This window comes from Centruroides vittatus, unplaced genomic scaffold (genome assembly GCF_030686945.1).
Source record: "Centruroides vittatus isolate TY-2023 unplaced genomic scaffold, ASM3068694v2 scaffold_435, whole genome shotgun sequence".
Taxonomy (NCBI): Eukaryota; Metazoa; Arthropoda; class Arachnida; order Scorpiones; family Buthidae; genus Centruroides; species Centruroides vittatus.
The window spans coordinates 4,936,438-5,224,795 of NW_027122708.1; the positions used below are offsets into that span (position 1 = coordinate 4,936,438).

General features: G+C 29.8%; 8 protein-coding genes and 2 long non-coding RNA genes across 19 annotated transcripts in view; 6 read left to right on the top strand and 4 right to left on the bottom strand.

The window, feature by feature from the left end:
* Positions 1–346: 346 nt before the first annotated feature.
* LOC136989040 (protein timeless homolog) lies at positions 347–110,609 on the bottom strand. Of its 4 annotated transcripts, none has more exons than XM_067287096.1 (31): positions 110,525–110,609; positions 110,106–110,223; positions 103,893–104,046; positions 98,048–98,228; positions 88,833–88,975; positions 76,410–76,524; positions 75,327–75,391; positions 74,139–74,207; positions 71,028–71,289; positions 67,303–67,520; positions 61,030–61,133; positions 59,853–59,931; positions 58,798–58,922; positions 53,852–54,011; positions 53,047–53,127; positions 52,581–52,678; positions 41,846–41,881; positions 41,722–41,748; positions 25,775–25,838; positions 23,123–23,327; positions 17,901–18,043; positions 17,736–17,818; positions 12,515–12,647; positions 12,115–12,188; positions 10,970–11,152; positions 9,409–9,486; positions 9,266–9,331; positions 6,134–6,252; positions 5,937–6,052; positions 4,185–4,351; positions 347–511 (listed from the first exon to the last, which is right to left on the bottom strand). In XM_067287096.1, the coding sequence occupies exons 2-31, from the start codon at positions 110,209–110,211 to the stop codon at positions 438–440; spliced, it is 3,528 nt and encodes a 1,175-aa protein (XP_067143197.1). In that variant the 5' UTR covers positions 110,212–110,223; positions 110,525–110,609; the 3' UTR covers positions 347–437. The 4 variants fall into 4 exon arrangements, with proteins under 4 accessions (XP_067143197.1, XP_067143198.1, XP_067143200.1 ...); XM_067287097.1 differs by having other exon boundaries at positions 110,551–110,601; XM_067287099.1 differs by lacking the exon at positions 110,525–110,609 and adding an exon at positions 110,405–110,435.
* On the top strand, positions 42,258–45,270 carry LOC136989049 (leucine-rich repeat-containing protein 15-like). The gene has a single exon (XM_067287135.1). It carries the CDS (start codon positions 42,295–42,297, stop codon positions 44,524–44,526), a length of 2,232 nt encoding a protein of 743 aa, XP_067143236.1. The 5' UTR covers positions 42,258–42,294; the 3' UTR covers positions 44,527–45,270.
* Positions 100,139–100,516, bottom strand: LOC136989140 (uncharacterized). The gene is made up of 3 exons (XR_010882869.1): positions 100,451–100,516; positions 100,297–100,371; positions 100,139–100,203 (listed from the first exon to the last, which is right to left on the bottom strand). It is a non-coding gene; the product is annotated as an uncharacterized lncRNA (long non-coding RNA).
* On the top strand, positions 102,488–102,866 carry LOC136989123 (uncharacterized). The gene is made up of 3 exons (XR_010882865.1): positions 102,488–102,553; positions 102,634–102,708; positions 102,802–102,866. It is a non-coding gene; the product is annotated as an uncharacterized lncRNA (long non-coding RNA).
* Positions 110,610–118,583: 7,974 nt separating the features above from the next.
* On the top strand, positions 118,584–184,063 carry LOC136989042 (transmembrane protein 245). 5 transcript variants are annotated; one of them, XR_010882850.1, is made up of 15 exons: positions 118,584–119,346; positions 124,650–124,878; positions 125,482–125,585; positions 130,983–131,222; positions 137,208–137,487; positions 140,574–140,722; positions 141,670–141,774; positions 145,798–145,974; positions 147,362–147,595; positions 149,930–150,052; positions 159,577–159,814; positions 165,070–165,244; positions 170,983–171,171; positions 176,457–176,532; positions 183,453–184,063. XR_010882850.1 is itself a non-coding variant. In XM_067287103.1 (15 exons), the coding sequence occupies exons 1-14, from the start codon at positions 118,819–118,821 to the stop codon at positions 176,520–176,522; spliced, it is 2,787 nt and encodes a 928-aa protein (XP_067143204.1). In that variant the 5' UTR covers positions 118,584–118,818; the 3' UTR covers positions 176,523–176,532; positions 183,453–184,063. The 5 variants fall into 5 exon arrangements, 3 of the variants coding, with proteins under 3 accessions (XP_067143204.1, XP_067143203.1, XP_067143205.1); XM_067287103.1 differs by having other exon boundaries at positions 176,507–176,532; XM_067287102.1 differs by lacking the exon at positions 176,457–176,532.
* LOC136989096 (uncharacterized) lies at positions 151,979–153,995 on the top strand. Its single transcript, XM_067287198.1, has 2 exons — positions 151,979–153,065; positions 153,314–153,995. Exons 1-2 carry the CDS (start codon positions 152,946–152,948, stop codon positions 153,911–153,913), a joined length of 720 nt encoding a protein of 239 aa, XP_067143299.1. The 5' UTR covers positions 151,979–152,945; the 3' UTR covers positions 153,914–153,995.
* On the bottom strand, positions 155,388–157,018 carry LOC136989076 (putative nuclease HARBI1). Its single transcript, XM_067287167.1, has 2 exons — positions 156,716–157,018; positions 155,388–156,638 (listed from the first exon to the last, which is right to left on the bottom strand). Exons 1-2 carry the CDS (start codon positions 156,947–156,949, stop codon positions 155,721–155,723), a joined length of 1,152 nt encoding a protein of 383 aa, XP_067143268.1. The 5' UTR covers positions 156,950–157,018; the 3' UTR covers positions 155,388–155,720.
* A 22,169-nt stretch (positions 184,064–206,232) lies between the features above and the next one.
* On the bottom strand, positions 206,233–247,388 carry LOC136989080 (heterogeneous nuclear ribonucleoprotein 87F-like). Of its 3 annotated transcripts, none has more exons than XM_067287173.1 (9): positions 247,248–247,388; positions 234,792–235,055; positions 225,921–226,131; positions 224,015–224,143; positions 215,782–215,850; positions 211,953–212,066; positions 209,980–210,096; positions 207,067–207,168; positions 206,233–206,654 (listed from the first exon to the last, which is right to left on the bottom strand). In XM_067287173.1, the coding sequence occupies exons 1-8, from the start codon at positions 247,260–247,262 to the stop codon at positions 207,104–207,106; spliced, it is 984 nt and encodes a 327-aa protein (XP_067143274.1). In that variant the 5' UTR covers positions 247,263–247,388; the 3' UTR covers positions 206,233–206,654; positions 207,067–207,103. The 3 variants fall into 3 exon arrangements, with proteins under 3 accessions (XP_067143274.1, XP_067143273.1, XP_067143275.1); XM_067287172.1 differs by having other exon boundaries at positions 215,779–215,850; XM_067287174.1 differs by lacking the exon at positions 215,782–215,850.
* Positions 247,389–249,523: 2,135 nt separating this feature from the next.
* LOC136988997 (uncharacterized) lies at positions 249,524–250,696 on the top strand. Its single transcript, XM_067287016.1, has 3 exons — positions 249,524–249,746; positions 250,131–250,229; positions 250,308–250,696. The coding sequence occupies exons 1-3, from the start codon at positions 249,641–249,643 to the stop codon at positions 250,637–250,639; spliced, it is 537 nt and encodes a 178-aa protein (XP_067143117.1). The 5' UTR covers positions 249,524–249,640; the 3' UTR covers positions 250,640–250,696.
* An 889-nt stretch (positions 250,697–251,585) lies between these two features.
* The window catches only part of LOC136989102 (chromobox protein homolog 1-like), a 40,899-nt gene continuing 4,126 nt past the window's right edge, over positions 251,586–288,358 (top strand). The window contains 5 exon segments of the mRNA XM_067287210.1: positions 251,586–251,731; positions 270,663–270,808; positions 281,708–281,813; positions 281,815–281,892; positions 284,941–285,038. Coding sequence (XP_067143311.1) covers positions 270,669–270,808; positions 281,708–281,813; positions 281,815–281,892; positions 284,941–285,038 — 422 coding nt within the window. The 5' untranslated portion in view covers positions 251,586–251,731; positions 270,663–270,668.

The window sequence follows — 288,358 nt, forward strand, 5'->3', positions numbered from 1 at the left end:
ATGGTTTCCCTGCATTTTGGTGAATTTTTCCAATTAATGTCTATAGGCTTAGCTGAGATGCTACTTGGATATTTTACTTATAATCAGTTTTAGTAGTAATCATAATTTGATGATACAGGTGTATAATAATAGTCAATAAATCCAAAAATCTTAGAGAGGCCTATATTTTAGATACCGAGATATTTTCTCATTTATTACTTGTATATACTACTCAATGAGAAAAATGCTGAAGGTTGTTATTTGACTGAAAAAAATTTGTGATTTAAAAGAATTTTTCCTAATTCTGAAATTTAATGTGCATTATAATAAAAATTCCATAATAGTTTATTTTATATAAAGAACTACAATTTTTTGTTTTATAATTTAAAAAATAATTACAGTATATGTTAAGTTAAAAATATAATATAAAATGTATGTCAAGAAGAAATACATAATGATTATTCATCTTCATCACTTTCAATTATTCTTCCTTTAAATTTTTTTCTTGGTAATTCAAGTTCTTCATCAGATTCTATTAAAAAAAAAGGGACATTTCAACATATTTAAGCAAATGTTACTTCAATAAATCAAAAATGAACAAGCAATCTACATTGACCCATTTAATATAAGGTGAGTATTACCAGGTTGTAAAAGTAAACTTTAGACAATGAAAATCTTTATTGACAATACAGTTCAGCCAGCAATATCAATCTCATCTTGCCACATTTGCTGCAAACTTTTAATCCCACCAGCATAGGATGACTGGGGGTTTTCTTTGAAAACAGTCTTGAGTGTCAGATATTGTCGTCGAAGAAAGTATATTGGCAATGGTTCTGCAGGGCACAAAATAAACTATAGTCAGTTGGCACCAAATCTGGGACTGTAAGGTGGATGAGGCAGAACCTCCCATCCCAACCCAGACTGGCCAGCTTCTCAAAGGTCACCTTTGCTCTATGTGCTGGCACATTGTGGCAGTATCAGACTGTCAATTTTTGGATGAAATTCTTTGATTTTGGTGTTCAAACAATCTAATTGTTCACAGTAGAGTTCTATTGTAACAGTGATATTGGTTGGAAGCAGCTCCGTTTTGATGACACCAAACAAACATAGATCATTGTTGGTTGACCTTGTTCACCCAAGAGCACTTTAACAAATGCTTTGCAAATGAAATCACGAGCCTTTGGGGCTTTGTGGTCACTTTTGAAATGTAGAGCCAACAGCACATGAATTCGTTCTTTCGAAAGTTTCATATTGTCAGACATTGCTGATGCATCTATTTCGAATGAAATATGTGATGAAATACCTTTTTGTTACTCTACTTATATACCCAAATCAAATGTTCTAGAACATTTTTTTCCAATCATTTCTAGAAAAAAATTGAAATGTCTAAATTTCACCTTTACAACCTGGTTAGCATCTTTTACAAAGAATAAATTTAATTATCATTTTTTCTAAAATAAAATAACATAATTTAAATAATTACTTAATTTTTTAAAATTAGACATAACAGATCTTTTCCTTCTACAATATTGGAAATCAGCTTAAAGTCAGAACAAAGCAAGAAAAAAAAAACATGCATTTTATAAACATTTCATTTAGTATATGGAAAGACCATCTTTAAAAGCATAATATTTGGAACATTATTCCATGTTCCAATGGACAGTGGTTTTTATCGTGTGGAAAAGTTGTGGCTACATGCTGTGTAAATTTCAGTTAGTTTTCTTGTAAAATAAAAGAGAAACAAAACAGGAGAACTACTTTCTAACTGACCTTCATAAATAAAAAAATTCACTAAGCAAACAAGATTAAATTTTTGAAAATGATTTCTGCACTGATGATAAAGGAATTTTAGCAAATTCCATTGCTGGAATAAAATTCTCATTCATCAAAATTAAAAAAAAAAGACATCCTTAAATGTAATATGACAGCAGAATTGCTGTCAGTAAATTTAGAAATAATAAATGAGTGTAAAAGAGTAGCTTTTCAGAGAGAGTATTTGAATGATATAAACAAGTATATTTTTAGAATAAAAAATTTTTGTATTTTTTAAAATTAATAACAAAGTGTTAAATCTATAACCATAAATTAGCAATTGATTACATTATTGTTTAGCTTATAATCATTTTCATATATTTTTTTTTTTTGTATTATTTTTATCATAATACTACCATATTAAATAGGTGTTCACTAGGGTTCCTCTTTCCATAGCTGTTTTCTAATAAGTCCTGGAACCACAACTGGACCCATTAGAAAATGGCTATGGAAAGAAGAACCCTAATGGACATCTATTTAATATGGTAGTGTTATGATAAAAATAATGTTTACTCAGCTGCCCATAGAAAAGACTAATTCTTTTTACTTTATCATTTTCTTGGATTGTCAAACTTCTTTAGTAGTCATGGCACTAATTGTATTTATATTCATAAGTGTTACAAAAAATGAAAACAGGCTCTTTTTTTAATAAATAAACTACATCAATATTATGAAAAATTTAAATAATAAACAAGTAAAAAATATGTATTCAAGGCATTTAAATTTTCAAAAAGTGTTAAGATATACAGGTATACCTTGCCTTACGTCAGTAGTTGGTTCCAGGAGAGGCGACGTAAGTCGAATTTACTTGTGCAGTTACGACGTAAGTCAAAACTATAGTGGAAAACGCCAATAATGAGCACTTAAAGACCACTAAATAAGATGACAACACAGAAACACAGATGTTTACATGTTTTGTTCTCTAGGATTTATGATTATTATATTAAGATTTACTGTATATTTACACATTTTAATATGATTTTACGTGCTTTTAACGCTTTTCTAGTGATATTACGACTTCAATATTTGTGGCGGACGGATGTAAAGTCGAATAAAATGACTTAAACTTGATTTTTATTTTTCCATATACTTTTTTGACAAACGATGTATAACTTGAGTATACCTGTAAACTACAAATCAAACAGCTGATATTACAGGAATTTCTGAAATAATTTGATTATTAACAAGAAATATGGTATTAATTATCTGAGCTCAAGTTATAAAAAAATTTAAAAGGCTTAACACAACACAACAGGCTAAGAATGAATGACCCACCAATGGAAAAATTGAAGCACCTTCATAGAAACTAGTGTGAGAATCTGAAGAGGGAGCAATTAAGTTAATCAATTAATTCAATTAAAGTAATATTCCAATCTGATTCTAATACCCCCCCAGGAAAAAGGGGCAAACAAACGGTCAAACAGGGAAAAGATGACAAAGTGGGAAAAACCCACACACATCCTATTTCTCAATTTCTTAACAGATAAATTGGATGGACATCTGATTGGTTTTTAACAATTATTACTAAGGTTGTTATAATACAAACCCTGACCTTAGTCACTACTGGCAATTAATTCTGATTGTTTGACAGCTGCTATCACAATTATGAGGTAAAATGAGTAACAATACCGGATAGAAAATGGCAAGAATTTGTCAAAATGTTCGATTTCTGACAGTTTGTATAAATAACACCCAGACCCAGATTGAACTTAGAACAGATTACATCAGAACTCCCCCTGATAGTTCCCAGTGGGACACACACAAAAGGGGGTCGCACCCAAGCATCAGGGCGAACGTCCAAAGGAAGCCTCCTGACCTGTAACTCTATTCGGACCACCGCTCCATTCTCCTACCCAAGGACCTCTCGGGACTTGATCGCTGCAGTATAGAGGTAATTACTTCTATACTGCAGTAAGTAATTACCTCTCTAATGTAATTAATTATAGGCTGATGTAAACTCTCTCTCGGTTATAATAGTTTATAGGAGAGACTAATATTAACTCCCCAAATAGAACCGTGGATAGGTCGGACCACCTGAAACCGCAATGGCATTTCGCTTTGTATATTGTATCTTATATTACCCATATATCTTTCATTTTGTACGAACTTCTAATTTTGTTTATTAAATATGTTATCATTATGCTTAGCTGAGTGTCATCCTTCATGTATTGCCGACACCGTATCAACGACCTCGCCTACACCTTAAGGCATCTGACGCGACGCCAATAAGATGGGCCAGAGTTCACCGCTCTTCCCCCACGGTTCACATACTAATCATTGTATTTCATTTTTCTGATTCAACTATAGCAATATTTTTCTTATCCTTTAAATAATATGTAATATGTAATATATAGGTTGCTGATCTCTATTTAAACTATCTGTCATCTAATTACCAACTGAATCCAAGTATCTTCTGAATTCATTTGATAGTTGACTTTTTGAATCTTCTTTCCATATCACTTCATTTACTTGACTAATTTCATCTTCTGCTTCTTCTTGGGCACCATCGTCGTCATTATGCTGGCTTTCTGGAGAATTTATTTCTCTAGCTTCATTTTTTCTGAATTTAAAAAAATATATCAAATGCAATAACTACTACAATTCAATAATAATATAAGTTCATATGTAGTTATTATCACTACTATTAAAAATGATATTTTCATCATTTTTAATAAATGGTATTCTGCAAAAATCAATAAAGAATATAGCCTTAGAATTATCAATGAACATCAATAAGGTAAGGAAGTGGGAGTGGAAGAAAATACAGAATTGAGAGATGTACAGGAAATAATTCTCAGAAAAGATGGAAGAAAGTAGAGTTGAGATTCAATCAATCAATCAAAGCTTTATTCGTATTAGGCTATTGCATGTTACAACAGGGTGTTGTTATTAACACACAACAATAGTAAATCTCCGATGGCTTTAATATACAATATATCCAATTTCAGTAGCAATAATTTTTAATTGCCATTAGATAAGCTATTTGCCTTATTCATCACTCACATGGTCATAACAAATTTATTAGCATAATTATATAATTTATAAATTGTTTCAATCTTTGCTGAATGAAACAACCATACATTGAATTTTCCGATAAAGTTATCTAGAGAGTGAAGATCATAACAATGTCTTAATCCACTAGCCTTTTTACATTTACAAAACAAATGAAATTTTGAGAAATTGTCATTACATCTAGGACAGACACTATTGGAATATTTGTAAAATTTGTTATTAATTATTATCACCTGTTTATTAAGTCTAAGTTGAATAAAGAATTTTTTAATATTGAAGGGTAAGTTTGTTAACATATAGCTGGTTATTATATGGATATTCCAAGATTGTGCCATACCACTCCAGCAATTTCCACATTCTGAGTCAATGAGATTTCCAATATGTTTCGAACCAGTTGAGTACTTAACTCTTCACTTATCTCAGACAATTCCATAAATGGTTGTATAGAAAACCCATAACTATTGAGTACTTTAGATAATTGACCCTCCCAATTTCTATACTGCTCATTCATCATTGATTTGTGGTATAATTGCCTCAGTAATATAGCCAGTAGGTTTCCACCATCTCTAATCTTAAAAAGGAATTTAATATATCTTTTTATAAAAATTGCACATCAATTTAAACCTACTCAGTTCCAGCCTGAGCACGCTACCAGGTAAGTTATACTCTAACGTAAATGTCTTGCATATAAACTTGTTCTGAATAATATCCAGCTTCTGATATTTAGTAAGGTTCCAAATCAGAGAGGCATAGCTAGTAGCATTCACTATAATAGAATTAAACAACTCAAAATAAACATGAATATTCTTTAATTTAATCGTTGAAAACAGTTTCACCATGTTGTTAATTAAATTGTTAGCTTTAACCATGCTCATTCTAATCTGTTTTTTGAAGGATAAAGATAGTGTTAAAATAATTCCTAAGAACTTAATTTCTTGTACCACCTTTAGCTCTTCATTGTTAAAATAAAAGGACATTCTTCCTGGGAAGTCTAGCCCATTTCTAAATATCATTATAAATGAAATTTGATAATTTAGAAAATTCTGAAAATTATTCTTTGGATTTTTCTAAATAAAAATAATAGTTTGTTTTGTATGTACTGATAGTATTTGGAAATAAAAATGAAAACTTACTCATTGTTTTGACTCGAAATAATATCATCATCTCCATTATCTTCTTTGTTAAGTAGTTCTAAATTCATTTCTAACTGCCTAGTTGCCAAATTTGATGGAATACGCCAGAATGATTCCTAATCATATAAAATTATAAATATAAATAGGTTAATGTCAATTTTATCATCATCAATGAAAGAAAAAGCTATAACAATTACTTGTTCTGATGCAGGAGGTACAAAACCAAATGTCTTTAATAACTGCAAAAACTCATCATTTTCCATAGCTGTATAATGATTATTATTAATAGGAACAATGGGTACGGATTCGATATCACCTAGAAAACACTCTTTCCATAAGTAAAAAAAAATAAAATGTTTTCAAAGCAAGTTGGTTCTTTGTCAGAACACAACAGACTATAAATCTTAACTATGTTTTATAAATATTTTTAAATGAAAGTAATAAAAAACAAAAGTTTACTTTTATAAAAATTTTTATTGACCATAATAATAAGTAAACAAATAACTTTATATAAACATATTTAATCTAAAAATTCTGAACTACAAAATTAAAAAGATTTAAAAACAAATTAGACACTCAATCTATAAAACTTAAAAAGTTATTAATAAAATTTAAATTTGGAAAAAGTTCAATATATTCTATCTTTAAATAATAGATTTAATAACAACAACAAACTGGAAAGTTTCTTTTATTTTGAGAAATAAGCTCTACATTTTTCTGATGAACTCTACAACTCTACTATATGTTAAGTTTTAAATTATTACCTGTTGTAATTTAATATTAATTTCCACTTGTTGAGTCATTGCTAAAAGTGTATTTTTCAAAGAATGTTTATTTCAATTTATTGGGTTGTTTGGAAAGTAATCTCGTTTTTTTATTACTAGAGGAATTAGATGTATTTTTACCAGCCAATTTTATTTTAAACCACATTTTCATTATATACTTCGACAGCTGACATTTTAAGGCTTATTTGTAAAAAATTTTGTTTGATTCTGTACAATTGTTTTTTTTTTCGGTGACCCATCAAATATGGAAAATCAAAAGCATCATTTTCGGTATATTTTGCTTTTTTATAACTAAAAAATCAAAATGATGTTCAAACAAGAAAAAACTTGTGGTACATGTTTGAAGAAGATGTGTTGAGAGAAAGACAGTGCCAAAACTGGTTTACAAAATTGCGTTCTGGCAATTTTAATATCGAAGATACACCACATTCTGGATGGCCATTTGAAGCCAAAATAAAGGTAGTGATTGAAGCAATCTGCCTTATAACAACATGTGAAATCACTAAGAGATTAAATCTGTTAAATTGAACCGTTTATTATTACATAAAACGAATTGGTTTCGTTTCAAAGCTCGATATATGGGTTCCACACGTTATTAACGAGAGATGCTCTCTATGGTTGGATTTTAAATAAATTTGTTTTTGAGCTTTTACCAATTTAACAATTGATTCAAAAGTGTACTGTCATCGAGTAAACAAATTGAGTAATATCATCAAACAGAAAAGGCCAGAATTGATCAATAAACAAAGTGCAGTGTTTTACCATGATAATGCCAAATTTCACACAAGTTTGGTAACTCGTCAGAAACTGTTATAGCTTAGATGGGATGTGTTATCACACCAACCATATTCACCAGATCGGGCACACTCAGATTATTACTTGTTCCGGTCTATACAAATTTTTTTTAACTGTAAGACATTTACTTGAAATGACAATGTCAAAAATCACTTGGATCAGTTTTTCGTAAACAATGATCAAAATTTTTATGAATGTGAAATCATGCTACTACCAGAAACAATGACAACAGGTATTTGACCAAAATGGTCAATATATAATTCAATAAAATATTTATTTATTATAAGAATATTGTGTTTATTTTTCTATGAAAAAACGAAATTACTTTCCGAACAACCCAATAGATTATATATAGTCAGGACTACAATGAGTACATAAGCAATAATACATTAATACATATAGAAGATGACTTTCCTGTAAAATTAAATTAAACTTCTCCTTAGCATTATATATATATATATATATATATATATATATATATATTTAGTATAATTGCTTATGTACTCACCCTAGTCCTGAGACTGTAATAAACAAGTGTACAGTCTAAATCAAAATAAATAAACAAACATTTTTTGGAAAAAACTTTGAGCAGTGAATCTAGGATTTGGGGGGAAAAATAGTCATTAATATAATGCAGAATTCAGAGTTATAACATTTGATTTAACATTGAAATCAAAAACTAGTCCACATATAGAAATGTTTTAAATTTTCATATTTTTCCTCTTATTCCTGAAGATGCTGTAGATGTAACAAGTACAGTCAAGCCCACATATAACAAGATCAGTTGTTATTAATTATCATAATAACTGATCTTGTTTCAATTAATACAAAAATTTCTCTATATCCTTGAATCTCCAATATTAAATCTATGCTAAAATATTCAGATGTTACAAAGTGGTATATCAGACATAATAAAGATTTTCACTCATTGATGTGCAGCCATGTCAAAAATAGATTAGACAAGGGAAAGCCAATCTTATCACTTAAACCTGAACATCACAGAAATTCTTCTAAGAAAGGAATTTAAGCCTTCCAACTAAAAGTTCATTTTTGTTTTTCTGGCAATCTAGTCTGACTTCTTCCCGCTTTAAATGTTTAGGCCTCTGATTAATGCTGGGCAGCAAATCAAAAGTGCAGCTTTATTACCCCTTTTTGCTTTCATTAAAGAACTACAGTAGGTCAGTCAGGTTATCAACTTGAGTAATCAGTTCCTTTGTCTTTTAGACTTCAAGACAATCAGAACCATATTCCATTCCCACAATCTAGGTTCGAGGCTGTCCAATCCAGACAGCTGTATTGACTGATTTCAAACAATAAACTAAAGAAGAGGAGACACTGACTTTGTCTTATTGAGAAGAGACAGTGCAAACTTATTGCAATGTGTTTTGACCACAACGACTGAGACTAGATGAAAATGAAAAGCTTTGTCATTGTCAAGACAAAAATAGAGATCATTGTGATCTTTCTCTTGTACTAAAAGTAACATTTTTGTTTGCATATCTTTTTCTTTTAAATACAAAGCTGAATGTTTTCTGCATTTTGGTTAAGTGAAAAATGCCACACACATTTGGAAATTAGAAATAAATGCATGGTCGTTTATTACAAAGTTTTACTTGGTTCCCTTTGCATTCATTATACACAGGCCAGACTGTATTTGAAATCTACAGTTTTTGTTTTTATTATTCTGCACATTTTAATAAAAAAAAAGCTAATTCATTTTATATGCTATAATACAAAATTTTATATTACCATTTTTTCTGTCATTAATTTCATCTTGAATTATTTCTTTCAACCAAGTTAATGCAGATTTCAAACCTAAAAGTATAAACAACTATAAACATTTTTCACTATTACTAATACATCAACAACTATAAAACTTTTTAAAATATAACCTAAAGGTTTAACAGCATCCAAAGCTTCTTTAGCAGAATTAATATCTACCATAGTGAAATTTTCTGAATCAGAACTTTCTGAAATGAAACAAAATAGATTCATTCAACTACTTTTAAAATTTACTTTTTATTCAACAGTTTAATATTTAAAGTTTATATGCATGTTTAATATATCAATTAAATTTATTTTGTAAAAATATATATGTCACTGTGAAAGACCGAAATTAGAGACTGTCAATATTCTCCGGTGAATGTTTACACATACAAAATACGTCTGTGAAAGACTGAATATTTGGTTATATTATTATACATTTGAACAATAGCCTGTGTATGTCGACAAGCACTGATAAGCTTTGGTGGAAGTTGAAACTAAAAGCCGCATCTATTTGTTATACTCTCGAACACTGCTGTTTGTCGGTCTTATGCAAGGTTTGTTGGTGCGTGCAATGTTAGGTTAGGTAAGGTAAGATTTCTCCGAGAGAAGCAGCTGCAATTAATTTGAGAAGTGGAAGGCAAGGCTATACACACTGTAATTGCAAAAAGAAGTGTTCCACCACTAAATGCAGTTGTAAAAGCAGGGAGTCTTGTGCAATTCAAAGTGTCATTACAGTTTAAGTTGTTGCAATAAATAAGATTCTATGACGTTAATCACATAATTTATGTGTAAGTTTACTATTGGTATTATTTTTCTTTTCTGATTAAGAATATACTGTTTGTCTTAGGTTCAACAGTTTATTTAAATGTGCTGTTACTTAAGCTATCTCCTATTTTGACATATACCATATATGAAAAAGTTGCATTTTTGACTTAACATAAGAAAAATATTTTTATTCAACATTCACCATCAGTGCATGCTGAATGTTGACATTTGCCGGAGTAAGTGAGAAATAATGATATTTTGTAAATATTTTGTACATACACAAAACAACTGTGCGAATGCTGACATTTGCCAGATATCAGTCTTTCACAGTAACATATACAGTCAAACCTGTTTTTATGTGCTCTTTTTATGTGCGATTTTTATTTGTGCGATTTTTTTAATGCGAATTTTTAATTTGTGCGGTATAGTTGGCGACTAGTCTCGTGCGATTCGTCATGTCTTACGTTGACTTATTATAGCTAAATAAACTTATTATAGCATAAATGCACTTATTATAGTAATATTATTGCATGAATATGCGAAAAATGAAATAATTTACTTTTTAAGTCAACAAAACACCAACTGGACAAAAATATGTAAAACAGACAATAGACCAGACGATGCAGTCAAGTGCTGACATCTGTTGTCAATAAATTCTATTTCGTACGGTTTTGAGTTATTTTCTATGTGAGACTTCTTTTATGCGGTCCCTGTTGACCGCATAAAAAAAATATTTTTTAATTGTGTTGCGAAAACTATTATTTACAGCCATTCGTGAAGTTTCGTGAGATTTTTTTTATGCGTTTTTTTTAATGCGGTCCCTATCCCCCGCATAAAAACAGGTTTGACTGTATATATAAAATAATTAAAAATGAAACATTTTAAAAGAAATTTATGCATAAAAATAAGTTAAATATATACCTGATTCACTTTGTTCACCTGCTGATGTACTAACATTAACATTTGAAGCAGTTTTAGAACTTGCAATTTTTTTTCTTTTTACTTGGTTTTTGTTTTTAATTATTCCTAGTTCCAGTAATTTTTCTATTATACGAGATTTTGATATTTTTGTAGACAAATTTTGACTAATGATACCAATAACATCTGTTTCATTAAATCATAAAGAAAATAGAATTAAATAAAGTAAAAATATCAGGAAAATAATTTATAAAATAAATGTAAAAAATTTAAATAAATTACAGCCAGATTATCTTAAGACTAATTAATAAATGATTAAACAATGTAATATGATTTAAAACTAGACAATTAAACTGCTATGTTGAGTTAAATTGTGGAAGAAAAGATACACATCTGAAGTGGAATTCAAACCCTCAACTTCTGCTTATCACACCATCTCATATTTACTTCTAAAAAATTCAGCATTTTGTTCATACTAACTCTACAATAGAATCATCTGTTACTAAAAAACTGATTAAAATTGATGATGATTTTAGAAAAATTTATAAGATCACCAAGAAAAGCTTTCAGAACTTTTTGCCTTTCTTGATATTTAATATCCATTGAAATGTAAGCATTCTATAAATTTAAAACTATTTTGCTAGTTATTCACAACTATTTAACAATACTTTCAGTTACATGTAAAAATTTGTTTTGTTATGAGTTAATAACATCAAACTAAAAATGTTATTTCAAATACCAAACAAACAGCTGGATTCCTTTATTGGGCTATTACAGCTAAATAATTACTAAGCAATTTGGCAGGAGACAGGACGTTAGGCCTCCATCTCTTGTTAAATATAATAATTTATTTATAATTAAGTGGAGCCTATCTTTTCTTCCAGAATATTCTAAAATTAATTTAAATTAATTAATTTATTTATAATTATTACATTTAACAAGAGATTGTAGCCTGCCCCCTGCCAAACTGCTTAAGGGTTATTTAGCCTTAATAGCCCAATAAAGGAATCCAGCTGTTCATTTGGTATTTGAAGTAATTATTGGGGATAGTTGTATCCATTATATAAATACATTATTCCCAGAATTACAAAATTCTAATTCCTCCTTATACTGGATAACAAATAATTTATATTAAATTATTTTTTTACCCGTTGAATCTTTATATTTTTCATATAGCTGTATCAACATTGTTGTTTCTTCTTCTGTCCAGTCTCTTTTCAAGCTATACAATAAATACAAAATATCAATTAATAAAGCATTAAAACATGAATAATTTCTAATTTCTTGTAATTTTTAAATTTAATGTAATAAAGCTTTTGATAGTTGGATCAAAGAATAATTTAAAAGCAAATACCCAGTTTGTTTTCTAACGGATAGTGGTACTAACTTAGCACTGTTTTTCTTATTAAATTTTCTATAATTTATCTTATCTTGCAAATATCATAAAGTTTTTGCTTTTTTTTTGTGGATGTAAATAAAACATGATTCTCCATCATAAAGCATTATGAATAAAAATAGTATGAAAATACATAAGAATACATTACTCACGAAACAGATTTTTGTTTACGCAGTTGTTTTGCATTTTCCACAATTCCAAGTTGTTTAAGTTTTCGAATTACTTGCCTTCTTGTTTTTGTTTGATCTATCATATGTTCAAGAATATGATCTATTACATCTTTACCTATTTAAAAAAAATTATTATTATTAATTAATATTATACACACACACACACACACAGTATAACCTCCAAATAGCAGACACCAATGGGACCAAGAAGTTTGTGTGCTATTCAAAGGTACATTAAAGGCATTAGTAATGTGAATAGTATACACAGAATATATAATTAAAAGATATATACAATATATTATTTATTTTTTCAGATGTAAAAATCTCGTTTGCATGTCGAGTTATGAAAGGAATTTGCTATCCACTTCAAGGGGTGGGAAATATGTTTGGAATTGTTACATTTATAACGTTATTTATGATCTAAGCAACTAATAAAAATCAATATAGAGATTTGTCTGCTTTGTAGTTATCAAGTAGGTGTAACTTTTTGAACATTTTTGCTTTTTCTCAGTAACTGATTTATTAAAAATTACACTTTAGCAACCACAAAGCTGTTAAAATGGTCACAACAACAGTGTTTGTTTGATGAAAGTTCAAAGGTTGCATTATAAAGGCGATTTGCTGACCATTTAAAGTGTGGGAAGTTATTCAGTTTTCTTGCACTTATGATATCATTTATGATCTTAAGATTTTTTCTCATTACTACTATACTACAGTTTTCGTCAAATGAATGAATAACTTTGGATTAGTTTGTAGATTTTTTGGTATCATAAGCTTAATTCCAACAATAAGACAGAAGTTTAATAACATTAATATGTATAACAATAAATGATAGATAACAAATAAAGAATATTGTTCAACTTCTTGTAACTGCCCTCCTCCCCTATTCCCATTTTAAACCAGTTTTTATTTGATGCCTATGGTCAAAATTTGTCGTCTGAAAGAGTATTTGAACCAATTCTTTCTTTTCATTTTGAAATATTTTGTACATAATTAATTTTTTCAGAATATTGAAGGCAAGACATTGCATTTTTAAGTTGATTATGGACAACAGCAACCATTATTTAGAGATAAATATAATAGATGTCCTATTTCAAGGGTCTGGGGATTGTAACAACGTCCATTAAGTAGAGATATCCACTATTTGGGAGTATCCGTTAATAGAGGTTTCACCATATAAACTTTCTAAATCATAAATACACACGAATCTTATATACAATTGAATTTCTGGCACTCTTGATTCCAAAGCCTTGCCAGATTAACTATTTTACCAAACTAACTGTGGTAACATATAATAATAAGTAAAGCTTCAAAATATTAAAAATATTTACAAAAAATATAATTATAATTAAAACATGCCAGGACAAAATTCATACTTTACAATATTAAATTCACAGAAGCAATCACAAAATCTTTGTGTCTTCTTTTAACGTCCTTTTCGCACTCGGGAAATAACTGTCTTTTTGTCCTGGCATGTTTTAATTATAATTATATTTTTTGTAAATTAAATTTAATGATTGTGCCAAAAGCCTTGGGGATATTTTTAACCATGTTTTACATATTGAGGCGGAAGAGTAGCCTACAAAAGAAGGTCGACTCCGCCGTAAAGACAGTTATTTCCTGAGTGCGAAAAGGACGTTAAAAGAAGACACAAAAATTTTGTGATTGCTTCTGTGAATTTAATATTGTAAAGTATTAAAAATATTGTCTCTTTCCTTATTATTGTCCTTTATATCATAAACAGTTGATGAACCATACTATAGATTTCACACAACTTATGCACCAAAATAACATGTCATTTTTATTCAACAGTTCTAATGTATCTTGGATTGACTGGGGAGTGTCAATGGTGACACTCTCACCTCTCTTAGAAGCCACAGCTATGGTTAAATTTAAGCAAAACTAAGAATATCACAAAGTTGTGATATCACCATTAATGAGTACAAATAAACAATGTAAATAAGCATGCCCTATTCACAATGCCATCCGTGGTTGCGGGAATTTCAAGTTCACTCTCGTAAAATTTTGTCTGGATTAAAGGTGATGCTAGACCATCAATTGCCAGAAATTTAGTACCTGTATAACCTATAATAATGTATGAAACTGTAGTCTGAATTATAACTTTTTATACTTATAATTTAGGCCACAATGTAACAATGTCATACATTATTTGGTTTTTATAGGCTTTTAACAAATTCATTCCTCTTTATCTAAAGTATTTAATTACATAAGAAGAAGCAACATTTTAAACATATAAAAAAATTTAATTAAATACTAAAGAAAATCTCTAACTTTTGCCTGCCTTGCAATGCATAGAAAGAAATAGTTTAAAAAGTTACTTTAATTTCATTGAAGAAAGGAAATCAAATGTTTTTTTAAATTAATTTTTATCCTCAATTATTTCAAATAATCAAATTTAATAATTTAAATTTCCTGTATGTTATATACCCACAGTAGTAAAACTGTGCATGGTAAGCTACATACAGCCCAAGAGGAACAGCCACCTTCTAGACCCTTATTGCAATTCCCATATACTTATAGAATTTCTTTTTTATACACTTGGTACATACTATTTACACATATAGAATATTTTTGTAATTTTTCTGACTATCATGTAGTGATCAGTACACAAGGATTGTGAATGTAATTTGCAACTTATACTTAGGGTATATTCATAAAGTTAGAGTTAAATAATTGTTTATTTAGTTAGTCATAAAGTACCAGTAAACAGTGATATTTAGGATAGTACAGTGATAACTGTAGTATTTTAACTAGTTTTATACATAATATAAATAGGTAATTGGTTTTCCAATACACATTCCAATAGAGAATGCTGCTCTTATGTATTTCTGATAAGTCATATTACTCCTATTATGGCAAGGTTTGACCACTGATTATATATAATTTAAGTCATACAATCCACAAGTTGCCAGCACTTTAAATAATACAAATATATTTATATTATCTTTCATTTGTACATAACCAAAACTATACATCTTTTCATTGTAAATAACAATTTTGATAACTATTTCAGAAATACTCAGATGTGACCATTCTGCTTACACTAAAGAGTAAATAAACAACAAATAAATTTAAGAATTAATAACTGATAAATTAATATAAATAAAATCAATTACAAATTCAAACTGCCAATCACAAATTAGTCATTTGTTAAAGAATTGCTGTACAGTAAAATCTGTGTAAACTGAAATTACATGATACTAAATTTTTTTCTTCATTTTGAACAAGTTTTAATGACTTTTCTTTCTTTCTTTTTATCATTAAACTATACCAGATAAATATCACATAGTTAGTCATTTTTACAGTAAAATTACTTTTATGACATATGTGAGGATGTGAGTGATTCTGGTATACTTCTCTCATGTGAGTGATAACTGTTATTTCTCTGGAGAATTGGTAAGATTCCCAGAATCAGGAACCTGACACCACTTAGTTAGTTTTGCAGACTAAGATGCAAATGAAAGTATAAAATATGATAATGGAATTTCATAAGCGGGTCTAGTTTAACACAAGTAAGACGATAGAGTTAGACCATAAAACTAGACTGTCATTTCTAGAACACAACAAAGAATTTATTAACAAAAAGAAATAATTGATACACAAAAATCTAAATAAAGGTTACATTATATTTATTCCTTAAGTTCTAGTATTTGATTTGTTAATAGTTATACAACTATTAACAAATCAACTTCTTCATTATCCAACTGCCTAGTTTCTAATGAGGGATAATTTACAAGTTTTTGAGTCAAATATATTACCTCATTTCTATTTCTTATATTCTTCAAAGTCTTTGATGAGGTTGGCCATAATTTCCCGCATTTGGCTAGAAACTCTTAATCAGCGCATGAACTTTCTTGTTCATGAGTTTGGGTTTTCCAGCACTGGGCTGTTCCTGTTTGGCCCTATTTACAGGATTTTGTCCATCCAATGATTAAGGACGATTCAAGTCATCTGAGGAGAGAAGCAACAAGGAACTTCCTCGTTGAGTTGATATCAGAATCAGCATCTCTCCTCAGGAACTTCCTTCGAAAATGAAAGCAAAGTCCCTCTGTGACCCACAACCACATAAAATTATTTTTTGTGTTAAATTATTAAATTTTAGACAAATGCATTGGCTCAGATTCTCACACATATATAAGTAATATTTTATTACTAGGTTTAATCCAAAGTAACTCTAACTAAAGATGGAAGAATTTGAAAGCAAGAATTCAGAACAATTTGATTCTAAAAAGTTCTTGCTGTCCCAAAAACTTGTGCAAATACTAAGAGTTCTCAGATGTGATCCTTACGAGTTCACATAACAGGAAACAAGCCAATCTGAGTACCAAAACCTAATGTACTTGAAAACTTGGTTCTCAGAAATTCAATTCTTAAAAGTTCTAAATTTATCCTTGATTAATCCAACAAAGACTAATATTAATAAAGACTATGTCCACATGTCTCTCATTATGTAACCTTTCTCCAAAAAGATTTGAATTCACTCTTGGAATATAGTTCTGTGTTGACAGTTATACCTGGTGACAATTTTACTTATTTGTTCACAATAAGTGAAATCTTAATGTTCTGTTTTATTCAGGTTAAATTATGATCTTTGTGCCCAAAAATATCTTCCATTTCTAAGTTAGACAGGTTTCCAGCTTATAAAATTCAACACAGACAAGCAATTATTAATTGACATTAAAAATTGCAGCTTGGTATTGTGACAATCATATTTTAATTTTTAAAAATATTACGTGACTTATAGTTCAGACTGGAAGTTCATAAACAGTTAATTGGAGGTCTCCAGCCCCTTAGCCTTCCATATTTGTCTCGATTTTAGTAGTGTCTTTCCTCTCTACATCATACTTCTCCCAATAACAATCAAGTCACGCCAGTCATCTATCTAACTGCATTCTTGAGAAAATTTTTAATTGAAATCATGTTACTTCTGGTCCAGACTGGAAGTTCATATAGTTAATTGGGCTTCTGGCCCCTAAGCTTTCTATATCTGGTCTCAATTTTCAACTATCTAACTCTGTTCTCAAGATTAATGAAAAATAGACAGATAGATGATAATGGGAATATTCAGGTCTGCAATTTCAAAATTGCAGCCCAAAATTTTTCTCCCATTTACACAGCTTTTACTGCATTTAGAAATTTCTAATATTTGATATTATAAATTACATATTTTATCATTACTTACCACCTTCGGTATTATTTTCATATTCCTGATATAGGTTTCGTAACTCATCTTCTTGTTCTTCGTTCCATAATTCATTAATATTACTATAATGATATTATTTCATTTCTAATCATATTCTTTTCTTTGATATATAATTTTATATTTCATTTAATAAAAATATCTTACGGTTTAGTTGTTCCATAGCCATTTTCAATTTCATAAATGTCGTTTAATTTTTTCCAGAAAAGAATTTCTACAAAAACTTTATTATTCTTTTCAGCTGTTTCAAAAAATTTCCTCACTACAAATTTTGAAAACCTTTTGAGTTCCTGTCATTAAAAACATATATCCGTATTAATAAAAATTGTTTTAAAAATTTTGCAAGTTATTTAAATAAAATAATTATAAAACAATAAGACTTTGTATGTTACTAATTACGTTTTAAATTTATTCTTCTGCAAATTATCGCAATAAAATAAATAAAAAGTCTGTCAAATTTACAATTAAATTATGACAATAAAAATAGGCCTATCTAACTCGAATATTAAATACATAAATCATAAAAACTGCTGCTTAGACTTAAAAATTTATTTATAAATTGAAATGTTTTCAAGTGAGAATGCTCTTATCTAAAAGTACTATACAAATACTTTTTTCCTCCAGGTGTGCAACATAAGCAAAACAATATAATATGTTTAAACCAATATTTCAAAGACAAACAGAATGCTTAAATTAATGTATTTCATTATATAGATAGATAGCTAAAAAATAAGACTTGTGTCTACTTATTAGAATGTAATCTTAATAGTCCAATATAATTTTCAGAAAATGTTTGAAATTACTAATTTGTAAAATTTATAAAAAAAACCAATCATTGAATTTAAAAAATAAATTTCAAAATTTCTTGAAATAGTCTCTGGTGAATTTCAAATTTCCAGCATCAAGTAAATACTAACCACTGTATTTTCTGGAACTTGTTTATTCAATGTATTAGATATGCATTTTGAGCCATTGAAGGAAACTCAATTGCCCCTCCTCAGCATGATAATTACATGTCAAAATAAATCATCATAAAATTCAGATATATCTTCCAATCCTTGGAAATGACTATTTTGTTGAAAAATAATTAAATTATAGTTTGATAATGTTTAATTGAGTGTTGTAAGATTTGAATTGTGTTTAATGCAGTACAGTACGATTTGTATTAGGGAATATCAATGTATGAAGTGATGGAGAGCATTATGAATCTTTTTAACAAAATACAGTCATTTTCAGTATTAGATGATATCTGAGTTTTACACTGTTTTATTTTTGTGTTGTAATTATCAAAAAACAGTACTCACATCAAAAACCAATAACCGGTGCGAAAACTTCCAAAAATCAAACGTTTTCGACTCCTCTTCTGGGATCTTCGTCAGGCTTATTTTTTTGGTTAGAGTTATAGTTATATGGTTATGGTTATAGTTATAGCTATTTTTTGGAAGTTTTCACACCAGTTATTGGTTTTTGATGTGAGTACTGTTTTTTAAACAATCTGATGTGCTGAGGGAATATATTGTAATTATCAAACTGAGAAGTGGCTGTTGAGTTTTCTTCAACAATTAGAAATGCACAGAGAATATTTGAAGAAATTTCTAATTGTAGATAACTTCACATTAACATTTTTCATTGGATGAATAAATATTCCTTCTTTCAAGATATTTAATTATTTTTGTTAGTCATAAGAAATTTTAATATTTTAATTAACTAACAATTTTCTTTTATAATTTAAATAACAGATGATATATATAAATTTTAATTTTATAACAATAATATTCACTCTTGTTACTGACATTGTCATAATTTACTCTTTTACAAAATATTAGTGTATTGATATACTAGTAATAGCAAAATTTATTAAATACTTCTATTAGAAGCTCAGTATATCAACCATGTAATATAATTTTAAAATTTGATTATTAATAAACTCAAATTCTGTGAAAATTCTACAGGATAAATTAGAATAATGATACATCTGTTGATAGACAGAGAATGATAAGTTTCAATTTTCTATGTAATATTTTTTCTTTCTTCAGTATTTGCATGTTTCCATTTGTATCTTTCATTAAACAAGGTTGAAGTTAAACATGACTTTTTTTTGGCTAATTTATTTTTAATAAATTACAACTCCCAAACTAAAAAAATATTTCAAGAGCTATCATAGACCAACTAAATGAGTGACTGATAAAACTTATCGCTGATTATACAATGGTGGTTCAACTTCTGCCTAGAATTTTAGTAATGATGACAGAACTATATGTGTTAAATAGTCCCAATTTATGTTTCTTCTCTAGGAACTCTCCCTCCATACACTGACACTTTTTTATTGTGTTAGAAATGATGCTATGCTTGTAGAACAGAAGTCTTTTAGCTGATATCAGAACACAGCGGAAGTGATCAATGGATTTAATTTAGAAATTCAGGATCACCTAACCTACAGTCTGAATCTATCATGTAATTATCACATGACTGACCCTTTGAAGGATGCCTTAGAAAACAGAAATTTCATCCAAAATGCTGAAGTTAAAAAATTCAGCATGCAATGGCTCTATTTAACTTAAAATTAAATTAAAATTTTTTACTTCAAAATGAATATTGTAAGAATAATTTCTATTTAAAATAAAAAAATTGAATGTGAACATTACAAAATTTAATGCATAGAAGTATCACAAATTGTCTTATTTTAATTCTTAATGTCCTTTACACACTTTTGGAAGTCCTTACAGAAGTTGGCCTTCTGTTACTTTCCCCACCTCAATATATGTAAAAATGGTTAAAAATGATTGTGCCAAAAACCTGGGAATATTTTTAACCATTTTTACATATTGATGTGGGGAAAGTAAAGGAAGGCCAACTCCACCATAAGGACTGTTTGTTCCAGAAGTGTGTAAAAGGATGTTAAGAATTAAAAGAAGACACTTTTGTGATACTTCTACTCATTAAATTTTGTAATGTATTAATCTCATCCTGGCATTTTAATTAATGTTTAATTGTAAATGAATGTAAATATGTTGTCCTACATACTCAAATAGAGTGCTATAGTCACTAGGCCACAACCTATTTTATGTAAAAATTCTAAATTTACACCTTCAAAGTTTGTTATGAAATATACAGTATTACAAATTACAAATGAATCCTTGGATTCCAAGTAACTATATTTCCAACAATGATTCTGATTCAGATTTAACAATGAGTGATAGAGTAAAAGAACTAGAAACTGTCCAAGTTTGTGTTAGAGGACTACAGAACATCTGTAGTCCTATAACACAAACTTGGTAACATGACACACATCCAAATGGTAGTCCAGTTTGCCCACATGCATTATAGCATGTTATCCTGGATAGTCATCATTGCAGCAGTAAAGCAGTCTCAGAGCTGTGCCAAAGATGTAGATAGTGGCAAAAACCATGGACATATGGTTTTTGCCATTGTATGGGGGAGGGTATGTAAAGGACATAAACCATGTCCTTTACATACCCTCACAAAAGAAAAGAAAAGAAAATTAAAAAAAAAAAAAAATCACACAGTATAAGGTCTGGGAATCTGGGCATCGTTATTGTCATTGTTATTGCAATGCCTAGTCCAACAGCATAGGAGTTCCACATTCAGATAATGTTGGAATGCACACTATATGATGACTAATGATGAGCACTTCCCATACTATACAACACAAAATGCTTTCTGCAACATAGTCACCATACATCAAGCTGCCACCTGGTGTGTGTAAGAAAATCTTTGCACATTTCAAATCTTAGAGTTCCTATTTCATTTTATGTCTGATATGGATAATACAACTCAATATTTTGGAAGTTAGAGGACTTCAAACCTGATAATTCATTTGTAATAACCTTGTAAATTTTTCTTGTGAACTTATGTCCTACAGTACATACTTTATAGGTGATTATTTTAATAAAGCTGTTCTTTTATAAAGAATTTTTATGTATAATTAATTTTCTGTTTTAGTAATACTGACTTAGTATAGTAATTTTAGACTGAAGATTAATATTTGAGGCATTAATAGAAAGCTGGTAAATTATTTCTGTATTTAGTTTGTTTTGGAAAACTGTTCATAAAGGAAGTAATATCTAGTTTAAAACAGTTTTATGTCCACACAATTCATGCCATATCAGGCAATATATTTGTCACTATTCTATTTAAATGGCTCGAAATACAGTTCTAGATCATCATAATTTAAACTTAATCTCTCCAGCTTGCATTTCAAATAAAATTATCTTTGCTCTGTGAATCTGAAAATATCTTGTTTGATAATTCAATGTAAAAGTATTTTAAAATGTATTATTTTTTATGTGTATTAAATTATCAAATGTTTCCATTATTTATTTACTTAATACAATAATATATTAAAGGAAATTTTTAATAATACAGTGGAACCTGATTAACTTAAACCAGTTGGAGAAAAAATTTAAACCGAGTTAAAAAGTTTCAAGTTATGGAGATTTGGCTAAAAATCAAGATTTTATGCATTGGTTTATTAGTGACTCAAACTATCCATAAATATTTCTGTGAGACTTATTACATAGAATCATTGTGTCAATGTGAAACTCTGTGTCGTCCAGAAACTTGAAAACACTTAACCGAATTGTTAAATAAGCTACTGTGAAATGCTTTCTTGAATGGTTCATCCGTTTATTCCTATGTGCTTAGTTAGGATTTTTTTAAAATTGTGATCTTTCATACCTAGAATCGATCTGTTCTTTATTTTTTATCACAAAAATATCACTCTCTACAATTGTTACATTTTTGAAATTTAGAGAAATCCATCAGTAATCAAATAAAAACAAAACATTCAAAAACATTCAAAAAAAAAAAAAAAAAAGTTTCAATGGCAGTTATAGTATCTAGGTCACACACACACAGTCTAGAAGCCACTCCCCCAACTAGTTCTGCCCACTGTCACAAGACGCAATGTTTATTTTTTGTCATACTCGTATGTGATTCCCTTGCTTTATAGAAAGTTTCTGCTTAGTTTATTCAATAAACGAATATTAATTATTTTCTTTAATTAAAATTCAAGAGAGCTTATGAGAATACTGTATCAAAATCCCATTCAAGTTAATCAGTTTAATATATAAATCCCTTTGTTGGATGATCGGGGAAAGAAACTGACGTTGAGAAAACGTGGCCGAGTTATCCAATCTTATTTTAAAATTTTATGTTTGACAGAATTGAAAGAATATTCAAATGTTAGGATACTCACTTATATATTACTAATTGTAATATTATTAGTAATTTATAACTTGTCAATACTACTTAATAACTAAGTGGCTGAGTTATCTTGGTTCAAGTTAACCAGTTTCCACTGTTTATCTTAACCTATTAACGTTGTTACAAAAATAAATAAATCTAACCTTTATCATAGAAGAATATTCAGGGAAATCCAAAATTTTTTGCATAGTTTGAAATACAGATGCTTGGAATAATAAAGCAACCATTTTGCAATCCCATGAAATGCGGTGTAACATTTTAAGAATACAATTATTTGTGTAATCACTATTTTTATTGAAGTTTTTAAATAACATAGCATAAGCGTGAACTATTTTAGAATTTGCAAACCTGTAATATTAATCATATTGATTATTTTTCATTAAAATTTTCGTAAGATTATTATGTTATAATTATAATTATATGATAACAACTTTTAACAGTATAAAAAATTGATCACAGAATTTGTTTATTAAGTCTTGAAATCAATTATTTATATAGTAATTTAAGCAAAATTTTTAAGCACTAACAGTAAAATAAAAATTAAAATTATGTTAATAAGAAATATGAATTTCATACAACAGTTAGTTATAGTTAATATGATATTTACTACATTATGTGAAAATAATTTCAAATTACTAATTACTGTAATTGCATTCCAGTTATTTCTTATGTATATAATATAACAAATAATAATGGAAATTGATATATATTGTAGAATTCTTAAGTAATTTATTTATTAAGATACTGTATATTTAATTTGAAATATTGTTACAACTATCAAGAACACAAATTATTATTGTAACATAGCTAAAAAATTTAATATATTAAATTTTCTATGGTAGCTGTGTTATATGTTGATCTAGTAATAGTCTCTCTAATCCGAAACATTGACGGTAGACTGCCTCACAGCTTAACAGGTTCAAACTCCTTTATTGCCTTTTTACAAATGCATTTCAGATCAGTATTATTTTCTCTGACCCCTCTTCAGTGCTATAAAACAAAATTTGTATATGTAACAAAAATTAACGCGAGAAGAAAAAACAAGAAACACTAAAAAAACCATTTTTCCAATACCTTAAGTTCTTCATACACTCCTTTTACACCTATACAGTACTTTCAGGTTCTGTTCACATTGCCTTAAAAAATATGTTTTTTTCCATTGCAACAGTGCACTACAGCAATACTACACAAATAATTACAAAAGTATAACATCTAATTAACGTTCTAGCCTATTTTTAATATAAATTTCAAAAGTTTTAAACAATCAATTATACATACGCACATACGTACAGGCCTTCCATAAAAATGTTCTAAAACCTTACACATTTCTTTAAAAATCACTACATATGTTATACACATTTGAAATAATCCCTTCAGTACAGTTTTCTCCTGTCCACGACAATATGATTCTATTAATATAAACTACTGGCATGTTGTGCCCTCTATCAGGTTATACCATTGTTGGTCGATCTGTATTCCATTTGATATATTTACTAAATTATTATTATTATTACTATTATATTTTATTATTTCTACATGCTCTTTAAATTTATGTTTATAGATATTTTTTTCATAGTGTAAAATTTCGGTATTATTCCTGTCTATTTGGCAATTGCTATTTTTTATGTGGATAAACCACGGGGAGGCATCATATTTTAACCGTATTGCTGCTTCATGTTCCTTAATACGTGATTCCAACATCCGCCCAGTTTCACCTATGTAATATTTCGGATATTGGCAATTACAATTAATTTTGTAAACTAATCCCGTTTTTTCCCATTTATTAATATTACTTTGGTTTGTTGCCTTATGTATTTGCTGTGATATTTTATTGGTCAAAGATGGGGCCAAAAACTATATTATTTTTTTTAAGGAATTTAGAACAATTATCATATATACTTTTAGTAACGTAAGGAAAAATTTTGTAATTAGTATCTTTTTTATTTTTTATATTAAATCTATTTTTATAGTATTGTGCATGCCAATTCGTTAATAAATGTTTTGAGTAGTTATTAAGGAGTTTGAACCTGTTAAGCTGTGAGGCAGTCTACCGTCAATGTTTCGGATTAAAGAGACTATTACTAGATCAATTTAATATATCTTGAGATTTATTGAACGTCTCTATACACAAGTAAACAAATTTAATTAGCTTTAATTCAATAATTCTGATATTAAATGACAATCTTATTAAAAAATTTTGTTTGACAGAATTGAAAGAATACTGAAATATTAGGACACTCACTTACATATTACTAATTGTGATATTATTAGTAATTTATAATTTGTCAATACTACTTAATAACTAACTTATAAATGTATATAAACTGAATGTATGTATCTTTAGCTATCCACCAGATTAACATATGGATCAGATTAGACTGCTTTAAATACTTTAAGGATTAATGGCGATTCTTAAAAATACTTTAAGAATTTTATGACAAAAAAAGGATAGAAAAACTTTTTTTAATATTATAAAATTGTTTTAAAAGCTTCAATCACATTTTAATACTTAAAAAAAATTTTTCAAGAATGATAAATCCTTGATTCTTAGTGTATTTAAATTTGTGTACACACACAAAATTACATTTTATAAATTCCTCAATATTTTGAAGTAAATTATATAAACGTATATAGGAGTTATGTTATAAAAGTCACAGTTCAATGGCCAACAGCTATTCAAAAATGCTGAAAGATGATATCACAGAAGTCAAAGTAGCACAGATTTAAAATTTATTTTTGTTTTAAATATCTGCAATTATTGTTATAACTTGAAAACTTTAAAATGATTATCTTACCTGGAAACAAAACCTTTAAAGTCAAATTCTTTTTCATATGACCGTACAATTCTTTCTTCCTGTTCTGAAAAATATGTAATATTGTTTCTTTTATACATGTTAAATATTTATTATTTGATAAATTTATATCATATTATCAGAAAATTATCATAAGACATAGAAATTTAAATTTATTCACTATAACTAATATTTTAAATTCCGTGAGTTTAATAATTCATTACTGCTATTATTCTATAATTACATTAGGTCAGGTCTAAAGCTAAATGATTGCTGGATTACATCAGGCTATAATAATGCTACTAATTATCAGTATGGTCATTACTTGTCTTTTAATTAATAATTAGTAGCATTATTATAGCCTGATGTAATCTGGCAATTGTTTAGCATTAAACTAAAAATCAAGTTATTGGATGTTTAAATTCGTGCTAAGTCCGCCCGTGAAGGCCACTTGCTCCACTCATCCATAGACTTAATGTTGTAAACTTTGACCTCGTATATCTCCAATCAAAGGTTGAATTTTAAAATGCCATTTCTTTGTGACCTAGACTGAGATGTATTCTATTTGTATGCAAAAAATGCTTTAAATTGGTTAGGCAGCTTCATAGGAGTTAACTGTCACACAAACATCAAAGTTGTTGCTACGAGAGCTCCGCTCAATCAAACTAATATTGGCATGTTATTGAGCATTAAATACTTTAAAAATAAGCTTTTCTGATTACAATTACAATATTTATGCAACATTTAACTTAGCCAATTAATTTAGCACTAGAGATAGGCAGAGTTTCCATTTCATAACAACTTTAAACAATTTAAAAGTTGATTTAAGTTAATAATTTTGGAATGTCTAATATAGCTTTTTGTTACACTTAAATATTCCCAAATAATTTTTGCCTATTTTGTCTGACAATCTGACAAATGTGTTAGAGTCATTAAAATCTTATTGAATCCAGCATGACAGAGAAAGCTTCCTGCTAGATTGGATTAACATGATTTTAATGACACAGATGTACAAGCACAATAAAGTACAATTCATCAAGTGGTAGATAAGCAAAAGAAGAGACAAGAGAATACAAAAATGCTGTAACAGAAGTGGTATTGGTTAAATAAAACCGGAGTCAAAATTTTTATCACTATTTTTATCACAACTACTGTCTTATAAATAGTTAATAATGTGATAAAATTTTCTTAAGTAATGTCTGTTAGCTAAATCAGATGATGAAATTGGCTTTTACTTTCTTGACTGTTATAACAACGCAGGAAAGTATTGTAATCGTGTCAAATTTGGCCCGACCCTCAAAACATTGAGATTTGCATTTTTGCATATCTCGATGTTTTGAGACACCTGAATACAATAAAGTAAACAAAAATGGGAGGGATCCTGAGATTTTAAACAAAATAGATGTCAACACACACAGTGTGTGTGGATGTCTATTTCATTTAAAATCTCAGGACGAGGGAAAGATTAAGAAACAAAATTTTGCATGGTAACTTGTATATAAGGGACAATGATGCTATTAAATTTTAGAGTACAAAAATCGAGGGAGTGAAGAGACAGAGGTGGGTCATGTGTCATATCTTGAGTGAGATATGACATATCTTAATGAAAATTTTACTCATTAATGGCATTTAAAATATTTTTTTAAACTCATCTCTATCTTCAAAATTAAACCTTTTTTGCCTTTTTATAATAACCAATAATATAAAAGTCATTTTTTTTAATAACATCTGGTAACAGATGATGACACCAGACAAATTTTTTTAACTTTGAGAACTATCATAATGCTTTTTTAAACTTAAATATTTTTTTAAATAGAGATTTTTATCTAATTCAACAAAATTATTCCTTTTAAACTTTTATTATTTAAATTTTATATCCTTGTATAATTGAAAATTATAGGATTTCCTAATGGTTCCCTTTGATCGACTGTTTGAGTGTCGGGAAAATCGAACAATAGCCCTTGTCAAACTTACTTTCTTTCATTTTGGTTTTGATACAAAACAGAGAAGTGATCGTAAATGCACTATAATTTTTTGCATGGAATCAATAATTCTCATATTAAATTTCTCGGCACAAAGTAGCTGTAACTATTGATACTAGAATGTTATTTTAAAAAATACCAAGTGTCAAATATCAGTACACACAGAACATTTTCAAGTTCTCTCTTTCTCCATATATGATGACTAATGGAGAGAATGTGAATAATTAATGAAAATCGCTTTGAAGGAAATAAATTTTTAAAATATAATTCAAGTAATAAATAAACCTTTCCGCTCAAAATAATTCAAATTCAAGATTTAATGAATATAACAAAAATGTCTGGGGAATTTCTGATGAATACATTTGCTTAGCTTTATTTATTTATTTTCATTCTCTAACTTATACATTAGGTATAAATAAATTTGTATAGATCACATATATCTTATATATAGGCACTGTATATATATATATTTCAAATCTTATCTCTGGCAATAAAAATGTGAATGATAAAATATTTTTCAAAAATTTTGAATTTTTTTTAATAACCAATGGAACTTCAAATATTTTGATATAAATATTCTACAAAAAATAGTAAAGTATAAATGCTTTTTAAAAGTCAATAAACAAATTGTATATAAATACTGATTTTGATGATAAAAATGTTTTAAGAAATGCATTTAATTTCATTTTACTGTTTAAAATTGTAATTAATATTACTGAGAATTTGAAACAAATCTACGAAGCAGATATTTAATTCATGGATAAGTCATAAATGGGTCGAGGAAAGTTGTTTTAATTAGTTTTTTCCTGTCCACCCAATCCGTTTCCTTTTGCTCACGGATTTATTATATGAGAAAATATCAACATCCATATTAAACAATGATATTTAACAAAAATTATGGCTGTAAATTAAAATATAAAGTAAGTCATCTAACTGTTTTTATTCCAATCATCTGACAACTAAAATATTTTTATTAATTTTTAGTAACACTATTCCAGTTTTTTTTTATAATGAACTAATAATTGGACAAAACAAATATAAAAATTACTTCTTTAAAAGACTTCAAAGGCCCTTAATGAAATCAAAATATCAAAATTTCCATTCAAATTTTTGTATACAGTATTCAATTTAGCAAGGGTGGTCTGTCCTGGATTTGTCGGGTCCACCCCTCACAATCCCACTGTACAATTATGGGCCTGGTCAAACTTCCGATGAGCCTGAAAAAGGCCTTCTTAGTGCCCTTAGAATGGAAAAATTTTTTTAAAAAGTATCAGAAAATTATAAGTTAGTCCAAAGAGGTTCTAAAACTAATAAAGAATATGAGAAACCAAGACTCTTTTTAAGATTAAAAAAAAAGTTTTATCTTAAAGTAATTTATAAATAGAATAATATAAAACCACGTATATTCAATAAAATCTTTTAATAACCATTTATATTTATGCTTATAACATTTAAAATACTAAATATAAATTAAAACAATTAATTTTATTTATTTAAAAAATATATACAAAGAAATGAAATAAATCAATAACTCATTTCTACACTTGAATTGAATAAAACTTGATATTTCAGTGGATATAAACGCAATTCGTTACGTTAATTCAAGGTCACGTCTCTGCCTTCCGTTAAGTTACGTGCAAGTGTTCATATATTCACAGGAACTTCTACGGTTAGCCAATCAAGTATCAACATTTTTATAATCGTCTAAGATTGTATAAAATAGGATATTTTTCTATTTCAATAATTAGATTTTTCACTTTCAACACGCTGCTTTCTGCCATTTTTCCTCCCCTTGTCATTCCCTCGAGGCAGGATAGGCCAATTTTGATTGGCTGAACTTAAGATTCCTTCCGTCAAAATCGACTCGGGATCGATTCTATCGTAACGACGTCGTTACCCGTGAAATAGATTCCTGGCATATAAAAACTCCACGTCACGTCACTTAGGTTACGTGTGCCCGAACGCAGCTTTGGTTAAGACACCGTGTGTTCAGTGATTAAAATTTGGTCTTTATTCAAATTCTTTAGTGAAAACAGATAACTTAACATCAACAGAAGAATACGGATATAATAATAGAAAATAAGGGGAAATAACAAGTGCATCTACGAGGCAGTATTCCATTTATAATAATACTGTACTACAATATAAAACTTGGGTATCAGTATTATTAATGAAAATTATTTAATACTAGCTGTTACCCGTCACTTCGCCCCCGCGGATTTTGCAAGCAAACACCATTTATATTCAGTATTTCAACAACCATAGTAATTGTTATATAACACCTACCACTGAGAATGATGATAACTGCAGAGAATCAAACGAACTGTTTTCAATTTGATCAATTTTCTGGAACGTTTACAATCGTTCTATAATCGAGCAAATATGCAATAACAAATTCGAATTTAAAACGGTTCGAACATTTGGTTAAAAAATCGAAATATATAAAAGTATTTATAAAAATGTCTGAAATGTTATCAATTTAATACACCTAAGTACTCAATGAAGACTAAACTTAGTTGAAAACAAGGAATCGCACCTAAAATAGTACAGTAGAAGCCGTTCTTCAAATTAAGCCTTAATTCTCTCCCTCTCTCCCCGCGGGGGAATTTCCAAAAATCCCTTCTTAGTGTGCGTTTTCATGACGTGCCCTAACTGTGTACCAAGTTTCACCTCCTGTTTCTCCGAATTCTGATTTCCTAATAATCATCTATTTTCACGTGGGAATAGATTAAAACTTATATCGGGCTCCCGTGTGATTTTGGAATTCAATCTGGAATTCAATTCAAAAGCTTTGCTTTTCCTATTGCTATTCATCTTTACTCCTGACAATACACAAGAACGATTCAAACGACCAGATAAAATACTTATGTTTTTAAACACCAGAAGGTGAGAATCCGGTAAAAAATGCAAATACACAGTTTACAAAAATTATACAAAAACGAAAAGAATCCTTCGCTCGCGCGTATAGGACGACCTAGGTTTATGAAGCAGTGAAAAATGGATAAAAACCTCGTCTTATATGCGAGTAAATACGGTATTTAGATTTACAAATTCGGGTAATGAATATATTGCGTAACTGTAAACAGTTACGCAATATATTTATACAGTGTAATTTATCAAAAATTTGAAAAATATTTCATGGAAAAAATACACAGATTAATATCATAAATATAAAAACTTCATAAGCCTAAATTAAAAACCTAATTGAACGTTTTACATTCGATGTAATTCCCGGTAGAATTTACCTGTACAAACTAAACGAAAAAAATAAAATAACGTGCTCTTTCTGGACTTTGATAATTTTAACTTCATACTGGGAGAATAATGAAATATGAGATAATCGGTTCTCAGTTCAACACTTTTACTGATACTAGATTAAAAACTCAATTCTCCAGAATGGACAACTGCAGTAATTCAGAAATTCCAGAAAATGTTCGGTTTACGAGAGCCTTCTGATTCTGATGATGTATAAAGAAAACTTACTGCAGAATCCTCCAACAATAATATAAGGAAAGACAGACAGTGGGAATTTATAGATCTACAATTTTTTTCTACAATTGCAGCCCAATTAAAACACAAATTACGGAACACTTCATAGAAAAATAATGCAGATTATGAGAAACTATAAGACTAAGCGGAGTTTATGGAAATGATATATCTTAAAGTTACACCAGATGAATTAAATTATTCGATGCATTCTAGACTTTCAAATAATAAAATGAATGGTTGATTTTACAAGAAAAATCATTTATTTTATTACTTGTAATCTAGGAGGCATTTAACACTTATTTTATATATTAATCAGCATTTATCATAAATAATCTAATTAATTGTAGTTTATTATAAAAATATGTTACAGTTCTGTACGGTTAAATTTACTTAAATCCCGAAAACACGTGTGCAATGCCTTGCAGCTGAATATTCTGAAGTCCCACTTTCACACGTTCTGATAACCACATGATTTTACCGAACATCCATACAACTATTATAACTCTCATAATAATCATACGGGTCGAGATATGAATTACTAATTGCTAATAAAATATGACGAATGTTTTTTTTTTTTAATTTTATGTGAGGCAATGTAATTTTACTAAAAATTTTCGCTTTTACAATATACATTAACTTTCATTTTCATAAACAATTTTCAAGAGTATTTATCAGATTTGATTCAAATTAACGAAATTTATCGATACGTGACTATAATAAATAATATACTGTATTATTACGAAAGAGGAGAGGAGGAAAGCAAGTATAAATTATTATAATTACTTTCATCTTATAACACTTCAATTATTTAGAATAAAAACATTAAAAACTTGTTCGTGGAACGCTAAAATCCGATTTTTCACCTAAATAAATCCTGCGTTTTATTTATTTATTTACAATACGCATAGACTGATAAATGGTGCTTAGAGGCAAAAACAAAGGCAAAATCGCTAACTTTTCGCGGCAGTTTACAGACCAACAGACACTACTAATCAAATTTGAAGATATCGTTCGGTTGTCAGAATGATAACTATAATAGTATAATATATAATATAAATAATTGTAATTATTGCTACTTTAATAACCGATTCAACATCAGTCAATAACCTGTGTGAAGCTCTAAAGTTGATTCACAAGACGAATTTTGATAAACGATGCGCTGCAACTTTCTAATTGAAAAAATAAAATAATTTTATTAGAAAAAATTTTTAAACTAAAAATTAAACTGTGTGTTATAACTTTCGTTTAATTCATTCATTAACAAATCGACGGCGAAATACAATGATGTATTTAATATTTCTCAACTATTTGTATGTCACATTTTCAAGATTCTTATTTCAAAATGTTATTACCAGAAGGAGAATATATTGATATTATAGAAATAATAATAATAAAAATATAAATTCCTTTTAATGGTTTAAATTCATCATTATTGTAAATGAAATAGATAATTAATGGATATTTTACTTGCAAAAGAAGAAAGCAATCTTTCACAATCAAAGAATTAGGTGGAAACAAAGTAATACAAGCAACATAAAATCTGTTTAATCTAATTATTGTAATCGTCTTTATCTATTATAAATTTTGAAGCTGATGATAACTTTTGCAATAGGATTTAAGAATTTAATCTTTATCGATACTTCTTAATTATTGTATTATTCTAATTACTGTACACAAAATAAATCATACGTATTCAAAAATGATCAAATCAGTAAAATATCAGTAAAAAGAAAAAGCTCAATCTAAGAGAATTATTTATAACGTTTTAAAATATTTCAAACATTTTAAAGCATAAAATTTTATATAATAAAAATAATACTATATATTTTGTATTGAAAAATATTACAACGTTTCAGTTATCGAAAGATTACATATACAGTCAAATATATACTGTATATACATAAAGTACAAGGACCGACTGATAAATAAGATTTCCATTTTTATAAAATTAATTTAAGAAAAGATATACCGTAATAATGCGTTGTTTTAAAAAATAATGACAATGATTTATTTTAGTCACACATATTGTATTAACTTAATCACATTTTTCTAAATGTTTAATCAATTTTTGCATTTTACGAATGAAATATTATAGTTTTTCCTCGATCAATTCCCTTAAAGCAGTTTGAATTTTGGCAACCGACGAAAAACGCTAATCTTCCAACAATTTCTTTAATTTTGGGAAAAATTAGAAGTCGGTTTCCTTATACTGCAGTAATCTACCTCTTCTAAAATAATTTTATACAAATGAATTTATTTATCGATAAATCCTTGTATATATGTGCATATGTTACTATATATAATCTTAAACTGTTATTCACTTATTTTGTCTTTACCTTTTAATAATATAATTCGAATTTCTTAATTTCTCCTTGAATCTAGGGCTTGAAACATTTAAATACTCTTATATTTGTATCACTTTTACTAAACCAAGCACAATATCAACGTACTACCGAATATGCGCAATTACCAAAAAAAAAAAAAAAATTATATATCGAAATTCACCACACTTGCCATATAAGATAAAGCATTTAAATACGAACACTGAAATAATTTTAATGTATACATTAGCGATAGTGATGTAACGAATAGTATATTCGACCTGAACCGAATACCGAATATTCGGCCAGGAGCGTGGCCGAATGGCCGAATATTCGGCCAAACTATTCGGCTTGATTAACGCACGTACGAAAATTGGTGCGCAAAAATTATGGCAAAGATCGCGCACCCTGCTCTCTATTGGCCCGCTGTCACTACGATTTTTTCTTCTCAGTAGGTCTAAATTATTTAAATTAATTAATTAAATTATAATTATTAAAGTTAATATGAGATAGAGCCTAATGTCTACCTCTAGTGCCAAATTGGTTTATAATTTATGTAATAGCCGTAAATAGCCCGATACGATTCGGCAGTTGTTGGTATTTAGATGTAAGTTATAACTTATAAGTTATTTTATTTGCAATCGATCTTTTTAACTCTTTAATTAAGCACTAAAATTTTGTTTTTACTACGTATTTGTAGACTGAATAGTACCCTAAGGATATACTTTAGTAGGGAGATTTATAGTCTAGTTTCTCCCCAGTTGTGGAACAGTTCAAATATATTATTGGGGTGTTTCTATTTGTGAAGCTTTGTGATATTTTGTTGTTATTGTTTTTGTCAATATTTTTAAAATTAACATGATTTCAAATGTTATCTTTTGCATATAATGAAAAATGCTCATTCTTTGCTTTATATATAAAATAAATTATAAATTAGTTACTCATCTTCTGGAAATTGATAAATAATTCTTTCTTTAAATACGATAAGTTTCAATAAAACGTTTCGTAAATCATTTTAAAATATCGTAAAAAATATTAAAATATACGCGAATACGAATATAACATAATTAACAAAACAATAACATTGATACCCGATACATTCTAACCTACACGCCATCAATGCTATAAGATATCGGGCTAGATAAACGCTATAATATTATTTAATTACGAAATAATTTAATACTAGAGTTAGATGCTATTTCTTATTAACTTTAATAATTATAGTTTAATTTTCAGCATTAATAAAAGTTACCAAAATGATTAATTTACTGTGTTTTTGTTATTTCTTACTCCTGTTTTTAGGTATTCGATATTCGGCCGAATAGTGACTAAATATTCGGTATTCGGCCGAATAGTGATTTAAATATTCGGTATTCGGCCGAATAGTGAAAAATAGGCCGAATAGGCCGAATACCGGGTAGTAACCGAATATTCGTTACATCACTAGCGAGGTTGAGGCCGAAGTTTTAAACGCAAAAACGTGTACATCGGACGTTCGGCGCCGCTTTCCTGTGAGCCTAGAAGTTTGACAATGGCGTTTGGAAAGTCAGTGGAATCATGCTCGACATTCCAAACGCCATTGTCAAACTTCTAGGCTTACAGGAAAGCGGCGCCGAACGTCCGATGTACACGTTTTCGCGTTTAAAACTTCGGCCTCAACTCGCTATTCTCAATCCAAAGCGTACTCTGACTTCTAATTTTTTTTTTTTTTAATCAGAGATTGCTTTGATAGAAAATTTTTATAAATAGAAGAAAAAAAATTAAAAATAGAAAAAATTTATCTAAAAAACAAATACAGTAAAACATGTCCAAAACGGAACCCTGCCTAAACAAGATTTTCTATCTTAATGTAGGCCTATATATTTTTTCACACAGAATAAAATTTTAATTCTTCAATTATCAAAATAAATTAAATAAAATATCCTGACTTTAATAACTAAAAACAGAATTAAACAACGCTTGTATAAAATACATAGGCCTACACATATAAAAATGAATTGTGCATAATTTACAAATATCAACACTTAATTAAGCGATACTGTAGGCCTACTTGTAACGGAAAACTCAATATTAACAACAAAAATAATTTGTTTATTTTAAAATAACTACAAAATGTAATTTTTTAAAACTAATTTTCGAGTATCGCTCAAAATTCTTTGAGACTCGACAGACTGTCTAATTGATATTTTCTTTACTTATAATAAGCTATTAAAAGGCTGTCAGAGTCCCATACCGCTATGAATCTGATTTTACAGAAAACTTACATTTATAAATTAACCTATTAATAATAGTATGATTCAAAACTCGTGTGATTATTAACATTTTGATTGGCAAGTAAAAAGATAAAAGTTCAAGTACGAAAAATCAAAAACATTACTTATATTACAAACAAGTGCTTCTATTTAGCGAGTCCATTGTTTTGAGATAAATTGTTATTCAACTGAACACCACGATATAATAAAATTAGTTTAAAATAATCTGACAAGGAGAAGCTTAGAAAAATCGGTCTATTTCACTGTCATTCTTTATTGCTCAGTATAAACTACGATGACTTTCGAGCTAGTATTATAATCAGCCGAATAATTTACTTATGAACAAGGAGTATAATTTTGTATAAGTTTTTGCCTTGTACTCGATTCATGAAATGGACAGAAATGAGCAGGTACGACTTTCGTGGGTGCCTATTTGGACTGTGAAAGTTATACCTTCCACTGTGTCACGTGGTGTTTACTTCTTTAGGCAGCTGAAATATTTCATAGCGTAACTCCAGACCAATCCGACACTTTTCCAAGAAAAAACCGAGAACTCTACAACGGACGCACTCTATAAAAGTTCATGTACCGGTACGCATCAGTTATCGGCACCTATCTTTAACGCCATGCTATCGTGCGCCTTGTACAATATCTCTGACAATTAAAAATAGAAAAACGTACTTTTCTAAATGTTAATAATGTGCAGTCTAACGGTAGAAGAACCGTAAGTGTGATCGCAGCATGATTCTTACATTTATTTGGTGCGCATGGTATAGAATGACAATATGATTTGCATGCTTACAAATACCACCCATCAGTATGTGTAAAATTTTTCCAGAGAGCGTTGTGAACAAATAAGAACTATCAATATAGGGCCTATATAATTATTCACTACCTTCCTAATTATACTCCTCGTTTGTAAGCAATTTATTTGGTTGAAATAGTATTAGCTCTAAAATCATCGTAGTTTATAGTGAAAAATAAAAATAGCCAAATTAAAAACCAAAACAAAAATTTTTCGAGTATACACGAGTATAGAATCCGTGGACGAGCGCTCTTCCAACTGTCGACTATCAAACGTTCGAGTTTTGGTTGGAATGAATGAATAATAATAATAATACATAAAAATTACTTGTTTTCAGTATCAACCGCTTTCCTGGGTTCGAAAGCGATTCGTCGTAGTCTTAAAATCACAATTTTCTGGAATAAAACGCGAAAGTGAAACCTATTACTTTAATGGGATACTTTTTAGAGCCCCAGAATAACTACACGAAAGCTCATCGAAATCCGTGAAATGCATTTTTGAGCCTCTCCATGCGAGACTGAGCATATAAAATTCTTTACAATTTTCCGTTGAATTAAAGTATTAACTTATTAATAGATCTCAATAACCATTTGACAGGATGAACGAATATTTATTTCGTTTCGGTTAAGTACTTTTCCTGAACAAAAAACCGTTTAAATTCAATTATATTAGGCCTATACGAAGAATACAATATCTAGTTTTATTTCATTTCTAAACATTTCATTGCTAATAATTTCATTTAGCCTTTATCCTGTTTATATTAGATATAACTTTCAATTAAAACTTATTAGTGCATCGACCTTGAAACTATCATTATATGAAAAAAGCAAGATGGCATCGAGATCGAAAATAGACAAAACTGGAAGACAGATATCGCTCGTTTGTTTTGTCTTCAGACACGCGCGATATAACGAGGGACTACTGTATTTGAATATACAGTCAAACCTGTTTTTGTGCGGTCTTTTTCTGTGCGATTTGTTTTGTGCGGTATATGAAAATTTCAATCAAATTGGAACATAATTGACTCCTGTAAAATTTTTAAAAACTCTATTGGTTGTTTTCTATGACATCAGCAGGTTTTTTTCATTTTTTATTCAGTAAAATTTTTTTCTCATACGTTTATTTCGGTCCCCTCTTATTTTAATAGCATAAAAACCATAAATATTATGTTATATTTGAACAGATGCGGTAAGTTAGCTCCCCTCCAGCTTTAGACTGCAGGTGTAAAATTTCACGCCTTGTTAAATGAAATAACACTTCCTGCAGCTATATTTATCAAATAAAATCATTATTTAACGATTATTTTTAACTTTTTAATGTTAGATTCGTATTTAAGTGGAAATAATTAATTAATATAAAAATTAAAATTCTTAGAGGATTTTTTCCCCATTAGGTGTTGCAGAAAAAGGCCCAAGGAGTTAAAAAAGCAATTCCTAGTTATTTCGTACGGTTTCGAGTTATTTTCTACGTGAGACTTTTTTTATGCGGTCCCTATTCACCGCATAAAAAAATATATTTTTAATTGTGTTGCGAAAACTATTTTTTATAGCCACTCGTGAAGTTTCGCGCGATTTTTTTTATGCATTTTCTTTTATGCGGCTCCTATCCCCCGCATAAAAAACAGGTTTGATTGTATACATAAACTTTCAAACATCAAATTAAGTTTTTAATGAGATCAATTATTGAAATTTCTTTTTCCTAGCTGCGAAAATCAATTTTCTCAAACTGACTGTGCTGATGTTTTGCATGGACGCATTCAGCCATTGAACGTTTTTAGGCCGTTCTACCGAACGTATCTTCAATATATGTCATGATAAAGTGCCCGTGTTCAAATATTTTCTTGTTTTTTAAGCTGAACAAATGAATTTCGAGGAAATTTATTCCCGGAATAAATAAATAAATTTCTCGATGGTGAAAGTATGAAATTACGAAAATATTTTAATAAATGAACGTTATTACAAGTTCAATCTGATATTCTTAAATTCTGTTCTCGTATCATATTAATAGACTTTTAAATAAAAGTCATAAGAGCTATCAACGCGTTATATACATTATACAATCATTTACATTATACAATAATTTATTCTATAATAAATTAGTACTCCTTTCCTGTTTCCTTCTACGTACAGTGCTTATAAGTAAATCTCTCCTATAAAAAACAACCACAACATAATTAAACAAGCGATTGTCGTACACTTCTCTGTAATCCTTTGACAATTTTTCGGAACTGCTCTTGCTTATCTCCACTTCTCTTGTGCATACGCAGTTATTTTCACTACTAATGGTACCACATTACTTTTTGTGTTTGTCTTTTTAAATCTTGTTAATTAATTAATTAATGAGTTAACAAGATTTACAACTCACAAACGGAATTATCTGAAAGCCTTATATCTATAAAGATGGATCAATAAATAACAAGACAAAAAAACAGCATGGAATATTGCCCCGGCTGGTTATTTATTGATTCATCCTTATATAAATCAAGTTTTACATATTACCGATAAATTAAAATTAATATTAAAAATCTTGCATAAAACATTTAATTAGCATAATCTGCACAAAATTGTTAGTGTTGTATAGAGTGAACATTGGTAATTCCGTGATATTGATAATTTCTTGATACTTTTTAAATTCATATTTATCAAATAAGTAGTGTAAGATAAGATTTGAAATTTTGTTCGCAGATAGTGTGGAATACAGAGTAATAAAGAAAGTCGCTTAACACCTCTAGTGCAGAATATAGAATGTACCCAAAGTTAATTTGCTCGTATCAAGAATGCATTAGACCAAGGCGGAAACAGATTGATGTGTGTTACACGCACGGCCGCCATCTTGATGGCGGTCATATTGAATGCAACTCCGAAATTTTAAATGGGAAGGGGATCGTGTGACACATCATTTAGGGTCAGAATTTCACAAGGAATTGATTGCTGAAAGATTTTTGGTCTACCTCGAACGGTTACAGAGTTGTTTGTGTTTCCTTTCTTGTTACAGGTTGAAGAACAGACAGCACAATGCCTCTAACGCGAGAAGAACGCATCGTAATTATCTTGATGGCAGAGGAGAGAAGTTCCAGGGTGATTACACGGGATTTTAATCAATGTCATCCACACCAAGTGTCTGTGTCACACCAAGTGCCTGTGTCACACCTAGCAGTCGCCAACCTACTCCAGAAATTCAGGGAGATGGAATCGGTCCATGATAAGAAACGTTCAAGCCTGTGCAATCACCTTGGAACTTCTCTCCCCTGCCATCAAGATAATTACGATGCGTTCTTCTCGCGTTAGAGGCATTGTGCTGTCTGTTCTTCAACCTGTAACAAGAAAGGAAACACAAACAACTCTGTAACCGTTCGAGGTAGACCAAAAATCTTTCAACAATCAATTCCTTGTGAAATTCTGACCCTAAATGATGTGTCACACGATCCCCTTCCCATTTAAACTTTCGGAGTTGCATTCAAAATGGCGGCCGTGCGTGTAACACACATTAGTCTGTTTCCGCCTTGGTCTAATGTATTCTTGATACGAGCAAATTAACTTTGGGTACATTCTATATTCTGTAGCAGAGGTGTTAAGTGACTTTCTTTACCACCCTGTATATTAAATTTGAAAATTTTGGTTTGTTTGAGTAGTCATTTTATAAGTGTTAGCAAAAAGATCCGTATTGTAAGACGAAAAAAAGTTGGAAATTTGTAGAAGTGTTGAATGAGACTAGATATATCTTAAATTTACAAACAAAATATTGATGGTAAGTGAATTATTCTTTGATATTTCAATAAACTAAGAACTGGAGATATATTTAAACACGTGATTATTATTTTTTTTATTGTATTGTGCGTTTAAATTTTCTTAGCTCTTTGGACAACATTCTTAGCTTTGGTTGTGAAATTCTAGACATCAAACACAACTACTATTCAATAATTAATAATCGTCGGTTAGAGAAGTAAAATAATAATATATGTAACTTATAGATAATGTTAGTTGAATATATTCGGAGTATCTGCCATACTTTTTAGGTCCAAAAGGAAATACGACAAAATAACCAATATATGACGAAATTGCTACTCGAGATGCATCAAAATATCGTCAACGTGAAAAAGATCTTCTGTCCGTGCCTTCTCCTAAGGGAGGTTGGCGGCCAGCAAATACCACTGTTCTCTTTTGTGACTTCTATGAATAATTCTTCCGTATCCAGTCCAGTCTTCTTCTTCCTCTCGATCTTTTTCCATCAATTTTGCCTTCTAATGTGAGTTTGGGGATTTCGTGAAAAAGATAAACTTTTTACATCCACCGCGAGGATGGAATGTGTTCAATATACAAAAAATTCTTTATTGTCACATAGTCACAACGTCGGGCTAAAATTTTCAATCACATTTTAAATTTATTTAATTTAAAATATATGCTCTCCATCTCAAATTAGTAATGATGTTTTGCCGGTTATCTATCTAACTCCTTTCAGGGAAAAATTTTTGAATTGAAGTAACGTGACTTCCGGTTCGCACCGGAGGTCCCTATAGTTAATCGGGCCTCCTTTCCCTACGCTTTCCACGTTTGGTCTCGTCTTTCATCTAGTCAACTACGTTCTCGCGATTAAGGAAGGACAGAAACAGACAGAAGATAGTAGGAATTAATACAAATTGCAACCCAATATATATAGGCTAAAGTATCTTCTCACGAAATGAGCAATATATTGTCACGAACTTACCCATGATATCACGAAATAACCACCTGTATGCAACATAAAAAATATGCTCATAAAAAACTAAGATATAAATACATTTATAATGACAAAGCAATGCTGTTATCTTGAGAGTATGATCCCTTTAATTAGTAGTTAACATTTCCATTTACGAAATATATGTCCGGTAATTAAAGAATAATTAATTTTATCACGATTTTACCAATGTTTACCCTATATGATACATCTTTCAAATATACAAAACAAATCTATAAAGTTTTATAAAGTATTCTATAACGCCCAAAAAATTAATCTAGAATTGTATTTTTAATACTTAAATTAATAATCGTCCTACAATGAAATTATTTACAGTTATGTTGATAATGCAAACAACATTATTATGGTAACTGATAATTAAACATACCTTCTTCCGTCATATTGTCTTCAATTTCTGAAAATCAAGAGAAGAAATGTTATTTCTAATAACATTTAATAACTGAGAATTATTAAAATATATAACATATATTAAATATGGTTTTCATGAATACCTTGTTCGTCGTTTTGATTGGCATTATCGCCCGGATCTGCAATAATATAAAAGAAATTTTAATTTATGCGATTTAATTGAATATATTTTCACGAATGTATAATTTACATAATTTAAACGTATAAATTAAATGTATATGAAGTATATCTACGATCAAGGTCGTCGAATGTTTCCACTAAACGTTAGCATTAATATATTTGGATGAATTCAGATTAATTAAGTAAATTAAAAACAAGATAAACTCCTAAAATTTCAGCATTATGCCTTTTATAGATTTTTATTACAATAATTTGATATACCCTCATTTATTTTCTTCTAAATCGACATAATAAACTATAAATCAAACTTTGTAATAACGGAATCACAGCTTATTTCCGGAGATAATGCCAATACGGGAAATAGACTAGGAGTAAATTAGTCAAACGAGTAGTTGTTTAAACCAGTATTCTAATGGATATTAAGGGATTATTATTTGTTTTTCTCTCATTATTTCTTAATTTGACGTTCTCGAACACCGAATGTCCCGATATTTGTTTCTGTGATGATAACATACAATACGTAGTTTGTGTAGGTGATGGATTATGGGCAATCCCACAAGATTTACCGGAGACGGCTGTCAAACTAGAACTGAGGAATTTTTTGGAAAATATTCTCTCTGTCGAGGATTTTAAAGATTTGATAAACCTGCGAGAACTGAAACTGCAACAAATGCAAATTACTACTATAGAGGCTGGAACATTTAATGCATTGAAAAATTTATCTCGATTGGAAATGAATCAAAATCTACTTTCCAGTTTGACAGAAGGCATTTTCGAAGGGCTGAAACTGCTACGTTACCTTGATATTTCGTCAAATAAGCTGCTTGATATTGAAAAAGCATTCCAATATCTCGGAGAGTTGGAACAATTAAATCTTCGAGCCAATGAACTATCTCGACTAACAGAAAACAGTTTTACCGGATTAAATAAGGTACAATATTTGAATCTAGATTCTAATAAGATAAACTATATTCACAACGAAACTTTTCAATATCTAAAAAGTTTAGCTCATTTAATACTCAGCAATAATCCTCTTATGAAGTTTCCTCACTTAACTTTTTCTAGTACAAGACTTCAATATATTGATTTATCTCGAATTGGCATAGACAGTGTTCCGCAGGGTCTTAAAAGATACGTGAGAGATCTTCGATTGGCCAAAAATAATTTAACTGTAATACATCGAGGTGAATTTGACAGTTATATTTATTTAGGTTTACTTGTTTTGGACGATAATAACATAACTGAAATTGAAAATAACTCTTTTTCAAATCAAAACTACTTGATGAGACTTTGGTTAAACGGTAACAAATTAACAAATGTACCATCGAATCTACCTTCAAGTCTTAGATCGCTTTATATCGAAGAAAATCATTTAATCGGCCTGCCTAATTACAGTTTTCGAGGTTTGATCGAATTAGAGCAATTGTTTTTACAAAGAAACAAAATAGAAAATATTTCTAACAGTGCATTTTATGATCTGAAAAATTTGCAGCATTTAGATCTGCAGGCTAATTTGATAACAATTTTAACTGATGGATTATTTGCTAACTTAACATCTTTAGAAACATTGGATATTTCTCAAAATAATATTAAAAAAATAGAATCTAAATGTTTCCTGCCATTAACAAAATTATCTACATTGCATTTAGCAAGAACTAAATCTAAAACTATTTTAGAAAATGGCTTATTTTATCCTCTTAAAAATCTAATCAACTTAGATCTATACGACAGTCCAGAAATAACGAAAATAATAGTAAATTCCACTGAAATCCTTAAAAATCTTAAAAATGTTCAGCAGTTAAATCTTCGAAGCAATAACTTAAAAAATTTACGTCAAGATTTCCCTTCTTTTTTCCCTAACCTAAAGATGATTAAGTTAAATGAAAATATATGGGAATGTGATCAAAATATTCTTTGGCTAATCCAATGGATAAAAACAGAAACAAGTGTGACTTTTTATGAAAAACAAAGTATTTTATGTGCATCTCCACCTGCTATGAAAAATAAACAAATCATTTTTCTAAATAGGAAAGATTTTATAAATGAAAATCCAACAATTTCTATAGAAATAACAACAATAAATCAAAAAGCATACACATCTCAAGTTACTATCAAAGGCTATAACACAACAATAAAACCAGTTGCATCAGATAATTTTACAACTTTAGAAAATGGAAAAATCTCAAATGATAACAGTTATGAAGTAGTGAATACAGGTTACAAATTAAAAAATTATACAACTGATTTGTCAACAAATATTTATAAAATGGAAACTTTAACAAGTGCTCCAACATTTAAAGAACTTATTACACAAAAAACTTCAAAAGAAAAGATCACAAATAGTATTGTAATAGCTTGTGTGGTTCTTGTATGTGTAATACTTATCATTTTGGTAGTAATGATTTTTCATAAAATAAAACATAAAAACAATATTTCATATTCAGCACAAACCGACGAATCTGATATAATAACTGAAATGAATACTGGTGAAGGAATAGGAAACAAGCTGTATTATGTAGTAGAAAATCCAAACATGCTTGGTGATTCAAATTCAGATACTTATTCAAATGCTTCTTTGCAATATGTATCCAATCCTATGTCTATTGAATCAAAAACTCAATATATTAATGGAATATTTCCATAACAGAAAACTTAAGCAAAATGATTCTAAATAAAAATTAATATACTTAAAAAGTCTCAACTAATAGAGCATTTTTCTTAGGTGGCACCCATTAATTATGTGTACAGTTTAAGGAGAGAAATGAGTTTGTTAAAAGTACATGAAGGGGAAGGAAAAGTCAAAGTATTTTTGTGGGCTGCATGGTCCTTTTTTTACTTGTATTAGTGGCATTCAAATTTGTTTTTATAAGCTCACTTACTAATCATGTAAATAAACTATCAGAAAATATTTTCATAACTTTTTAAAATCATTTCTTCATTATCAGGTCTGTGAACTATTGTAAACATAACTGAAAAGGAAAAAATTTGCTAAAGGTACTGTACATAACAGGAAGGGGAGTTAAAAGTAGCTCAAAAACTGTACATGTAATTAATGAACAGCTCCTTAATACTGCTATTTTCTTAAAGCAAATTACTGTATAATTCTGAAGATCTATTTTAAGCTGTTTTTCAACAGTTTTATAAAGGTTTATATATGAAATACTGAAATATAAGAAAATGTGTAAATACTGGTTTATATATGAAAATGTTTCTTTATCTACAATTTTCATAAAAACAGTGCTAATAAATTCATTATGACTTTATAAAAATGTAGTGAATTATAAAACAAAAAAAAAATTATATATATATATGTATATATTTATTGTGAAATGATTAATTACAACATTTTGATTGCCTTTATGTTATATTATTTCAAATGCAAATAAAAACCTGCTATAAATTAATATTTTCTGTTATATTTTAAAATTTATTTATTCTTTCTTGTAATAATATTTAATATTACAATATAAAAAATTCATTTAATTAACTTAAAGAAGACAATTTCAAAACATAAATTTATATAAATTTACTAACAAATATTCCAGAATGAAATTCACCCAGTAAAAATTTAAATAATAAAAGCAAATGGCAAACAGATATTAAAAAATAGTGATCTATTTGCCAGAAATATCAAATTTCAGGAAATTAGACAAATCATCATGAACTTCATCAAAATTAATGGAAATATAGTGGAACCTCACTTAACGAGCACCTCGCACGAGTATTTCGCATAACAAGCAAAACAAATTGTAAAAATTTGCCTCGCATAATGAGTGATGAGGAGAGGGGAAGTCCAAAATTGTGCACATGCGGTACGCTCCATCAGTCTGTGTTTAGCACTCATTCCGCTAGCATCTTAGTGTCACTTCTGATCACACATTTTTCCAAATTTTTCCAACACATATTACGTATAAATATCAACAACCATAGCCAGTTATATAATAAACATGCCAACCAATATGCCAAATTCTTGGGTCATTAAATTTAATGACCAATTCCAAATTAAATTTTAGAAATGTCTGAATTAAAAATTAACTATTTATAATTATTAAATTTAATACAAGATGGAAACATAACTGCCTACCTCTAGTCAAATTAATTAATTTCTAATATTTAATTATAGCATTTACATAACCCAAGAATTTAGCATATCGTTTGGAGTGTTTATCAAACATATTAGCTGTGATTTTTTTTTTGTTTCTGCAAATTGAATTCTCATTCCAGGTTGGTTCATTCCGCGCTAGAAGAAATGATGATGATGAGATTCACACTCCTTAACAGTGAATACTGTACAATTTTTTTTGAATAAACCTTATACATAAAACATTTGAGCATTTTTTCAGCATGGTCGTATTTTACATTAATTTCTAAGGGAAAAATTGTTTTGCTTAATGAGTGTTTTGCATTACGAGTAAGACTCTGGAATGAATTATGCTTGTTAAGCGAGTTTCCACTGTATAACTGAAAATTTTGTGACTTTTAGATTGTCATTTTTAATTATACTATTAAATACAAAAAACAGAATAATAATAATTAATTATGTAAGAACAAATAATAAAAAAATTTAATTAAATATTAATTTGTCTTCTAGAAACATTCTTTATAAAACAATCAAAACAAAATTAGTTATTTCAAATAAAATATATTGCTTTAAGCCAATGGACTCCTAATCCAAACTTGTATTAATTTGAACCAAGTTTGCTTGTTCTGAAGCTAAATTAAAAGTCAAAAACAAAAATAAATTGTCGATTAATATTTTGTATAAACATTGAATTTGTAAAATTAATATGTACTACACATCTTAACATAAATATGTATATCAAAATATATGTGTGTTCATCTATAGTCCTTTTCAATTTCTTTTTCTTTATATATAGAGCAATGTTCTAAACTTTTCACTAATCTGAATAACTTGATATAATAATTAATTCAGATTACCAAGAGTGCACTGTGTTATCTAAATTAATAAACAGATAATTTATTTTATTTAAATTTTATGCTTTTTGACATGTGAGCATTAAGAAGACATACAGTATAATACAACAGATCTAGTATTTCCAGATCATTTCTATCCCAAATACTAACTGGATTTACATATAATTTATTGATTAGTTTGCAATTTTTTGTTGTTCAATTAGATATCTATCTGAATGCATATACATGATATAATATCAAAATTATTAATGACCTAACATTCCCTACTTCAATAAAATTAATATCCTTAATATTAAGAAATGTTTGAAAATCATTATACTAAAGATATATTTCAGATAATATATATCTGTAATATATTTATCTAAAATGGTTATCATAAATCCTCAGCCATGTAAACAGACTCACTTAATTGATCATGGGCAATTAAATGAAACATTTTTCTTTTAGTACCATAGTACCATAGAGATTAATTTCTGCTATATAATATTATGCAGTAAAATGGATTTGTATAGACCATTGAGACCATTGCCTAGTAATGACACATTTATGGATATCAAAATCATTCTTATGGATAGATGTTATCAAACAACAGCCAACAAGAAACATTTTCCATTCAAAAGTTATAGTGACTTATGATGAAAACATTATTGAGCTAGTGCAAAAAAAAAAAAAAAAAAAAAATCATTTTTATATGATCAGTCTTGGAGTGAATATAAAGATAAAATTTAAAAAAAATAATAATATACATATAAAAATTTTGAAAGAATTAGAAACTGCTGGTAATTCTAATCTTGTCTGCTACTGAATGGAATACTTATGGTAGAAAACATCTAGTGTGATCAAGTATCCATTTCACTACTCTGTAATGGATGTGACTGAAATTGATGAAACTGCCACATAATTGCCCATGGACGATTGATATAAATTTTGGCTCTGAATAAACAAACTACACTGTTGAAAAAATATTTTTTTTAATATGTTTCTCTTTTTGCCATATGTACTATAAGGAAGTTAAATGAATCTATACAATACAATAAAAGTAATTCAAATAACAATTAAATTTATTAGACTTGATTAAAATTACCTTCTCAGTACTGGAACAAATTAATAAGCACATTTAAATAAACCTTTAACTTCCAGTAACAAAAATTTTTAATGTAAAGGTTTAGTTAAATGTGTTTACTAGACTTGATTAATAATATAATAATTTTGAACATATGTAAGCACTTATCTTTCTTAATAATTTAAAAACATCATACATTCTGGCATATATGTCAACCACAAGATTTTCAGCTCAAATTTCAAGTTTTAGATTTATATCTGCCATATAAACCCACCTTCAAAATATATATTACCGGTCTAGAACTGAGATATGAATATGATTGACAACAGATTGGAAAGAACACACAAAACCACACACATCAAGACACTAATCATAATATCTTTCAATGTATATTTTATATAACTCAAACAAAAAGGGATGTCTGCAACAAAATTCACACAGGACATCAAGCAACTGCTAAAAATCTTCAGTAGGTTATCTTGTTAAAAATAAGCATTGTAATACCAGGATTATGGAATTTATTTCTTCAGTCCTGAAATCCCAGAATTTATTATTCTTATTTCTGAAAAATTATCAGTGGCATGCAGTGACATATGATGATAGGGAAGTTGTGTTTCCATAAAAATTTTAAACAAATACTGGAAATGACAAAGATAAACAGTTTATTTATTTTAATTCTAAAATAGATAATTGGATATGTCACGTATGGAATGGCCATTTCTGTGATAACCAATGATTACATCTTTTTCAAAATCAGACAGCTCTGAACTGCATGGCATTTTGCATGCGACCAATGCTGATTTTCTTTCCCACTTGATATTTATCCATGGCAGCCATGATGTGTATTAAGACAGTGAATGTCACTGTTTGCAGGGGGTGTCCAATTACTTTCTGGTAGATAGTGTATGCCCTAGTGCAGGGATGTCCAACCTGCAGCCCACTTAATATTTTTATGTGGCTCACTGCACCCTAAATTTTTTCGGTACATTTTCATTTATTTTGGTAAAGTATGTCGTAAAAATTATTCTTGTTTCACTGGATACACTTTGATATTGTAATGATGTAATTGGTGCTAGAAAACTGTTTTATCTAGATAACTGTATTACCCCACATGCATAACATATTGTTGTAAACAATTCTTTTTGTGCATGAAAAACATCAAAACTGCTGAAAGAAATAAGTTGAGTGATTCCCATTTAACTAACATTCTTAGAATTAAGACTAGTACCATAAAAGCAGATATTCGCAATATTATAAAAGGAAGGCAATGTCAAAAATCGCATTGAATTTATTTTTATTTTGTGTGAGTATAATTTCATTTTTACTATCAATAATACAGTATTTTTTATAATTATATATATTTGTTATTAAAATTTTAAACTTTTTAAAAGCATATATTTATATAAAGTACCTTTGTGGTCCACTGAATGTACCTAAATTTCTAATTTGGCCCATTAGGAAAAAAGGTTGGACAACCCTGCCCTAGTGGATAAAGACAGTTGCATTCTTATTTGTATGAAATACTGTAAGACATCTATAATAGATTATAAAGCATTAACCAAAGAAAATGTCAATTATAGATTTATTTATTTTATATGTAAATATAAATATAGCTATGTGTCAAACTATCATGATATACTTTTATTTTTTTTTTTATAATGATATTAACTGTATCCAAACAAAATTTTATATATGGGCTCTTGTAATATGTTTTAGCTTACTAATTAATGTTTCATTAATCTCAAAAGTAAAAATTCTTAGGGTCTTGATCTTACAAAATGACAGCCTGCTTACTGGTTCGGTGGGTAGAAAAGATGAAAGGCAGTTGGTCACATTGTCTCCATGGATCCTTCAGTTCAGTTACAAAATTAAACACAAATTAACTAACCTTGAGCCTTGAATGGCTATTCAAATAACTCAATAAAAAGTAATATCTTTTAATGAATTTCTTTATTTCCATGTATATTGTCAATCTCAAAATCCCAAGGTTTGTATCTACCTAATCCTGGAATTTTGGGATTGACATTTTGGAGAGGATTGAATTGAATTCTGAGAGTTCAATTCCTAGGTAAGAACTCTATTGCTTATCTGCTTATCAGATCTACTGGTTGTTATTATTATATACATATATATATATATATGTGTGTGTATGTATGTATATATGTATATGTATGTATATATACACACACACACACACACATTCTTGGATTATTATTAACATTAATCTTTATAATTTTAATCAACTTATTTTAAGCTAATAATAATGTACTCTCTTTAAATAATAAGTTGAAAATTTTATTGTATTTTAAACTACACTAGTGTGCAAAACTTAAGCAACAACATAATTTTTAAGCAGACAGATATGAAATTGTAGAAAAGGGCTTGTTGCGATCAGTACAATGAACACCCAGTTCAGTAGAAAGGTGATTCATATGCAGGAAGACATCACAGGTGACATGAGAGCACACAAAATGTGTGCAGTCAGCACACTCAGTGCAAAACTACAATAAAAAAGAAGGCTTTGATTCCATACTGTATGTGTTCTATTCATTTTTGCACTAGTATGCTTTCTTCATCCTTGAAGTACAAACTACTGTCTCTGTATTCTGAATTTCATGTCTCCCAGGTGATGATTTCTTGTGAAATTACAGCAAAACAAACAATCATTGTTTATGTTTTGCACACCAGTGTATATATGTATTTTATATCCCTTTTTTGTTTTGCCTGGTTGTTCATCAAACAATTGTTAGCTATCAGACAAAATGTCCTTTGCACCCATACTTCAAAGATGTGTGAATGTAACACTGGGATTGTTTGTTACCAAACAATGTTGTAAGGAATTTTGCCTACTTTTCCGATTTTAGGGATCCCCTTCCAAACTTTTAGCAATAATGATTAAAAATAATTCAGAGAAACAAATTAGAAGAAAAGAATTATCAATTGTTATAAATCTCACAACACTCAGAGGAAAAGATAAAGGGGATGACTGTTGTTTCCCCTTTTTCAAGTGTTAGGTGACAGGTGTTACTTTATCCATATCATATGAACACACACAATTCATAATAGACAGGAGAAAAAAGAAGACTAAAGAATAACCAATCAGGCTTATTTTTCATTACCTCAACTTCCTCCAGAATAAAATCATGATTGGTCAAAAAAAAGAATAAAACAAATGGGAGAGATGAAAATCACTCAGCAAGGGAAAGGAAGAGAAAGCAGAAAGTGAGAGAGAAAGACAGAGAAACAGGAAGAAAATGAAGAAAGAGAGAGAGAAAAGAAGAGAGTGAAATCAACATCCAGAAAAAGAGTCAACTCCTAGAAAAGACGGCTAACACAACCAGCACTGCACCCGAGGAGTGTGATGAATCTGGAGAAAATAGAGTCAGCAAAAAGAGAGAAATAAGGAAAGAAAAGGATACAGTGCAAAAGGAACTGAAAAGAAGCCAGAAGGTTTTTGAAGAGAAGACAACTGTTTTCCTGATATGTTGTATCACAAACTTTAAGATAGCCTATTTCTATATTAGTAAAATGGGTAACTTCCAAGGAAAGACTTTGTATTTAATATTAATTTAAAACTTAATTCTAATGTTATATTTAGTATTTTTCTTTTTGTAATAAATTTTCCTTTTTATTCTTAAGTTCGGTTAATTGATTTTGCATTCACCCTCCTGAGAGGCTCATTCCTACTCTTCAGAGTGACACTTGCTCTCATGCCTTACATATCTGTCCTCTCTAGAATCTAAATTGGAAGTGTGTTCGATAATACACACCTGGTGGCAAGATCCTACCTAAAACTCCCAGAACACAATTTTTGATGGCCCAAGTCCCCACAATATTAAAGCCAAAATCAACATCTCCAGTAAAATATTAATAGTTTATGTAGCATAGTACTGCTACATGATAGTATATGAATATAGAATATTGTAGTACCATTTGACATTTAAAAATTTTCTACACAAAACAACTATTAATTTAAATTGTATAAACAGTGTCTTCCAAAAAATGCTAATGTTTTAAATTATTGTAATTATGCCAATTATTATCTGAGAATGTCTTAATGTACATTAAATCATTAGAAAACTTCCAAGTTTCATATTTGTCCATTACAATTTCTCTATTTGTGCAGCTTACGTCACATGGCATGGCACACACCCACAATACTCAAATTCTTCCTGCAATTGCCACAACATAGCCATTGTCCCTCCTCCCATAGCAGCCAAAATTTTACAGCTCCTGCAGTTTACTCATGTTGCACAAAGATGAGTGATTCTGACTTTGCAAACTGCAGAACGCAAAATACCTTCTCTATTGCAAAGTTGCCATTTTCAGTTATGGTGCTTCCTAGAAGCAGTAGACAAAAGACTTTTGAATGTGACAGATGAAACTCGAACAATTACTCTATCAACTGGTATATGCTGCATACTTTTCAGATAATAATTAACGTAATTACATTAATTTAAAATGATTTCATTCATTTCGAAAGACCCTGTATTTTTAATCAGTTGAGACTGAGATTTTAAATATTTTTAAACTAGTCTTACTCTTTAACTTTATTCCAGAATTTAAATAACTAAATTTCTTCAATAAGTTATTTCAACAATATTCAAATGTAAAAATTTCAAAATTTCTAAAAATTTTCAGTTCTTTATTATTTCAGACAAGGGACTTATTTAAAATACATATATTAAAAAACTACTTACTTTGCACATCTGAAAAATAAATCTCTCTTAAAACTATAAATTCATTTTCAGGAGAAATTGTAGGTATACCAAAAACATCATTTTCAGGCCAAATATTTCTAAAATTAATAAAATGAACAATGGTGAATGATATGTTAGCTATTGAATGTCATTAATTATATATCATTTTACTTGCAATTGTGCGATGTTCCTATTATATTTTTTATTGAAACTCAAATATAGACATTTTAATAGTTATCGTCATATATAGTACATTCAATAATTTCTATAGTAAATATGTATATTTAAAATTATTACTAAAGATTATCAGATAATGATGATGCATTTATATTTAATTTATACATCATTAAAATATACTATTAAGATTCATTAGTATTTTACAATTGTTATAGATTTTTATTTAATACTAAATTAATTGAACTAAACTAATTATTTTTATATTAAAAATATAAAAGCAAAATCTAACCTTGCTGCTCGTAACAAACAAATGGCTTCTTTAACATTTTTCATTTGTAGTGTTTCCTTGATTTTTATTATTGCATTAATCCTAAAAAATAATTATTAATTAAATTATAGTTATTATTAATTAAATTATCAGTTTATTAGTGATACAATTAAATTATATCACTGTTAAATTGATGCTTGCTTTGTAAATTTTATATGTAATTATTAGTCATTATCATTATCTCATAAATCATTATATATAATGTGTATTTATGTTAGATAAGGAGTTCTATATCATTCAATATATCCACACCAAATTGGCATGAGCATTCTTCAACATTCTAGATAAAATACTGTAGAGGTCCCCATTCCCAACAACCCCCCTCTTAACTTAACCCAAGCAACACCAGGCACATGCAGCTCTTCTTCAACTCCTTAAAAAATACTGTACAACCAACTCTTATTTGGCTAAAGCCCACCCCCAGAAAGGCCCAGTAATGCCAGGTACACTCAGCTATTTATCTCATAAATTTAAATAAAATAAAATTTTAAATTTTTTAGATAATGTATAACAACATAATGAACCCTATAAAACTATAAATTATAATAGATAATGTACACCAGTACTCAACAAAATCATTTCATCTTACCAATTAGAATAAGTAACCATCATCAGGATATAAAAATATTCTAAATAAATAAATTTGGAACAGACAAACTTAATAGGTAAGGACAATGTCTGATTGGTTAAAAATATGGTTACAACTTAAATTAAAAAATAAATAATTTATATTCCAAAAAATACTTAAAATAATTACAAGATTTACCTTTGTTGATCTATTGTATGATCAGAAACAGGATCAAAAATAGATGTATTGCTTTCTTCTTCCTCTATTTTTTCTTGCAAAGCTGTAGATAAGTTTTCTGATAAATCTGACCATAATTTTTCATAATCTTCCTTATTTTCATTATTTAAAGTCTTTTTGGCTATTCAAGAAAGAAATTAATATATAATATATTTATATATAAGCTTATCTTATAATAATACAATTTAATGAATATAATTTATATTCTATAAATATCTTATATACAAATTAAATTAATTTCTAAACAAACATATTAAGACTAATTTCAGAATATGTTGACTCCATGAAAATATCAAGAAAAAATATACCAATGCTAAACTGATTAAAGAGTCAAAGTTTTTATTGGAATAAACGTTTTTCAAGACTCCATCATCCCATCATCAGATCTTAGAACAGTTATCAGAAATTAAAAAAAAAAAAAACATACTCTGGACCAGAATCAAATTTTCTGATTCAAACATTCTAGTGTCTAAAGATAAGATGGAGGATTTCTGAAAAATATTTAATCCAATAAAATTTTTGATTCTTTTAATTAGTATAGCATTGGCAAATTTCTTATTAGTAAACATGTAAATGCATGTTTATATACAATACAAATAATTCAGAAAAAATTATTTGGGCTTTATTTTAGCTGCAGCACACACCAAAGTGACAAGACAAGTGATCTAATGCATGATCTGGCATCTAACATGTCACTTCAAATGGAATAAATGGAAACATGTGTCAATACACAATGAGGTCATATATTTTCTCACCAAAAAAGGCTGCATCTAAAAGTGTTGTTTACTTACATCAGAACTAATGTAATAATATTCACTGAGTTCAATAAGTCTAAAGCATCTTCATCACTAGAAGAAGCCATGCTTACTAAATGAATTGTTGCTAGATCAATCCAATTTTCTTTGAGTCACGTCACTTGTATGTCACTTCCTTGTTATGGCCAAGTTACTGCCAGATCACTCATCACATCACTTCTGGCTTAGAAAACTCTCCAAAATTAAAACAGGTTCTAAAGAAGTCAAATTATTTTTATTAAATTTAATATATTTAAAGAAACTTGGATGTCTTCAGAATATATCCTGTTTTCTTTAAGATTTTATTTCATAAATTTAACTAGTGAATTTATATCATATGCTAGCCAAAATTTTTTATGACAGGTCAAGTTATAAGTTTTATAAGTTCTTTTTTTATTAAATATTAAAAACAATTTATTTAAAAAAAACCTTTTTTTTTAAAAATTTAAAATTTTTTAAGCCCAATAAATAATATAATTTTGGTATAATAAAAGTTTTACTAAATTGTGAATGCATTTACATATTCTAACAATCAACTTTCAGATATTAAATGAAAAAGAACAAACATATTACAAAAATTGAAACTTAAACATAGAATAAAATATTTCTGATGTTAAATATATTATAAATTTTAATAAAGTAAGACTATGCTTCTTAGATCTAATATTTGATAAACAGAAAACATCTGTTTTCTGTTTATTATGTATTAGACATAAGCTCTCTAAATATAATTAATAAATTAAAACAGAAATTAGTCAGATGGAATCAGTTTGAAATAGAACTATTTGAGCTCAGTCAGAATGATAGTTGGAAAAAAAGTAAGTTTAAACTATTAACTAAACTTACTGAAAACTTGTTAAATAAATGCAACGTGATATCTTTTATATTTATATAAAGTTAGGATAAGAGAATTAAATTATTTTAATGTGATATTAATATTTTTTAGTCCTTTGTAATTAAATTAATCAAAAACTTACTCAGTTTAAAATAACTGGTTAAAAAAACACAGGAATAATTATATAAAAAACAGTAAAACAGACATAAATAACTAGTACAAGCATTCCCTGTTTAATGTCAGTAATCAATCTGTGAGAATTGGAAGTTCTGTACAAAAATGTCATCTGGGAGTCTATTTCTCATTATTTTAAATGGGAAAACATAATGTCAATTCAGAATTTCCAAACAGTTTCCTAAAACATAATTAAAACACAATAAAATGGCTATACACAGTATAAGTAACAAATTATTTTGTTAGGTTTAAAATGTGTAAAACATTGCTTCCTGACCACCAAACAATTGTCAACAAATAGATACTTTGTTTGCAACAACAGATACAGTCTGCATGCCATACTATAAATATTAAACTTCTTGACATTCAGTGTGCTTTACAAAACATCTATCTACTGTACATATGATTCTGATGTACATTGGAACCTCGCTTAACAAGCATACTTCATTCTAGAGTCTTTGCGAAACACTCGTTAAGTGAAACAATTTTTCCATAGAAATTAATGTAAAATATGATAATGCATTCCATGCCGAAAAATATACTCAAATATTTTATGTATAATGTTTATTCAAAGAAAATTATACAATAAACATTGTCAAGGAGCGTGAATCATCATCATCATCTTTTCTTCTAGTGCGGAATGAACCAACCTGAAATGCAAATTTGATTTGAAAAACAACAACAAAAAAAAAAAAAAAAAAAATTCACAGCTAATATGTTTAATAAACACTCCAAATTATTGCTAAATTCTTGGGTTATGTAAATGCTATAATTAAATATTAGAAATTAATTAATCTGACTATAGGTAGGCAGTTATGCTTCCCTCTTGTATTAAATTTAATAATTATAAATAGTTAATTTTTAATTCAGACGTTTCTAAAATTTAATTTAGAATTGGTCATTAAATTTAATACGAGATGGGAGCATAACTGCCGACTTCTAGTCAAATTAATTAATTTTTAATATTTAATTATAGCTTTTACGTAGCCCAAGAATTTGGCATATCGTTTGGCGTGTTTATTATATAACGGGCTATGGTTGTTGATGTTTATACGTAATATGTGTTGGAAAAATGTGTGATCACAATCAACACTAAGATGCTAGCTGAACGAGTGCTAGATGGAGAATGCACACAATCTGGGACTTCCCCTCTCCTAGCCACTCATTATGCGAAAATTCGCTTGCTAAGAGAGTCATCTTTTCACAATTTATTTTGCTTGTTATGCAAGGTGCTCGTTAAGCGAGGTTCCACCGTATTATTAACTGTATCCCATCAGCATCCCCTCTGCTTATTGTATCATTAATTCTGTAAAATGTAGCCTTCATTTAATAGAAAGTATGAGCATATTTGTAGCAAGTAGATATAAATAATAGTTAGCTGGCACATAAAATAAGATTAAAAAATGGTTAGAAAATATTCTGTTATGTTATGTCAACACTCCCTGGTTTATCATGAAAGCATTGCCATGCATACAAAACTGTTTTTCCATCCTTAAAAGTTAATACATTTTCCAGTCAGATCGGCCTTGTATATTTCCAAGGCTTTTAGGGTCCTAATGTGATCTGTTTGAAATGATTGCCTTATTAATGTGGCGTTTTGGAGATCAGTCTGCACGTCATGTGTTGTCCTTTTCATCGCGTAATAACTTATACATCGTGGGAGCTCTCTTGTATGCAAGCTTTGTACTTGTTTTGTCAGCAATTTCTTTATACAAGATATGTAAATACTGGTTATTTTCTATCACTGTGCACCCAGAGTTAGGGTTGCATGATTGACCTCTGTTAGAAACTCTTTGGGTGTTGGAGTTGTTGTGTGTGGCTTGTTGGTTGAAGCAGACACTGGCTAAATTATATATTAGGTCACTTCTATAACCATGTTTTATAGCTATGTCATCCAGATGCTTTAGCTCTATTAAAGTGTCTTCCCAATTAGTATGGTGTGTATAGGTCCATCATGGAAGGCAGCCACTTTTATATGAAAAAGGATCAGCCGAGTTTGCCAGAATAAATAATGGTAAGTAGCCAGGTTTGTAATAGATGCCCATTTCTATGCAGCTCTTGTTGAAATGAATGTTAATATCTAAGAAATGATCACTGTACCTCTTACCTGATCTAATTTAATGGTTAGATCATATGGGTTATCATTCATGCATTGTAAGAAACCGTTTACATCTGGCCCAGTTTTCTAGAGAACAAACAGGTTGTCAACATATCTCTTGTATACAACAATGTTCAATATGAATTCAGGCATGACTTTTTCCTCTAACTGTCGCACAACATCTCACACAGGTCACCTGAAAGGGTGACCTGTGAGATGTTGTGGTTTGGTTGCCCATGGAAACTCCCTGTTTTTGTAAATACATGCTAAACAAACATGCTATTATTAAATTGGAATACCGAGGTATAACAGGTGTGTGAGTTCTAAGATCTGTTTTTGGTGAGCATGTATATCAACTCACCATAGTAAAAGATCCCTAGGAGCACAGAAGCACAGTTGTAGCTTTACCAAGGGGTATAAGGAAGCAAGATCAAATACCATAATATGCACTCTATCCATAATCCTGCATCTGCAGGTATTTAGGAATGCTACTGATAATTCAACAATCCGAAACTACAATTTAGTTATGTTTATTTTGGTTGATTACTCGTGAATGTATGTAATCAACCAAAATAAACATAATTAAATCAAAGTTTTGAATTGTTGAATTATCGGTAGCATTCCTATACACCTGCAGATGCAGGATTACAGAATTTCCAAGATTTCTGATTGAAGTATAGCTGGTATCCAAACAAGAAAGGAAATGCAAAATATAAATATTTCTTCTTTTTCCTTAGTTAATTTAAAATATTTCAAACTTTATTAGCATCAAATAAAGGCTTTAGCCCAGATTTTAGCAATCTCTTAAATTTTCTGAAAGGAAGTAGCAATGAGAAAAATGTACAAAAAAAAACTTGTTAAATAAATGCAACCTAATATCCTAATTTTATATAAATATAAAAGATAAGAGAATTAAATCATTTTATTGTAACATTAAGATATTTTAGTCCTTTGTGATTAAAAAATTTCAGAATTAATAATTAAAATATATGGAAAATTATCTTACGTTTGTTTTTTTTATTTCTTTTCACCTTTTTTTGTTGAACAATGAGGTGAGATTGTCTTTTACAAAATTTTTCAAGCATTTTCATAAAAACATGAGTTGTTTCAATTAAATCTTTTAAATAATTTCTAAAAAAAATTTTTTTAAATAAATAAAAATATTTTTAAAAATTAATACTTTGTGCAGCAAAAATAAACAAATAATAAATATAAGCAATTGCATAATCAAAAAATGTTAATTAAAAAGATTTTTTAAATAACTTTTTCCAAACTATTTTCTATTTATATTAAATGATAATGAGGACTTCAAATGATAATAAGTTCTGAGAGCTCTCAGAGACCTACAGTGGAACTTCATTTATCTGGATCTCCGGTTTTTCAGAATAAGAATGATAGACATATGGAAATCCTATGTACACAAAAAAATCAAAAGAACTAACTCATAAGTAGTACATTCTTACCCGAGTATAATGTTTGCAGCTGTAAGAATATTGTTTTCCGTTGGCCCAATTCCAATTTTGAACCCCTGTGACTTTATAACCAAAGATCTGGTAACAAAAATAAATACAGTCACAATTCACATATCACAATTACTTTGGTCCAAATTAGTTCTTTGGTTTCTCTATGAAGTGCTAAGCCTAATTACAGGTTGACCTTGAAAAAAATCATAAAGAGAAGTTCTACCCCACACAAATGGTCGGGAAACTTATGTACTGGTACATGTACTGTACCAGCTGACAGAAAACAAACTGATACTGTATGTAGATATGTCTTTTGCTTTATTGTTGTAAAAGTGTATATAATGTGCAATAAATAAAATATAATGTACAGTACATCTAAATTGTGTTATTTATGTCGTTAACGAAATTTTCAAGATTATGTGGATTTTTGGTTATCCGGATTGGGTCCGGTGCTGTTTGAGTCATATAAATGGGGTTTCCATTGTCCATCATTTGGAAGTCCTCAAAAAATTCACATACATTAAACGGATTATTTTAAACTTGGTCATTTCACAATTCTCAGAATTCTGAATTCAAAATAAATAACTACAACACTTACTGTGAAAATTTTACTTCATCATAGTTCATTAGAAGTGAAATTAAAAGTTCTCTATATTCCATCACGTAAAATATATTTCCTAAAGTAAAGAATGATTTTATTTAAAAATCATTAATTATTGCTATTTTAATTTTTTAATCATAAAAAAAATAAAATTTTATATAGTGTTTATAATAATAATTTATTTCATTTATTTGCACTTCTAAGTGAAAAATTTTCAAAATAATAAATTTTTATGTAATTTAAATTAAAAATATAAGCAATAAATATAACAATATTGCTGAAAAAAATTTACTATAACTACTATACACATTTATTAGTCTCTGAAATTCAGACAATTTCCAACCAGTTTTTATCTATGTATATCACATTTCTCAATAATATTTACATGGATTAGGTATCTTATATTTTTAATAATTTTATATTATACCCAATCTATGTATTACCAATGAAAACACAGAGTTAATTAAGATGATAAAATACTTATTTCCATTACTATCAGTGACATTCAAGGAACTTAAGCTCTCTTCATTGATACCAGAAAAAAATAAAACATAATGAAATAAAATTTATTTGTTAGACATCAGAACATTTTTAAAAACATTTATGACAGCAAATAAGGTTTACTGGACTATCTGTAATACAATCATTGTGAACATATTAATAAAAAGGTACTTATTATTAAAATATTTAAAATTTTTGAGTTGGCTTATCTTCAGGTACTTCTGGATCCACCACTGAATTTTACTATATAGATTTATTTAATCTATATAGCAGCTGTAGTTAATTTATGTTTTTTCAACAATATTGTTATGTTTATTGTTTATATTTTGAATTAAATTACATAAAAAGTTTATTATTTTGAAAATTCTTCACTTATAAATGCAAATAGATGAAAGAATTTATTATTATAAACATTTTTATAAAAGAAGAAAAAGAAAATTTTATATAAAGTTAAAATGATTAATGAGCAATATTAATTGTATTAATTAAGTATATGAAAATACAGTATACATTTTTTTCAATTATATAAAGGATGATGAAAAAGATACATAAAATTCGACAGTAAACTCTTTAAATTCATAAGTTTACAGATAAGCAATAAAATAAAAGTTGATATACTTTTATTCTGAAAACGAAAAAATAAAAACTGTATCAAATTTTTAAACTAATTTACCTTTTATAATTTTGGCACTTTCAATAATTTCTCTATCAGAACTTTCATCCATGGTATATAATGTCAACAACAATTCTTGATATGCTTTCAAGGCTAAATGCATTCTAAGTTTAAATTTAAAAATAAAAATTACTAATGATCATTCTAATTAATTTTCTCATCAGTTTCAAATTTAATATCATAAAATATACTTTCATAAACATTTTATATCGATAAAAATTATGGAGGAATGTCATGGAAGTAGATGAACTGTGTAGCCCAAGAGAAAATGATGCAGAAAGAGACAATAAATTAAAAAATATTCCAAGACTTGGAAGATGACAATTACACAGCGATAAGTCATGAATAATTCCATGACTGGATCTCTAGTCCTCCATTACAACATTGAAACATCAGCAAGAAGGCTACGATATAAATTGAGAAATGACCGTGCACCACGGAGCAGAGAACTCTAAATCAATGATTCCCAAAGTGGTCTATATTGACCCTAGACTTGAGTGTAAAATTCACAAATCCAAAATTAATGTCTTTGATGAAAACGGATTTCGATTCAGCACAACACACGTCCCAACATACAGTCCTCAGAAAAACACCACACAAAAGTGCCAGTGCTGCCAGCTAAAACACACACACCAACAAAAAAAATATTGGAGTAGCCCAAGACATAGCCAAAGATTGCAGCGCCACAGCACTAGCAGAAATTTAAATTTGCCGACTGGAATGCTTTCAGATAAATAACGCTCTACTGTAATTTAAAAAATTCCTTTGGGCAACAACACAGTTCAAAGACGTATTGATGAAATGAGTTATGATATTGAAAGCTTCTTGTGTAATTATCTGCAAATGACCCATTTCTCTATACAATTGGACAAGTCAACTTTACCTGGTAATGAAGCATTATTGGCATATGTTCATTTTGTTATGAACCAAGAAATCCATGAAGAACTGCTCTTTGTGAGAACTTTGACAACAGACACTAAAGGCAAATCAATATGTAATGTTTTGAGAGATTATTTCATGGAAAAAGTGATTCCTTTATCAAATGTAATATCAGCAGCAGCAGATGGAGCACCAGCCATGTTTGGGCACTATCATGGATTTATAAAGCATTTAAAACAAAATGTACATGTACCCGGGGTGTCTGCAATATACTGTGTCATCCATTGACATTTAGTTGCTAAAAATCTGAGTAATAGTTTGCATCAATCTCTTCAATTTGTCATTAATGCAGTAAACAAAATTTGAAGTAACACGTTGAATACTAGGTTATTATAGGTTATAAGAAAATGACGAGAACTTTCATTGATTGCTCCTTCACACTGACGTATGCTGGCAGTCAAAAGGCTTATGTTTGACAAGATTTTTTTCACTTTTTGAGACAGTTTTAGAGTTTTTGGATGATAAAGATCCAATTTTAAAAAAAAATGTAATTAAGTGGAAACTAGACATTGCTTATTTAACAGATTTCTTCACTAAATTTAACGAGGTTAACTTGCAGTTACAAGGTGACAGTCTAAATTTGATAAAAACAAAGTCCATCATTTCAGCTTTTCTTGTCAAAATTAAACTAATGAAGCAAAATATTGGACAGTGTGAATTTTCCCAGTTCCCAATTTGTCACAGATAAACTGCCAGGATGATGATGTTTCAACCTATGTTTAACATTTAAATATGCTTCACACAGACTTTGAAACTAGGTTTGATGATGTTTTGACTATGGAAATACCACAACAAATTATTGATCCATGCGGTGACTTTGAAGAAATGGATGTCATATTACAAGAAGAACTGATCAGAATAAGCACTAACAAAGAACTTAAGGTACAGTTCAGAAAGGGATATCAGCAATTTTGGCTTAAGAGAGACATACCTATTACTTATCCTGCATTATGGACTATTGTGAGAAAGTTTTTGATAGTTTTTCCATCTTCATACCTTATGAAAAGGAGTTTCAGTGTGGTTGCCAATCTTCTTACAAAAAAAAAAAAAAAACAGATTAGAAATCACTGATCGAGGAGATTTAAGGTTAAACCTAACTAAGTTGAGGCCAAATATTGAAAATTTGCTATTAAAGCATCAGGCTCATCCCTCCTATTAAAAGCATTTATTTTTTTTGTAGTTATTTTATGTTATAATTTTACTAGATTTGCATTTTGTGTCATTTTAATTAATAAATGTATAAAACTTAACATGTGTTTTTTTTTTTTAACTTTTTCACTCTACAGTTAAACCTATCAAAGTGAGTAGACTGTGTCAGCTGTCAAAAACACATTTGAAGTTGATGAATTTGTAACAATTCAATATTAGAGAGGCAGGGGTCTACCCAAAACAGAAAAAATTGGCACGTGGTCTACGAGACAAAAAGTTTGGAGACCTCTGCTCTAAATGAAATATTTGAGTGAGATGACTTCCATAAAAATGGGCCCATGTGAGAATGTTCAGGTGTATCTGAATAGAGCTGAAGCCCTCTACACCAAATGCCTTATGCATTATCAAAGAACATGAAATGATACACTTCATGTTGAAAGGTATAAGACCTGAATTTTATCTAATGGTCAAGTTACGCAAAGATAAAAATCTATTTAACAATGACAAAATTAAGAGAGAAATTAAAGGATGAAGAGGAAAAAAAAAAACAAAAGTCAATTTAAGAGAATCACACCTAAATGCAAAATTTCCAGCAAAGAAACATCCAAATTTAGTATTCAAACATTTTCGGCCATTACTTTATCAGCTCTCTTCAGGAAATGTAAAACAAAATAACTGTTCTATATACACAGGGTATTTGACCATCAGCACATAAGATTGTTGGAGGCCATAGAAATCTACAGAGCCGACAAGAGTGGAGCATGCATCAACACAGATTACATTTCTGTACCAAATGCATGGAAATATTATTTAGACTGCTAAAAAAATATACATTATATACAACACATGATGTCACAGCCATTGTTCAAACTGATTTGAAACTTTTGAAAATTAGAACGCGGCTATATTCTATACATAGAACAGTTATTTCATTTTACATTTCCTGAAGAATGCCAATAAAGTAGTGGCTGAAAATGTTCGAATACTGAATTTCGATGTTTCTTTGCTGGAAATTCTGCATTTAGGTGTGATTCTCTGCATATATAGTTCCAGTTTACTTGTACAGTTGTTGTTTTTTGTGTCAATTTAAGACAAATGAGGAAACTGCCTATAAAGTAATGGGTAGAAGAAAAATGGCTGACCCAAGGAAACAATGTTACAACTGTGGCAGTAGCAATCACACATCCAAGGAATGTCTTTTGAAAATAAAATGTTGCCAAGATTTTGGGCATATTTCATCAAACTGTCCAAAACATGCTGACAACAAAAGAGCAAGTACACTGTGCTCTAGTAAGCATAATCAAAATGAAAGATAGGAGAAAAACAAAACTGAAAGAGCAATTATGATGTATGAAGACATCAATGAAGACTATAAAAAGACATTGATTATAATATAGAAGCATAACCAATTGAATGAATGCTTGACTCAGTAGCAACAAGTCATTTGACCTCTCACCAAGAATATTTGAACAATTTCAAAGAAATTAAACAAGATTTTTGGGATGGTGGAGAAGAGACAAACAATGAAATTTGCATCAGCATTTGAAAAATATTTTAAATTTTGAGTAAGAAAATTCTAAGATTTATTAATTTTTCTCCTTTGTTTCCTGTTCTCATTGCATAGTATAAAGTGATGATTTGAATAATTAAAAAAAAAGATCTGATTCTAAAAGATTCTTTCATCACAATAATAATTTTCTGAGTTAAATAGCTGAATCTAATCCTATTCAAACATTTCCCTCCCCAAATCTTCAAGTGGAAAAAAACCTTTAAAAAACTTTTTGTGAAAAATGTTTCTGTTGAAGATAAGAATAAAAGCATTTGTGAACATATTTATTTACTGAAGTTGAATTTGCATTTACAGTGGTGGCCAATTGTTTAGGACCAAACATGACTGTGGCAAAAATCATTGATTAAATACAAACAAAAACTGGAAATAAATAAACAATTACGCAAAAATCAATTGTTTGTATTTGTATAAGACATTTCTGGAACATAAAGTAATTTGAATAATTTGTTGCAGAAAAATTACAAGTTGTTTAGCAATACACCCAAAAACATCTGGTCATTAGTTTAGAACCAGTCACAATAAATCCTACAAACAAAGTAAGTATATTCCAGAAACTTACTAAAACAAATCAAAACATTAAAATGTAATTAAAGTAATATATATTTTCTGCTTCAAGATGGGCAGAGGAAAGAATTTGAGTCCTGAACTTCATCAAAAAATTGTAAGTCTTTGTAGTGAAAATATCAGCTATGCCAAAATTGCAACAACATTGGAGGTGCAGCAAAACATCATGTATTCATGCAGTGAAGTTATGGGAAGAAACTGGATGTCTTTTGGATCGGCCTAAATCTGGAAGACTGAGAAAAACCACCAAATGCACAGATTGTAGAATTCACAGAACAGCAAAAATAAAAATCACACACTAACATCAGCTGATCTCAAATTTAAAATGATAAAACGTGGGATGTCTGAACTTGATACCCATACCATTAGGCACCAATTAAATGAATTTTTAATCTATTTGGGAGAGTTGAAGAAACCACTCGTATCACTGAAAATAAACAAGCTCGTCTGAAGTTTACTCATGAACACTTGACTTGGACAAGTCAAAACTGGCGGAGTGTGCTGTGGTCAGATGAAACGAAGATAAATCTGTTTGGGAGTGATGTTCGCAAATACATAAGACAACAAAAAGCCAAGGAATTTCATCCTAACTGTATTCAACCCACTGTAAAGTTTGGAGGTGGAAATGCAATGGTGTGGGGATGTTTTTCTTCATCTGGAATTTGACCCATTCATCTCATAAATGCAATAATGGAACGATTTCAAATTCTGGACGACATAATGCTGCCATTGCTGATGATAATTTGCCTCTGAAGTGAATTTTCCAACAAGACAATGATCCAAAGCACACCAGTAAACTTGTCAAAAAATGGTTTCAGGACAACCATCTTAGGGTAATGGAATAGCCAGCCCAATCACCAGATTTAAACCCTATTGAAATGTTATGGGGTGATGTAAAATCTGCTTTGAAACATAAAATTTACTGAAATAGAAATGAGCTATTTGTGGCAATTCAAGAAGCTTGGAAAAACATCCCAGCTGAGTGTTTGCAATGATTGGTGGACTCCATGCCCTGCCATTGCTTATCTGTGATAAAATATTTTGGTTATCTAACAAAATATTAGTTTGTTTTTCCTAAATTTTGTTATTGGTCCTAAACACTTGTCCAGGGACAAACTGAACTTGTTGCACATCATCCATTGCTTGAGTAAAAGTAATGTTGTGTTTATGAAATAAAGGTTATAATTTTACAGTATTAAATGAAAACAAAATTAATATTTTTCCTGAATTTTAGTTTCATTTGTTTGGTTTTAGATTCCACACAACTCGGTTTTAAAAATAATTGTTAATGATCCAGTAATGTTCAAAATAACCACCCAGTCGGTTTGACAACACAAAGTTTATATTTACAATACAAATGTACAAAATAATACAAAATAGCGTTACAACTTAATTATGCACAAACACTAATCCAAGCGACAACCGACTATATCCGTACAAGTTTGTCGGAACAACTCCTTACGATCTCCGCAAACAGACTTGTAATTAGCAACACCTCCGAGTCAGGAACAAGTTCGTAATAATCCACTGAAGTTCACTTTCACCAGATTTCCGTAACATCCAAAGAGAGAGCTAGTTCGAACTTCGACAGAACTGATCCCGATCCGATCCGATCCTAAACTACTGCTTATATAGCGGCGGGTGTTTGAATCCCCCGCCAATCAAATTCGAATGTTTCCATAACGTCCGGCCAACGGTCACTTTCCGCCAGCCAATCGTCCGTCTGTCGTCGATTTGAAACACAACGAATCTTTCCAACGGACATTTCTAACGGCCGTTTCTAACGGTTTTCCCGTCAAGAAAGTTCGTTATCTTGCGAACAGGGCAAGAAGCGCTCGCCTAGGCAATTCCCACCTTACAGATCCTAAACAATTGACCACCAATGTAAATTTGTTTTGCTATGTATATTGCATATTATATTATTCATAAATGATAAGAAATATTATAAATATCAATTTTTGTTCCTAAGTTATAATACTAAATTAAAAGTATTATTCTTCTACTTCAATATACAGTATATTAATAAAATGAAAAATTGCTTAAAAACTTACCGTTTTGACCACTGGACAATCTTTTTCTTATCATTAATTGTCATTTCATAATAATATTCTATTTGTGTTTGTAAATAATGAAATGATTGGATTGACATTGTTTCTGTTATTAAACTCATTGCTGAACCAGACAAACGGTTAAACTCCATAAAAAATTTAATTGCCCAAAAATAATATGTTTCGTCGTTAGCTTGAATCTGATTTCCCATTAAATATTCCTGGTTAGAGAAACAAGATTTGATTAAAGCTTAAATTTATTGCAAAAATTACAAACTAAGGATACTTTTAATAACAAAATTATGTTCAACTTAAAATTTATAGGTTTTTTATTTTATTTCTATATTAATCTAGCTAATTTTCATTCTTCTTTAAAGTATTTCAAATAACAGACTTCAAAAAACTGCACATAGACATTTGTTTCTCGATATCCAATTTGAGAATAAGTTGGATATCAAGAACCATTTAATTAACTCTTTTTTATCATTTTTGTTTAAAACCTAAAGAAAGATACTACCCAAAAGAAAGCTGGAAATTAAGCCAAATAAAATTCTTGTTATAATAATGGTAAATTTTGTTTTAAATATAGCACTAAGTTAAATTAAAAGATTCTCTATTTTTATAGTAGTTTTATATATATATAATTTTTTTTTCAAATTCTCTGCCCTGTAGGCACTAAGAGCGCATTTTTTAGCAAGCTCATTATGAGTTTGGCCAGCCCACAATGTGGTGGCCAGGTGGACTACCCCCAAAAAATTCTTGGAGTTTTTGACCATTTTGGATTTAATCCTAGATCCTCCAGAGCAGTTGGACTTAATCCCTTGGCCATCCAGCCAACCTAAAGTTATTTTATATTATAGAAGTTGTACATTATCAGTAATGTATAAATAGTCAGCTTGACAACATAGCTAATCATCACAACAAATTGCATTTTCTATAGCAATTATTTTCTAATAAATTGTATAATAGATATCACTTTTGTTTAAGGTAAGAAAATGGTGTCCATTATCAATATCAGATGTAGTAGCTGTTATATACGTAATGTGAATGTATGTCTCTTTAATCCGAATAGGTAATTAATTCTGGTAGACTTTCTCACAGCTATCAGGTTAGGTACTCCTTTATTGGTATTGTATTCACAAATGCATTTCGAGCTTATGCAACATCTAAGCCCCTCCTCAGTGTAATGCTAAGAAGGTAGAACAGTGCCTTTCAAATTTTTCGATACACTTATACAATACTCCTAGTTATGTTTTAAATATAAAAACATGAGTGTGTACTGGATGAGAATACAAAGTTTCCGTAAAATTGACGATAAAATCCGTAGAGGCACTGTTTTTAAAAAAAGGTGCACCTCTATGAATCAAAGTGTCAAAGTTTTTCTCATGAAGGAAATTTTGCAGAGAACGGAACAAATGGTAGTTCGACAGGGCAAGGTCGGGTGAATATGGGGGTGGGGTAAAACATCCCAGCCTAGTTCCAATAATTTTTGGCGTGTTCGTAAAGATGTGTGCAGTCTGGCATTATCTTAGTGAAACACAATGCCTTTTCTATTGGCTAGTTCTGGACGTTTTTCTTTAATTGCCATGTTCAGTTTATCCAATTGGGAACAATACTTATAAGAATCAATTGTTTGATTCTGTGGAAGAAGTTCATAGTACAGGATTCCTTTCCAATCCCACCAGACAGTGAGCATGACCTTCTTTGGATGAAGACCAGCCTTTGGAATTTTTAATGGTGGTTCATTTTTCTTACCCCATGACTGTTTTCAACTGATGTTGTTATAAACGATCCACTTTTCATCACCTGTCACTAAGCGCTTCAGAAAAGAGTCATTTTCATTTCATCTTTCAAGAGAATCACAAATGGAGATGTGATTCAGTAAGTTCTTTTCCGTTAAGGGATCCAAATGTTGTGAGGTATCCAAATGTTGTAATGATTTGTATATCCAAGTTTCTTTAGATGTTGAAATACAGTACTGTTTGATGACTTCACTATGTCTGGAATCTTTTGAGTTGTGTAATGAGGGTTTTCATCCAATAATGCTTTGATCTGGTCTTCTTCAGTAACGGGAAGTCTTCCTGAGCAGGGAGCATCTTTAAGGCTGAAATTACCTGCTTTAAATTTTGCAAACCATTTTTGAATAGTTGATTCTGCTGTAGCACTCCCACCATAAACATCACATGTTTTTTTGCTGTTTGTACAGCATTTTTGCATTTTTGCCTTTACGATAAAAAAAAAAAAAAACAAGTGTCGATAATGCACATTGTTTGCATCCATTTTTGCAACAAGATAAATTAAACGATATTTGAATAATCTTAATGGTTTTTTGTAACAGATGCATCTCAAGGTCATTTATCATAATATTCATTGATGTGTACAATTCTAATCATTTTTGCGTAAATCAGTGTCTCAACTGTCAGCTATAAAAAAATTGCTATGAACTTTGAACAACCCAATACAATTTAACAAATTAATGTAATAGCCTAGTACAAGATAATATAAAGTAAAACTTGCAATAATAATCATTTTTTTAAAAATGTGATATATTGATTACATCTTTCCAGGATTTAAATCTTATCAAATACTTTATCCTACTTACTTCAAATTTTATACATTGAAAAAATACATGTTTCCAAGTTTCATACATTTGCATAGTACAATTACTACCAAATTTCTCAGGATTTATTATTAGCCTACTATTATATGCCAAAATATAATTTTGACCACATCGCATTTGCAGTATTGAACGTTTTACATGATAGTTTATGTCCATAAACAAAAAATCCTCATAAATAAAAGTTGTTTTAACACTATGATATAATTGAAAATGTTTGTTTTTTTCCAGCAAAGACCAATCTTCTTGTATGGGTTTGTTCACAGCACACACTTATAATTAACATTTGATAGCTTTCAATTAAATGAGGATCTTGAGACAACCATAGGAAAGAGAAACCATGTCAATCTAGCAAATTTTTAAGTGCCAACAACCAATTATATGTGATACTCTATGTGGTATTTAATGTGATATTCTAGCATTTGATTTTGTTTTGTTTTGTGTAGACGTTGTTCAATTTTATTTTATTATATTTTTGAAATGTTATAAATATTAAATAAATTCAAAACTTATAAATAAACTGTAAATATTCCTTATCTCCATTACTTTTAAGTAAAAATTTGAAAACCGACTAAACCCAGTTTCATAGAAAACTTGAGATTCGAAAACCAGTTTTTTAAAAAGTCTGTTTTTGTATAAACCCTACACAATAAAGAAGGCATTTTGTGTTCTACAGTTTTGCAAAGCCATAATCAATCACTCATTGTTGTGCAACATGAGTAATCTGCAGGAGCTGTAGAATTGTGGCTGCTGGGATGAGTAACAACAGATATGATGTAATGATCATACAAAAAATTTAAGTATTGACATGAGGTGCAAACATTGAGAAATTGTAATATGCAAATGTGAAACTTGGAAAGTTTTCCAACATTTTAATGTACGTTACATTCTCAGATAATAATTAGCATATTTGCAATAATTTAAAATAGTAATATTCTTTTTTGAAGACCTTGTATTTTAGATATCTATAGTTTAGAATTAAATTATAATAAAATGATAACTAAAAATAAAAATTATTTATTTATAGCTAAAATATTTCTGCAGATATTTAAGTAAACTCAAAAATATCATTATAACACTAGTTTTAAAAAATATTTAAAAGATTACTTACCTTAATAAGTTTCATAAATAAATTATAAGCAGTATCTAAAAATTCTTTACAAAAGTCTCGAAGACATAAACGAACTGTTAATGCAGATTTTCTTTTACTCTCTACATGCTGCATAGGTACATTTCTTTTTGGTTTACGTTTCTTTTCTTTTTGATTATATCTTAAGCTAGTAATGTTTTGCAATTTATGATGATATAACATATTATTATCACTAACAGATTTCATATTTTTTACTTCAAAAGTTCCTCCAAACCTTGAATGCCTAAACAAAATAAAAAATGTTTAATTAAAAAGTTTATTAAACACTTTTAACTGCAACATTTTTATTTTTACTAAAAAATGATATCTAAAACCTCCACAACAAATACAAATGTATAAATTTAAAATACAACTTATAATAGATGATAACTGAAATGATTATTATATAAGCTGAAAAGAGTTTTTTCAATGACAAGAAATAAAATGTTTTTTTTTTCCATCTAAAATATAATTTTGTTTCTTGTACTAGAAGAGTTGTATTTAAGAAATAAACTTGTAAACCATAAAAGATCCAATAACATACATCCAGTATGGTTATATCTAAATTAATTAATTGGTCTAGAAGCAAAGATCAGACAGAAGTCTGCTAGTGTAACTGGCAATGCCTCTGCACAGTAAGCAGGAATTGGGGGTTCAAATCCAATTTCAGGACAATTTTTTTCTTCCAGAATATTCTAAATTAATTCATTTCTATTTATTAAATTTATCAAAAAAATGATGGCTTAACTGCCTATCTGTAGCCAAATTACTCAATATTTAATTAGTCTTCAATAGCCTGATAAAGGAATCTGATTGTTCATTCAATACAAGATCAATATTTTCATTTACTATAACATGAAAAACTGAAATTAAAAATTTTTAAATTGATAATGTTTTCTTTTTATTCAGTTTCTAACTAATAACAATTGTAATATCACAGTAGCATTAAAATATTACAATCATTATTATACTATGATTTTTGATTATACAAAATTTAAATGGATGAAATAAATCAGTGGTTCTTAACCGGTGGTCTGTGGACCACTGGTGGTCCCTGAAAGCACCCAAAGTGGTCCGTGAAGTCATCCTAAAATTATTAAATAAATGACGACGAGTTTTGTCAGTTCAAATTTCAAATACATTTTGCTTATTTAGTGGATTTTTTTGCACAAACTAAATAAATTGAACCTTCAACTGCAACGGTCGGGAAATATGAAATTGGAAGGCACTAGCAATATACTTGCATTTGAAGATAAAATCAGTACGTTTATTGCTAAAATCGACCTATTGATCAGCAAAGTTGAAAGAGAGAATTTTTCTGCGTTTGATACATTGAACCCAATTATTGACAGACAGTGTGCTGAGATACCCACCAGTGGCCGAGCGGTTCTGTCACTAAACACTGAGAGTTTGGTCGCGGGTTCCCACTGCGTTCGGACGGGCTGGCCACGTGGAGTTCTCCGAGTTTTCCCCACGTTTGTAACATCTGAATAGGGGCCAGTTTCCTTTAAAAGACCTCCTGGAACGCATTATTCGGAAACTGATTCACAATCCTTTCATAGTCAACATTTCTGAGGTGCCGGATAAAATACAAGAAGAGTTAATTGAAATGTAACACGATAGTAACTGCAAGGATACTTTCGAGACAGGAATTAATCTTGAAGATTTTTGGAGCCAAAAAGCTATTGCTTTCTCTAAAATTCAAGAAATTGCTTTAGAGTACCTAACTTTATTTTCAACCACATATTTATGCAAGCAAGGATTCTCAGTGCTTTTGATAATTAAAAATAAACATCGAAATCGATTGGACGCCAGTGCCGACATGCGTTTGGCATTGAGTAGCACTGAACAAAGAATCCAGCAGTTGGTAAACACTATGCAGTTACAAAAATTGCACTAAAATAATATAATTAATGTAACATTTTCGCAAATAATATAATACTCTTGGTTTTGAATAATTTTATACATGTTTAATTTATAGAATAACCTTATAAAAACTTATATTACTGTCAAACAGCTCATGGTCCATGGCAAGAGAAAAATTTTGATAAATGGTCCCTCATCACTAAAAGGTTAAGAACCACTGAAATAAATTAAAGTCAATTATATAATTGGTGTGTGTAAAAAAAAGTAGAAAGATTAAACAATTGATAGATAAGCAAGTGTCTCATTTTAAAATATTTTTTTAAATTATATTTAACCAAAAACAAACTAAATATTTTACTAAATCTGAACAGCTATATGTAATTTGCTATAAACTAAATTTAAGGACTTATCATACCACAGACTTTCAATTGGTTTAATAAAATCTCAGTAAGCTTTCCAATTGAAAACTGTGGTGTGATAAGTCTTTAAAATTTATTGCAAATTAAATTATTACATATAGCTGTTCAGAAGATTTATTACAATATTGGATAAAAAGCAAATAATTATAAATATTTTACTTTACAGACTGTTTATAATATAACATGGATTACTTTCATGACTATTATAACATAATATTGTAATTGTGTCAAATTTGACTCTGGGTTTTTTGCAAATCTTAACATTTTGAGACACCCTGAACAAAAAAAAATTCTCAGGATGTGTATTGGCATCTATTTTGTTTAATATCTCAGGATGAGATAAAGATTAAGAAATGAAATTTGGCAAGGTACTTTGTATATAACGGACATTGGTGCTATTAAATTTTGGTAGATAAAGATCAAGGAAGTGGGGAGATAGGAGGAGGTCATATGTCAGATTCTCAATGGGGTCAAACTTAATGAAAATTTTACTCATTATTGATATTTACATTTTTTTAAAACTCATCTCCATCCACAAAATTAAGCCTTTTGTCTTTTTATAATAATTAATAATATAAAAAAAGTTATTTTTTAATAAAATCTCATAAGAGATGGATGGTGCCACACACAATTTTATGTTTATGCTAATGTGTTTTATTATTTCTTAAACATATTTTTCACTGAAAAAGTTATGCAACTCATTGCTGGATTTTTTTCTTTTGATTCTGGTGCACATTTAACTTCTTAACAGTGCAATTCTAGTAATCATTTTAAATTACTGTAATATGATAAATTATTTAAAACTAACCTAGAAGTTTGTAGCTTTACACTTGCTCGTTTTTGTAAAGATTCTTGTTTTCTTAACTTCAAAAGTTCTCTAAAAAAATTTCATTAAATTTATAATTTTAAATTGATAAAACCTTCAAATAATAATTTAACAAAACAATGATTAAATTTAAAAATTCAACAAAAAATAATACAAAGTAAATGTTTCTTTACTTTGTATTCTATAGATTTTTTAAAATTTTATTATCTTTATGAGTGAATTTATTAAATACTATATTTAAATTATTTTTTATATAAAATTTTAAAAGAAATGTATTTAAGCAATTAAAAATGTTTGATAATTAAAAAACTGTTCACTTCATACTACATTATTTACACATTAACTATTAAATTAAATTCCATATTTAAAATAATTGAAAAATTAAGTTATGCAAAATATAAGAAAATTATAGATCTAAGCAAAAACTGTACATTTTAATTTCTTTCTGGCTCATTGCCTTTCAAACTTTTTTTAATTATTCACAATTTTAATAATTGTGAATAATTTAATTCAATTTATTCACAATTCATTCACAATTATTAAAATTGTCAATGAATTACAACTCATCTATGTTTAACACTAAATTAATTAATAATTAAATAATGTTAATAACCAATAAACAATACAATATAATGTGACATATATTAAAGTTAGGTAGTTATGAAAAATTAATATTTTCAAGTATACAAATAACTTCAAAAAACGAAATAAATTAAGTATTAATTAAAACTTAAAAATATATGATATTAAAATACCGTATTTTCCAGCATATAAGACGACTTTTTAACCCAGGAAAATCTTCTCAAAAGTCAGGGGTCGTCTTATACGCCGGAAAGTACGGTATATACTATTAAAAGCAGTATAAAAAAAATAAATCCATCTAAAGATTGACTTTATCAATATTAATAAAATAATTATGATTAATTAAGAGAAAAGTAATTTGGACAGATTTAAATAACTGTCTATTTTGAATAATAAAACAGATAATACTAACAGCAATTATAAAAGTCAAAAAATTTATTCTGAAAAACATTTTTGAGATTTTATTCTCATCTTCTGTATAAAAAAAAAAAATAAAATCTTGATATATATTTCAAGCTAAATTCTATGATTGTTATGTCATCTTATGTTGTTTATTAAAAAGCCTATTATGCACAAAATTTTACTTACTGGTTGTCTTTTTGTTTTTCTAGTGTAAAACGTTCTTGTCCTGTTGATGCAAGTTGTTGTGGTGTCTAAACAAAAATTTTAATTATAACTAAACATGTAAAGAAGTTAAATATTAAGCTAAATGGTAATCAAATATCTGGGTTTACTGAACTGTTTCTATGCTACCACAGAAATAAATAAATAAAAATTTGTCAGTTGAAATATCAAGAAAACTATTACTTCATAAGTTTTAATAGATAATTAATTTAAAATAACTTGCACTGATAATTAAAACAGAAATTATTTAGAGCAGTGCTTGAGCCTGCAACTACAACAATGTAAGTAGGCATGTTATCAGTTATGCTATTGAGGTATTCAAAATTTAAATGCTTAATTAACAGAACTAAATGATTATAATGTATAGTTTTAAAGATGACTTTAAAATTTAAACCTTACTTTTAAATATTACTGCTGATAATAGTTGATCAGCAGTAGATAATAGTAACACTAATATAATCATATTCTCTTATTACACATATACAAATGTATATATAAATTAATTTAGAAGGACTGAATTCAATGTTTTCTTCAACAAACATTCCAAAAATATTTATTTAAATTTTAAATATAAATAGCATTCTTTTGGAATGTTATTTATATGTCTTCTTGGTCTGTCTTCTTGAGTTCAATGTAAACAAACAAACAAAGCCTAAACAAGTAAACTAAAGTGTTTTTTTTTTCTTAACATTTATTACTGTTTAATTTAATTAACATTTTATTATTCAATGTTGCTTTTGTGATTTAAGGATAGTGAAAATATGCTCAACTCAGACAAGAATTTCAGTTTAAATTTCAGTCAAGTATATTTATTTCTAGATTATTACTATATAAAATTAAATAATTTAATAGGCAATTATTAATCTCTACTTGATAACATTCCAAATTTTTAATAATTAATGAACTTTCAAATTAAAATTCCTTATAATAAAAAATTTCTAATACTCTGAAAAATTCTACTAATGATTGCCTTGATATTACACTGATTCCATCAACTTACTAATAATATTTATATTTATATTTCAATTTTTATTATTTTAGAATCACCTGTTCTCGAAGTAACAAAGAAATTATTTCTAATACATGAAAACAAAATTGTTTATGTTCATCAGTTACAGCCAAATATATAATAAGATCATCCATTCCAGAGATATGAAATGACCTAAAACAAGAAAAAAAAATCATTTGTTTTATTTACAATACTAATACAAATTATATATATGACTATACTCCTAATGTTTAATTAATTATAAGGTATGTTAATAATTTAAGTAATACAAGTAAATACATTTAAACAAGGAACATAAATAAAATTTCGAAAACAAATCAGAATATCTTCAAACAAAAAAATTATAAACATAGATAGTATAGTAATTATAGTCATTATTATAAAAAAAAAATTACTGATAGTAAAAAAATAAATTTACATTAAGTTTAATATTTTTATTAAAATAACAATAGAGTATCAATTTTCCTTAAAAAAATTTCTTTTTTCAAAAAAAATTAATTGATTTAACTTCACAGTTAGTTTAACCGTTGTTATTTTGTCTGTACCGCATTTTATCAGAGACAAAGACTATTGGGTTTTATTCTCATCATTCTTTATTCCACTATGCATTTCGGGTGCAATCTTCTTCCGTCTATTTTGCGCCCCTCATCAGGTGTTACATTTTTTAATCAAAGAAATGTAACACCTGATGAGGGGCGCAAAATAGACGGAAGAGATTGCACCCGAAATGCATAGTGGAATAAAGAATGATGAGAATAAAACCCAATAGTCTTTGTCTCTGATAAAATGCGGTACAGACAAAATAACAACGGTTAAACTAACTGTGAAGTTAAATCAATTAATTTTTTTTGAAAAAAAATTTTTTTAAGGAAAATTGATACTTAAACAATATATAAAAAAACCGCACCATTAATATCTAATACTTATAGAACAATAGAGTAATTAATTTATCTCAGATAGTAGGATGGACTGCCATTTTAAACTTTTTATAAGTTTTTTATACAAAAAGTCTTTTCCAACTTTACCTAGAAGTGTTAATACTTGAAGAGTGTCTGTTGAAGGTCACGTAGTGTGGGCAGCTGTGAGTCTGCATTTAACATTACACTATTATATTTAATTCAATTTGTTTACTTCTTATTATATTTACTCTAATTTTACTTTATTTTATTAATTTTTTGTATAACAATAATTTTCCTGTAATTTTAAACTTGAAAAAGTTTGAGCATAAACATGTTCTCACTTTCAAATGTATTCATTCTAAGGCACTTGATAATTTTCACAGATGAGACATCCTTATGAAAGAATTAAAATGTTTCTGAATAAAATTTAATTTTGTTTCCAGAATTAAATATTTCTTTTCTCATCTTTTATTAAAATAATATTTCATAATGAAGTTTTTGTGTGGACTAACCAAATATAATGAATGAAACAATAATACATAAATTGTTTCTATTACTTTAGTGCAGGGCTTCTTAAACTTTTTTTATTCACGACCCCATTTATGATTGTGATTTTTTTCACGACCCAAAAAAATATAAAATAAAGATATATAAATATTTTGTGATGATTTATTGATTAGGTAACAATATATATACATATGAAAAAATATAGTTTTAGAATTTGTTTAAAAACATACAAAAATATAAAATTAACAATTGCACAAAAAGTTGTAAAATTGTATTTATTATAGTTACAAAAATTATATACCCTATTTTTCATCAAAACTGCATTTTTTGCAATAACATAAATAAAAGAGAATATTGGGCAAAATATATCGTCGCTGGTATATATTCGAGCCTGGGCATTTTGGCCGTCTTAGTTTGTTTGAATATATTTGAGCGCAGCCGTTAAATGGTTAAGTATACAAAAATTAAAGGAAAATTGTTTTTTAATGTGACAGATATGCTTGCTTTTTGCTGCATAACAAACTAAATCTTGGTGCAATGTTTGGCACTACTGGACATAAAATCTCTTCAACATTTTTTAGTGATGAACAATATTGGGATTTGATGTGTGTTAACGCTGAAAAAGTAATTTCACATAAATATGTGGTGTTGAATGGCAGAAGAACATTTTCAAACTCTCACAAATTATTTTCAATATTTTGCATTAAAATCTTGCAACCCCAAGATTTCGCTAAGCGACCCCAAATGGAGTCGCGACCCATAGTTTAAGAAGCCGTGCTTTAGTGTTTAGTCAAAATAAAACTGCATTTGTAAAAATGAAAATATGCAAAATTCTAGTGTAATATTTAATTTTAATTCAATTAACTTATACTTAAAATAATAACTTAAATACATGAAATTACCAAAATATATTTCTTTTATGCCAAAGCATCTTATGCATTACCCTTCTATCTGATAATTATATTTTAATAAAAAATTGTTAATCTCCTATTCTTACTTTTACTCATTAAAATTTATTTTCCATTCAATTTACATGTCAAGTATTCATTATTTGTAGATGATTTTTTATTCTTATTTTTTTTAAATATTTTTATGACATTTAATTTTGTTTCTAAATGTGTGATGATAAAATGATGATACAGTCAAACCACAGTTTTCAAACTTAATTCATTCCTAAAAGTTGTTTGAAAACAATTTATTCTCAAACTGAAACAAATTTTCCCATAAGAAACAATGTAATATGGATTAATCCATTCCTGACTTCCAAATTAAAGTCCATTTTTTTATACTTTTAACTGTATTTCACACAAAAATTCCTACAAATGCAATATGTTATAATATATAATTTAACATTATCTATATCAATTATATATATATGTTAAAAGCAAAATGTTCTGTCACAGCCAACCAAAACCAAAACTAACTTTTTACAAATTACAAAGTGCTATAAATGGTATGTACAGTCGCAACCAAAATTCTAGTCTATCAGTCGATCGACAGCGCAGCTCCGGAAATTGATCACTTGATAAGCCAGGACGTCCTACCTGTTAGCAAAGGCGTTTCAGGTGGACTGACCAGATTTGCGCCATAATAGGGGTGAGGAAATCGAGCTGGAGGGACTAATTGTGCAGTCAAGTGGGCTGCAGGTTGACATTACTAATCTATCATCGCTTGCCTAATGCTGGGTTCGCAGCATCGGTCGTTTGTTTTTTTTTATTGTAAATTTCCGCCATCGATTAGCAGAAATTATGATTTTATCTGTTATTTTTATACTTTTCTTTCTTTATAACGTTTTATTTACATTTATTTCCCCATAATTTGAGACGATACAGCTTTAAAATAAACAGATCACATTTCACTTGCCAATAGACTTGTCAATATCTCTATTGACATCGGTTTCTTTGTAATCGGAGAGGAATAGATCCTGGGTCAATTTCAAGTGTGTATTGCTTTTGCAGTAATCTGAGTAGAGCGGGAGAAGTCACTTAATAAACTGCCAAGTGTTTTATTACCCTTTAAACAACTCCTTCCCACTTGTTATTCTTAGTAATTTCAGAGGGGTAGATTGTGTGTCAAGGTCAGTAAAAGTTTATTACTTTAGCAACAGGGTGTCATATGAGCTGCCACCCACTCCCCACCCTTAATGACAACAACGCGCTAAGTGTTTTATTACTATGTAAACAAAAACTCCTTTCCCTGTCAGAAGTGGGTCAGATGTCAAGGCTACTGTTTGATTGTATTGAACAGAATGCTGTCCTTGATATTTACGAATCATTTTGTCAGAACTGTTTACTTTTAATACCTTTCTTGTAATTTATTTCCGCCTCGGTTATAAAATTGTTTTTATCATCTTTTAAATCTGCGCGTTTTATAATACGCTTGTATAAAGTAACAAATTAAAATTGAAATGCACATTTCGTTGTTTCATAAAATATTTATTAATTATACACAGTTCAAGTTTGCAAAAATGTTTCCATATCTCTACATCTTCGTTATTACGTATATATGAATAAAATATATTGCCATTTTATAAACAGATCTTATTGAATTCAATTTGTTTTATTTTATTGTATTTATATTCATATTATATTCGAATTCACCTTTTTATAATTTGTAAATATGCACGTATCACATTATATTTCATTCGTTTAATTCTATACTACTTATGTAAAAACTATTTTTATATCATTTAATTTCCTTTTATATGTTTTTAATTAGTTTTTTAAGCGAATGCGACCTAATCTGCGAATGGCAGCTTCCCCGCATCACATAGAATTCTATGGGAAAGCCATCATTGCAGGCGTAAAGTTGCCTCTGTAAAGTTGTTTATCCGGGAAACATGCCGTTCAGGAATCCTTTTCGACATTTTAAAAGAAAATAAATATATACACTTGTTTAAATTTTTAATGAATACTTTTTTATTTAAACAAAGCTATACAATTTTCTGAGCATGATTTCGATAGAAGCCTTCTAATGAAAAAGTTAACATATTGGAAACAATCTGAAGATGTTTTGAACTACAATGAAAATAATTATTCTAAATGGCATAATTGAGAGCGATACATCGCATTATCGTCATCATCAATTTTCGGGTTCTGAGTAGACTCGACAAACACACGATTTGTAATGCTACGAATGTCAAATCAGGTAATGAAACTTTTATTCTTACAATTCGATTGATGAATATCGAACATTGTCCTTTCTCTACAACTGATCTAGTCTGCCGTTACCTGGATATAGAAAAGAAATTAATTGGAGAGCAACGACAGGAAATTGAGACTCTGTGTTACTTCGAAGACCCACTCTTTAAGATTCCAATTTGTTTTTCTAAGTAAACAGGTTCAACTATAAAGGTGACATGCTTACGTTTTTTTTTCCACATCTACATTTCTTTCCTAATCACTTTTTCCTTCTGAATTTTATTTCCCCTCCCCTTTTCGCAAACTCACCACTGTATTGTTTACTGATTAAGTTTTGAAAGTTGACAGACAAAACACGAAGTGTATTGGTTTGTTATTATCCAATAAAACATTGGAAAACTTCCTTGAACATGATTTGTTAAATGGTGTTAGCCACACCTTGTTCTAATTGCTTGATTGGGCATTATTGTTGGTCACACCCTGCATAAAGCGTATTGGCCGTAAATTATTACAGACCTATATCAGAATCGCCAATCAGAGGTCACAAATATATGTAAGCGACCAATCTGCCAGCAATGCACATTAATATCAAGTAACAGTTATAATAACTATTATAACATTTAATTGTGCAACGATTTTATAACTTGTTTGCAAAACACTCAGATTAGAAATGAGTAAATACATTTATTAACTCTAGTTACAAACAACTTGTTAACAAAACATAGCAATTAATCACGGCCTTGATGGCTCGTTAACAAAACATAGCAATTCAGCAAAACAAAACATAATGATGTTAGCATCCGCTAACATAAAAACAAAACGCAGATGGAGGGGAGAGATTTAGAACCTCAACCACAATCCAACTCTTTCAACGACCTCATTCAGTCGCTCGGGCATGCTTTCCACAAGAGTGTGGCAAAACATGCCCTCGCGAAGCTTCTCCCAATGACCAGAGACAATGTCCCAAAGGTCGTTGGGATTGGCAGCCTGAATGGGTTCGTCTTTGAGCTTGGCCCAAAGATGTTCGATTGGGTTGAGGTCTGCCCCTCTCCCCGGCCATCCCATATCCACTACTTGTGGATGGTCGTCTAACCAGCTTGAGACGATTCGTGATGTGTGGACCGGGGAGCGGTCCTGAACGAAAAAAAAACGCTCATCGCCATAGACTGCCCTCACCGTCGGCAGTAATACCTGATCCAAGATCTCGATATACTGCACAGCGGTGAGGTGACCATCTATGCGAACCAACTCCCCGGGACCCGCATCACTCATCCATCCTCAGACGCCTGTAAACAAAAAAAGCAGATAAGTTGTCATGTTTAAAGAGGTAATGACATATATACACAAAAACACCACATTAAAAACACTCACCTAGCAAAAAACGCCCACTTCTTTGGGTGGGCCACACATATTTAGGATCATGGCGAGTAGCTGGTGGCCGTTGAACCAAAACTGGCCCACTGCTACATGAGCAGAATACTTTTTCATCGGAAAAGATGACATTTGCCCAATCCGCCTTGCTCCATTGAGCATATTGTCAGGCAAACCCAACTCTGTCCATTTAATTGGCTACAGTCAACGTTTGCTTTTTAGCAGCAATTCTTCCAAACAGGTTTGCTTCTCGCAACCTATGAATAAAATAAAACATATGTATTATCCTGCTTCCTACATTTCTGTATACACAAGAGCACGTTAATAAAAAATGTCTGGCAGTTCATCATATCAATAGAAATATATTTCGTTGGAAGGTTGGATTATTATACTACAAATGTTACTTACCTTCGCTTGATGGTGTTTACAGATACTTGTAAACCCAACGCCGACCTGTGAGTAGAGGCAGTGGCGAATGGATGTGCCTGACCTTCTGCCTTGATCTGCTCCTCCTGAGCAGGAGTCGTCAGGCGCGGTCGGCCAGATGATCGTCCAGGAGACACAGAACCAGTCTCCTGATGTAATTTTAAAATTCTGGAAACGGACCTCGTTGAGATTCGGAGGCTTTCCGCAATCTCTTCTATGGTTTTGCCATCGTCATGATGTTGCACGATCAACTGTCTAATCTCTTTTGCCAGAGGTTTCGGCATGTTCGATGAATTAATCCAGCACTTCAGCAAAGGCTTTATATACTGTCGCTTCCCTTGACAATTGAATTTAATTTCGGGGAAACAGACATAAATAATATAGAAGAAAAATCTGTCATTAATTGCTGTGTATGTCTCCTTTTAATTACTGAAGGTTTTTACCTCGAATTTTCTGATAAATGCAACACATTATGCTAATACGCATTATGAACCCATGACTGCAAATAACACCTGATCGGCATGTTACCCGGATAAACAACTTTACAGAGGCAACTTTACGCCTGCAATGATGGCTTTCCCGTAGAATTCTATGTGATGCGTGGGAAGCTGCCATTCGTAGATTAGGTCGCATTAGCTTAAAAAACTAATTAAAAACATATAAAAGGAAATTAAATGATATAAAAATAGTTTTTACATAAGTAGTATAGAATTAAACGAATGAAATATAATGTGATACGTGCATATTTACAAATTATAAAATGGTGAATTCGAATACAATACGAATATAAATACAATAAAATAAAACAAATTGAATTCAATAAGATCTGTTTATAAAATGGCAATATATTTTATTCATATATATGTAATAACGAAGATGTAGAGATATGGAAACATTTTTGCAAACTTGAACTCTGTATAATCAATAAATATTTTATGAAACAACGAAATGTGCATTTCAATTTTAATTCGTTACTTTATACAAGCGTATTATAAAACGCGCAGATTTAAAACATGATAAAAACAATTTTATAACCGAGGCGGAAATAAATTACAAGAAAGGTATTAAAAGTAAACAGTTCTGACAAAATGATTCGTAAATATCAAGGACAGCATTCTGTTCAATACAATCAAACAGTAGCCTTGACATCTGACCCACTTCTGACAGGGAAAGGAGTTTTTGTTTACATAGTAATAAAACACTTAGCGCGTTGTTGTCATTAAGGGTGGGGAGTGGGTGGCAGCTCATATGACACCCTGTTGCTAAAGTAATAAACTTTTACTGACCTTGACACACAATCTACCCCTCTGAAATTACTAAGAATAACAAGTGGGAAGGAGTTGTTTAAAGGGTAATAAAACACTTGGCAGTTTATTAAGTGACTTCTCCCGCTCTACTCAGATTACTGCAAAAGCAATACACACTTGAAATTGACCCAGGATCTATTCCTCTCCGATTACAAAGAAACCGATGTCAATAGAGATATTGACAAGTCTATTGGCAAGTGAAACGTGATCTGTTTATTTTAAAGCTGTATCGTCTCAAATTATGGGGAAATAAATGTAAATAAAACGTTATAAAGAAAGAAAAGTATAAAAATAACAGATAAAATCATAATTTCTGCTAATCGATGGCGGAAATTTACAATAAAAAAAAACAAACGACCGATGCTGCGAACCCAGCATTAGGCAAGCGATGATAGATTAGTAATGTCAACCTGCAGCCCACTTGACTGCACAATTAGTCCCTCCAGCTCGATTTCCTCACCCCTATTATGGCGCAAATCTGGTCAGTCCACCTGAAACGCCTTTGCTAACAGGTAGGACGTCCTGGCTTATCAAGTGATCAATTTCCGGAGCTGCGCTGTCGATCGACTGATAGACTAGAATTTTGGTCGCGACTGTACATTACATCATACTTTTCCTTTAACAGTAGAGTCCTGCCAGTCATCTATCTAACACCTTACAGGGGAAAATTTTTGAATTAAAATAACATAACTTCCAGTTTGCATTGGAAGTTCTTATATAGTTAATTGGGCCTCCTGCCCCTAACTTCCCCAATCTGGTCTCATCTATCTTACTCCATTCTCAAGATTAAAAAAAGACAGATGGACAAATGGATAGACGACAGTGGGATTTATAGCTCTACAATTTTTTGAAATTGCAGTCCAATAACTATGCCGTCAATAGTTTGTGTTGCAATCTAATGACACGAGGTGATCTCGGTGCCACTAACTTGTGAATTGGTTTGAGTTGAGTTTCCATTGAGTTTCTTTAACACAAGAATTATAAGAAGTTGACTGTCTGTGGACAGCTCTTGCTGAGTAGCTTGTTCAGGAACTGAGTTATCAAATGACAACTGGGGCAGATATGGTGTTCAAAATTTTGTTTGTAAACCAAATTGTTTATACCAGTGGTTCCCAACCTTCTTTTGACCAGGGACCACTTTGATTTCATTGTTGTTAGCAGGGACCACAAGGTTTAAGAAAAATAAACTTTAATCAAAACTTTTAATATAAGTAATCGTTAAACTCAAGACTTTTGCTTTAACAGTACCATTATAATAGAAAACATAACATTTTTAGTAAAAATTAGATTCAGTTTGTATCAATATGGAAATAATAATTTAAAATAAATAAAAGGTTTAAATCTTTCGCGAACCATATTTTAGTTCTTGTGGACCACTGGTGGTCCACAGACCACTGGTTGGGAATTGCTGGTTTATACAGAGGCATTTGAAACCCAAGGTATGACTGTAATCTCATTGGGTTGGATGACAATCATTATGACACATTTATAATAATGTATAAGATCACAATCTGCAATAATTATAAAAAAAAAACACTTTAATGGATTAAAATAGCTTACCAAAACAGTTTATGTTTTTAAGTTTTAAATAATCATAATCAGAAACAGATTTGAAAATAAAACCCAGTTACTTAAGAAAAAAGCATTATCAGTTTTGTTTCTGTGGTTACACTAAAATACAGTGACATAATCATGACATAATGATACACAAATCTATAACCTTTAGAAAAGTTCATAATTAGTTTAATTCATTTATAACTTTTTTTATAAAAATTAACCATTCCCATGTTGAAAGAAGATAGTCTGAATTTCTGTACTTGCTTTAAAGTTCTTCCAATATCCAAACAAGTTTAGCTGTTTAATGGCTATCCTATGATCAAAGCAATTCTAAGATTTGGATGTTATTTCATAAAAATGTCTATTTTCTTCAAGATAGATATAAAGAATAAGATAAAGATAACAGGTCAAATGCATAGAAAGCCTATGCATTTAAGCTGTTATCTTTATTGGTCTGAATGTCTCTGTAACTTACAAATTATATTCCTCTTTGTAAATTCCAACCTATTCCATATCTATACCAACCGTCTTACATTTGTTAAGAATCTCATGTATTCCATTTCTTTTTAGTGGATTGGTATAATTCTTATTGTTGCATAATGCTTCAAAAACAGCAGAGTTTCTTTTATGTATAAAAGACAAAACATAAATTTTTTATTGTCTTATTTTGTTCTAAAATTTATGAACAAAATAAGACCAACACCACCTCTTCCTGAACTGAAAATGTGGCTAGGAGGGCAGAGGTTTGAGACTAATGACAATCCTCAAAACAACATCATTAAGGCCATCTCAAGTCACTGGCAGTAACATTCTATGAAGAAGGGATTTCAAAGCTTGTCCACAGATGTGACAAATGCCTCAATTTTCATGATGATTATGTCAAAAAGTAACCATGTTTGTACCTAATTTTTGGTAATAAATTCATTTTGTTATTTATACTTGTCTTTGTTTTATGGACCATTGGAGGTTGAAAAAACAGCCTACTAACATTGGAAAAAAAAAAATTCTTCCTGTATATAGCTGTTTAATATACATAGTTATTCAACAACTATGTACTATATTTAGAAAAACAAAATAAAACATTTGTTTTTGTTAGCAAAATACTGGTTTTATTTTGTATTTATTATTATATATTTGATTGCAATAACATGCTAAGTCAAACTGTATTCAAAAACATTTATTTATAATATAATTAATTAATATCTTAAAACAAAGTAAAAATTTATTTGTTTTCTGAAACTGTGCTGTACTATTTGTTGAATATTAAACACAAGATCGTGTTATTAATTAAACACATGGCTTCCTTCCCATCTTTATTTAATTGATACAGTACTTCTACGTGTTTCGGGCTTTTGGCCCCTCATCAGTTAACTAAACAAGAAAGAATATATACAGTATTTGGAATATCACATTTTACAAGTAATTTGTACAAAAATAATCTAAAACACATGTATATAATTCAAACGTACCATTAAACAAGCTATGGCACTTGTACACCATGAGTTTGCATTTTACAAACTAGCAGAATGAGGTGACTGCATCAACACCATAAAATTCACGTACATCTGACTAAAGTAATAGAACAATATATAAAAATATAAACTGATTTATGGGTATTTAGCAAGTATTGAGTCTTACTGTTAAATAGATGCAATATATTCCCATCTTCCTATCAAAGTTAATGGATATACTTGGCTGAGTTCCTTCAAACATTTACTTTGGCACATTACCAGGTTGGAAAAATCTCTCCAAATCTACAATAGTATAGTTTTATTCTGTTTCCTGTCAGTCTATCACACTATATTGAACTTGGGCGCAGTAACACTGTAAGGAACCAAGTCCGAGCGTTATTTTTATTTTACTTTTATTTTACTTATTATTCTATTTTTGGTTTGGGGCTTATGTTTTGTTAGGACGAAGGTTTCCTCACCAATCACCTTAAGTAGTTAAAAAGAGAAGAAATAAAACCCAACTCACCGACGAAAGAAAAGCGCCATAGGACTCGCGCACATTTGCGCTTCCCGAGCGGCAAACAGTATAAGTCCGCACCGAGAAAGAGGGGGGGAGACCCCACAAGCACGAGATAAACTCGCTAGACCTTAAGTAATAAAAACGTCCCGGAAAAATTGTAAAAACAAATAATGTAAAAGGTTAGTGAGTAATTGTCGGAAAATAGGCTGCCAGACAACGAAAAAAGTTCTTGTTAGCATTAAGTATGTAAATGAGGGGAGTGATCGCATTCAGAATTGTGATGTCACCTCACACTATAAATCACGAATCTCAAGTGAAGACGGAGAGGTGAATTCCGGATAGCAACGAGCTTGGTGAGCTTCGTAGCAGTAAGAGAGAGGTGTCCGATAGGATCTCGAATAGTTCCAAGGTGATTTTGAAGTGATTCGAATTGTGGATCGACAGTCAGAGAAAGTCTTGAGAGTTTGAGGAAATAGGTTCCGAGTATATTGAGGTGATGATTAGGATCTCTAGTTTATAAGAATGATTGTTATAAGTTAAACTTTTGGTTTTGTCAAATTCCCAAGGGGAATAGAGTTAAGTTAGACATAGATTTGAATTGAGTATTGTCGGGTTGATTTTGTTGCATTTCATTGAATAAATTATTGTTTGATTTTTACTAAATATTGTACATAGTTATTGCTAAACGACTAATTAAATCTTTGATTTTTTTCTATTGACAAATCTTGTCATTATTTAATTCGGTGCACGCTTAAAGTCCAGGCCTGGCACGCTAACGCGAATCCGAGTAAAGTACCCGGAGGTTAACGGTTGTTTCCGACACGGTAGAGTCGATAATCGTTGTAAACTAAAATAGTACTTTCAACACCAATTTACATTTCTAACTATTTGCAACAATCAGAATTTGCATAATCATACGAAATAGCCATAAAGTAGCCAAACAAACTAAACAATTTTCTTGGTTAAATTTTTAAAACTCAAAAAATTAAAAAATTGAAAAATCCTTCTCAAAAACCTTTTCATTTTCAAAAACTGCTTCCAAGACTAATTGAACCATTTTCCTTATATTTTCAACCAATTTTTGCTTATATTTACGCTTTAGTTCTTATTTATATCAATTTTTCAATTTATACAATTCTTATTTATACAATTTTTCATATCAATTAAATAAATATGGGAAGGAAGCCATGTGTTTAATTAATAACACAATCTTATGTTTAATACTCAACAAAGTAAAGATATTAATTCATTTTGTTAACAATAAATAACAAAAGTAAACATACCAAACAATTTGATCATGAATACTAACATCATCATCTGTTCTCTTTTCACTGACTGAATCTGAAGGAATGTGTAATATGTTTCGAATTAAAATAAGTATTCTTTCAATCATAATTCTGTCATCTTCTTGACAATGTTCCCAATCCTATTTATTAAAGCATTTAAAACATATTAAAAATTTTAAATATATAAAGTATTTTAAAAATATTTGAAGATGGTAATAAATATCTTCAAATTTCAAATATTATATGATAAAATTCATTATTTAGATACATAAGTCAAAAAACTTATTTTTATACACTCATTGCCTGAAACATTAGCACACAAAGAAGTTATCATATCACTGCAAAATTTGGCACGCAGATAAGTCTCAAGCAGACATGGAAATGATTAGAGTTATAGAATGATGGCTCATTGTGTAATGCCAGCAGAGGATGTCCCCCTTGGCCTATAAAAAAAAGCATGCAAAGGCATCTTGTCTGTAGTTTACCTGTTTCAGAGGGATACTGTATCTAGATTCTCAACTGAACGTCAAATTTCCAGCAAAACACTCAAATTCAACATTCGAACATTTTTGGCCACACGCGTATCACTAGTGATGCCTTTACATCGCAATCAAAGACCATATAAACAACTAACTACGTTTGAGAGGAGAAAGATCATCAAGTTGAGAGAAGCCAGATGGTCATTTTGCAAAATAGCATGCCACCTAGGCCATTTTGACAACACTGCGAGGAGATGTTGGGATCAGTAGACAAGAGAAAGCTCGCACACACAGCACCCAGGCTTAGCATGCCCTCAGCAGACTCAGAGAGAGGATTGCATGATCCTCTGACAAACACGCACAGCTTATCATATTGTTGTCTGCCATCCAGACACAGGTGGCACCATCATTATAGGCCCCTGTTTCTGTCCATAATATTTTCAGGTGCCTGGATGAGAAACATTTGGTATCACAGCAGCCATTACGTGTGCTGCCATTGACAGCCACCCACCATTGCTTCTGTTTGGAGTGGTGTCAGTCCCAATGGGATTGGACTGCAATGGAATGGAATTGGATCATCTGCAAATCCAGATTCAGTTTGGGCACTGATGACGGCAGTGTTCATATCTGAAAGCCCTGTGGTGAATGTCTCAATCCTGCCTACACTTTGGAGCAAGCACAATGCCCTCAGAGCTGATGTGATATCTAGAGTGACATCACATATGACAACCAGTCCTCTAATAGTGATCCAAAGGACCATGACAGCCCAGCAGTATGTTAGTGATATCCTGCAGCCACATGTGTTGCCTCTCATGGTGGGGCACCCAACAACCATTTTTCAACAGGAAACTGCTCAACAGCAAGGGTGTCCCAGGACTGCCTCTGCCACATTTTCTTGGCCTGACAGGTCCCCTGATTTGTTACCAATCAAACATGTCTGGAATCACCTGGGATGCCAAGTTGGAGTTTGGCTGAACTAGAAGACTACAAGCCTAGGAGTTTGGCTGAACTAGAAGACTGCTTGCAGCAACTATGGTGTCTTGTGGACTGAAATGCCACAAGACACCATAGGGCACCTATATGCCTCCATACCTGCCCACATTACATCATGTAATCACACTAGAGAGGTCCAACAAAGTAACTAGAACCTCCTTTCATCTGTAGTTTTTCCTGTAACAAATGATCCTTTTGCTTTCACTTTGTAATCACTTATATCAACGTTACACACACACACATGTACAATATTCTTCAATTCTGACATGTCCTTGGTGGACTAATTTTTATGGCAATAAGTGTATTACAAACATAAATATAAAAAATTACTCAGTATAAAATATATTTAACAAAAATAATTTATTTATAATTTTATAAAAAATAATTTACACATTTAAATTTATATGTTTAGTATTAGATAATAATTTTAAAAAATTCAAATTTCCAAAATATGTTAAATAAAAATTGTAAGAAAATAAAGTAAAACTATAGCTATTTTAAGGAAACAAATTATAAATACCTAGGCAGTTCAACCAATTGCAACAAAACTCAGCATTTATGTTAATTACTTTTAACTTACATATTGTCATAAATATCATTCCAAAATATTGACTGGATTTCTATATATCAATTAATTTCTGTCCTCATTAGATTTATTGGGCTTACATGTAGCAGCACCATCTACTGGCAAAGAAATTTAAGAAAATAATAAACTAAATATTATAACAGTCTTCTCAACCTTACTGGAGTGACTAAATAAACAATCACAAACAAAACCTTTTTAACCAGTACTTCAACTTTAACATAATTTCCAAACGTTTTCGACCTTCACCAAAGCCTGCCTCAGGTGTTTAACTAAACTGACTTCCAAAAATTGGAACGTTGGAACGATGACGCTCAACTTTAAATTTTGAATGTATCAAATTCATGCGGTTGATTGACTTTGTTCCAGTTTCTTGTAAAGGTACTTCCACGCATGCGCCACCATCTCGCAGTCTTTAAAGTTAATACAGCTGCCTTTCAAGTTGGCTTTATAAATTTCCCACACCTCCAGGCTATAAATATGGAAGTACAAATGGAGTTGTTATCATATCTGGAACCTCCTGACAGGCAGCACAGGATCAAACACAGGTACCACTTCCACAAACACAACTTCTGTAAGCAACAGTGCAACACCTGCCACATCCAATAGTACTAGTGATGATCTTTTAGCACTTTTTGAATCTTAAAAGATATCATTTTGGATGTTTGGTAGCTTTGTGATGGTTTCTGCCTTTTAGTGTTTATTAACTGACTTTTATACCAAAGCACATCAAATCATCGAATATCTTCGACTTGGCCAGTTTGTCATGTTTTTACTCGGCAACAACTGTACCTAGAAATTGTACTGTTCTGCACTCATTTAAATGTGATAAGTTCACACCATGTACAAATATCGAGCCCTGTTACAATTCTTGTCTTCATAACTTGAAAATAAAATGTTCAGCAAAAGGTGGAAATAGAACAAGGATAATAATAGCTGTGATAGGTATGTGAGAACCAGGGAGGTTAGCAGTGGGCTAAACCTCACTTATCGGCGGCTCGTGTCTAGGATGGCTGTAGGAGGGCAAGTTGTAGAGTGGAGAGGCCGCGAGTAAGGTGACAAGGTGTCCGTACTCAAAGGAATAAGACAGGTTAACATACACAATCACTATTTAATATCTAAACTAAGGAATACAAAGTACAAGCAAGACTTCAGTAAGAGCCAAAACGTAGGTTTTGCAAAATGCATGGGAGCCACAGTTCTGTACTGTCGTGGCGGATAGTATGGTAAGGTGTGCGATTTTATTATATAATATAAATATAATATAAAAACAAATATTGAATTTTTTTTAATAAACATATTTTCACAAAATTATAAAAATAAAATTGAAAAAAAATTAATAAAAAACAGAAATTAACACTTTCAGCAAGAGCCACATGTATCTCAAAAAAAGCCACATTTGCCTATGTCTGATATATAACTATTAGTGATGTAACGAATAGTATATTCGGCCTCAGCTGAATACCAAATATTCAGCCAGGAGCATGGCTGAATGGCCGAATATTCGGCCAAACTATTCGGCTTGATTAACACACGTACGAAAATTGGTGCGCAAACCACATTATGGCAAAGATCGCGCACCCTGCTCTCTATTGGCCCGCTGTCACTATGATTTTTTCTTCTAGTAGGTCTAGATTATTTAAATTAATTAATTAAATTATAATTATTAAAGTTAATATAAGATGGAGCCTAACGTCTACCTCTAGTGCCAAATTGGTTTATAATTTATGTAATAGCCGTAAATAGCCCGATATGATTCGGCAGTTGTTGGTATTTAGATGTAAGTTATAACTTTTAAGTTATTTTATTTGCAATCGATCTTTTTAACTCTTTAAAATTTTGTTTTTACTATGTATTTGTAGACTAAATAGTACCCTAAGGATATACTTTAGTGGAGACATATGGTCTAGTTTCTCCCCAGTTGTGGAACAATTCAAATATATTATTGGGGGTTTCTATTTGTGAAGTTTTGTGATATTTTGTTGCTATTGTTTTTGTCAATATTTTTAAAATTAACATGATTTCAAATGTTATCTTTTGCATATAATGAGAAATGCTCATTCTTTGCTTTATATATAAAATAAATTATATATTAGTTACTCATCTTCTAGAAATAGATAAATAATTCTTTCATTAAATACGATGAGTTTCAATAAAACATTTCGTAAATCATTTTAAAATATTGTAAAAAATATTAAAATATATGCGAATACGAATATAACATAATTAACTAAACAATAACATTAATGCCCGATACATTCTAACCTATACGCCATCAATGCCATAAGATATCGAGCTAGATAAAGGCTATAATATTATTTAATTACAAAATAATTTAATACTAGAGTTAGATGCTATTTCTTATTAACTTTAATAATTATAGTTTAGTGTTCAGCATTAATAAAAGTTACCAAAATGATTAATTTGCTGTGTTTTTGTTATTTCTTACTCCTGTTTTTAGGTATTTGGTATTCGGCCGAATAGTGATTTAAATATTCATTCAGCTGAATAGTGAAAAATAGGCCGAATACCGGGTAGTAACTGAATATTCGTTACATCACTAATAACTATACAAAGCGATAATCCACGCGACAATCTAAATGTCTAATCGGCATGTTCCGCGTTCCATTACGACCATAGAGACGCGGCAATCCCTTTAGTAACCGCAGATATGCATTAAACTTCTACTTAACCTATTATTTTAATAGTGAGGGAATGATCAGAGAGAGAGAGAGAGAGAGAGAGAGTTCACACCGTTTAAAATAATACCTCTTAGGTCCCGATCTCTTCCTATGGGAGGTTAGTGAGACATCCCTTAGATCAGCTGAGTTGACCGGCAGCGCTTATGGCGGAGTCGGTCTGGCGGATGCTGTAGAGTATGGCGGGAGTTCTGTGTCCTCCATCCTGTCCGTCGATGTCCACTCTTAAGGTCTGCTGTTTATAGCAGTTGACGTCCGTTGCATATGTCTGCTCTGTCGATGTCTGCCTTCGAGTACGGCTGGCCAAGAGGATGGGTTGACATCTTCGGTAGAGTCTTCTCTTGTTGGCCGCCCGGAGGCCGTGATCAGACTCCTTTTTATATCTGACTGGACAGACGGTGACTAACACATCAGGTGATGTGTGCGCGAATGACTAAGAATTGTTGACATCAACTGTCCTAAATCAAAGTTTCTAGTTCTCCACGACCAGATGGAAGGGTCAGGAGGTTAAGATCTATGTTGAGAGTTATACACTGATGGTTGTTCTTTTTGTGAGTCATCAATTTAGAAACAGGTGTGAATATTCGGTTTGGGCCTCTCAGCAAGGTGACCCTCTGTCTACTCTCTATCGAGAGACTGGGTTATGACACGATAATTGGTTAAAGAAGACATCCTACGATGGGGAATACATAGTCGCAACCTCGGTGGGAGGGGAGGAATTTTCCTAGACACCTGGACGTCATTGTATAAGAGGAGAAGGTCACCTCATTATTGTGTTGTAATAAAAGGGAAAACAAAAGAGTCACTCTCTTGACCTCTCTGGAGAAAACTCAGAGAAAAGAGGAAATATTAATTAACATCTTAGCGTAAAAATTCACAATAGAACAAGAAAATCTCACAGGTATATTTATTGCAAGCACATTTATTCCATCCATAGTAATTTTCTTATGGAAACTGTTGTGTTGATTACACCATTGTAATAAGAAAATCCATTCTTATAAACAGGAGTCCTACAAAATTATGTTGAAAACCTAAGAGTACCTCAAGCTCTGATATCAACATATATAAATTGTTAAGATTATCTTCAGAAGTACAAAGCCAAAGCCTTAGAGCAGTGTTTCCCAACCTTTTTTGTGCTATGCCCCACCTAAGCCTTTCTAAAATTCTTATGTCCCCCTAACATATACACTTAATTGCCACACTGTTTTGTCGTAACCACGATAAAACCCAATCCTTTCATCAAAGTCTCTTGCACTTTCCAGTTATTGCCAAATGCGACCTGGAACACCACAACTCATGTCAGTCCACCTCAAGGTCTGGGCAAAGAATGTCCTTTCTCCTCTTTCACCAGCATCAGGGCTTCGTTCATCTCTTTGTTCTCAGTGGTTCCCAGAATTGTTAATCCCACCCCAAGGGAAAAGGGTTATAAAAGAAAGTTCTAAAAGGAAAGGGAAACAAAGAACAAAGAAAACTAAAACTAACTTAAATCAATATTTACAATAAATATAGCGTACAGTGGCTATATGGTTAACTTAAACTTTGGACGAGTCCATTTTCGAATTTCCCCCCTTAAAAATCAAATTGCCCACCTGTGGGGCATGGGCCCCACGTTGGGAAACACTGCCTTTAGAGCATACACAACGGTTGGAAAATCTCATTGCACAAGCCATCTTTGTCAGACTCCGAAGATTTCTTGACTGATCTCGTTATGCAAAGGAAGAAATTTACATCAATGTATAGTTCAAATGTTACTCTCTTTTAAGAACTTGCATAGACAATACAATATATGCATTTTGCAAGCTATAATTCTTACTTATGAAAAATAAATTCCTTACTTGTGACACCAACCTCTGTCCAGATCTTTTGTATGTACAGATGAACACAGCATTACACATTTTGTTGTTAGAAATTGAAAAACAGCTTGTGTTTCAGTGACTCAAAACATCTTTATTACAAGGCAATTTTATTGCCTGTTGTGCATTAGTTGAAGGTAATCACAACTATATTGCAGTGTTCTCTTTGTTGGTTGTCCACTTGTATGCTGGCAATAATGTTTTCTCCTGAGAATGGTGGTGCATGGTGGCTGACTAAAGTGGTGCACTTACCAAATCAAACATGAACTGTTGCACAGTCAGCAATACAGCCCTCTTAACCAAATTAGTATATCTGTTAGAACAATGTAGATGATTTCATCTTTATTCATAGCAGATTAATGCTACTATGGATGATTATCTTCACTGTTGTTTGTTTGTATCATTCTTCATGTTGTCCAAGAGCATCATTGCTAAGTGAAAGAATTTAAAAAGTAAAATAAAATAAATGCATTATTGCTAGTGACCAAGGAATAAAGGTTGAAATGATGATGTTGCTTTATTATATCAGGAACAAGTCTTTTCATACATTTACTTCTACAAAGTCCATTTCTCCTGCTTCACTATTTTAAACAATAACATCAGTTTGTATTTTGTTCATTGAAAACATAAATTAATGCAGCTTTTTGTAGATATAGAATTACTTCACACAGTTCATGCACTGTTGCCATGTCCTACAAAAAAAATTAAAATTTTGCACAACCAACCATTTTACATCTTGGATTTAAACACTTGTTAGAACTGTGTTAGAGATGTGGGTTTGGTTTTCTCCTCTTTGCATCTTTTAAGTTGGAGAGTAGACTTGTTTTTATTCCAACCATTCACCCTGTAAAGCATCCCTTACAATTGTCAAACCATTAAATAGCAATTGTGGATTATTGTTGAAAGCAATCCTATGCTCTCCAATACAACAGTATCAATCAATCGGGAAGTCTGCCCAAATTGTCGAACAATGTCTTTTATTGTATTGTGCGTTAAGCAAGGGCTTGGTCCCAATCTGTCCATTACAACAAAATTATTGTATGTAGCTTTTCTTGTCTGTACCGAACACCTACCATATTTGTTTTTAAGGTAATGTTGTATTATTAGTAATATTAAAAACAAAACATTCTTTCATTGAACTTCCATCTAAAAATACTTTTCAATTTGCTTCTTTTATGGATTAAATTTTGACAACCTATATTATAAGAGCTATATATAAGAATTCTAGTAATGTTAGAGAATTAAAAATATAAAAAATTTAATATTACAAAAAGATTATCCATAGAACTAATTTAAATTTATACAAAGTAAAAAGTTCATAAAATTAAAAAATTTTCTGCATTCTTTAAATAATCAATAAAACTGTAATCTCCTCATTGTTTTACAAGTTTTTTAAACTTATAAAATTCTAGTTATCTTAACAAAAAAAAATTTAGTATGAAATTACCAATAATACATGCTCCATTTTATGAAAATTAACTGCAAACAATAGATATATAAATGCTAGTAAAAAGTAAGAAATGTATTTAAAATATTTCTTTGCTAGCTTTGTTGCTAGCTCCAATATATGAAGAAGTTCTTCAAGATTCAAATTCAATTATCTAAAAGACAAAAATTTCCTTAAACAAGACTAAATAAAATAAATCCACAATAATGCTAGCAAAATTGTTTGTAGAATGAGTTGCTTTCAATTGTGAAAAGAGACCAAATAAATTATATAAACTCTCAGGAATATAAAGTATTTTTAAGTTGAAATGTTAATTTACAGCAACACTTCAATTTTTTTCAATTTAAATGCTCTTTGGAACTATACAAGATGGATATAGTTTGAAAACACTGAAGCATATTTAAGCATTGTTAATGAGAAACAATATGATGAAGACGTCATGTATTTTACTATAATGTCAATAAATAAATCAATTACCGTATTTTACGGACTATAAGACGCACTTTTTTCTTCGAAAAATTGCCTCCAAAATTCAGGTGCATCTTATAGTCCATAGCGTCTTATAGTCCGTAAAATACGGTATTATGTATATTCACTTATGTTTCCAGATTTTATATCCATCCTGTATAATTTATTTTTAAAAACAGTAAATCACATCACTGATAAAGATTATTATTAATATAAATGTTTACTATAATTTTCATCTAATTATAAAATATAAATTTAAAACAAAAATTATGTTTGTTTTTAATGGCATAAACAAATTTAATTTATATCTAATTTTTGTTATCTTTCTCTTTATTCTATATTCTTGTATACATTAAAGTTGCCTGATACCTTTCATTAACAGTGAAAAATTATTAGCACATTTTACTACAAAAACATTCACAAATGATGTTATGAGATAAGTTAAGTAATTAATTTGTCAATTATTAAAGAAAATTAATATTTGAGATAAATGTAATAATAAATAATGTTAAATTACTTCATTAGAATCAGAAAATGATCAATGTTTTCTAATTCAAAATCTTTTTTGAAACAGTTATAAATATTACTGTAGTATGAAAGTAGTCATAAATACATTATGTATCTGAAATACATTTTCCATACTACTGTATCACATACAATAAACATATAAATTTTAATATTATAAAATACCAATTGTAAAAGTTCACGAAGTCTGTTGGCCAATTCCTTCCACACATCTGGATCTGTAAATGACTGTTTACATTCTTGCTGATATGAAAGTATTTCCATATAATAATTCCTGGTCAACTTCTCTTCGGGCAATTCTTCACGATATAACAACATCACAGGATTTGTTAAATTGATCAAAAGTCTAAAATATAACAAAGCCTTTAATCATGATTAAAAAATTTATTTATGATTAAAATTAAACTATTTTTATTATTTTCTGTTCATATATTCATATCAATTAAAAATAATCATTAGAACATTGTAAATTATTGTATTGTCAAATAAGTATTGTCTTTATAACAGCACTTTTTAAAAAAATATTAAATATATTTCAAATTAATATAATATTTTGTATTATAAATTGGTTTTATGAATACATTTTAGTGCAGTTTAATATTAATATAAAAAAATTCACTTTGTTTATAAATAAAATATTCCAGTTTTAACATTATTTAACTTACTCCAAAAATTAAATTCCTAATGAAAATATTCTATAATAATTTTTGACTAATTATTTAATTTGTGAACTGGAAAATTATGTTGTGATATTAAAAGTTACTCTTTATATACTATAGAACAAGGATCAGCAACCTTTTTTGGCTTTGGGTCAAAATCAACCAAAATGTGTGTATTAAGATGTTTTGAGTCAGTAGTATTTTTATTTTGAAAGTCTTTTTTCGTGAATAATAAGATAAATTTTATTGTGAAAATAATTACAATATGCTTTAAGCTTTAATCATAAAAATTATAATTATAATTATAATTATAATAAAAACAAACATAACTGAATAAACTTTATTTTTCTCTCTGATATCGATGGCTCCTGATTACATCTGCATAAATTACATATCAATTTGTCACCATTTTCAATATATCCATACTTTTCTTTCCACAGATCTTGAAATAATTTCTTTGTTGCTTTTTGTTTGTCCATGGTAATAATTTGTTTAAAATAATGATAATCATTTCTCTGCGTAACTATAATTGCATCACTATTTTTGTGCTACTGAACAAGTGCTACAACTGAGAGATAACTGAGAGAACACCAGTGTTATCATGTCTGTTAAGGAATTATGGATCTGCATTGCCAAAGTTATTGATTTCTTCTTGAAATTATGTTACAATTTTTATTTTTTAAAAATAAAAATGCATGTTCGTTACTGCAACTTTGTAATCAAACATAAATGTTATTGTTATTATTTACTTTCAGTTTATTTTTTACGTATTCTTCAAGTGTTCGTTTCATATTTATGTTTTATAATTTATTTTTATAAACTGTATTATAGTTTATTTTCGGAACTCAAGTGGGTCACTTGAAATTATGAAATGGGTCACTCAGTGACCCGCGGGTCATAGGTTGCCTAGGCCTGCTATAGAATCTAATTTATCTCTTTTTACTATTATGTATATAAGAAGTGATGAAATTCTTTCTTTTCTCTGTAAACCTTATGAAGTTTGAGAATTTCAATACAGCACTTCTAACATTCAAAAGTTTATTCATTTAAATTTATTGTTACAAATGCATTTCGAAATGATGTATATTTTCGTTCCCTCTTCAGTGCTAATTAATGTAATGCAGTTCTGACAATTTTTTTGAATTCAAATACAAATGTATATCTAAAAATCTGTTAAAAAACCACTCCTATATCCATAATGTTAAACTACCAATTTTAAACATTTACTGTTTCACATTATTAAAAGTTACTCTGATATTTTACAAAATTAAAATAACATCTTACTAAATAAGTAAAATATTAATTTTATTATTATTAAATAACAAATAATAGTTATTAAATATTACTACTCAGACACTACTAGTACATTAAATATTACTACTCAGTAGAAATGTTTTAAAACTCTGAGCATTTATTCAAGTATAGTTATTAAATAATTACTTTTCTCAAAGTATTATTTAATAACTAACTATCTTTTTCAAAATATATATAAATGGTTTGCTGTATATTAGCTAATATGACGATTTTAGTCTCTGTAATCCAAATTCTTGGTAGACAAATCTCACAGCAATTTAAAACTTATTGGCAAATTAAATTTATTTTGTAAAGACTACATCAAATGCATTTCGGGCTGGTGTAATATCTTCCAGTCCCTCTTCAGTGCTAAAACAATAACAAAGAACGTAAAATGTTTAACTAAAACACAACATGGATGTATAGCTACACCATAACTATAAACTTTGGAGAAAAACTTACAATAACCGTTGGTGGTAGTTACAATGATATTTCCATAGGTAAGGGTGGTAAACTTTGCACACATTTATAGGAATCCTAAAATTACAATTATCTTTTTTGTACAAAACAATATAAGACTAATACAAGTAATATCTTAAACAATACTTATACTTACAAATTTAAGAAACTTTTCACACACGTGTATAATAAACATACTAAAACCTCCCATCATTAAAACAATTTTTTGACAAACAATTGTATAGATAATTCTAAAGCACTACAAATTTTTGACATCATTAACATCAGTATACCACAATCAACACTTCACAACAGTAATCAAGTGATATCCATTTATTTTATATCAGCGCCATCTATTAGATTATACCAGCTATAGTTTATTTCTATTCCTTTCGACTGATTTATTAAATTATTATTATTTTGTTTTCTAATTTCTATGTGTTCTTTAAATTTTCTTTTATATATGTCTTTTTCAATATGTAAAATTTTTACATTGTTTCTATTGATATTACAATTATTACTATTGATGTGGTTAAACCACGGAGAATTCTGATACTTAAGCCGAATGGCTGCTTCGTGTTCTTTAACTCTAGTTTTCAGCACACGCTCGGTTTCTCCTATATATATACATGGATTATGACAATTACATTCTATTCTATAAACCACACCAGCTTTTTTTATAGGATCTAAATTATTCTTACTATTATTATTAATATGTTTACAAATGTTTTGTGCAATACTATTGGTCAAAGATGGGGCCAAACAAATATTATGATTATTAATACTTTTCCTGCACTTCTCAAAGATATTTTTAATGTATATAAAGTTTTTATATATTTTATCGGTTTTCAACTTCGTATTATATCTATTCTTTAAATAATATGTTTTCCATTTATTAAGGATAAAGTTTGGGTAATCGTTCAAAAGGAATTTGGTATCTAATTCTTTTAATTTAATATTTATGTTATAATTATCAGATATTCTAGTATATATGTTTTTTAATTCGACTATATATGCATTCTTTTTAATGTGATCAGGAATACAAGAGTGGTAATTAATAGTTTTGTTTACCATTACTAGCTTTTTTAGTAATGATTGACATCGATAAAAAAATTAGTAAAATTATGGGTATAAAGTTAATAATGAGGTATGTAGATGACTATTTGATAGTATATAATAGAAATCTGATTAATAAAGAAACTATATATAATTTAATAAACAACATAGACAAGATTATACAGTTTGATATTGAAGAGGAAATAAATAAGAAAATTAATTATTTAGATATTACCATAGTGAATAATCCTACAAAATTTGACTTTATAACTTATAAAAAATCTTGTAATGTAAACAAAACTATTAATTACCACTCTTGTATTCCTGATCACATTAAAAAGAATGCATATATAGTCGAATTAAAAAACATATATACTAGAATATCTGATAATTATAACATAAATATTAAATTAAAAGAATTAGATACCAAATTCCTTTTGAACGATTACCCAAACTTTATCCTTAATAAATGGAAAACATATTATTTAAAGAATAGATATAATACGAAGTTGAAAACCGATAAAATATATAAAAACTTTATATACATTAAAAATATCTTTGAGAAGTGCAGGAAAAGTATTAATAATCATAATATTTGTTTGGCCCCATCTTTGACCAATAGTATTGCACAAAACATTTGTAAACATATTAATAATAATAGTAAGAATAATTTAGATCCTATAAAAAAAGCTGGTGTGGTTTATAGAATAGAATGTAATTGTCATAATCCATGTATATATATAGGAGAAACCGAGCGTGTGCTGAAAACTAGAGTTAAAGAACACGAAGCAGCCATTCGGCTTAAGTATCAGAATTCTCCGTGGTTTAACCACATCAATAGTAATAATTGTAATATCAATAGAAACAATGTAAAAATTTTACATATTGAAAAAGACATATATAAAAGAAAATTTAAAGAACACATAGAAATTAGAAAACAAAATAATAATAATTTAATAAATCAGTCGAAAGGAATAGAAATAAACTATAGCTGGTATAATCTAATAGATGGTGCCGATATAAAATAAATGGATATCACTTGATTACTGTTGTGAAGTGTTGATTGTGGTATACTGATGTTAATGATGTCAAAAATTTGTAGTGCTTTAGAATTATCTATACAATTGTTTGTCAAAAAATTGTTTTAATGATGGGAGGTTTTAGTATGTTTATTATACACGTGTGTGAAAAGTTTCTTAAATTTGTAAGTATAAGTATTGTTTAAGATATTACTTGTATTAGTCTTATATTGTTTTGTACAAAAAAAGATAATTGTAATTTTAGGATTCCTATAAATGTGTGCAAAGTTTACCACCCTTACCTATGGAAATATCATTGTAACTACCACCAACGGTTATTGTAAGTTTTTCTCCAAAGTTTATAGTTATGGTGTAGCTATACATCCATGTTGTGTTTTAGTTAAACATTTTACGTTCTTTGTTATTGTTTTAGCACTGAAGAGGGACTGGAAGATATTACACCAGCCCGAAATGCATTTGATGTAGTCTTTACAAAATAAATTTAATTTGCCAATAAGTTTTAAATTGCTGTGAGATTTGTCTACCAAGAATTTGGATTACAGAGACTAAAATCGTCATATTAACTACCTTTTTAATTTTTGAAATATAGAACTGATTATAAATTTATTAAAAAGTGTTCTATGCCAGTTGGCATATCATTAATTGAGAATCACTGTTCTATGACTTATTCCTGAATAAGATATTTTTAGAACATTGAAAACTTTAAATAAATAAATAAACATTGGAGTTATCATTGTAATACTGTATCTACTTTTATTTATTAAATAACACCACAAATTGATTTCCAAGTTTTATGTAGTTTTATAATTATAGCTTAATGTACTATTATATTGATACTGTAGAATAGGGTGGCCAATTGACTTTTATTGTATTAAAACTAGTCACAATCTACTGTTAGACAAAAATGATGTCACTATGTAATGTAAGTTCATAGTAACATCTGTACCAGCTGTGACTTACTATTTGTACATACAACATAAGCAAATATTCATGTTTTCTCTCATTTGTAATTTAATAGGATTTTTCTTAATTTGATAAAAAAAAAATAAGTGTTACAAAATTGTGACTAACAAATACTATAGCAATCAATCAAAAATATTTTTGAGATTGACCTGTCGATCACAATTAACTGATTGATTACCCTTGTAGAATAAACATGCCCTGAATGCTGGCTGCCCTACAAGATCACAGCTGTAGGATACTGTTATCAGCTGCTATTTTTTTATCAAAATAGTCTTAAACCAATGTGATCATAATAAGCGGCAACCACTGTGTTAATGTCAAGATCTTCTCAGAACCTTTTCCATAAGACATGTTTTGAATTTTTACTTAATTTCATATAATTTAATAAAATATCTTCCTACTCAATCACTTTATATATTATAAAAAAAATAATTTTTCTCAAATAATCAAAAATTATAACACAGATATGTTTTATACTTAGAATCATCTACCTTTAATTTACAACTTTTATATAAAATAAAAATTTAACTTTTTACATACCTTATGTTTATATCAAACAAAGTTTTGTCTTTAGGATAATACTTAAGAAGAGGTATTAAATCAGTTTTCAAAACTCCAATTCTAGCCAGCTGTCTCCTTATACTATGACTTTCATCATCATTTCTTAAAAATCGAATTAAATCTTTTAAACATTCTGGAATATATAATGAATATAAAATAAATTTAAAACATTTACATTTACTGATTTAATGAATTCAGGTAATAAATTTTAATTCAACTTAAGTTCATTGTAAAGTTTATTATAATTAATTTTTACAAAAGCAATTACAGCTTATTATAAAATTAAGTTTATTGACCATTGAAATATCTTGAATATATCTTGAATATAATTTTAATTAAGTTATTAATATATTCGAGATTTCTATTATATCTCAACAATTCTTTTGAGATATAATAAACTCTAAAAAAATTTTTAAATTTAATGTAATTATATATTAAATCAATTGTGCATATTCATTATTTAATTAATTATAATACTTCTTCTTTGGCTTTTATAAATTCTTTAGTACATCTTTCAAATTAGTTGACTATCATTGATGCATTTTACTCTTTTTAGAAAAGTGGAGACTACAGAAATTTTTCATTACAAAAATAAATGTAGAATTATTAAGTTATAAAATAGTTATAGAAATAAAAATGAAGGAACACTGTTGTCTAAGATATGAAAATAGGTAATCAAAAATCAGAAGGCAATGATTTCAGTACAAATGCCAAAAAGTTTTATTTTATTATAATTATATCGGTGATAATAATTACGAATTACTCATTAATTTGACCCTAGAGGGAGGCATTAGGCACCATCTCGTATTAAATTTAATAATTATAATTTAATTAAATAATTTTTCAACCTGGAGCAGGACTTAGTAATTCATAATTATTATCCCCAATACATAGCCTAATATTATCAGGGGCGAATCCTGACCAAAATTTTTGGGCATGCTGAAAGTTATAATAATAAGCCTATTTCTTGCCATCACCAGATTTAACAATCAGAGACCCATGAACACAAATAAGGTGGGGGGCAGGGGCGGACTGGCCTTAAAATTTCTGTGTGGAAAAAATCATTACCGGCCCAGCCCATAAATAAAAAAAATGACTTTTTTCTATTTATATTTAAATATATTCAAAGTACAACATTGACAAAAATTGCAATAAGCACAAGTCTAAAACATTAATTTTTTATTTAGAAGTTTGCTTTGTTGAGCAATATTATTAATGACATCATCAGAATCTATTTCATTTAAAATATCCTTCTCAGTTGACATTAACACGAAAGCTTCTAGATTTTCCTGCGAGATACTTGATCTTAATGAATTTTAACGTAGAAAAGCTCCGTTCACAGGACACTTGTGTTACAGACATAGATAGTAAATATTTGTATGCTTGACCAAGCGTAGAATAATTATGCACCATTTAACATGTTATATCCGAATAATATATTATAACAACAAATAGGACAATTTTTGCAAGCTTTGCAGTAAGAGGATGAAATCGAATCTTTATCGTTTTCTAGTTGATCATCAGTAGAATGTTCATTTTCGTTTAATTTTATAAAAGTTTCACTGACATTTTCCTTTAAAATATTCCACGACGATTTAAAATGTTGCAATTCTGAAATAATATTGAGTTGCTTCTGGATTAAACTGTAGTAACACTTTACAGCTCTATACGAAGTGTCCAGTGAAGTCGGGTTAAAATACCAAATAGTCTTTTCAATTAGGGTTGGCCCTCGGGTTGGTTTATTTTTGCGTCTTTAGTTAAAGGATGATAGAATCGTTTACGAATGTACCGTACAGTACATACGTATACTCCCTCGGACTTCACTTAGTCTTGAAAAGGGGTCAAGCGCGTATGGACAGTCTACGAAAGTATATGTGCATTTGTACACAATTCTATCATCTCTTAAAGACGCAAAAATTAACCAACCCAAGGACCAACTCTAGTTGCGTCGAATATATGTACGAAACGGGCTCTTGGTATTTAGTGCGATTACAAACGACTAGATGTCAGTATTTTAAATTTTTATTTTATATAGCGTTCAGAGCCAGATAAAGGGGCAGGCAAGCCGGGCGATTGCCCGGGGCGCTGATACAAAAATAAAATATTTTTTTACATTCATTATTTTTTTAGATTTTATAAATTAAAATTGATCATTTTTCATGACACATTGATTTTTTTAGCAAGCAATAAATTGTTTTTTCTTTAATAATACCAAATAAAGGTCACACCGCTAATTATTTTATTATTGTCAACAGATATAAATAATATTACAATTATTCAAAGAAAACTATTTGTATAGTCAGAATTCATAATAACTCAAAAAAAAAAACAAAAAAAAATTAAAGACTAACAACTGCCGAATTATCGGGCTAGCAAATGGCTATACAGTGGTACCTTGGTACTCGAACATAATCCGTTCCAGAAAGAGGTTCGAGTACCAATATGTTCGAACTCCAAATCATTTTTTCCCATTACAAATAATGTAAAATAGATTAATGCGTTCCAATCCCCAGTTGATTCGCTAGTATGTTTTTTATTGTTTCTTTATTCTTTAAAATAGTCAATATCGTCGACTTAGCCATAGAATATTTGACAGCAAGATCCGAAACACGCACTCCATTTTCGTGTTTAGCAATGATCTCTTTTTTCAGTTCGATTGTTGTTCTCACTGTTTTCCTTTTCACTTGACCACTTTCACTTTTATTCTTCTTGGGACCCATGTTTAAGGGCTAATAAATCAAAAGAAAAGAATGCTAATTCAAAAAATATAGCACAGCGTAAGTTAATGTGCATGCCAAACAATGACTGTCTCGTAAAGACCAACAACTGCCGTATTATCGGGCTAGCAAATGGCTATAGTAATATTAATAATTTAAGATAATTTGGTACTAGAGTTAGGCGTTAAGCACCATCTCTTGCTAAATTTAATAATTGGAATTTTAATTAAATAATTTAAATAAATTTAGGCCTAACTGGACTGTCTCGTAACTGACGCCGCCGCCGTGGCGGGCTTTCCTCGTTCGAGTACCAAAATTTTGTTCGGGAACAGGGGCATTTTTTTTTCGAAATTTTTGGTCGAGTACCGATTTGTTCAGGCTCCGAAACGTTCGAGTACTGAGGTATGACTGTAGTAATATTAACATTAATATTACTATAGCCATTTGCTAGCCAGATAATTCGGCAGTTGTTGGTCTTTATATATAACGGGTTAGTTGTTGTTTATTTAAAAAAAAAATTAATAGACAAAAACAAAAATTTACTAAAATAATGAAACCTAAGAATTTTTATGGCTTTTATCACACAACATTGATGCAGACAAATGCTTTTTAATCTCTAAAAAGTTTATTTTTATTTATTTTGAAAAGATAATTTGTAATCAGTATCACGTATCACAACAATCTACTCAAAAAATGGACAAGATCAAATTTATAAATTACAAATATCAACAAACTTATGAATAGTCAAAGTGATACTGGTGCCTGTCATACGCCTTAATGGTTAAATAATTTTGTCTTTTTGTAAACTTTGCATTAACAACACTTGCCGTGCTTTAATTAACTATGTTATTGAATTTTTGACAAATAGCATTACAAAAAGTCTTGTATGTCACATGTTTGCAACAGGAATAGCATAACTTACTTTTCAAAGTTCTCGCTCCTTCGTCGCTCGAACTTCAAATGCGCTCGTTATGCTATTCCATATGTCGCATCACTTGTAAGTAAATAACTATTGTATTATTTTTTAAATAAATAAATTTTTTACACAGTTCTTTATTGTGTAATTTTGATTTTTTGCCTTTTTTTTTTACTATTTTTTTAAAATTTGCAGTAAATTTGTATATTCTTGTATGAAAGGGCGCCAAATTTTGTTTTGCCCGGGGCGCTAAAAACCCTAGAACCAACCCTGATAGCGTTATATTGTTTTGTAATATTATGTTCGATGCCGCAGGTTGCCCATCTACAATCAACGCCATTGTGGGTGAATGGCAAACTAAAAATTAGTTAGCCGAACCTAAAAAATAGATTATTTTTAATTAAATCGTTTGGAATATAGAGAAATTATTATTGAATAACATTTTTACTTATCTAAAATAAAGGAAATGATATAATTGGCCATTAAATCTTATGATTACAATCAACGTTTTGGTGGCAGGGTGAAAAACCAGTAACTCATGCTTCCAAAGATTCATAGGGGTGGTGAATAGTTTCTAGCAACGTAAACAAATGACCAACTTTGTCTGTTTTGATTATTTTTCTCCTAGAATGCTTTGTTTGGGCCAAGTCGGCCAATGTAGTGTTGGACTCGGGTCGGCTGGACTAATTTAACTTCGGCCTCTGGTAGGGCCGGGTAAAACGATAAAGGCCTACACATATATCTATATTACACCTAAAAATTGAAATCTATCTTATTTAACAAAAAAAAAATAAATGAATTTTTTTTTAAATAAAACCAAACAAAACGGTATATTATGTACATATTTAGAAAAACGGCCCAAATTGTATACGGCCCATGTGGAATTTTCCACATTTTCCACATGGCCAGTCCGCCCCTGGTGGGGAGCCCTCTTTAAGAGTAGGCAAATAACTAGCAAGTAGTAGGCAATGCTAGAATGGTCTTGTCTGTGTCAAACTTGCATAAACATGTATAAATAATCGCACGATATTTCAGCATTTTAAAGATTTCAACTGTAGGAAGTTGTAAATTTCATTTAAAAATAAAGTTATTGTAAACATACATATATTTTATTGTTTAAAACTAATTATTTTAATTTAATTGAAAAATACCTATGTAAAACTTTTTTTCTGCAAGTTAACTTTACACCAGTCAAATTTATACATATGCAGTAGTTAAGTATATAGTAAAAAAAAAAACAATTATGTTTAAACATAGTTTTGTGGGGTCCCCTATTTTGTAGGGGCCCTGGGCACTGGCCCCAAATGCCCTTATGTAAATCCAGTGCTGTCTCTAGCACTAAACAATAGGCAGAAGCATTATTTGGTGTGAATAAAAAAGTATGGACTGTTATATCTACACATGAAATATATTATAATGAAAAAGTATTAAAAATTTATGATAATAATTCAATTTTTGTGGGCCCCTGACACTGTGGATCCAGGGCTTAAGCCCTATTAGTCCCTATGTAGATCTGCCCCTGTACACAATACATGTATGCTGACTGAGTACCGCAAACTTTCAATACAATCTGGCTGTGTTAAATGCTTCAAATGACACCATGCGCATGCTTGTTTGCTGCGGAAAACCTCCACACAAGCAAGCGTTTGAGTTCCCACAAGCATTGCACTGACTTAAAACGGCTAGCCGCTAGCTGCCAATGTAAAAGGAAACACAAGATAAAAGAGTTTACACGTTAGAATAAATTATTATTGGCATATATGTTCTCATATAAAAAATATATTGACAGTCAAAACTTTCTCTTAAGCATGCAGCACATGCTAAGCAAGCCCAGAGAATTTGCCCCTGAATATTATACAGCAACTGCTTAAGCTTTACTGTAGTTTATCAGGTTTCAAATATTAACAAAAACATTCGTTTTCATTAATATTAACAAAGGCTATATCAGGTTATTTTTAACGAATTCCAAATTGGAACGTTGGAATCCAAATTTTCATTAATATTTGTTACTGATAATTAAAGGTTTTGTTTTATGTGATTACCTCCAGTAATTTGGAAAGGAGATAGTTTTAATATGTGATTATCAGGTTTTATAAGATGTTTATATTTATTATAATTAGTTAAAAATTTGAATTTAAATTTTAAATTATTGTTTTAATAACTTTAAAATTAAATTTGTATGACAATCAAAAATTACTGCTAGTCACAATTTCTTAGCAAAATACTTAATGTTCACATGATAATGTAAATATAGTAATTTAAATTCAAAAATATTCATATATTTGCATTATTTTGTTTTTATAATACTGAAAATAAACAGAAATATTAAAAAGCATTTGGACTTTGTGATTTTTAATAACTTTATCTACTATGTTAAAGTAACTGATTATTGTTCTAATCTATTAAATAAATTATTTTTAATACAGTATATAATCAAAGAATATTTGAATTTATTAACCAAATAAAATGTTTTTCCATTTAACGGATTTTTGACTTATGGTAAAGTGAACATAAGCAAAAAGTCTATTTCCACATTATTTAAATATTTAAGATATAAACCTGAACAATCCGGATCCTTCACATATTTTCCTTTATTGTTATAACCAATTGCTCCACAAGTTGCAACAATTTCAGCAGATATTGCAGAATTAAAATCTTCCATCATTTTAAGAAAAGCCTAAAAAATTAAGTGATGTTATAATAAATGTAACTATTATAAATAAATTATCATAGTTTTTAATGAACTTTCTAAATGAGAATATACTAAAAATATTAAAATAAAAACAAATAATAATAAAAGATTTAGATTGTGATTTTAAACCTCAAAGTTTGTTTTTTGTTTAAAAACTTATATTAACTTTTATAAATTATATTGAAGTTTCACCGCTACTTATGTAAATTCGGATCACAACACAACAGTATCCATACATTGATCATATTTTATTTCTCTAAATTATTTTAAGAATTCTGTAAATTACCTAGAATATTTGATATTAAATATTACACTATTTTTAAGTTTTTCGATTGTCAGTTCAGTTTTTAATTAATATACACATTCTTTCCTAATAACATTAACACACGTTCATTTTTGGCGCGAGTATTTACATAATGAAAGTGTTGCCATTCTACATAAAAAACAATTAACAAATTTTAACTTTAAATTAAAACAAATATTATTTACACTAATTAAGTAATATTATTACTTATCTGTCGCTTATGTATAAAATAAAAATCTATCAAAACAATTTATTAAAAATGTAAACAATTAATTCAAATATATACTATTTATCTCAAATTAAGTCTACGGTACATGATCTTTTTTTTTTTTTTTTAACTCTTTCCGCCCTGTGGGCACTAAGAGGGCCTCTTTTAGTAGGCCCATTATGGGTTCGGCCAGGCCCACAATGGGGCGACCGGGTGGTGAGGGACGGGGCCCGACATATCCGAACGGACCACCCCCCGAAAAATTCCTGGGGATTATTCGACCCGTTCGGATTCGATCCCGGGTCCCCCAGAGCGGTAGGCTGCCACCTTTACCGCTCGGCCATCCGGCCGTCCGGTACACGATCTAGATAAAAATTCTAAAAACATAATAGTTAAGCAAAATATATGTTGCTAATGTACACGAATTAAATATATTTGAAATTAATATGTAACTCATCCTTCCATCAGGCTAATAAAAACTAGTAATCCTTTATTAAAACAACCTTCATCAGTAATTTCGTTAATTCTGTTAATAACGCAATTAATCGAAAATGAAACAATTTCTTAGTTAAATAATTCATCCTTTCGCTATGCTATTTTACATTTTTTCATTATACTGGAAGAATGCATTAAGTAGTTAATTCAAGACGGCCGCCGGATAGCCTAGGCCCTAGGCGATAAAGGCGTCAATACGACGTCAGCCTACTGCTCCGGACAACACAGGATCGAATCTTTATTTATTTTTTTTTAACTCTTTCCGCCCTGTGGGCACTAAGAGGGCCTCTTATAGAAGGCCCATTATGGGTTCGGCCAGGCCCACAATGGGGCGACCGGGTGGTGAGGGACGGGGCCCGACATATCCGAACGGACCACCCCCCGAAAAATTCCTGAAGATTATTCGACCCGTTCGGATTCGATCCCGGGTCCCCCAGAGCGGAAGGCTGCTACCTTGACCGCTCGGCCATCCGACCGTCCAGGATCGAATCTGGGTGAGCAAGTCCAAGAATTTTTCGGCGTAGTCTATTCCAAATGAGAACTTTTTATACAACCAGATAATGCAAAAGCACTGTCAGCTTGCGCTGTCATTGGTCAGAATTAGTCACGACCAAAGTACTGTAAGTGGCCTACGTTATCTACCCGATTTCATCGTCTTTTTAGTGGTACAGTATTGTGTAAAATGATTCATTTCAATGTTTCGAAACATTTGAACTAACTCAATAAAGTGAGTCACTCATTGTTTCGATACATGATTCATTGACGAAATCACACACAGACACACACCAAATTGAAACTCAATCAATGGGTGAAATGCACGACTCATTCGATATATGGAAACTCGTGGCTCTCAATAGCAGACATTGCAAACGTTCAGTCTGTGCTATTGTTTTTAGATTAGACTAAATGAAAAACCACGAATGAGTAAATAAGAAAATTAAATATGAAATTTAAATATTGAAAAATATAAAGATGACAAAATATAATATCTTATTCGTGAGAAAAATCTCAATTATCAACACTTTATAAGGTAAAGTAAGATTTAACACTTTATAGGAATATGCTCTCATACCGCTGAATACCGAGATTCGACTCACTGAAACACCACTTTTTAAACTCTTTCCGCCCTGCGGGAGCTAAGAGAGCCTCATTTAGCAATCCCATTATGGATTCGGCCAAATTCACAATAGACAGCCAGGTGATGAGGGACGAACCATCTCAGAAAAATTCCTGGAATTTTTGACCCGTAGGAACTCGGACCAGGATTCGGGGGCCAACCAGTTACTGCGTGAATAAAAACACTGAACACTAGTTGTGGGTTCATGCCTTGTCAATGAGTTTGCCAAGTGCTGTTTTCCGGGTTTTCTTTATGTTTCTAACACCTAAATAAAAACCAGTTTCCCTTATAAAGTCCTCCGGGAGGCACCTTTGGTAGATCGCCTACTTGTCGCTTTTCCTTATACAAATAAACCAAATCAATCGAATTCGGGTCCCCGGAACGGTAAGCTGCCGCCTTAATAGCTCGGCCATCCGGCCCCAATTTATGAATATCGTAACTTATATTTTTACATATTTTTCTCCAGAAATTGCATTTAATAAAAATACTGTTTTCTTCTATGTTCAAAAATATCTAATTAAAAAGAACTACAATAGAAAAATATAAAAAAAAAATCAGTCTCCTGAAAATGAAGATTAGATAAATCTACAGATATATCATCTTATATAACTTTAACACCATCATTCTAGTACGTAAAAAAATGATCAAGAATGATTTTAAAAAGCGTTATATATTATTAAGTTTGATTAAGATATTAAAACGTACTATAGAGATTGTAAAATAGAAAAACAAGTCTATAAAACATGAAAATGTATACTTATAAGTCATATAAATAAAAACTCACCCATATGTTTGCTTATACAGTAAATATAAATACAAAATAAAAATGAATAGACATTTACTTTTATAAGAAGTAATGTAGTTATGCAGAAATGTGTCTGAAAAGACAAAAAATACGGTAATTTAAAGTGGTAAAATATTTAAATATCACATGACTGATTCAATTTTGTTTTGTCAGTTTTATGTACTGTACTGTACATGGTTATAAAAAGTATAATCGAATTTGTGGAAGTTTGTGTGTATTAAGTGTGTACTTGTATATAAAATCACAAATTTGAAAATGGTTTTAATGTATTATTTTAAATCTTTAAAAGACTTGTAAAATTTATTGCTAATTAAAACATAAAAAAACTACTTTTAAATAACAATTTTATGTAAAATCCATATTTAAACGAGCAATTATTTATTATCCGTTGTCACAAAATTCTCAATTTTAGAAGTGTCTTGCTCCTGTACATCATACTTTTTCTGATAACAATAGAGTCATGCCGGTCATCTATAAGGTCCTAGATTATAATCCAGAACCTTGGGTCACCTATCTAACTCCGTTCAGGAGAATATTTTTGAATTGAAATAACGTGACTCGGTCTTAACCGAAAGTTCGTATATAATCAGGACATCCTGCCCCTATGTTTTTCATATCTGGTCTCGACTTTCATCTAGCTTGCTTTCAAGATTAAGGAAGAATAACAGCACGCGGACGCGGGTAGAAATTTATAAGGCAACAATTTTTAAAAATTGAAGCCCAAAAATTGTAAACATTTTCAGTGTTTTCAGATTTCTTACAAACATAAAAATATAACTGTGAAAAAAAGTAAATTGTTTATTTAAGAAATTAAAAAGTTTTAGCGCTCATAACTAGGGCTGCCCGTATGGGCCAGTAGACTTAACATTGCGAACTTTGACCTTGTATATCTCCGGTCACAGGTCAAATTTTAAAATGTCGTTCGTGTCGTGACCGAGACCAATGTGAATTTTATTTGTATGTAAAAAATGATTTAAATCAGTTTAACGGTTTCGGATTGCACAAACGTCAAAGTCGTCATACAAAAAGAGCTTCATCTGGCTCCACTCAAATAACAGTTAGGTCTTGACGAGTTTTGACCAAACACAACGCCAGCTGATGGTACTTTTATTTATTTTAGTTGTATTAAAAAAAAAAAAAAAAAATTGTATAGCGCATTGGTTAACTTCATAATATGATAATAGTGTAATGCAAAAAGCACGCGTTTATATATCAGCTATGTAATTTTTTAAATAAATTAATTTTTTATTTATCAATAAGTTAGTTTATTTTTACAAAAATAAAACAGAAGAAAACATTTATTATATTCTCTTACTATGTCAAACGTAAGATATATGTCTATCCATCCCACTTTTATTTCTCCTTCTGATCGCGTGAAGTAATCCATTCTATAAAATATACTCTGTTTAAAATTTACTATTTTGAACTTTCTATGAGGAAGATCGTTCAGATGTAGTGTTGTAAGGCATTTCCTGCATTATTACTGGATGTGCTTAAATGGGCTGTACAGTACATTACACACCACTTTCTAGTCAAAATTTTATCTTCTTTATTATGTTTTCTCAACACTGGGTGTTCAGGCTAGTATTTTATAAAAATTGTTACTTCTAGTCTGGAACAATTCTCCTTAACGTAGCCCACGGTTGGCTAATTTTACAGACTTATCACACTTGTAAGTTAAGTGATGAAAAGAAATCAGAGACCAAGTATGTTTTATCTTTCAAACTTTTTGGATACGATAAATAGCTTCAAATTCATAAATTCCGTTACAGCTTTTGTATTTTTTCGGTCTAAAACATTAGTTTTTTTACCATGTACTGTACATTACCATGTCAAGGTAGCAGTACCATTACATTACCATGTTAAGGTACTGCTCTGCAGACCGAGATCAAATCCGGACGGATCGAAAAACCTTAGAAATTTTCGAGGGTGTTCCGTCCAGCTGTTTCGGACCCCGTTCCTCGCCACCTGCTCACGTCATTGTTAGCCTGATTGAACACAAAGAATATTTTAAAAAAATAATCCATATGTGTTGTTAGTAGCCTAGATCGATTGAGTAGCGAATTATGTCCGTTCATCCACTATATTTGAACCCTTCCTATGCTGTTATGCGGAAGAAATGTACAGGGATGCAAAATATTTATTTACAGAAATATGACGTAATGTAAAAAAACTTATGCAGCATTTTAATGTTAAAATATTTTTAAAATTATAGAAATAATTTTATCCAATAAAAAGCAACTTTTTATATAGTTCATAGGAAGGGTGCAATGAAAACTGAAATCTACACGAAATACTTAAAATTTATTTATTTATTTCTTCAAATTCTTAAATTTTATTACGCTCTCATTTATAACTTTAAAATTTATTTTTAGTACACGAACCAAATTATATTATCTGAATCTTTCTCTCTCAATTTCTCGGAAAAATCAGAAACTTTCATCTGAATTACAAAACTTCAGTGGCGTGCCGTGACATTTGATGAGAAGGAAGCTGTGTTTCTGTAAGAAGCCGACTTTCAGGGGCAATCAATTAATTGCGCGTCAGGGCCCGTTCGTATTCATTTGTTCGATAAGCCAGTAAAAACCGTATACTTCTTTAAATGCATTTTTAATAGATTATCTGACGTACTTAATAAATAAGAAAGTTCAATATAATTACCTCCGTTATTAGATTCAATAAATTCCCTACGCCCTCTAAATGCCAATTCTCGCTTTGAGAAAAAACATATAACATTTATTAATTTAGATATATCTATTAATCGTAATTATCTCGTTATAATTTTCAATATTTATTTTATATTGTCTACCAATGTTAAATTCTATTCTATTTTGATTTCCAAATTGCTTCAATTTTACGAAAGAATCGTCATTCGTCATAAATTTTATCGTCAAAATGTCGAAATTTTTTGTTGACGTATTTATATTTAATTTAGGCATTGTTCTTTCTTTTTTAATAATGTTTTCTTTTTCATTATACGGTCTTGAGCCAAAACTTTTTTTAAATAAATTTTTGAATCACTAGCCACGATATAAGGGCTAAAATTAAAATTATCAGAAAAACTTACTTGGTAAAACAAAATGTGTGACGAATATACACACCTAGTACAAAAAATTCTTCAATTGTATGAATATACTTTTAATGAAACTTATAATTAAATATAACTTTGTGAAGAAACGTACATAAAAATAACAAAATATTCTTTATGTACTTTTTAAATCTTAAAACAATCCACTTACAAGTTAGTGAAATAGCTCCCTACGAGTGGCTAATGAATGGAATCAGAGACGGTCCAAGTAGATGTGTGCGTGCCAAATCCCGAGGGTGCCGATACCGGTCAATGTTAAATGGCTCTTTTGTCGCATCACTAGTGTATATCAAAGGACGCGACAGGGTTGTTGTAGATTTTAAACGTTTCTCACCATAGCTGCAAAAATCTAAATATGTTAAACTTAACAGATTGTCCGTCGTTCGTTTTCTAATTCGTTTTAGGACAAAATGTTCACGGAAATTTCCAAAATTTACAACTTTTCGGTCACTCTCATTGAACTGGAAAAATTTCTGTCTTTATTACATCTAATATTATGAATAGATCAGTCCCCATTGTACTCGACAAGAGATTGGTTCGGTTAAGCTTCTGTTTAAGTAAAATTTCGGCTCTTTCATCGGGGTTTTATTTAGGTTTCTAATTCCCTAATCGCTTAATTATTTAACTAAACTATTTATCTAACTTAAGTAGAAATAAGTCGAAACCGGTTACTTTGTACTTGAATATCTGTAGTCTTGGGAAAGAAGTGGAAAGAAATTTTTATGACAACCTATACATAAATCGTAAATTTAAAGAAAATAAATTCTAGAGCTTTTTTGTACCATTGTACGTCTCATTCATTAAATTTGGTTGTAAATGATGCTGCCAAAGTAACAGTTAATTTTTTAACACTACTAGAATTGTACACGTTTTTTCTACATCCTCTTACAGATGGGACATACTAAATCGTAATATCACCGGTTTAACATTGAAATCCGTAAGTAATATAAGATGGGAGAGCAGAATAAACGCAGAATAAATATATCAAATATTTTAATGGATTTTTTTAAAACTCCTGTCAACTATACAGAACTATCATAAAAACATACCAGTAAATTCCTATCGGTTGGGTTAAGTTATAAATCTAGTCTAGGGTGGGCAACCTTTTTTATAACATAGGCCAGAATAAATTTTACGTTATTTCCGCGGGCCGTAGTAGTTAATTGACGCCTTCTTGTGACTCGTAATTTATTTAGTCTGCAAATATGAAATAAATAAATAAAAAGTTAATTACTACATTTATTTCTCTTATCGTTTTCGAAAATTACAAAGAATTGGAAAAATAACTATTAATTAGTTATTTTTCCAATTTAATAATCTATTAAAGATCTCGCGGGCCGGATAGAAACTTTTCGTGAGCCGTAGCTGGCCCGCGGGCCGGGGGTTGCCCGCCGTTGATCTAGTCTGCTCATGATTCGCATAATCGGGCGAGGGCGGCCGAATATCTAGCAGGCAGGCGGCTAACAGCCCACAAACGGTCCGGGATATAAAATTAGATGCTTTATGCGTGTGTCGCTTCTACTAGCTAAACCGGGTGAGGTTGGTGCTCTGTAAACCGCATGTGCCAATGCCTATATAATCTGGCTGATTAGAAACTGACCCGGTTTCGACATTCCTTCCGCCACCGAATTATTCAAATATACAATAGCAATCTTATCGTTTTTTTCACATGTAGTATAGAAATTTGTAAAAGATATATAATGCAGTTATAATAAAATATTAATTTTAATTAATGCAAAGTACGTTAAAATATGAAAATTTATATTTTATAAAATACAAGAGAAGGTCATTGGAAGGTGGAATCGGCGCTTCCATCGCTTCCAATGACGGCACGCCACTGCAAAACTTGTTAGAGCTTAACACTTAAAAAACAAAAATAGTAATCTATCAATAGTATCAATAGCGATGTTCAATGAAAACAGTATTAATTAATAGCAATGACGTAGCGTAGTGGGGGCGGCAGGGGCGGCCCGCCCCGGGCGGCACCTTTAGGGGACGGCAAAATTTCACAATAAATAATAATATCTTGTAAAAATACCTAAATAAGGGGGGCGGCTGACACCCACGCTACGCCACTGATTAATAGTAATTTATACTCAAGTACAACTACAGTATCAACAATATACTCTATACAGAACAAAGTGTTTTTATTCGCGTTTAATAGCTACTACATTATTACAATTTATTAAAAATTTTGAATTAGAGTTTTTTAAATGTTTACCGGTATATTAATCGTAGATAATAATAGAAACTTTCAAAAATGCAGACTAATCGGACACACCTATTATGTACAGTACAAAGGTCATATTTTAATAGGCGCTGCAGTGCGCTAATATGCTTCTTAAAATAGCAGGTGGAGCTTTATTGGCAATGCCGTGAGCGACGGAATTGCGTTCCTTAGCGAAATTTTCGATATCGTCTGTTTGATACGATTAATCTACACGTTTTGTGTGACGTTTCGACACGTGCTAGGATCGGCGAAATCAAAAGCTTTAATGGAAAATCTACAGTTAATTTTGCATACCAACAAGTGTTTAGTTGTTTGATAACATATTGAAGAAAAATGAGTACAAAATCCGATTATGCTAAAGCCAAGTTCGCATTTGATGTTTTTAACTTTCTCCCTCAAGGCCACGAAAAAGCACTTAAGCAGGCTTTCTATAATACGGCTGCAATTTTACTTGTTTTAATCGTATTTGTAGGTGCCGTTGCCGTATATTTTGTACTGGAACCATTTCTCCGTCCTCTTCTGTGGGCTGTGCTATTTGGAAGTGTTTTGCATCCGTTCAAAGCCAGCTTAGCTTATGTATTCAAAAACTGGTTGCAAGGTCTTCAAACCACAAATACTCCTTTAGTCGTTGGCTCAATTGTAATGCCTTTTAGATTCGTCGACGGAATGTCTGAAACCGTCGGCGACTTCTTGCTTAAGTATATTAAAGCCATCGTGGTGGTGTCCGTGGGAATTCCTATTCTGTTACTTGTTTACAATTTTCTTCCGCATACCTTGTTGTATGGAATGTATTCTGGGTTAATAGTAATCTTACGTTGGATCTCAAATATATTGGAATTTTTTAGTACTGCGTATTATTTGGTAAGTTTTTAAAAATAGTTTTTAATTATGGTAGAACCCTGATTTAACTGAGGTTCCACGTAATCTGAGGCAAACCTGTGAATCAATATACTATTCTTATACCATAATTCGTAAAAGTGGTAGCATGTATTCTGAAATGTTTTCTTTGGTAATTGTTTACAATCCATCCAGGAGAATTTTTTCTTTAAAAGAGACATATTTGTATACATTTCCAAAATGTAGAATTTTTTGAGGATTACCCATATAAAAAATGATATATTAAAATCTTTTATGTTTGTAAGTTTTAATACAAAACGGCCATCGCTGTCTGTTTTATCTGCATTTTTGGTTATCCGAGGTAGCGTCAGTCCACGTTAACTTAGCTAATCACGGTTCTACCGTGATTATATTTTGTTGGACACTTTTGAACTATTTGTATTAATTCAAAAATCTGAGATTTTTCATTTTTTACTTGCATTTTTCTTGGCATTTGATTGTTGTAATAATATATATCAGTAAAATTTACAGATTTTTATCTAAATATAGCCATTAGATTATGACCAACTCAATAAACTGTTTTTATAAAAAATTGTGCAGAAAAAAAACATGGAATACTTGTAAAACTTTATAAGCTTGTTTATAACATGGAATAAACTGTACTTCAAAAAGTAACTCTCAAATATGTACTGTACATTTTTACAAAGACAATAACGATAGTTAAATCATTTCTTAAAAGATGTTTGGTTCTAATATTGGGTAAGTTGAATTGTTTGCCATCTATTGGCTATATTTAGCTAAAATTTGCAAATAAGAGATTTTTATTGGTAAATGAGATGACATCAAATGGAATATTTTCACTCTGTCAGATGCCATTAGCATTTCGCTACGATTATGGACTATTGCTATATGAGCAAAAAAGCCAAACAGAATCACAGGTCTAATGGTATATGAATTGACAGATATTCTGTTTAAAAATTTTTTTACATTCCATATTAGATACACAAACAAACAAATCAGATACATCTAAAAATTTTGTCCTGATTTAAAAATTGTCAATTGTTTGCTAGAAAAAGTTATCTGTATATTAAATGCATTTAGTGATTTTATTAGAAAATATCACATGCATTTATAGTGTGATTTAAGTATATATCGATGAATAATTTTGTCAACAATGCACTTTATGTAAACATTTTTAATTCTGTTCTAATAAAGAGAAAAAACATTAATATTAAATACCGTTCCATTTTTTTTATTTTAAATTTTTGTTGATTTTTGAAATTTAACACTTCAGGAAATAACTGTTAGAGGACTGAGAGTTACTCTTTACTCAAACCTATAGTTCCTTGTTTTTTTTTTGTTTGTACAGGGATAGCCTATAACTATAGCAAAATACCAATAACATCTGCAAAGACAAAATTTTGTCAATTACCAGACTAGTAAGAGTTTGCTTTCATGCCACCACACTAGTGGAAGTATCACAATTACTACATAAATCAATACAAATGATTAAAAGTAGATAAGTGTTAGATAAATGATTTCTTACCTCTGTCCATTTATTTGCTTTACTTCCATTATTATAACTGTTTTTCATCTCTTCCTTTTTTACTTTACTTAATTTGACAAAATATCTTTGTAAGGATAGGTTTAATTGAAATTTTTGCAAAAATTATATCTGGTTATCTAGTTTTATTATTTAATACTGTATAATCAGATGAGTATTCCTTTGTCTTTTCAATTGTGCTTTTGAAATTTAATCCTTCAATTGAAAGGATCATTAGATTTTTCATCATATACATACAGTGCAGTCCATAAATTTTAGGACAGGAATTATAAAAAATCAAAAATACATGATTTTGAAAGGTAACACAAATTTTTTAAAGTCAAGTATGATCAATTGGCATATATGCAGGCTTTAGTATGGCCATACAATTTTCAGAGAGCCATAAGAAAATTCCTTTTTTCCAATTTTGTTCAATTTGTTGGTCATAGCTTTTTGGATGGTAGGAATTTCTACATATTGGTGTTGTGCAATGAGCAAGTAAAATAAATACATCCCTCATATAAGCAGACAGCAGAGTGCAGAGAGATGTGGCAGTATACTTTATAAATAAGGGTGTACTATAGATTACTATCTATGGAATTTCGGGACTTTGAGTATATATCTGAACTGAGGGGACCGAGACGAGTTCAGCAGTACCTTACTTTTGGGCCGGAGGCAAAAAATAAGAAAGTTATCATACTTTTTTTGGCGATTGCGCGATGATTGGGAGTCGTGTCGCTCTCTCCGCTAAGCCTATCACGTGTTTAACAGGCAGTCTGGCAAGTTGGACATATATACCTTGAACCAGTGGTAGATGTTGATCCACGAGCACACAGATCGTCTACAATTCGAGTTAAGTCCTTTTTGCAGATCCTCGCTAGTCGATCTCGGGGGCTACGGCCCCTCAGTCTCGCTATCTTTCGCGGTCGGCTAGTACTACAAGCCGACCACGCTATCGTGATCGGGAGTTGCGATGCTTGAACAAAAAGAAAAAAAAAAAAAAACTGGCATTCGACTGTTCATGCTCCTGACGGACTCCCCCGGGAGGGGAGCTGCCAGCAGGCCACTGATTGTTTAACGTCACTAGTTATTGATTCACGGTGGTTCTTTAACAAAAGAAAAAAATGGAAGTGGTGTTCGACTGTTCGTGCAATTTCTTGCCTTTCAGCGTGTTTTTTTAAAATTTGTTTGCAGACTTTACCGCGAGATGGCAGCACTAGCAACTACGGTGCCATCTGCATGAAAGCATTTAAAAAGTATGATAACTTAAAAACTATGGTAACTTTCTTATTTTTCGTCTCCGGTCCAAAAGTAGGGTATCGTTGAACTCGTCTCGGTCTCCTCAGTTCAGATATATACTCAAAGTCTCGAAATTCCATAGATAGTAATCTATAGTATCCCCATAAATAATTGTGCTTTAGTAATAGATCTCAAGCATGATGATTAAAATTATGGTACAGAGTGCATAAAACTCTTAGCATCAGCTCTAGTTATAAACTTTTTTCAGAATTGCTATTGCTTTTTATTTTCATGTCATAAGCACATAAGATTTTATAATTTACTTATATGCTATATTTATACCATACTAATTATACTAATATTAATATTAGTATACTAAGTATACTAATTTATTTATGTATATCTGTTTATACTACTTTACATAGTACAAATAAATTAAAACAATTCAGAATTAATTTTTTTTTTTTTTCATTTAAGTAGTGTAATATAGTAAATTTAAATATATAGATTATATTAATCATCTTTAAAGTTAAACTTTATATATATGAATAAAAATATGAATACTTTATAAACAAGCATTGATAAGCTTTCTTTCAAAACTGTGTATTTAACTAAAATATCAAATCATCACTTTCTTGTTCTATATTTAACTCTGCATTATTTTTGGTTAATTACATTTCATAAATTCTTGGATGTTTTTGGATTCATTTTGGCAAAGATAGCCTCATAAAAAATCTTCCTGATATTTAGGCAATATAGAAAAGAACAAAGTAAATGTAAGAATTTTTAAATGTAGGTAATTAACCAAAATTAGGTAGGAATTAAGTGTAGAGCAAAAAAATAACAGTTTGCTATTCTATTTAGACATGTTATAGATTTATAGATTTGAAAGAGAGAAAAGACATTTACATCTGTTTTAGAAAAAACATTTATAAATATATCCTTTCTTGAGCTACATGAATAGATCATATACTGTAGAACCTCAGTTTATTTGACCTAAGTTCTGTATTATCTAAGGCAAACGTACAAGTGAATACACTATTCTTACAATTCATAAAAGCTTTGCTGTGAATGTATGGTACGGAGCACATGACTGCTTGTGAATGCATAAGTACTGTAGTACTTTTAACCATTAGTGTCAACTTTTTAAATATATTAAATGGGTTCAAAGTAGGACTAAACTGGCCGTAAAATTTGTAAGAAAAATAAATATAAATCAATCACATCCAGTGTTAATATTATGCATTTGCTTTATGCAAACATTTAGGTTGTTACAAAATATAAATATCTAATATCATAATCAGCCACTGCATGACCACATCATCTACCTGAATTACTTTTTGGAAGATTTAAGAAATATTTTTTACAAAATGAAAATTAATTGAATTTCTTCATTTGAAAAAATATTTGAAATACTATATTGTCTGAAAAAGGAAAATTGTGAAGATTAGGAATGATTTGGATATGATTTAAAATTGGAGGCAGATTTATTCTAGTGTGATTTGCATATGAGATCTCAATTTTAAGTGATGTGATATATATGCATATCACACAGAGTCAACAAATGAGTAACATTGCTATGATAAGTATATTGAAATTAAATAATGCAGAGAATATACAGGTAAAATGGCCTATACAGTAAATAATAGGTATTCAGTTTTCTGCAGAGATATTTATTTGATTACTTCAATAAAAACAACTGTACAATACTTTTTAAGTTGCTACCCAAATTACAAAGAATTAAATTCTGTAAGTCCAAATTATTGAGTGGGCCCAAGCCCATTGGCCCAGTGAAGATTAAAAGCTCTATCTCCATAAAAATTGAAAATCAAATTGCACACTTGTCATCATGCCTAATTAGTATCCTTTATTCATAATGTCCAATATTCTGCATGAAAAATGTTCTGTAATAATTACCGTGCAGATTCATTGCGAGTTATGCTACCTGGTCTTCCATCCAATCTACTTCCCTAGCTATTAATTTATATATAATCAAACTGGTCACTCATGGCAATGCATCTGCACAATTTGCAGATGTTTTGGGTTTGAGTTCCACTTTGGACCAATTCTTTTCTTCCAGAAATTCTAAATTAAAATTAATTTATTACAATTATTAAAATTATCATGAGATGGCAGCTTAACCACTATCTCTAGACATATTATTTCATATCTAATTATTAACTTACCCTTATTACAGCCTGATAATTTGGCAGATTGTCTGGCTTTAATCAAAAAGTGGGTTTGTTGTTTCTATAGCAAACTTTACTTTTGAAGATGAAATTAATAGTTTGAAAATGTTTAGTGTATAGTATTAACTTTCAGATGTCTAAAAATTTATTTACCTTGGTGATATATAATTGAAAAAGTTAAGAATTTAGTCTGAGGGAAATTAAAAATTTAAAATTAATGTGAGCATTTTGATTTATAAAATTAATTATTTTTTCTTGTTTTTAAATATATTTTTATAAGCTAATTTGAATATTGTTTAAAAATTTATAAAAATAAAAAATTAAATGACACAATGTGTGTTTATAATTATTTTTAGGTTTGGACAATCATTATTGGTTATGTAGTAACATTATGGTTTTGGTGGACCCCTCAATCCAAAGATATTTTGTGTAAAATTTCCATAATAATATGGACTATTTTAGTATTTCATATTGCGACAATCACTGGATCATTGAGAGTTCCTATATTATTGATATCTATAATATTATTGATGATGGGATTTATAACAGAAGTTAAAAGTAAACAAGATGAAAATATCACTCAAGGTAAGTTTCCCCTCCCCATGAAATTTTTGTATTTGTTTAGTAGTTGTAGTTTCATTCTGAAAAAAATTAATTTAATTTAATACAATTTTCTAATATTAAAATTTCAAAATATAATTTATTAAAAACTACTTAATAGTTTGTGCTTTTGTTACTATAAAATAATTTTTTTTCAAAATCAATGAACATTTAGTAAATTATTAGAAGTTGGTAGTCATAAAGTAATTGCTATTGTATATCACTCAATCACATACAACTTTGTACAACGGCAAAAAAGATTTTATTAAACTAGAAAAAAAAAAAACTAATGTTTTTGGTCATATTTAATGATCTTCATCCAAAAATCAAACATTTGCAAATACTAACAGAAATAGAACAGAAATATTTGAATGCCAAATGTGTTTTAAATAAAAAAAATGTGATTGAGTTGTTAGAAGTTATTCATGATATAAAATTTTTCACTTACAAAATTTATTATAAAGATATTTAACCCAACACATTTGTGAAAATGAACACTTTTGTCACTTTTTAAAATTAGTTCAGTTAAAAAACTTTTTGTTTAGTATTTCAAACTTATTTTTGTATTTTGTTTTTCATATTGTATAGATGAAAAAAGTACAGAAATTCAAAGAGCTACAACTCCACTAGTGACACTTCAAGCAGGTTGGGCATGGATTGTTGGTGCTCCAAATTCTCCATCAGCTGTGAAGGTAAAATATTTTTGAAAATAACAATAATAATATCAAATGTTTTGAATAAAAGTATGTTACTTAAACATTTAATATAACAAGTTCAAATGATATTTACTATTATGTTTGAGTTAAGTAGTATTGTTTTCATGTTATAAATAATAGATTTTATCATTATAAATTTTTTTAAAGTTTTTTGTTTTAAACAATTATAAGTTATTATTATTATTGCTTAAAATGTAATTTTAATTATTGAATTTTAAAATGTTTAAGTCAATTATAATGGAAAAAATATTTAAAAAGTAAATTATTTGAAAAGCCACTATTTACTGTTTCACAATTGATAATAAATTCAGCATGTACACTTAAACATCTGTCCAGAAGCATGAAAGATCTTTCCAGGTTATGTTGTAGATTTCAGCAGACATAAAATATGATACCATGCACCCATTCTGCTGCTATCTGTGGCTAGCATAACATGTAGAGGATGTCACATGATGATTTGAGTGACTGATTATTTATATGACATAATGCACTGTTTTTGGTTTTTGGAGGATATTATCGATGATTTGAGTGGTGCAATATGATGATAAATTTACAACATGACAAATCACAACTCCTTCAGCACCTTTTATGGACTGACAAGGCATTGTTTTCCCAGAATGGAGTTTATAACTATCACAGTCTGCACCGCTGAGCAGAGCATGTTCCATAATGCATGCAACATAAACACAAAGTGCATTTTATCTTAAACATCTGGTGTCGAATTTGGAATGGGCAACTTCTTGGTTCCATATTGATTGACTATATTCTACTTAGTGATAGATATATGAAAGTTCTAAATGCAACAGCAGACAAATGGCTTGATGACTTACCACTGACATAACTACAGCAGATTTAGTACCAGCATACCACCTCATTTATAGGCAGACGTCAGTGGCTCACAGAATGGTTTATCAATCATTAGACTGGACGACAATGCTCTATTCCATGGTTACCACATTCTCCAGTTTTGACCCCTTTGGATTTTTTCCTTTGGGTACCAACTAAAAGCATGTGTCACTTGATGTTGACAAAGTATCAGGTCAGTCCATAAGTCCGTGCGCATTTTTATGACCTTGAGAAAAATCTTGTTTTGCTGTTAAAAATGTCAGTCTAATGTGATAATTTTTACACCGAAGTGTTAAATTGGATCTCATTCGTATAATACTGTTCAGAATTGTGAACATTTCAGTTGTTTATTTTCGTTAAAATGGAAGTAACCGACGAATATAAAAGACACGTTTTATACTTTTTATTTGGTGAGAATGCTACAAATGCAGCCAAAAAAATAAATACTGTACATAATCAAATCGTAATTAGTTCAAGGACTGCACAGAAGTGGTTTGAAAGATTTAGAAACAACGATTTTAGTGTGGAGGATAAGGCTCGTACGGGAAGATCCGTCGACTTCGACGACGATGCTCTCTCTGCACTAGTCTGCACTGTAAAAAAGGCTATTTCTGAATATTTTGATTCAAAACCGAAATCATTTTACGAAGATGGGATTAAAAAGCTACCATCGAGATGGCAAAAAATTGTACAAAATAATGGTGAATACATTATAGATTGAAATAAAATTTAATTAAAATCTTTTGCTGCTTTTTTTGTGGATAAAAATACGCACGAACTTATGGACTGACCTGATAGAAGAGATGTATACAAATACCTGTGAAACCAAAAATATCAGGAATGACTTGTGCCATTCATAATACCACATGCTATTGTCAACATCTTTGTATTACTGCTGAAGACAGTTGTTTTGAACTTGTTCTCTAGTAAAATAAAGTTCTTTTTAAATTCCTACTATTAGTTCACACTCTCCCTATATATATTTATATATCTTGTTCAAATTTTCAATTGTTAATAAAATACTTTTTATTCATCCACTCAAGTTCAAATACATTTTTTTAAACTTGTAGTGGATGACACTTGATGTTAATACAGTTTTTTCAAATATTAATTCATTAATTAAATTTAATTAATTATAGTTTTATATGGGAGAAAAAATTTCTCTTATATAAGATATTTAGCATATGTATATACATATTTATATTGTAATTATTTAATAAAAAGTAACTAGAATAAAATTTTTCTTTGTTGACCTAAGTAGGAATTGACTTTAAAAAAATTTTTTTTATATTACTTGTTTTGTATCAGTTTCTGCAATGTTGTCTATCCTTTACAACCAGAGATTATTTATATGTTTTGCTAAATTGATTTTCTGTGCCATATGCATATGCATATGACAATGCTGGAAAGATCTCATTTTATCCTTGATAGATGTTTAAGTGGATCCTTTGTATATTGGTAGTTGTTAAATAAACATTATTCAAAATTTCTTTAGTAGTTACATTTATAATGAATAAACTCCAATTTTTGTAACAAAATCCAAATTTGTTTTATTGGAGCACACAAACTATTGTTTCTTTAGCATTTTCAGTCAGTTAAGTTCACCATTATGGTAACAAATTGCAACAGAACTTTTCTACAAAATTCTTATTAGCTGTATTTTAATTATTTTGCAATCATATTTAGTTTTCCTAATAAACATGAACTGTGTGTTAAGAAAACTATTCAACTCTTCCATCTTACATCATATAGCAGTTTAAGTTCCTGGAAAAACTATGCTGTCCAAACACTGTAGCAAAAAAAATAACAACTACATCAATAAATATTACCAGTTAAAATTATCAAATGCAGGTGACTCATCTCACTAACATTTTATGCCTTTTCACTTTTAGTAAGCTTGAAACAATACTTCTTAAACTAATTACATTTCTTCTTTAAGAGTTGCTTCTGAGCAGCTAATAACATCTCAGAGCCTCTTCCATGACAAAGTGGAGATATTTGTAATTCCATTAGGAAATGATAAAGAAATAGTCTGTGGAGCGATACAGAAATTGTTGCAGATTAGGATAGAGGAACACAAGGAGAACAGGAAAAGTTACTGGTATACTGAGTCAGGAAGCTTTAAAAAATGAAAATACAGTAGATTGGAAATGAGGTAGAAGTTTGAAGCTAGTAAGGAAAAGGAAATTTGTACATTGCCAGGAAAGAATGGATATATGAAAACTGGTGAAGTAATTAATGGAAGAGACTACCATTCTTGTACTTGGTGTAGGTGGGAAATTGAATAGTTTTCTCAGCAGGGAGTAGGATAGTTAGCTGGTCAAGTGTTGGTAGTTTTGTTTTTAATTTAGCATTATAAAGTAAGTGAATGGCTATTAATGATTTTGTAAAGTTCTGTTCCAATTGTTGTTTTGATGTTGGGCTTGGTTTCCCAAGTGCTAGAGAAAGTTATGCCTTTTCACTCTAGCACTTGGTTTCCCAAGTGCTAGAGATTTTAGTTGGTCTTTCTAATAAAGTAGAAGTTTGATTTTATTTTAATTGTGTATTATTAATTGAAGAAATTTTGAATAAATTGAAATTTAATTATTGATTTTATGTCTATATATTGAATACATTTGAAAAACTGTACATTTTTCCTGTATGTTGCTAGTAATTATAAAATATTTCTGCAATTGAATTGAAACAACTATTTTTCATTAAAAAAAATTAGATTTAAGCATTATAATAGAAATCAATATATAAAATTCAAAAGAATCATTTTATATATTTTTTAATAAACAATATAAGAAAATTAAAACTGTTAATGTAGATGCTAAAACTTTAATCAAAACTTCAATAAAAATGGTTCTTTAAAATGATTTTAAACATGAAAAATAAAATTAGTGAAGCATTAATTATAAATAAAAATTTGAGAGACAGTTTTTTTCTATTTTATAATGTAATCATATAAATAAGGATTATATTTCAAATTATACAATTTTTTAATCACAAAGAACATTACAATTTGTAAAAATCATCATTTAATAAGTTTCTTTATGGTACTAAATCTTTACTATTGTTCTTAATTTTAGTAGTAATAATCTCTTAAAATTTTTAAGAATATTTGAAGACCCTAACAACTGTTCAAATTTATTAAAAAATATATTTACTGCTTGTGTGCTAGTTTTGCTAGCTAGGAGTTTTGCTTTTTACATTTAAATTATAACTATTTAAAAAAAAATTAAATCTATATACAATTTTTTATGATGAAACTGGAATGAATATATGATTTTGATATAATGATATATGATTAAAAAATATTTTGAGAAATATTACTAAATAAATTGATCTAACGTATAAAAAAAGTATCGTATTTACTCGCATATAAGACGAAGTTTTTATTCATTTATCACAGCTTCAAATTCCTAGGTTGTCCTATATGCATGAGCAAAATATGAACTGTGTATTTGTATTTTTTACTGGATGCTCACCCTCTTGTATTTAAAAACATAAGTATTTTATCTCTATTCTTGTATATTGTCAGGAGTAAAGATGAATAGCAATAGGAAAAGCAAAGCTTTTGAATTTAATTCCAGATTGACATTCCAAAATCACATGGGAGCCCGATATGAGTTTTAATCCATTCCCATGTGAAAACAGATGACTATTCGGAAATCAGAATAGGGAGAAACTCATAAGTGTAATTGACAGAGTGGATTCAATTGTTAAGAATTGGCAAAAAAAGGTTCCCAATTGTCCGGCTTTACGTGAACAAATTATGTTGTTGATTTTACAAAATTTTTCTTAAAGTTTAAAATGCTAGTCATTTTTGCAGGACAATGTGTGCATTTATGTTCATTTGATATTTTACTTGTGATCAAATGAAATAAAATTAGAATTGTATAATATTAATAAATCTAATTTTCTTTATTTTGATCTTTAAAGTCACACCCCGTCCTATATGCGAGGTTGTCTTATATTCAAGTAAATACGATAATTTATATTGAATTATCTAAACATTGCAAATCATTTTGCAGAATTATGATGAATGTTAAAGATTTTAATAAATTTCTCTAATTCAATGAAATGTAAAAATTAACTTCTTTCTAAAATTAAAAGTTACTTTTTGTTGGAACATTATAACAATTTTATTAATATAAAATTATTTTAAAATTAATGGTATTTATTTAAGTTCAGTTTTATTAATATCAAAGTAATAATTGAAGCATAACTGTATGATGATAAACTTTTCCAAGTATGAAAATCATATTTTATAATTTCAGAATTTTCAAAAAAAGATATTTTGAGTTCTAAATTTTTTTAACATTGGTAAATAATTATTTAAAAAAATTGGTGATTAAATTTTATTTTGTTCTGTGTATTAATAGATTACCATATTTAAATATTATATATTTGGTATTATATTATATACTTAAAATTTAATCAAATATTAGAAAATTCTAGTTATAGATATTAGTAGTATTTTTATTTTTAATTTTAATGAATTTTAAGTTTATGTTGATTAAAAATATGACTGGTATTGAGTAGATAGAATCATCCATCAAGAAATCGGGACCTAATTTATATAGTAGACTGAAACTATGGTATTCAAGTTTTTCTGCATCATTCTGGAAAATAATTTCTTCAGCAAGAAGACAAGAGAAAGATGATGATTATGATAATATAGCAAGAAAAATTAGTACAAAAAGAGTAAGGTTTTCAGAACAACTTGAAGAAGCAATTGAACCTGTATTAAATTTGAAAATGGAACTACTTGCAGAAAAGAAAGTCAGTGAGATGAAAATATTTATTATAATAGAGCCTGCATTAAACAGCTTTCTTTGTTTGCATTACAAATTACTGTGAATGTTTCTTAAAAATATATAATACTATGATTTATAGTGTGGAAGTTTAGCAAGTTGTGTAAACATAATTTAGTAAAAACATAGTAGATAATAACTTTTAGTCATTAGCAATTATTAATAACAATTATTAATAATTATGAATAATTTATAAAAAAAATGATATAAATTTACAAAATACTAAACTTTATTTCTTTTTTTATGAGCTAAAATGCAAGCTACTTTAGAGAATTTTTTTCAAAGTTAAGAAATTTTTTAGAATTTGTTTCTAATTTTGGTAAAATTATTGATATTTATTACTTTTAATAGAATTGTTTATTGCTGTATCAATAAAATGTAAGAGACTAATGATTTGCAAATTCATGTTTTGATGAGCACAGAAGAATTATTACATTGTGAGAGTTAATATGAGTAGCACAAAACTAAGTTTTTATTATATAATTGATTATAAATGCTATTCAGAATCCCAATTTGAGTGTGATGAGTTGAAAATAACTAAGTTGGAAGTATTTTAAGCTATACAGTGTTCATTTTAACAATGCAAAAGCAATCTTTCCAGCATTGCACAATTTGTGTGTGTGTGTAGCATTAATTCCACCATGATGTTTACAGTAAAAAATTAATTAATTCAAAAAATAGACATGTGTAAATTGCACAGTAGTTCTATGGCAATATGTAAATTTTCTCATCCCTCTTAAATGTAAAGATAATTAAAGGGAATCGTTTTAAGAAGAATTAGTGTAAAGTATAGAGAGAATTTAATAAAGAAGGAAAAAAAGCAATATTACATAAATTAATAAAAAAACAATTAGCTTTATTTTGCTGTAGTACATGTTGAAAACATCTTTGTCTTACAGCTGGAATGTACAGTACTTGTGGAACCTATCTGTTGCTTCTTCAGTATTTTGTATTGTTATCCTATAAAGTACAGTGGAACCTCTGTATACGACCTTAATCCATTCCTGATGTTTGGACTTATACCGAATAGACGTATACCAAACCAACCTTTTCCATAAGAAGTAATGTAAAAATGATTAATCCGTTCTCATGTAAAAAAAACTCCTCTTGATAAGGTATATTAATGGGGTTATAAAATAATTGAAACACTGTTTGAGCACATTAATAAAAAAATAAATTTTATTATAGATTTTTAAAGTTATTACAGTAATAATCGCAAATAATTGCTTCTGATACGCTGTCGCCAGCACATTGTTTTTCAGTTATTGAAAGCAAAAGCAATTTCTCAACATGATCTAATGTCTCTGATCTCTGTTTAGAAATTGATTTAACTCTTTTCGCAATGTTAGCAGATTTAATAATGTCTTCATTTTTCACGACTGTCGATATCATCGTTCTCAGAATATGGTATGCAACAGTTAAATCTCGAACACGCATGCCACCTTCATATTTCTCAACAATCTCTTTTTTTTAGTTCCATTGTGATTCTAGTCATTTTTTTAGCTTTCTGTTGCTTTTTATTTGCCTTTTTGCAATTCATGATTAATAAAAATAATAAAATTTTACTTACAAATTAAAATCAGAAGAAATTTAACAAAGTTATAGACTGTGGCACTGCAAATGTCTAGTCTGGTCTAGTACACCAACAGTGCTACTTGTTCATAGATGGTGCGTATAATTGAATTAAGTCGTATACCAAGCAAAATTTGTTTCGTCCAAACAGGATGTATTCCGAATTGGACGTATTCTAAAGCAGATGTATACCAAGGTACCACTGTATAATCATTTCACAGTAGTTTTCATGAGTATGAGGGATTGTCGCAATACTCTACCAATTAGCAGATGTTTAATGTTGGTTCTCTTATAAGAACGTTAACATCATGTGTTGCCACATGATTTGTGAAGATTACATTTTTAATTTGCATCTTGTTTTTATGTTTGGAAAATTACATATTGCCTTAGATACTATGCAATACACACATTAAAATCAAAGAAACATGTAGGGTTTGGAATCGCCTAGGGAAGCGATTTTCGCCCTGTTTTACTATAACGAACTTTCATAACGGAAAAACCGTTAGAAATGTCCGTTGGAAAGATCCGTTGTGTTTCAAATCGACGACAGACGGACGATTGGCCGGCGGGAAGTGACCGTTGTCGGCCGTTGTGGAAACTTTCAAATTTGATTGGCGGACGATTCAAACGCCGGACACTATTTAAGCAGTAGTTTCGGAGGGAACGGAGCTCGTATCGGGATCGGCTGAGCTCGTATCGGGAAGATCGGATCGGATCGGATCGGATCAGGATCGTTGTTACCGAAGTTCTAACTGTCTCTCTCGTTGGACGCAATGGAAATCTGGGGAAAGTAAGCCCCAGTGGTTGAGTACGAACTTGTTCCTGACTCGGAGGTTTTGTTAATTACAAGTCTGTTTGTGGAGGTCGTAAGGAGTTTCTTTCGACGAACGTGTACGGGAATAGTCGGTTGTCGTTGGATTAGTGTTTGTGCATATTTAATTGTAACTCTAATTTGTATTATTTTGTACATTTATATTGTAAATATAAACTTTGTGTTTTGTCAAACCGACTGAGTGGTTATTTTGAACATTACTGAACAATTACAACACAAATATTTTTGGTATGTTAAGTCTTTCAATATATAATATAGATTAATCTACTTTCAGAAATTTTATTAACTTTAAATGCCTTTTATTATAGACTTACAGAAACCAGAGTATTACCATAGTATAACAACAAGTAGGCCAGAAAGGCTTTCAGTACCTTTTGAACCTATGTCCCAGTCGACTATGTCATAATGCAGTAGCACCTCTACTTGACACCAAACATGCTTTATCTCAATTAGCAAGTATTATAGAAATGCGACATGTTTTATGAAAATATTTTTTTGTGCCTTAACCAAAAACTATTAAAAAACAAAATATTGTGTAAAAACTAGACAAAATTTCTGGTTTTATGCAAAAATCTCAGGTGTCTATGTTGAGTTTATGAAGAAATCATAAACTTCAAAGAAAAATACACTTGACTTTAAGGAAAACTTTTGCTTTGCTGCATTAGGTAAATTCATGCATTCAAAGTAGAATTCAGTTATAGACAGGTGTTTAAAGATGCTTAATTTTGGTAATTTTTTCTAACTCTTAAATCATGGCTTAAAAACTTGATTGTGTAGTCAACATCTTGCAAATAAAGGAATCAGTAATCTTTTAAGTACTTTGTATATAGTAGGGATCAAAATTGTTTCAGAAATGCCCATATTTTCAAAAATTGCTGATTTGTGTATGTTCTTTTGAAACTCTACTTGGAAAATTTGTTCAAATTGTCAAATAAACTGGCAGAAATTATCTATTGGATTAGTAGTAATAATGTTGGCATAATTAGTTGACTTGTACTATGAAGATGCTCTGTGTTTAACTAATTTAAAATAATGTTTAACAAACCTTAGGTTTAACATACAGTAATGTTTTTGTCAAATTGATCAATCAAACTGTAAAATTTATGCAAACCTTTATTTTCCCTTAATAAAATCACAAAAAATTCATAGGACTCTTGCTTACATTTTAAAATCTTTTGCTGAATTTATAATAAAAATGGTTGAGTGCTCATTTCCTCATCAATAAATTACCTGGGAGTATTAATTTTGCATTTGTTTACCTTTTCTGAATCACAATTGTTCTTGCCAGCTCAGTCTCATCTGCTAGAGAGTTATGCATGTGTACTATATTTTCTGGAACAGACTATTGCTTACTTGTTATACTATAGTATTACCAGGGTTAGCTCCAAGGAAAGTCATACCAATGAGGCATGACTTCCCTTGCTGGCTCAAAATGACAATGATTTATGATAATAGCTTTAAAATGAAATATGAACATGAAAATAAGGATTATTACCCTAAGAATTGTTTGTAAAGTAGGACATTGTAATTTAATAGTTTAAATATACTTGATCATGTATAAAACAGACACCAACCATAAAGGTACGTCATGATGCTTTATTTGATCTTACTCTTACTGTACAATGTGGATTTGGTATGCATTTTGGGATTTTTATCCCCTCCTCAGCCAACATACTATCAACCATATATACTATCCATCAAATTCTATGAATTGCAAATAGCACTTACAGAACCTTTCAATATAAGAAAACATTGAAATAAATTACACAAGAAACTTTTCTCTTTCCAGAAAAATATATACAGGGAAACAAACATTTCTCTCTATATATTTTCCTACAACAACGATCAACAAGAATCAAAGAGCATTGATACAACATTGAAACGAATAATCCTGTTACATCTTTAACCTTATTTACCAGGGATGATCAAACTTGACGAAGCACAATTAATTAAATTCAACTTCAACAAAGAACATACAGGACTCTAGAAATTCTAGAAATTTTCAAAGTTACATTAAAAAAGAACTGTGTTAATCATAAAAATTGTGAGTCATTATTGGCACCCTGGCAGTTGTGTTGTCATTATTGGCAGTTGTGTGAGTCATTATTGGCACCCATGACTAGCCATGCCCAAGGAGGAGAAAAAATAATGACTTAACTAGTTTTTATGAAATTAATATTATTTTGTTGTTAGTTTATTAATATGTAGATGTAAAGTAATGGTTTTTTAAAAATCCATATTTTTAGAAAAATTAATTTGAATTTGTTATTCGACATTCCAAAAAAGAATTTTAAGTAAGAATGTAAGTGAACCTGATGTAGACCTATTGATCAGATCAAAAACATTTGTTTCTCCGTATATATTTTTCTGGAAAGAGAGAAGTTTCTTGTGTAATTTATTTCAAAGTATTCCAGTTTTAGTGTTTGTTTTGTTTTATAAGAAAACATTTTTTCTTACACTGTGTTCAAATGTAGAATCTACATTTGAAACCATTAAGTGCTTAGTCAGATGATGGGACATGTGAAAGGTCTTAAACATTTAATCAAAAATAAATACATTGACCTCTTAAGTTTTCTAGTGATCTTCTAATTATGTCATCTTTATATCTTAAGTGTTTTCAATTTTTTCCAAATTTATATACTTATGCAGTTTAGTAGTATGAATAATGTTAATTATCTTATTGTTATTTTATATAAACTTATTTAATTTTTTGATTTTACTGAATTGTAATTAGTTTATTTACATTTTGTATTTTATAGTTTAATTTTTTTGAATTCACTTCAGTTCTCAAATTTGTATTATGATATTTGAAAATGAGAATACACCTAAAGACAGCTTTGTAAATAACTGAAAATTTTGTATTGTAATGAAATAATTACATTTTCAACTCAACAGAAATATATAAAAAAGATACTCAAAAAAAAAACCTCTAGCTATTGCCAAAATTTTGAGTTTATTGAAATGTTTATTCTGAACAATAGAATGTGTGCACTCTGAAAATAGTTAATAAATATTTTTTCTTTAAAGCTGCAATATTTTAATGCTTTTAAATCAGATTTAAATTAAACTGTGGTAAGGGAAACTGATTTTGAAAATAAAATTTGTTACTTTTTTATAATAGTGTCAAAAAGTTTCACTGTCATAATTATCATATTATTAGTATAAGACAATTAGCATTATTAGCAAAACTACTTATTATTAGCAATTTCTTGTTTTCTATCAAATGTATAGGATAAACTGTGACAAATTATAAAGTTATTGGATATGATATGCTTTATAAATCAAATATAATACTATTAATTTAATATAATTAAATCAATATTTACTTTCCTGGTTTTTTTTTTTTTTTTGCTTGATTTTCCTTTCACTAAAACATTGTCATTTTTTCTTTTTTTTTTTTTAACACTTCTGTTATCTCTGTGTTATTAACACACTAATTATTTGATGGCTTTCTAACTTAACATCTTTTATAAAGAATTTATTAAATTTATTAACAAATAACTAAATGGACTTATTTTTGTATAATGAGATTTTAAATTTTATTTTTAGACATCAACTGATGAAGCAGATGAAGCAACTTCTAGTTTAGCACAAAAAGTTCAAGTTGAACCAGGTACACCAGAAAAATGTACTGTTGTAAAACCATCAACATTGTCATTACCTGGAGCAGGATCTAGCATTAAAGAAGAAACACAAAAAGAACAACAGCTTAGCAATGTTTATCTTTATTGTCTTCTTTGGGCTTGTGTTATAGCTCAACTATGGCCACATATGTGGTTACTGCATTTATTTCCAATACCTGTGGTGTATATAATAGCAAAGAGATTAGGTAAATAGTTTGTTTTTTTATTAAATATATGAATTTGGAATACTTTGGTAATTAGAATTGCATTGAGCAAAATTTGTAATCACCAAACAGTTATTTAATTATTAAAAATATGGGAAATATAAATAACTAATCAAAGAATATTGTAATATTTTTTGAAATTTATAAATGGTAAATTTAAAAATGCTACAAAAAATTTAAATGATCATCAGCATTGATTGACTATTGGTAGCATGAAAATCTTTGAAAATATAGTGACTCTCATTGAGCGAGATCCATGGGGCATATGAAGAAATAAACATGAAAGGACCTAAGCATTGACCAATAACATGTATATGTAACCAAGAGAACAAAAATTGTTTATTAGATGACATTAGGTCTGACAGCACACAGTACCCAATGTACAGTCACGATACTATATGGGTCATAGAAATTTGATCGCCCGAATAAGAATGATTTTACTCTTACGAACTAATGGATTTCCACCAATGTACCCTTTTCCTTGACACAATGCTTATACACTGTAGCCCTGTATAATCCTGAGATGATATATTGGTTCCCACAAAGACACATAACTAATTGTCCTAATTGGATCCTCGGATAGCCTAATTCACAAATATATGTATCTCTCACTGACGGTCCACTGTACCAGCACGATAGAAACGGGTCATTCAATTCCAGATCAAGATGTCCCTTCGTCGATGGTGACTATCTCCTGGTTCTGAAGCTCCCCTTTTCCTTGTTTCTTTTCTTTACATGTAGCTCATCCATCCAAATTAAAGTCTTTCAGGCTCAATTGCCAAGCTCTAACTTTCCCAAAGACTTCAAAAAGAAAAAAAGGCATTTTGATGCAAATGTCTGTCCTTTTTGTAATTGCTGCTCTCTGGAAGTAGGTCACTAATATGTGACACTACCCTACACTAATTATAAGGCTCCAAACATGGCAACCAGGAAAAGGTGACGCCTGGGCAAGGAATGAAGTTTTCACAACATACTGTACAACAATATATGGAAACACAATACAGAATAACAGAACAATATATATAAATGTAACTTTTCTTTTGTATAGATATATAATACATAGTCATGTAGCACTACAAAAATTTGATAAATGAATTTGAAATGAAATTGGTTATGTACTCGTAGACTTTATATAATAGTCTACATAACCAATCTGTGTTCCTGTGTGATAATTTCTCCATGGCAATTGTATTCTTGTATTCTTGCTTCTAAAGAATTTTTTACTATTTCATCTAATGTTTAATGAAACTACTGTAGTTCAATAATAACATATGCTTTCTCAATTATTTTGTGAATCATCATTTGATTATATTTCTAAAGATGGGATGGAGAGGATAATAAAGAGAAATTGCTAGAATATAATTACATATTGGCAGCGAACTAACATATATTGCATATGTTTTCAATCCAATTAACAGGTTGTAATTAGGTATTTAACAACAACAGAATTTTACGTTGAGACAGAACAAAAGTAAATGATACAAAAGAACAATTATTTAATAGTTAATAGAACATTTTTAAATACAGATAACCTGAACTTATGACACGCTTCCAGTCTGACAGCCTGACCACCTACATCCTGCCAAATTACTTAGTAATTATTTAGCCTTAATAGCCTGATAAAGGATTCTGGCTGTTCATTTGATATATGATGATGATGATGATGATTGTTACATAAATTTAAAACTTTTGAAATACATATATAACTGTGGGTTGGAAGCGTAAGGACCAATGTCAAATGCATTGGTCCTTGTTCTTCCAAGTTTCCCCCACAGATATACACAGATAATGTATATACATTAGTGATGTAACGAGTAGTATATTCGGCTAGGAGCGTGGCCGAATACCGAATATTCGGCCAGGAGCGTGGCCGAATAGCCGAATATTCGGCCAAACTATTCGGCTTGATTAATGCACGTACGAAAATTGGCGTGCAAACCGCATTATCACGCACCCTGCTCTCTATTGGCCCGCTGTCACTACGATTTTTTCTTCCAGTAGGTCTAAATTATTTAAATTAATTAAATTATAATTATTAAAGTTAATATGAGATGGAGCCTAACGTCTACCTGTAGTCCCAAATTGGTTTATAATTTATGTAATAGCCGTAAATAGCCCGATATGATTCGGCAGTTGTTGGTATTTAAATGTAAGTTATAACTTATAAGTTATTTTATTTGCAATCGATCTTTTTAACTCTTTAATTAAGCACTAAAATTTTGTTTTTACTACGTATTTGTATACTGAATAGTACCCTAAGGATATACTTTAGTGGGGACATATGGTCTAGTTTCTCCCCAGTTGTGGAACAGTTCAAATATATTATTGGGGAGTTTCTATTTGTGAAGTTTTGTGATATTTTGTTGCTATTGTTTTTGTCAATATTTTAAAAATTAACATGATTTCAAATGTTATCTTTTGTATATAATGAGAAAGACTCATTCTTTGCTTTATTTATAAAATAAATTATATATTAGTTACTCATCTTCTAGAAATAGATAAATAATTCTTTCATTAAATACGATAAGTTTCAATAAAACGTTTTTAAAATCATTTTAAAATATCGTAAAAAAAATAATAATATACGCGAATACGAATATAACATAATTAACTAAACAATAACATTAATGCCCGATACATTCTAACCTACACGCCATCAATGCCATAAGATATCGGGCTAGATAAAGGCTATAATATTATTTAACTACGAAATAATTTAATACTAGAGTTAGATGCTATTTCTTATTAACTTTAATAATTATAATTTAATGTTAAGCATTAATAAAAGTTACCAAAATGATTAATTTACTATGTTTTTGTAATTTTGTAACTTACTCTTGTTTTTAAGTATTCGCTATTCGGCCGAATAGCGAAAAATAGGCCGAATACCGGATAGTAACCGAATATTCGTTACATCACTAATATACATAAATACAGCACAGATAATTAATGTAAGTATTAATCAAATTTTATATTAAAATTGAATGATTTTGATCACATTATATTTACTTCTCAGTATAATAAGATTGATAAACATATTATTTTAATAAAACAATGTTATATTTTAGGATCTCATTTTGGGTTGTGGAGTTTTATTGGATTGAAATTTAATGCAATTTGGAAAGTTTGTTGCCACTGGTGTGAAGTTAGAAGAGATGCTTTAGTACCATCTCCAGTAAGAGGGTTATGGAGATTAATGGCTCAGGGTGATAAAATGGTAATTAAAGTATTTTCAAATTTTGAGAAATTTCTAATTAAGATTTATGGATTTAGACTGTTTTCATATTGAAAGTGTAATAACAACAATAACTGTTAATAAAAATTTCAACAATTTTCTTCATTTACTTTTATTATATTATATTTAGGGATATATTAATGACTTAAGTGATTTGAATATAATAATTTATTTTTTTTATGATACTTTTTTAGCTAATTAACTTTTAATCAGAATTTTCTAAATAAATTTACAAAATATCTTCTAAATCAGAGGTCGCAAACTGGTGGCCTGCAGGCTGGATATGGCCTGTTAAGGCTTCATATCCAGCCTGCAGCCTTGATAATTTCTTTTCTAAAAATCAATATTTCTAACATCTTTTAGGGATTAAAACAGAAAAAATCCAAATGTTGAACTGTTTATGCAAGTCATAAAGGCCTGGCAATAAACAGGCCTTTGTTAGAGCCTTTTTTTAAAATTACAGTATGTTTTGATTTATCAAATAATTTATTGAATGTGGCTCATGTCTAATATACATCTATTTGACTGGCCTTTTGCTGTGTTTGAATTTGAGACTCTTGTTCTAAATGATTGATTTTTCTTACTATTTCATTTTCTTAAAATATATCATGTAATGATTTGGAAAAAATAAAACATTTGAATAATGCCTAAATTATTCAAATATTTTTTAAAAAGGAAAGTGTATTTTATGATTTTAGAATATAAAAGCATAAATTATTCAAATTTATCTGGTTTTTTTATTTTATTTTATATTCTAAATGCTTCTAATTTTATTGATTTCCAAAATTAAGTTTATGATTTTAAATGTATCTTGTGTGATAAATTTACTTTTTTTATTAGTTATATTTGTTCCAAATAAATTTTTACAGTTATTAACATAAAATTGAATTTATTATTGATTTATAGTAATTTTTTCACTTTAATTTCAGATTACTTCAATTCTTGAAGGTTCAATTGATACTTTTACCAGTATAGCTGTGATTTTGATTGTATTTATTCTTGCAGTTGTTGGAACAATTTTTCTTGCTGTCCAAGTAAATAAATGTTATTTTTTTTACATACTTTTAAAATAAATAATTAACTCCATAAAGGGAATAAATTATAAATTAAAAGACACAAAAGAATAAATTACAATAAACAAAATATATACAAGTTAACAAGTATTATAGACAAGTAAATTTATTTGAGATTATTATTAGAGATAATTTTATGTCAAGAAATATTAAGAAAAAATTTATTGAATATAATTTTTAATTGACCAAGCAAAACTGTGGTTATTGGTTGCCTAGTTGAAATTCATAATTGGATAATCATATCTCAGTCATGTTATTGTATACAGTACTCAATTTATAGCATTTATTCTTTAGCCAAACTCATAACAAAAGTTTTCCAAAAACTTATTCTTTTTAAAAAAGATATAAAAAAAAAACAAAAAATATGTTCATAGTGTGTGAAACAAAATTAATTGTGACATTTCTATGCAATTTGTTATTTTGACTGGATTATTGACAAAGATATTTTTGTTTCTTCACTTTTAAGGTATAAATCATTACATGCATTATTTTCCTGGCATAAAAAACTATTATTAAAAATTGCTATAACAGTTATAGTGCTTTAAAACACCTTTATCTTAAAATTTATTATAAAAAATTGCACTTATATATTGAATTTTGCCACAGTTTAAGAAATATTTAAGAACAGCTTTGGGTTCAACCATATAATCTGAAAGTGAGAAAAAAAATCATTGGACATTGGACATTTGATTGGAAATAAAATGCCAAACACTGCTAAGAGAATTAGGACTAAAGATGAATTTCATTATTTAGAGGCTGTATATCATTGATTGAAAAAACTGATCAACCCATATTGAATGTTCACTCAGTTATAATTTAAAAAAAATTTTTTTTTTAAAGCAGGCAAATTTATAAAACAAAAATTAACAAAATTACTAAAAAAATTAAAATAAATTTAAATTTGATTATCATTTCTGTGAAACAACACTAAAACAATTTCTATAGTTATATTGTAAAAGAAAAAATAGTTGCAATTAATTAAAAAAATTGTAATGAAGCATTCAAATAATTAATGTCAAAATTCAATTCATATTTAATTAAATAATACTTAAATGAATAAAAATTATTAAAAATAATTATAAAATCTAAAACTAAATTAATACTAATTAAATTAAAACTAAAAATAATAATTAAATTTAAAAATAATAAAATAATAATTAAAACGGTTAATGTTACCCTAGGATCCAAAATGGCGGCGGGGGAAATTTTTCCCTACGTTGGAGACTGCGACGGGGAAAAAAATTTTCCCTCGATTCAAGATGGCTGCGTTTCCGGCCGCCATCTTGAATTTCTCTGCACACTCCGTGGATATTAACCGAAATAAACAATAAAAAAAAAAGAATTTTTTTACTCACTTTTCGATGGTGGTTGCCTGCTTCTTCCTATCTTTTTTTCCTTTCCGAACGTATTTTTAAATATACGCCCTTTCTCGTACTTTCTTTTACATATTACGGTCTCGTCGATTTCCACCGTTTTATTCGGCACTCCTTTTTTAAACGATGTCAAATTACTCAAAGCTATAAGCAATACCAACCGTATGTGATTAGACCAATCGACTCCCGTTTTTCTGGATTTGCCCGCCGCAATCGCCGAGGTCGTCGCCGTACATTCCAGACATAGTTAGTGCCATATAAACGACAGAATGCAACTCCAAGAAATGTGGCCAAATTTACTTTTAAATGTTCCATCAAAGGCAGAGGTCTTCGTTCCGCACTTACTACATCGCAAGAAACAGCTTTCTCTATTACTCCGATAGTATAATTTGCATAAAGAATCGCAATGAATGCAAACGGACTCGGTCGGCTGTATGCCTAATTTTACAGCAAATTTCAATGCGTTATCGATACTGGGAGGCAAACCTGGTTCCAAAAAGTCGTCTTCAGTTAACATGGAGAAATCACGGGTGGTGCATTTCGACCAAAATTCGTCATTACAACTCAAATCTGCAAAACTACTTATTATCGAACAATTGCAAATAAACTATACGTTTACCGATAATAAATTGTGCAAGAATGAAATATCGTAACGAAATAAAACAGCAATTATTTCAATACGCAATTCGTCGCAACACTACAGCAAACGATTCCAACTGGAAACTAGTCGATTTGCATAAAATTGCCCGGAAAGGAACAGAATCACGTCGTAGATCATGCATTTGCATATTCGTTCGTAACACCCCTATGTATTTCCCGCCGATTTTACTCTCGCACGACGCTATGAAAAAGCTCCCTCTACCGTCGCAAATACACACTACCGTCCGTTTCGAGGTTACAGGAAACTCGGCCACGTCGAACGCAGGGTCGAAACCGAACGGGGAAAAATTCTTAACGGCGTCGATGTCACGACTCTAGGGAAAATTTTTTTCCCCGTAGTAGTCTCCGAAGTAGGGAAAAAATCTCACCGCCGCCATTTTGGATCCTAAGGTAACATTAACCATTAAAACTCTGGTCTTTACACCAATACTGAAATCAAAATTAATTAAAATCAAATTAATTTTTAAATATATATTATTTGTGTGAGACAGTGACAGAACATTTTGCTTTTACTATATATCTACATACAGATACAGAATACAGATTGCTGGTCAAGCCAGCCCAATGCCAGCCAGATGGCAACCTTAATGTTACCCTGTGGCCGTTGGCCATATTAATGTATATTTTGTATTTTATAAATGTATAAATTTAAGTTAGATTTAAGATTTTCTTTGTTTCTCTTCCTTTCCTGTTGACAAAGACTTCCTTCTTAATCATTTTACGATCTAATTGTTTTACGACCTGATGGGGAGTGATGCCTCCGATAAAAAACAACTTTGTTAAAAAAAAAACAAAGTAATAAAAAAATCAGAGAGGGGAGAAAAGGAAAAAAGAAAGACAGAACGGGTCTTGGCTCTTGACGAGGAAGGTCGTGGAGCACAGGTTGTAAGTTGGACCAACGAGAAGGATCTCGGCCCTCGACGAGAAAGGTCGGGGAGCACGTGTTGTGTGTTGGAACTAGAGAGGTCAGAGATCGAAGCTCGACGAGTGAGGTCGAGACGGAGAAGACCTAGTGTTATAGTGGATAGAGGACTTCCTGACGAACTGACAATCTTGCTGGACAAATTCTGAGTGGATTATCGTCCAAGTGAATGAGAGGAGTCTACCGAAACTAAGGATAAGAGGCATCAGTAACCCTGCTTCAGCATCACGAAGCCATCATAGCAAAAATCCCGGGTATTTCCACCTTCATCCTTTTCTGTATCTATATTCTCTCTTTCTTCCATTCTCATAGTATGTAAGTAGTTTTAAGATAGGTTAGGACCCTTAGTAATATTAATCGTTTTATATTACATATTCTGGACCTTGTAATACCACCGCTTACTCGTTGGGATCTTGTATAAGCGAACCTTGTAGCTAAGCGAATAAAGATATAGTTTTTTTTGTAGATTAACAAAGTGTGTTTGTCAATCATTCACTGTTAGCTATCACAACCCTATTGTCTCTAAAATGGGGACAATTAGTATCAATCAATTGCAATCTGACTACATGAAAGAAAAGTCCACCATGGTGGATGTCACCTTGTATATGGGTACTCTGCTTTGTCAACAAGAAAGTTTCCAAGAACTAATACTTAATTGTTCATATTGTAATTTTAAAAATTTATAATCTTTGTCTGAAACAAATAATTAATTTTCTTATTAAATGTGAAAGAATTGTTTTAAGAATCCAAAATCGTGATGAGATTTGCTTGATTCCAATTAAATTGCCTGATTGTTTTTTTTTTATCCAATTAATTGTCCCATCACTAATATATATGACTGGATATAGAAAAAGCATCAATATTAAACAAAAATGGAACTAAATAGATCAAGAACATTCAGATTTAATAAAGTTTATTTTTGCTTCAAAAAATTTTTTTGTAAATAAAAGTATAAAATAATTTTGTGCTAGAATTATAGTTAAAACGTTCTATAAATGTCACTAGTTTTAAAATAACTATTTGTTATAGATATATGGTGAAAGCATGCATCTTGTTGGTGTTACAAGCAGCCTGATAAATCAGACTCTTGTCCATAATTCTGATATCCAAGAGTTACTACCTGAGAGTTTGTTAGATGTTCAAGGAACATTAGATTCAATGTTAGGTGATGCATATGTGTATGGAAGAGAATGGATTTCAACATCAGTATGTATTTTTTTTAAATATTTTAAATTTTTATTACAGTATATTGTTGTTTAATTATAAAAGTGTACATTAATAAGTTACAAATAATGTATCAGAATATACAAAATTACTTCACACTATACTCTTATAGTTTGATTGTATGCATTTATTATCTTCAAGCATTTCAAAATATATACTTTTCTAAATGTTTCTGAATTATTAATTACAGTAGATTCTAGTTATTAGAGTCAGTGGGGTTAATTGTAGTAACTGTAGTAATTTGGAGCAAATCCTAATGACCAAAAATAAATCAAGAAAATAATTAGAATTTGTTCTGATTATTTGAGAACACTATACAGTTTAATTGAGATATTGACTGTTAGATGGGGCTCTTGTGACATGTGGAGGCCATTACTGGTGGTCATAGCCAATTCACTCAGTAATAAACACATTCATATTCACGTAGTGTAGTGATTCTACTTGCAGTGGCTGCTAGATAACAAGCATGTAATTGCTGTAGGTATGTGACATTTGGGCTGACTTAATAGTGAAGAAATGTATTCAGTGTAGTGATTTGTTTTGATTTTTTTTTTAATGATTTTGTAAATTTTCAGACTTGCCAAGATATCGTGAAGAGATTTGACACTAGAAAATGTAAATGCTTTATTTGAACAAATGAAAAACTAACCACCTGACATCAGTTATTGCCAGAAAATTGATAAACTACATCTTTGAATCAATTAATGTTTGATACATACATTCCATTGAAACTATTTTTAATGTAAATATTTTTCTAATCTGTATCATTTTTTTTTAGCATTTAAATATTTTTGTTAGTAATATTTGTTAGTAACTGTAGTTTATGTTTTGTTATACCTTATATATTTTTTAACACTACAAAAAACACTTCACATAAACTTTGCATAATTGGGCCAGAGTATTCTAGTGTCAATGTATGCCAATTAACCAGAATCTACTGTAATTGTAATTCTATAGTCCAGAAAGATTCAACTATTTTTTAGTTAATAATTACAAAATTTGATTACAAGGTCCTGAAGAAGTAGCCAAGGCACTTTTTAATATACTTTTTATTAGTTTTAGCACCATTATTTTAGTGTATTGCTATGCAAATTTCACAGTATAATCTATCTTTAACAAGTTACTAGATATGCACAAAATGATCCATAAGACCTTATTGATGTGTATTTTATAATATAATGTACACAGATTTTACAATATATATTATTAAATTTATAATATAAACAGATTATTTATTGCATAATAATAACATTTTTTCCTGTACATAACGATTTTTTTTCTAATATTCATCTATGTAAAAAAATGATGACATTTAGTTAGTCTCTTATAATAAATTAAATTTGTTTTCACATTAGCTTTGTTTTTATAGTTGAAACGACTTATTGATGAAAAAGATGAAGTAAGAGCTGCAGCATTAGAAAAGCAGATCTTGGAAGTGTGGGACAGAGTTTATCATCTTTGGGTTTCTCGAAATGTTAGTGGACCAGTATTTGACACTCATCATCAAAGTGCATCATTTGATAATCTCATTGATGGTTTAAAAACTTTAAATATTGGATTGTTGGTTAATTTTGTTAAAGAAAATATTGGAACATTTATGAAGGTATGTTTTTTTTAATAAACAGGTAATATAAAATTTATAAATGCTAAATTAACAAATGGTTTGACATATTAGGAGCTTTAATTTTCTGTTTTGGAAAAATTTTAAATTAAAATTTTTTTTCTCTCAAATTTGAAATTATTAAAAGTATTGCAGCATTTAAGGCTTTTGATTCTTTTTTAATTCTGGAGCATGAATCATAAATTAATATTATTTTGCCATGTCATTGGTAAGAAATTATTTAAACATATTATGAAAATGATCTGTAAAGCCATGTTCTATGCAGGACACAACACATACTGATTAAACACAATCTGAAACATACTTAACTAGTGATTTAATATGCAAAACAAGAGGGATAATTATTGATTAAAATTAAATGGATTGGCTAAAATTCAAAACAAACAAATATTAATTAAAAGATATATTTGGTTTGAAAATTATTATTCTGCCATTCATATTTGTACTTGAAAATAATTTAACATAAAATTTAGTTTAAGATTAAAATTGAACACAAGTCTGTCGGAGAACAGTCATCATTTATTCACTTTCACTGCTTTGGAATACAGGTTTTGACAACTGATCTTTCTTTTTAAGCTGCTTTGATGACCAAATTTTTAAAAATTTCCCTTAAAAACAATGAAAAAATATCCAACCAAAAATATAAACACTTCAGTCAGAGCACTTTTTTAAACACTATTTTTAAAGGGAATTTTAAAAATTTTTGCCTGCAATGAATGATAAGTCATGAAAAGCTCTATTTTAGAACAGCAAAAGTGAATAAATGGTGACTGTTCATTGACAGACTTAATCTTTAATTTTAATTGTCACCTGGTAAAAAAATTTTTAAAATAAAAGTTAGCATATTTAATATATATATATTTTAATAAAAGTTAGCAATATATATGTATATATAAATCATAAAAATCAACAAAACAATATTTTTTAAAATACTCTTTTTATATTTGTAATAAGAGTGTTTTTAAATAGGGCTGGATAGTTGAGGCAACAAGGTGTCAGCCTAAAGATCAAATGTTTTAAGAATATTCTTGAAGTATTTGATCTAAGATAATACATTGATGTTTCCAAAAAATATTTAATCTAGAATAAAATTCATGACTTTGTAAACCACTTTAGTGTTTTTATGGTTTTTTTTATTCTTATATGTGGGGTCACCTGATTCAAAGATGATGATAAATATGTGTACTAATCTCAAAAGAATCATTAAAAAGTATTTAAGATACTACAATTAGAGTAAATACCAAATGGCTAATAACTTTGTTTATTTACTCTAATCTTACCTTATTGGAACTTAATTATATATAATTTATATAACTTTCTGCAGAATCATTAACTAAAAGTTTCTCTGATGAAATTTAATATTAGAATCAAATTGCATAGAACATATGAATGAATTTAAGGATTTATTGATAGGTATTTAATCCAGCCCATAGTCATAGTATATTTAGATACATTTAATTCTCTTTGAATAATACAATATTTTTTATTATATTAAAATTTTTATTTTTTACATTTTTTTGTGCAAATATGTTTGTTTTTTGTATTAACCAATATATTTTATTTAAAAAAAATTAAAAGCAATTTCATGTTATTTTATGCCTGAAACTTTTATATCTTTCTATCTGCTATTATGTTGGTTTTACAAGGGATTTTATATTGGACATTTGTCTGCTATTGTTGCATGTTCAACCTGGACAATTTACAACTTCTTAATCAAAAGCATATTTGCAGAAACTTTGATTACCTTCTGTGCAATACTGTTTCTGTGCATGAGACTTGGATATTTTTAGTTAATCATACTTTTTAGTAGAAGATTTTTACAAGTCACAATATTGCACAAGTCAAAACACAGAATATTATTTCTAATTCTAAAAGAAACAGTTCTCTTATTTTCATATTTCAACAAGAAATTTTGGAAAGTTATATTGAATAATTATTAGTTGTGAACAAATTTTTTTTAATAATTACTTTATTTAAAATTTTAATTAGTGTTAAAATGATTTAGTAAATGAAAATCACCCTAAAGAATTTTCAATGCACACTTTACTAAGATATTTACTTATATTATTGGCAAATACATATTGTAGCAGTTCAAAATAAAAATGAATTTTAAAAACAAATATCAGAATCTATTTCTGTAATTAATTGACATAATGTAAATTTTCATATTTTTCAGTAAAAAAGATGCTTGAAACTTTATACAAGCTCACTTGTTTTATATTAGATATTATTTATGAAAATTTTGTTTTAAACAATTCTGATTTGTCACAAAAAACTCTATTTAATTTATAATGTATTTATTTAATTTATATGCAGGTTTTAGAATCTGTTTGGATGGTTTTAAAAGGAAACATCAGTTTAGCTCTAAGTATATTAACTGCCACTATTTCTCTTGTATTTGGAGGTGGAACAGCAGTTCTTAATTTTATTCTGAATTTTGTAAGTTCATAAATTTAGAAAAAACTAATTTTTAAAAATTACGATATATATTATTGCACTGTTTTTTAAAGATTTAATATTTTTTACTAATAAAAAAAAATAAACATAAAAGTAAAGACAAATATGTAACTTATATATATTAAGTTTTTTTCTACCACCATAATTTTAATAGATTATTTTTTTCTGAAACATCTTTAAGCATTTATAAATTATGATTTTAATACAGAAATGGTTAATGAAAAAATGTTCAATAATAATAATAATATTGAATCAACAAGGTCCAAGCTCGTGAGTTATGCAGAGGCTCATGTTTGAAAGATTTGTCACGGTCTCCCTTGGCCACCAGTGGTGAAAGAAAGTATGGCTACTTCAATTTTCACACCAGTTTTGGGAAACCATCCTAATTTTGATGTTTCTGAGGCAATTCAGCCAAAGACCACTAAGGCAGGTAAACCATGCCAACAGATGAATTGGACATTGGAAATGAACAAGTTTATCATCCTTACTTACTTCACCATTACAAAACTTGAAACAGACATGACAGCATACACACAACAGTTACATCACTTGTTCTTACAACAATATCCTCATCTCACTGTCACTGTACAAAGGGTTGTTGATCAAAAAAGAACAATTATACATAACAACCTATACCTCAAACAACACCAGGACATATCAAACAACAAATTGCAGAACAATTACACCAGCAATTCTCCCAATATCAACAACAAAATCACATTATCCATCAAGATACATGCAATACTGTTCCTACCAGCACTATTTTCACTGATGCTGACAATATCAACACTTTTTCACTGCCTGAAATAGATTCAGGTTTAATTCATACTATCTCTCTTCTTTACCAAGAAACACTCACTAAATTTACAGGCACTGATCCTGCACAATGGCCATGCATTCCCAAAACCAACATTTCTAAACTAGTAGGGAAAATACATTATATGAACACTTAGAATTAGTGCAATCTGGTAATATGTATTTCTACACTCTCAGACATCCACACACTAGTCACAATCACAGTAGTGACCTACTAAGGACTAAAACTACATCCACAGACAGATGCACACGAATCAAAAACACTTCAGAAACCTACCTGGCAAAGAAGAATAGAAACACAAATGATATTAGACAGCAACTAGGCAGGCTGACACAATATGCTAATAACAAAACAACACCTAAATGAATGAAACAACAAAAAATTTTCAATAAAATTAAAATACACACCATGCATGAACAATACAATGTTCACATTGTAGTATACATTGATACACTGAAAGAAAAACTTGCAGTCAAAGCATGGCAACTCAAATGATACAAAATTTGCTCTGTACAGAAACAACAAAATAAATTATTCACAAACAATAAACTCTTCTACAGCTAATTAATACCAAATCCACTACTGATTCCCAACACAACGACATGCCAACTGAAGAACTCACAAATTATTGGTCTTCTCTTTGGTCTACTGCTGTCACGCACAATTCTGAAGCAGACTGGATCAAAGAGGAGAGCGAAGACATGCAGGTCACATCTAGTATGCATTGTGTTGAAATAAATACACAACAAATTGCTCAATGCAGAAAGCACACATCTGGTGTAGACAACCTGAACAATTTCTGGTACAAAAAATTCACATCCCTGCATCATGAACTAGCTAAACATTTAACTAATATCATCAACAATCTGCAAGACATGCCAAGTTTTCTCATGCAGGGCTTCACCTACATGAAATCAAAAACACCACCACGAAAGAACCTGGACAGTACAGACCAATGTATTCTAACACTTTATAAGATTCTTACCTCTTGCAATTGCAAAAGAAAAAATATATATACAATTATATTGATAAACACAACATTCTTACAGAAGAACAAATGGCTGCCGTAGAAATCACAAAGGTTGCAACTACCCATTGACTCTATCATCCTACGGCAAGTTCATAAGCAACACAGAAACATACACATGGCATACATTGATTACAGAGAAGCATTTGACAGTGTACCACACACTTGGCTATTGCACACACTTTGCATCTTCAAAATTCATCCCCAATTCATTAGTTTCTTTGGTTTACCATGCTTCACTGGAGAACAACATTATATCTTAACCTCCATAACACTCAGATAAAAACAAATCAAATATACATTAAGTGAGGAATTTTTCAAGGAGATTCGTTGAGTTCGCTTTGGTTCTGCCTTGCATTTAACAAAACACAATATAGGCCGCGTTTTTTTATGCAGTGCTCGAGAAGCGCTTTACAGCGAACACTCTGAAACCCGTTTGTAAATGCAGCGCTGCAATGTAGCGAACCGTTTTTAAATGATTGCTGCAAGGAGTCGCTGCAGCGAAGATAAAGCAGCTTTTACGTCCGCTACACGTATAAAGCAAAATGGATGCCTCCACATCGAAAATGTTTAACGTCGTATTGTGCTCCGGAGAAAAACAAATAAACGTTTCCGTAGACGAAAATACGATGAAAAAATTAAGTACAGGTAAATATCTTTATATACATTCTTGAAATAATAAATTTAAATTTAATCCGTTATTGGTATTGTTTACTTTGAATTAGGTTATACTGATATGATTAAATGGAAATATAGAATCAGTTTTTAATTTCAGCTAAGGAAAGACAATACCAAATAAGTGATAATCACATTGTACACATTTAAGATGTTTAATTTTAAAAATATGCTATATATTTTTCAGATGAGACGTTTCGAGAGAAGTACTGCGAAGTATTCTTCTCATCTAATAATGTTGAAGGCACAGGTGAGACATGTTTTATTATTCATTTAAAGCATCTTAGAGGCAACTATGATAAAACTGTAATACTGATGTAAATATATAAAAATAAACTATAAAATTTCTTTCATATATGTATTTGCTGAAATCTCGAAATTTGAAATTTTCCACCACAGGTTCAACACTCTCTGAAACTGCACCCTGTCAGAATAATGAAACTGAATCAGGGAAGAATGTAAACAAGTTGGATTCTGTAAGTATTATATTTTATGAGTTAAAAAATTATAGCTTACATTATGAAGCAGTTATTTCTAAGAAAACATGATCTGTTATCCTTAAATAAAACCCTTCATTTTATTAATTTATACATTTAACATATTTATGATAAAATACTTTAAGTTTGAATATTTTTGTGAATAGTCTTTAAAGTAAGTTTCTGAAAACTTAATTAAAGAATCTATATAGTTATCAACATGCTAATGAAAATGTAATATTTTATAGGAAACTACATGGACCGCTTCCTCTATAAAAAAACTTATAGAGTTTCGCAGAGAAATGGACTTGCAGTTTCAGAGTCCAAGTTGTAAAAAAATAAAATTATGGGGCCGAATAAGCCAAAATCTAAAAAATGAAGGTATTAACGTAACGGCAATAGAGGCTGACAGAAAGTGGAGAAATCTAATGCTGACATACAGGAGGAGAAAGGATCAAATGAAACGGTCTGGAGGTGGCCAAGTTCCCTTTTGGGAATTTCAGGAGGAATTAGATACTTTCCTCGCTTCAAAAGCAAATATAAACCCTCCTCCTGATACCTTATTATCATCATTATCCTCAGCAACTAAGGAAAATGATGCTGAGGAAATTGGTGATGCCTGTACTTCAGACGATTGCCTGGAGAACAAACAGGCACCACCAACCAAAAAAAGGAAAAGAACATGTTCTTCCAAAGATGAGCCTCCCAAATGGTTTCAGGAATATATAAAAAAACAAGAGGCAGCGGATGAACAACGCTGGAAGAAATTAGAAGAAATTGAAGTGGAGAAATTAAACATTTTAAAAAATATTTTAAATATTGTTCAAAAAAACAAAGAAAAAAAGTAAATTTAAATAAATGTTTATAATCAAATGTGCTTGTGTCTTAAATTTTAATTAAAAACTGGTTTTATATATCAGACTCAATTATAATCATTTCAACTTTCCATAGGCAGGATTAAATGTAATTCTAGTTCTTTTGCTAATTTCTCATCTATTCCCTAATCCCATCATATCCTGACTAAAAACAAATTTTTAGGATATTTTAGGTTTATATTCTCTTACACCCTTGTTTTTTGTATGATAGAATTACCTGAATTTTGAATTTAGATTTATCTCCTCCCAATTTAATTATCTAACTTGTAAGTCTACCATAGTTACACTTTAATTATCTCTGAAAGATAATGTGAGAAATATATTAAATGTTATCCAGTCAACAACTTTTGTCATTTTACTTGATTTTTACATAATAATTATTGAAATAAAAATATTTTTTGAATATAGTAAGAAATAAACTATTAAATTTTTGTCTTTCACAGTTTTGTCAGTGAGATTAATTTAAAAATCATAAAACATAAAAGGAAAGTATATTTCAGTAAACTAGAAATTAATGTACAACTTATATTTTAAAAAAAGTAAATTTTAAAATACAGTAACTAAAAATTTGTAAATATCTGTGTGTTTGCACATCCTTCATAGCTTACAGTAAATTAGTTTTCACTGTAGTTTCCAAATGGGTTTGTTACTTTTAATTTGAAGTACACAGCTGAAAGAAGAATTACTGTTTTTTTTGTATGATAGAATTACCATCAGTTTTGTATATTAGTAAGGATATTTTTATCACTATTGTAACATGTACACTTAAAAATTATCTAACGTTTAAATGCTTCAGAATTTGAAAATAATTTTAAATGTTTGACACGTTCTGTATTCGAATTGTACTGGTCAAAAGCCTGAAGACGACGACGATATGGACAAAAACATTTTAATTAAAATTTGTTGTTACTGGGATATAATAAGGTTCTTGTGTGTTGAATTGTATATTACTCTTCTGAGACTTACATATTATTCTTTAAAAAAAAAGGAATCAAACTTTCTATTACAGAAAGCTTCATTGTTGATTCCTTTCTTTTTGTACAGGACTCAATAGGAAATGCAATTTTTCCTTGGGTCAGGAGAAAAGTTAGGGGCCCTTACAAAGTTAATGCCATTTTTATTAACAGAAAATAAATCTTTAAAACTGCTTTTTATTAATAAAGAAGCATTGTGTTTAATTTATTCAAAAATGGCAAGAGGAACTCTATTCTCAGACTCCATACAAGCTCTGAATGGCTGTGTGTGTTTTAACTTTAAACCAGTAACTTCTAAGGCTTAATTAAGCCTTAGAAAATGCCTCGTTTTGTATTTTCTTCCTTTGATCATCAGAATGACAGTAATGTTGAGCGAGTATTTTGAATCTTAGCCCAATTTATTGTCTTTAATGGCCTCTGTGTAAAACTACAAATGCATTATATACTTCTGCAAAAATTTAATTCAATAAGGATATACTTGTTTTTAGACCAAAATAAGGAAAAATATGTTCAATAAAAGTAATTGAGTTTTCCCTACTTTTGAATTTAAATAATCTTAGTCAACAAGTGTAAATAAGCAAATTTTAAAATATGAATGTAGAAAAAGCATGAAACAATTTTTAGCTTTTTGGTAAAAAGACATTTGTTGGTTGTGATGTTTCTACAGGGAGCCCTTCAATTGATAGATGAGTGAATTTGTGATAAACATCTTATTAAGAACACTGACAACAGATTGTATAAAACTATTCTCTACATTTATTAATTTAACTACAAGACAATTGTAAATTATATTTTTAATAAACATTTCAATTCTGCATCAATAGATCTGCTAATTGATTACGTTTTACTTCCGCAGCTGTACGATTCCTCGAAATTGGGTCTTCTGCAGGTTCATTATTATCATCAACAAATATATCCTCTATACAGTCAACATCACCTTGATTAATGCACAAATTGTGCAATATACATGATGTCATTACGACTTTTGACATCGATGAAATGTTTTCCATGTCCAGATATTTTAGTCGACGAAATCGCCCTTTTAGTAGACCTATGGTTTGTTCTACCACAACTCTGATGGAACTGTGTTTTCTATTAAAATTTTTCTGTTTCACAGTAAGATTACCATAATCTTTATATGGTACGATTAAAAATGTATCTAATGGATACGCTGAATCTCCAAGTAAATAATACTTATCTCCTAAATACCTTGAAGATTCGTTTAAAAATTTATTATAAATAGGGCTCTGCTGCCAAACCCGAGAATCATTGGCACTACCAGGCCAACCAACAAATGCATCAATAATTCGCATTTCCGAATCACAAATTATTTGCAACAGGATAGAGTGCCTTCCTTTCCTGTTGTAATAACTCTGGCTGTCTTCCTTTGGAGCTTTTATATATATGTGTGTTCCATCGACACACCCAATTACTCCAGGCAATGAAACAGTACGGAGTTCTTCAAACTTATGAACTGTTCTTTCCAGGTTATCATTTGGCCACCTGATAAACTTGCCAATCATGCGACACATTTTTTGACAGAAGTCTATAAAGATTGTGTGTGCGTGACCTTTATTGACACCAAATCTGTCTCCAATACCTCTAAATGATTCTTGATTAGCAAGAGTCCAAATACTTAATAGTACTTCCTTTGTAGAAGAAATAAGAGGTCGTCCTTTTTTTACTCTCATTTCTCTCTTTGTATTTATTAATTTTATAATTTCCTATAAAAAATAAACGCATTATCAGTTAATTTTAGAAATTAATAGAAAATTTAGCTTATTTTAAGTTAAAAACTTACTTCTGTTGAACTTTTTGTGAGTCTAAAATGAGATTTGAAGTCATCCATAGAATATGAAGGTACGACCTCTTCAACGTAATTTCGTATCTTCTGTCGCTTAGATTTTTTACCTTCATTTGAAACAGCGATGCCGATCATTAAACTTTCATACATCCTTTTTTTATTCTGTTGTAGTTCTTTAAATAATACATTACTTTCTAAAACTGAAATTAACGAACAAGGGACGGCATCCATTTTGCTTCAGCGACAAGCGTTTGTAAAATGCCATGCAGCGACATGCAGCAGTTGCTGCTCATGACGTCATTTACGCTACATTCTCGCTGCATAAAAAAACGCGGCCATAGTTACAAAACAACACTGTTCACAGTATCACACCTCATGTACATGGATGATATCAAACTTTATACAACCACACAAAATCAGCTTTGTCATCTCTTACAAACTACACACACATACTGAAATGAATTACAAATGGAGTTTGGGCTAGACAAATGCAAAACACTCCACATTGAAAAAGAAGTTTTGAAGAAAGGAGACTTTGTACTCAGAAGTGAAGATATTATCAAATCTGTGGAAGACTGCAAGATTTACGAATATTTAGGATTCCAACAGGCCAAACTTACAGAACATGTACAGATAAAACAAAGATTAACATTTGAATAGATTACATGCAATAACACACCTAAATACAAAACATACTATTAAAGCTATTAATACATATGTTGTCTCTGTACTCACTTATTCTTTTGGAGTTATACACTGGACGTGCACAGATCTTGAGCAACTCCAAAGGAAAACAAGAACAACACTTACTAACCATAAACAATATCATCCAAAATCATCATAGTTTTTCTATGATGATTTTAGATGATATTGGTTATGGTTAGTAAGTGTTGTCCTTCCTTGTAAAGAAAGGACAACACTTACTCTTCCTTGTAAAGAAAGTGGCTATGGCCTGACTAATATAGTTAACCTGCATTACAAACAAATTCTGACACTGCGAGAGTTTTTCCACAAAAAACAAACATCAAGATTACATAAAGCTATAACTGGCAGACAGTAACTGCACACCTTTAAACTTTGAGCACCTGGACATAGCTTAACACATAAATAACATTGACACCATTAAGCAGTCATAGGCCCAAAAGGGCACTTTAAGGTAGATATACCTATGACTTAGCTCAGGACTATGTTGACAAAACTGCAAGAAATTACTGACTGACTAGGGGCTGTCATTTAGAGAGACTGAGGGGTTTATGGTTGCCATTCAAGATCAGGTCATGAACACTAAAATCTATAGAAAACACATCCTGAAGGATACATCACTAACAAATGACTTACAGAAAATGCCACATTCTGTCAGAAACAACATATAACTTCTGGTTGCAAGCTCTTAGCACAAACAGACTATTTATATAAGCATAATCAAATAGCAAATATAATAAACCAAGAGCTTGCACACAAACACAGATTATTAAACACCCAGGTACTATACTACAAATATATTCCACAGGCAGTTTTAGAAAATGATGCACAAAATATACTACAACAGAGCCATAATCACAGAGAAAACAATTCATCACAATAGACCTGACATCACTCATTAACAAAATGCAGTATGTTCACCTGTATAATAGACATTTCCATTCCAAACATTCATAACATGAAAAATGTGCACTGAAAAAAATCAACAAGTACACTCCACTTGCTCAAGAAATAAAGTAAGTCTCAGGCAACTGTGGAGGATGGATTGTGCCTGTGATCCTCTCTTCCACTGGTGTTATACCATATATACCACACACAAGGCTAGAAACATTAAACCTTAATAAAAACATATACATGGCACTATAGAAAGCTGCAATATTGAATACATGTCACATTGTCAGGAAGTTTCTAGATGTTGACACACATACCGATAACACAGTTTAATGTAACACTTGTTTGGGTAGCTATGCTTTGACTTTAATCTGACATAGCACTTGGTACCAGTATCAGCTGAGCATGACATTTGCAACATAATATTAATAATAATAATTATTATTATTATTATACTTAGTATTATACATTATTATTTATAGTATAGTTAATATTATGTTATAAATATTAATGAAAAAAAATGTTTAATAATAATAGTAAACAGTAAAGGCAAATATATAACTCATATACATTAAGTTTGTTTTCTACCACCATTTTTATGAAAACGTTTTTCCATATATATCTTATTATTATTATTGAAGATTATATTAAAGATATATATGGAAAAACATTTTCATAAAAATGGTGGTAGAAAACAAACTTAATGTATATGAGTTATATATTTGCCTTTACTGTTTATTATTATTATTGAACATTTTTTTTTCATTAATATTTATAACATAATATTAACTATACTATAAATAATCTTGAGGCTACCATACTGTAAATAATAATGTTAATTATATGCCTAAAGATGGCTTTTGGAATAGTCAAAGATGTGTATAAATTATTGAAACTTTTGTTAGGTCAAGAGTGCTGTTCATTTTATTTTCCTTCAATTATATTCCTTCAGGAAATTTCTTTGATTATATTAAATAGTTATTTTTAAATTAAATTTTCAAATTTAAATGAAAGAAAATTATAAACAATTCAATTTATAATTTTCCATATCTATAATAATTTTTTTAGAGAATTGATTTAATCACTACCATTGTTTCAAATAATATATAACCTTATTAATAAATTCATTTATACACTTAAAATTTTAAACAAATTTTCTGTTTGAATGTCATTTTATTCTGTTTCTGAAGGAATTATTTTATAATGACAGTTATTTGAATTATTTATTTTATTATAATTTAATAAATATACTTTAACTATTGCAGGTAGTGTTTTCTACTGCATTATTTTATTTACTATGTGCAAGTGGTAGTAAATATAAACCCCAAGAAATTTTTACTCAAATGCTACCATCTACATACAGTGGTATCAAGTTGGGTGTTGCAATAAATGAAGCAATAAATGGAGTATTTGCTGCTTCATTTAAAATGGCTGCATTTTATGGAATGTACACATGGCTAATTCATACGGTTTTTGATGTAAAAATCATTTATATTCCTTCAGGTAAGATTTATTTATGACTTTAAAAAAGTTTTGTTGACAAACATAAATGCTTTAATGTAATTGATATTAATATATTAATTGTACTGAACAACAATTATATTGTTTATTTTTCTAATATAACATAAGATATCACATTGTTTCAACTTGAATTTTTTCAACATTTATAAAATAATTTTTGGCAATAAAAATGAGTAATCATATTTTTATTCTTTGAGTTATCGTCGAACATATCTAAAAGATATAATTTCTGAAATTTAACATACAAAAAAGTTGGTACCTACAACCTCATTTTATTTTTACACAAATGTTTTTCAGAATTTTTGAATTTTTTTTTCATTCTAATATGTCAATTAGCACAATAGAAACAATAGCTGAAATACTATTTTGATTCTAATATTTATCAATATGACTAGTTTATAAAGTTTTAAAAGAATAATTACTTTTAAACATGCAATTATAGAATCCAAATTTTTAAATATATTTTTCCCCCTATTCCATTGAACAGTTATGTAGAAACAAGTCTGAAAAGTTAATTAAATGTTTAAAAAATTCACATCATACAACTGCTTGGAGTAATGTGATTGTTATTGAACAGAGTTTGTGAACAATCTTATCAGTTGTGTGTGCTAAATACTACAATCATATGAACTATTTATAAAGTCATAAATCTATTCTTTATGTACTTGGCTATTTTATTCAAAAAATTTAACATTTCTTTTTTAATATATTTTGGCATGAAATTCTGATTATAATAATTTTTCAATTTTATTAAATATGCAAAAATTCTTTTTTAGAATTATTTAATGTTTTGATGGACACTAAAATATGAATTCAAAATCTATATAGATTAAGATAAATTATAATATTAAACAAAAAAACTTTGTTTCATAAGCTGCAGAAATTAATTAATCAGACATTCTTTTAGTAAATCAAATTACAAATTAATGAATATCTTGTTTTATATACACTGGTGTGCAAAACTTAAGCAATGATATAATTTTTAAGCAGACAGCTATGAAATTGTAGAAAAGGGTTGTTGCGATCAGTACAATGAATGCTCAATTCAGTAGAAAGGTGACTTGTATGTAGGGCTTACAATACTGAACTAAAATCTGAATACCGGCATTTGATATTTGAAATTTGAAATATCGGGATACCGGTATTAAAACCGGTATTATTAATAAAAAATTTACTAGTTATATTTTTACTTACCTCAGTTGTTATATTGACTTGTTAACAAATAATATATGAAATCCAATAAATATTGTTCTGAAATGAGTAGATATTATTTATTTTATTACATAGAGAGTAGGAGTAGATAGATACAAAAAAACGAGCAAGTAAAAAAAAAAGTACATATTAAATTCTATGTTACATTTTACATATAATAGGCTCGTATGGCATTATATAATTAAAGAAGCAAAAAATATAATTAAATTGAAAGTATTTATGAAATAATATTAATAACTTGCGTTTTGTTTATTAAAGTATGCTCTTAAAAAACATAAACAATCAATCGTTTCATCATCAAGCGAGGACCGAATTTTCGTACAAATATAACCAGCCGCCGAAAAAGCTCTTTCTGATTCTACACTTGTCGGCACTATTGTCATTAAGAAATCATACACATTTTGTAAATACGTTCCTTTTGTTCCTGTTTTTTCAAAAAAAGTAATTTCATCTTTTATTTTTTGTTCCAGACCTGGAATTTTTTTAAACGCAGGCACGGGTGAAGTATTTAGTGTTTCGTCTATTGCTGCCTGTAGTTTTTTCTTTAATGCGTTTACGTTTACCTTGTCAGATTCTAATACTGTTTCATTACTAATTTGGGAAGATATTGGAAGGGATGTTTCTTGCACAACTTCCATATCTTCTGTATCTTCTAGATTTTCATGTGTGAGCCGTTTAGTTAAGCTTACAATTTTTTTAATGATTGTAAATTTGGATATGCGTTTAAATACTTCTCCAACATCTTGTGAGCCCTTTTGCAGATACTGAAGTATTTGTGATAATTCAGTTCGTCGCAGTAAAATTCGAGATTTTAATGCTTCCAATAATTCTAATGCAATTGCAGATTTTTGCTGGGAAAGAGTATCTAACATAAATGTTAAAGAAGCGTCAGCCGTCAAAAGATTTGCATCTTTTCGGCATAATGCATCTACTGTTAATTTTACAGGAGTAAGAGCAGCAATAATTGAAGATAATAAATTAAATTCTTCGTCAGAAAAATGAATATCGGAACTAATGTCAATAAGCGCTTTTTGAATACAAAATTTAATTTCTTCAAATTTTTCTAACATAAATAACATACTGTTCCATCTTGTTTGACAATCTAATTTTAGCGCTGTTTCTTTACCTAATTGTTCTCTCACGTACTTTTGTAAATATTTATCATTTTTAGAAGGTGAATTTTTAAATGTTTTCACTACTTTCCGAATTTTTGAAACTAGAGATGATATACCAGTATGTCTAATATTTATATTACTTGTAGTAATACTAGCATCTAACTCTATAATAATTCCATAACCATCTTCTTCGTCGATATCGTCGTCATTGTTATCATCGTCATCGTCAACATCATTAACATCGTCATCATTATAATTTTGCTCCACAACATCAATATCCACACTCGGGTTCAAAGTTGACTTATACAAAACATCAGTAATTGCTAAATTTATGCAATGTGCCATACATTGTTGATGTTCAGCCTCTATAATTTTTCCTAATTTTACCATAACCGACGCACCGTCAGTAGTTACTCCAACTATGTCTTTAGATATATCTAAATTAAAATCTTTCAATTTTTCTTCTACAAGGGATAAGCATTTTTCTGCTGGAACGGATCCGTAAGCGCGCACTAATCTGATATTCCACATTGTTCCTCCAACAGAATGTACATTAATGTTTATGTAGCGCCGATTACGAATAGATGTCCATTCGTCAAATGTGATACTGAAACGTTTACCTTCAGATTTCAGTCTAGAAATTTCATGCACTGTAGACTGTTTAATAATTTTACTATATTCAAGTACCATATTTCTAATAGTGACTGCAGATTTTGGTATGTCTTTGAATCCTCTTGCCTTTAAGCCTTCTCTTATGTCATACGATTTTATAAAAATATTAAAAGACAAACCATCGCGAGCTGTCATTCGGGCAAGCACTTCTGAAAGTTTTTCGTTTTTATTATTTTTAAAATAATTTGTTATTAACAATTTAGGCTGTTTAGAAACACTTGATTCGACATCATGGGGGATTCACATTTCTTTTTAAGATTTAGTCCATGTATCGTTTTTAAGTGAGTATGAAGGCCACTTGTGGATCCTCCTGTACACTTTATTTCTTTCGCGCACTTTTTACATTTAGCAACCTGTCCGTTTTTTTCAATCAAAAAATGATTCCAAACTGAAGTTTCGTCCTGTCCTTTTCGGTGCTCCGTAAATGTATTCATCTTTCAGGGGGTATAGCAGTTTATGCCTATTAATTTTAATATTTGTAAATTAATTACACTCTAACTTACATTAATACAAATATAAACTTACCGTATCATATAATTCATATGGATTAATCAGTATTTAAATACCGTTATATAATTTTCAATTATTAGAAATAAAACCAGAAAACAAGTGCACATAATCCACACACCACAAGACACAACGGAATGAAAAATAAAATTGAAAATATAAAATATAATTTTTACTTGTAAACACTACAGCTGATTTGCAAAATTAAACAATCTAATCTAAACTATTTAATAATTTTTGTGTTACACACTTTATGTATTTGTATAAACGAGACCTATTCATTGGGTAGTAGACGTAAAACATAAACAATCGCTTTATATTGCCGACACCGCCGCTTCTCGATGTTGCCATACTCGGCTCGGTATGTGTAATAAATGTGCCTGATATAGATTTTAATACAATGAAATTGTTTGTATATCTTCAAAAAAATTTCTTGTAATTAATTAATATTATTTTAAATTAGATTTATATTGTGCATAAATTCAATTTTTATCAACTAATGTAATACCAAAATACCGGTATTTTTACATAAATACCGGTTTTTAATAACGGACAAAAATCGTCCGGGATTCCGGTATTCGGGATCCCGGAATCCCGGTATTGTAAGCCCTACTTGTATGCAGGAAGATGACATCATACATGATGTGAGGGCATGCAAAACATATGCAGTCAGCATGTGCAGTGCAAGACTGCAATAAGTTGGTGGCTTTGATTCCATACTGTATGCATTCTATTCATTTTTGAACTAGTATATTTTTTTCATCCTTAAGTACAAAATACTGTGTGTATATTCTAAATTTCATGTTTTCCAGGTGATTTCTTGCAGAGTTATGGCAAAAAAATAATCATTGCTTAATTTGTTAATTTTCGTCCGATGGCGATAATTATGTTTAATTAATTTTCTGAAGACAAAGTCCTTCCCGGAACATGGGACCACCATTTTTAAGTTCCAAACATTACACTTTTGGCGACTGACCTTTCCTTTTAGGCTACTGGCCGCCAAACAGTCCTTTAAAAACACAAACATATATCTAATTAAAAATATTAACATTTGTAAAGAAGCAGGAACTGGTAAAGTACGGACGTCTTCTATTCTCCATCATGCCTTCTTGGGGTTGGTTCGGCTTTTATCTACAACGAAACAGGCGCTGGTAAAATGTAGATGAGGAAAGCTACCCCCTGGCGACGATATTTTAAAATTATATTTGTTAATTGAAGAAGGCATGATGGAGAATAGAAGACGTCCGTACTTTACCAGTTCCTGCTTCTTTACAAATGTTAATATTTTTAATTAGATATATGTTTGTGTTTTTAAAGGACTGTTTGGCGGCCAGTAGCCTAAAAGGAAAGGTCAGTCGCCAAAAGTGTAATGTTTGGAACTTAAAAATGGTGGTCCCATGTTCCGGGAAGGACTTTGTCTTCAGAAAATTAATTAATCATTGCTTAAGTTTTGCACACCAGTGTATATATAATTTTTTGGCACAATGAAATAAAATGTTATTATATTATGATAAATTTTTTAATTTAATAATTAATTTTATTGAAATTATTTTTAAAAAAAGATGAAAGTTTATATATATAAATAACTTTTTGTTTTAAATATAAAATTAATATATATATGGAAAATATTTATTATTAGTAAAAATATAAGCTTTATCATTCAACTTTAAATGTAATTAACCTATTCTATTTTTGCATGTATATTTATTAAAATCAATTTTTATTTTTTAGTTTTAGCAGCTTTATTTGGAGCAGTGCCATTTTTAGGAGCATATTGGGCCTGTTTACCTGCAGTTCTTGAATTATGGCTTGTACAAGGAAGAGTTGGAATAGCTGGTTTAATGCTGACATTTCAGTTACTTCCCACATCATTTGTTGATAGTGCTATTTATAGTGAAATTAAAGGGTATGTTTATAAAAATAATTATATAATGAATACTCTGAAATAATAGATCTGAAATATATATTAAATGCTCTTAAAAATTAGATTTTTAATTATTATTACAATTAAAATTTTATGGCAATTTAATACATAAGTTGCAAATGTTCATTTGTTACAATAATGCTTTCAATTTGTTAATTTTTCATCTATAATGTTTGTTTTGTTTGTTTTTTTAATTTAATTTAATCCTGTTTATGAATCCATATTAAGATATAATTTTCAAGAAGGAAATCACATCTTTACTAAGCAACAAACATTTTCATTATAAGGACACCAATATTGAAAGCATTAAGTTATTCTCAATAATAAGAATAGAGAATGATGTATGTATTTAAAATTCACTAATTATTTGAATACTGCATAGCTAGACCGATAACTATAAGATTATTAATTGATATAAGATTAAATGTACAGTTCTCGGAACAGATCACTATTCTATTTTTAAATTAGTCATTTCTCAACTATTTTGGCGATATAATCAGTTTCTCACTTTTTCTGCTGTTATAGGCAATGACATTTTTGTGATGCCAAACTGTCACATGCTACTTCATTAATTAAATGTTTAATGAAATACTTAAATTGCAATGCCCATAACATCTTTCTCTTGTTGCATGTTAAAACTTTGTTATTACATGACTTGTGGTCTTAAAAATGTTAGTTACACAATGTAAATTTGAGAGTGCACAGTCTAACGTCGACAAAATTTTTCTCTTTGAAGTGTGGTATTTTAATTTCTTCTGAACCCATCGTGATTAATCTTCACACCTTCAATTTGAGGGTAGGTGTTAATAAACCAATCTAAAAATAAAAACCAAATGCAAAAAATGATAGTGTTGTTTTAAATTATGTTTATCATTTTTTATTTTTTGTTTTAATTTTGATAATGTTACAAAATTACCGATTAAATTTTTTTTCAAATTTGTGAATATAGTAGAGCATCGATTATCCGACCCCCGATTAACCGACCGTGTTCTAGTTGGCAAATTCAAATGTCTGCTAGTGATGTGGCACTACAATATTTGGTTATGTCTTGGCAACTTTAATATTATTTTTGTTAAATTTTTGCATGTTTTAGCTGGCAGCACTGGCTCGACCATGAAGGGGAGGCTAGTATTTAAACCAGGCTTAATACACTATACTAATAATGTATTTTTTCATACTTTTCGGTTATCCGACTTTTCAGTTATCTGACCAACCCCAGTCCCCAATTAAGTCGGATAATCAATGCTCTACTCTATTTTATAAAATTTGGAAAGTTTATTAAGGGACAATTTAATAAATTTATAGGATTTTTGTAACAGATTACAGGATTTATTGATTAATAATAAATAAAAACAGTGTTTTACTTTCCCAGCTTATGTATATAACACAGGAAAATATTGGTATCATGTCAAATTTCATCCTCTGCGTTTTTTGCAAATCTCTGTATTTTGAGACCTCCTGAATCCAAATGTGGCAAAAAAAAAAAATCCGTGTGTTGGTGTCTATTTAGTTTAATATCTCAGGATGGAATAATGATTATTAAACACAAAATTTAGTGTGGTAGCTTGTGTATAAAGGGCATTGATGCTATTAAATTTTGGTGGTAATAGATCAAGGAGTGGGAAGATAGAAAGGGATCATGTTTTGTAACTCAAGTGGAGTTGGACATAATGAAAATTTTACTCATTATTAACATTTATAATTTTATATAAAACGCGTCTTTACTCTCAAAATTAAACTATTTGCAGTTTTGTAATTATTAATAATAATAAAGTTGGGGTTATGAAAACCTTTCCAAGCACATGATAATGTATCTGCATTATGTATATTAATGCACTGTCTCCTCACGGCTGTTCTAAATATCTCTAAAAATTGTTTTTTCTCTACTAAAACATTTAATCAATGCTGCTTGCTTCAATTTAGCTTCAATTCCTGGTTCCGAGGCATAGATGGACTGTTTGTTTCTCTCTCAGTATCATATTTGTGTTCTGTATCTTGCTTCTGAGAGATCTATTTGTTACTCTTACATAAATTAAATCCAGGTCAAATCTGTCATCCTTTAATGGTATGCTAAAAATTCCAGGAGCTCTGGTCCTGTCTATAATATCTTTATCATTTTGCAGCCCCTCTTGTATGCCATCTCCATTCTTCCATTATGCGTAATTTCTTTATATATTGGTTTCAGCCTCTTGTCATATTCCACTATGTTTCTAGACTCAGCTGGGGTATGTTTTGAGCACTGGGGTGGTATCTTGTCATATATATATTTTTCTGCTAAACGTTAAGTTTTATCGAGTACCCATGTGCTATTACTATTCTTCTTATGTGCTTAAGCTCTATGATCGTATCCTCAATATTGGTGCAATGGGTAAATGTTCTCCTAATAAACAATCTAAACGCAGCTATTTTATATCTAAATGGATCATTTGAATGAGCTGGAATGAATAAATGAACGTATTCTGGTTTATAATACACATTGGTACATATGCCCCCTTAAATTCAATTCTAATATCCAAAAAATGGATGGTTGTAGTTATGCTGTTCCCATTTCAGAGTAAGACCATATGGATTCATGTTAATTCTGTTTAAAAAAGGTTTATATCTCATTTTTTTGCCAAATAATGAGGATATCATTTATGTATCTATTATATAATGCTATGTTTTGGGTGAATTCTGGCTTTATTCTGTTTTCTAAATTACTTATGACCAATTCTCATAGGTCCCCTGAAAGGGGACATATGCAAATTGTCCTGTCAGTGCACCCCATGTTGTATGTACTGTACATACTGTTGTTGAATTTAAAAAAAAAAGGAAAACATAGTTTAGAAATAGCACAAAATTTTATCTTTATGATGCAGCCTGCCCAATCCTACCTCATTTAATAAAAAAAATCTCTTAATGCACAAAAACATGGTTCTATATATATGGAAGGATAAAGTGATTTAAAATCTAATACTGTGGTATATTTATCATCAACTAATGCTATATCGTTTAACACGTTGACTGCCATCTACGAGATGACTCGTAGTTACCGTTTCTGCCTAGGACGCCACCTACGAGTTATATCGTAGTTTGTTTCCTTGCCATATTTGTGCAGCTACGATGTAATTCGTAGTATATCAGTGTAAATATGAATAGATAGCTTCAGGGGCAAGAACAAAAAATCAAGTTTGGCTTACATGAACAGAACATTTATTAATAAATGAACAGAAAATATAATCATAAAAAGTTTATTCAAAATCGAAAGCAAAACAATATTTTTATTGTTTGTGATAATTTATAAAACAGAAATATAAATTTAAACGAACAGAAAATATTATAAAATGTTTATTCAAAATCAAAAGCAAAACGATATTTTTATTGTTTGTGATAATTTTTAAAACAATCTTCTACGCAAAGGGCTGGCTTCTCAAGACAGATTGGACAGAAATAACGCGTTTCTCGGCGTTTTTTAGCTTTGGTACAAATTCGACATGGCTTTGTCAGATGTTGTTTTTTCTGAGTAGATGGGATACTCTGTAAATAGTGGAGCTTCTGCAATTTAATTTTTTTTGAAACTGGTTGAATCTCTTCTCCAATCAACGCTTTGACGAATGCTTCTCTAAACTTTATAAGTTTTATTTTAGAAGAAGTTGCTTTTTGAAAGAGTTTGTGCGCATTATGTATATATATTTCTATAATATGTAATGCAACCTTTTTGGGCCATCTAATAGTCTTTCTTAGAGCTGTGTAGTACGATAGCATTTGATCTGATCGTCAATGCCAGACATTCCATGATTATAATCTCGAATTATATTCGGTTTCATCGAACATTTTCCATTGCGATTGAACACCTCTACCATTTCAACAACGTGCATGTTTGAAATGGTAAGGACTTCTCGTTTGTCTTTCCATTTACATACAGTAACAGGACCATTTCGCTGCCAAATAAACTCCCCCATCCTCACCAAAAATTTTGTCAGATTCTGAATCACTTAGATTAGTGTAGTAATCAAGTTGTTTTTTAGTCAGTGGTCTTTTCTTATCCATTTTGGGATATTTATAATTTGATTATAAAAATAAATAAAAAATAACACTCTCAAAAAAGACGTAAATGTGATGTGCTCGCCTCTATATCCGATTTATTACTAATGAATTTAGACGCACATCTCCGATTGGCTGTAGCGAAGTGACAGGACGAATCGTGTCTGTGCACGAATTAACTCGTAGTTTGGCTTTAGCGAAGAGCTTTCTGTTACATAAGCCAACTACGAGATAATTCGTAATACCTTTATTTTAAGAAAAACACATTCTATATGCTATTTGATTATTACTATATACTCTGATTAGAGTTTTTAATAATATAATATAATTAAATTAAGTTGGCGTTTTACAACAGAATCCTAAAAAGTCACGTGGCAGTCAACGTGTTAACTGATGAACTAGTTTTTGTGGTTTGTCACACACAAATTCATAACCTTGCAGATGTGTGACCAATATTTCATGCATCTTACATTCTAAGTGGTGAACCTAGCTTTATCAACAATAGGTCTGAATTGTTTCCTTAATTTGTATGTTTTTGCAAATGCGAGTAATCTGGTAATATCATCCCCGGATACACCTAAAGTCTCTAAATGTAAATGTTTTGCTAAGGCAGTGTGCATAAACCACCCTATTCTGTAATTTGTCTCTGTAATCATCACTTACTTTATGACAATTTGTTGCACTAATATAATCCTCTAGCTGAGTCTTATAGGTCTCTTTTTCATTAACACAAAGGCTTTGGTTTTGTCCGCTTTTATTAAGACCATGTCATTATCAATGAGCCATCTTCTACTAGTTGTAATTTTACTCCAAAAAAAGCCTATCATCCTCTTCTACTCCTCTACTCTTGCATTTTGTACTGAGAACACTTTTCATCTGTACATCTCCTTGTGGGTTTCTTTCATTTCATTAAGTACCTTTTCTATATTTGTAACTACTACTATCAGCACTTCTAGACACTTTATTGGATACATACATTGGTCCATTTTTAATTACCTCCATCAAATAACTGGGAGGGGAGATCAAATCAGAGAAATCACATCAATCCACTTCTGCCTAAGGAACTGTCACAAAAATCCATCTCAATTTCTTGATGTATTTCTTATGTAAAAATGCTGAGACCTTTTTTCTAAATCATTTAGTCTCCTATTTACTCTTTCAATAATTCAGGATCTTTGAAGTGCATTTCATCTTCATATTGTGTGAGTTTGATGGAGCTTAGAATACATTTGACATCTGGTGTTTCAAATTGCTTTTTGTAAACATACCTCTGTAACTTATGTCGTAATGATTCACACCCAGCTGGTAACTTCACATGATAGATGGTCATCAGGAACACATGATTTAACTTGCCTTGAAGTAAAAAATTCAACTTTGCCCTCATTCTAGTTAAGGTTAACATTATTATATTTTTTTAAAAAAGTTCTTTTATAAAAGTATCAAACTTTTGAAAAGTTAACAATTTTTTTTATATTACAATTTATTCATAACAAAAAAGGCATCAAGATTAAAATTATGAAATTTCTGCTTGCTTACTATTGCTATTATTTATTCATTATTTTATATATTCAAGTTATAAATTGAAAATTTAACTACAATAAGTCTTACTACTTTTAATCTAATAATTAAAATAAAATATGAAATGTTTCAAACTTTTACAAAACTTTGCTTTACATTTATAATTTAATTTTTTTTAGTGGTGGACATCCTTACATTACTGGTTTAGCAATTGCTGGAGGAGTATTTTGTTTGGGATTTGAAGGAGCATTATTTGGTCCATTATTACTCTGTTTTTTCTTTGTGGCTATTAATATGTACAGTTCAATGATGCAAGATACTCCAGTGGAAGAAACAGTACATCCTAGTAGTAGGCATGCACTGAAAAGGTATTTTAAAATAAGAAATGAAAATTTACATGTATATATTATTATTATTTCTAATGTATGATAATATAAAATAAATTTAGTGAATAATTTTTCCATTTTTTCTAGAACTCGATGATGTTTTTAATCTTTAACATTTTTAAAAACCTTGTTCTAAAGCATTATCTAAGACTGAAAACTTACTTATCCTTGTTAAATCATTTGAATGAAATGTAAAATAAATGCATAAAAATAATGTAAATAAGCTTAGAGAATTCTGATGAAAATAGTTTTTATCAAGTAAATTTAGTAATTTTAATAATAAAAGATTTCTTTCCTATTTTGATGAAATCACTTTTTTCATTATTCTTTAGGACTGGAGATTTCCTTCTCTTAAATTTAAAATAATAATTTACATAAGTTTTTAAAATTTTATAACTGATTTTTCCAATAAAATTTTGCATTTTAATGAAGCAAAAAGCTTTATTTTAATTTTTTTTTAATTTTATGACTATATGTACTTAGTATTTTTCAATGTTAAGCTAATATTTTTAAGAAGAATGAACTTTTCTTAATATTAAACATAGTATTATCTATGTATTTTTTTCAAAACTTTGCATCAAATAAGTGTATTTTCCATGATTATTTGTCTGTTGCACATGAAAACTAACAGGAAATATTTCTAATACATACTCACATTATATTTAAGTTAAAGGTCATTACTATTAATAAGTTTTACGATGATGTTTAAGATAATAGATGTTTGCATTGTACTGTTTTGAAGGTTTTTATTATTTAGAAATAATATATACTTACTTGCTATGAATATGATATTAATGATTAGCATGAAAAATCATTAATTTGAAAAGCATTAATTAGTTAAGATTGTTTTTCTGTGTTTATTTCAGCAACATTGAGTCTTATAAAACATTATCTATCAGATTTTTTTGAGAGATATTTAACTTAAAGCAATTGTTCACAATATTATTTTTTATATGCAGTTACAACTTAAAGATCTTTTTAATTGGAAATAGGGTATAAATCTTTTTTTTTTTCTCTTGCATGGTGCTAAAATTTCTGAAACTGAAGCTATGATGTCATTTCTGAAATTACATTCTCTGCAGAAAATTATATTTAAGCAAAAATGTTCCTTAATTAGGAATAATTGCTCATAAATTGTGAATTTAATTCCTAAAATCATATAAGCAATATAACTGATGGCAATGTTTTATATATATAATTATTTTTTGTGTGTGTGTTGTGTGCAAGCTTTTTGTGTTGTTAGGTTATGTCTATTCAAGTAATCTGTGCATGCTAAGCATTTGCATTGTGATGTGATATGTCGTCACAGTAGTCATCTATACGTGTTATGATTTGGAGATCTTTCTAAACTCAACCAGAATAAATGCTACTTCTTGACAGTATTGGAAATTTAATATCATCAAGAATCATGTTTTGTAGGATAGAATTTAGAATTTAAATTTTGGATAGTTTTAAAAATTCTAATGCTTAATGTTACATGATTGTCATATAAATTGGCATGTGTGCCATCTAATTTTAATTTGTATTGAAGTAGTTAATATATAATTTTAGATACATCTAGCTTGCTTTCTCATTACATTTTTTTAAACAACAAATTTTGTTTTAACTGCAGATATTCAAAATTAGCCAACTATGAAAAATAAATTTATTTATGTAAAATAAAATTTGAATTATAATTAATTTTATTAAGATGATGAAAATTCAATGAGGAATGTTTTCTAGATCCTCACTGTAGTGAAAATTGGACAATATCCAAATAAAATGACTGATTTGGATTTCACTCAAGGCCAAGTGTACCATATTTTTTTAAAAGTGACTCTTGATTTCTATATTTGGTTGAATATATGTTTTATAAATATTGGGTATTACTTGTTTGCTATTTATAAGAATAAACATTTCAGTTCTAAATATTTATTGCTGTTTCTTTATAAAATAAAAATTTTATTTTGTTAATTAAAAAAAATAAATTATTGTTTTTTATAATTGATTTTAATTAAATATTTATTTTATATACTTATTTTTTAGTTAGTTAATTTTTCTTTTATTAATTATTCTTTTTATGATTTATTTAAAACCATATATTATACAGAAACTACCTTTTCACAATTTATAATAATCAAATGTTCTTTTCTGTCCATACATCTTATTTTATTATTTTAATTTTAATAAAACTATTTGCATTTCTTCTACTTTCCATGATGGGCATTTGACACAATTTTGAAAATGTTTGTTTTGATTATTTACTATAATAAAAACTTTATTATTATAACTTTCAATTTCATTTTATGTTGTAAATATTTATGAAAATGAGGAAAAAAATTGTTACTGACATCTAATGAATTTTAAATGTTTTTCTAGCAAGTATAAAATAAGTTTATTGTGTAATTTGTTCTGTCTCTCAAATAGTCATTGTTTAAAAATATATAAATATATTATATATTAATATATATCAATACAATAATAAATATATTATTAATATATAAAAACACATTTAAACATAGAAGGTAGAATGAAAATATTTAAACATCTCTTTATGCTTACATCATGAAAAGAAATTTTTATGAATGAAAAGAAATGTTTTATATAGTAATAAATTATAATTTTTACTATTTGCAATAAAAATAATTTCTTACTTTTGTATTAAAATGTTTTATATAATTCTGTATTTATAAGTTGTGAAAAGGTAGAATTTTTTAAGATTCAACATTTCACTTAGCAACTGATAACTTAAACCACAACAAAATTCAACAGAAATAACCAGGTACTATTAAATTTATTGAAACTAAAATTTTTGAAAATATCAATAATTTAAAAAAAAAACAAATTTTATACTTACAAATAAATAAATTGCAAGAAAATGAACAAGATTTAAATTTTGAATATTAATTCAAGACAAAATACTCACCTAGATCTTGTCATTTTTTCTTTTTAGGCAATAGATTAACATTTTAAAAAACTAAAAATTCACACTAAACTGATATATTTTACTATTTATAGTAAGAATTTATATGCATATACTGTTTAAATTTTGTAACAATGCTTATTTTTGTTGAATTTACATATTCCAATTTCAGAACATGTAACAAACATTAGAATTTAATTATATTCCAATGTTTGTCTTATAGAAACTAAACATTAAATCTTCAAGCCAATAAATATGAATTTGATATTAAAGAAAAAATTATTGTATATGTAATTGTACTAATTTAAATGTTCATTGGTTTACAAAATTTTCAACTACTAATTCCATTTTGAATAATAAAATAACCAAACATTTTAAAAAACTAAAAATTCAGTTGATTAGTTTTTACTCTTTTACAAACTATAATAATTAGTTTGTAAATAATTTTGTATAAAAGTTTTCATGAAATGTGTTTAATAAAGCTAAATTAATTGAATCATTTTGTAAATAAACATCTTCTAAAAGCAAGTTCATGGGTTTGTTTTCAGATACAAGCTTATTTTGGTGTTATGGTTTTGGAGATGATAAACCTCTCTCTAAAATGAAGGAAGGGCAATGTGTTTGATCTTTCTAGTCAATAGACTAACTCCCTGTTATAGTAACTTAGCCTGTTCTCAAGGGTTGTGACTTTTGAGATGTGTAGTTCTTAAGAAATGAGGCAATCTTATAATCATGTAAATACGAGCTATGTTTTTTTTCATCTGTAAGTAATCTAACTAGTTTTGCTTTATGATAAATAAATTTAGTACTGTAAAACTTTTTTAGAAAAGAGTTATCTATTACCAATGCTATAAATAGAAGATTTCATTAGTTAAATCCATTTCTGTGGCAGAAATCCTTTGATGGTACATTTGAACTAGCAAATTGGTGACTATGGAAACTTTGAGAATTTATCCACATAATTTTCATTAACAAGTTTCCAAAAGAGACTTTTTGTCATCAGTATTTTAAATTGAAAAAATTTAGTTTTGTAACTAAACCCAGGGATTTACTTATGAAATTAGCTGATATTTGGGAAATAATTCAGTACTCATTAATATTAAGTTGACACTACAGCATTTGCCAAATGTTTGCTCAGCATTTGGCAAATACCAAGTAGTGTTGATGACTATTTGGTATTTGCAGTTTCACATTCATTGTTAGTATATTGTGCTGAATCAAATGGGACAAATCTTGGACAAATGTTTGTAATTTTTGTAACTGGTGTTTGGCAATTAATAGTGTTTACATACATGCTTGTCACATTACAAACACTTCAGCAAATACTTTGGTAAAAGGCAATTACTTGGTAATTGGCAAATATCATGTGTGAAGCTGCCTTTATATAAGACCAAAGTGCTTGTTGCAAATTGAATGAAATAAACTTTTTCATAGATACATATATTTCAAAACATAATGTAACATTACAATTTTTTATTGTAACAAATTTTAGAAATTACTTCTTTCTTGATTTGCCAAATAATTATTTCTTATTTATACTTTCTTAAACATTCTTTACTTCAAAATGACATTTCCATCTCTTCTACTTTAGAATGTTCTAGTTTATTTTATAAAACAAGTCTCCAACTTATGACTTGTGGGTCAAATATGCCCCAAAGCATACTTATCCAGCTCATAAAGCTTGTTTTTATTAATGTTTTATCAATAACATTCAAACTAATCAAAGATTCTTTAAAGATAGTCAAAGATTTTTTGTACCTGGCCCCTAAACTTGTCTTTTACAGTTTACCTGGTCCTACACAGAAAAAAATGGAGACTACTGTTCTAAAGTAATAGAAAAGTTATTTAGCGTATCAGAGAATATGAAACAAGATTGAAAAACTTTCTCCCTTTCACTTTTTTCAATTGAAAATATTAAATTTTAGGAGTTGAAACTGTTTTTGACTAGTAAAATATCTAAATTTGTATAAATTCATATTTATCTCAAATGTGTTTTTGATAATGTAGTAAAATTTTAAAACCATACTGTAATTTTATCTAATTATCTAATTTTATATCTTTTATAAGATTAATTTATATATATTTTATAAAATATAATTCATTTTTGCAATTGATATTTGGATCTAAAATTAAAATTCTTTAACTACAATTACAAAGAATTAATCAATAAAAATTTAATATATCAGTATAATTTATAAATTGGCTTGAAGAGTTTAATATCACTATCAATATAAAATTATTATTTTTTCCAAACTTAAAATTTACTTTTAATTTTATTTCAGCTTTTACTGTATATTAAATTCCTTGAATATTAAGTTAAATTTATTTATTTTGTTTAATTTAAATTAAAGTTCTGTTTGTATAGGATGTTTACAGTAGAATAAATGCTGATGTGTCCTTATGTTTACTACTTAGTGCTTTGAACAAGTAATTCCATGGAGGTGGGTTCTCTAAATAACCAGAAAGATTACTTTAATAATGATGGTCCTGCTCATAATCAATAGAATTTATTATCAACATCATAACATTTGCTGCTGATTTTCAATATTGAGAGAGAAGAATTAATTCATTTACTATATATTATCTTAAAACAAATTTAAAATTTTATTTCATTTAGAACTTTATTAAATTTTAATTAATATTTTAATGATAAAAATTATTTGTAAACATAATAAATTTTGTAAATTGACAATACACTATACACATTAGATTGAAATTTTACTCATTAACAACAATTTTATACTTACAATCTGTTTTCAGTGAGCTATTTTACAACAGCAGTATAATATAAGTGTTATTTATTAAATTTTTGATAATTAATATTAATTTTATGTGCATGATTTATATTTTTCTGAAGAAAATTAAAATATTTTTTCAATAAATAATTATAGAATACATTTTAATTTATAACTTAAGAAATTTTTACATTTATGATTCTATATAATATATATATGTATATTTTTTAAATAGTGAGGTTTACTTTTAATATAATATGTATGATATTAAAATTATATATATATATATATATATTAATTATACATAATATACAATTATAAAATTACAGATATTATTATAATTTTTAAACCTCAGTAAAGAAAATTTTCATTTAACTTCATTGAAATTAGTTGATTAATTACAGTAGATATTGACTTTGTAATTAGGCAAAACTTATTTTAATAAAACTATTAGTATTTTAAAATTTTTCATATGTTATTTGAGCTGTGATATTTATCATATCTGATATATTTTAAAAGAAAAATAATCATTAATTTACAAAGGTAAATGTATATGTTAGAGTAAATTTGAGAGAGATTAATTGAATGCAAATGGTAATCATTAATATATATATATTTGAACTAATAGTTTAAACATAAAATTGTAAGTTATACATATTTGCATCTTCAGCAAAATATTCTTTCATAGTACAGGGTCCCCTCGAACATCCCTTCTTTTATGGGTTTAATTTTGGAAATAGAAACATGAGTATAGTACTTTATACAATGATAATAGAAAATTCATCTGAAAAAGTTAGTTACTACCTTAAATCGGTACATTTCCACATATGCTCCCAATGTGGCAAATATGATATCTAGTTTGTACTTGATTTTGGCCCACATCTGAGCCAGCATGTTAGGAGTCTCACTGTTAATGGCATCTGTGTGGGCTTTTATAGCATACACATGATCCTTGACATGCCCACAAAGAAAAAAGTTATAAAGAGATGATATTGGGTGATTGGGCAGACTAAGAAATGGGCCTCAGCAATCCAGGTTGTGCAGCAGTGGAGATCCAGATCTCTACTGTGCGGCAGCAGCAACCCTTCAAGCATATGCACATCAAACTTGAAGTATTGACCAACATTCTCCAACATATTTTATTCACATATTTGAATAAATGGATTTTACAGAACAGTTGAAAACTAGGGATGTTTGAGGGAAACACTCTGTATTTTAGTTATATTCCATAAATAAACAAGTTTATAACTTATGTACATTGTTTACATAACTAAAAGTTTGTTTTAATAATATATGTAAAAACTATTAGATAGAAGATTGTTTTGATGGCCTTTGTCTTTCTAGTATTAAACTAAAAATTAAAATGTCCAATAGTTCTTGAGTAGAGAAACAAATTTATATTATTATTTAAGAAATTTTGAAATTTGGCATTTCAGTTAATTGTCAAAAATAAAAGCAAAAAATATATATTAATAAAATATGAATTATATAAGAATACATTACATTAAAACAGTTTTGTAAGTAATGGATTTAGAGATAGTCTCATTTTAAATAGGATACAGAAACAAAAAATTCCTGTTAAACTCAAAAATCATTTATGAATGAATTATATAGTCATAATATATGAAGAACTTACTTCCATATGGACATAAGAGCAGGAGATAGAAACTTTACAAAAAGGTAATATTCTGCCTAGCTAATATCATTAGTTACATGTCAGTTTTTGGTGTAAAGTTCCCTAAGGACCCTAAAGTATCCACAATGAATATAGAAAATCCACATCATATCAAACTAATGGATGAAAGTTTGGAAATATGTCCATTTGATCCTTAACCCTTGGAAATAATACTTCTTGGTACTAAATCCAGCTTTTAGATTTCACTTATATGGTCTATTCATCTCAGATCTTAGAATTTTTAAAACTAACTTATTTTCTATTATTTTTATTAAAGCAAATTATTTTAAACTGAAGTAATTTTAGAATCCCTATACAAACAGTTATGAAGTAATAACTGTTTTTTTCTGGTGTGTATATTTCTGACAATTAAGATTCTAAAGCGGGGATGTCAAATTCAAACTCCTTAAGTGCCAATTTTTTGTCTTGAGTATGACAGTGGGCCAGATTAAAAATAAAATGCAAATGTAATACTAAGTATAGATAAGAAGTATATAAAAAATGATTTTATTAAAGAAAAAAAATTATAATTTTTTTAAGTAGAGACATATTAAACCAAAATATTATTTTGAGGATCCAGAAACTTGACTTCTTTTATGCTTCATTATCTCCTAAATGTTTGGTGTCAATGATGATGTTTTGATTTTCAAAATGGAAGTAAGTCTTGAACAGTATTTAGATTTATTAATCTTCATTGTTGAAAACAACTGTTCACACACACATGAACTTCCAAACATGCATAAAATGCAGACAGCATGGTTCTTTAAGTTGGGATAGCTATTTTGATTTTTGAAGTACTTTGTATAAAATACCAAAATGTCAACTTCATTGAACTTTTTTTTTAAAGCAGTATCACACTGCAAATCTATTAGTTCCATTTGCAAGTAAGTCTGTGCTTTACCAACCTCGAACATAAATAGATCATTAAGAAGAGGAAAGTTGTAGGTATTGAGCTCGTGAAAATCTGCAAAACGACTATCAAATTCAGCAATAAGATCAAGCAAACGGTAAGGAAAATATGCTAATATATCTGCATTGTACATGCCAATTTCACAAATGCTAGAAAAATGGTCAAGTGTTTGTTCTTGCAGCTGCAATTCTCACAACTTTAATTTTATTTTGAAAGCTTGAACACTTGAGTACAGTTGCGTAACAATTACATTTTTTTTTTTTTTTTGGAAGTTTAACATTCAAATTATTCAAATGTTCCATCATATCTACTAAGAATGCAAATTCAAGCTATCATTCATCACTGTGTTCCATCGGTTTGTCCTTTTGAGCCATAAATGTAACATGTTTATGCAATTCAAAAAATTGCTTAAGCATTGATCCATGACTAAGCCACCATACTTCTGCAAAATAGAGAATAACTGAACATTTTTCATCAAGATCTTTTAAAGATCTTGATGAAAAATGTTCAGTTATTCTCTACTTTGTTCTCAGTTATTCACAATTTTTAAAAAATTGCATGAATTGGCAGCGATTTAGTCCTCTACTTCTAATAAAATTAACTGTTTTAATTATGGAGTAATCACATGTTCCATTTTCAGCACTTTAGAGGCCAAGGCTTCTTGATGTGCAATACAATGAATTCCAATGAATTTGGGTCGTTCACCTTTAATTTCATTTAAAATTTTGTTCCATATTTTTGTGACAACACCAGCATTTTTACCAACGATAGATGGTGACCCATCTGTAGTAATACTGCAGAAATTACTCCAATCTAAGTCATAATTTGGTACTAATTGCTCAATTGCTGAGTAAATATCTTGAGCTGTGGTAGTACTCTTCAATGGTATGCACTGCAGCAACTCTTCTGTGATGTTAAAATCTTCATTAATTCCACGAATAAATACAAGCTGTGATGTATCTCTGATATCTGTACTTTCATTGGCTGCTAAGGAATACCAGATAAATTCTTTAATTTTATGTTTAAGTTGAAAGTCCAAATTTTCTGCCAATTCATTTACTCTGGAAGCAATTGTATTTCTAGTTGGGTATTTCTTGAATGACTTGTTTCTGTGATAGGAATGAAATGTTGGCTACGTCTAGCATACATTTTTTTAAAAATTCGCTATCACTAAAAGCTTTTGGTTTTTTTGCAATCTTTACTGCGATCGAATAACTAGCTTTCATTGCATTCTCACTGTCAGTTTTTGATATTTTAGAAAATGATTGCTGCCCCATAAGTTTAGTTTTCAAAGATGCCAGTTTTTCTTGCCTAATTTTGTCGGTAAATAACTCAAACTTATCTTTATGATTTGTTTCATAGCGTTTTTTCACATTAAATTCTTTACAAACGGCAATGGTCTGATTGCAAATCAAACAAAGTGGTTTACCTTTCCATTCAATAAAAAAGTACGAAATTTCCCATTTGACTGGAGAAATCGGTACTCACTATTAACTTTTCTTTTAGCTGACATTGCATTTATTGAAAATTTTTTACCATTGCAATTTATTTGACTGAACTCTCTCACCAATAAGAAAACACAACAATGTCTCTAATTATGGAAGTATCTTGAATACTGAACAACATTACCAGATGTTTTTAGCATTTGTGGACAAAAATTTTCTAAAAAATAGCCCAAAAGTAGCCTAATCAAAAAATTCATTTTTAATAATGCAAGATTTGACAACAAAATAAAAAAAAAAAAACATTCATACTTTTCCAGCAAAAATAAATAATCTTGTTTAGACAGACTAATTTGAAATACTGTAGAGAAAATGTAATGTAAACAAGAAATAAAACACAAAAATAAATCAAATAAAATTAATATCTCTAATATGAATAAGTAATAGTAATTGAGTTCAACAATTTTGTTTATTAAGTATTATTTAAATACAAAATATCACATTTTCTTTGGTATCAAGGTAATAAAAAATAAACAAATAGCGTTATTGAATTGATGTCACGGGTCGCAACTAATTACCTTGAGGGCCAGCCATGGCCCATGGGCCGTATCTTTGACATGCCTGTTCTAAAGTGTAATATGATAAGGTAATACTGCAAAACGCAGCAGAATGGATTCTTACATTGTAGTCATACAAATTTGGAAACTTAAAACAATCAGGATAAATATGTAACTGGGACTTTTTTAAACCATTATTTTATAAAATTCCAAACACCTAACTACATTTGAACACATTTGTATCATTTACCATGCATGAATTAGTCACAATATGTTCAACTCCATTAGCACGATCAGCTTTTCTAGCTCTTTTCAGTGGTTGAGTTGAAGTAAAGAAAAGAATTGTGGCATCTTGCCTTTACAGATTATTATGAAACTGGATTATGTCATCATTTGATAACTTGCATTTGATAATTTGCATATAACTTCACAAAAACTGGTAGCCAACCATTAGATTTTTTTTCATGATTACAAGAAATCCGTGAAACAGATTTGGGATGTTTTGCACTCGCCTAAATTTTTCTTTCACTTTTTGGTGGGATTTCTCTTCCTTTTTCTACGTTTATCTTCTTCAGACAATATCACTGCTTTGTCTTCCAAACTATGGGTATCCATTACTATACAATAACACCATATTCAAAATAATAATTATTTTAAATAAATTTTTAATTATTAGACAATTTAAAAAGAATTCTTATGTGGATGGACCTATTTGACACACAAACATATTACATAAACAGTAGAGTTTGCAATGAACAATAATATGGCTTTAGTTCAAATATCAGATTTAGTGTTTATATTCATTTGGAAATAAGTTCTTCATATATACTGTTCTTGAGACTTTTTAGTTACAAAATTTTTTAATATTGGCAAATATTTAAAATTGTGAGATAATAGTTTTAAAATCAATTTAAGTAATTTTTCTTTTTTAATTATTTAAGAATTTTGTTAGTATTATACTTTTATATTTTTCAATATTTATTTATCTTATTTTTAAAATGCTTAAGACATAATAATCTATTCTATAAAAGGAATGTTTAAACTAAGATTTCTTATCTATTTTTATTCATTATTTTTGATGATGATGTAGAAAAATAAATTGAATATATAAAAGTTACTTATTAAGACATATTCATATCTAAAATTAAAAATTAATTATTAGATCTTGAATTATACATTTATACATAAATCTTTTAAATCTGAAATTTTGTTTATATGCAATAATGATAAAAAGAATAACACAAAAATTGTTTATCATTATAAATAAATAAATAAAATCATATTTATAATTTTTTTCAAATGATGATTAATTGAATTTTCAATATTAAATTTAATAATATAGCCACTCCTTACTTAATGATGGAGTTCCATGTGTACGAGTAGGTCGTTAAGCAAACTGATCATTAAACGAAGAGCTCAATCATTTTTATTTATTCTAGATGAAGGAAAGGTGTAAAGGAAACTCCAACTTGATAACTTTGTTTTAATTTGCATCTCTTACATGTAATAGAACATTAATTTTTTGGTATATCATTTTTATAATTTTTGCTGATTTTATTTTAAAGTTCATTCATAAAAAAAGACATTCAAATTTATATTTTAGTCATTAAATCCTTCAAATGGGATGCACAATAAAAGTACAAATTTATAAACGAAATATAGTATATAGTCTTGGAGATTGCAAATGCTTTGTGTAGTGAATACTGACCAACTATGGGAACTAGAATAAGATTAGAGAAAGGGATTCCCTGCACCGGAAAGATGGTCGTTAAGCAACGAGTGGCCGTAAACCATTCTAATTACTTCATTCACCTAATAAATATCATTGTTAAAATAAATAAAATTCCAGATATTATAAGCAAAAAGTAATTAAATTATAATGGATTGCTTTTCAGCTTTTGCTAATTTTAATGCACTTTAAAAATAAAAAAAAATAACTATAAAATATTAGTTTATTAAAATCAATCATTGACTCACTAGATTTTTAAATGTTATTTGTAATCATTAAATTATTAATAATTACCAAACTTTATTCATTTTAGGACAAATAGTCAATGATGTAATCGACTACAGCTAAAATATCTCTAGTCTCTTGCTTGGCACTGCTTATCTTTTTGTTATTGTCTGCTAGTCGGCTCTGTCTCTTCAATAAAACTATTGCCTGTATTTTATAAAACTGCAATCAAACTTAAAAGAATATCTCGCTATTGCATTCAAACTGCTTTGAATATTCCGACATTACGGAATACATAAATATCAATTTCTAGTCTTAATACCGATCTGATAATATAATTTCACTATTTCGTACCAGAATTAAATATTAAATTAAAACATTATTTGTTTATTAGCTATTTATTGCTCTACTTTGATATTGTATTTATTTGTTATAAATTATTTTTGCATTCTGATGTGTAAAGTGTAGTAAAATGTATAAAGTGTATCTTTTAAAAACTTATGTATTTTATTATTTTGGATAAAGTTTAAAAAATTTAATATATTGAAAGTAATATTTATTAAGTTGTCTTTTATTATATGAAAACTTTAATGTTTGTACATCTTAATACACAATAATTTAAATTACTTTAAAATCTGTAAATGAATAAATGATGCCTTTCTTCTGTGCCTCAAAATAAAGCATGTTTTCTAGTTTAAATGTATTTGTTTTCTTGAAATTGTTTTGACACTAACTGTAAGTGAAATCAATCATGCATGCAGCCCAAATATAAATACACACGGTAATAAAATATATCATCTATATTGTTAGCAGTTACAACAGATTCAATTTCTGATCTTTTCACCAAAACTTGTATTTGCTGCAATAATAAAATTATATGCATCAATACACAACATGGGTCATCCTGACTTTTTTATAGCAATTGTCAACCCATTTGCAAAAAACTCTTTTTATTCACCAGGTTACTTTTTTGCCTACTGTGACTCTACCAACTGGAATGAAAGGACAACTGACAATAAGGTAGGTGGGCCTTATTTGGCAAATATAACGTTTTAAGACTTTGTATTTTCACTATCAGAGGAAAGTCTGAAAGTTGTACTGCAACATACTGTAAGATGTATACTTGCAGAAATGTGAAATTAAAGTTATTACAGAAAACTTTTCAAAAGATGCTAATACATTTTCCAAAAGTTATGTAATAGACCTTATTTGGAATGGGGTTCCAAATACATAAAGAAATAATTTATTAATTAAGTTAAAGTAAGAGCTACCATATTTTCCAGCATATAAGACGACTTTTTAACCCAGGAAAATCTTCTCAAAAGTCGGGGGTCAAAAGCCTGATTTAAAAAAGATTTTATATGCCGGGGTCATCTTATAGGGCAAGTATATCCCAAACTCTATATTTTAACTGTGAAAGTCAGGGGTCGTCTTATATGCCAGAAAATACGGTAATTAAATTACAATAAATGTATTTAAACCCAATAAAATACAAGTAGCTTAAACATTTCATTCTTGGCAAAGAAAACTGGATATTTTGTCTTTAGCTGTAAGTCCAACACACTCTTCGTGAACATATTTTGAAAACCACATACAATCTCATGTCGACAATTCGATCTTCCCTGCATAATAACAGAACTGGTTTTCCTTTCCCTGCAAGACCTATGGTGGATTTTGAAAAATGATAAACCATTTGATGAAAGTTGCTGTGTTCATTGATCCTTTCTCAGTATCTCAATCTCTCTGTCAGGTGGAAGATTATCCTTCCACTCAGGATTTAATCCTTTTCCTTCAAACATAATTATAGGCAATATGACTTGACTCGGTGCCTTTCCACATGAGACAACAGATGCATTTTCACAGTGTACAAGATGTCCTCTTTTTTCCCCCCCTTCTTTTCTGTCATTACACATTTTTCTGTTTATGAAGAGCAAATCTACAGTCTTTCTCGTCTATATTGTATATTAGATGTGGCTTATTGAAAATATCTAACCAGGTCAATACATCCTTCATCTTATCAAAATAGTTGCTGACAACTAGGGAATTCGACCCCAGTCGTTATTTCTAATCCCGGAATTTCGGGATTATACTTAGTCAATCCCAGGATTATTTATTCGGAATTATTTAGTAGTGTTTGTTGGCGCAAGCACTACTAAAATCCGCTGGCAAAACAAGATGGCTGACACATTGACAGGTAAAATGCACTGAGCACTAGGCGGGAAGATCTCACCCTGCATTCTTACATCTACAGTTACATAACATACCTGACATGTGTGACAGAGCTGTGGACTGTACATCAATGCTAGATAACATAAACACACCTGACATGTGTTACAATTTTGTTTAATCGACTACAGAGTGTATTTGATCCTTAGAAGCTCTAAATTTTAATATAGATGAGTTTTCGAGCATATTATTTATGTTCATTATTCAATTTAAATTGGATGCAACAACCAGAGGCTGGTGGGAGCGCTCACTCAAGGGCGATGATATTCTTCCATTGAACGACTTATTAGAATTTTTGAAGGGTTATGTTAGAACTCTACAGCCAACCAAAAGTGCTCTTGACTGCACCAGAAAATCAGTTGGTGCCTGCAAAAATTCAAAAATGAAGTATATTACCAGGTAACCCAATGAGAACTGCTTGCCTATCATTTTAATTCAAAATACAAGAAGTTTTATATTGAAATGATAGGCAAGCAATTCTGTTAAGAGCACTGAACGTTTCACTTCATGCAGTCTATTTTGCAACTCTTAAAATAATGTCAATCCCGAAAATCTCGGGATCAGGAAAACTTAATCCCGAAAATTTTGGGACTAAAAAGTGTCAGGATTCCAGGATCAAATCCTCTACTGACAACACATCTATTGATCTTTGCAGCCCTACCCAGGTTCATACTCTTGAGCCTTTCTTCCAGCAACTTCCAGATGATTATTATTATTATCTCACAGAATGTGTTTGAGGCTTTTAATCAGTGTTGTGGAGTCTGAGTCAGTAAAACGTAAAGTATGAAAAATACTTTTTAATTAGTATCTAAAGAAATTTCTTAGAAAACACACACTTAAACTTAGATATCAAAATATATTCATTGATCTATAAAGGCCATTACACACCAAAATGTTTTGTATCGCATGCAATATGCTCTATACTTTCAGAAAATAGCTTTTATAATTTGAATTAATATTTTCACATTGCCTAGAAAGCTGTGTATAGAAAATACAGCTAGGCTAGGTATGTTTTTGTTATTACCCAACAAAAATTATGAAATATGGCATGATACTTAACTGACTTTGCATTTGTTTTGTAAAAAATATCTTAAACTTTATATAAATATAAGTTATATTAAAAATTCTTTTGAATAACTCATATGCTATGCAAATCGAAATTATGCGAAAAAAATTGAAAATGAGTAGCATACGAACCACTCAAAAGCAAATAATTTTTTCAATATGCTAGTATATTGATATTGGCACACATGATCTGCAATTGAGGGAATGTGCCTTTCAGGTGGTGTTTTAAGGGAAAGTGGCCCCCTATTTGGGCATTATCAATTCAAAGAAAATCTGGAAAATGCACCAGCCAGCCTGTTGGCCCAAGTGTGAACCTGAGCCCACTGCCACTGTTTAGGGATAAAATCCACTTAGAACCATCCATGTCTTCATCCAACAGTAGCTATGTGGAAAATTTTCTTTCAGCAATCTTGACCAGAATTTGATCCCGGATTCTTCTGTACTGCTCAGTCATCTGGCTGGCTTTTGATGTATGAGAAAAGCAATGAATACATATAATAGCTTGTATAAACATCATAGTCGCTCAGAATATAAATGTAAAGACGGAACCTGCACTTTACTAATAAAAGATAATAGGATCTCTAGATCATTTTAAGGGAAAAATGAGAAATTCTAGTCGTGCATGAAATAAAATAAAAAACTGTTTAAGGGGTTTAAAAAATTTTAGAAATGAGTTTCTAAAATTAAAAATTTCCTTTTAGAAAATTAAAACAGCCAAAGATCTAATATGTTTTTAGAAATTGTCTCAGATAAAACCAATACAAGGGAGAATGTAATAATACATTAAATATACATCATCTCTTTTTTTGTCTTTGGCAAATTTGTAAAAGAACTTGTAATCTGAAAAACATCTGCTTTAAACTAAAGAGGAACATAAGTTACAGGGGTTGGCACTGCATAAAGCCAAAATCGCCACTTGGCGATAAAATCCTAGTCCGCTTGTTTCGACATTCAACGTGAAATTGAATCACAAATCAACTTCAGGAAAAACAGCAAAATGTTGAGTTTCTGTACAGTGGGAGTCCTGTGCACCACACATCTAGTGAGTTAATGACATCACATGGCAAGTTCAGGAACAAAAGCAGGAAGTGACGCCGACAACCGAAAGCAGTGTGGTGCAATAGGGGCCAGATGGCCGAGCAATCAAGCTGGCAGACAACCACTCTGAGGGACCTGGGATCATATCATATCTGGAAGGGTCGATAAATTCCCAGGAATTTTTTCGGGGGTCATCCGGAGATATGACAGGCCCCATCCCTCACCATCCGGCCACCCCATTGTGGGCCTGGCTGAACCCATAATGGGCTTGCTAAAGAAAAGTCTCTCTTAGTGCCTATATGGCAGAGTTTTAAAAAAGTATGGTGCAATGCTGCCCAATATTTCCAGATTGGGATCTTTTACTGACAGAAATTTTGGGATGACTTTTTTCAGTAGACTAAAACAAAAATTTTGACTTGACATGCCATGACATGACCTGTGAAATACTGTTTAAACATTTGTGATCAAATGTGTTGTTTGGAATTATTCATTAAGCTAAACACTAAATTTTCAGAGGCCCAAATTTTGGAAATGCTCAAGAAGTGGGTCCTATTATTTGGATGATGAGCTATTAGTATTTAGAGCTAAGTGCTCGCCAAGTTTCATTTGAATCATAGATCCAAATGTCTGGCCCTCTCCTTGTAAGTAACAGTATAACATGTTACTTTTGCTTTCCAGACTCCAAATTGATTAATTAATGCAGGTGGCAGTAGCCTTATCAGTAAAACTGTGGCGATAAATAATTTGAAGTGGCGAAAAAACTTTAAACTGACAAAATGGTGGCGATGTTTTGTCTTCACGTTGGGAGAGAGCTACTAGGCTAAACCACCCCATAGTAAGTTGTGATGGATGTGGTTAGTAATTATATATTTTGTATACGCTGGGAGCGGAGAATAATGCCTTCCGAGAGGTCTTTTTAGGGTAACTGGCTCCTATTCAGGCATTACAGGCGTGGAGAAAACCTGGAAAACTCCACATGACCAGCCTGTCCTGGCGAGGGCAAACCCACAACTGAACTCCCAGTGTTCAGAGAATGGAACCGCTTGGCCACTGGTGGCGATATTTTAAAATTTTCCAGAGCAACCTCTGCATAAGTGACTGAAATGCATATTTAATAAAATAGATAAGCCAAAAAAAGATCTCTTGGTGTCCAAGTGAAAACATTTCAAAAGGTGTGATAAGTCCTCAGACTAGAAGCCAATATAAAAGCTTAATTATCATTAAATTTTAAAACAAAGACGAGCTATTATTTATTGTGACATCATCACAATGCCAGGATGCAATTTTTAAGCATATTTTTCATTTATTTAATTTAAAATATATGCTCTCCATCTCAAATTTGTAATGGCTTGTCCTGCACATCATACTTTTCCTTTAACAATAGAGTCGAGCTGGTTATTTTTTGGGGAAAAATTTTCAACAGAAATGTCATTTCCACTGCAAACTGGAACTTCATATATAGTTAATTGGGGCCTCCTCCCCAAGCTTTCCATATCCAGTCTCATCTTTCATCTATCTAACTCCTTTCTTGAGATTAAGGAAAGACAGATGGATGGACAACAGTGGGAATTTATAAGTCTACAGTTTTTTCAAATTGCAGCCCAAATATCTTTGAAATTTGTTCTTGAAAGTTCCGTCATGTCACTATGTTGTTTAAGCAAGAACTCAAAGTGCAGAGACAATAATAAAAAGTTTATGGTGTGGTTTTGGTAAAGATAAGCTTGGTACTTCAAAGAGATACTCCCAAGAAAAAATTTCGCTTTCATTTTGGGTGCCGTAATTTTTACTCTGCGCAATATTTTTTATCTCAGATGTTTTTCTTTGTATATCAATTGTTTTTGACAAATTAACTTTTTCACAGCTTTTCTATTAAAACTATTTGTTATTGCTTCTTTAACATAATTTGGTCTTAAAAGCAGTCAATAGAAACACAATGAAAAAATAAAACCGAGATCAGAATCTAACTGCAACAAACCAGTGGAGGAAGCAAAAATGCAAAATGTAATTAATAGTATTGTTCTGGCTTATTATTTACCGGTTTAATTTCTTGGGACAGGATTGTATGCATTGGCATTGGAAACTGAAATATTTCAAGACAGAAAAATCTGTATTAATTTTAGATTTTTTTTTTTTTGAAATAATTAGACAAGAAAAGCACACTATAATTTGAATTCTAAAATATTATAATATTCTTTTATTTATAAATCACAATTAAAATACAATAAATGGCATCATTTTAAATATTAGGGAATGTTCATGGATCGTAAAAGTTATACACAACAAATTATATTCATTAAAATTGTATAATAATTAATTTAATACACAAAAATATCTTTCGACAGACATGACACTATAAATATTGCCATGTCTGTTAACTATTAAAAAAGAAAACATTTTTTCTTAAATTAAATGTTACCAGACTATACAATATTAAAACTCAACTCTAGCACAGAGTTCTTCATATCTGTTATGACTTGGGTCTCGTCCAATGTTTGCAATCTTTTTTACATCAAATGTCAATCGTTTGTATAATTTTGTGAATACGAAGGTTCCTCCAGTGACTTGACTTTAAGAATCATTGGTGATCTGGTAATGGAGAAAATACAAATAAAAATGACAGTAAGTATTATTTTTATAAATTTTTCTTTATTTTATTCAATCTGCAACAGAAAGAAGTTAAGTTTAGTAGTAGTATTTTTTATAAATATATCTTAAATTACACTTTTAAAATGTAATTTACAGGACATTTTTTTTCTAGTGATCAGTGCAATATAAATGTTATTTTTTTTTTTTACTTCATGATAAAATGTTTATGTAAACTGTATAATCTTAAAATTGTTTTGTCGTAATTTGTTAGAAAATTTATATATCAATATATATTTTTTATTATATTAGATTTAAAAGGTTTTTTAATCATCTGAAATCTATAAACAAAGAAAAGTAGAAGAATTAAAATTTTAATTCAAATGTATATTGAAAGGCTACTATTAATAAGGTACAACTTTGTTAAAAAGTTCTTGCATAAAGAAGTTTAATTTCAGTGTCCAAATTTTTCCCAAATAAGAAAATTTCCTGTTCAAGTAAACTGAAATCTTTTTCCATACAAGAAAACAAATTTGCTTAAGAAGTTTTCAATTAGGTTCTATCAAATTTTATACATTTAATTCCATGCTGAAAAAGAAACAAAATTACTTTAGGAGATGCACAAAACTTTGTGGGTCTTTGCTTGCACAACTCTGGCAAGAAGGCTTGCAACAAATAGCAAGTTCCAAGTGCTATTGGTATGTGAGTGATACTATAAGTCTTCTACAGATATCATACTAAAATTTGTTAATTAATTAATCTGTTGTTTTGTTCATGGGAGGTCAAAAAATTTTTTACATAACAAAATGGACAAATCAAGCTACATTAAACAAATATCTAAATAGATATCATAAAAACAATCAAATAAATTATTGGATGAAACAGTTCTATTTTGGTTTTACGGTGAAATTCAATTGCAAAATATCTGGATGGTTTCTTTGATAAACTAAAAAATGTTTTGAAAACTCTGTACCTTTTCGAAATTATAAAAATGACGACAAATCTTGTTCCTAGCATAATTCTACAATTTATAAAGATAAAATTTCATAATGTTCAAATACATTTCATAATAATAATAATAATAATTTAATGAAAATTTTCATTTAAATGATTTTATTCTATCACACATTAAATATCAATGTTTGTAACTGAATAAATTGTCTGATATGTTACCATAATAAATGAAACAGCATAAATTCTTGCCTATCATTTTCAGAAAAATTACTTGATAATTAATTTAAAATTTTATTATGTTATTATTTTAACTTCTTAATAAAATTAAAAAATAACTAAATTCTGGTAAATCAGCCTTAACATTTATACTGCTCGTCAAAAGTTTGGGAACAAACCCATATACTTTGTTATCAAATTTATATTTATTAAAGATAACCTTTCTAAAAAAATTTCATTAAATATATCTAAAGGAACAGATGTATAAAAAAATATAAAAAATTAAACACCTAATTTACTTAATTTAAATTGTGAAAATCTTAATTAGGAAATTTTCTATAATAGACAATTAATTAAAAACAAAAATTGTAACTGCTTCATTGGATAACAGAAGCATCAGTTTTTTTGATTCAGCAAGAAAATAAAATCCACAAGCACTGACAATTAGTTGAATTATAAAATGTAAACTTGTTCTCTTGCTGAATGTATCTGATGTTTTCACTGGCCCAAATTTCTTTCATTGATTTTTTTTCAAAATATTTATCCATCAATTACCCTGATGGATAAATGGTCTTTTCAACAGTATCATCCATGAAAGTGAAATAAGGATTATGGAGTTTTAAACACTGCTCAATATCTTAAGCTATTTTCAAAAATTGTTATATTTACTGAACATAAGGCCTTCATGAATCATCAAAGCACCAAACCATTATGGTCTCTTTCTCTGGTTCTTTTTATTCTCTCGACATCAAAACATGTTGAGGATCACTCCAAATTCTAAATTTATATTTTTCATACGCTAGATCAATGAACAAGATTCTCCTAAAGTAAGAGTAACGTCAGATTGAGTATTGAGAAACACATTGAGTTGAGTATATCTTGCATTAATAATTTATTTAAAATCGGTAATAAATTAGTAATTTATCAAAAATCTTTAAATGTTATTGAATAAATTACATTTAAAGAATAAACAGAACACCTTGTAATTCCAGCAGTAAATTTAATAAATGAAAACATTTTCAACTTCAACCTAATATCATAGACCTGCCTCAGTGAAATACACAAATTTAAAATAAAATGAACAAATAAGCATATAGAATGCAACAGAATAATTTAAAAAACATTCTAAAGAAAGTGCTTGCATAGAAATTAAAATTAATAAATGGTATGAAAGTGATAAAAATAGAGATTAATATGAACAAAAACATTTACAAGATGACCAAGTCCAAAATTACATTTCATAAATGGACTTCCATGCTGTAGACAAGGGTGTGACATGCTTATGATTGATACAAAATAGTTTTTGGTTGGCTTTAAAAATTGTTAACAGTTCTAGGAACTCTAATACTATTGAGTTCCTAGCAGGTCTGATGATTTTGGCCTCTTCCCATTTTATCCTTATATGTCAAGATATTTATTGGATTAAGCACTTTTAAGAATTTTCAATCACATCTTCAGAACATCATCATTTGATGTTTTCCATCATCAGTGAATGTTGAATGTCATTGATCTGAAGATGGATTAAAAATCTCGAAAAGCACTTAATCTGAATAAATATCCTGATTCCTTTAACACTTTTAAATTTCTTTCTTACATTTTATACCCATAGAGTTGTTTTTTCTATTTTTGATTTTTACACTTCTAACAATTTGTGAAAATAAAAATTCAAACTACAATGAACTTTTTCAGTCTAACTCAAAAGATTTTATAAAAGATGAATATAAAAATTGAACAAGATAAAATAACTATGAAAAAGTGGAAAAAAGCATTTACTTGACATAGTTGTGAAAACTATTAATTAATGATACATAATTTGATAAAATATAATCAATTTGTCTTACACATTTTATATTTTGTGATACTTAAAATAATGAATTACCTGCAAATACTGATATAAACACTGTAATGATATTTAAAATGCCTTTCTTCTGCGAATGTGGACAAATAAAGACTTGTGTTTAAGCTGCAAAGAAAATAAGTCACAAATTGACGTATGAAAATTTTTTTATAATTTAATAGTGAATTAAAATATAAGATTATAAAGAAATGTATAAAACCATTAATGAATAATTCAGTAATATTTATTAAGAATTTTTGTTTCAAAAATAAAAAAAACTAATGAATTTTATTTTAATTATTAAACTCAGTAAGCTCTAATTTCCAACATTAAGTTTTAGAATAATTTCTCATATATACAAAATGTTTATTAATTTTAATTTGACATTTCTTGTTAAGTTTATGCAATTTTTACAATTTAACTTTTATTTTGGAAATCAAAAATTTTCTACTTCCTTTAGATTGTTATCCTATAAAAATATATATAATTATTACATCATCAAATATTAAATATATTTGTTGATATAAAAATTTTTCATTTATTTTAATAAATTATGCCAATATTTTCAAGGTAGCTTATAGATATTTTTTTAAACCCAAAATTATTTTAATACTTGATTGCTTCTTGTTTTATTTAAATTAAAACAATGCAAGAATACAGACTTTAATCAATTTTATAAAAAATTTCTATTTTAAGACATACCTATTTTAAATTATAAATTAGAGCAACTGAGTTTGATACAGCCTTTTCATTCATAAAATAAACTGCTTACATACATACATACATACATATATATATATATACACATGCATATACACAACTACACACACACATTTTTCTAAACAAATAATATTCTTATAAATAAATTCATATAAAAATTATATAGAAGTAAATAAATAAAAATACCTTTGGTCTTACCTCAAAATTAGAATATGCTACCTTTACAGATACACTTTCTTGTACATTTTCTAGATTTAAATGTTTTATGTGGTAAAAATATTCTTTTAACATTTATATATTTTGGAAAAATGCAGCTACTTTGTCTATATAAATACTGTATGCAAAAGTATTATTATATTTACTATATGCTATATATATACACAGAGTCTTCCAAAATCAATGTTACCATTTTAAATTACTGTAATTATGTTAATTATTACCTGAGAAGTATACAATGTACTGTACACCAATCGATAGAGTATCGAGTTTCATCTCACATTTGCATTAAAATGTCTTGTTGTCTACTAACTCTAGGAAGTGCAATAAACAAAAATGGCAACTCCACAATAGACAAAGCATTTTGTGTTGTGCAATTTGCAAAGCTGGAATCACTCATCATTGTGCAACATGAGTCATCTGCAAGAGCTGTAGAATTGTGGCTACTGTTGAAGGTGTGATAACAAGCAAAGGAAGAACTTGAGTATTAATTGGATGTGTGCTGTGTGAACATGAGGTGCACACAAGAAATTGTAACAGGCAAGTGTAAAACTTGAACAGTTTTCCAATGTTTTAATGAATGTTAAAAATGTTCTCAGATAATATTTGACATAATTACAATAATTTGAAATGGTAGAATTCTTTTTAGAAGACTCTGTATATACTGTAAGCAAAAATATTTAACACAAATCTCTTTTTAATGAATGATATCTACACTAATTAATAAACTGAACACAAAAAAATATTCTTTGCCAATTATGAATTTTTTTTCTCTTCTTGTAACTTTATTCTATTGATCTGGCCTGCATATTCAATGCAGATTAATGTGAAATCCGGGATTTTAGGGCTATTAAAATCCATTTTTAAGCAAATTTTTATATAACATCCTTCACAATTGTTATTTAAACATTGCACAAGCTACAGATTAAATAATGCTCTCAGTCAACCAATGGATGAGATTTTTAACAGTTAGTTGTTAAATGATAACATCTGATTGTGAAAGGAGAGGAAAGTAAACGACACCGTTGCGTCAACATGAGTCATCGCTGAACTCACACCTGCGAAATCAACCTTCATCTCTAAACAACTGCCGACCACATGACCACTTTCCAGGTTCAATGCATAAACGACGAGACATAGACAGTTCTGGGCATTTTGTCATAATGTTCCAATGAATTAACGTTTGGGCATAAGTGCATCTTAGAAGCGTTCGCCTTCATCCAAGGAGAAGAATTGTTCTCCATACAAGGATCAAACTCATCAAATCCCAAGTGGGCTGTGCAACCACATGGAGGAACACAAGAGGACAAAGCCCATCGCATGACAACGCCATATACTCCTTCGTCATCAATGATCAGCATTTTCTCTGAAGTATTTTGACAGACCTTTGTAAACTCTCTCTACGCATTCAAGAAACTAAGAATAGCCTTGCAGCATAGAAGGTAGAATATGATTGTATTTGGTGGAGCCATATCCTGCCACACATACTGCTGTGCAGATAATCCCCAATTCAGAGTCGGTAAAATGCTGTGTGGAAGACAGCAAAAATTTCATTCCGATTCTGCCTGAAGGCGACATTTATAAATACATCGAAAGCACTAGCAGGATAATAAAAATGTTTCTTTAAATGTTCTTTAATGCCTTTTTTGTGAACTTTCTCTTGGATCAGTAAAATTGTTGGCGTGACATCCAACCTTTTATACGAGTTACTTAACAAGGTAGAATACCCACACGGCATAATTAAAATAGCCACCTCATTGTGTAATCGTATTTAATCACCTAATTGGTGGTCTGTATATCTTAGATTTATAGAGTATATTAAACTTTATTTGTTATACAGTGGTGCCTCGTATAACGTACACTGTGAACAACGGACTTTCTGTTTGGCCGTTACATGACTCGAGCAACAAACTGGCTGTGAACAATGGACTTTCTGCGAACAAGTGCGAATGATATTTCCACTCTTTTGCCGTTGCCAATGACAGTCTGCTATTTTTAGATGTTTTCTCCTTCTTGGCTTTCCAGAATAGCTTATTGATGTAGGTATTTTGGGAGCTTTTGAAAACAGTTGCTCTTTGGCTGCAAAAGAGTAAGATATTTTTTTTTTCTTCTTCACGAGTAGCTCCAATGGTCAAGCTCCCTTCACCGCCTGAAGTACAGAGCTCCCATTGGGATTCAGCTTGCTCCCTTGTTTATTACGTACATCACCTCAGTGCAGGGTATTTACATTTATTCAAGTGTTGTGCAAATCATGGCTTCTAAAAAAAAAAAAAAAAAACAGAAAGGTGATTTCAATTGAAAGAAAGCAAGAAATCATCAGAAGGAGTGAAAGTGGGGTAAAACAGTGCGACCTTGTCAAAGAGTTTAGTCTTTGACAATTCCAACGGGAGCTCTGTACTTCAGGCGGCAAAGGAGCTCAACCATCAGGGCTAGTCGTAAAGAAGAAGAAGAAAAAAAAAAAAAACAGCTTACTCTTCTGCAGCCAAAGAGCAACTGTTTTCAAAGGCTCCCAAAATACCTACATCAAGAAGCTATTCTGGGAAGCCAAGGAGAAAACATCTAAAAATAGCAGATTATCATTGGCAATGGCAAAAGAGTGGAAACATCATCCGCACTTGTTCGCAGCATCCATTATTCGAGGCATACGTTATACGAGGCACCCCTGTACTATAGTATTTTAACTACATAATACCATATATATGTATGATATAACCATTCTAAGAATATGCAGCTCTCACATATTTCTAATATGCAATATATTGCTCCTATTGTGGCAAGGTTTGGCCACCCTTAGTATATGTAGTGTTTCTTACCTGCCATTTATTTTCATAAATGCAGCCAATTACTCAATTATTATGCCTTTGTGTCCTTTATAATAGCTGAAATTTATCTTTGTATACTAGTACATTTATCAATTAGTTATTATAATAATAATAATAAATATTATTTCTGATCAGTAAGACTTTGTATCTGCATCCATAATATTCCAGTATAATAAGTCCTGTTAATTGATAAATGTACTAGTATACAAAGATAAATTTCAGCAGCCAATTACATTTAAGTTACTACATGAATTGCTATTTTAGTTATTAAAATTTTCTTTACATTTTCTCCATAAATTCATATTAGTCTTACTTGCTGAAAAAGTTATTTTCATTAAGATTACTTAGATTTTGAATAAATTTTACAGCACTTCCATAACTGCACAAGGGCTGTTCAAATATTACATCAGCAAAATTTGCCTTCTCCTAATTATGTCATTGAGCCAGAAGTTTAAACCATTCACAAATACACAGGGATTGTTTTCGAACAATTTTATGACAAATGAAGAGAAAATAAACAATAGGTGCAATCTTACATCATCAAAGACTCACCCTCCTCCTGCATTGTCAGCAATTGAGATACAAATGCATTCTCCTCCCCATAAACTGCTGACATAATAATCGAATGGTCATATATGATATTTCATGTTTGTGTGTAATATAAAATTACTCTTTATCAAATGCAGATTGTTTTTTTATTTCTCCATAATAGATACTTCTCTTTAACATCAGGATCAAGGACAAAAAACTCTCTAGGATTGCAATCTTTTTTTTACATATATATATTATTATTGTAACGATATTTTATCAATCAAAATTATATGAAAGTTAAGCAAAAGAACTAAGCCTGATGAAGCTGTTTTGATTAGATATGAGATCATAAACAACATTCTGTCAAAAAATTAACATTTTAAATTTAGAATTACTTTTTTAGTTTCAAAACAATTAATTGATGATAGTATATCAAACCTCATATTTGCTGCTGATAATACAAGATATTCCCCTCAACGTCTCTAGTTTTAAACTGTTCTGTAAAATCCATTTGTTCAGACATGTGAATAAACCATGTCGGAGAATGTTGGTCAATATAATTGGAGAATGTTTTATGTACTGTACATATGCTTGAAGGGCTGCTGCTGCCATACAGAGATCTGAATCTCTACTGCTGCGCTAGGGCACATTTCTTGGTCTGCCCAATAACCTGATATCATCTAACTTTTTCTTTGTGGGCATGTCAAGGATTGTGTGTATGCTACAAAACTATCAGACACAAGAGCCCCACATACAAGAATTGTGAATACCATTAACAGCATGAGTCCTAACATGCTGGCTCAGATGTGGGCCAAAATCAAGTATAAACTGGATATTGTACTTGCCATGTCAGAAGCACATGTGGAAATGTATTACTGATTGAATGCACTTTCTATTACCATTGTCTACAGTACTATATTGACATTTCTTTTCCCAAAATTAATCCACAAAACTAGGGATGTTAGAGGAAAACATCTTGTACATTAGTGACTTGTTAAACTGTTGCAGAAAGTAAAAGTCACTTCCTGTTATACCACAATTAGTGTTATCAAGGAAGATCATCACAATATAATATTGATCATCAGAAATCACGGTTATCAGGTTTTATAATCTGTAGGGTAGGACCAAAAAAAACCAATGTTTATCTTTGTATATTTAGATATTTTCATACTCACCCAATGAAACCACAAAAAGAAAAAACAAAACTTGCTTTAACAATTGAGGCTGACAGTAGTTTATGAATCAACAGCAAATCATACAATAAAATATTAACTGATGATGATCTCAAAATGTTGATTCTAGGAATTCCCCAATCCCAATGTTGAAAGGAGGATGCCAACAATCAAACTGAGCTTGCACAAAGTTTAACTGTAACTTACAAGTGACATATTCTTAAATATAAAATTTGACTTTTCTGTTTTGTGTAAAATTTTAATATGCAAAGTCATATATCCCCCATGCAGATTTTTTTGTGGGTAATATGAAAGTCAGGAATTGAGTATGTAATTCTAGACAATCTCATTCAAATCAGGATGTCTGGCAATCTTGTGAAGATACATAAGTAAAAAAATAAACAAAAAAAAAAAATGATGATTAGCATTCTCAATGCATTTACATCTTAATAACTATGTAATATCAATGACTTAAAAATCTAACAATACATTTTATTTTAAAGTCAGAAGCTAATTGAAAGAAGTTTGAATCAAACAGTATATTTAGAGTATGATGATAAACATAAACCAAGAAAAAATAATTACATTTTCTAATTTTAAAGTTAACATTTAGCTTCATAATGATCTGGATAATTGGAATTCTACCATACCATATTATAAACAAACAAATATAAAAACAATAAAATGTACCATCTAGAAAAGAAATACTACTACAATCTGAGTTACGAACAGATTGCAGCATGACAATGCTCCTCATGTACACTTCACTGGAGTCCTGAACATATACAAGTATCCTACCACACAATGACATAATATAAAATATTGTAAATTATATTGTTTCATTAGAACTTTTATATACATTTCATTAGTTGTTATAATTATCTTATTTTATTAAATTTTTAACTAAATTCTAAAAAGTGAGTTTCTTTAAAATGTGACTTTGAGGGAAAAGTAACCTAATATGAGATCTGCAGTTTGATTTCTTTTGCAAATCACATTTTAATTTTTTCCTCCTAACATTTCAATACTTACTCTGCCTAAACTACAGCCCCCAGAATGCATTAATCCAGTCCATGAGCATATTTAACATATTACTTATAAATGAAACCTACTTTTAGTATACTTGTATATGGAATATACAAAACCAGGTATTATTTGTGGCCTGCTCATCTATGACCAACTATATATGCAATTTGGCCAATTAATTGAAAATGTTTTAAAATTAAACACATTTGTTGGATGATTTAATTTGAATTGATTGTGATTGTTGTGCTGGTTTTATTGGAACATGACTTATAATCATCATCATCTGTTTTGTCAGTTGGCTTGTATTTAGTCTTAGTACATTCAAACTTATCATTAGTAATATCATAATTATAAGCAAATATCTGATTACAACAAGCAAAAGTTTCTTATTTTGTTAATTTATATATTTTGAGATGTATTGATTTGAATATTAGACAACTGATAACAATCTGTATATATGGAATACACTAAGGTGATATTTATTTTCAATTTGTTAAGGTACTCAAATATGAATTACATTTACATTTTATACATTATTTTGAAGCTTATCTCATGTAGATGAATCCTATTGAATCTATTTTTGCTATTCAATTTCATGTAAAATAATTATAACTGAAGATGTGCCCAATTTTTCTTCTGTAGTGGTATCCCTCCTGCCATTCTTGCTCTTGAACTTGTGTGTCCATCCAGTATAAAAACAATTCTGTAAATAACTTCTCAAGTTGACATTCTTTCATTCATTCTCAATTATTTTTTAAATTTTATCTTTTTAATGAAAAGACTAATATAAAATTTTAGTTGGGTGGACTTCACATTTTATTCAAAATAAATGACGTAACTCAATGTGCACTCAAAGTGAAGAACTCTTATGGGTAGACAAGAAGAAACAGAAAACTACATTTGATTAAATTACACTGACTTAGGTACTCATTTCTGCATGCAAATAAAGTGTGAAGTTATTTACACAGTTATTAGAATCTTTTCAGAAAAATGAAGGTTATGTGACAAGGGAACATACAGATATGTGATTGTTAATATTAGTCTTTATTAGAATTAACCAAGGACATAATTGAATCAATCTACCTATCTATCTATAATGAATACACTAAGGTGAAATGTATTTTCAATTCTTTAAAGTACTAATGTTGTTTACTGAAAAATTTTAGTTTTATATAAATAAATTTATTTGTTTTTTAGTTTTACTATTTATTTATAACTTAACAATTTTTTACAGCAAATATTTTGCTGGGTACAACTATAGTCAGTGCAGTGAAAGAGTACACATGAGTCAGTTGAGTGGGAAAGGTCTTTCTCAGATGAAAAGGATAGAAGACATGTGAAAGTCAACACATAGATCTGATCTCTTTCAACTGTTTTATTTCTTAATTTTAAAAAATGTATTTATGATAAAGATAGTATAGAAATGTATGTGTTTTACTTTTTTTACAATTATTATTACTATGATTCATGTGTGAACTCCCACATCTCTCTTTCCATTCCTTTCATCTGACATAGACCCTTCCCACTCAGATTTCTGCATCAACTATAGTATCCAAGATTACAACAAACAGTACCTAATGTACTGCTGGATGGATACATATTTTATTGGCTGGTTCTCTCTTAAGAACCGCCGCAAACTACAGGAAGCGAGAGCTAGTGTACGCTCAGTCGCGCTCCCAAGCCCTGCCTTTTTTCCCATGATGCTATGGGCCATTTTTGCTAGGTAAGCTACTCGGGCATGAAGCAGCCGCAAACTACAACGTTTGCTCGCGTAACTAGTCCACATGACGTGGAATCCACAGATGTGGATTGGCTATAGAAGAAAAATTTTATTATAGCCTATACTTGTCAGTTTTTGTTCCGAACTTTGAAACAGCATGGGAAAAATATGCCTACTAGTTAAGCCTAACTACGCTTAAGCCTATTTATAAATAACTATTTACTATTTTAATACACAACGTTTATACCATTTTCTTTTCAATACTGAATGTATTAATCATGTAATTTACATACATCGATAAAATTCTATTATTTCCTTTTCGACGTGTGGCATGTTTATGTAATCATCCATTTTCCGCTGCTCTCTCTTGCTAGCGTAATGCTCCCGTTGTTGAATTCTGTGAACAGCGAGAGTACTCTCGTATCGCTGCTCTAGCAAAGGAAAAACCACGTGAGCAAGAAGAGAGGGGCGGAACCTTTGACGTCATCAGTTTTGCTAGGGCACGTTTGCTAGCATTTTGCTCTCGCAAAGTGCTAGTTTGCGGCGGCTCTAACAATGAACATATATAAAAATATTTGAGTTAATAATTATTTCTATTCTTTAATTTAAAAAGCTAAGTATTTTTGTTTTCCAAAAGTTAAAAATTTACCATTTAAAATATACTATTTATTTCGAAATATATCAGCACTTAAAAAGGACACTTCTCTAATTCAATTCTTTTAATAATAGAACTATAAATGAAAATAGAACTTTCAGAATCATTTTTCCATTACAAATGGATTTTCACAATAAATTATAGTTAATATACTTTTGGTATACCAATGAAATTATCCAACAATGCCTTCACATCCATATATTGAGAATGATATTTTATTTTGTACATTTATATATTTTACTATTGTTTATATTTTAATTCCATAAATTAATTTAAACTTTATGAATCACTTTAGATATTTGGAAAAAAAATTTATATTGTATATTGTACAAAATAATTCTATAAATTACAAAACAATATTTATTTTGCCACTGTTTCATCAATTGATAATATTGATGGCTGAATGACTTGAAGCGATAAAGCCATTAGGTTGCCTGGTTAATCTGGATTTGGGTCAGTTCAAAATTTTCACAGGTATGTTGATCTGAATATGTTGAACATTGTCCTTTACTATTAGACCATTCCCATTGTGGACTTGGCCAAATCCATGCTGAGCATAATTAAAAGACCTCTTACTACCTAAAGCAGAAATTGTCATTCTATTGTTCTTATCTTTTAATGTATAATTCTCATAGTTAAATGTTTACACACTATTTTTATGTATTTATTTTTGTTATGATTATTTTATACATTCATTACATAAAAACATATTATGCTATAGTATTTATAATTTTAACTTTATTATAATTTATTTTCTATAACAACTTTATAATTTCTCCTGAAAATGTTGATAGAACAAAAAGTACTTTATTAAAATTATTGCACTCTTTCATTCTTATTCTAACGACCTAACAGTGTTTCTTAATCTTTTTAGTAGTGCAGTCATTTATTTCATTTTATGATACCTCTACTGAAGTTTCTTTCTTAGATCTTCTTCAGATATGAACTTAAAACTAAATTACATGACCGACTGCAGCAGCACTCCAGTTGAAAATTACTGTCCTAATGTATAAGCAAATTTTCACTTCAATAAACTTCAAATCATTTTATAAATTTAAAACAGTTCATTTAATAAGTTAAAATCTTCTTGATTAAATTTATTGTTAAACAATTTTTTGAAGAAAGCTGTATATAGAGAATGCTTCCAAATTTAAGTGTAAAGTCAAACCTTAATTTAGTACTGCTACTCATTCATCTCTAAAACTGGTACTAAACTGAAGAATTTCAAACAGTAAGAATTGTATGAAGTGAAGTCTACACACAAGTTTGGAATTTAAAGTTATGTGATTCAGTGATGATAATGTCATTTGTAATTCAAAGAGATTAAAGAGTTCATTATATCATATTTATAGAAAAGATTGTTCACAGATATTCACTGGCACTTAATGAGGATAGCACTACTTCAAGGTTTGATGACTGTTTGACTTTTAAGTTATTTAAGTGATTTTTCACAAAATAATTGACTTTTAGAAAGTTTAAATTTTACATATTAATTATTTGCCACAATTTATAAATTTTGCTTTTCATTAAATGTTGTTAATGCAGTAATAATAACTGTGGAAATTACAATGGCAAATTTTAGTAAAAATTATAAATTAAGTTTTATTAGCTATTCTAAGAAACAACTATATATTTCAAACAGTAACTTAATACGTTCAATATATTGTTGGCTTCTTAAAGCATAGTAAATATTCACAAATGTTTTTGAAGCTATTCTATAACTTCATATCTTCATGCACTATAAATGATAAAACTTGAGATGAAAAAAAAGAAAAGGAAGAAACAAAGATTACAAAGAAAAAAAGATTTAAAGAACAATGTGAAATATTTGCTACAGAAACTTTAAGAATTCAATTTATTTTTTCAAAATAAGCAAATAATTTAAATAGACTACAAGAAAGATTTTCTTTAGGTTTCTTTTGAATATTCAATTATTATTATTAACAGAATGCAGTTTCTGCATTATAGTATATTGAAATGAAAATTTCTCTTAGGATTTTATATTTATAAAAAAATTTAAAAGGAATTTTCAAGCATTTTCAAGCATAAGCTTTATATTATATATGTTATTTAATAAAAACAATTAGTGTAATTTTAATTTAAAATAATTACACTAATTGTTTTTATTAAATAACATATATAATATAAAGCTCATATAATACTGTTGTGCCTTTAACTTATTTCCTTTGTGTATTTTTTAAAAAGTTTAAAATAACTAAAGGTCAATAATTTTTAACAGAATTTTCATTCAAATATAGTTTTTTTTTAATAATGTAGATTAGTATATAAAGCAGATATTTTGTTAGCAGATAACATATTTGCTGTTTACATTTAAAGATTGCATATTTTCTCATTATTCCTAATTCCTCTGATGTGTTATTTAATATAAAGCTCTTTTCGTAATTTCTTTCCTCTGAACTTTCTGTGTGAAATTATTCATTTTCTTATACAAATCTTTAAATTTGTCATTCTAAAAATAATATATTACCTACAGTAAAAGAACTTAAAATTATAAATGAAACTAGAACTGGAATATAAACATAAATTGTAAAATAGAAAAAATTTATACATTTTTGTCTAGCACATTAGATTTATAAATCACAAATTGTTCTAAAATTTAGATTTCCGTCTAAGTGGAAGATGAATCAAGCCTGTTAAACAAATACATAACCTGTAAATGAGGCTAAAATCTGCTTAAGAAAATTGTGTTTTAAAGGTTTCTTTTTACAATATTAGAAAAAATATATTTTAGTTACTAAATTACTGTTATGTTTAAATTTTTTAAAAATAAGGTGGAGCTTGCAAAAACCATTAAAAAATAACATATACAGCAGCAACAGGCATATTATTTATATTAAAAAAAAATTAGTTATCTTATTATGTGATAACTTTAGAATTATAAAAGCATTCAGGAATAAACTAAATGTATGCCATGCTATTTGCATTTTTTTCTTTTTCGACTAATGATAACAAGAATATTAATAAATTTTGTGAAACTTTCTATACAATATGTATGTTTGGAAATTCAATAAAGCTTTATTTGAAAAATATATTGATAAAATGACTACTTATCTGTTTTTCATGTTTCAGTTACAGTATGTTTTGAATGATTGTACTATTTATATTTAGTTATGTGTATTAAAGACTCCATATATTTTAAACTACTCAAAAACACTATTATTTATTCATCAAGCCACATGATTTGTAATGAAACTTTCAATTAAAAACTGTAGAGAATCTTACTATAATTTTATTTAAATAAACATTAATATCAAATTTTAGTTTAAAAATTTACTTAGAAAATAAAAACAATTATTATACCTTATGAATCAGTATTTGAGAAAAATGCTTTATAGTATTAAAGGAATTTCAAAACATATGAGGAAAACTATAATTATTTTATTTTCAATGTTTTAATATTTAATATGTAACTTTTTATAATTGTTTCTTTCTTTTAAATATCTTCTCTACAAAATTCAATTGCAAAATGTCAGTTTAAAATTAAAAGGAATTCAAATAAAAGAAATTTTTTATCTGGAAATATTTTGTTTATTGTTTAATAACTAAGATACAATTTATTTAAACTTTCTGTGATAATGTTCTTAATTACTAAATTAAAATTTTTAAATTAACTTTAAATATTTATATATTTTTGTTTGTTGACTTTGATGTAAAATTTTTGACAAAGTATCTTATATAAATATAATTTGTTATATATTTATAATAATAATATATAAAATTGAATAATTAAAATATCAGATTATTCAAATTTCATAGGTTCATTATTGAAATATATTGTTAGTTTGATTTTATCATATAAATTAGTATCTTTAAATAAAAATTTTTTTCTTAAGAATATATTTGCAAACATATTAACTTTATTATCATAGCTTACTTAAAATTTATTTTGCTAATTTTGTGCAATCGTTTTTAAAATAATTACTGTTTAAACATAATTATACCTAAAATCAAAATCAAAATTTAAGAATTGAAAATCCTATGTAAAAATTTATTATATGTGTCAATTACTTACATGTACATTAATTATTTTAACAACTACATAATAAAGAATGAAGTAACATTAACCTGGGATTATTCTAATTTATTTATTGATAAGCATGTTTCATAGTACATAACACTATCACTTGACACCCTGACAGCTTACATAAAATGAGAAAAAAAATCAATACTAAGCAATATTATGATACAACTTAGAATGATAATGTTTGATGGTATTTTAAGTTTTGGAGAATATTTTGCTTGAGCCTCACACCCCCTATTATTTTTAAGTGATATAAACTTTATCATTGTTATAGTTTTAGAAAATATCTTAAAAATTGTTCCTCTTGAAAGATAATAGATCCCTAGCTGAATCCTTCTCAAGTTGATAATTTTCCCTTTCTCTGGTCCATCTTTCCTTCAAGTACAGCTACACATCTACTGTTCTGGCTTACACCCTGAATGTTGAAAGCTGGCTATACCTGACAGCTGGCTGAAGTTAAAACATTCCTGGATTAAAATGTAAGAAACGTTAGCTATAAAATTAATATTAATGATTCTATAAAACTTTTATATGAACACTCTCCTTTCTAACCTTTTAGTCCTCAAATTATTAAAATTAAATTGCCTCTCAACTTTTTGATAAACCACATTTGTACAGTAAGAAAGAAGGTAATTAAATATTAGCAACAAAAATTGCTTTAATGGAAAAAACAACTAAAAATATAGAAAATCCTTCTGTGTTTTTGTACTATTTTCTGTATTCTTAGTTATTTTTCCTTCATTAAAGCAATTTTTTGTTGTTATTTGTGTTTAAATGGAGACTTTTAGTTTTATTAAATATTTGTTGTTTATGAAATATATCTGTGCAACAATATTTAACTTCATGCATTTAAAAAATTTAAAGAATTTAAAATCTTACCCCAAAAACTAAATATCTTGATGTGATAGTCACAGTTTTACCTTCTGAAACCACCATAACCACCACTACTGCCACCGCCGCCACCGCCACTTCCATAACCACCTAATAAAATAATTATCATAATAAATACTATTTCAACATATTGGTAATATATTCAAAGTCTTAAGACTCAAAAGGAGCCCCAGAGTAGACACCCTAATGATTTCAGTCACATCGTCAGAATTGCATCAAACAGCTAGATCAGCAGTTCCCAACCTTTTTTGACTTGCATACCCCCTTGGTAGCCCATTTTCCTAAGTTTTATTTTGCTTGTTCGCATCTTGGTGAATTATACAGCACTGTACAATTACATGTAAAAAAAAGCATTTTTAAATTGAAATGTTGCAAGAAAGACACAGATAAATATAATAAAAATATATTTATATTTTTATTTAAAACTAAGTATTGAGTGCTATGACATTGCCAAAGGCCTCAATGCAGAATTCGAATATTCTTATAGTGCATCCACCATTAATTTTTTTCACATACCCTTAAACCACCAAGTGCTTACCAAGTTGGGAATTGCTGAGCTAGACAACTCAATGATACATCTTTGGAGAGATGGAAGAGTACACAATTGCCATAAAAGACCAGGTCATAAATACAAGAAACTATAGATAGCACATTTTAAAAGACAACACTTACAGATGACACTTGTAGGAAATGCCACATCATGCACAAGACTATACAACACAACACATCACAAACAAACAAACTTCTACACACTCAGAAACCATACTACAAATATACATCTTAGACAGTCATAGAGAACAACATAAACAAAATACACTATGACCAAATTATTATTAGACAAAGCAATTCATCATGACAGACCAAACACCACATTCATTGACAAGCAAAATAAAATCACATACATCATAGACATAGCTTTACCAAACACTCAACATAAACTGAAAAATTAGTAAATACTCAGAACTTGCCCATAAAATAAAGGCCTGTGAAGAAAGAATAGTTTGCTTATCTTGCCTATAGTCTTTTCTTGCACAAGAATGATTCCACATACTTACAATACACATCTCAATGCCCGATGAGTTAATATATTAAATATATTCACATACTTATTTATTCTAATGTAATTTCTTTAAATATGTTTTTGGATGTCTACAAAAATAATTGGTTTACACTTAATCTTAAGTTAAATATACATATTCTTTTGACTCATTTCCAAAAATTTCATTATGCCTCTCCTAAAGAGTATCATATTAGAAGGAAAAGAGAACTGGTTAATGACTATTAACTTACGAATAAATGAAATATTCATGTCTATCTAACTGTTTAGTTGCATTTTTATTCATAATTCCAGCTGACTTAGTAAATGTAAAACAGTAAAAAAAAATGCTATACATTTTTGAACAAAATAAAGAATTCTATCTAAATAATTCATACAGTCAAACCTGTTTTTATGCGGTGGATAGGGACCGCATAAAAAAAAACGCATAAAAAAAATTGCACGAAACTTCACGAGTGGCTATAAAAAATAGTTTTTGCAACACAATTAAAAAATATTTTTTTATGCGGTCAATAGGGACCGCATAAAAAAAGTCTCACATAGAAAATAACTCAAAACCGTACGAAATAGAATTTATTGACAACAGATGTCAGCACTTGACTGCATCATCTCGTCTATCGTCTGTTTTACATATTTTTGTCCAGGTGGTGTTTTTTTGACTTAAAAAATAAAGTATTTCATTTTTCGCATATTCATGCAATAATATTACTATAATAAGTTCATTTATGCTATAATAAGTTTATTTAGCTATAATAAGTCAACGTGAGACATGACGAATCGCACGAGACTAGTCGCCAACTATACCGCACAAATAAAAAATCACACAAATTAAAAATTCGCATAAAAAAATCGCACAAAAAAAGACCACATAAAAACAGGTTTGACTGTATATTAAAGGGGAAAAACTTTAAAAATTTGAAAAACATATTACAAATGTTGCCATTCCATAAATTTTTATATTCTATTAATTTTGAAAATTAAAGATCATGTCAGTAAAACTAACTAAAGCAGCATATTGAATAATGATATAGCTATAACTTAATTAGAAGGAAATAAACTGCTATGTATATTATTACACATTATATATATGAGAAACCTTAAATACATGATCTTGAAAGTAAATTTGCAATCAAATAAATTCCTCAAACAAAAATTCAACTGTAGAGAATAACAGTTTAAACTTCGTTAAATGAAAAAACTAAAAAAACATGTTGTATATCAAGCAAATTAAATAATGAAATATAAAGATCATTTCCATAAAAACTAGTAACTATACTGATTACCCTAACTATAAACATTTTAAAAATTATTTTTGTATTTACTAATTTCTTGATTATTTAAAACTGTAACATTGGATACATTCGTAAAGTCAAACAAGTTAAATGCATTAGTAACAAATTGTTCAAAAAGTAGTAGTCTCGCTCAGTGCGCATGCTCTGCAGTGATGACATTTCAAACGAAACTCTAACAAAGCTCACAAAGGAAAGAGTTAGTTTACTTCATTACTTCATATACATTCAGAAAATGGTGCACAACGTTATTGATGTTTCTAAATCTACTCAAGTGTTTAAATTGTGAATTAAAAGGTGGAAATGATTGAAATAACTGTCCACCCAAAGCAATCTAATAAAAATATTTTGGATAAGGTTGCACTAGCAACATTCATATCTTTGATTTTAGAAACAGCCATTTAGTTATAAACAAATAGTTCAGAAAGTTTAATGAAATAAGAATAACAATGACGTCATTCTCATTTAACTCATTCGACTTTATGAATGTACCCATTGTTTATACATATGCATTATTTTTCACTACATTTCAAATATATTTATATATCAATTTACCTCCATAAGGACCTTGTCCTCTCTGTTGAAAACTACCACTTCTCATAGCTCCACCTCCAAAATTATTCCCATAATTTGAACCAAAATTTCCATTTCCATTCCATCCAGAATCTCCACCTTAAATACAAATTAACTTCTTTAATGTTAAAGTATAATTTTTTTTCATTTTAAACTCCATTTTCCACCTATAAATTACATGAATTGATTTTTGGTTATTTCATTAAAAATTTGTACTATATTATTATATCAAACACATTACATACATCGTGGAATTAAAAATACACCAAATCTGTTCTAACAACACATTATAATGTGTTGTTAGAACAGATTTGGTGTATTATATAGTATAATTATGACTGCACACACATTAGAAACATTTTCTTTCATGTCATGTCAGTTTTTGTCAGTGTGGTAGATGCCAAATTTAGATAGATTAAATACAAAATAGAAAGGTATTAGAGAATGTAGGTGTGTAACATTGAAATTCTGAAATGATGCATTATGACCAGCTAAACAACATTAAACTTGTTGAAAACTTTACCAAAGCATTTAATCTGCTTAAAGAAACAGTAATAATGTCATGTACTGTACACAAGTAACATAAGTATAAATGTTAAGTCATCTATTATAGGAGATGTTGAATTGGTATGATGCTACTATTCTCCCAGTGTCAGTTAACATCTGAGACCCAAACATCAATTGAAAAATGTTACATTGAGAGATAAATATATACTGTAAAGTCTGGATTCTAAAAATCAAAAGATGTAATACTAGGAAAACATTAACTGTGGAGTATTCCTGAAATGATATTATAATACATAATAGAGTCAAAAATAAACCAAAATTTTATTATTAATATATTAATAGTACAGGTATTTTCAAAGATCAAGCTTCAAAATAAGTACCTTCCACTGTTGCAATTCTATAAATGTTTGTGTTATTTTTAAAACAGCTTCACAGTCCATTCTGCATTACTTCCCAGAATACAGTTGTCTCATATTATTCTAAGGGAACTAAACTGACAAATACATTTTCAAGGCATTGTGAAGAACAGTGCATACAGAGACATGTGAAATTCCTAATATATACTGACCAAATTGTCTATTGATCATCTAAGGTCTCTTGATTTCTTTGCTTCTGAAGTTGGAGTAATGGAGAGAGATTATCTTCTGTTGACTCAGACACTTCTTTAAAACACTTATGTGCATGACAAATTTCATACGTATTATTATTATTATTAATAATACATATGAAATTATTATTATATGAAATCTACTGCATTTCAATGTGTTGTTTGATTGTTGTGTCATCATTAATGACATCAACAGTGACATAAAAATAAAGATTGGAATCAATTGTGTCATCATCATCATTCAAATGTAACTTCAATATCAAGTGATATAAAATGTCTTGTCAATAAAGTCAACTAATTAATTTTACTTCATAAATTTCTACAATTCTAATTTAATAAATGAAATGTAAAATATCTAATAACATTTTTATATCACATTATATATGATTATTGATCATTATATTTATGCAAGTAACTTCATGTCATCAATGTAGGAAGGAATTCCTACTAAGGAACTTTGTAATATTTTATATAACAAGAAATTATTCATAAAGATAATAAATAAACAACAACCAATAAAAATGAATTGTTTCTGATAATGTAACAAGCTAAATAAACTAAATATATTCATTGTATAAAGTAAAATGTATAATGAATATTTTAAATTTATTTCATTTGTTACATCATCAAAAAACAATTCATTCATTTATGAAAAAAACTCAATGTTTTTTAATTGCTATCTTTATTAATAATTTATAATCTACATTATTTTCTTTTGATGAAAATTATTTATATAATTTTATCAATTACATTAAAGATATTAATTTCAATCAATATACAAATTACATTTTACTCACTAAGTTATGATTATTGTTAATATAAACACACAAATTCATCTCACCTTGTCCAAAACCTGAATAAAATCTATCATCAAATCGCCTATCTTGATTTCCTCCCCACCTGCCATGACTCTCAAAATTATTTCCTGAACCAAAGCCTCCTCCAAAATTACTGCCTAAAATAAATTTCATGAAATGAAACAATTAAAAATAATTGCTTTAATAATTTTCTAAAATTTTACTCAATTTTCAATTTTAAAAAATTAAGAAATTATCAGTCTAATTCTATTATTCTTGTGTATTCAGATTTTGTATATATTGTAGTATATTTAATATAAACTTTTATATTTTTTATTGTTTCTTGTAAATAAAATATACAGGTATCCCTCATACAACAAGGCACTTCTACATGGTTTTTGCTCTAACATGACTGGAAAATTGGGGATATCCCCCATACAACCGGTTTCCAGTTTCACTTTAACATGGTTTGAGAATTGTCTGTACAAATTTTCATAATTTTAAAGTGCAAATGCCATTATTACATATAATTTTTTATTTAAGCAAGCATATGTGTTGTCTCAAATTTGCCCATGGATTTTACAATATTGAAATTGTCAATTTGTTTTCTGTCTTTTGTCAGGTTTACTTTCATTAAAGTAAACCTGACAAAAGACAATAAGCAATAGTGCAATTTTTTTCTTCCTTGTTCTTCCTTGTCAATTCTAATTAAATTATATTCACTTGATTTCTTTATAAATAGTTGTTCAAATGCTAAAGCTTCAGTATACACAAATGTTTTTATACATTCAATATGTCTACTCTGGCATGCAAATTCAACATGGTTTGACATTCCTTGTCTGGACCAAACTCCATTTGAATGTCAATAGAATAAGTTTAACATGTAACAGGTGATTTAGCTGCTATGAGGATGCATAGCAGCTAAACCTGCATACTACAAAGACAACAAAATAAATTATTCACAAACAATAAGACACTTTTTTTTATGGACAACTACATTCCAAATCCACCGCACAACCATAGCAAAATGGTGCCTCAACAGAAAAACAACTCTCAGACTATTGGCCTGTTCTTTGGTCCAATTTATTCACACACAAGATGAAGCAAGTTGGATCAAAGAGGAATAAAACATGAACAATACACCAATCATGTCCTGTGTTGAAATAAACATACATGACATGAACTTGCAGTACAAAAAAACACAGTCAGAAGATGCCCGGTATAGGCAGCATCCACAATTTCTGATACAAAAAACTTACATCCCTGCACAAGGAAATAGCCGAACATTTTGCACACACAAACACGCCAAAATGTCTTGCACAAGGCATCACACATATGAAACTCAAAAAATACATCAAAGACCCTACACAATGCACACCAATTACAGTACATGCCTATCTACACACCATAAAATATTCACTTCATGCATCACAATGTAAGGAACCAAGTCCGAGCGTTATTTTTATTTTACTTTTATTTTGCTTATTATTCTATTTTTGTTTGGGGCTTATGTTTTGTTAGGACGAAGGTTTCCTCACCATTCACCTTAAGTATTTAAAAAGAGAAGAAATAAAACCCAACTCACCAACGAAAGAAAAGCGCCATAGGACTCACGCACATTTGCGCTCCCCGAGCGGCAAAGATAGGTCCGCACCAAGAAAGAGGGGGGGGAGAACCCACAAGCACGAAATAAACTCGCTAGACCTTAAGTAATAAAAACGTCCCGGAAAAAATTGTAAAAACAAATAATGTAAAAGGTTAGTGAGTAAACTGTCGGAAAAAGGGCTGCCAGACGATGAAACACGTTGTTAGCATTTAAGTATGTAAATGAGGGGAGTGACCGCATTCAGAATTGTGACGTCACCTCACACTATAAATCCCGAGTCTCAAGTGAAGACGGAGAGGTGAATTCTGGATAGCAACGAGCTTGGTGAGCTTCGCAGCAGTAATAGAGAGGTGTCCGATAGGATCTCGAATAGTTCCAAGGTGATTTTGAAGTGATTTGAAATTTGGATCGACAGTCTGAGAAAGTCTTGAGAGTTTGAGGAAATAGGTTCCGAGTATATTGAGGTGACGATTAGGATCTCTAGTTTATAAGAATTATTGTTATAAGTTAAACTTTTGGTTTTGTCGGATTCCCAAGGGGAATAGAGTTAAGTTAGACATAGATTTGAATTGAGAATTGTCGGGTTGACTTTGTTGAATTTCTTTGAATAAATTATTGTTTGATTTTTACTAAATATTGTACATAGTTATTGCTAAACGACTAATTAAATCTTTGGTTTTTTTTCTATTGACAAATATTGTCTTTATTTAATTCGGTGCACGCTTAAAGTCCAGGCCTGGCACGCTAACGCGAATCCGAGTAAAGTACCCGGTAGGTTAACGGTTGTTTCCGACACGGTAGAGTCAATAATCGTTGTAAACTAAAATAGTACTTTACAACAACAATATATACTATTACACAGAACAACAAAAAGGCTGTTATAGAAACCATATGGGATGCAAAAAACAGTTAATCATAGATTCAATCATTCTAAGCAATTATACAACACAGAAACCTATCAATGTCATACATAGATTACAGGAAGGCATTTGATAGTATCCCACGTACAAAGATGTAATATATACATGGTCACTGTATATATTACATCTTTACAAACTACATTCAACACTTATTATATTTTTAGAAAACAAAATTCATCATTAGAGAACAACACTACACTTCAGACTTCATGACACACATCAAAACAAATGAAGTACATATAAGGCAAGACATTTTCCAGAGAGACAGATTAAATTCCCTTTTATTTTGTCTGGCCTTAAACCCACTGCCCAACAGGCAATGGGTTTAAGGCCGATAAATACAGATACATTAAACATGACATAACATAATATCTGTATCTCATCTCATGTATAGTATATAAACATAAAACTCTATGCATCCTCATAGCAGCTAAATCACCTGTTACATGTTAAACTTATTCTATTGACATTCAAACGGAGTTTGGTCCAGACAAGGAATGTCAAACCATGTTGAATTTGCATGCCAGAGTAGACATATTTAACTTATAAAAACATTTGTGTATACTGAAGCTTTAGCATTTGAACAACTATTTATAAAGAAATCAAGTGAATATAATTTAATTATAGTTAAATTAAGAAAAATTTATTGAGGAAAAAATAATTATAAACTAAACTAAATATAAAATCAGAATGAAAATCCAAAATCAAAATAAATTGAAATACACAGTAAAAATTAAACAAAATCATATGATTTGCTGCAAGCTAGGGAAATTTTTCTGGCATTTACAAACAATACAAATACAAAGCACTTTGCTTAGAAAAAGGAATCCCAAAGAAAGATGATTTTGTATTCAGAAATGAATGTGTCATTGAATCCATGGATAAAGGTGAAGCGTACAAATATTTAATATTCCAACAGACAAAGAACACAAACAAATAAATCAATGACTAAGAAAAGAATATAACAACAGACTGACAACACTAACAATACAGCTGAATGCCAAAATACATATGTCATCCCAGTACTCACAAATTCATTTGGAGCTATATATTGGACACACATAAACAAAACTAAAACAACTCAAAAGAAAAATATACACATAATTTTTAAAATGTTAATATAAAATTTAATGATGATGTTCTAATAAAGTCAAAATGAAATAATTTTTTTTTAATCAAAAATTCCTATCAAAAAATTTTGCAATATATATGTTAGTTGCAATGTTGCAATATATAAATGTATAGTACATTTATAAAAGACAACATTTTAATATGTATTCATTTCTTTTATAATAAATTAGAATAATAAAACTGTCATTATTATTTATTGGAAAAATACAGTACGACCTTGATTTCCAAATCCATTATCAAATCCACCAGATCTTCCCCAATTTCCATTCCCCATTCCAGAATTTCCTGTAAAAATTAAGTAAAATTTGTAAATTAGCATACATGATTAAAAAATGAAAATGATATGAAATTAATTTTTTTTTGAAAATATATTGAAAAATATACAGTATATTTAACAAATATTATGTATAATATCAATTAATTTTAGAATTTTTGGATATTAACAAAATTAAACAATATGAATAATAAAGCCTGTAATTTGCATATGATGAAAGAGTTTAACAAACAAACTGCAAATGGCATCTTAATACCATAAAGCTGTTAGCATATATTGAATGAGAAATGAAAATAAAACTGGTACAGGGACCAAATGCAAATTTTCAGAAAATACAGATATAAAATAAGGAATTTTCAGACAAAACGTAATACACAAGAAATGAATAAAAAGTTAAAGGTTAAAAAAAAAAAAAAAAAATCCCAATTATTATGAATATACATGTTTTTTAAAACTTAAAAAAATGTGGTGCAGCATTATCATTTTCCTCGTTTGAATCCTTAATATTTACAACCTATTGTGAAATTAAACAGCAATAAAAAAAAACTAAAGAATTATACACTTTCATTATTGAGTTGAGTTAGTTAATAAAATGATACATTTTTCATGTGTTTAATGTAGAAAAAAAATTATGAGTGAAACAAGTCTTTATTTTTTAAATTTCTTTGAATCCATAGAAACTTGTCAAAAGTTGATGTCTCATCCTTTTTTCTGTAATTTCTAAAATACTCATACTTTCAAGTTTCAATTTTACTGTTGGCAATGGAGATGTTCTTCATATTTTAATTTTTAATAGCTTTATTAAAATGTTCAGTATTTTCACTAAACAATTCTTGACCAGCTTGCTTTTCAGATTGTAGCAGATCATCTTTTTCCTGCAAGTGTTAACTGTTCTTATATATGGTAGAATTTCATTAATCCATCAACTAATAATTCAGAACATCTAACCATCTAAAAAGTAGTCAACAAACAGGTTCCTCATACTCTAAATTTGAAGCTTTTACAAAACACATGCATGAAGTAAATGTCTCTAAAAAATAATTACTACAGTAGATGCACATGAATCATTGTGAATGTTGATTTTGAGCAAGGTTGCGATGTTTTGCGATGTTATATATTAGGTTCTTGCTGTAGTTCCCACAGCAAGAACCTAATATATAACATCGCACGCACGTGCGCGCAGGGGAACAAAAACAACAGGCACGCAGAAGTGGTGGGGCAGGAGGATAACAACATAAGGAGGAAAGTTGTAACTTATAACAGCCACCTTGATGGAATATATAGACAAATTTCAAACATCACAAAAACCAAGATGGCATATTGTAGGCCACCATCGGTATATGACCTACTCCGCAATGGAAAGGACCCAATAGACTTAAATCACGCTCCAGGAGTGTATGAGATCCCTATGTGGGACAGCAGATTTAATAATAACATGGTCTATGTAGGCTCTACCAAACGCTCCCTGCAACAACGGTTGAAGGAACACCGGTACGACATAGAGAAACGCAAATATACCACCGCCCTGGCGCGGGCAACTACGGAACCTGGTATCACTGCGGATCTAGGAAATGCTCGTATCATAAGACTCACCCACCGCACAGACCAGCTTAGAATAATGGAAACACTAGAAATTTACAAGGCTGGATTGAAAAACACATGCGTTAACTATAAAGATGCGGCTAGCATTTCACAAGCATGGAAATACTGCTATGAAGGGAAATCACAAGATATTTGAGTCGTAAAGCATTCATTTTAACGATTATGTAGTAAATTTTCACTGAGATTTTCTCACGTGCCTTATCGTCATAGCACGAGAGAATGTTCCTTCAACAAATTTAACCGTTTCACAGTAATTTGAATTGGAAGGCATTCGATATATACGTTCTAATTCTACACGTTCATTCATTATATTCCTGAAGATGGCCCAGGGTGGGCCGAAAACGTTAGAACAAACGTAAAAGAAATTAACTGGAAGGATTAAGGCTATATCAGAAGAAGTACATTCATCCAGTACGTTTGATTGATGTGAGTTGGAATAAAATATACAGGAATGTCTACAGTATTTAGATTGCACATAAGTTATCAAATTTTGAGAATACAAAAATGTCCAGTAACCCACATTTTCAATACTCTGGCATCATTCTGATCTCATAGGTGCTGCATTAACAAACTTCTATAGTAGATTTTCTTTTTAATTTTTTTAATTTTGCCTTCTACATCTTGTTCAATAGCTTATTCCTGCTTCTTTAATTCATTAGTCGTCGTCTTCTTTTTTTTTTTAATGTTTGTCAAAGTACAAGTGTTTAGCATTTTTTGCAATTTTTAGCAATGAAGATGTTATTTTATATCACAGATGCCTCCATTTCTTCCAATGTGATCTTTTACAATATGAATTCCAACAATAGTATTTTCTGTTAAATTATAATAATCCTTTCTCAAAAGTGAATTCTTAATCTCCATTTTATATCAGCATTTTATTGGTATGAAACAAGACGGCATTTAACTAATTTTACTACATTTTTATACTTTGGCTTATGGAAATCTTTGTCAAGGATTTGAAATATTTGAGTCCAATAATACTCTAATCATTAATACTCAATTTCTTTAAGACTATTTTTAATTATTTCTGAATTTCACATTCCAATTTTTGTTTCAATATTTTCTGTCTTATAACTTCTCCATTCAGAAATAAATTATATCAATGAATATTGTCTTCCAATTTTAATGGTTTCATAGCAAAACAAAATCATTTAATAGCATTCTCATTTGATTTTAGATCCTCATTACAGAATGCAATTATTCTAAATCTTTTAAAATTGACAATCTAAAGGCAAGCTTTCTTGCAAAAAGCCACTTACTGTAATTAAACATTGTCTCATATTCAATAATCAAGATTTTTTAAATCATTTTCAAGCAGCACAAAATATATTTTTTGTATAGTTGTACAAATTTCCATTTTTTTCCAAGATAAATATTCTCCACATTAATCAGCACAAGTTCTTTCAAAATTTTTTCGTTGCATTCTATAAATTCTGGTTTAACAAAATGTTTAAGAATATTAATTTGATTTGTTGTGACTGAAAAATTCAAAAGAAGTTTAAAAACTGGATCTATAAACAATGTAAATTCACAAATATGAATGTGCATGCACTTTTTAAGCCAGTACTAATTCATTTGTATCTTGACTGTGTTAAAACTTCTTAAATGGTTTTATTTTTAGGTAATAAACTAAGAAAATATTTATTCAAGACTTTATCTTAACTACTAATTAAACTTTTAATAGCTGTCAAAAATTTTCAATTAAACAAGCATTCTCAGCTACCTTTAGTAGCCATCCTCACATTACAAATTCAAAAACGTTCTAGAAAATTGATATGATATCAAAGTCATGTGATTTAGAACAAATTTAGATTAAAAAATTGTATCAAATCTGATATTAAAATTACCAAAATTAATATAATTAATAAAAATACAGTCATAACTAAGCAAATTATATATAGATATAAAAATAAAAGTAATTACAGAATTTTTTAATGAAATAGGGCATTAATTTCTTGTGTAAAGACTGTATTTTTAAGTTCAGATACAATTTGTTCCCAAAGATCAATCTATTCCACAGTTAAAAAATTTCTGTAAATTCCATATTGTCACCTAATAATGATATCATCTTTTATAGTTGTAAGTTTTAATCTGAAACGGTTGTAGTCATCTATTTGATCTGAGTTTTGAATTATCTGAGTATGTAGCATCAGTCTGCATTACCTCAGCTAATCAGTGTTCTACTGTACTTAGATTAAAATCACTTAAATAGAATGACACATTATTCCAATAAAAAATAAACAAAAAACATGGCAGTGGCACTGGGCACTGATAAATCAAGAAAGTTTTATGAGTAGTCTATATTGAGAACTAATGAGTGAAGCTTGTGGGATAAATGAGCAAAGCAAGTGGGGAGTTAGGCCACCCAAAGTAGCCCAGGAAAAAATAGAAACAGTGGCATCAGGAATCAATAAATTGACACAAAATTTTTGAACAAGCAGGTGAAGCCCATGAAGCAACCATGCAAAGCTAACCATGGAATTGGAATTTTTTCTGTGGGATACTCAGGAAGAAAAAAAAATCACGATGTTAAACCATTTTAAAAATTTGTTCTTGAATCTGAAGGCTGTATATGTTTCAAATTTTATGAAAAAAATCTGAAAGGAAAGTTAATTGTTTTTTTATGTGACTTTTAAATAAAGCTGTGTTTTTCCAATTAATTTGTATGTGGAAGTGCATTTTGAAATGGACCTGAGCTTAGTTTCTGTTACAGAATCCTTACTCAGAATGAGAATCAAATTTTATTAATGCCTTTGCTTAAAATTAAAGGGAAAAATCAAAATCATAGTTTGGATGAGAACAAGAGATGGTCACTGGTCATTCTGATGTCACCTTTTACATCAAAATGGCCAGTGAAAACATCCACATTATATTAAAAAAAAAAAATATATTACAACAACAACAACAGGGACAATCAACATCAATAGCAGTGACTTTTGTTTTTACCACTGTTACCAAGTTTTGATCATGTTGGAATATACCGTATTAGCCCGAATATAACGCGACCCCGAATTTAATGCGACTCCAAAATTTTCATAAAGATATTTAGAAAAAAAAATAATACTCATAAAAGAATTCAAAGAAAGTAAAGTTCAATTAGATAAGCATTTATTTAGGTATTTATAGCTAATAACACAGGTTACATTCATGTCAATGATCGAGTTAAGCCTAACACACGACTATATCACATAAAAAATTAAAAATAAAATTCATGTGTAAAAATGTAAAGAAAATATCTGTTTAATCTTAAACACAACATTTTTCTGAGTAAAACAAAATAAAAACTTAGTCAATTGGTCGATTTACAACTCAGAAAAAAGCATTTGAAAATAGCGTTATAAAACAATTAGCGTTTATTAACTTTTGCGTTAGGGGGTAAAGCAGGTTTATTGACAAATTTTCTCGCAGTAGTACGAAATTTCTACTGACTTAACTTGAATGAGTCATATTTCTTCCCTATTTACAAACAAACTTGATGGCAATCGGTGAAACATGAGATAAATTACAGCGAGTTGAAATTTGATATGTTTATTTTTTGCGTTTTACGTATCAAATCACATTAAATTCGACACAAATAAAGCATTTTTGTCAATATAGAAATATTTCACATTGTTTAAAAGTAGAGAAAATAAAGAAAAGAAAGATGTAATAATAATTTTTCGAGCAAAGCCAAAAATTTCACAATTTTAAGATAAAGAATGGCGTCTGTGAGAGCCCACGTGACTAAAAAGTGGTCGAAAAATCATGTGACTAATGAACTTTGAACAAGCGGAGACATAGCCTTATTATAATAGCGCTATGCAAACAAAAGCGCAGGCCGACTAACTAGATCACATGGTTGTTTTGAAGTGGTCGGTCGAGCTAGGTCTGACATTCAGTCGCGTTTCAATCTCTGTAGGAAAATGTCCTTGTTTATATTACATTCCATTACTTAAACCCCGAATTTAGTGCAAGTCGATTTTTTAACGGAAAATAAATGGTTGAAAAATATCGCGTTATATTCGGGCTAATACGGTATATATATAAGCCATTATTTAGACATGAACATGGTTCTCTCAAGATGTACATCAAAAGCTGGTATTAGGATTCAAAGTGAAAATGAAATTAAAAATGTTGTTTGAAAAAAAATTTTATAAAAACAGATTTTTTTCATTAAAATTATTATTATTGAAATTTTTACAAGTAGTCTAAATTGGGAATAAGTGGGTGAAGCCTGTAGAGTAAGCAAAGTAAGCAGACAGAGCCACCCACAGAGGCCAGAGGGCAAAGATCCCTTCTATGTTATAAAACAATTTCTTTAGATAATGACATATTGAGTATGTGACTTATATTTAAACTTATTTCTTTCTATTCATATAAAGGCAGCATTATCTTTTGTGTAATATAACATGACAACCTGAAAATGTTAGTTTGACAACAGATTTAATTTTATACAATTTATACTTCTCTCAGAATAGCAATTTTTATAAAGTCCAGTGTACTTATTGATTCCTGCAATCAATATCCAGACAAGAGCAGATACTTGAATATCAAAATATTTAATTTCCCAAATAATAGCAATGTAACTGTTATCTGTCAGACTCTATATATCTGAATATTTGAGTATGAAACAGGTATCCAACATTTAGCACTAGTAACAGTTGTTTTATATTGGATAATTGCTTATATACTCTTGAAGCTATTACTAGATTTCTCTAAAGTATTAATCATAATTCAAGTTCAAACCAGAATTTGACTACCAATTGTTTGTAATAAATTTAATTATAATTAAAATGTATAGCTTTTAAATGCTTTAAATTATTAATTTAATGTCTATAATAATACAGTTCATTTCAAAATTATAAACACACCCAACTTTTTTCAATAACAAAAACATTAACAAAATAGTAATGTATTTATTATATTAGTATGTTGTTTACAATATCAATTTAAACATTTTCTGAAATTTTTACAGCTATCTGACAATTACAAAAAGAATTATCACAGATTTTCAATTTTTGACTGTTTCAAAAGTATAAACAGGTGCATAAAATTAGTATAATAATTTTTTTATTAATTATTGGTTTAATTAGTTGTCACCAGAGAATAGTATCATTCATTATTACAAATGTGGTGCCAATTTTAAACAGTTTTTTGTGATTTAAAACTATGCCTCGCAGTAAAACACTAACAGAGTGGGAAATACATGAAATTTACCAACTAAAAGGAGCAGGACAATCTCCAAGATAAATTTGGTAGCTGTAAATTGATCTATATGTGCCGTGAGAAATGTGTTAACTCGGTGAAAATTATGGCAGAAATAAGTGATGTGGAAGACCTAAACTTCTTACACCTAGAAATGAAAGAAAGGTTTTTTGGCTACTGATGGTCAACAAGTTGTCTGTCAGAGAATAAGCATCAACATTGCCAACTGCAGTTTCACCAGCAACTGTATGGAAATGTATGCATAATCATAAATATGCCAAATTTACAAAAATCGCTGCCAAATAGAAATTAACACAATTGCACAAAACAGCTAGATTAAAATGGGCCAAAGACAAGATGACATGAAAAGAGGAGTGGAAACAAATAGACCTTTTAAGATGAAAAAAATGGAATTTGGATGGACCTGATGGTTATAGTCACTACTGGCATGATTTGAGGAAGAACAAAGAAGTCAGAATGAGCAGACAGAAAGATGGGGACTCTGTGATGGTGTGGGCATGATTTGGATAGGAGGTAAAAAAGACATTGTATTTATAGCAGGTAGAATGAATTCAGAAAAGTACTGCTGTATCAAAATTTAATAACTTTTGGATCACTTATTGGGCAAGAAAACTGGCAATTCCAACAGGATAATGCTGCCATTCATGCATCAAAGTCAATTGAAAATTGGTTTGCTGAAAAAATATGTAATTAATTGGCCATCATGGATTCCTGATCTGAACCATTTGATAGAGAATGTTTGGGGTATTACGAGTCATTTTGTTTATGGCCAAAACAGACAATATAACACTGAAAAAAAAAAACTGAAATTAGCTATTATGGATTGTTGGGAAAATCTTAAACAAGAACTTCAAAAACTAGTAAGTTGTATGCCTAATAGAGTATTTGAATTAATTAAATCAAATGGTGGACCTACAAAATATTGAGACATCACAAATCATTTTTTTATGCACCTGTATTTATACTTTTGAAACAGTTAAAAATTGAAAATCTGTGATAATTCTTTTTGTAATTGTCAGATAGCTGTAAAAATTTCAGAAAATGTTTAAATTGATATTGTAAACAACATACTAATATAATAAATACATTACTATTGTTAATGTTTTTGTTATTGAAAAAAGTTGTGTGTGTTTATAATTTTGAAACAGACTATATATTTCAAGTCTAAATTAAAAAAAAAAAAAAAACATTTTGTCCAAAATACAATTCTTTTTTTAACTTGCTTGTTTGTTTCTTCTTAGTTATAAACAACTCCATCTTAATCAACAAGATTATTTAAATTTAAAATTTCCAGATTTCTTAAATCTTTAGTGTTTAAACGATCTTACTTAATTTAATCTTATATTTAGCCTATGTAAATTTGGTTACCTCTTCCAGAAGATGATCCTCTGTTACCAGATTTCATCTCTTTATTCCTTTTAAGATCTTCCATTTCCTGTTTTGATAAAGCTTTTTTTACTTCAAGTCTTTTGGATTTCACTACATGGTGACGTTTTACTGTAATTTAAAAATTATGAATTAACTATAAATTTTACATTTTTTCCTAAAAGTTTTGAGGCTTTTATTCTAATATTGTTTTATTTTTTGCATTTCCAATATTTTAAATTATTTGAATTCATAAATAAAAATCATTATTGAAATATGATTTCAAATAAACAACTTCATACTTTGATTTCATTGAATTTAATGCATTTCAACATTAGATTTTAACAGTTTTGTTAAATGTTAAATCATGTATCTCATTTTCACTACATTCTAAGACAAAAACTTTTGTTAAAAGTATTGCAATTTACATTTTCTGTTGAAGATTAAAATTGAATTGAGATTATTGCAATTTTGCATGGATAACCCAGACTGCCTAAAATTTCTAAAATGAAAGTAAAATTTTTGCATAACCCACCTACTTACTCTAAGATAACACTAACGTAAACTCTGATTATAAAATAAACAAATTTACTTATATGTTTTGGACCAAGTTAATTCTGATAACATTAGCACTTATCGTGCTAGAAATTTAATATTACATTTTCCGCATTCCTTCGCAAAAAACGATAAACGTAATATTACGTTTCTTGATATATCCTGTTATTTCTAGTTTCAAAACGTAACATTACATTTTCAGCAATGAAAATACGATTTCTTTGTGTATTTTAGTGTGTCTGTTAATAGTAGACACTATTTATTCAGAAATTTGAAATATAAGCGATTTTGTCCAACCATAATCATCGTCTGATTTCGTCGCTATATTTTGCAAGTGAATATCAAGTTTTTTATTTTTTGTATATGAGTTAAGTTTAGATGTGGCACATTAACATACTAACTAATAATTGTTCAAATTCATTAATGAAAAAAATCAACAAATATAGTGCAGATTATATCGATTTATCTGACAAAAATGTCGCAATTATGATTTCGACCTAACTGAGATTGAAAAAATACAAAGCCACATAATTTCGTTATTATAAACCTGTATAGTTTATATGATATTACATAATTTATATACTTTTTGGATATTATCAATACAAAAGTCGAATTCCTATATTTCTGATAGTGCTAATGCCATCTTATGTACATTTGCCAAACTGACTCAATTACAAAAAACAGTTACAGTCAGAAAAAAGTCTAATAATAATATTGATACAGTACATCATTATTAAATAAATTCATCGATGTACTATATATTTCACACATAAAAATCTGAATTTTAAAGCTATATTGCAGTTTAAAATTTTTTTTCATTGTATCTTTATCTCTAAAACAAGTCCAAATAACATTAAAGCACAATACATAAAAATAAAGCCCACACATCAAAATTGAGTATTGTACAGATAAATGTTTCCAGTATCAGAAATTGTTTTTACTTTTTACCTAGCTTTAGTCAATCGTTTTTTATTTTCAGTAGAAAATACTGTAAAATCGCTTAAATCAGTCAGCACACAGGTAAGGAACTACCAGTACAGTAAGTGTTAGACAACATGAAAATTCTGATAATGTCTATGATTACAAGAAGAATAAAAAAGTGGACAGTATATTAGTTTTTGGAATATAGATGTTTCCACCTTCCCATTTTGACTACCATATGTATATTCAAGAACTTGTTTTAATAAAGAAAAGGAATTTCATTTCCTCGATATACATATGGCAGTAAACAATGGTAAGGTAAAACTATATTCCACAAATCAACAAACTGCCTATGATTACAATAACCAGATTCCACTGTGTGTAATTTTTAAACTTTTTATAAACACAAAATATAAATACAGAATATACTTACATACAATTTTATCAACTGGATCATAGTCATCAAATTCAAGAAAAGCAAAACCTCGTTTTTTTCCTGTCTCTTTTTCAGTTACAATGGTGGCACTAAGAAGATTTCCAAACTGACTAAAATATTCTTTTAAATCTTCTTCCTCTATTTCTTCCTTTAATCCTCCAACAAAAACTTTCTTAACAGTTGCCTGAGCTTCTGGTTTTCCAGCTTCCTGAAACATTGTATTCTTAATTCTTTTTTTCCCCCTCAAAATATATTTCAATATAGTTATAAAGTAATATTTAGGTAAAATGAGGAGCATTATATGATCACATATTCTCTGTTCTTCATTAAATAACAAATACTATTAAATAAAGTTCTGACATTTGATCTGAGTTACATAGCACTTTAATATTATTAAAGTGATATGTAAAAAAGAAATAAGACAAAGAAATTAATTTCATAGAAAATATTTAAAGAAATTTTATGTCAATATCTTTATAGTGTTGGCAACTTAGTACAACAAACTGTATAATTAAATACTGCAGAGCACACAAATTTTTATAATTCACAAATTAAAACTAAAAAATGCCATTATATTACCTTTTTTAGAGGTTAGTTTAAATATTTCAATAAACATTAATCGAGATATTTAAACTGACATCTAAAAAAGATAACATGATATTTTAGTTTTATTTTCTGAATATATCTTAAAAATATTAAGTGAAAAACCATATAATTCATAAATATTTATTTTTCAATGTTATTCTCAAAATAATTATTCAATATGTAAAAAACAGATAAAAAAATAAACAGTAAATCTAATTGAAGTTCTTGAATTTTTCTAAAAATAGATGCAAAGGTTATAGGGCCTATTAACTTTGAAATTTGTAAGTGAAAAATATATATCTAACTGTAAAATAAAATTGAAGTGAAAGATAATTATTTGAACATTTTTAAATAAAACTTTTATAAAATAAAAAGTAAACACTTATTTAAGTTATAGAATTACAGTTTATGTCTATAAAAAAATAATTCATAAAAATATTAAGATGAAAAAGCCTCCATTCTATTATATACAGTAAATGTATGTAACATAGGCCTGGCCAATTTATACAAAGGTTTTATCTACTTTCATGGAGTCAAAAGTTCTGATGACCTACCACCAAATTCTTTTATAAAAGTTTATTAACCCACTCTAAATTATGCTGAAAAACAGTGTTATATTTATTTATTGTGTGGTAATTTAAAATTACCTCTATTTGGTAAAGGCATTAAGACATAAAATAAACAGCAGCATTTATTTTTCACCATAACAAAGAATTTTATTTCCTTCATCATGCAAATCATAAGTTTTGCTCCTCTTCAACACAATAATTTTACACGTAACTAAAATTGTTTAGTGAACAACAAAGCAATTTCTAAAATAACAACAGAACCTAGATACAAACACCAATAAAAACAAAAGCATGTTGAGCTACAATTTGAAAAAAATTATAGGCCCATTCGTCCTTCCTCAAACTTCCTTCTGGCATTATATAGATGAAAGGCATTACCAAATAATGAAAGTTTAGAGGCAGGAGACCACAATTAATTATATTCAAACTTCTAGTCTAGACCAGAAGTCACATGATTTCGATTCAAAAATTTTCCCCAGAACAGAGTTACATAGATGACTAGCACAACTGTTATCAGAAAAAGTATGATGTACAATGGCAAGACACTACTAATTGGAGACTGAAAGCGTATATTTTAAATTAATTAAAAACATGATTAAAAGTTGCAGCTGGGCATAGTGACAATGTCAAATAATTTTTGCTCATTTCACTTAGTATTTCTCATTTAGTAACCCCTCAATGTCCTTTTCACTGAGCTGCGATCATAAGCAGACATCAAGTTATCTCAGAGAGCATAGTTACCAACCCATAAAGATAGTTAAAAGATTCTCTGTGGAAAAACATGAAATTATTATTATTAAAATTACAAATGTTTTTCATGTTTTAGTAAGACCATATTCTTTGTAACTGACCAAAAATAATGCATAACTTGTTGGTCAAGCCTGATGTAACAAAACAGAAATTATTCTATACAAGAAAGCCTACATAAGTTCACTATACAGGGTGAACCAAAAGTAGGTGGACAGTAGATGGAAGAGGGTTTGTATTTAGGGTTATACATTACAGCATCGATTATCCAGCCCCCAATCAACCATCACATCGGTTAACCGACAGTGTTCTAGTTGGCAAATTCAAATGTTTGCTAGTGATGTGACACTACAATATTTGGCTATATCTTGGCTGCTTTAATATTATTTTTGTTAAATTTTTGCATGTTTTAGCTGGTAACACGGTTCGACCATGAAAGGGAGGCCAGTGTTTAAACGAAGCTTAATTTTATTTAACGACACTATCCAATTGCTGTTTTTAAAACATGTGCGAGATTTAGCAGCAAAAAAACAAGTGTCAGCTGTGAAGCAAAAGAAACTTTTGGACTTCTTTTTCTAATGTATAGGCCTACTTTATGTAAAATATGTAACCCGAATATATATATATTATTTGTTTTATATTTTTCAATATACAGTACAGTACTGTATTTATTTTGTGCAAAATAAAGAAGTAATTTTTAACAATACAATAGCAACAATTATTATTTAAAAAAAAATTTTGTTAGACTTAACATTGATGAAATTTCAACACGAAGTAGGTTAATAGCAATATACTAATTACATGGGATATACTAATATACTATACTAATAATGTATTTTTTTTATACTTTTCAGTCCCCAACTGAGTCGGATAATCGATGCTCTACTGTACTGTAACAATGGTGTATATTTAACTTTGTTATGGCTATGGTTGAAAAATTACATCAGAGATGGATTTCAAGAAATTAATAGTCAAAGATACTAGTGCAAAAATGTTTGTTGAAGCATAAAATGATGAAATGTAGACTTCAAAACTGTAAATTTGATGGACAGCAGTTTGAACACCTGCATTGATAAAATTGTATTAGTAAATATAATTTTATATGTAATCTCAAAATTTATATGTATATGTAATCTCAATAAATCTTGTCATTTACTATCCACCTACTTTTGGTTCACTCTATATTTTTTTGTAGAGAAAACCAGTAAAAGATTGATTGTCTTCACTATATCTGAAAAAATTTATCAGAAAATATTGGCAGTTGAAAATAAAAAAGCTGACATGTGGTGGCCATCTTGGGCAAGTGGAATAAAATCATACTACTTTCATGTCTAAACCATGTGTAGAGGTGGCATCAGTAAAAACAAAATCAAAATGTCATCAATGCTGTTCAGTTTTTGATTGTAGTAATTACAGGAATAAAAAATATCACAATCATAATTTTCCAAAACATTCAAATTTAAAAAAAAAGACAGGAAATATCATTAAGAATACAAAAAACATCAGGATTGATGTGGTGTTCGGAGCATTTTTGCAAAGATTCTTACCCAGGTAAATATAACTGTTAAAAACAAATTTTTAAGACATTTATTTATTTTCTTATTACTTATCAATATATACAGAAATAATTGAATAATTGGGCTGAAATTTGAAATAATTGTAGACCTATAAATTCCCACTGTTGGCTGCTGTCTGTCCTTCCTTAATCTCAAGAACGGATAGATGAAAGACAAGACCAGATAAGGAAACCTTAGGGGGCAGGAGGCCCCGATTAACTACAGTGGGTGATTGGTTAACAAACAGTTTGGACTGTGAACAAATCAGAAAACAAACACGTTCGTGAAGGATTTTTATGTTCGGACAACAAACACACGTTCAGATAATGAACACCTCACAGAACAAACACAAGAAGCAATGTAAAATAGTGAATACTGATTAGTATGACTATCATTCAAGAGAAAGCTAGAGAAATTTTTGAAGAACTGAAGAAACAAACTCCACATTTGTAACATGAGGAGATAGAATTTGAGGCTACCACTGGATGGTTTGCAAAGTTTAGAAAGAGATCTGGCATTAAACATGTGGCAATTCACGGTGAGTCTGCTAGTGCAGATAAAGAAGCTGAGAAGTTCTGTCACAAATTTTGAGAATTCATTAAAAAAAAGGATATTGTCCACAACAAATTTTCAATTGTGATGAAACTGGTTTATTTTAGAAGTGCATGTACCTACATCACAAAAGACAAGAAAAATATTCCTGGGCATAAACCCATGAAAGATTAATTGATGTTCCTTTTGGAAACTAATGCCAGTGGTGATATGAAACTTATCCCGCTTCTTGTCTATCACTCAAGCATTCAAAAAAATTCCATAATTAAAGAAAGACTGTCAGTGATGTGGAGATCAAATAAAAGAGCATGGGTCATGCAGGCTTATTTCAAAGAATAGCTGTTTGAAGTTTGTGCTCCAAGCATCATGAATTACCTTCAGACCAATGAATTGCCATTGAAAGCACTGTTGCTAGTGGACAATGCACCACGACACTCAAAAGACCTTGAAGATAATTTCCTGGAAGACTTTCCGTGGTGACAGTTCAGTTTTTGCCTCCAAATACCACTTCATTGATTCAGCCAATGGATCAAGAGGTTATTACAGATTTCAAGAAATTGTACTGTACATTCATGCACTGTTTTGTTGGTGTTTTGAAGCATGCCAGTTCTCCTCAGCAATGACATTAAAAAAGTTTTGGAAAGAAAAATTTGATATTCTTGAAGCTATCCAGCTGATTCAAAAGGCATGGTCAGAGGTCACTCGACAACAGTTGAATTTGGCTTGGCAAAAGCTATGTTCCTCCTGCATTCAGGGAGACAGAGATGATGTCTCATATATTATGGATGAAACTGTGACAACTGCTAGATCCCAAATTGGAGGTGAATGAAGATGACACTGAAAAGCTCATAATGGAATATGAAACTGATTGATAACAGAACTCCAAAAACTCTTGAATGAAGAGCACGAAGAAATTCAGCGAGATGTGTTTTCTTCCAAAAAAAAAGAGAAAGACAAAAGAGAACCAATGCCGACATCTGCTATTAAAGAGCTTTTGAAGAAGTGGGAGAACAAAGCTGGTTTAACCTAATAGGTTTGGATAGCATCCAAACCAGGTTAAGGTTAATAGGCTTGGATATCTCTACAACAACAATGCTATTAGTTACTTCTGAAAAATCCTGAAGAGAGAAAAGCAATCAACATTGGACAGATTCTTTAACGCCCCACAAACAAGAAAAAACATGACTGATAAAAATGCAAGACTGTATGTATATATATACACACACACACACATGGTACAATCCAAAAGTTTGGGGACTATAGTAATCTATGACAACAAAAGCATGTATTTGAAGTTACAGCATATGAAATGGATTCTACCAAACCACCTCAGTGTGTTCAGGTTAATTTCACCCGTGTCATGTGATTAAACCGCGAGCACTGCTGTTTTTTTCCAGAGATAGTTACCTTTGTTCTGCGACGTAATAAAAGTGGAGTTTCAAGAACAACCTCCAACATTTCGACTTTGCCATGGTAGAATCACCATACACCTTTCTTAGCAATTTTAAAGTTTCTGTAGGTGTTTTACCTAAATGCTGACAAAATTTAATGTTGGAAGTTGTTCTTAAAACTCCACTTTTATTATGTCACAGAACAAAGGTAACTGTCTTCGGAAAAAAACAGCAGCGCTTGCGGTTTAATCACATGACATGGGTGAAATTAACCCGAACACGTAGAGGTGGTTTGGTAGAATCCATTTCATACGCTGTAACTTCAAATACATGCTTTTGTTGTCATAGATTACTGCAGTCCCCAAACTTTTGGATCGTACCACGTATATATATATGTGTGTGTATTTTTTTATTTATTTTTTGGGGTCTCCAGAAGAAATTAATAATCGAATTCCCAATAGACAATAAATGATGATGATGATGATAATCGGTTAATGAACAATTTGGATAGTGAACATGATCTTGGAATGGATTATGTTCGTTAACCGATCACCCACTGTATATGTGAACTTCTGATGCAAACCAGAAGTCAAGTTATTTCAATTCAAAACTTTTCCTCTGAAAGCAGTTAATAGACAAACTGCTTTCAGACAATTGATGATAAATATCCTTACAGCTTTTTTTTCACACTACTGCTTCATATCATTTAAAATAAATTTTATTAAAATTTATATTTTAAATCAAATTAAAACAGTACAGATACATTTAATTCTAACAATAAGATATAGAGACAAGAAATGATTACTAAAATGCCTATAATCTGCAGATTATCAAGTTAAAAAGCTTCTGACTGCCATGTATAATGCAGATTAAAGGTTGCTGCATATACAGTAATATCTTGGTTTTTGTCGATTATTTTCACAAAAAATTTGTCTTGGTTTTTGTTGGTGTGCCCACATGACCTCACTGCTAATTTTTCAAAGCCATGCATTTTCCTGCTCAATGTGGCATTGTTTCTCATTGTGTGAGCATTATCCTACACATCTAGCCAAACAATAGACATGTACAAAACCTCTGCATGCAGCTAGCACCTCTCAACACCTCTGGTCAAAATCTCAGATAACTCCCAGTTGCTGCCAGCCTGCTTCCAGCAAATTGCAAGTGTCTTTTTCAGAGCTTGATACACCAGCAAACAAGATGGCATGCACCATGAGGCTCATAAGAGCTCTATTTTGCATTGACAATTTTGAATTTAATTTATTTATTGATGAATAAACTCTGAATAAATTAAAATTCAGTTAGTACATTAATAGAATATCTTAATATACTAGTATATTTACATAAGACATCACATAATTTTTTTAGTTGTTAAATTGTAATCTTAAAATTGATTTAATTATTTAAAACTCTTATGGAAATTAAAAAGAATCTTTATTGCTATTTCTCTTTTCAAAATATTCATTTTTCATTAAGCTGTTCTTATTTAATAAGTTCAAAAACAAATTTAACGTAACATGGTGGGCTTCCACGTTACGTTAAATTTGCCATTTTTATTGTTTTTCTCTCCCAAAATTCCCAGCAGTCAGCACTTATGTTCTCTAGAAAACACCAGCAGTTGCATGACTTCTGGCAGCATCTCACTGGATTGACACCGAGATTTTGAATATGCCCAATTCCATTGCTTTTCTTTCCTTTTAGCTCCATCATGGGAACTGCCATGTTAAATGTTCCTTTATTTTTTACATTAGTCTTTTATATTCATTTCATATTGTTTTTAGTATTAAACACTATTTATTCTCTATAAAATGTGTTTTTGGTATGTATTTTGGAGTGTCTAGAACGAATTAATTGGATTTACATTTATTCATATGGAAATAATTGCCTCAGTTTTCATCAGTTTCAGATTTCGCCAATTGTTTTTGGATGAATTATTGACAAAAACCAAGGTATCACTGTAATCTGCAACAATTTTTCCAACATAGAAAAATTGCCCTAAAATCATTTTACTTTTTCTTGTGTCCATAAATCTTTTTGATATGATAAATCATGATTGGGTGTCATGTTTTGGTTTTTATGTGTCAGAAAGACACAAAAGACAGAGGTACCAATACATTCACTTCTACTCATGTAAGGAATATAATCATCCATTTATTTACACATCTAATGGCCTCTAATAAACATCTCCAAGCCAATCTTTGTTTAAATATGTTTTAAGCCTAGCTTAAGATGCCATAATTTAGATAATCAATAATGATCAATAGTATGTGAGTCTGATACCTGGACAAATAAGACTGAATGTCTTCTTGACATGGCATGATAAGACATCTTCTTTATTATTATTACAGAGAAAATTTGTTTCAGTAATAATTCCTAAAAGTTCTTCTAAAAGAACAATTTAATTATGATATATTATTACTATAAAGATTCACAGAAATATCAGGTAGACTTCAACTACTACATCCAAGGGAATAAAAAGTCATAAATGGAATGTTACAACTTAATTATTATGCTTTTTGTCCTTTCTAACTCTATTTAAAATTTATTTTGAATACTAGTACTTTCTATAAACAGGACTTATTATACTGGAAAATTATGGATGCAGATATTTAGTCTTACAGATCAAAAATAATGTTTTTTATTTAGTTCACAGGTGAACTAAATAAAGAACCTTATTTTTGATCTGTAAGACTAAATATCTGCATCCATAATTTTCCAGTATAATAAGTCCTGTTAATATATAGAAAGTACTAGTATACAAAATAAATTTTAAATGGAGGTTTACAACCTTTGTATGAAATCCTTTATTTAATTTATTATTAATTCATTTTAACTTTATTATAAATTTTAAATTAATATGACTATTCTGAGTTCAGCAGCTCAGCAGAAATTTAGTCTTTTTGATTTGTTAACAACACAAATCTGAGTTATAGTTAAAGATAAATAAATTTGAGTTATTACATAGTGTGTATTTATTGTCTGTTACAATATTATATTTAACATTTACTATACAAAAATAATAGTTATACCTTGCCACTAGTGAGTGTGATCAAATGTTTGAACTCAAAAATCATTTTTTTAATACACTAGTTTTGGCCATGAAGTCAACAGGTCATAAATTAAAAACTGATTGTATTTTATAATTCTGGATTTTACAATTTTATTATATTATTTTAAAATGAATCATTTAATTTCTCTCCTACATTTGAGAATACAAATTGCATCATTTCATTGCTAATGCACAAAGAAAGCAAATCAAGGATAATGCAAATTATATTATAAACTTTTTGTCAATGAAAATTGTCACCTAGGAATTATATGCCACTGCAGATAATAGGCAAGAAATTGAGATAAAATTTTTACACTATATATTATAAAATATTAAATCGAACATCAAAGAACAGAAAAATTTTCTATTAAAAATTAAAACTTAGCAGTTACTTAAATTTAAAAATTATGAAATTAACATACTTCTCTTGGAACAGCTCTTTTTGGTTCAACTTCTCTTCCATCAATTTTATGGGGCCTTGCTGCTTGAGCATCATCCACCATATAAGCTTTTTTGTAAGTAATGAATCCAAAGCCTCTAGATTTTTTAGTATTAGGATCTCTCATAACTACACAATCTACAATTTCTCCCCATTCTTCAAAATGATTTTTTAATGATTCTTCAGTGCTTCTATAATCAAGACCTCCAATAAATAACTTGCGAAACTGTTCAGGTTCTTGGTCGTTCTATTAAATATATATTTTAACATGAAAAATTAAAAATATATATATTTTTATAATTATAATTATTATTATTCTGTTTATAATTACAATTAGTTAAATTTTATACTAATTAATTACCATTCATTTTTTTTTATAAGGTAGAATATTTTGTTAATACAGTATACTTGATTCTCATTATCTGGCATACCTCCATTGTGATTAGCTACATGTCTCCACTGACATGAAAATGTAGCCACATTCCTGTCTACTCTGGATTTTATTTGTGTACAATATTGCATGTCAGCATATCATATTATTTCCCATCTGCCTCCAAAAAGAATCAGTACTGCTCAACTCAAGAAATTGATAAAATAAAGCAATAGCTTATGATTAAAAAAAAATTGTTTTGTTACAATTTTAGTTTTAAGTAAGTATGAAAGATATTTTGGTACTGCACATGAGGATTGATCATTTTAAGTGATCTGAGATTCAAATGCATTTGTTTAGTTTTTGAATAACATTACTATTTTAATGTTTGAGTCATTAAAATAGTAAACCATTCAAACTTAGATTAAATTTAAAGAATAAAAATATTTAATTTGTTTTATATGAATTGTAAGCTAAGGTTGTCCTAGATCAAGACAAAAACATTCCTTATTATTCAATTAACGATTTGACTTCCTGAAATAAGCATTTTAGTATTGGTAACAATGCAATAATTGTAATCCTAATAAGCTATAAACGCATTGCTTTTTTTCATTACTGGAAAGTATTTTTATAATTAAAAAATTATACACATTTAAAACAATAGTCCTGGTTTGACTGTACAATATTTTAGTTTTATTTACATACAATAGCATTAATTTCTGTCATTTTGCAAACAAAATTGGAACTAAAGAAATCATTACAATTTTGATTTATTTGCCTCATTCTTTAAACTCAACAGTATAAAAATGCTTTATATTAGTTAAAGTAACATCTATATACAACTGTATCTTCTTGAAAACCTTTTAACTGGTGCTATATGCTCAAAGTTCGTATGCGAACATTTTCGGCTCCCTCACTGGGTCCTTTCTCAAGCTATACTCTCTTTTTTTGACAGTTATATCGAAGATTATCCACTTTCCGGATAATTATACATGACAAACGATAGTCATGTGATCATTTTTTAAGTAAATTTTAAATGTTGATGGCACACGGTTTTGATAGATTCGGAATTCGATAATTCAAATTTTTATCCAGAAAGTGGATAATCTTCCGATATAACGGTTGAAAAAAGAGAGTATAGCTTGAGAAAGGACCCAATAAGGAAGCCGAAAACATTCGCATACGAACTTTGAGCATATAGCACCGGTTAAAAGGTTTTCAAGAAGATACAGTGGTTTCACCCCGGTGTGTATAGGTGGATTATCTATATACAATTTAAATTATTGTTAAATAACTTAGTTAAAAGAGTTACTTTAAATAAGTATTAAATAACTTAATGTTAGAAGAGAATAGTAAAATAAATCTTTGAGTAATATATTGTAAACAGTAATTGGATGAACAAAACAGAATTTTAGCATCCTACTGCCTGACCATTACAACCCATCAAGTTTTTATCATGTAAGGAAGAACATCATTCATTTGAACAAGTAGCTGCTGAGAGACAAATTTATCATCATACAGCTTCATTTCTATTTTATTTACCAACTATTGTTAACATAATAATAATGTAATAATAAAAATTTCAAATTAAAAATTAAATAGAAAAGAATTTTTAATATCTTCATTTTAAGCTTAGTTCATACAGAGTAAAAAAATGGACAGGAATGAATATTCCACCAACAGTGATGTTCTTTCTGGCAAATTTTTATTACATTGAACTTTTCAGCTAGAGAAAAATACTAATAAGAATGATAAATTAAAAACTCTAAAAACCTATAATCCAGCAATTTTTATAATATGTGCAAACGTTTTCTCCCATGTTGAATAGGCATCATCAGGCAAACTAATTCCCAGCTGCTTGACAACGAGGAATTGCCGTACATGTGTGCAGAGGGGAGGTAACGTAAGACGACAGAAAGGGGAGGGGAAGGATAGTAAGATTTATAGTTTGAAGAAAGACTTCCATGCTGTAGGGAAGGAGTTAACACCATAAAAATTAATAGCAGTGTTATTGCAGGTGGCCTTATATATTTCCACCTGCTCAAGATGTTGAGAAAGGGTTACCTGGAATAGCTATGTAAGAAGCGTGCTTTGCCAAATTCCACCTCAATGTCAGGGTCGAAAGCATAGACAGCCAATGCAGTGCTAGCCAATCCTTTCATGATAGAATTCTGGTGTTCCTTGAGGCGGATGTTTAAAGGGCACATTGTAGCATGTATGTATTCTAAGTGGCAGCTAGATCTATGATCGTTGATAGGGATAGTGTAGATGCCTGGTTGGAGGTGCATGTCTGTATGGTCTTTAGTGTTGCAGAGAAGGGAAGAAATAGAAAGACTTTTACGGAAGGCAAAACAAAAGTTATTTTTCTTGGATATTTCCTTGTAAAGGGAGGCTACCTTCTTGTCATAAGTCATGATCCTGTAAACTGTGTCCTGAGTGTGATTTTTTGGCAAGGTGGAAGTGGCGGAGAAAAGACAACATATAAGGCCATTAACAGTAGGTGGGGAGTAGCTGTGCTGAGTTGCATATCGGGAGATCATTAGGAGCTCTGTACTTCTGTCATATGTGTTCAACAAATGGGTGAAGGCCCTTCAAACCAAAGTCCTGAACCCAGTCATCTTGAAGGTGAACAGATTGTGGGAAGAGGCAGGGATAAAGGTTGGGTAGTGTGTAGGTTTTCTATAAACCTGAGTGGTTATGCATTCTTTAAAGGAGGAAAGCTGGAATGTTGTCTTGTTCAAGGCAGAGCTAAAGGCCATAAAATTTGTTATTGATTTTTTGCAAGAATCCTTGGATACTGGATTTGTTCTGCCAGATTATAAGAATATTGTCGATGTACAGTACCATGCATATAGGAGAATGTGGTTGGTGAAGGCAGGAAGGACAATGGCCTCAAACTGCTGAATAACTAATTTGCAAAAAGTGCCTGATAGAGGGCTGCCCATAGGGACACCCTTACTTTGTAGAAATGCGTCGCTTTCAAAGGAAAAGAAAGAAGATTGGCAAAGTAGATCAGCCAATTCTAAAATGTTATGGTGGTGTTTATCCAAGTCCTAAATATACAAGAGGAGGAAATTACAAATGGAGCAGAAGCATAGTTCAATACAGATGGAGAGATAGAGATTGGAAGTTGCAGACAGTGAAGTGTAATGGGGCCTGGACCTTAAGGTCCTTGAGGCATTCAAGTAAATCCAAGGTGTTAGAGATTGAGTATGGGTAAGGAGGGAGGTGATCTAAGATGAAACTGACTTTCCTTTCAAGTCATGCAGTGGGTGAAAAAGATTTATCCACAAGAGGCCAAAATTGTGTGCCAGGTTTATGAGTTTTGGTGAAGTCAAGATAAGTGGTATAGCTGGGGTTGTAACAGAAGCATTACATAGATAAAGGATACCTGCCACAGGGGTGTTTGTAAATTGTAGGACCCTAATCCAGCAGTTCCTAAAGTGTGCATCACTGCTCTCTAAGGTACTATGAAATATAAAATTTTTGTAATTTAATTTCCATTTTCAATTCAATGTGATAAGACGTGACATCTAGCAGAGCTGGTGCAAACCATTAACTCACTTAGTAATAACTAGTGATGTAACGAATAGTATATTCGGCCTCAACCGAATACCAGATATTCGGCAAGGAGCGTGGCCGAATACCGAATATTCGGCCAAACTATTCGGCTTGATTAACCACGTACGAAAATTGGCGCGCAAACCGCATTATGGCAAAGATCGCGCACCGTGCTCTCTATTGGCCCGCTGTCACTACGATTTTTTCTTCCATTAGGTCTAAATTATTTAAATTAATTAATTAAATTATAATTATTAAACTTAATATGAGATGAAGCCTAACGTCTACCTCTAGTGCTAAATTGGTTTATAATTTATGTAATAGCCGTAAATAGCCCGCTATGATTCAGCAGTTGTTGGTATTTAGATGTAAGTTATAAGTTATTTTATTTGCAATAGATCATTTCAACTCTTTAATTAAACACTAAAATTTTATTTTTACTACGTATTTGTAGACTGAATAGTACCGTAAGGATATACTTTAGTGGTGACATAATATGGTCTAGTTTCTCCCCAGTTGTGGAACAGTTCAAATATATTATTGGGGAGTTTCTATTTGTGAAGTTTTGTGATATTTTGTTGCTATTGTTTTTGTCAATATTTTTAAAATTAACATGATTTCAAATGTTATCTTTTGTAAATAATGAAAAATGCTCATTCTTTGCTTTATATATAAAATAAATTATATAGTAGTTACTCATCTTCTAGAAATAGATAAATAATTCTTTCATTAAATACGATAAGTTTCAATAAAACGTTTCGTAACTCATTTTAAAATATCGTATAAATATTAAAATATACCCAAATACGAATATAACATAATTAACTAAACAATAACATTAATGCCCGATACATTCTAACCTACACGCCATCAATGCCATAAGATATCGGGCTAGATAAAGGCTATAATATTATTTAACTACGAAATAATTTAATACTAGAGTTAGATGCCATTTCTTATTATTTTTAATAATTATAGTTTAATGTTCAGCATTAATAAAAGTTACAAAAAAGATTAATTTATTGTGTTTTTTGTTATTTCTTACTCCTGTTTTTAGGTATTCGGTATTCGGCCAAATAGTAATTAAATATTCGGTATTCGGCTGAATAGTGATTTAAATATTCGGTATTCGGCCGAATAGTGAAAAATAGGCCGAATGGGCCGAATACCGGGTATTAACCGAATATTCGTTACATCACTAGTAATAACTGTTTGCAGAAGCATGTATGAACATTTATCAGATGGCACTCTGCAATAATTTTCTTAATTGTTTTAATGGTTTGTCAAACTTTCTCGGTACTTTGTGTTCGTATAAAAATAGCTGTCGGTTTCACATGATTTCAGTGTTCAATTAGTTTTTGGAGATTGTATCAACTGAATATTGTATTGATTAAGTCAAGTGAAGATTTTGAAGTATTTCTTCTCATATGCATTTTTAAAATGGATTGGTTTTACTAAATAGTAATAAGAGTTGTGAGGGTGAAAGTAAAGAGGGCACAATGTCAACCAGTGGCAAAAGCGTGAAGAAACATAAATATTGAAAATACCATAACAGTTATTTAAACTTTGGTTTTATATCAACAGAGTCAATGGTGAAGAGAGGCCGCAGTATACTGTGCATGAAAATTTTGGCACAAATGTGCCTGCTACCAAGTAAATTGAAATGACATTTAGAAAGCAATCATCCTAGAATGATTATTAAATCTTGTGACTACTAGAAAGTTAAAAGAGTTAAATCAAGAAAAAGATACTTTTATAAGCAGGCATCAATACCAAGCAGTGCTTTGCTAGCATTTTATAAGGTGGCATATAGAATCGCAAAATGTGAGAAGCCTCATTCCATCACAGAAAAACTCATTCTACCGGCTGCTGTAGCTTTGGTAAACATTATGATCAGTAAGTCTGCAGCTTTCAAAAGTGCCTTTGTCCAATAACACCATTAGTTGCAGATATAGCACATAGCGGACCTCAACAACCAGTTAATTGAAAAAATAAGAGAGAAGGAATTTGGGTTGCAGCTGGATAAGGCCACAGATGATGATAATGATGTTCACTTGATTTGCTATGTACGGTTCATAGATAGTAATAACATTGTAGAAGATCTTCTCTTTTGTAAAAGTATCACTGCTGGTGCTAAGGCTCAAGACTTGTTCGAGATCCTTGATACTTTTATATCCAAAAATAATTTGGAGTGGACCAAATGCATTGGTATCTGTACTAATGGTGCTCATTCTATGTCTAGCTGTTATGGAGGATTGAAAGCATTTATTCGAAACAAAGCCCTGATGCACTGTGGACCCATTGCATTATTCATAGGAAAGCACTCGCATCAAAATATCTGAGTCCTACATTGAACCAAGCTTTAGAATATGTAGTGAATGTAAACTTGTTGTAGGTAGTAAACTTTATAAAATGTTGGCCATTGAAGGCAAGATTTTTCAAATATATGGGATCAGAGCAACATCTTTATGGTACAGCACTTCACAATGGCTCTCTCATGGTAATGTTTTGTCTTGTACATTTGAACTGAGACAGGAAATTTATATTTTTCTTAAAGAGGAAGACCACAAGTATGCTGAAAATTTTATGAATAAAGAGTTGTTTGAATTTATTCAATTACATTTTTTATCTTAAACACGTGTTTTATTTATTTTTTACTTAATGTCCTAACTTTTTAACTAAAAAATTATTGGCTATTTTGCAATTTTGCAAATTTTACTTGTAGAATTTGACATGGGCATCTTGGGGAGTGGTAGTATAATAGAATGATGAATTTCTTGAAATAAGAAAAAGAAATTAAACATAGCAACTATAAAGAATATACTTTCTAATTACTAAGGTCATTCAAATGAAAACAAGGCCAAAGGATAGAGGCAGAATTGTTAAATTGTGACATTTTTGGCAGGAAATGTAGGTGGTAGCATTATAGTGTGATTATGAAGAGACAGGTGGCACTGAGTTCACATGCTGAAAGTACTAATCTGCCTTTTGTCAGGATGTCATGAGTTTTTTTGTCCAAACAGCAATCATGGAAGGAACTAAACATAAGCAGTATTTCTTGAAACACGATGCAAGGTACTTAGTATGCGGTAACTTCTGGCATGATTCTTTACCATGATAACACATACCCTCCACACTACAATATTGTAAAAGATTCTCTTGCCAAATTCAAATGGAAAACACTCCAGCATCCAGCATATAGCCCAGACTTGTCCCCCTGTGACTCACATTTTAAGGGAGCTCAAGAAACATTTGCAGGGTACCAGATGCCATACAAATGTGAGGACCGAATTAAGCCGGTCCGATTTTAAAATTTCTTTGTTTCAAATCCCCTTGGGAGATAACAATCAAAATCAAAGATAACAATCACAAGTCAAAGAATGTACAGTCTTCCGCCGTCAAACTCGCTTCCCTCCTCTCCGGATTCGACTTCTGCGTCATGGAGCCCGAATCATCGCCCTCCGTCGCGATCGGTGATCTTAGCAGACGCGATCGGGAGTATAAATAGGGGTGGGAGATATCTAAGAACGGGGTCGCTGAAGGTCTGCACAAGACACCCGACCTGTAGGATCCGTCCCGAGAAGCGAGGGCCGAGACACGAAGTCACCGAAGCCCGCCGACGACGAGCCGCCCACCCGATCCTCCCGCTTCCCTCCACGACCGGAGAACAGAGACGATTAACCCTACGATTACAGCTAATTCTTCAACTAATCCTAGGAAGAGGTATGATCCCCCGCATTTGCGAACTCTCTCTCTCTCGCGGTTAGAAACGGAACGCGTTAGATCTTTGTATCTGTTTACCGTCTAAATAAATCGTTATTTGTTTTCCTCATGGTTCCGTTACTTCGAATATCGCCTCGAACCCACACACTTCCTCCACTCGACCTGACAATTAATTACCCGATCCCGACAAGTCGGGATATCGTACAAAATCAGCCATCCTTGACAGTGGGGTGGGTCTTGCCGACCTGAACGCCGACAAAAAGGAGGTACGACTCCGTCCTACCTCCCGGCGTTTCCCACACAAATGAAGAGGTACAGGATGCTGCTCATGAATGATTCTGACAGAAACCCTGCAAGTTCTATGAATAAGGAATTATCAATCTAGTGTCACAATGGGATAAATGTCTTAACAGCTACGATGATTATTTTTAAGATAAAATAAAAATAACTTATTAATACACCTTTTGGCTTGTTTTCATTTAAATGAGCATAATATATTCTTACAACTATTGTAATCTATTTCTGAACATTTCCTTCCAATAAATAAATGAACAAAACAAGCATAAAAACAAGTTGATAATATCAGTCATCATTTTGTTTTTATGACGCTATCATTTGCATATGACTGAATGCTCATTTCACTGTTTTCATTTTGTAAAAAGCAGCGAGAATAAAAAAAAAGAGAGACTCACTAAGAAACAAAAGGAACCTACTCTACCTCCAGACCATACTCAAGCTTTTGACAGCCCTAAGTACAATAATGAATCCAGTTGTATAATGCTAGTCTGACAATAGTGTCATATTCATATCATAACATAATTAACGGGTGTACATGCAAAACCATATGCAGCTAACTGTGAAACTGTAATTTTCAGAAAACTGGATGTGAAAATTGGACCAATCAAAAATTTGCTATTTTAAATAACTGTTTCGAGATAAACAAGTTCAAGTGTATATGTAAAATTTATTTTTTCATCTGCATTTTCAGCCTAAATTTAATATATTCTCCATGTTTATCTCAAATAATTTTCTCCCAAAACTTCCATATCTCAAATTATGGACTGAAGTATCAATTATAAATTCAAAGTTCAGTGACTACATTTTGATAGCATAAGTTGCAGTTGAAAAACATCTCTTGCAATACAATACATAGTTGCAATTAATGTTGCTTTTCTCTGATTGGCTACAAGTTTGACTTGTGTCTTGTTGGTTGAAGAAAGCCATGTACCAATTAGTTACCTGAGTGATAAATCCTGCATTTCAATGTTTCAAGTAAAAAGAATCCATTGGGATTGTCCCCTCAACTCTAAAGATAACATCCACAATTATTGCTACAGAAAAACACAGTTTAGTTGTTTTAAAAAATTAAACCTAGGAAATATTTTCCAGAAAATTTTTTCCAAACTTAATGCTGTTAAAAAATTATAACACAATAAATATTTATCAAATGAATGTTATAAAATAGTAACCATACTTTCATATTTTATCTAAAAACAAGTCTATGTAATTAATAATTATAATAATATTTAATCTTACAGAAATGGACACCTGTGTACCATCTGCATCAAAGGTTAAGATAAATGACTATTTCTACTAAGACTTTTACTACATTTTCAATAACATTAATTCGTTTAATAGTAAGAACATATAAGAATATTTTCCTATTTGGTTTTATGCAGTTTAATTTGACTTTACAGAAGGTTGATTGTTCCATAATGCCGATTTGCATATTACCCATAGTTCCAGTTGTAGGAAGTAGAATAAAAGCAACTGGCCCATGTGCTGCTGTATATTCTGAGTTTTACTTTTGATAAGTAAGGTTTATCTATTATTTTGGGCAGGTTATGTAACTGCACTTTCTGACATAAAATATTTACAAACTCAAATTATTAAAATGTGCAAAAATCATGGTTTTAACGTTTCACGATATGGGATACAGTCAGTTCTCAAAAGAAATAATTTGCAAGAGACAGGACAGTCGTCAAGTGTTTCAATTCAGCCCAGAAAAAGGAACACCCCAAGCCACAAACCGGAGGTTATAGCAAAAGTGAGATGACTGATCAGTGGTTCAAATCCAAAAACCCAACGAAGTATTGCCCAGAGTGTTGGAACAGCCCAGTCCACAGTTCATGCCATCATTCACAAGAATTTGAAACTGAAGAAATGCCATAAAGGTCGAATTCACAAGCTGCTGTCTCGTCACATCCAAGAACGAAAGACCAACTGCTGAAAACTGTACGAAATGTATCTTTCAGTAAACAAGTGGCAGTTTGTAGTCACACTAGATAAAGCATGGGTGTACGTGGACAATTGTAACAAATCACAGGCAATTTACTACAGACCATCAGATGGGAGAGCATACCAAAAATGGTTTAAGGAATGTCGCAAAAGTTTTCCGTAAGGCTTTATGGTCATTGCGGGTTGTTGTTATCATGGTAAACTAAACATCAGAAAATTGAAAAAAATGTTAAAATTAATTTGATGTACTACTAGACTAAAGTTCTGGAACCTCTATACCATGAAGAGAAATGACCAAACAAATGTATGGGTGTATCAAGACAAAGCTTCCAGTCATACCTCCAAATCAACCCAAGATTTCATCCATGTATTAGAACAGGAAACAGGAATCCATACCATCCCTTTCAGTGACATTCTCATGAAGTCACCCGACGTGGCTCCAATGGACTACTGTGCATTTGGTCTATTGAAACGCAGCTCTGGGAAGCCATTGTCCAAAAACAATGGCAGGTTTATGGAAAGCCTGTAAGGAGAAATGGGACCATTTGGACATGAATGTTCTTCAAATAAGTCTTGTACAGTGTAAACTTCGATGTAGAGCTATAGTTTCACAACATGGCCATCAGATCGAACATAATTGAAACTGGCACCATGGCATTTAGGTTACTTTATAGGCCTCCTAATTCAGCATTATGTAACGTGATCAACCCTCTGTATATAGCTGTTGTGAGAAATCAATTTTTTAATAATGAATATGTTTAATTGTTTAGGTGGAGCAAAGCAAATCATGATAGACAATGCCTTGCATTTTTGATTGTGAAAGAAAGGCTACCTCTTTTGGTCACTGAAAATTCCAACTTTAAGTATTTTGCAAAGAAAGCATTGCAGTTCCAGATGCAAAGAAAGCTAACAGACTTTCAAGATAAGTACAGTATCTTATCAGGAACTGTAAAAGATAAGCTGAAAGTGTGGTGAGGCAAGACAACTCAGCTTCCAAGAAGTTGAGTTGTCTTGCCTCACTATGCAAAGTTTTCTGGGTTTTATAGAACAGAAATAGTAAAAAAATTACAGTATCTTCCAACCTTAGCCAAATCAGTGATGAGCATCCGAGCAAGTGTTCTCCAAAGCATCAAAATCTATCATACCAGCTCGACATAGACTCTGACAAAAACTGGAAATGAAGATGTTTTTAAGTTCCTTGGAAGATTCAATGTGGAATCTTAAAACAAGTGCATTTCTTCTATTGGGTATTTCTGATTTCATTATGTAACATTTATATTGTTTTACACATTATTATCATCAATAAATGCATTTATCTGTGAAAAAACTTTAAACTTACTTTGCATTAATCAATTTGTTACAATTTTAATGGTACAAATACGGCTCCAAAGGAGACAGAACCTTATCAGAGCTGTAAACCACATCCACGAGTAAAAACATCAAAGAAAATGATGGTCTACATGTAACCCTTTCGGAGATATATCCCCAAAATCAGCCTATCTGATTGTTACTTAAACACACAATAGGCTTAATGGTGTGCACAGCATGATTCAAATCATACCCTAGTAGTAGTCAGTGCAAATGGCAGTGGGTTAATGTTACCTTCGGTAACCAAGATGGCGGCTCGTCTCTAATTCCAGCAAGGAAACAGTGGGATGCACGTTCTAACCTAACCTAACCTATTCTAATAATTTGGTTGCTAATAATTATGGTAATTTATTAGAATAGGTTAGGTTAGGTTAGGTTAGAACATGCGTCCCACTGTTTCCTTGCTGGAATTAGAGACGAGCCGCCATCTTGGCTACCTAAAGTAACATTAACCTGGCAGTGTTTTTAGTATCCAGTAAAGTGGGAAATGGTTGATTCTTAGCATTGTTTTGAGAAATAGTTTCAGATTTTTTTTTCATTTTTGAATTTTACTCCATTTTTGAAGATTTTCAAAATTTCACACAGGCTGATTTTGGGGGCCCAATATCTAACAAAGGATTACATGTAGCCCATTGATTCCTTTTGACTTTTTTACTCCTATGGGCATTGTCTATAACTCTGATAAGGTCCCAACTGCCTCATTCAGAGATGAATTTTTACCGAAAATAACTCGACGATTAATAATACAGTATATCGATAAAAAAATTCCATTACAATAATCGAAAAAAAAAAAAAAAACTACTATTAGATTTCCATATTCGAAATCGATAAATTTCTTTCTCAGACAGAACTCCAATTCAATGTTTCTAGAAATAGTTTTATGCATTGTTCTGTATGATAAAGCAAAATTCATTCGTTGATAATTCTTTCTTCTCAAACATAAGTCTACGTAGTACATATATTTATATTAACATACAGTATACATGAAGTGTGTAGACTAATAATACGATGCGTTATTAATATTACATATCTAACGTATCAATGTAATTGTTACTATTCTCTATAACAAAAGATAAATTTGTATATGCGATTATTGATATTATAACCGTATTAAAATTTCATTTAAACTTTTTAACAAGCACGTTTGACAACGAACAACAAAATGAGAGAAATACTTACATCGGAAGGGCTCATTTTTTAATTATATTTGATTAAAATATATAATACTCAGCGATCGTATCGGTCGACTAAAAAATTTTTTTAAAAAGTTTCCACAAAACCGTGTAAAACAAAATAGCCAAAATTCCGCACGCTTTCTCGTGCTATATATGTTTCATACGCTTCTCGTGCTATACATTTAATTTTTTTTTTTTTTTTTAATGCTTTCGTAAAAACAATTTAAACACCTATTTCTTAAAACCAGAAAAGTTAATAATTTTATATAATATTCAAATTCCTGTCCTTAAGTAATTTTTAAAATATTTCTGATTTTTTTCTATTTAAGACTTTTCCGCCCTGTGGACACTTAGATGGCCTTTTTAGGAAGCTTATTATAGGTTCGTAAATATAAAATTGTAAAATCGACACAATGGGGCAGCCGGATACGAAACGGGACGGAACCTGACGCAGCCGAACGGCCCTCCGAAAAAATTCCTGGTTTTTCAATCCATCTGAATTTGTTCCTAGGGTTCCCAGAGTGGAAGGCTACGACCTAACCGCTCGGCCATCCAACCGTCCAAATACAGTATATACAGTAGACCCCCCCCGATAACACGGGTTCATATAACAGGGATTCGTATAACACGGAACGTATCTACCGTGTTATAGGGGTCTACTGTATATATATAATTATGTTCTTTTTTTATTGTATTGTCTAGTATGCTAAATATGCACAATCTTGTTTTTATTTAAAATAATATTCATTAGAAACAGGATTACTTTCAGTTTTTTTAAGTTAAAATAATGTTTTTTTTTCTAATACTGTAAATAAAATTATAGAAATGTGGAATAATTCATTTATTCTAAAGTAATGTTTTCTGTATTTTTGAAAATCTAAAGAGAAATTTGTAATGATTGTCTCCCTTTGCACCCCAGATAATGCTGCCAAAAGGTCTTAATTCACAAATTTCAGAAATTTTCTATAAAAGGTGCTTAAGCTTCAAAGTGGGTGAACAAAATTTCTGAAATTTTGCAAGATGGTTTGATTATTAGGGTAATCTATGATATTAAATTTTGGCGGTTAAAGGTCAAGGGGGTGAAAAGATAATGGGAGATCGTGTGAATTTCGGGTAGGGTCAGACTTAGTGACGATTTTACTCGTTATTAGCATTTAATTTTTTTTTTTTTTTATAAAACTCGCCTGTATCCCAAAATTAAGCTTTCTGCCATTTTATAATATTTAAAAATATAACAGATATTTTAATAAAATATGATAATAGATGGCGCTACCACACTTTTTAGTGTAGCCGAGAAATTCACCAACTTGTTGATTTATTTTTCAATGAAGAAAAGTTAATGAAGTTAAAAGTTTTAAAATTTCAACAAGGGAAATCTTCAATTTAAAATAAAGTCTTTCAAACACATATATACAATACATGGTGTTTCCATCATACATATAATATTTAATTATCATTAATAAAACCAGTAGTAAATAGCCAGGACGATAATTACATCAAAATTTTACAAGAAAATTCTAAAAACAATTTTTCTGGAATTTTTAAATATAAGCATTTAATTTTATATGCACTATATTCAATGGTTTTCAAAGCGGGATGCGCGTACTCAAATTGATACTTGGGTTAAAAAACCCGTCTGGATTTGATCTCGGGCTCCCCAGAGCGCTTTAACTGCTTGGCTATTCGGCCTGTCTAAGGATTAGCGGCGATTTTAGTAAACAAGGTTAAGTTAACAGGTTATATTCTAAAACTAGATTGATTGACCGCAACACAATGTGAAATGTGCGTCAAATGAAATATGAAATCTCGAACCTTCGTGAGTCGCGTCGCTTCGATCACTAGATAAACAAATGCCTTTTTGAACTGTAAAAAGACGTGGCAAATTAAAATTATGCTAACTATCGAATGCTGTATAATTTATAAAGCAAGACTAAGACGATAAGTTTTATATTTTACTAGACCACCCTTGACCTTTGACGGCCGGATGGCCGAGCGGTCAAGGTTAGCAGCCTACCGCCCTGGGGGACCCGGGATCGAGTCCGGACAAGTCGAGAAATCCCCTGGAATTTTTCGGGGGGTGGTCCGTCCGGATATGTCGGTCCCCGTCCCTCACCACCCAGCCGCCTCATTGTGGGCTTGGCTGAACCCATAATGGGCTTGCTATAAGAGGCCCTCTTAGTGCCCCCTGGGCGGAAAGAGTTACAAAAACAAAAAAAAATTTAAAATACATAGAATTTTAATTAATTACTTATTTCAGTTAATGTTTAATTGAAAACTTCTGAGATTCTGTGAAATACGCGAATTTGCCCCAAAAATTGCTGATTTTCAAACACCATCTGGCGGAATTTCTCAATTATATCGTCGGCCATTTTATGTTGATCATATTGGATCATCATAATGTTTTCAGCTAATGTTATAGAGTCATGTCAAGAAGTTCCATCTACGCCTTTGTTTATTAAAAATATTATCGATCAAACTGTTCCCGAACAGATGAAAAAGTCAAGTACGCCATTAATTTTATTAAATTGGGTTAATGTCACCTATAGTTCCAAAATGGCGGCTCGTCTCTGATTCCAGCAAATAAAAGAAAGGAAACAGTGGGGACGCACGTTCTAACCTAACCTAACCTATTCTAATAATTTTGTTGGTAATAATTATGGTAATTTATTAGAATAGGTTAGGTTAGGTTAGAACGTGCGTCCCCACTGTTTCCTTTCTTTTATTTGCTGGAATCAGACGAATCGCCATTTTGGAACCATAGGTAACATTAACCCTAAATTGTAATATTAAACTTTCAACTTTTATATTTTAAATTAATGAAATACTGTATATATAAACCTCGTTTTATTTTATCATTTTTAATTTAATAAAACTTTTATTTTTTCAGGTGATCAAATGGTTCCTTCTAGTCCATTTGACAGACCTGTAAAGAATTTTAAAGATAGGATGGTTTCATCTATAACTCATGTTTATATAGCAAATAAGGGTAACTTTATTGAAAAATTTCAGCCAAAATTTCACTTATTTGATTGTAATCATTACATTTTATATAATAATAATCCAGAATCTCCATTACATTCTGCAAAAAAGAATTACAGTTCAAGTTTAAACAAAGAAATGCATAAATCAAATTCAACTAATACGGCTTCAAAAATAAATAACATAAATATTCAACTGTTTGGTGAAAGTTCCTGTACAGAAGACAAGTATTTTCATGACCAAAGTTTTGTTAGGAACAAAAATCCCTCTTCGAATTTAGACCGGTGGATCCTCCTTCAAAACCATAATCAGTCAAGATCCATTATTCAACAAGAAAGAGTACTGAAAATAGTCTCAGACAATAAGGTTATTCATACTAGAGCCTTTGTGCAACAAAAGAGATTTATGTCTATTTAATATTTAATGTAAAATGAAGATTGATGTAGAATAAAGTTTTGTTGAATGAATTTAAAATTTTTGAAAATTCTTAAAAAGTTTTACATTTTTTGGAATGGGTACATCTTGGGCGACAGACACTTAAAAATTTTAAATTACGATAGATAGAATATTCACGTGGTATTGCATATAACTATAATACGAATTAATACATTTAAAATAAAAATTTTTTTGAATTTCGTATACTTTTTTCTTTTAATATGTAACATGCGTAAATATGTTTGTTAATTACAAAATAATATTAATTAATAAATGAACTTTTTTTAAAACTCCGCCCTGTGGGCACTAAGATGGCCTCTTTTAGCAAACCCATTATGGGTTCAGCCAGGTCCACAATGGGGCGACCGAATGGTGAGGGCCGACATATCCGGACGGACCATCCCCCGAAAAATTCCTGGGGATTTTTCGACCCATCTGAATTCGATTCCGGGTTTCCCAGAGCGATAGGCTGTCACCTGGCCGCTCGGCCATTCGGCCTGTGGGCTCAACATATTTTAAGATGGACCACTCCGAAAAATTTTTGGGGTTTTTGATCGGTCCAGATTCGATTGCGGTTCTTTCAGAGCGGTAAGTTCAACCTTAACTGCTCGCCATCCAGCCGTCAAAGCGATGTATTAAAAAGAAAATAGTAAATTATTGATGAAATTTGTGCATTTCTACACGCGTCCATTATCAATCTCGTAGAAAATTTTTTTTATAATAATTACATTTCTCCACACGACACGATTGCAATTTTTAACTTCGGACTAATGAGCCGTCCAATTAATTTTCTCTTTATAATTTTAAAATTCGATTAAAATTTATAATCGAGACTAAAAAATGAGTTTTTAACAATATATTAAATAAAAGAAAATAAAAATAATCATATTTTTCGTTTCAATATTTTTTTTACGAATCTAACGACAAATTATTAAAGTTATTTTATTAAAGTTTATTTTCGTAAAATAATACTACCGAATTTGAAAATATTTTCCCGCCTTCTTTTTGCCGCCAAGCCGCTGGTACTGCGCACGCTCTATTGATTTTGATCGTTCTTAAAAGTCTGAACAAAAGGTGAGAAAATATTTAGTTTTTTTTTTGTGTAAATATTGATAAGCGTATAATGCTTTTTGGATGCGATTAGCGTCGTAGAATCTGCGTACTTTCTCGAAGAGAAATTATTTACCGATTTAATATCGTACAAGCATCATCATAATGGTATGTGATAAAAGTGCAACAAGAAATTTACTTCAGAAAGAAATCTGTTGCTATTTTGATTAATTATAATAAATACAATGATTAAATATATCTTTAGAAGCTATTTCAATAATAAAATTAAGTATTATCATTAGAAGTATTTATAAAAGTGAATTTTCTTTTTAATTTTTTAAGTTAACTGTATTAAGTATTTAAAATTAATTTTAAAACTTTGTTTTCTATTGTATCATAAATAATAATTTGATGTCTGTGGTTATTCATAACGGTACAAATCAATGTAAGACAGATTTGACAAGTATTGTTTAATTTGAATCCACTTTGTGTAATAACTTGGCATTGAATTTTAATTGCATTTATCACAAACATCTGACAAACGTATAAATTGTATATAAGTAGTTATAAACACTTTCAAAAAAACAAACTGATTAAAACTTGAATTTCAGTTGTAAAAGTGATTCGTAATATATACAATTATTATTATTAATTTCACTTTAATTCAAGTAATTCATTGAAATTTTATTAGTTTGATAATTAAAGAATTAATCCTCGAATAATAAAATAATGTAATCTTTGAAACTATTTCATCTTGTTTTTTGTATCGAATGAATTCTTCGTGTGCATCTTGTTCTTTGTTTCTTGTGAATAATCTTTTCTGTATGCTTTCACTTTTTTAGTAGTTATGAGGAATCTAATGATTATTTTTGCTTCCTTTTATCGTCTTTCCTTTGTTTAAATTCTTAACAATTTAAACTTTTTTCCAGTATTTTGATGTTTACTTTTGATTTGTTCTTAATAATTAGCCATACATCATATAGTTTGATTCTTTTAGCCTTGCTCCAAGTCTCTAGTTCTAAAGTTGTTTTTATTTTTCCTAAATAAATCTTTTCTGTATATTTTGTCAGTTTCTCAATGTTAATGTAGAATGATCTAAATATTTTTATTATAAATATGTATTTTAAGTCATTTTATTGCTGTTATTATTTATTTATATTATTAATTATTATTACTTTTTAAATTTAATTTGGTTTTTACATGCTGTGTGATCCATTGATGATGGTTTGGTATTTTTTGCAATCAAAACCTAGAAATTTTGATATTTTTGAATTATCGATAGGATCAATCATTGCCTCTAAATATCTTTTTTCTTTTTTATATCATACGTATACAGGTATCCCTTGATTAATGCAATTAATCCCTCAATGCTACTGCAAATATCAAAATTGGATTAATTAAATATGGTATCTATGTTAAGCAAAGAGAGCTGGTAAAGCCATGTTAATTGAAACATCTGCCACTTATATAAGGGAATTGCTGCAATTAATTTTGTGCATTAAGCAAAACTGCATTAAGCAAGGGATACCTGTATATTATGAACTGCTTGTAATCTACATTGCCATACAATTTCAGCTTGAATGAGACAGTTGGGACCTAATCAGAGCTGTAGACCATGCATGCCCATAAACAATTAGTTATACACTGTTAGTTGTCACGAGAGAGAGAGGGCTCACATTTAGATTGTGGTTTGATGTAAATACCTGGAACTTTTGAAAGAGCCAGAAGTTATATGCACGAGAGGGTTGAGTAGGATAGTTCTAGAACAGGTCGGCAATCTTTTAGTGATGTTGTGCCAAATGTAAGTTATAGTGTTATTCCGAGTACTGACATGATTCTATCAAATTTATTATATATGTTATGAATATTAGTCCGGTTATAACTGACTTCAAAAATGTATACTTTTGAAGTTAAGTTGTTAATTGATTTATGTTATTACATGTGAAGCGCTTGCATAAAGCCTGGTACTCAATGCAGAAACGGAGGACAGAAACCGTCAATAGAACAGCAAAATGACATCACTTTTGCTGTCGAAGCTGATGGAATATGAAGTTGAAAATTTATAACTTTTGCCATTGCAGAAAGCAGAATGGTAAAAATTAGACCAATAGGAAGGGCGTCGGCAATGTTGTCATAAAGATCACATGGGATAATAGCATTCAACCTATGGCAGTTGGCAAAGCTAAAAAGCTTTTATTTATATACTAATATGCTGATATTTCATTTATACACTATATTACTATCTGATTTTAATATTAACATTGAATAGAAGTACTTACTGTGTAAAGTGTTCGGAATGGTATAATCGTAATTCGGTTATGATAGTATTCGATGTTCCTAACTTTCAATGATTTAGAATATTCTTTTCTATCCAAATTCTTTGTTTTTGAGCTTTTTTATTTGCAATAATATTGTAGGCAAACTTAGAAAGTTTAATTGATATAACAAAGCAATCCCAGTAGGCAGCGCCATTTTTCGATTACTGGCACGTGGCCTACCAACTGTAGTAGCTGTTTATATTTACAGCTGGCAGATGGTGTACATTTCAATTGTAGGGTACTTTCCACATGTGAGTACACGCAACATGGAAAGACAGCAGAACGGCAACCATTTTTGCATGTGAATACCAGACTTAACACATAAATGGAGACTGAGTGTAAACACATGCACTGTAATAGAAATACAGTAATACCCCGACTTACGTGAACCCAGAGTTACGCGACTTTCAAATCTCACCGATTTGTCTTTTGTTTGAGCGCCACGCAACTCTTGGTTACTCACTCCCCCACACTATTGTTCTGCTTACATGTTCGGACGTGTCGCGCGGAATCAACATAGCTACAATTTATTTCTGTGTTTGTTATATCTACGGAGACTTGAGAGACTACTATGTCATCCAAACGAAGTAGAACTGATTTTTCTGCATTAAACAAGAAAAGAAACACTTTATCTTTGGAATGTAAAGATAACATTATTAAAGACTTTGATACAAAAATGAAAATTTGTGAATTGGCAAGAAGTTTGATCTACTAGAATCTATGGTCAGAATAATTTTAAAAGATAAAGAAAAAATTTTCAAAGCTGTGAAAACTTGACAAAAGACCTGAGTTCAATTGAAAAGTGGTTACAAATTTTAGAAAATATAGACTCCAACGCAGAGCGCATTTCTTCTACAAAACAAGAAATAAAAAAATTATTAGCATGCTATGAGGAAATTTTGCAGGAGAAAAAAAATCTTTGAGCCGTCAGATGAATTTGTTAGATTTTATGAAGCCTTCTACATCAAAATATCACGATTTTGTGATTTTAATAATATAATTTGTTATACATATGTATTATCTAAGATTTTATGAAACCTTTTTTTCTAAATTATTGTTTTCTTTAGTCTTCATCCCAAATTAAAAATAATTTGTATGTATTTATATGTGAAATTATACCCCGTCTTACGCAAATTCGACTTACATGGTAATTGCTCAGTCCCACCTATCGCGTAAGTTTAGGATATTACTGTATACAAACAAAGGATTTGTTTTTAAGGTACCACAGCCTTCTCTGAACTATGACTTTCCATTTAAATGTGTAATTAATAATTAAAATATAATTTTTATTACATTTCTATTCAATCAGAGTGCCACTGAAAATCGTCCTGCATGCCACAGGTTGCCAATACCTGTTCTAGAAAATGATGTCTTCTAGGTGACTATTTTTTGCATTGCAGGAGTAAATTGCTTGAGGGTGATGGGTTTCAGGGTGTTCAGTGTCAGTGAAGATAGTATAATTTGTTTTTGGAGGCACAAATGTGCTGGGTCAGAGATGATAGTATAATGGTTTCGGAGCCACAAAGTTACTATATCTGTGGAGCAATTGGCAACAATTAACTGAATTGGCCATAGTAATCGTATTAAAATGGCAGAATAGGGACAACAGGTTAGAAGGTCACGGGAAAGCTAGTTCATCTTTATTGTTGATACATTTTTCTTCCCATGTTACTTTATGTATACATATTGCTTCCATCCATTGTGACAATAAAGATGAACTAGCATTATCAATAGCCTGGCAAACTCTGGTTTATGATACATGATAAGGCAAAAGTTATACTTCTATCAACTGTACATGCGCAAAATTACAAGGACTATGCGAGTTTCCTTGGAATGTTCCGTTTCAGAATTCGCTTTGAAAAAGATTTGTTCCACTAAATATTTTTGTCCGTTGTTCGTTCACCTGAAGAAGAGCCTGAGGTTCGAAAATGTTAGTGAAAGAAAATATATGGAAAGTAGCACTGTTTTGGCTTGAGTTTGAAGTAAGTCTCAGTTTAGTGTGTCTGGAAGTTTCTATACATTGTTTATAAGAGTTGTTATATTTTAAATTATAATTACTATCAAAATAGGTATTATGAGCAAATTTCTATTAGTAATTTTAAAATCAGTTATATTCTCAATTCTATATTTCTGCAGTTTTGTAGTTCTTGCAGTATCTTAACGGCAGTGCAACTGTGGCACTGCAGTATGGAAAAATACATAAACCTTCTCTGGAAACTTGTGGCTAGCACCCCTGAAATCAGCCTTGCTAAACACACAACAGGCTTAATGGAGTGCATGGCATGGTTGCAGTCATGTCCCAGAAGTAATAGTTGCAATGGCATTACTTGTTTTATGAGCTTTTAGCAGTCTCTAGTAAAAGTGGACAGTTGAGAAATAGTTTCAGATTTTTTCACTTTTAAATTTTACCCCATTTTTGATGGTCTTCAAAATTTCACATAGGATGATTTTGGAAGGGTTATATATCATAGTCACATGTAGACTATTGGTTTGTTTGAATTTTTTACTTCTACATGCATGGTCTACAGTTCTGATAAGGTCTCAACTGCCTCATTCAGAGCTGCATTTCTACCTTACAGTGCTTCTATTGAGTTATTCTCTTACTACTATACTTACTTTAGTAGTATCTAGAAGCAAGGAATGATGGTATTAGTAATCACAGATTAAGGACCAGATAGCTGATTGCCATAGAATCTTTGGTAGTCTTTTAGAATCAGTGCCCTCACTGGTAACAGGTGGAAACAGGCTATTCCAAGGATGGTGAATCTTTTTGAGTCCACATGCTATTGTCAGAAATCAGGTTAAGGTGTGAGACCCAACTTACTCTCTGACGACGGAATGGCGAATCTCGCTCACAGTGTCAGTGGATGGCGTGAATTTGGGCAAGTGGGAGGGTTAGCAGGGTCATCAATAAGATGTCAGCAATACACAAAAAATGGCCCTCATTGAAATAAATGTAACACATTTAAATACAGCAAGAGATTACAAACGAAAGGAAAGATTATAGATGTAGCATAACTAAGTTACCTTCGTAAGGCAACCTAACAATAACAGAAGTTCCATTTAGCGAGGCAAGCAAAGATTCTTGCGGTTAGCTAGTTCCATTAACTAAGTCTAACTTTCTCTCTCGGTAGAATTTAGATTGTAACTTTACAAAAAACTTTAAAGTAATACCTCTATTAGTGCTTGTTCGTAAGACAAAGTTTCAAGAAGGGGGTGAGGCTTGTTGTGGAGATTTCCTTTGGTGGTCGCACTGATGTTCAGGTGCGATTCCTTTTTATACACGGTTGATGATTTATATGATTTCTCTCAGGTGATTTTGATTTAATGCATTTGAAAGTCTGAGTTGGGTCTGGGTTTTGCTGATACAGGCTGTCAAGAATTGGATGTTTCGACAAATTATGGATATTTTCTATCCATTATTGTTACTCGTCTTATCTCGTAATTCCTTCTGTTTGACAGTTTGTTATCAGGACTAATTGAATGTTTTGGCTAAGGTTTTAACCCAAGTCCTGACATTGTAATAATTGTTGACTTAGATAAAAGTGATCAAATATCTCTCCATCAAGGAATCTCAAGAAATAAGATGTACAGTTTGTCCCTTTTGTTTTCCTTCTCCCGTTTGACCTTATCGTTACCCTCTGTCTTGTAGTAAGTTATGTTATTACGTTAATTAAAATTTGCTGAATGCGGATCTGAACGAAAGTGGAAATGGAAAAAAAATAGAAATCTCACGCTATACAGTAAGCGTACTTATCTTTAAAAATGTTTGTGTGCCGAAGTTCTAAACTTTGAATAACTATGTTGAATGAATAAAATAAATGATGATTACTGTAGGTGATAAACCAAAAGAATGATTGAAAAAGATAAATGATAAACTGAAATTGTATGATATGTTACGTGCCACAGGTTTGTCACTCTTGGTCTAATCTATTACATGTTTACTCCTTTCAAAATTATGATTTTATTAATTTTTTTTAAACAATTAGTCTCCAAGCTCAATAGTATTGATAGTTAAAATGACGTATTTTAAGAAATGTGATAACTAATTACAGTTTGTGTTAATAATTCACAATTTTGTTGTTTTTTTCATACAATGTAATAATTTTGATTTTGTATTGATCAATAATATCTTTAACCTTTAATCTCAAAAGACACTGTGGCCATTTTGCCTTTTGCAAGTGCCACAAAAATACAAAATAAACAAACAACAATAGAAAATTAACCAAAAAAAAGTGAAGAAAGTAATTTTCTGCATTAAAACAGAAAAGGCATAAGTTATCTGTTATAGCCAAAAACCCTTCAGAAAATTTACTTTGCCCTTCTTCCTTCATTCTTCAATTCTTTTTGGTGTATATCAATTATCATTTTTAGATATTGAGTATGCAGGAAAAAGTGTTTGATCAGCAGAATCATCGGTTTTTTTTTTTTTTTTCAGTTAAAACGTTCTTACTTTAAAGATCTGACTGAGAGGTTTTTCTTGTGTTTGAGTTAAATTTCTTCTTGTTAGTCATTTTTTGAAAATCTCTGTAATAAATTCCAGTATTTTATCATTTGAAAGACTAGGGCAGTTTGTCCAATTGAAAGTTGTGTTGCGGGTTTTATAAGAAGTTATAATTTAGACAATGGCAGTAGTTTTTCTTCTTGTGATGATTTTCAAAAATGTTTGAAAGATAACTGTTATGTGTTTTAAGCTTTATAAATTTAAAGGAGAGAAGTATAGTTTGCTTTGTGTATAAAGTTTTTATGTTGTTGATTTTTTTCTTGTTGATAACTATTGGAAATTAATTTGTAGTAGTGTAATTTGAAGATGGCTCTCATTAGGTGATTTTTGTTGTGTTTGCAGATGGTTAATGATATAATCAGATGTAGTTCTCCATATAGTTATACCGTATTGAATTTTCGGTTCTGTACAGATGTCATAGTCGTTGTGCAGTCAAACCTGTTTTTATGCGGTCTTTTTTTCGTGTGATTTTTTTATGTGAATTTTTAATTTGTGTGATTTTTTTATTTGTGCGGTATAATTGGCGACTAGTCTCGTGCGATTCGTCATGTCTCACGTTGACTTATTATAGCTAAATAAACTTATTATAGCATAAATGAACTTATTATAGTAATATTATTGCATGAATATGCGAAAAATGAAATAATTTATTTTTAAGTCAAAAAAACACCACCTGGACAAAAATATGTAAAACAGACGATAGACGAGACGATGCAGTCAAGTGCTGACATCTGTTGTCAATAAATTCTATTTTGTACGGTTTTGAGTTATTTTCTATGTGAGACTTTTTTATGCGGTCCCTATTGACCGCATAAAAAAATATTTTTTTTAATTGTGTTGCGAAAACTATTTTTTATAGCCACTCTTAAAGTTTCGTGCAATTTTTTTTTTTTTTTTTATGCAGTCCCTATCCACCACATAAAAACAGGTTTGACTGTATTGTATTTGTTTAGGAAATTCTGTATTTTTCTGATTATGCCAGTAAACTTAGCGACAGTTTTTGTTAAATTTTTGATATGTTTGTTTATCTGAGTTTATCATCTATCAAAACTTCGAGATATTTTATGCAGTTATTCTTTTCATTTATTACTATTTGAAGTTGTTCCTTGTCAGCGTTTTTATTTTTATTTACAAAGTAAAGATATTTTGTTTTGTTCACGTTTAGTTTTAGCATATTTTAGCTCATATAATCAGTTAGTTTGCAAAGGATGTTACAGTAGAGCAGGGATGGGCAACCTTTTTCTACGTAAGGGCCGCATTTCAAAACTTTTGAACTGACGCGGGCCGCACACAAGAGAAAAGAGGGGGTACTGTCGGTAAATCACAATTCTTTATTCATATATAATTATAAATTAGCATAGGTATACTTAATATAGCTTCTGGCACTGATCTAAACGTAATATATCGGAAATATTTAGCCAAATATTAGTCACCGCTAGTTTTAAATTCGTTTCCATTTGTCTGTTAGTCGGTTTCTTGTTTTAATTTTTACTAAACTCATTGCAAAAAAAAACTATTTACAAATATAAGTTGTAGAAAATAACGTTTGAATTTTTGTTCAATATCTCATTAAGCTGGGAAATTGATATATTTATTCATATTTTATGTCACGCAGGCCGCAAAAATATTACTACGGGCCGCATGCGGCCCGAGGGCCGCGGGTTGCCCATCCCTGCAGTAGAGCATCGATTATCCGACTTAATTGGGGACTGGGGTTGGTTGGATAACTGAAAAGTCGGATAACCGAAAAGTATGAAAAAATACATTATTAGTATAGTGTATTAGGCCTGGTTTAAATACTAGCCTCCCTTTCATGGTCGAGCCAGTGCTGCCAGCTAAAACATGCAAAAATTTAACAAAAATAATATTAAAGTAGCCAAGACATAACCAAATATTGTAGCGCCACATCACTAGCGGACATTTGAATTTGCCGACTAGAACGCGGTCAGTTAATCAGGGGTCGGATAATCGATGCTCTACTGTATTTAATTCTTGTTGCGCTGCTTGGGGATTATTATTGGAATGTACAGTAGAGAGTTGTTTATCCGAATCAATTGGGGACTGGGGTTGTTCGGATAACTGATTTTTCAGATAACCGATTATGTATGAAAAAATATATTAACTTGTTCGATGTTGAAATTTTTCTCCATTGCATGTTGCTTTGTGTTGAATTTTTCTCCGTTGCGTGTCGCTTCGTGTTGAATTTTCGTCAATTTTAAGCCTAACGAAAATTTTTATAATAATAATCGAGGCTATTGTATTGTTAAAAATTATTTCTTTATTTTGTACAAACAAAATAAATATATTGAAAAATATAAAAACATAAAAATTATACTTTAGAAGTAAATCTAGTATCAAAAAAGTTTGATTCAGCATGACACAGTTCGACTGGAAAGCATTCGGATAACCGGTGTTCGGATAAATGACTCTCTACTGTATTAGGACAATATCATCTGCTTATGCTATTACTTTTGCTTTTGGTATCATTTCAAATAGGCCATTCAAGTAGATATTAAAGAGTAACTGTGCAAGTATTGATCCTTGGAGGATTCCGGTTTTAGGTGAGGAACTTTTTGAATACGCATTGTTTACTAATACTTGATATCTTCGGTTTAACAAATACGACATTAACCATTGTAGAGGCATTCCTCTTAAGCCAATATTAAAAAGTTTTTTCAAGAATTCGGAGGTCCACGCTGTCAAAAGCTTTTGGTAAGTCCAGAAATAAGGCCATTACTGAAATTGACCGTCTAATTTATTCGTAGCTTCCTGTTTGAAATGTAATAATGCGTCTATTGTGGAGAAGTTTTGTCTGTAAGCATATTGATGACAATGAATCATGTTCAGATTGGCAATGTATTTCCAGAATTTTTATAGAAGATTTTCTCTATTATTTTCACTAGCATGGGGATGATGGTAATTTTCTATGCCGCTTTTAGATCCTTTATTTTTGTATATCAGTATGACCATATTGTAATTTAATTTATTCGGAAAGGTTCCTGTTTCAATGGATTTGTTTATTAGAAAAGAAAGAGTAGGCCTAGCAAGGATGATATCTGCAATTGCTTCTTCTTCTTCTTCTCCTCCTGGTTTATATGGAAATTATAGCCTTAGTCTGCTTTCTCTCTGACTGGCGTCGCCATCTACCTAGGCAAATCAGCCTGTTCATAAAATGTATCTCTCGAGTGCATTCAAATGTTTCCTAGGGTGAGTGTCCGGTTTTGGCCAATATATTGGAGACAGAGTTCTTACTATAGTGATGTCCAATGAAAGACTACGACCTAGCTTCTGGCGGGCCTCCGCGTAATTCAGGTAGTGCAACCAGTAGTGATCAGTTGTCTCAGCTTCCCTACAATGAGGGCAGTCTGGGATGGGGTGTGAGCCTCGTGAGTGAGGGAATGCATTTAGAGGTGCCGTTTCCGTCCTGAGGCGGGCTAGCAGCGTCTCTGCCCTCCGTGTCGAGGCAAAATTGTATGGCCAGGGGTTAAAAAGCCAGAGGTGGTCCCTCCCCTTGTTCTGGTGGACTGCTGACCATACATCTGTTAGTGAGTTGCGTATCCGATCGCTCGTGAGGCGGTAGATGTCCGTGGGCACGAGGGGCCCCTGCCAAGAGCCGGTGAGGCTTTCCCTCCTCACAGCTCTGTCAGCCTTTTCGTTTATTGTAATACCGGAGTGACCGGGAGTCCATATGAGTACTAGGGGAGCTGGAAAAGAGTGGATTGAAGCGGCTAGGTCTATTTTTATTGCCAGCGAGGTGAGGTCGACATTAGCTATGGCTTGTAGTACTGACCTACTGTCGGTGAAAATCGTAGTAGGCCAGGGTTTTTGGAGGCTAAGGAAGATGGCCTGCTGGATCCCTGTTGCCTCCATCCCAAAAATACCACAGTTCTTCTCGAGCCCCCATGTCTCACGGTGATTCCAGGTCAGGAGGAATATCCCTGTCATCGTCCTATTATGTGTTTTTGAGGCTTCAGTCCTAATTAGTGTCCAACCTTGTTAGTGTTTGTTCACGAGCTTGTCAAAGAGCGGCCTGTATTCTCCCTGGTGGCTAAGATTGACTTTCTGATAGGTTGTGAGATTTAACTTTTGTTGAATATGTGCAGTGTTAGGTGGGAGCATCCTTTGCCGATGGATGAGGGCGATGAATATGCCAATTTGACTCAGGTGTGAGAAAGCCCGAGAGACGTAGGGCTCCTGGTATCGGCGCCAATTATAGTACCCTAGGCCTGAAAATACCATTAATTTCACTTACAAGGGAACTGTCGGAGTGTCATCTAATAGATTTTAATAAAATTTAGTTAATAATTACGTTAAAAGTATACAAACTCTATGACAAATTTCTAGTATTCACTAAAAGTGTTAATCAGAGTTATTAGCAATCAAATGTCGTACTATTTTATAGTACTTAAACACAAATATGCAAATTTTTAGAAGTGAAAGGGTCGCGGAGGAAGACGGCGATATTACATTTAGAATAAATTCTGGAATTTTCGAAAATGGGAGAATTAAATGTAAATATTCAAAACATTATAGCAGAATTTAAACGTTTATGTGATAATGTTTGGCCTACAGAAAATATTTGTAGGCCTAATATTTCAGACGTTGATAAACAGGTAGCCAAACTGCTTTTTAATGCATTTAGCGATATTTTAAGTAGTTATGTAAGTAGAGATGACGAAGAGTTTTGTCAGATGGAAAATAATAATTTGATTATAGATAGGCCTATTTCAGATAATAAAATAACACGTCTGCTTCTAGAGAAAGAAACTGATAACGCAGACACTGACTGTGAATCGGGATATTCAGATGATGAAAAATTCGATAAGAATATAATCTCAACAAAACGAAAAGAAGAAATTCTTAACTTGCATAAGAAACACCCAAAATGGAAATTACACACATTACAGCGGAAAGGAGCTAAAGAATTAAAACGTTTTAGTGATTTATATAAATGGGAAAAACAATTTAAATCTCGAAAGCATAGAATTGAAACGTTAAAAATCATTAAAGAACATACTAAACAAATGTTTGACGAAGCTCGAGGCAGCTATAAAATTGTTAAAGGAAATCAATTAAAAATATGGGCATTACAGAAATTTCTTCAACTGAATAGTTCAATTAAGTTTACCGCTAGTGATTCTTGGGTTGCAAAATTTAAAAAAGAATATAGATTAGTATCTCGAAAGATTACAAAACTTGTAAATAAAACAGAAATAGTGAACGAAAAGGATATATTAGTAAAAGCTGCGCAATTTCAAACAACAGTAAAAAATTTATTGCCGTCTTATTCACGTAACTTCATATTCAATACGGATCAGTGTGGTTTTTCATACGAAATGATTTCACCAAGAACACTTTCATATAAAGGAGAAAAAAACACTATTGGATTTGCACATTCTCCAAGTAATAAAGTAACGCATTCCTACACTGTTCAATATTTAATTAATGCTAACGGACAAGTTGTAGGTAATGTATTTATTTGCTTACAAGAGGCTCATGGAACCTTTGGACGTAGAGTTCAAGCATCGCTGTTCAATGCCCCAAACGTAACTGTTACAGCTAGCTCATCTGGCAAATTATCTACAGCAATTATTACAAACTATGTAAAAGACGTATTATCTCCAAATATAACAGAAAACTCTTTATTAATAATTGACTCGTGGAGTGGACAAACAAATATTAATATTTATAATACAGTATTTCAAACATCTACAAATCAAAATTCATGCGAAATATTAATTATTCCACCAAAGTGTACGTCTATATGCCAACCTTTAGATGTCGGATTTCATAGACAATTAAAACTTTTAGCTAAAGAAATTTTAAATGCTATACAATTATTCTGTAATGATTCTTCGATGAAATTGTTTTGGACAACTAGAAATGGCATTATAAAATTACATTCGATTCTTCATCATCAATTATCTGCGCCAATATTTAATAATTTGATTAAACATGCATGGTTCGCTTCTGGACTCATAAATGAAAAGTGTCAATTCTTAAATGTAAAACAAGTTTGTTTTTCTTTTTTAAACACTGACAGTTTAAATTGTGTCGAGAGTAATTGCGAAAATCTTCGATTTGTTAAATGTGCACGATGCCAACAGATTCTTTGTTTATTTTGCTTTGTTGAAAAATATCATGTAAATAGTTGTCCATCTAATAATTTGTGAATATAATAACTTTTAAATATATCTATTAAAATGTATTTATTTATTACGTTTCGATTGTTTTCTTTATATTTATTCTATCAATACTTTTATATTAAATTTCATTGTTAAAGTAGTATATATATCTAATCTTTTATAATATTTATTTGAGTTATTTCTTCTTCTACTCTGTAAATGTAATACAGTGATACCTCTGTTTTCGTAGTGTTTAATACTAAAAAAATTAAGAAATTAATATAAAATGAGTATAAAAAACTAATACAATGGTCTCCGAAACAGAATCACCATCTAACTGTTTTTGATTGATCGAAATTAATAATAACTGTTCGGCCTCTTCAATTGTTTGCGGTCTCTGTTTCATTAGCACATTTACGCCTTTCGCTACATTAGCCTCCTTTTTGCTTCCTTTTTCGCCACAACGAAACTTATCGTGGATGACGACTTCCCGAAAAGTACATGCGACCGATTTCAGCAATTTTAATGCCAGTCACGTATTTTTTAATGATTTCCTTCAACTCGATCGTGTTCCTGGCCTTGTTCGAAGGGCTACTGGCTCTGGAAACTTTCTTTGGTCCCTCGATGGAACTAAAAAGAATGGAAGCAATGAAATTGTTTGGTTAGACGCGCGGAGTAATGCTCGTACAGCAAAAAACACCGCCACAAGGACTTGTGAGCAGAAAAATGCGTGGGTCGCTCTTTGTTTTCGCAAAATTAGCAACGAGATCATGTGGCACACCGACGAAATCCGAGGCAAATTTTTTGCAAAAAATCGACGAAAACCAAAGTCAACGAAAATCGAGGTATTACTGTATCTTCCTCCGCAACCCTTTCACTACTAAAAATTTTCATATTTGTGTTAAACTACTATAAAATAGTACGACATTTGATTGCTATTAATCCTGATTAACACTTTTAGTAAACATTACAAATTTAATATAGAGTTTGTATACTTTTAACGTAATTAAACTAAATTTTATTAATTCTTCTCCATTTTCGAAAATTCCAGAATTTATTCTAAATGTAATATTGCAGTCTTCCTCCGCGACCCTTTCACTTCTAAAAATTTGCATATTTGTGTTAAAGTACTATAAAATAGTATGACATTTGATTGCTAATAACTCTGATTAACACTTTTAGTGAATACTAGAAATTTGTCATAGACTTCGTATACTTTTAACGTAATTATTAACTAAATTTTATTAAAATCTATTAGATGACACTCCGACAGTTCCCTTGTTAGTAATTTACCACAAATGCTTTTAACATAAATGTCATCAATAGTGAAGGAAGAATGTGTGGATCTGATTGTGAATACAACAAAGGGAGTCAATATAATACTGATGCCTATGCTTTTTTCATTGTGAAGATGACATCTCTGAATTACATTTAGCTGCAACATTTAATCATTTGCTTGTTACTGGAACAAATTCTTTTGATTCTGTTTCAATAATTCCTAATATTTTTCAGACTATATTTGACACCTGCATGGTAATATTATTTTATTGTTATTTCTGAAAGTAGTTTTGAATTTAAGTAGAAACACTACCTCAAACTGGATGTATGCAATATAAGAACATTTCCAAATGCAATATCCAGTTGCACAACAAACATTTTTAAATTTAACTTGTTCAATTTGCATTCTACCAGTAGAATCTGAGGATGACTTTTTTTAAAGGTTGAAAATGTTTGTTCTTTTAACTGGATATCAGGTTTGGAAGTGCTCTTATTTTGAATTTAAGCATAATTTTATTTGTAATTTATTACATTGGTACTTCATATAATGTACTTAATTCGTTCCAGGTGTACGTCCATTAAGTGAAACGTCCGTTATACGAAACGCATTTTCCCTTAGAAATACATGTTAAAACATCTAATTCGTTCTGCAGCATAAAATAATCGTACTGTATCATAAAAAATTGAACATGGGGTGCGTTCTTTTATTTCTCCGTGTAACTCTGCGCGAGCAACATCCATTTAAAAATTCCTGTGGAACGCATTCCTAAATTTCGGTGGGAGTGCACGCCGTCGAACGGCAAAAACGGCCGCTTGTAGCAGTAGTTTACGGTGGAAAGCAACATGGCTTCCTCCATGGCTCAGATAGTTTCGTTTCCGGGTCCATTATGTGGTTTTATGAATGAGAATTTAGAAGTTGTGAAAGCGCGAGTTAGCGCATGCGGTGATATAAATGTCTCTACGAATTTTTTTTCGGGGCTATTTTGAATGCTCTTTCAACAAATAATCCATTTTATGGTTAAATTTTACAATTGATACCCTTCTTTTATCTCTAAAAATGCATATTTTAAAAATCATACATTCTTCTTCAATACTATCGATAGTATGAGTGCCACTATCTTTCTTTTTTTCACCGTCATTTCTAAATGCCTACAAACAGCAGCACATTCCCATAGTAGCGGAGATGCAGAGCGACTGCTATTAAAGAACGCACCCACGAAGCAGTCACTAATTATGCCGGAAAGTCCATTGTTTACAGCCAGTCCGTTGCTCAAGTCATGTAACGGCCAAACAGAAAGTCTGTTGTTCGCAGCGTCCGTTATTCGAGGCGTACGTTATACGAGGTACCACTGTATATGTTTATAACAACACTTTATTGATGATCTTTCACTTTGTCTGAACTTACAACACAATCAGAACAATTTTACAAATATATTGTCAATCTCTCTCTATCCCAGAGACTGTAGGTATAACAATTCACTTTGACTTTTGTGCTACAACAACTAGCACCACATAATGGGAAAATCCTGAGAGATCCATTACATGTTAAATTTAGATGAAAGTAAAGATGAAAAACCAAAGAAAAGCTTGTTCCCACCTGAACTTGTCAGTGATCAAGTCTTTATTTGTATGAAGAGGAATGTTGTGTCACAGTTTGTTGTTTTCCATCTATCAGTTTATATATGTATTATCTATAGTTTTGTTTTTTGACAAAATGGTAATCTGTTTAAGAAGTCAGTTCAAATTTACAAAATTCTGTGCAGTTTACAAGTGATATGTATGGACAGATTTAATGAATAGCAGATTTTACTTTGAAACGACTTTTCCATTATATTTCTGATTTAAAGAATTGGTCTTATGAATTAAAAAAAAAAAAAAAAATAGAAGAAAGTCTCACTGCTAAGTATATAAAAGACATAATGGAGGAAATTTTAGTTTTTGGGGTATTGCAAAAAGTAAAATTATTGCTTATCTGATTATGCTGCAAATGCAACAAAAGCTATTGAGTTATTGCTTGGAAAAGAGAATCAAATTAATTGCTTTGCACATTCTCTAAGTTTGCTTGTTAAACAGACAGTTACAAATGTGCCTGATTTTTTGTAAAATTCTTGAGAAAAAGCAGTTGTTACTTTTTCATAAAAATAATAGCATTGCTAGTAAACTTGAAAAACAACAAAAAGAAAATGATCATATTATACTGAAATTAATACCAGAAGTCTATACTAGATAGAATTCAGTTTATTTAAGGCTTGAATGTTTTGTAAAGTTGAAAGATGATGATATGGTTGTTTTGCAAAATGTTAATAATTGCAGTTTAAATGTTAACTAATAGTTTGACATTTTCTCCCATAATTTGGACTACTTGGGATATTGTTGGATGCATTTGTGGTAGATATGTAAAATTTGAATAAATTAATGGATTGACAAAATAGATAAAAAGGTTATTTTTGTATATGTTGAACTTGTCTGCATTATATAAAGAACTTTATGAAGAAAAAAACTTGACTATTGTAGATTAGACTGACAATGTTCAAATACACTAGAGTCCCGTACAACGCGGGGATTCATTACGCATTATGGGAAATCACGTTATTGAAACCTGCATTATCACACAATTTATGAAAGTTTAAACCTTGGCCTATAAGTTGAAAAAAAAAATTATACCTCTGATCGACAAAATTCAAGAATTGTTGTTTGCTTTATTTGCACATTGTACAGGACTACTGTACATCTAAAATGTCATACACAAGGGTTTTTTCCTGACTTATTAAATTAATATTTCCCACATTGTCATTGCAAGAAACAATGTGGCAATGAGAGCAAGTCATCTTTCTGTTATCTTATTGGTTGCCAACATACGTTGCCATTTTCTGAAGTATATATGTCATACTTGGGCAACTCAAACAAAGCAGTTGGAACAATTTTTGATAAAATTTGATCTTGATGTTGCATTTTTAATAAGACTTGCTGCCTATAGGCATCAGACTGATTAAAAATGCAGTTTCAAGGTGGGAAAAAACTGTCAGTAAACATATATAGTGCTGGACAAAACTTTAAAGTCAAGCAACAAGTCTACCTAAACAATTAGTTTAATTAGAATTATTGGTTCAATCATGTTCATATGCTTTAAAAAATTAATTTGTCACTAGAGGGAGGTGTTAGGTGCCATCTCTTATTAAATTTAATAAATCTAATAAGCGATGGTTTTTAAAATAACTAAAATAAAAGGTTTATACAATAATGAGAAAATAGTGATGGAATATTTCTTCCAAAAAGTAGAAAAAAAACACTCTTCATTCACAAGCAGTTGGGAGTTACAAAACAAACCCTATGTATAAGTGCTGTAAAGGCTGAATTTCTCTATCTAGCAGGCTGGAAGGCAGTAGAAGGGATAATGTAAAGTGGTTCAATGAATTTGTGAAAAATGGAAAAGGAAAGTCCAATGGGAGATCTGTACACAAGTAAATCTGAGGAAAAGATCTTTTTATCATTTTCTTCCTCTTTTAGTAAATGAGATGGTCAAGGAAAATGTCTGAGAAGAATTGTATAAATTGTAGTAACTCACCCTCCAAGCCATCCCACGATAGCAACACATCATCTACATACGGTAGATATAGAAGAGGGTAATGTATACAAAGCGGAAATTGAAACACTTTGAATTCTATGGCTCTCATAACTAAGCTAAAATAGCTGAAAGAGGCAAGCCCATATGCACTCCCTGTTTCTGTAAATAAAAACTACCATTGAAACAAATAGTTATTTTTAGTATGGAATACTCATTCTCAATCAATAGCGTTTGTAAGCATGACTGCCTGAAAATGTGGAACAGATGGATTCAAAGAGACTACATGTATTTTGTAAAAATGGTACAAATCTGGAGGAGTAGCTGCAATAATATAATATAATAATACTATAAGAGACTTTGCTTCAAGAACAGAAGAAACAAAAAGATTGGAGGTAGGAACTAGTGCAGTGATTTTTTTTTTTTTTTTTTTTTAAGCAAGAGCATTTTCTAAAAAATAGGTTGGGTGGGAACATTTGTTCACCAAGGACAAAGGAGCCAAGCAGATTTATGTGTCAGAATTTGTCAACAGAACTAGCCAGAAAAGTGATGGAATATAACTTTAATAACAAGTTTTGCTAATAAAACACTGGGGCTAGAAGAATCTTATTCATTTTGGAGTCTGTTTATTACATCAATGTTCCCATGCAACTCTTCTACACTTGATATTCCAGAGCTGTGGGTCTCACTGTTCAACTTGCTAGAATTGTAGGTCATATAGTTATGTGACAAGAACATACTGATGACAAGGGGGTTTCAGTGTTTACATTTTGTTTAAATTTTCTTTATATTCTTATCAATTATTTCTGTGTATATTAATTCTGTTATTTTTGTTAACCATTGCCATTGTATATTACATTTATTTTGTAATGGCATATAATTTTGTATTTTTAAATTTTTATGTTCCATGCTCATGCATGAAGAGCAATTTGAAAATGTGTTTTATCTCTAGATTTATAACAAGCCATCTGCCACATTACTCAAAGAAGACAGTTATATACTGTCAAAAGTGCTTGTACTCATTAAATTTATTTACTGGTAACTCCAATAGACAGATTTTATATTTTTATTATTAGTAAGTGGTGTCGTTTGTTGTTTTTATCTTATTAATTTGGTTGTAAGTTCCAGATTGATTGATTTGACCTTATATATTTAATTTCTATTATAGAATAATATGGGTAAAAAAAAAGGACAAAAAGATTCAGCTCAACAAGATGCTGTTGAACCTGAAGAATATACAGTTGAAAAAATTTTAGATAAGAGAGTGAGGCAGGGAAGAATAGAGTATCTTCTTAAATGGAAAGGATATCCTGAGTATATATTTTTAATCTAATTATATTGATGTTTTATTATTATATAGATATAAAAATATCAATTTATATGTAATTCTAATTTGATTTTGTTTTTATTTATTATTTTACTAACTTGTATATCTCCATGGTCTATATTTGATTAAAAATATCACTGTATACATAGGTCAGAAGAATATATTTTCTGACTTCCTATAAATATGTAAAGTACTATTCTTAGTCAATTATTATCTTACATTATTGATGTGATTTAAAGAAATTTATTTGTTTAACTTCTGTAGCATACAATATGGCAAAAGAAAAATTAAATCTCTTATATGAAAAGTTCATTAGTATGAGGGTCAGTCTGAAAATAAGTTTCAAGTCGTCTACTGACAGAATCAGAAAAGCAAATAAATCATCAATGGAAAGAACTACACCTCTACTTCTACTACTACTACTTCTCTACATAGTTTGTCAATATTTAGACAGTTACTATATTGCTTCACTATTTTGGTAAAGCTGTTTGCATAAAACTGTTTCTTGCTGATCAGCAAAGATTCAAATCTCATAATTGCTCATGTAATGGTGTCCAGTGTCCTTTGCAAAGTTGGAAATAAGTGAAAGTTGTGGGACTCAAGATCAGTTGCTATTTTTGTCTGCCACATTCTTATGCCTGTCATGAAGCTACTGGCATCATTTGCTCTTATGTTTTAACCGGATCATAAACCTCAATGAACTGTGAATTTCTTTGTGGATTTTCCTTTATGATCCATTTGTAGCAGACAACTACTTGCACTTCATCTTTTGTTTGCATTTGTTCGGCATCAAGTCTCAAGTCAAGTGTTCTTGGTGCAGGCACACTGTATATGTATACAGTTGCCACTTGCTTCTGCTATTGCTTTTGCAATGAGTGTCTGTTAACTAAAGATGAGCAAAAACAAAGCCCACTAACTGCAGATGAGTAAAATTACCCAATCTGTTTCACTTCCAACAATATCACTATGCAAAACTTATTTTTTGACTGACTCTCAAATTAATACTGGTCTACTGTTAATATTTGAAAAGTGATCCGTGTTGGAAAACTTGTAATGGTCTTGCATGTGATTGATGTTGCTAACCTTAACATCTGAAAGACTTCACATGACTTGTTTAAATAAGGAAATCTTACACAAAAGTAATTATTCTCACATTTTTATAATTCTTAAAAAAAAGAAAAAACTGGTGAAACTAGGTTGAAAAAGTAAATGTTTTTGCTGAGTGTAAAGCTCAGCAAAAACATTAACCTGTAAGTAAACAAAACTTTTGAAAGTTGTGGCATAAGAATACTGGTGCATGATTTGACAGTAAAGCCTGGACTCCACATTACCTGAAAACAGAAACTCAGAAACAGAACTGAAACATAGTGTTTTTGTTTTACCTTGACTCCACTAGCACCAAAATGAACATTACATGGAAATGTGCCATCTGTTGATCAGTTCAGTAATTGTCATAAAGATACAAACGTGGATAATGCTACAGATTTTGCCATGCTCTCTCTGCATTTATTAACAGTGAAATTGTTGATGCATTTGAAACCTTGCTGAAATCATTGGTTCTGGATGAGGAAAATATTCCATGACAGAGAAAAATATGGACTGAATTCTTCCCTTGTTAGAGAGTTGAGGTTTTGGGATCAAGAATTTTACTTTGAGTAAATATGCAGTTTAACTATTATATTTATCATGTGTTGAATAGTATGTGTACATATATTAATATTAAAATAATATTCCGTTCAGTTTTATGCGGATGATTCCTGATGTATTCGATAATATATTGGAGAAAGTTTCTCCCTTGATAGAGAAGAAAGACATATTTTGGCACAAAAGTATATCATTGAATGAAAGATTGGCTTTAACTTTAAGGTAAATAGCTTATACGTTGTTGTTATTTAATCTGATATTTGGGAACATTTAGAATAAAGTCACAAAAGTTTCTGTGTGACATACCCTTGTAATTGCTTTAAATTTAATAATGATTGTTCTGTTATTGATGATTTCTAGCACAAGCACTGCTTTTATATTTTTCATTTAGGAGATATAGTTAATTTTTTTTTAATATTTATTTTGACCTATTGCAGTAGCTTACTAAAATTACTATTACCTTAATTTTTTCTGTGTATATTCTGACAAAAAACTATTTTACAGGTTTCTAGCAATCGGAGAGACCTACTGAAATTTGAGCTTTTCATTTTAAATTGGAAGGCAGACTACGAAAAATTATACCTGAAACATGCAAAGCCATTTGGAAATGTTTTCAGAAGGAATATATGACATCTCCATCAACTCCAGCAGATTGGAAAAAAAATTTGATTGTTTTGAAAGATGGCAATTACATCACTGCTATGGCAGTATTGATGGAAAGCATGTTGTTCAAGAGTGTTCAAAGAATAGTGGTAGTCTGAATTATAACTGTAAGGGAATATTTAGTACAGTCTTACTAGCAGTATCTGATTCAAACTATCACTTTCTCATGATTGATTATGGGCATTATGGTAGTGAATCAGATGGTGGAATATTAAGAAAAAGTGTATTTGGTTAGCATCTGATCAATGAAAAGTTAACTTTTCCAAATTCACATAGTGTTTCTGTATTTTGTAATTGGGGATGAAGCATTTCCTTTAAGGCCTAATTTGTTGCATCCCTTTCCCAAACATTGAGTTTACTCACTTGGAAAAAATATACAATTATAGATTAAGCAGAGGTCAGCATGTTGTGGAAAATGCTTTTGGTATACTAGCAGCACGATTTCGTATCTTAAGGATCCCATTAAATTATGACGTCCAGTCAGTCAAAAGCATGGTGCTTGCTAGTTGCATTCTCCATAATTTGCTTATTCAGAAATCTGCAGCATATTGCCCAAATGGATATGCTGATTATGAAGATTCTGACTATAATCAGAATGAAGGAAGGCATAGGAAGATCTGAGAGTATAACTCTCGAAAATCTTAGTCAGCAGCAATACGTACAATAAAGAGGCAAAAAGTCTCAGAAATATTTATAAAGATTATTTATGTAATGAGGGAGCTGTATCTTGGCAGGAAAAATTAATTCACTCTCAACCTAAAGTATAGTATTATACTTTTTAGGTTCTATTAGCTCAGAGTAAATATTACTCCTCTGAGCTAATACATTTTTATTGAGTAAATATCCTGTAGCTTTAATGTTTTAAATCTGTTATTTTGTGAAAAAATAAAACTAACAAATCCAAGATACTTGTGTTTGTCTTAATTATATATATATTTTTTTAACTTCTTAATGTAGACAACAATTTCTATTATTATAAAAACTAATAATTTATGCAGGGAACATTGTTTCATTTAATTAAAATACCTCCTGAATAATTTCATATAAATGTTATATGTGGATAAAAGTTATACCTTGTATGATTGCACTTTATATTCTACATTGCGTGAATCTCAGAAAAAATTCTACATTCCAAAAGTACTCTTATATATTTTATTGACCATACTAATTAAAAGTTCAGATTTCCTGGTAATTTGTAAAACTATTATAATCAAAATACTAAAGAGAATCAATTTTTATAAATAGCCAATTGGCATAATATATAAATTTTTTTAAAAAAACAAACTGTTTATGAAAAAGTCAAAAGTGATTCACTTTATTTAAATAATGCAAGCTTTTGGAATTAATTTGATTTAAGGAAAAATTTCTCCAAAAACACAACTTTAATTACTAATTCTCAATCAGCAAACTATTTAGCTTGCTTAGAAGCAACTTGGATTATCAGATTAATTACTAAGTTACAATAACTTAATTCTTTTTAACATTGATTATAATAGTTTTACAAATTACTAGAAAATGTGAAACTTTTAATTAGCAATAAAATTTTGGTTTATGTAATAACTTAAAATATATAACAGTAATATGGACAGTATACAATATTTTTTCTGATGCATCTTATGAATCAAATTTATTTAAATAAATTATATAAAAAATGAAGTGAAAACTTCATTGAAGTTCAATTTAAATCAACTGCTTATATTGAAACATCCTTTATTAAAAACACTACATAAACTGTACAATAATTATTAAAAATCATTATTTTCCTTTTCTTTTTCTTGCATGAGCAATTCAGTACCATGAATTGCCTCTTGTCTGCTTCTCGGGTTCAAGTTTCTCAATCTGGCATCATGGTAGTCACAAAACCTTGATACCAGATCTGGTTGATTCTCTTGTTTTGCTTTTTTTTAAAAATATTCAGCTATATTTTTTGTGGTCTCTTCCAAGTCATTCAATATACCTTTTCCTTTTCTAGATTTTTTTTCACTAGTCTTGTTTGAACTGAAAACTGAACATCAGCAAACACATTATACAATTAATAAATTATATACTCAATATATTATACCTTGGTATATTAAAACGAGGATTATCTGTAGGTGAAATGCTGAAAATAATTTATAATAATCAGTTGCTTAAAAACTTATATGTTATATATTATTTTTAAATTAGTTTAAAGTGTACATACTTTTGCATTTGAGTTTCACTCATCATTGGAATAGTTTCATTACTAAAATTAAGTGTCTTATTTAAGTATACCAACAATAATTTTGTCACATAAATAATTATAAAGCATAATAAGTATATTACTTTGATTGAGTGAGTGACATGCAGGATACTATTGGGTTGTTTGGAAAGTAATTTCGTTTTTTTTTCCATGGTGGAAAAAAACAATTTTCTTATATAAATATTTTATTGAATTATATATTGACCATTTTGGTCAAATACCTGTTGCCATCTTTCTGGTAGTAGCATGATTCTACATTCATAAAAGTTTTGATCTTTTCTTACAAAAAAACTGATCCAAGTGATTTTTGACATCCTCATTTGAAGTAAATGTTCTGGATAGAATAATTCAGTATAATGCCATTTTTCAACCGTTTTGGTCCATGTTACCATATACTCTGCAAGCAATTCTCAATCTTCGAATGAGCAGTGGTCGTCACATAAGTCTTGGCGGTTTGTGATGCTAATGCGCACATTATATCTGTAAATTATTTTATTAAATACATTTGTGAAGATTATTTTTTTTACATAATGATCCAACATCAAATACAAAATGAGATTTTTGAGATTCTTTTTAGCATGTAAGTTGTGCAAGTGCAATATTTATATTGTGACTGTGAAAGTATAGAATACAAAAGTTTCGGTTGGCACGTGCGTAACGGAAATATGAGTTCGTTTGTTCGAAAATTTGTTGTAAGAAGATTAGAAGGCTTGAGGAAGGGCACAGTGAAGTGTCCGAAAACGTTTGCCATATAATTTAAGTGGACTGGCACCGGTTATTAGGTTTTTGGGTGAAGAATTGTTTATTTCTTTTTTATGTTTTTAGAATTCTGTTTAAAAAATTTTGTAAAAACCGGAACAAGTAATAATCTGAGGGTTCCAGATCTCACAAATATGGTGGGTATTGTAGTACATTCTATCCAAGCTGTAACAGTTTCTGATGAGTTACCAAAATTGTGTGAAATTTGGCATTATCATGGTAAAACACTGCACCTTTTTTGTTGATCAATTCTGGCGTTATCTGTTTGATGATGATACTCAATTTGTTTACTCTATGGCAGTACACTTTCAAATTAATTGTTAAATTGTCTGGTGAAAGCTCCAAAAAAATTTCCTTAAAATCCCACCAAAGAGAGCATCTCTCTTTAAGAACATGTGGAACCCATATATCGAGCTTTGAAACAAAACCAATTTGTTTCAAGTAATCATAAACGATTCAATTCAACAAATTTAATCTCTTAGTGATTTTACGTGTTGTTATTTGGCTTCAATCAGTACCTTTTCTTTCCTTCTTTCGTTTATATGGAGATTCTGGCTGGATGGCCTTTCCTCCGATGCGCTCCATTTCGCTTTTAGGCAAAGGGGTGTGAGCGATATGTGAAACTTTTGAGGGCCTCCACATGCTGGCGAGGAGGGAGGTCAGTTCTCGCCCAATAGATGGGTGTTAGGTCCCAGACAATTGCAAAGTCAAAATAAGGCAGAGGTCTTCGCAGGCCTCTTTATACTTAGGGAATATCAGCCAGAAATGGCATGACGTCTCCTAGCTGTCAAAATATATAATGAAAATGTGGTTTAAAATGAAATTGGCTGGTAAAAATACAACTAATTCCTCTAGTAATAAAAAAACGAAGTTGCTTTCTGAATAACCCAATATCTCAAGATTATTTTCTAGGTCATCTTCACCTTCATTTATCAAATTTGAAACTTCCCTTAATGGGGTTATATTATTAACTGAACTGTAGAAAAAAAAATTAAATTCTAAATTGAAAACAAATCAGGTAGATAGTAGTTTAAATTTCAATCAGAAAACATAGATATTAATGAAAGAATAATAATCCCAACAGTTATATTTTTATAACTAAAGCATTTATTTTAAATTATTTTATATATTTTTTTTTAATATTTATATATTTTATATTATTTTTTTTTATAAATAAAAAGCAACCATTCAAAATTTATTTTTGATATTTCAATCTTATTTTCTTTTACTATTATGCATTCAAAAATTATTTCATTCAATTTTTCAAAAAAACATCATTGATCTATTCAAGCATTCCATCATTGAATGTATGGACGTAAAGATCTCCATTTGTAGATCAAAAATGTTAGTCCAAAAAGTTTTATTTCAAATTTAATCTTGCTGGAATTCAATTAAGGCTCTTTGATAGATATATTTAAAGCCAAGATTGCTGGATTAGATTGAGCTATATTACTACTACTATTAATTGAATGCTAAGTAATATGGCCTAGTGGTAGGCATCAGGTGCCATCTCTTATTAAATAATTATAATTAAATTAATATTTATTAATTAATTTAGAAGGTTCTGGAAGAAAATAATCAGCTCAAAGTGGGATTCAAACTTGCAACTGTTGATTATCATGTGGATGCATTGCCAGTTACATTACCTGGACCTCCATCTGATCTTCACTTCCAGAACTATTACTGTATATTTCTGCAGATAAGACGAGGTATAAATTTTTGTCAAAGTTTTATAGTTTTAGCATATGTCTGTCCTATAAGACGACCCCCAAACTGTCAATGGCCTATGAATTTAGTTTAGATCAGCGATCATCGTCTGGATAATAATACTGTATAGCATCCTATTCATAATTTTTCGAATGAACAAATTTTATTTTCTGCCTTGCTATTGTTGCAAACGTTTGCACTGATTCGGGCATTCGGTAATAACCTTGACTATTCACAAAAACGTCGTGTGGGTTATTCTATTTTGTGGACATGTCCTACTCTTTACTAGTAAATAATTATGATTTGTCTGTTTTTTATAATGGTTTTAATTTATATAAATTTCAATCTAATTTTTTTTTTGTATCTGTCCTATAAGATGACCCGGATTTTGGGGGCCTTTTTTTATGATTCAACTATCGTCTTATCTGCGGAAATATATGGTAATTTACATATAACCATATTGGTTACTTAGGGTGCCAAGTGGGGAAGACTCAGCACCCTTGGCCTATAAACTCCTACCACGGCACTCACCTGGCTATCGCTTTACCTCGGCATGGTGTATTATATGTTAATGACAATGTATGAAAAGCAGGCATTGTACAGAATGCCTGGTATTTTTGGGCAAAGTATGAAATATCCAAATTATTTTAATATTATATATATTTTCCCTAGGCATTGTATGTAATACCTAAGCATTATATAGAATGACAAATGGTATTTAGGCAGAGTATTAAAAGCAAGTCATGAAAAGACATATATGAAAAAGAAAGAAATACAGCATAAAGTATAGGACTTTTTTATTGAGGAAAATAAGAGAAAATAAAATATCAACCTATTTGTTGCAACAAGAAAGGAAAGAATTTTATTTTAAATTGCACTTAATTGTCTTTTTCACAAAAAAGTAAAACTTAAAAAGAGTCATGAGAAGGCCTTCATTAAAAATACATAAGTGAAAAAAGAAAATATCAAATAAAACACAAAACTTTCTTACTGAAAAAAATAAAAGAAAAAATTAGCCTATTTGTTGCAACAAGGAAGGCTCAAATGGCATTGTGAATTGCACTTCATTGCTTTTTTCACACACAAGCATTTCATATTTTGGCACTTACACATACACTTGACAAATTCTCAGCTACTTCCTGTGGACTGAGCAATAGTAGCTCACTGGAGAGGTATTTTTGCGATCAGGAATGTCTTCAATTCTGAGTAAATTCTTCAGGCATAAAGTGATTTGTGATCTTGCATACAGTTGTTTTAAAATTCTCTTCAGAAGTTCCAAGTCAGTAAAAACTGTCTTCTATCGCACTTGTAACATCTGCCAACAGATTGTGTGAATCACCTCATCCCTTGTCAGTGTCAGGAATAGGAACTTGTACAGTAGCTCCCAAAGAAGCAGGAGGAAATTTCTTGTCAGAATTCATTTTCATTTTTTGGCCTGTATTTCCAGATTGAATTTAGAATCAGTTTTACCTTCAACAACATTTTCAGTCTTAAAGTGAAGGGCACGAAATATCCATTTCCTCCATCGTCTTTACTGGCATGGCCACAGAATTTATGAATTTTTCGATGACGCTTTCTGCATGTGCATGTGATCACTGGAAAAGAAACCATGATGCACATGCATCACTGGTTTCTTTTCAACACACACAACAGGTAGCAAAAATGGCAGCCTCTTTGGTAAACATGTCTTCTTCACAATATATTGGTTTCTTTCATCATTGACTACAATCTCATCCATGTTTTGTGCAATAGGCTCATTTTCTTGCTTAGGGTAATTGGGTTTTGTCATTTTGTATTGTTTGAATGCTTTCTATTATTTTTTTCAGCTGCTCCTCAGTCTGTGTCTTGTAAAACATATTGGGGTAAAGAAGATGTGTGAGACCCGCTTTAGCTTTGCAACCAAAGAGAGCTTCATATGGTGTTCTTTTGATCTCAGAATGATAAGCCCTATTCTTCCTAAGTTGAATGAAATGTAGTCCCTCATTCCAGCAGTCAGTTTTTTTCATCCTGCATCCAAGTAAACAGCATATTTTCAATATCTTGATTAGCTCTTTCAACATTACCCTGGCTTTTTCAGTAGTGAGCCTTGCCGTAGACAATCTTTGCTGTTGGCCAATACTTCTTCAAGCTGCTCAGCACATTCATAAATTCCCTACTGTTGTCAGACTATAATGGATGGTACCCCAAGCAACATGAATATGTCCACTAGGTTGTAGGCTACTACTACTGCTCTCTTTCAAATCAGAGCCTTGAGAATCACAAACTTAGTGAGATGATCTTGGTATACCATTATAAATTTGTATTCCCTGTCAGGTTGGGACTGAAATTCAGTGAGATCGACCTGACAATGGGAATTAAATTCAGAAAAAACACCATCGGCTTCACAACAACATTTTTTAAAATACCTTTTGTTTTTTCCGGTGCTGCTTATAAAGGTGAGTGTACAGTTCAATATCATGATGAGTAACATTCTTGTATTTCGGTGAAAGATCTTTCGACATTCTGTCACATCCTCCATGGCCAATGGCCAAATGAGTGTTATGAAATATGTTAAATAATTCAAAGTCTGGATGTAGAACTGGATAGCACTAATGCCTTCTTTAACATGGTAAATCAGTTCACTTTTGTTTTCTACTAACATCACATCATAGTGATTCAGCAGCTAATAGTCCCATGGTTCCTTCTTAGTAGTCATCTTGGCCTTTTTCACATCGCTCACTAACTTCTGGTAAGTAGTTTCTGTTAGGAAAACACTGTTTTTCTAACAGAATTGGCTTGCACTTTAGACAGTTTATTGTAGAACCATCATTGCATGTCAACCTGTCGTGATTCCTTCTTGGACACTACACCGTGCTCTTCCATTTTCATACTGCACAGTATGATTTAGTTTTTGCTGAACAAATTCAAAGTAGTGTATTTTGTCATTTCTGAACAAAGACTGAAATGCAAATAGCAAATTCTTTGTCTGAGACAAGCATCGAAAGTCACATGCCTTTTTTTACATCTTTTCAATAAAAGTTTTTTCATGACTCTTTTAATACTTTGCCTAAATAGCATTTGTCATTCTATGTAATGCCTACATATTACATACAATGCCTAGGAAAAGTATATGTAATATTAAAATAATTTGGATATTTGATACTTTGCCAGTAACATATATACAAATATAAATATATGTAAGCCTAATAGTTATATCAAAGTCAAATGATTTCCAAGTTAGATTAAGCTACATAATTATTAATAGTAATCAGTAATATAGCCCAATCTAATCTGGCAGTTGTTTGGCTTGACTATTTGATTATAATATAATCAAATAGTCAAGCCAAACAACTGCCAGATTAGATTGGGCTATATTACTGATTAAAAAAGAATGCAATAAATTTCATCATTGTTTAATCTTATGCCTTGAATTATTAAAGGTTGATTTGAGAAGGTTGGGATCAAAGAAATTAAAACAGGAAATATTTGTTATATCCTAAAGTATGAAATATTTAGATAGGCAGTTTGGCCACCCCTAATATAGTATATCAGAAATATGAGAACCGTATTCTGTATTGAACTGTTATTTTATATAATGGATATGTATGTATTTCCATGTATTTAATTAAAATAATTAAATAGGATCAAGAAGAGCTGTCTGCAGTTTGCAGCAGTTTGGCCATCTTGGTACTATATGGAAATTTGTTAATAAATAAGATAGTTTATTAATTCAATATTTTTTTTTAATAATAGGTTTATTGTTGCTTATATACTATGCTTAATTGAAATTTTCTTTAAACAAAATATGCTTCTTGTTTTCAAATAAAATTTATTTAAATATAAATTTCTTAATATTAAAATTAATTCATTCCATTTTGTTAATTCTGTATATATTATATGTATAAATATTTAGTTCTGAAAATACTTGGGAACCAAAGGAAAATTTAGATTGTCCTGAATTAATAAATGACTTTGAAGAAAAGAAAAAAAAATCTAGTGAAGAAAAAAAAGATAAAGAAATTCCTGAAAAAAAAACGAAAATTGAATGGCACAGAGAATTCTGAATCATCAGCACCAAAAAAAAAGAAAAAAGCTGATGTAAGTAATATGGAAATGAAATGTTTTATAATAATAAAAAATATATTAATGAAAATAAATTTTTTAAATGTCAGTTAAAAATTTGCATTACAGAAATAGTCATTTTATAATTACAGTAAAACCTCAACCTAACAAATTAATTTGGGCAAGGGATGTCCCTTGCCCAAATTAGTTTAATGTCAAAAGTCCATTATATAATAAAGTAGGTTTTTCGAATGCTTGTTAAAAATTGGCAAATGAATTAGTTTGTGTTTTTACTTATGTAGATGCATTTATGTAATTAGAATTAAGATGGTATGAAAAGTTTAAATTCACAAAAAAGTGTTATATGTATTATTGCTTATGTATTCATTATTGTTCAAAGACTGTAATAAACAAGTATACAATCTAAATCTAAATAAACATTTTTTAAAAAATACTCTGAGTGGTGACTCTTGGATTTGGGAAAAAACCTGTGAATTTAATTATGTTTAAAAAGCATTTTAAATTAACAGGGTGTTAAATTTTATGACATACTGACTGGAAATTTTGTCCATTAAATATAAATCGAACTCACTTGTGCCTATTGACCGGTGTGAAATAAATAACTTCAATTCAACGAACGTTTTCTGGACGCCTTCCGTGTCCTTCTTCAGGTTAACTGCTGGATTCTATTATTTTTAAAAAACTGCGTTCCGATCTTTTAAGAAAAAGCATTTTAAATTAACAGGGTGTTAAATTTTATGACATACTGACTGGAAATTTTGTCCATTAAATTGAGGTTTTACTGTATTATGTTCATTATTTGAAAAAAGATTAAATTATACTTATTTTCTAAATATCTTTTATTGTTTTACTATTGTTGATAAAATATTATTATTATTCAGAAAAAAATGCATTTACTCTAATATATCAAATGTTTTGAACACATTATTATAACTTCTGATATAATGATAATAGAAAATAAAAACACTTAAAACTAATATTTTCATTAATATCATCAGATAATTTACATTTTGCATGAGAAATTAAAACATTTTAATATATATCACAAAATAAAATGTAAAACATCTTTTCTTATGTGAGAAGCTGGGGGTTGGAGAGTAAAGTTCTAAACCCCTTTGATCGGCGTTGAGTTGGTAAAACCTGCTGATGTTGTCACTGGATGGCTAGGAGAGCTAAAAGTCAAGTGGGGGGGTTGGGGTAAGTTGATAGGGTAACCAGTTTGAAAAATTGGAGTCAATGCCAGTTTAACTAAACAATAACTTTAATAGGAAAATAAAGCGATGTACTGTACAATAACTAGCTTATATGTATAGTATATAGCACACACATCTCTATATGATCCAATATCTATGGGATATATGCTGCCTCTAAACTGAAGATTTATGTCGACTGAGAGAGAGAGTTTACATAAATCAGTTAACTATCACAACTCTTTACCATATGGCTGTTGTATGGGGGTAAATTATCTGTGGAGGACTGGGGAGATGTTTGGAAAGACACTTGCACATATCACCAAAAATAAAGGTAATGCTTGGGGACTATGACTATGGCAGGATGACTGTGTTTTCATCTTCTGAGTATGTCTGCCCTGACGATTGGGTGTTTGACTGTTATGTTCCTCTCTGGTGTGGGAATTTGGTCTCATGACCTTGTTTTTTAGTGATGACACCTTCAGTGTGTCATTGGCGGGCCAGCTAGGGCAGTGGGAATCTGACTTGTTGTCACACAGTGAAATTGTTTAACTTTTGAAACTTTCTCAGATCAATGAGAGGGGGAAGGGACTTGTGTCAAAGACCCTTCTTTTAACATGAGTTTTTTTAGTTGATTCTCTACTGTTAAACTAACACCTGCTTGTCTGTTTCCTAATTCCATGAGAAACTGATGGGAATAAAGAAAAGTTTTTAATAATGCAAATTTCCATTAGAAATTATAATAAAACAGCTCTCAGATTCTCACACTTATAGATATATTTAAATTACTATTTTAATAGTATTTTAGTAATCTGTAGTCATCTGTTTTTTGTTTGGCAATGTTTCATACCTGACTACTCAAAATTTGTTATCAGTGAACAAATTTATTTTATTTGCTTTATTTTTCAAGTACAAGTCAGTTGAGTACTATTTGCTACTTACATCTTGGCAATAAGTGTAATGGATTTTTTCATTAAAACTCTTCATTTAAATGTTTGTGTCAAATATTTACATTATTATTTACAAGTGTACATTATGCTAAAATGGTCATTGGGAGAATTTGGACCATGTTAAATATAAAGTGTTTGTAAACAGATCTTTTCTTTAACAAACATAAGGTTCAGGTTTGATTTACAATTTACTGATAAATTTTAGAAAAATTTGGTCAAATTTTCAACAACACTAGCTAGCATTTACTTTAAACTTTGTGTTAGCTCAAGCAAAAAGTTGTCAATAGATCAGAAATGAGACTACCAGAAAGTAAAATAAGTCATAACTGATTGATTGATTGATTTTATTTTTTTATGAAAATGATATTTGATTAAAAATGGGAAAAGCTTGCATTAATTTTAAATATTTCCTTTATATACAGAAAATATTATATTACTATAATATTTAGTATATTATTGTTATATTTTTATATAAAAATTTAATAATTATAAATGTTTTATTATTTGTTTATCATAATCTGCTAATTGTAAAAAGTTGTTCTGGTTTCATATATGCTGGTTTATTCTTTTTCTTTATATGTTGATCTTATTGAAAAATTCAATATTAAAGTTTATAACTTCCTCGCGCACACCGGGATGTGTATAACAGATAAATAAAACTCACTTACTCGAGCCTCTAACTTGTTTATTTTTTTTACACCAGTTAGAAGCTCGAGTAAGTGAGTTTTATTTATCTATTATTAAAGTTTATTTGGTTTAACTAAGTATTTTAAATTATTTAATACATTGAGATAGACTTGTCTTATGATTCAGTTTATGTATTAAATAAAATATATTTTTAATCATTTTTGATTAAATTATTCTGTTTCCACTAATACTGATTGATGTATTTAATATATTGTTAGTCTTAATTGTATTTACAGGAAGATAATAGACCAAGAGGTTTTGATAGAGGACTTGAACCAGAACGGGTGATTGGAGCAACTGATTCAAGTGGAGAACTAATGTTTTTAATAAAATGGTAAATGAATTTTATAGTGTATGTATTTATAATAATAAATAAATAAGATCTAACTGGAGAATAAGAAACAGTAGTGAAACAGAACACCTTGTAACACCAGCAGTAGATTTAATAAATCATAACGTTTTTGACCTAATACAATAGTCCTTTCCCAGTGAATTACACCATTTAAAATAAAAGAACAAGAATATCAAATTTAACAGAAATAATTTAAAAATTAAAAATTGTTCTAAAGAGAACACAATCATAGGGGAAAAGCACAGCATCTCATTGTTAGGAGACCAGTTGAAGTGATCTTTGGTCCAGTTTAACCAGGCTTGTTGTGCAAGGGCATCAGTGAGGTGCAAACTACTGACTGTTTTGCATACAGCTTGCCTTCATGTAGCCATCTATAAACAGTTTGTTGAGATACTGCTCTTTTTGTTGATGCTGCAAGGTCTGAAGCAAGCTGATATGCTGTGATTTGATCTGTAGTGTCGTGCTTGCAGACACAGAAAATGGTCCTCCTGAGCAGTTGTGGATGTCCACTTACTGGTCTTTGCAATACTGTTCCTTCACTTAGATATTGGTTCCATGGGTGACAAATGACAGAAGCTATTGAAATTTAGGACTTGGATTACTTCTGATTGTGCTGGCCCCCCTTTGAAACTTCTTTTTGCCTCTCATCACCTGCTGGCACTCAGATGATGATAGCCAAATTTTGAAAAGTGAATAGATATTTAGAGTTTCCTTCTGGAGTCCATAAAGTTGAGATATAGGCTCTGAACAAAACAGACCATTTTTATACCTGCCACATTTCCTTGTTAAAAATGTTGATATACAAAATTTTTTGTGGCCTAGTTTCTCCATGTACAGTGAAACTGCTTAGGTGACCACCTGCATTTGATGGGTACCTGTCAAAGCAGGCAAAAACGTCTGGCACAGAATAGTTTATATATAGTCTTTGTATAAGTTACTTGTATTAAGTGACCACCTGTGTAACGCAACCGTGGGCATTGATTTTTGGTTCAAAACAACATACAATAACTGTAACAAGCGACCACTTCTGTGAATATATCTGGTCTAAGCTATTGTTCGAACCCATCTGAACAACGTTTTCCCCTCCTAATATAATGTATTAGTCTAAACTCTTGTTTGAATCTACCTCGGGCACTTTCCCCACCTTTGAAATTAGGTACAGGTGTTAATGAATTAGTCTAGCAACAAAGGAAATTCATTTCAGTTTGTTCGAAATTGTCTGAAAATTAAAGAAATGCGAAGTGCTGTCATTAGAAGATCATGTTAAAGTTATCAAAGAAAGTGAAAATGGTTTATCACAACAGCAATTAGCAGCAAAATTTAACTATGGAAAAACAAAATTTATTTTACCGTAGACGTACAGTATTTTCCTTAGAGGTATAAAATATTGTACACGATACAATTAATCGGCTGATCTCATCATTTGATAAAATTTATTTAATTAATTTTTTTTGACACTCATATACAGTACGTGTGATAAATAGTTTCTGTGTCAATCTACCTTATTTCCACGATATTTTTAGAAAAATAATATTCAAGTAATTTTCGCATGCAAAATATTCAAAAAACAATAAACACATTAACGAAAAATCAGTTTTACAGGCAACCTTCTTTTTTTGATTCCACCATTGTCATTGGACAATTGCAAAAAGTAATGAAATCGTATTATGAGAAATAATAATAAAATTGTTTTATTATTAATTAATAAATTTTTTTTTATTGTACTTAAGAAAATATTAAATATTAAAAAATACAGTATTTTTAAAGTTAAAATAAGATTAAACTAACGAAAACCAAAACCAAAGTGATGGAGAGATACAACACACTTGTATATCGAAGGCGTAGTACACGTAACTGAGGAGCAAACGAAAAGAACAGAGTTGAATTAATTAAGTCGGGAAAAAGAAAGTGTGCATTATAATTGAGAAAATGCAAGTACTGTATTAATCTTCAAAATATTGGTATTAAATCTGTCTTATAAAATCACCACGACTCCTGTAAATCGAGTTATCCGATAAGAATAAAATACAATACTAATATAGCTCTATCATTGAAAAAATTTGCTTATTTTTGCTTACCTTGAGTTTTGCTTAGTAGAAATGGCTAAAAAGTGTGTGAAATACATACAGAAATATGGTATTACAGCACTACCTGTCTAAAAGACCACTTTTGAAGGAACCATGAGTAGTCATCATAGACAGGTTTTATTGTATATACTTATCGTGTATGCAAATTTTTTGGCTACACATTGTTTCTTTTGCCAAATATGCTAATTTTTCACTTTGTTGCTTAACTTTTGGATACAAGTGTAATTTTTTATTCAAAATATGAGTGGTTTGATTATGTAATAATTAAAATTATTTGTTATTTGCTCTAACTGAAATTACCATGACATGATGAACATATCAAAGCCATGTGATTAAAAGGTCATTAAATCAAAACAAATTCTCCTAAAACTGTTGCTTTAAACATGTCATTTTCAGAACAAAAATATTGTTAACTGGTAAATTTTTTTAATATACTAATAAAATTTCATACAGATGTAAATAATATGTAAAGATTTATTTGATATCTATACTTTTGTTAATCAGCATAGGGAAAAATAAGATTGAGGACGTGCAACAAAATAGAGAAATTTGGGAGAAAGCAAATCAGAATGAATTGCAGTCTTATTTGAAATATATTAAACTTTAATTCAGTGTAATACACTTCTTCCCGGTTGTATTATTATTATTATTAGTCGTTACATAACTCTGGATATCTTCTATTTTCGAAGTTTAGACAATGAAGAAAATTATTCACATTTTCAAGTCTATATTTTAATCTATTTTTCACCAACCACAGAAGTAACAGTTAAAAACGTTTGAAGATAAACTTCACGAAAAAACAAACAGTAAGTAGAAAATTCACATGATTAAAACGATATCAACGTCAGCCTTTCTATGGAGGATCTGACGTTTTTACATTAAAAACGGAAGTATAATCTTCTTACCATACCGTCAAGTCCTTAACATATGTGAATAATTTTCTTCATTGTCTAAACTTCGAAAATAGAAGATATCCAGAGTTATGTAACGACATGTAAATGAAATTGGAATACTCAGAACCACCACTAGAGGGCCAGACCAGTTATAAATATGTTAAGGACTTGACGGTATGGTAAGAAGATTATACTTCCGTTTTTAATGTAAAAACGTCAGATCCTCCATAGAAAGGCTGACGTTGATATCGTTTTAATCATGTGAATTTTCTACTTACTGTTTGTTTTTTCGTGAAGTTTATCTTCAAACGTTTTTAACTGT

Bases quoted from the DNA above. Each gene is read 5' to 3' on its own strand.
- LOC136989049 (XM_067287135.1), top strand. From the start codon at position 42,295: ATGGATATTAAGGGATTATTATTTGTTTTTCTCTCATTATTTCTTAAT.
- LOC136989040 (XM_067287096.1), bottom strand. From the start codon at position 110,211: ATGATGGAAGATTTTAATTCTGCAATATCTGCTGAAATTGTTGCAACT. The intron at 61,134-67,302 runs GTAAGTTTTTAA...ATTTAAACTTAG, and splicing joins ATTGTCCAGTGGTCAAAACG to AATGCATTTAGCCTTGAAAG. The intron at 41,882-52,580 runs GTAAGTAGTTTT...ATATTATTGCAG, and splicing joins TTATTTTTCAGATGTGCAAA to ATCCGGGCGATAATGCCAAT.
- LOC136989042 (XM_067287103.1), top strand. From the start codon at position 118,819: ATGAGTACAAAATCCGATTATGCTAAAGCCAAGTTCGCATTTGATGTT. The intron at 131,223-137,207 runs GTCAGTGAGATG...TTTTATTTTTAG, and splicing joins AACTACTTGCAGAAAAGAAA to ACATCAACTGATGAAGCAGA. The intron at 147,596-149,929 runs GTATGTTTTTTT...ATTTATATGCAG, and splicing joins ATATTGGAACATTTATGAAG to GTTTTAGAATCTGTTTGGAT.
- LOC136989096 (XM_067287198.1), top strand. From the start codon at position 152,946: ATGTATTTGCTGAAATCTCGAAATTTGAAATTTTCCACCACAGGTTCA. The intron at 153,066-153,313 runs GTAAGTATTATA...AATATTTTATAG, and splicing joins ATGTAAACAAGTTGGATTCT to GAAACTACATGGACCGCTTC.
- LOC136989076 (XM_067287167.1), bottom strand. From the start codon at position 156,949: ATGGATGCCGTCCCTTGTTCGTTAATTTCAGTTTTAGAAAGTAATGTA. The intron at 156,639-156,715 runs GTAAGTTTTTAA...TATTTTTTATAG, and splicing joins TCACAAAAAGTTCAACAGAA to GAAATTATAAAATTAATAAA.
- LOC136989080 (XM_067287172.1), bottom strand. The intron at 226,132-234,791 runs GTATGTTAATTT...ACAATGTTTCAG, and splicing joins AAAGAGCTGTTCCAAGAGAA to GAAGCTGGAAAACCAGAAGC. The intron at 224,144-225,920 runs GTAAGTATATTC...TTTAAATTACAG, and splicing joins TCCAGTTGATAAAATTGTAT to TAAAACGTCACCATGTAGTG.
- LOC136988997 (XM_067287016.1), top strand. From the start codon at position 249,641: ATGTTTTCAGCTAATGTTATAGAGTCATGTCAAGAAGTTCCATCTACG. The intron at 249,747-250,130 runs GTACGCCATTAA...TTATTTTTTCAG, and splicing joins CGAACAGATGAAAAAGTCAA to GTGATCAAATGGTTCCTTCT. The intron at 250,230-250,307 runs GTAACTTTATTG...ATAATAATCCAG, and splicing joins TGTTTATATAGCAAATAAGG to AATCTCCATTACATTCTGCA.